We start from the raw sequence: 288,358 nt of genomic DNA, 5'->3' as shown, positions 1-288,358 counted from the left end.
GATTGGTTTCTATGGGATTGGAGCACAGTGGTCCACACATGATGAATCCTGATGCACATGCTGGGCACCACAGACCTATCCTATATTTGCCATAGAGTCAGGGGCGGACTGACCATTTGGAAACTTGGGCACTGCCCGTGGGCCCGGGGTCAGTAGTGGGCCCCATGAGATGCCCCTGGTACCTTTTTCATAGGCTTTTTTTTTAGTTTGGGCAAGGAAACAGGGGCCCCATGATCCCCTATTGCCCGGGGGGCCCCATGAGTTGTCAGTCTGCCCCTGCATAGAGCATCAACTTTTGTAGTTCAAAGTGCCCTTTGTATACAGCATTCCACAGGATGACAACTGATCATAAGAAAATCATAAGAATCACATTTATATCCACCAACCTCAGAGGCCTTTTAAATAATGAACCCACTGATTTCTTCATGCCCTATGCAGATGCCCACCACCCCTTCTCCTGCAGGCTACTTACAAATAGGAAATGGAAGTTCCATCCACTATTCTGTATGACCATAGCGGTCATTGGTGATTTGCTTCTATAGTATTTAGAGCACAGCACAGGATTCCCCCCATACCAGGGGTGGGCAACTGTGGCCCTCCAACTGTTGTAGAACTAGAAGCCCCATGAGGCATTGCAAAATTGACATTTACAAACATGACTCCCAAAGGCAGAGGCATGATGGGACTTGTAGTTCACCAACAGCTGGAGGGCCACAGTTGCCCACCCCTGCCGCATACAATGAGCCTAAATATACTTTGGATGCAAGTGGGTGAATTTCATTATGTTGAATACAGTCCAATGGTGAGATTTCCCCCCACTAGTTTGTGCCCTCCCACATTGATGAGATTTCCTCACAATAGGTCACATCTCTGCCCCTTCAGCAATAGTAAGCTTTCCCTGCAGTAGATTGTGTCTCTGCCCCTCTCACATTGGTGAAATTCCCCTTCCAGTAGTTTGTGTCTCTGCCCCTCCCACAATGGTGACATTTCCTGCAGTAGTTTGTGTCTCTGCCCCTCCCAAAATGGTGACATTTCCTGCAGTAGTTTGTGTCTCTGCCCCTCCCACAATGGGGAGATTTCCCTGCAGTAGTTTGTGTCTCTGCCTCTCCCACAATGGGGAGATTTCCTGCAGTAGTTTGTGTCTCTGCCCCTCCCACAATGGTGAGATTTCCTGCAGTAGTTTGTGTCTCTGCCCCTCCCACAGTGGGGAGATTTCCCTGCAGTAGTTTGTGTCTCTTCCCCTCCCACAATGGGGAGATTTCCTGCAGTAGTTTGTGTCTCTGCCTCTCCCACAATGGGGAGATTTCCTGCAGTAGTTTGTGTCTCTGCCCCTCCCACAATGGTGAGATTTCCTGCAGTAGTTTGTGTCTCTGCCCCTCCCACAGTGGGGAGATTTCCCTGCAGTAGTTTGTGTCTCTTCCCCTCCCACAATGGGGAGATTTCCCTGCAGTAGTTTGTGTCTCTGCCCCTCCCACAGTGGGGAGATTTCCCTGCAGTAGTTTGTGTCTCTGCCCCTCCCACAATGGGGAGATTTCCTGCAGTAGTTTGTGTCTCTGCCCCTCCTACAATGGGGAGATTTCTCTGCAATAGTTTGTCTCTGCCCCTCCCACAATGGTGAGATTTCCTGCAGTAGTTTGTGTCTCTGCCCCTCCCACAATGGTGGGATTTCCTGCAGTAGTTTGTGTCTCTGCCCCTCCCACAATGGTGGGATTTCCTGCAGTAGTTTGTGTCTCTGCCCCTCCCACAATGGGGAGATTTCCTGCAGTAGTTTGTGTCTCTGCTCCTCCCACAATGGTGATATTTCCTGCAGTAGTTTGTTTCTCTGCTCCTCCCTCAGTTTTAGGATCTCCCTGCACATATTTGGGGTTTGTTTCAGTAGGATACCACACTGCATGTCCTGCGGTTTCCTCCGCTCAACCATGCTAGTTCCACACAACAACCAAATTCCTGCTTCTGTTTCCAGAGTGAAGTTTCTAATCTAATAAAACAGCTAATTGGCTGATACATGTATTATAAATCAACCACTTCCCTGTTTAAAGGGGACCTCTACCTCTGCATAGAACACCCATCCCACCACCAATAGTCTCATCATCAAACCTGCCAGTGGTAGACATCCTCCGTGTTCAGGCCACGGCTTGCTCATGGCTGGGCCATATTTACAATGTGTGGAGGACCTCTGATCATGTGACATATGCACTGAGGCCGACCAGAGAGGAGGACGCCAATGTTCTCTACAGCTGAGCCTGGTGCAGGAGTGACATGTTAGAGGACCGCTGGAAGGTGAACAAGCTGCCGGGCCCTGAGCAGGCCATGGCTGACAATGGGGGACGTCTGTGATACTTTTCAGAGGGTTTTAATATCACTGCTAAAAGTAGCGTTACCGTTTAATTGATTTATACCCTTAACTGATACCGACTAAAAGTGTAATATTGTTCCCATCCACCTGAAATCCCCTTTTAGTGGATTTTATTGATAACTCTTTTGAGTTGAAGATGTATTGTCGATGATAAATTTTGACATAGTTATTGCAATGATGGGCTGTGATCGGTGATGAGCGAATTGAAATAATCTGAAATCCCAATCTTGATCCTCCTTACTCCTTGCAAGTAAATCTGTTTGAAATGCCAGGAATCACACAATTTACTGATAATAAACGTTATTTCACAGACTTCGCTCAACACATTTGTTGGTTTTACCTGAGGAAATTATTTTCATATTCGATAGACCTGCAGAAATAAAACCTTGACACTACTTCCTCAGGACAGAAGCCAGTGTCCTTGTTGCAGCAAGGCCCCCGATGGGTAAAGTGGGATCCCTGCAAGCAAGGAATCGGCTTTGACTTTGCATGGACAGAATTTGCTGGCTTCTCCACCCAGAATGAGGAGGCCAGACTTGTGTGTAGCCTGAATTAAAGGATTGGAAGTCATCATAACTCAAAAGATGCATTTCTAATTTAATTGCAAACAAATTCAGGGGGGGGGGGGGTAACAAAGGCTCCAGCTCATGGAAAAGTGTTTAAGCTTTTTTTATTATTATTATTATTATTATTATACAGTATTTATAAAGCGCCAATAGTTCGCTCAGCGCTGTACATTACAAAGGGGGACAGAACATGTGACAGAACAATACCAATACAATGCAAAACATGAGGGGATTGAGGGCCCTGCTCTTTCAAGTTTACAATCTAGGAATAGATAATTTAAAATGATCTATTCCTATGCAAAAGGCACCAAATAAATAATCCTAGTGCAGGCAGATTTGTTAATTTGGTGCATAAGGAAATATAAACATAGAATATGTAGAACATATTAAACAAAATGCAGAAACTGCCTGCACATTTTTTCTGTGTGAATGCTGGCAAACTTGAATGTTACTAACCTACTTTCTCTCCAGGGTGGATGTTATTCATTCATAAGAATAGAGTGAATCAGCATTATGGCCACTAGAAGAAGATGACGCTTATGTTCAAATAAATATTTATTTCCTGTGTTCTTCAGCTACATCTAGTGGCCATAATGCAGTATTTTCCTGATTCACACCATTTTTATGAGCAAAAAAATGGCTTGTAACTTTTGATTTTGCTACCGTTCGCACAGTGAATGCACATGCAGTGTTGCAGGACAAATAACTCTACATTTTTTTTTTATAAATACCCCCCTATATTGTATTTGTTGAAAAAAATGTATAGTTGGTACTAAATATTGTGCATATTTGCCATAAGTGTCACAAATTTGCAATATTGATCACATGTAGGTTAGAGATATAAATGCACCAAAAATAGGGGAAAACCATGAATGGTTACTTCACAACTCAAATTGCCAGATGTCTTTTAAAAATGTTTTATATATTAATGTTATAAAGTGCTGAGCAATCCTGTATATTATTATTATTATACAGTATTTATAAAGCGCCAATAGTTCGCTCAGCGCTGTACATTACAGAGGGGGACAGAACATGTGACAGAACAATACCAATACAATGCAAAACATGAGGGGATTGAGGGCCCTGCTCTTTCGAGCTTTTAATTATTATTATTATTATTATTATTATTATTAATAATAATAATATATTAATTGACATATATATATTTTATATATCAAAATTTTTATATATATTTATATAAACTTACCTTAAATATAAAACTCTATTTTGATTTACATTTGACTTTGCATTCTTGTAATCTTGAATATTTAGATTGAGCTTGTTAAGACGTCTTGCACATGGCCAAACATTAGACGTACAGCAGTATAGAGTCGAATACACTTGTTATGGCACCCGGGATCTATAGCTGCAGCATTTCTTTGCCCATTGAGATGCAAAAAAGGCTGCACGTGGCTATATGCACATAACCGCTGGCACTCACATTGACGCATGCACATGTACAGAGTATTTTTCAAATTGTAAGAGTTTATATTTTCTGTAGTGCATCCCATTGGGTAAAAAATACACTGTAGCTGTGGCAACACTACATGTATTTTACTTTTTACTGCCGGATGCCTAATGCATTGGTTGTGTGAAAGAGCCCTCTGTCAACATTTATTTTGTTTTTTCAAAATATAAATGAAAAACAATTCAACAATATAAAACTTAGACAAAACCTTTACAATCGTTGCACGCTCATTATCAGATGAAACTGCCAACTCCTCATTTTTATATAAAAATGACACGTGGCTTTTGTTATTTTGGAACGTTTAGAAATTGGTAATTAGTCAAATGACCTTATTTGGCCTATTTTCTCAAACAGGATTATCGGTTTATTAATTTGGTGCACAGCTCCATCCTAGCTTCTGCCCATAAATTCTGGTCCATAAATATTAATTCTCTCCCCATAATTTCACATAAGACAACATGCCAATGCTTGCCTTGAAACACTGGCAGATTGACCTAACGTATGTGACATTGTGTGCTTAGAATAAATTTTGGAAAGGCAACTTTGGAGTGCTGGTGACTTTCTATCCTTTAGTTCTGGTTTTGTACGGCGTCATCCGTTGCAGTCACTACAAAAACCCTCGGAGTTATACTGGTCCAGCACTATCAGGACTGTGTGGCTCTACACAAGATTTGCTGTGTGTAGCCTTTCACCCTGCCCCAAGGGCCCGGCAGACACCCTCCCTGGGCTGTGCGCTAATACAGCTCCTATTAGATAATTAGCAACTCCCGGGCCATTCTTCTCCCTCACATTCCTCATAAAGCCATGAATGAGCAGGTCTGCGAGGAGGGGCCTTTCGCAAGGTGACAAGGACTCTGTGCACGGGGGCAGTGGTTTGAAATGAGGCATTGTGGCCTAATCAATGGTTTTATTGGATTAGAGCGCGTTCTGTGTGAGGTGCTCTGGTGGGATAATAGGCAACTTTCTGCTCCATGCTGGAGGGGTGTGAATGGGGCAGGCTCACTTCCCCCGGCACCTTGGAGCCCAGCTGGATGGGTGAGGACCCTCCGCAGCCCCAGAAAGAGTTTTCCCCCCAGTCCAGGAGGGCCGGGGATGGGAACTGGAGGACACAAGAGCTGATTTTGCTCTCTCTGAAGAAAATTGCTCAGCAGCAGCAGAGGAGGAGGAGGAGGATGATTGGGGAGTCCTGAAGGGCAGCGCGGGTGATTATACCCAGGGGCTGACAATCTACGGGGAATCTTCTCACACAAAAGGAAAGTTGTTGTTTGTTTGTGTCATTCCTGGAGATGGTGATTGACTCCAGCAGACCAATCACTTGTGTGTGCGCCTCTGGATAAGCTGGACTTGATTGGGGACAAGCTCAGGAACCGTCCATTTGTGATCTAATATATTAGCCAAACAATTTAGTGTATTCATGAGGTAACCTCAAAGTGGAGGCTTGAAAATTACCCGTAATCAGTGGCAGCATCTAGTCAGCGACCCCTTGTATGATGAGTGTGTCTAATAAGGAGGCATGAGAGCTTTTTACTGCTTTTCCTCAATCACTGGACACGAGCAGCACCAGATACAAGAGCCTGCGTGCACCTCAGGAGCCTGATCATCCTTCAGACCCCAGACCAGCACACGGAGACCCCCTGCCTGGGGTAATACCTGGTGACCCTGTGCCCAAACTGACAGCAGTGTACCTAAGTGCCCTGGGTACCAACTAGGGACCCATTGCCCAATTCAACACCAGGATACCTCAGTACTAGTTGGGGACCCATTGCCCAAATCAACACAAGAATACCCCAATACCAGCTGGGGACCCTATTTATTACCAGGTTACCCCAGTGCCTAAAGTACCAGCCTTGGACCCTTTTCCTGGCAGCACAGAGCATTCTTCTCTATATATGTTTGAGAAAACGCGCAGTATGGACATTAGGTGCAACCCTGGCACAGAGGAGCCCCGAAACACCAAACCTGGACACAAGGAAGGCAAAGACTCCAGGGACAGCCAAAGCAGCCTTGGGGACTCTTACCTCAAGGAGCAGCAAGCCACATACCCATCTCCTGGAGTCTCCGACACCTGTGTAAAGTCCAAGAACAGTGGAGCAACTGACCCAGACTACTGCAGGAGGATTCTGGTCCGAGGTAACGTGCCAACTTCTGTCTCCATAAATCAGTCACTCAATACCAGCTTGTATGTCCCAGTGCCAGACTGCCTCCATCTTCTCTCTAACCTCTGTTATACATGCCATGATATCATATACCAGATCGTATGCTTCCATACACATCGTTTGTCATATGCCAGCCTCTGTACCTTCACACCAACCAGTATGTCCCGTACCAGCCATCATAAATTGAATACTATACCTGTACTGGAGGAATATTAACCTACATGTCAAATTCTGCCAACTAGTGAGACTGCCTATCTAAAAGGCAAACTTCCCTTATCTGCAATACCAATATAATACTTATGCTGGTGTCCATTCTTCTCATCTACCTTCTGCACCAACAAGTTTCAGACTTCTGGATTCCAACTCAACAACACCAGCCTCTGTTTCTCCATAGCACCCTTCTCCCCACCATACCAACCCCTGCCCTCCATAAAAACCTCCTAATCCCCATACCAGCTCCTGTTCCTCCACACCAACTTCCTAAAAATTATACTAGCCTATTGCCTCTATAGAAACCTTCTACCCACCATGCCAACCTCTGTCTCTCCATAGTAGCCTCCTAAAACCCTTACCAACCTTTGATCCCCCATACCAGCCTCCTACACCTTTCACTAGACTATTTTCCTCTACAGCAGCCTTCTACCCACCATACCAACTTCTGTCCCTCTATATTAGCCTCTTAACCACCATACTAGCCTCCATCCCACAATATTAGCTCCTAACCACCATACCAGACTCTGTCCCTCCATAGCAGCCTCCTAACCCCCATGTCAGGCTCTCTCCTTTCACACCAACCTCTTCCTCTCCATATTAGCTCTATCTCTTCACAGCAGCCTCCTACTCACCATACCAGCCTCTTGTTCTAACCACCAGCCTCCAATCCACCATACCAGTCTCTAGTCCTGTCTAGAAGCCTCCTACCCACCATACCAGCCTCTGTGTCCTCTCTAGGAGACAGGGTAGGGAGAAGTTAATGTTTTGTCCCTATACTGATCTGTGTAAAGCAGTGGTAATGTCCTCGCACACTTGCCTTCCTCCGAGCCTCCCCCAGGGACAGAATTCTTACATTGTCTCCTAGCACTCTTCTCAGTAACGCTTTTGGAGGCTTCCTGTATATCTCCTAATAATAGACAATAATCACATCTTTATTTCATTAGCTTAATTAGTGCCATAATGAGAAATTTTCCCACAGTGAACCTGAATTCTGGAGACAAAATCTCCAATAAATTGAATAAAATCTACCTCAAGCTCCCAGAGAGCACTCCTACTTCAATCCCCTGGGGTCCGCTTGGAGTTCCTGAGAGGGACAAATGTTCTTCCCGAAGGGAAAATACAGAGAGAAAATACTACAGAGCGCCACTATTATTATTATTAGCAGTAGTAGTAGTAGTAGTAGCATTATTATTAGTAGTAGTGGTAGTAATTTGTTTTAATATGATTATTATTATTGTTCTTGTTATTATTTTTATTGTTATTATTAAAATAATATTAGTTATTAGTAGTAGTACTACTAGTAATTGTATTATTATGATTATTATTGTTGTTATTACTGTTTTTATTATTATTAGTAGTAGTAGTCGTAGTAGTAGAAGTAGTAAATAATACTAGTAGTATTTGTATTATTATTATTACTATTATTGTTGTTATTACTATTATTATTATTATTACTATTTTGCTATAATTTATAATTTTTTTAGAATATTATGATGGTGTAATAACAATAATAATACTACCACAAATATATATTTTATTACATTTTTTTAAATATATAGTCATAGAAATTGCAATAATAATAATATTAATAATAACAATAATAATACTAATTGTCCCTCCACAACACCTGATAAATAATATAAATAAATATTATTTATTATAATTTGCTTATTCTTTCTGTGATTTTTCTGATTTAAGTGTTTATGGGGATGATAAAAATCAGTCGCAAATTGCGGGAAACAGGGAAATAATCGGTACGGTTCCAGAAACATTGCGGGAAGATCAGTGTGCGATGTCCGTTTATATTGTAAAATGATTTCTTCATACAGAATATCGGAGAGGAAATTCTTCGATTTATTTTTGCACCTAAACATAGGGAACTGTCCAGTCTTCTTCTGGTTTATTTATTCTAATAATTAGATTTCAGAAGTAAAAGAGACAATGATCCGATTCCAGCGTTGCTGGGCTGTTGGGGGCTCACAGAAGGAGTTGGTTTGGGAGCCCCAACAGAACGAGGGAGCCCTCCAGGGGTCCCTGTGATGGACGGTTTGGAGAATTTGGGTTTCGGTGAAGGGACCCCGGAGTCCCTCCTGTTAGAGATGTCAGTTGTTGGGATTAGGGGTGGAGTAAGGGAACTTTTTGGAATCAATTGATATTCTTTTCTGCCCCATCAGATGCCAAGGGCTCCATCCGGGAGATCATCCTTCCGAAGGGGCTGGACCTGGACCGGCCCAAGCGGACCCGAACCTCCTTCACCGCGGAGCAGCTGTACCGGCTGGAGATGGAGTTCCAGAGGTGCCAGTATGTGGTGGGACGAGAGAGAACAGAACTGGCCCGGCAACTCAACCTCTCCGAGACCCAGGTATGGGGCCTCACTGGAGGCTCAGCATCCTCAAAGTGCCTCCAATGAACCTTACAATGCAGAGCCTTCACTGTACAGAGCCTTCATCATACCATACAGAGCCCCCATCACACTGTACAGAGCCTCCATCATACCATACAGAGCCTCCACTGTACAGAGCCTCCATCATACCATACAGAGCCTCCACTGTACAGAGCCTTCATCATACCATACAGAGCCTCCATCACACTGTACAGAGCCTTCATCATACCATACAGAGCCCCCATCATACCATACAGAGCCTCCATCACACTGTACAGAGCCTCCATCATACCATACAGAGCCTCCATCTAACCGTACAAAGCCTCCACTGTGCAGAACATTTATCATACTACCCAGAACCTTCACCTTATTATACAGAACCTCCACCACACAGAGCCTTTACCTTATTATACAGAACCTCCACCACACCACACAGAGCCTTCACCTTATTATACAGAACCTCCACCACACCTCACAGAGCCTTCACCTTATTATACAGAACCTCCACCACACCTCACAGAGCCTTCACCTTATTATACAGAACCTCCACCACACAGAGCCTTCACCTTATTATACAGAACCTCCACCACACCACACAGAGCCTTCACCTTATTATACAGAACCTCCACCACACCACACAGATCCTTCACCTTATTATACAGAACCTCCACCACACCACACAGATCCTTCACCTTATTATACAGAACCTCCACCACACCACACAGATCCTTCACCTTACTATTCAGAACCTTTAGACAGCTCCTCTGTCATACCAAACAGAGCCTCTCATTTATACAGAACATCCAGTACACAATACAGAGCCTCCACCTTATTATACAAAGACTTCACCTTACTAGTCAACCTTCATACAGAGCCTCTAATTTATTATGCAGAACGTCCACTACACAGTACAGAGCTTCAAACTGACTATATAGAGCCTCCACTTTATTACAGAGCCTCAGCCTTATTATACAGAGTCTCCACTATTAGCCTTTGCAAAACAGAACCTCCACCTTGGGGAGTCTACGGGAGCCTCTTAGTACTTTAGTATGGCTTCACCATAAACTGCCTCCTCCAAGAAATGATCCACAATGTATTCTCCATCCAGAACTAACGGGACTATCACTGTACAAATCTGCGCAAATTTACTGAGACTAGCAGCCGATCAAATTGTCCCGATCCATTGCTGAGGGTGACAGAATGAAGGACATAGTTTACAGTGATGTAAGCATTATGTCATTTATATATCGTATTTTTGTAATAATCTCATTATAAACCCCATTATATATTATTTCTATCGGTACACTTTAGTCTCATCGTACTATAGGATTATATTTCATTCATTTCTGGAGGGTCCTATATATCGGCTGCCAGATTTCATTCTCCCTCTCCGACCTTCAGACACCGATGTGAGAATATTCTGAGATCCCGAGTGAGTCCAGTTCTGGGGGGATTCTGTGTTCTGTGGGGGGACACCAGCAAGGGGATTTTGTGGAGTATGTTACTCTGCATCTCTCTGACATTAATAGATTATAGATGACATCCCATTCGTCTTCTGTGTATCATTATATTATTTTATATCATATTGTATTGTATTACATAACGTTGTATTCTATTCTATTCTATTCTATTATCCGGCTGGGACTTTTGGGCTCTTCTTGTCTGTTAACTATTGTACACAATTATTTCCCAATAGGTAGTTTTCTCTTCTACATTCTACATCCTTTAAATCATTTATTTCCTATTGGTCATTTACCCCAAAATTCTCCTATATGTGAATCATGTATTTCCCGATCTGTACTGTCCTCCCATTACACCGCCGAATGTTTGTATACTAGGATATTTACTAGAACTAGAACATAGAACACAGATAGAAAAGGAGGGAAGTACACGCTGCGATCCATAGTCCGACCCGAGGTACCCAAATCGTCCTGTATACCCTGAACATCATAATAATAATAATAACAACAATAACAGTGATATTATTATTATTGTTATCATCGTTATCTATGACGAAAAAAAAAAGAAAACAAATATATAATAATATTAATATTCTGATGGTCATCATGATCATTATTATTGTTGTTGTTATTATTATTATTATTATTACTGTTAGCAGCAGTAAAAAAAAAAGTGAGAATACATAAATATTATTTTTTATCATTAATATTATGAATATTATTATACAGATCTCACTTTAACTTTTTATTTATTTCTATAAATACCAACAACAACAAAACAACAATAATAATAATAATAATAATTGTATTATTATTATTATAATACATTATTAACAATCATCTCTATAATTACTATCTTTATTAGATTGTCATATTTTAACATTTTTCATTTTATTACAATTATTCTTCGTATCCTTATGCGATTCAATTATTATGTAATCCTCCGGTGTCGGCGATGGTCGGCTGTGTGTGGGGTGTCGGAGAGACCCGGTTTGACTCCAGATACATATTTTTATATGGCCACTTTTTTTTTATACGGTCCGACACCCCCGAACATGAGAAGATGATTATCGGGCGATGAATGCTCCGATGTATAGGAATATATTGAGTGTGTATAGAGGACATCGGCCCATATATGTCCAGTATATTCTGTGTACAGAGGAGATGTGTTCCCGGTCGGAGGGTCGGACCCGGCTGTAGATTGTGCAAAGTAGGGTGCCTATCGGGACGATTTGCTGTCTGTAGGGATATCATTGGGACTTTTCTTCTGACTGGATTGAGGGGATGTGGGATCGGGAAATAACAATCATCTCTGGGGAGGCGGATAGGAGATGGGATCTCCGGGACAATCCCCGATTTGGGCACATGGCAGATTCTACTGCCGGGACAATCTGTCCTACGATTCAGATCGATCAATGACACCACTGACAGTATGAATATTCTATCCGAACGCACCTTGTGACATTGTTCTAAAATATACCTCTGTCTGCCTCATTCATGTCGGTCTGATTTCATTTTATCTGTATATTATCATCTAATTCATGTATTTCCTCAACACCCTGTCTTCTCTCACTGCCCAATGGTACTCCATACCCCTTCCCCTCCATATCCCACTATACCCCTCTCTATATCCCTTACCCCCATATCCCACTATACCCCTCTCTAGATCTCTCCCCCCCATACCCCTCTCTATATCCCCCCTCCATACCCCTCTCTAAATCCCTCTCTATATCCCCCCCAAACCCCACTATACCCCTCTCTATATCCCTTTCCATACTCCTCCACACACCACTATACCCCTCTCTATATCCCCCTCCCCCCCATACCCCACTATACCCCTCTCTATATCCCCCTCCCCCCCATACCCTACTATACCCCTCTCTATATCCCCCCCTCAAACCCCATATACTGTTCTCTATATCCCTTCCTATACTCCTCCACACCCCACTATACCCCTCTTTATATCCCCCCCATACCCCTCTATCCCCCTCCCCCCATACCCCATTATACCGCTCTCTATATCTCTCCTCACTCTACCCCTCTCTATATCCCTTCCCATACTCCTCCACACCCCACTATACCTCTTTCTATATCCCCTCCCGCATACCCCAATATACCCCTCTCTATATCTCTCTCCCCCATACCCCACTATACTCCTTTCTATATCCCTTTCCATACTCCTCCACACCCCACTATACTCCTCTCTATATTCCTCCACCCCATACCCCACTATACCCCTCTCTATACCTCTCCATATCCCACTATACTCCTCTCTATATCCCTCCTCCCATACCCTACTATACCCCTCTCTATATCCCTTCCCCCCATGCTCCTCTCTATATCCCTTCCCCCCATACCCCACTATACCCCTCTCTATACCTCTCCATATCCCACTATACTCCTCTCTATATCCCTCCTCCCATACCCTACTATACCCCTCTCTATATCCCTTCCCCCCATGCTCCTCTCTATATCCCTTCCCCCCATACCCCACTATACCCCTCTCTATATCTCCCCTCCCTCCCTACCCCACTATGCCCTTCTCTATATCCCTCCCCCCATACCCCTCTCTATATCTCTCCCTCCCATACCCCTCGCTATATCCCTTCCCATACTCCTCCACACCCCACTATACCCCTTTCTATACCCCTTCCCCCCATACCCCACTATACTCCTCTCTATATACCTTCCCATACTCCTCCACACCCCTCTATATCCCTTTCCCCCATACCCCACTATACTCCTCTCTATATCCCTCCACCCCATACCCCACTATACCCCTCTCTATATCCCTTCCCATACTCCTCCACACCCCACTATACACCTCTCCATATCCCTTCGCCCCATACCCCACTATACTCCTCTCTATATCCCTCCCTCCATAACCCATTATACCCTCTCTATATCCCTTCCCTTACTCCACCACACGCCACTATACCCCTCTCTATATCCCATCACCCCAATCCCCCACTATACTCCTCTCTAAATCACTCCCCCCTCCCATTCCCCACTATACCCCTCTCTATATCCCTTCCCATACTCCTCCACACCCCACTATACCCCTTTCTATACCCCTTCCCCCCATACCCCACTATACTCCTCTCTATATACCTTCCCATATGCCTCCACACCCCTCTATATCCCTTTCTATATCCCTTCCCCCCATACCCCACTATACTCCTCTCTATATCCCCCACCCCATTCCCCACTATACCCCTCTCTATATCCCTTCCCATACTCCTCCACACCCCACTATACCCCTTTCTATACCCCTTCCCCCCATACCCCACTATACTCCTCTCTATATACCTTCCCATACACCTCCACACCCCTCTATATCCCTTTCTATATCCCTTCCCCCCATACCCCACTATACTCCTCTCTATATCCCTCCACCCCATACCCCACTATACCCCTCTCTATATCCCTTCCCATACTCCTCCACACCCCACTATACACCTCTCTATATCCCTTCCCCCCATACCCCACTATACTCCTCTCTATATCCCTCCCTCCATAACCCATTATACCCTCTCTATATCCCTTCCCATACTCCACCACACCCCACTATACCCCTCTCTATATCCCATCCCCCCATCCCCCACTATACTCCTCTCTATATCCCTCCCCCCTCCCATTCCCCACTATACCCCTCTCTATATCCCTTCCCATACTCCTCCACACCCCACTATACCCCTCCCCAGTACCTCCATACCCCTCCTCTCTCTATACCCTTCTCCATACCCATCTTATTTCTATACCCTTCTCCTTACCCTTCTCCATACCCCTTCTCTCTTCATACCCTTCTCCATACCCCTTCTCTCTATATACTTTTTTCCATACCCTCCTCTCTCTATACCCTTCTCCATACCCATTCTCACTCTATACCAGGGTTTTTCAACCAGGGTTCCATGGAACTCTAGGGTTCCTCCAGAGGTTATCTGAGGTTCCTTGAGCAATTAGCAATTTCTGCCTCTCAGATAAGTTCCCACTCACACCACTGATCTTTTTATGTAGCTATCTGTAAGGAGGTAATTCTTCCCAATGACGACAAGTGTAAGGAGCATTTTTCTCACTGACCATCACACTAATGTATCGTGAGTTGAAGATGTAGCAATTTTCAGCAGGGGTTCCCTTAGACTGTAAAGTTATTTCAAGGGCTCCCCTTTGTCGAAAAGTTGAGAAAGGCTACACTATACCCTTCTCCATACCCCACCCCTCTCTTTACCATATCCATACCCCTCCTCTCTATATACACTTCTCCATACCCTTCCCCATATTCCTCCATACCCCTCTATATCCCTCTCTATACCCCTCCCTATACTCCTCTATATCCTCTTATATCCAACTTCAGTACCTCCATATTCCTCTCAATTACCTCCATACCCCTCTCTAAACCCTACCCCATACCACTCCTCTCTCTGTACTCTTTTCAATGCCCTTCTCTATACCCCTCTCTCTACTCCACTCCATACCAATCCTCTCTCTGTACCCTTCTCAATACCTTCCTCCATACCTCTTCTTTCCACACCATTTTCCATTCCCCTCTTCTCTGTACCCCTTTCCTCTCTACCCCTCCTTCCTGTACCCTTCTTCATACTCCTCCTCTTCATACCCCTCTCCATAGCCCTCCTTGTACCTCTTCATACCCCTCTATTCCCTTAAAAATATTCTCTATTCCCTTCTCTATCTCTCTAATCTCCATCATCCTCTCCATACACCTTCTTTCCATACACTGTATCACTCCACACCCCTCTTCCCTTCCCCTGTCCCTCTCTTCCCCTTCAGTCTTCCTCTTCTCTGTCTATTCCTTTCTTTCTCTCTCCCTCCCTATCTTGCCCTTCCTCTATATTCTCTCTCTCTGTCTCCCCTTATGGCCATACTACTTTCCTCTTCCTTCTATCTCCTTCTTTCCCCCTCTCCCCTTCAACTCTCTCTGCCTCTTTTTCTCCTCCATCTCTCTCTTTTTTCTCCACCACACTTTATTCATTCCCTCTCCTTCATTACTCTTTTACTCTATTGTGTTTTCTCTTTTTCTCCTCTCTCCTACCTCTAACTTCTCTCTTTTCCTCCCCCCTCCCTTCTCTCCTCCTTGCCTTATCTCTCTGTCCTCCCTCTTTTCTCTTTCTCTCTCTGTCTCCCCTCCACACACTTTCTTTCTCTCTCCTCCTATCTAGCTCATATGGTTCTCTGTTTGCTGTCTTGACAGGTGAAAGTGTGGTTCCAGAATCGCAGGACAAAGCAAAAAAAGGACCAGGGTAAGGACTCTGAGCTGCGGTCAGTTGTCTCAGAAACTGCAGCCACCTGCAGCGTTCTCCGGCTTTTGGAACAGGGCCGTCTTTTGTCCCCTCCTGGTCTGCCCGGACTATTGCCAGCCTGTGCTGCAGGAGCACTGCGGGCCACCAACAGTTCTGGACCTGGGGCTCCATCCATCCCCGAAGTCACCAGTGCCCCTCCTCACCAACCTGGACTGCACACTTCAGGGCACAGCATCTTCAGCATGCCTGTGCCATCTTTACTGGGCACTGTGGCCAACCGGCTATCCGCTAACCCACTGACAATGGCAGGGAACCTCCAAGAACTCTCCGCCAGGTACCTCAGCTCCTCAGCCTTTGAACCCTACTCTAGAAATTCTTCTAAAGAAGTTCTAGAGAAGAAATCCCTGGACTGACTAATCCTAATGTGGGGTGACACTCTTTGACTAAATGTATCAGGCACGTGACACCACTAACCCTGAAATATTCCGATTTTTTTACCCCTAATGTCACCAATCCCCAACCTCAGAATGCTCAACCGTTTTATGCCATTGAATGCCAAACTTCTGTGTACTTTACTCCTTAATGCCATAAACCTAAACCTCAGAATATTTAAATTTACTACCACCAATCTCCAAACCTCAGAATATTAGAACTTAATGACAGTGATCCCCAAACTTCAGAACTCTGTAACCTACTGCCACTGACCCTTTCCTTCATAATGCCATCTACCTAAACCTCTGTATATTATACATTTACCGGCCACTTTTTTAGGTACACCTTGCTAGTGCCAAGAAAATATCCCCCACACCATTACACCACCCCCAGCCTGAACCATTGATACAAGGCAGGATGGATTCATGCATTCATGTTGTTTATGCCAAATTCTGACCCTACCATCCGAATGTTGCAGCTGAATCAGTCTGCCCATTCCCCTCTGATCTCTGACATCATCAAGGCATTTTCGTTCACACAACTGCCGCTCACTGGATATTTGCTCTTTTCTCTGATCATTCTCTGTAAACCCTAGACATGAAAATCCCAGTAGATCAGCAGTTTTAAAAATACTCAGACCAGCTTGTCTGGCGCCAACAACCATGTCAAATTCAAAGTCACTTAAATCCCCTTTCTTCTCTATTCTGATGCTCGATTTGAACTTCAGCAAGTCATCTTCAACACGTTTACATGCCTAACTTCATTGACTTGCCATGTGATTGGCTGATTAGAAATTTTTGTTACCAAGCAATTGAACAGGTGTACCTAATAAAATGGCCGGTGAGTGTAACTTACTACCATCAATCCCCATAGCTCAGAATATTAACATTTAAAGCCAGTCATCTCCGATCTTCAGAATACTGTAACCTAATGTCACCAATCCGCAAACTTCAGAATACTATAACTTAGTGCCAGTGACCCCCCAAATCTCAGAATATTATATCTTAATGACAGTGATCCCCAAACTACAATACTAACTCCTAATGCCATTGACCATCCAATCTCTGAGTACTTTCCTTCTCAATGCCATCAACCTAAACCTCGGAATATTATAATTTACTACCATCAATCCCCAAACTTCAGAATACTGTACCCTAATACCACCAATCCCCAAACGTCAGAATACTATACATTAAAATATTATATCTTAATGGCAGTGATCCGCAAACTTCTGAATACTGTAACCTAATGCCATTGACCCTCAACCTCTGAGTACTTTCCTTCTTAATGCCATAAACCTAAACCTCAGAATATTATGATTTATTACCATCAATCCCCCAAACTCAGAATATAAAAATTTAAAGCCAGTGATCTCTAATCTTCAGAATACTGTAACCTAATGCCACCAAACCTCAGAATACTATATCTTAGTGCCAGCGACCCCCAAATTTTAGACTACTCTACTTTTGATACAACTGATGCCCAAACCTCAGAATATTGTAATTTAAGAACACTGACCCCCAAAAGTGAAGGCCTACAGCTCACTAATCCTTTTCACAAACACAGACTTCCAATCATTTCATCCCCCAATCTTCTCCATCCACTGAACACAAAACTTTAGGGTGCCCTACTCCAAAAACCAACCCTCCTTCTTAAAAGCAAACTTCCCCAACACTCCAGAACACCAGAAGCAGGAGTTTTAAGCCCCTTGCCAACTCCCAATTACAAACTTTGGGAATTGTACCACCCATAAACACCCTAATGTCAGACCTCCTAGGAGTATAGACCTTCATTTTTCCTGTCTCCCTGTTTCAAAGGGAGGGACTCTGCCACTGTTTCCTGTCTCCAAGCACTGTACCCCTGACCCCCACCAGCCACCAAATATTGACCAGAAACCCAGAGCTCAGCTCGGCTGGAAGGACCCACTGAATGCACAAGGAGTAATATGCTAGCAAAATAGAGTTTTTAAAGCAGCTAAAGAGTTTTCTGCATCAGTCACCCCTGTCAATGACATGAATTGGAATGTTTGGAAAGTGAAAATGAAAATTGTGTAACAATCGGTTGTTCTAGGATGTTCAATTTCCATCTGTCATCCCTGAATGAAATGTTTGTGCTTCTTATTCCAGTCGTGTGTTACGGATAATAACGCAGCAACGTGCCAGAGAGATGAGTCCTGAATTATCTCAATATATGAAGTCCCCCTTGGTCCACCCTCTTCCCTTTCCCAGTATTGGCAGCGCACTTTGACCCCTGCGATCTTCCCGTTACTGTCCTTTAACCCTTTGTCTGGCCAAATTTTTTTTCAGAAAATGTTTTGTAGAATATGCTGCGTTAGGAATAAAAGGTTGACTCAATGGACATAGACATTTTTTTTTAATAAGTGACTGAATACAAAATTGTCATTACAACTTTTTAGCTCCGCCCAGTACCACCAAAGAACCAATCACACACAAGCAAACGTCGAGGGAGAGTCTTAAGGAACCTTGCGCTGTGCCCACCTTCATGTACTCTCCGTGTCCAAGGACGGAGATGTCAGTTTACTGACGTTACACCAGCAATTGTCACTTAGTACTTGAAATGTGTTCTGGGGCGCCTTACACAATGACATACTCTGATCAGCTGACCTGGTGCTCGCCCCCGCGGACCTGCGTCACCTGCTCCTGAGCCAGAGAAACCGTGCACCTCCATGCAGCTGAAGGACAGCCTTGTACGGCGCCATAATCTTATTCTAATATTTTTATTGTAAACTATTTAAGTGAAGGGAATGTAGCTGGATTATGGAAAATTTCAACACCTGAAATTTACCGCCAAATTTTTTTTTTGTTTTTGTTCTGGATGTCCAAGGTTTGTTTTGTGTTAATGTTGTGCGAGTGACTTGACATCTCTATATATGAAAGAAAAAACTATATATAAAAAAATTTAATGTATTTTCACATTCTATTTAAACACCAAATTATTATTATTTGATATGTGGGAAGATTTCATGTGTTTCTGGCTGTCTGGATCCGCAATTAAATGGAAATGAGGCGATGTGCGTGGATCGGTGACTTGTGTCTGTTCTTTTCTCTGTTTGCTGATGACCCATGGCTCCTCGGATGGGCCTCGGTGCGTCTGTATAACAAAAGAAACAAGCACTTTGAGTAACGTTTCTTTCTGTATTGTGGGAGGGTTGCGCTGGGTAACTTTTTATCGCCGCTAAAGAAAAAAACAGATGTCTTAAAAAAAAAAATGATAGCAGTCTAAGGAATAGCTAGACTTGCAGCTAAAATTTTCTCTCCTGCTCTCTTTTTTTGCACATTGTCATTTTAATGTGGATGTAAACCCAATCCCTCAAATCTCTTATAACCTTTAACATATTAAAGCTGTAATCTATAAACAAAAATGTAATATATTGCAGCTTACCAATCACTAGATATGGTGGCTGCATTAGTTTTCTTTTTTACGCTTTTTCCCTTTGTTTTTACCTGGTGATCTGGCCAGTAACATACCTTCTGTATTAGAGCTCCCCCACTCTGAATGAAGGAGCACAGGGGGCACAGCAGACAGCAACATTGTCAGTCTGGAGGGAGAGGAGTGTTAGATGTACTAGCAGATTTAGCTACACTAATAAATTGAAGCCAAACTCCAGCTTTATAATCAGTTACAGCAAACTGTTTTTTTTTCCTATTAGGATAAAGGTTTTACATGAATAAAAGCTGATCATTGTAAGCACTCCTGTGAGTGGCAAATGGTTTGTCTCATCCCTGCAACTGCTACATTTGCAGCACAGCTTGTTCTTTTGAAAAACAACAGACTTACTGGCAGTGTCACAAGGTGAAAATAAAGGAAAGAAATCCTAAAAAAGAAAACTACAGCCATCACATCAAATATTGGTAAGCCGCAATATAATAAATGTTTGTTTTTGGGTTTAATACTGGTTTAATATCAATCTCAGGTCATTTTTAATCTTTTAAAATCAATATAATCCCTATTGATCCTGCCATGAAGGTCCTTGCTTCAGTACTTCTTGTTTTAGGGTGACATTAGTGATGAGTAAGCAGAGCAAAGCTTGGTTTGCTGGGAATTTGCCGAACTAAAAAAATAAATGGAGAATCATGAACAATGAGCCAGACCTCATTGAAGTCTATGGGAGCCAAGTCTTAGATTGTTGTTCTGAATTCTTTTTCAAGATGAACTCGCAAGCTCTGGGAAAAAAAGGGCATGGGTAGCTGGGCACCGCCATAAGGGGCATGTACCAATGCAGAAATGTAAAAAATTTAATTAAAAAAATAAAAATTAAATATAATACGCAAGCCCTTTAAATGACATATTTGGAGTATGCCTTGCATATGAAGTGGCATGCCCATATGATGCACTAATGCAAAACACTTTCTTATACAAAGGAAAAAAATATATAATTTGCTGCTAGATGACAATGGATTATAAGGGCACCCCACAAAAAAAAACCTGTGGTTCACTTTATAAATTCATAATGCACCTTATCCTTGATGTTGATCTGGTATGGATTTTAAGGGGTTTCGCATGCAAAAAGACAAAAAAGGTATGGAGTACCCCCAAAGTACATACCAGACCCTTTACCTGGGAATGCAGCCTGGCTGGCCCAAAAAAGGAGATGGCTGCGATCGTGATACCACCATTAAATAAATGAGTGGTGCCACCACTAAGTAAATGAGAGAGGCCACCACTAAGTAAATGGGTAATGCCATCACTAAGTAAATGAGAGAGGACACCATTAAATAAATGAGTGATGACACCACTAAGTAAATGAGAGAGGCCACCACTAAGTAAATGGGTAATACCAACACTAAGTAAATAAGTGAGGCCACCAGTAAAAAAATGAGTGATGCCACCACTAAATAAATGAGTAATACCAACACTAAGTAAATGAGTGATGCCACCAATAAGTAAATGAGTGAGCAAATCACTAAGTAAATGAGTAATGCCACCACTAAATAAATGAGTGATATCACCACTAAATAAATGAGTGATATCACCACTAAATAAATGAGTGATGCCACCACTAAGTAAATGAGTAATGCCATCACTAAGTAAATGAGTGATATCACCACTAAATAAATGAGTGATATCACCACTAAATAAATGAGTGATATCACCACTAAATAAATGAGTAAGCAAATCACAAAGTAAATGAGTGATATCACCACTAAGTAAATGAGTGATATCACCACTAAGTAAATGAGTGATATCACCACTAAGTAAATGAGTGATATCACCACTAAGTAAATGATGATACCACCAATATATGAATTACTTCTGGCTGCAGCAGCCAGAGGTTGAGCGGACAGGTGAACTGGCCAATTAGTAATGCCACCACTAAGTAAATGAGTGATATCACCACTAAATAAATGATGATACCACCAATATATGAATTACTTCTGGCTGCAGCAGCCAGAGGTTCAGTGGACAGGTGAACTGGCTAATGAGTAATGCCACCAATAAGTAAATGAGAGAGGCCACCACTAAATAAATGAGTGATTCCACCACTAAATAAATGAGTGATGCCACCACTAAATAAACGAGTGATTCCACCACTAAATAAATGAGTGATTCCACCACTAAATAAACGAGTGATTCCACCACTAAATAAATGAGTGATGCCACCACTAAGTAAATGATGATACCACCACTAAGTAAATGAGTGATGCCACCACTAAGTAAATGATGATACCACCAATATATGAATTACTTCTGGCTGCAGCAGCCAGAGGTTCAGTGGACAGGTGAACTGACCATTTAATTTGCCTTTTCAGTGAACTGCAAACATGTAAATTTTGTGTCAGACTCTACATGGCCGAAAACTTGTATATCATCCCTGTGTAACAATGCTCTGTCCCTGTCTCTCAATTGTTCTCATGCATTGTCACTGTGTCACACAGGCTTCCGATGAAGACTATAGGTGGTCAATTAAACGCACATTATGCAGACATGGTCCACTGTTATCACTATTAGGAAACCTACCCTGAGAAATGCCAGACAGCCATCCTTGGGGTGCATACAGAAATTATGTGGCTGCAAAGAGGCTGCAATAGATCAGCCACACTGAGATGTAACAAAGTAACCAGTATTTTATTAAAAGCAATAAACAGTTGTTTATGATACACAAAGAAAAGGAAATGTTAATCATTTGAGGTTTTCATCTACTTTAAGATAATCAACTAATCTCACACCATCGATTGTTCTTGCAATGCTCTGTAGGGATAAGAGATTAATTGTCAGCAGATCTGCTGAATGCTATCTTATATCTGTTGGGGGATTGAAGTTTGTCAAGTTGAAGATGTGAATGGGGAAATGGTTTATTTTTGATTTGGCATTCTCACCTTTCCGTTGGTTTTGTCGCATTGTGTATTTCTGTGGTAAATTAAATTCCTGTTTAAAAATAAAGATAAATCAGGTTGGATTGGTTCACTAACTCAGAAGGATCACATGATATAAAAGGGGCAGAGAAATCTGGAATTTGATAAACCCCTCCAGAGGTATACACATCACTATTCAGCAACTACAACTCTTCGCACTCTTAGTGAAAATCCAACAAGTCTGGGTTCTGATGACTGCAATAGAATCTGCAGGTTGTTCATACAAATTGTAGAATGTCCGTCACACAAAATAATAATTACTTGCTCCTGAATTCACTTCCAGGTGGAAAACACCCTTTTTACAGCGCCATGTATTGGTGCAAATGTGAGCCTCCATTGCATTTACAGCCCTAATGTTCTGAAGCTGCAACATGAGCACCACCTAGCTGGTGCAATCTATGTGAAATCTCCAAATGGGAATAATGAGGAGCACAGCCTGTAGCTGGAAATCTGGAAAACATGCTGCGTCTGGGCTCAGATATTTGCTACAGGAATGTAGATTATGGGAGCCTTAGCAATGGAATCAATGCAAGGAATAGTCTTTAACCCATCCAGCAGGTCCTGGATGAAGTCCTGAAGGGTTAGACCCTCTGTAAAGCTTTATTGCTCTCTGAGCCCCTGCTAGGGAGATTTACTTGCTCTATTTGTCCTTGAAGACTAAAGCTGGCCATACATTATACAATTTTCTTTTTCAATTTTCTTTAGATTTACCTTCAATTATGTAGTGCAACGGCCTACCTGATTGCATACAAATTGAAAGTGTTTAGGTTTGACCTCATACCATATGGTTCTGGCAAATCTAAAGAAAAATTGTACAAGAAAATTGTAAAATGCATGGCCAGCCTTAAAGTGATGGAAATCCAAAACTTTATGTTTGCCAACAGAACAGGAATAAAGGGAATACTTCTAGTGGGTGAGGAGATTTCCTGTCATTTCCTATTGTTCCTCTGAGAACAGAAGCAAAGGAAAATTTCCACAATGAGACACAAACAACATTCTACACACCATCCAATGCTAAAGCTGGGTAAACACTAGTAGATTTTCTAACAAACTTTTGTACAAAAATTTCAGTACATTTGACAACTTTGTGAATGTTGGTCAAAAGTAGTTCACAATGTCATCTGCTTTTAACATTTGATTGTGGTGTGAATGGACTTTCAGAATGAAAACCACATACAAACAAAAGTGAACATCGATTTGACCCCACTAACAATTGCAAAATCGAACAAACATTCTTAAAACATAGAATTTCAAACAGAAATCTAGTAGTGTATACCCAGCATAAGAAAATGTTCTGGCAGACATACTTTAAAGGGAAAGTACATTGACCAGTTTTATTTTATTGTTAAATTTATACATTTTTGGATACTGCATGTCCTGGCATACAACACAAGGTGAAGCCTTTAGGGCTTCTCACAGGAGAGTACGCAGCATGAGCGTTTGCTTCCAGACTCTCTCTATAATTGAAAACTTGTCATTCATTCAAGTTTGTGTAACTTTCAGCTTCAGCAATTTCAGGCTTTCACCTAAGTGAGAATGTTGTGAAGCGTCCTCCAGCAGCCTCTTGAGATACTGGCATCACATATTGCAGGGGGCACCATGTCATCAGGGGGCTGGCTGAAAGATCCTAGAAGAGACAGCCGGCTCCTGATGACAAAGTTAACAAAGATTGCAGCACAGGACAGGATATGAAGTGGAAGAATGTTGGGAAACAAAAGGAAAATGCAGGATTTGCTGGTATGTTTTTCCTGCATAAAAGACTATCAAAGGTAAGTGGGGTATTGTGTATGAATTTACTTGGAATGGGTGAAGTTCCTCTACGGGTAGAAAAATAAGTTGTAGAACTTACCTTATTCCTTGCTCCCCTTCTATCCAATGCTCCGGGCTGAGGGTAGACCCTTGCTGTCCTGACATACAATACGGAACTATTGGTTCTACAGCGTATGTGATGACTTCAGTGTGTGACCACCGGCTGCAGTGCCTTATAGAAGAGGCTTCAATGGGGTGGATGCACAGCGTGGAGGAAGCATGCCAGAGAGAGGAATAAGGTAATTATTACATCTTATTCCGCTTTGTCTAGACTTAAGTTCACCTTTTCACGAAAAATGAGGTGAACTAACTTCAAATATCCTGGCCACCCTTCACATGGTGGCTGTGATGCTATGTGCTGCTAATGTAGAGGTCTGTACGCCACAATACATTGTCCTTGGGTGAGTATCCATAATGCTCTCAATGGCAAGCACTCATTGGACAGCATGACCATGTGACTGCACTGACAAATGAGAAGCATGTCTTTCTTCAAGGACACCTTACCAGAAGAAGCCTCAGATGCACCTCTTGTTGGTCTGTGTGGTCTTGCTGACCAATGAGGGCTTGCCATTGTGAGCATTATGGTGGACACTCACTCCGGGGCTGTGTATTGAGATGTACAATGTAAGTACCGCCACATCAGCAGTACAGAGCATCCCAGCCACTATGTGCAGAAGGGTCCGGAAGAATGGCCAGGATGATTAGGATTGTTTCACCTTTTCAACTTTTGTGAAAAGGTGAACGTAGCCTTTAACACGTATTCAACTTTAGCAGTGTGTGTGTGGAGGTGGGGGGGATTAAATCCAATTCATTTTGCAAAATGAAGAAACTTTGCTGAAATTTCCCACTTTTCAAAAAAGTAGTGAAGCAATGAAAATTCTGAGGTTTGTCCATCACTAAGTCTGAAGTTACACGGTGTGGTGTTTTGTGTTTGTTTTGTGTTTTTCTTTAAAGGTCCTTTTTGTAGCCAGACAACATAACTGTGAAGTTCCATTGAGAATAGTTACATTTTTCAAAACCAAATTACTAAATACATGTGCTGTTCTCTCAGTGACTGTGGATCTGCTACCTCTTCCTGTGTTTTTTTAATTTGTGAAATAACAAAAATGATTAACATCAGATCTGAATGCAGATTACAAATATTTATTCTTGAGGTCATTGCAGGGCTGTCATGGAGTTAAAGAAGACCTTCCCCTCCCCCAACAAAGCAGACAACAGCAACACAATCTTAATCTGAAACTGAATTTATTAATATCTTAATATTTGTGACTTGCCTTGCTCTTTTAGGTCCTTCCCTGTGGATGGGAAAACTGCAGCGACAATTGAAAAAAAAAAACGTTATTGGCAGCCGCCTTCTTCTTTATTCTGTGCTGGTCCGCTGATGACATCATCTTGCACATGTGCTGTCAGAGATCTGGCGTGGTGTGTTATTAAACAAAACTTCTGCAGGGCCTTAAAGCTCCCCTCTAGGAAGGCTACGTCAATAGTGCCTTCCAGGGAGAGCTTGCCTGATTTCATACATGCACCCTAAGGGTTCTTGCCTGGTTTATTATTGACCAATAACAAGCAGTGCTAGATCTCCTACGGTGCATGCGTGCATCTTGCGTATGTGCTGTATGAGACCTGGCCATGTCTCATACTGCGCATGTGCAAGATTGGCTCATGCACCATTATAGAATGATGACAAACCATGCCAGATTCAAAAGGGCGAATGTGCAAGATCTCCCTGGAAGGCACTGGTGACATAGCCAGGGCCTCACAGCTGCTCCCTGGGAAGGTTACATCATTAGTGCCTTCCAGGGAGATGCATTCTATTGGATCTGACATGGTTTACAGTGCCTGATGTATACCTGGAAGTGCAAGAAAAAATGTATGTTTACAAAAAACCCTTTCATTGTACAAACAAATTAAGGATGTTTTGGGATTAGCATGCCACATGGAATTTTGTGTTGGGGAAGGGTCAGTTTTAAGGTTCAGATTGTTCTGTTTGATATGCACGTAGCGTACAGTCATTTCCAGGGGTGGACTGACAACTCATGGGGCCCCCGGGCAATAGGGGATCATGGGGTCCCTGTGTCCTTGCCCAAACCCAAAAAAGCCTATGAAAAAGGTACATGGGGCATCTTATGGGGCCCCCTACTGACCCCGGGCCGTCGGGCAGTACCCGAGTTTCCAAATGGTCAGTCTGCCCCTGGTCATTTCTTTCTCAGCTAACCTCAGTTTTATTGAAAGATTTACCAGCAGAGTGTCAGCAAATGTGCTTAATGATTGGAGATTTCTACTGCAGGCTTGGGGTAGTGGTTCCTGTCTATAAACACCAGCAAAGTACACAATAGTTTGTTGGGTTTTTGTTCAATCTAAGTCGAAATAAAATGAAAAGACAACCTGAAATCAGATTTCTAATTAGAAGAACAACCCAATTCCATACATTTAAAGAGAAACATTGATTTTTATTGCGATTCATAAGTTCCACTTGTATTAAATTATTTACATTGAATGACATAATAAGGAATGCAGAGCGGGTACATTATGAGGGATTCCCACCATCCCTGCACTGAGCTCCTGAGTCTACACATCTGCTGTGCTCATTATTGGAAGTTCCCACCATCCCTGCATTGACCTTGTAAGGTTGGGCACCTGCTGTGCCTATTATGAGGGGTTCCCACCATCCATGTGGTAAGTTCCCAGCTCTGCGCACCTGCTGTGTCCATTATGAGACGTTCCCACCATCCCTGCACTGAGCTCCTGAGTCTACACATCTGCTGTGCCCATTATTAGAAGTTCCCACAATCCCTATACTGGCTTTCCAGGTCTATACACCTGCTATGCCCATTATCATGGATTCCCACCATCCCTGCACTGAGCTCCTGAGTCTGCACATCTGCTGTGCCCATTATTAGAAGTTCTCACAATCCCTGTACTGGCTTTCCAGGTCTATACACCTGCTGTGCCCATTATGAGGGGTTCCCACATTCTCTGCACTGATTTCCCAAGGGTGAGTACATCTACTGTGCTTATTGTGAAGGTTTGCACCATCCCTGTGCTGAGTTCCCACATTATCACACCTGCTGTGCCCATTATGAGGGGTTTCCACCATCTTTGCATTGAGCTCCTGGACATCACCAGAGCACCTTGTCCTGGCTAGTGCGGAGTCCTACCTAAACATTGCATTCAGTTCCTGTCAGGCAGCCCTCGCAGTAGAGAGTCGATTAATTTTGCTGATTGCACAGATCTGATATCAGGACAATCTCTCTGCTGTAGGTATCACAAGGGATTTGGCCATCAGGAGTATTTTGGGGCCTCTCCTACTTCTAGAGTGCTGCTTCCCGGCTCTGATTGGCAGGCCTCTCCCTGGCTCTCATTGTACACGTTGGGGTCTTTGTTGGCTGTGAATGCAGAATGGGGTAACCCCCCCCCCCCAGTGCTTCACTTTGCTCATTCCTGAACTGAAAAGTGTTGGAATGGTCAGGGCGGCTTTTCAGGGGCCGATGAATGGGCCACCTCCTCCAGTGAAGGCTCCTATAGGGTGCCGGGTCAGGGTAGCAGAACACATCTCAGGAGGGGATTAGGACCAATTAACAGCAGCGGACACAAAAGCCACTGGCAGATGAACAGGCGGTCTCCTGACCTGCACGGGGGCCGCATCCTAAATGAGAGCCTTGTGTGCGGCGGCTGAAGTGTCTGAGGAGGAGAGAGCTCTGTATAGGTGGCTGATTAACCGCTGAGTGCCTGCCATGCTGTACGGGGCCGCTTAGGGAGTACCTGGGCCACTACAGTACAGGGAGGGATGCTTTAAGATGCGAGTCACCACAGATATTTCAAGCGACGCAAAAGTAAAAAAGAGAAGGCAGGATCATTTTAGAACAAGTCACACTGCAACAATCAAGGAGGGAAACATCTATGTGACTCAGATATACACGGAGTGTTGTTGTATGTGAGGTTTTTTTCTTCTCTTTGTAGTTTAATGGTTTTCATAGGTTGAAGTTTGTTTTGTGAATTTTTGATGTTTTTTCGATTTCTATTGTTCTTTGATGATCCTACTTTTTCCTTTGACTTCTGCATCTAAAAGCGGTATTAATCACCATAACCAAAAATGTAATGTACTGCAGCTTACCAATCATTAGATGTGGTGGCTGCATTAGTTTTCTTTTTTGGGCTCCCCCCCCTCTGCTTTTACTTGGTGATCTGTCCAGTAACACACCTCCTGTATTAGAGTGCCCCCACTCTGGATGAAGGAGCACAGGAAACATAGCAGACAGCTGCATTGAAAATCTGGGGGGGAGGAGAGTGTTAGATGGACTAGCAAATTTAGATACACTAACAAATTAAAGCCAAACTCCAGCTAATACTATAATCAGCATTTCTAAAATTGGTGCATGCACTACTTTGCAGACTGATAGCTAATACCAGCCCTTTACCCCAAGCATCATACACAGACGTTGAAGATGTTGAGGTAAAACCAAATGAATATTTGTTTATTAATACTCAGAAACATACTTTATACCCCTATATTTTTAGGACAATCAAGACTTTCTTTTGGTGATATTGTCTTGCAAGAACAATTTTTTGATGACATCCATATACAAAAAGTATAATAAAACTATAGTTTAAAAAAATATTGTTACTATGACGAAAAAGTATAATTTTATTTTCTATACTATTACTTTAAAAAAGCCAGGTATACAGTAGTAGAGTTTGGAACGAACGTCTGTACAAATATTCATACAAACATTAGTCTGAAAATTTTCAGTACCTTCGACAGCTTGACAAATATAATTTGAAAGTTCAAATTTTCGTTTGCTTTTAACTTTTGATTTTTGAGTTAAAGGACTTTCCCGAATGAAATTAGTTAGAAATTTGTTCGAGAAAAAAATTCTGTCCTGCTTGTCACAGTCAAAAATTAATATAGAATTGACCCCACTAAAGATTAGAAAATCGAATGAACGTTCTTAAAACAAAAGATTTCTAACAAAAATCTTTAAGTGGATATCCAGCTTAAAAAATATGATTCCAGCCATGTGTTGTAATAATGAAAACTTCTAATAAAGAATTAAAAAAAGATATATATATATATATATATATATATATATATATATATATATAATTTCATTATAAAGCATTGCAAGGTTATTTTAAAAATAAATAAAGGCTTTCTTTTTAAAAAAATGTCAAAGGTTTTCTGAACACTTTTCAGTTTCTGACCAATAGAATATTTGGATGAGCGTAATTAAATTTTTCCTTAAAATTTTGGTGAAAATTGGGAGATTTCATTGTTAGGAGTTAATGCGGATGTAATGGCGTGCTATGGGGTTGTAAATAACTCTTGAGGTTTTTTTTTGGGGGGGGCGGGGTTATGTTTATATATATATATATATATATATATATTTTTTTTTTTATTTTAATTTTATCATAGACAGAATGAAAATCACAAATTAAAAGTAAAATAAAACATTCATGATGACAGTATATGTAATAAATATAAGTAGATTGTTATTTATGCGTACTCTTACTTAAAATGTTTAATTTTTTATTTTTCGGCAGTAAATGGAAAAAAAAAGGAAAATAAGAACACTTTGAACTATAACACAGGTATGTTTTTCTCAAAATTCGTCTTCAATCAGGTTTCACCTAATTGGTAGTGGCCCAGAAATGACTGTACAGTGAGTGAATCCATGTCTGCAGGGAGTCAGTCTGTTTGCACCCGGAGCAAATTACCTCTATAATAAAACCCCAGGGGTAATTATCATCTTCATCCTGCAGAAACGTGCCTGATCTTCCACAGCTCTGCATCCTCAATTCTATATGTAAAGGGGGGCTCTAAGCAACAGGAAGAAGTTGTGTGATGCTGAACGTAATGCTCCCCCTATGGGGCAAATTCTTTACTGCAGGAGGCACTCCGACTAACCCCTTCACTGCCAGAGACCTTCATCATACATAAAGATCTGCTCCTCTCTCAGTTCCAGGAATTATTTAGACACTGTGGGCAGCACAGCAGCGTAGTGGTTAGTATTTCTGTCTTGCAGCACTGGGAGTCCTAGTTCAAATCCTGGGCAGGACACTGTAGGAATGAGATTTGCATGTTCTTCTTGCGCTAGCATGGTGGTGTGTTCCAGTTTCCTCTGACACCCCAAAGATATGCTCGTAGGTAAATTGGCCCTAGTATACTGTATATGCCTGTGAGATAGGGACCTTAGACTGTAAGATCCCTGATCTCAGGGACTCATGTGGATGAATGTCATGTGAAAGCATTGCATAAAGTGTCAGCGCTGTATAAATGTCTGTAGTAATAATAATAATAATGAATAATTCTTTCCATGGTGACAGTCTGACTATTGTGTATTTTTTTTACATACTGTATCTGTGTTTATTTAAAGATTAATGAGGTTTTTTGGTCTGTGAAAAAAAAAATACAAAAATAACAACAGCTACAAATACTGTAGCAATGACATTTACTATAAAGACACTTACATGTCCAGGGATCCAGCGCCTTCCTCACTCGAACCAGTTCTTCACTGGTCTTCAGGTCCCCAGCACTGGCATGTCTAGTGTGGGAATCCGGCCGTGGCTCCTTGTGGCTTCTCACTATGTACGCGCTTTGTGAATGTCCCGCAGTCTCTTGGGACCTGTGACTTGTCCCAGGAAGATGCAGACAGGGAGTCGAGGGGAGACAATTTCATGCGGAATTGCCTAGGAGATTCCAGCACAAGTGGGAGTGAGTACCTTGCAAAACTAGGTAACCCCCCCCCCTCTAAAAAAAAATAAATAAATAACCTCCAATATTGTAAGAAGCGGGGGAAGGATTTTTTAAAGCGGAACTTCCCGTTTAGGGTGAAGTTCTGCTTTAAGTTTATCCATTTCTTTTTAATCAGCACAAGGGACAGTGCATACATTAAGTGAGGAGTGACTGCTTACATTAAATGAGAAGTGACTGGTGACTGCTCTCTTTATTTAACACAGAAATTCACCTAAAAAGAGAAGTGCTGCTTTTCCCTCTCCTCCCCTCTCCTCTAATACTTTTGGAGTTTTTTTTTCAGTTTCTGACAGATACTTGCTCCACTCCATCCAAGTGGAAGTTCATTTCTAGCCACCAGGGGGCTCTTGGATCCATACTGCTATATCGCATCTTGTTTGCAGAGCTCAGTAGCTCAAGATAAAATCTACAGACAATGGTCAGAGCAGTGACTCCTCCTAACCCAAAGTGACTCCCCCCCTTGGAGTAATCACTCTCCCCCTTCAGAGAAGTGACTCCTCCTATCCCAAAGTGACTCCCCCCCCCCCGGAGTAATCACTCTCCCCCTTCAGAGCAGCGACTCCTCCTCCGCCTTCCAGAGCAGTTTATTCCCCCCCCAAGTAATCACTCTCCTTCTAGAGAGCAGCGACTCCTCCTCCGCCTTCCACAGCAGTTTATCCGCCCCCCCCCCCCAAGTAATCATTCTCCTCCTACAGAGCAGTGACTCGCCCTCCGGAGCAGTGACTCCTCTTACAGAGCCGTGCCTCCTCCCACTGTATGGCTCTAACTGAGGTTTTCAATCAGAGACAGCCTTCCTGAAAGGAAACAAATAAGACAGTTATCTCACCACTGACCTAGCGTAACTTCCAGGGTGATCTGACAGCTTTTACAAAGCAGAGAGGGTGGCTACATTACCAGTAATTACCAGGGATGAGCATTAAAAAGATTTTATTATTTTCACAGGGTGCCAGATCCCAGAATAGAAGACCGGATCTGGCTGTGAGAGGCTGCCTAGCAGTCCACACTGTTAATTATTTCTACCGGGTGGTAATCCAAGATTTGTCCAATAAATGGAGGCTGTACGCCTAAAAACGTTTCATAATGGGGAGTGCAGCCAATAAACTGATAGAATCAGCCAATCAGATGCTGTTGTGTCCAGCAGGTGGCGCAAATGAATAATAGGTTGGCATATAGACTGTAAATCAGACCAATGATGCTTGCAATATGAATAGCAGGCTGTCCAATCAGGAAGCAGACTCCACAATCGAAGAATGGTTTTTAACTCCTTTTCTGATTAAAAATAGGTGACCATGAATGTCAGACACCCACTAACTGATAAAAAGTGGGCAGAGAACTAACATGAAACCAGTTGTGACCAGGGTCTACGAGGGTTAGTAGCAGTACTTGTCACAGTGACTTTATTTGAAAACAGTCCATTATAAGCCATATTATTTCTGGATACTGGCAATGTCATTGTATGGGCTAGCTTGGCCCAAAAATGATAATAAAGCTGGAACTCTCCTTTAAGAATCTGCAAAAGCAACACACCAAGAGACATTCATTTCTGTTTTTATGAAACACCTTATCAGCTTGATAACGAATGACCCAGACTCTGCCTTACCGAATAATGTCATTTATTTATCAGTAAAGCATATAATATATCTTTCTTTTTTATCAATATAGAGCTGTGTGGGTGTTCTCTCCTTTTCTTCAGCATGTCATGGCTAAGCCGCCCTGAACCAGGATGGAAAGCTCAACCAGCAAGATGCAGTGAAAGGGATGGACACAGACACATAGTTTATGAAGGCGCCAAAGTTTAGAGTAATAACTAAAAACAAAGCTTTTTTAAAGATTTAGATTGGTGAGGGGTTAGGGCCCCTGCCAGATTTTTATTGCTATCTGTGTCACTGTTAGGGAAATTCACTCTCTCTAAGGCCCTATTCACATCTGTGTGTAAAAAAACACATTATTATTATTATACAGTATTTATAAAGCGCCAATAGTTCGCTCAGCGCTGTACATTACAAAGGGGGACAGAACATGTGACAGAACAATACCAATACAATGCAAAACATGAGGGGATCGAGGGCCCTGCTCTTTCGAGCTTACAATCTAGGAAAGAAGCTCTATGCTGGAAAAGGCCCTGGAGTTTCTTTTGCCACATCTGTCGTAAAAAGGGCCGCTCAGTCAAATGGATGGGTTTCTCTATGCAGTTGCACAAAGACGCAACAAACGAATGTGCAAAAAACGCAGAGCCTGATCACGAATGTCTTTGGAGATGAATGTGAGGATAAATCCAAAAGTCTGAGTTGTCACCAGAACAGAATAAGAGGGGAAATCTTCCAATGGGGATACTTGTTCCAGTGACAACTGTCTAAGAGGGGATATCCAGCTCACTTCTTGTTGATTCTGCAAGATGGGAGGTTAAGGGAAATCTCTCCAATGGGACACAGAAAGCAACCCCCCCCCAAAAAAAAAGAAAAAAGCTGTTTATACCTTACCCAACTTTATCCAAAATGAAAAAAAAGTTTTATCAGGTAATTTTTATTAGGAACAAGAAAGCATAATTATAGTAACTCACCCAGTGGGTGAAAAAAAAGGTATACAAACAAAGCTTCTTGGTTCCAATCATAGTTGACATTGTGCTTTCCATGTTGTTACCCTGAACAAAACAGTTCTCCAGATACATTAAAGAGCATGAACACTCCACCTGCCACGGGCTATCGGGAACATACTCTGGAGAAAAAAGAGGTATTACAACATAAAATGAATTACCATTAAACATAAACCCAGCAGAGAAACACCACCGCCCTAATCTAACGAGTCATGAAACAAACAAGGATTCCGAGGATGATAACCACGGTTCCCAGGTTTTTAAAACATTTTTAGGGCATCCCCTGTGCTTATACCTTTTCAATTCTATGCTCTTTATATTAAAAATTAACAGAATCCCTCTAGTGTGATAATGCGGGGAGGGGGGATGAAAGCCATTTCTGTAAATTTAGCTTTCTAGCAAGATTAAAGACCCTAGGTAATACAGGCGTACCACGGTTTATGAATTTAATGCGTTCTGCGGGACTTTTCGTATTGCGAAAAATTCCTTAACCCAAAACGCGGTTTCCTATAGGAATGCATTGAAAACCAATTAATCCGTTCCGGAGGTCACAAAAAGTAAAAAAAAAGTCTTTTATCTGTTCAACGCTCTTTATATACTGCACTATAAAGGCATAAATACTGTACAGGGACATGATTAAAAATGAATTTGTAAATGCACTGAAAACCACTGAATCCGTTCATATTGCGAAAAAAATTGTAAATGCATTGAAAACCAATTAATCCGTTCCGGAGGTCAGAAAGAAGTCAAAAAAAGTATTTTATCTGTTCAAAACTCTTTATAAATTGTACTTTAAAAGGCATAGTACTATACAAGGACATGATTAAAAAAAAAATTCATAAATGCATTGAAAACCAATTATTCCGTTCGTATTGCGAAAAACATTTATAAACCGAGGCATTATTTTCAATGGATTTTCATTTGTAAACCGAAAATTACACTAACCGAGGTGTTCGTAAACCGAGGTACGCCTGTAATAGGTTAAACTCTACAGGTAGTAGATCTTCCAGGAGAATGCCCAAAAGAGCCAGTTTGGGATCAGTAGAAGTATAAGTAGAGCAAATACTGTTAAGTGTCTGAAAATTGGCAGACCAATAACGATGGAGTTTGGGGGATCGCCATAACATGTGGATAAGGGTACCCGTGTTTGTAACACAGCGTGGGAAGTTAGGATCTACCCCAAGCGTATAAGCATGTAATGAGATCTATGAACTATAAACAACTGAGTTAGGTGTTGTGATGGAGATAAAGAAACTAAGGGTAAGAGTTCCAAGGACTGAAGCCATTGGTCATCGTCCAGTGAGCCCAAATCTTCTCCCCATCGGTGACTGCAACTCAGCTTTATCTTGGCACTAGCTGTAATATGCAGGGCATATTACAGGGCATATTACTGCCCTACTGCCCACTGCTCTACTGATACTGTCCACTCACCATCCACTGCTCTACTGACACTGTCCACTCACCATCCACTGCTCTACTGACACTGTCCACTCACCATCCACTGCTCTACTGACACTGTCCACTCACCATCCACTGCTCTATTGACACTGTCCACGCACCATCCACTGCTCTACTGACACTGTCCACGCACCATCCACTTCTCTACTGACACTGTCCACGCACCATCCACTTCTCTACCGACACTATCCACGCACCATCCACTTCTCTACTGACACTGTCCACGCACCATCCACTCCTCTACTGACACTGTCCACGCACCATCCACTGCTCTACTGACACTGTCCACACACCATCCACTGCTCTACTGACACTGTCCACGCACCATCCACTGCTCTAATGACACTGTCCACCCACCATCCACTGCTCTACTGACACTGTCCACGCACCATCCACTGCTCTACTGACACTGTCCACGCACCATCCACTTCTCTACTGACACTGTCCACGCACCATCCACTCCTCTACTGACACTGTCCACGCACCATCCACTGCTCTACTGACACTGTCCACACACCATCCACTGCTCTACTGACACTGTCCACGCACCATCCACTGCTCTAATGACACTGTCCACCCACCATCCACTGCTCTACCGACACTGTCCACGCACCATCCACTTCTCTACCGACACTGTCCACGCACCATCCACTTCTCTACCGACACTGTCCACGCACCATCCACTGCTCTACCGACACTGTGCACGCACCATCCACTTCTCTAATGACACTGTCCACGCACCATCCACTGCTCTACCGACACTGTCCACGCACCATCCACTGCTCTACTGATACTGTCCACTCACCATCCACTGCTCTACTGACACTGTCCACTCACCATCCACTGCTCTACTGACACTGTCCACGCACCATATACTTCTCTACTGACACTGTCCACGCACCATCCACTTCTCTACTGACACTGTCCACGCACCATCCACTCCTCTACTGACACTGTCCACGCACCATCCACTCCTCTACTGACACTGTCCACGCACCATCCACTGCTCTACTGACACTGTCCACACACCATCCACTGCTCTACTGACACTGTCCACGCACCATCCACTGCTCTAATGACACTGTCCACCCACCATCCACTGCTCTACCGACACTGTCCACGCACCATCCACTTCTCTACCGACACTGTCCACGCACCATCCACTGCTCTACCGACACTGTCCACGCACCATCCACTTCTCTAATGACACTGTCCACGCACCATCCACTGCTCTACTGACACTGTCCACGCACCATCCACTGCTCTACTGATACTGTCCACTCACCATCCACTGCTCTACTGACACTGTCCACTCACCATCCACTGCTCTACTGACACTATCCACGCACCATCCACTGCTCTACTGACACTGTCCACGCACCATCCACTGCTCTACTGACACTGTCCACGCACCATATACTTCTCTACTGACACTGTCCACGCACCATCCACTTCTCTACCGACACTGTCCACGCACCATCCACTTCTCTACTGACACTGTCCACACCCCATCCACTCCTCTACCGACACTGTCCACGCACCATCCACTGCTCTACTGACACTGTCCACACACCATCCACTGCTCTACTGACACTGTCCACGCACCATCCACTGCTCTAATGACACTGTCCACCCACCATCCACTGCTCTACTGACACTGTCCACGCACCATCCACTTCTCTACCGACACTGTCCACGCACCATCCACTGCTCTACCGACACTGTCCACGCACCATCCACTTCTCTAATGACACTGTCCACGCACCATCCACTGCTCTACCGACACTGTTCACGCACCATCCACTTCTCTACCGACACTGTCCACGCACCATCCACTTCTCTACTGACACTGTCCACGCACCATCCACTTCTCTACCGACACTGTCCACGCACCATCCACTTCTTTACCGACACTGTCCACGCACCATCCACTCCTCTACTGACACTGTCCACGCACCATCCACTGCTCTACTGACACTGTCCACACACCATCCACTGCTCTAATGACACTGTCCACCCACCATCCACTGCTCTACTGACACTGTCCATGCACCATCCACTTCTCTACCAACACTGTCCACGCACCATCCACTTCTCTACTGACACTGTCCACGCACCATCCACTCCTCTACTGACACTGTCCACGCACCATCCACTGCTCTACTGACACTGTCCACACACCATCCACTGCTCTACTGACACTGTCCACGCACCATCCACTGCTCTAATGACACTGTCCACCCACCATCCACTGCTCTACTGACACTGTCCACGCACCATCCACTTCTCTACCGACACTGTCCACGCACCATCCACTGCTCTACCGACACTGTCCACGCACCATCCACTTCTCTAATGACACTGTCCACGCACTATCCACTGCTCTACCGACACTGTCCACACACCATCCACTTCTCTACCGACACTGTCCACGCACCATCCACTTCTCTACCGACACTGTCCACGCACCATCCACTTCTCTACTGACACTGTCCACGCACCATCCACTTCTTTACCGACACTGTCCACGCACCATCCACTCCTCTACTGACACTGTCCACGCACCATCCACTGCTCTACTGACACTGTCCACACACCATCCACTGCTCTAATGACACTGTCCACCCACCATCCACTGCTCTACTGACACTGTCCATGCACCATCCACTTCTCTACCGACACTGTCCACACACCATCCACTGCTCTACTGACACTGTCCACACACCATCCACTGCTCTACTGACACTGTCCACGCACCATTCACCGCTCTACTGACACGGTCCACACACCATCCACTGCTCTACTGACTGCTCTACTATGACCAATTACAGCAGATCACATGTCAATTGTATACAATGGATGGCTTCCTGTCGTGCCATCAGTTGTATACAATTATGTTGTTAGCTGTGAATGGTCAAGGCAGTCACATGATACAGACAGTGCCAATCACAGCCCATCTGTATCATGTGATTAGCTTTGCCCAATCACAGCTAATCGCAACAAAAGACTGAATGAATCAGTTTGGCAGTGTGCAGAAAAATAAAATAGTAAAAAAAAGAAAACATTTCATAAAAAAAAAAAAAAAAAATAGAAACATTCGAAAAAAAAATACAAATTCAATTATTATTATTATTTTCACCAAAGAAATGTAGCAGAATACATTTAGACCTAAATTCATGAAGAAATGTTATTTATTTGCAAAATTTTATAACAGAAACGAAGAAAAGTGCGTTTTTTTTCAAAAGTTTCAGGTGTTTTTTGTTTTATTTAGCAAAAAAATAAAAAACTCAGTGGTGATTAAATACCACCAAAAGAAAGCTGTATTTGTGTGAAAAAAATTATAACAATTTGATATGGGTACAGTGTTGCATGACCACGCAACTGTCATTCAAAGTGCGAAAACACTGAAAGCTGAAAATTGGCCTGGGCAGGAAGGGGGTAAAAGTGCCCGGTATTGAAGTGGTTAAGGTAAGCTAAGTTTATATATTTACAGTGACATTGTTTTTATTGTATTTTTCTCAGTTTTCCTTACTATTTAGTTAGGCCTTGCTAGTTAATTTACTAAATAAAAGGCCATAGAACCCCGTTGATCTTTGATCTCTTTCATTTTGTTCAGGTAGACCTCCACCTCCAAAGGTTGCCTACCCCTGCTGTAGCCTCCCTGGCGGTATTCCCGAGTGTAGCTCGGGGTAAAGTTTCATCACCAAAAGCGGTAACCCCGAGCTACACACGGGCTTACCATGCGGCGCTGCTCAGGGATCTGTTCTTCTCTTACCTTGTCCTTCGCTCCCGCGGTGTCCCTCCTGCAGTGTCCCCGGCAATGTCCTCCAGTGGATTCCGGCATCTGTCATCTGGGTTCCATCCCCTGCGAGCGTCGGGACGTACGGGGACAAAGCTGGCGGGAAATTTGAAAATAACAGAAAGTGCTATTCACTAAATTCACTAAAATCACATAGTATAACATTCCTGTATCAAACCATTTCACATACATTTTGTCTCGAGTGCTTTGTCCTGTGCGCTGCCTACATTTTTACTGTTCTTTCTGCCTGGAAACTGAGAAACGTCCATGGCGTCCAAAAAGCGCCCCTTTAGGTCAAAAGCGGGTTTAGACCAGCTAGAGAACAGCGATAGTAAATTAGAACCACTTGCAGAATTGAGTGATAATGATTCGTGGGGGAAATTCATCATCAGACACTGAAAACGATTTTGCGACTTTGCTCAGTGATGTGCAAACTTGGCGCTATATTTCACATTTCAGTGTTTTTGGTTTGATTATATTATTGAATTAAATGTATTATTATTATATTATTATTTTTTATGATTATTTATTCAATTATAATTTATGATTTCCTGTTTCAAATTTTATCATACCCGGGATGTTTACTAGACTCTTGTTCGGACAGATTTCAGTGAGTTATTCCTACAAATTACAGCCTACAATAAAAAACTACATATTTCCATGCAAAAAAATGTACCGCTTTGAGCACAGAAATATGGACATAATCAGACCGCTAGGGAGGTTAAAGGGTAAGTTCAGTGGGAGTGTAGCGGGGTAACAGAGGCATGGCCAGGATATTTGGTGTTCGGTGAACCTACCCTTTAAGGTTGGCAATGTTTGCTGTCCTAAGGTGAGGAAGTGATACAGAGGAATTATTTAGTTATAATTAGAGCATTTTGTTGGTGTGGAGTTCTTCTCTGACTATTCCCCCAAAATCCATCTGTAGATGGAGCAGTGTGTGCGGAAGTCTAGATAATTGAACTGATTGCCACATGCAGCTCCATCCACATTAATATTAGACCATTAGCAGGAAGAGGTGACGGTACGCTGCGCCTCCCCCTCCCGATCCCGACACACTTCTCGCCTTCATCCTCACTCCAAGATCCTCATTAATGATTTTAAAAGCATTTGTCCGTCTGCGTGGCGGATACTTTAACACGTCTCAGGGTGCGCAACGCATCTGACGGGCCGGCTAATGGACTGTGAATCTCTATGCTCATTATTCCTCCTCTGTCCGATTGCTATATTTTCTTCATTAACCTCCCCTCACCCGACATGTCTCCCTGAGAGCTCTCCAAGAACTCCCGAACTTTTCCTGCCGACTGCGAGCGTCTATCAACGCAGAGTGACCCGTGGACGTTCCAATTCTCTCTCTTGTCTTTCCTTCACACGGTGTAAAACAAATTAGTGAATTGGTGCAGTCTAATGTAAACTTTACAACTACAGCTGTATTAAACCCAAAAATTAAATATATTGCAGCTTACCAGTCATTAGATGTGGTGGCTGCATTCGTTTTCTTTGGCTTTTTCTACTCTGTTTTCACCTGCTGATCTGGCCAATAACACACCTCCTGTATTAGTGAGACATAACTCTGGATGAATGAGAACAGGAGGCACAGCAGACAGAAGCATTGTCAGTGTGGGGGCAGGGGAGCGTTAGGTGTACTAGAAGATTTAAATACACTAACAAATTGAAGCCAAACTTCAGCTCACACTTTATAATTGGTTGCAGCAGTTTTTTTTTTCATTTGGGATAAAGGTTTATTATGAATAAATAAAAGCTGATCAGTGTAAGAGCCCCTGTCAGTGGTAAATGGTTTATCCCTTCCATGTAAACTGATACATTCTGCTGGAGAGCTTTTGCTTCTGGAAAACAACAGACTTACTGGCTGGATCGCCAGATGAAAATAGAAGAAAGAAACCGTAAAAAAGGAAACTAATGCAGCCATCATATCTAAGAATTGGTAAGCTGCAATAAAAGAAATGTTTGCTTTTGGGTGTAACACTGCATTAAACTTTTGTGCCATAACTGGGCAGCAAAACAAACTCAATGGCTGACCCTGTGCACCTGACTCTGTCCCTACTCTATCCAACTTCTGAATCCAAATGAATCAGACCCAGAAAATGTAGCCAGTGTGTTCCCTGTTTCCAGCAGTTCCCCCTCCGGGAGCCCACTGCAGCTCCACCCACACACAGGAGAAACATGCGTGGGACAGGATAACATGAAAAAAAAGACACTGTGAAAAGCCTGCTGAACATGGCTTTAATTAAATATATATACCAGGTTAAAATGATATTAAACCCCAAACCATACATGTAATATAATGCAGCGTAACAGTCCTTAGATGTGGTGGCTGCATTAGTTTTCTTTTTTTCTCCCTCTGTTTTTACCTGATGATCTGTGCAGTGACACACCTCCTGTATTAGAGTCTCCCCACTCTGAATGAAGGAGCACAGAAGATGGCAGCATTATCAGTCTGGGGGGAGGGAAATGTTAGATGTACTAGCAGAGTTAGATACACTAGCAAAATGAAGGCAAACTCCAGCTCACACTGCAGTTGCACAAGCAGTTACAGCAAACAATTTTTTTTTCTCTTTTGGGATAAAGGTTTTACATAAATAAAAGCTGATCATTTTAAAAGCACCCCCATCAGTGGTAAATGGTTTGTCTCGACCCTCTAACTGATACATCTGCAGGAGAGCTTGTTCTTATGAAAAACAACAGACCTACTGGCAGGATCACCAGGTGAAAATAAAGCCTAAAAAAAAGAAAACTAAAGGTGAGAATACACGATTAGAAAATCAACCAACCGGTCATCTGACGACCGACAGCCATCTGTTCGTTGGTCGAAATCATGGTCCACATTAACCAATCTAAAAAAATAGTTAGACGGTCAATATGTAGTGTTGATGTCTTCCGTACAAGTGGAAGTGATGCGGTGTGCGTGTGACCTTGTAGCCACGCCCTTCCGGCCAGAACGAGCGATATATACAATTAACAGCAATGAGTATAAGATCGTTTATTACATTATCTATATACATAAAAATATAATCTGCACAATTCTGGTTTCATTATCTCATTAGGACAATCTACTTTTAACATTTGGATTTTTGGTTTGTGTTTACGAAGATTCCTTGGATATAAACATCCCAGTCATCTTCTGTTTCCGCTCATGCGTGATAGCGCTTGATAGATTTTATTTGTTCGACTGTCATAGCAATGCATAGAAAATCGGTCGTTCATATGCAAAACGACAACATTTTTCACTGTTGTTCAACCGGATTTTTTCGTTCACAATATTGTTATCTGTTAAAACATCCTGCTCATCGACAAAGAGAAAATCGTCTGATCAGTGGTTCCGCAAAATTTTTCATACGATTTTCTTATTGTGTGTACAGGGCATAAGATGCCCTTTTTATACCCAATCATGTTACTGACCTGTTGCCAGTTAACCTAATTAAAATTAGCAACTTTTTGTTGCCCTGTCCCAACTTTTTTGAGACATGTTGCTGCCATCAATTTCAAAATGACCTTTTTTTTTCTTAAAATGGTACATTTTTCTCAGTTTAAACATTTGCTATGTTTTCTATTTTTTATTGTAAATAAGACCTCATGCACACTGCTGCTCCTAAACGTGGTTTTAGGAGCTTTGGGCATTTTTTTTTTCCAAAGCCCCTGAACTCAACTCAGTAAAAGCCTATGTGTTCATGTACACCAAGGCTTATCAGAGTTTAGCAGCAGAATTTAGGAGCTGCAGAGTTTAGGGGCAGTCTAATGTACCTCTCCTGAAGGCAGAAGAAATGCGTTTAGGAAAGGAATGTTTTGGCCAAAAAAGCCACATGTGGCAAAAACACACGGAAACGTGCCTAAGCGCAAACTGCTTATAGCGCTTTGGTGTTTATTCATTTCAATGGCAAGTACTCTGGCCAATGAAACAAATAAAGGTCCAAGTGCTAAACATGGTACTGTTTGTTCCGTGTTTAGCATTTCCCTGCTGCCAGTAAAATAAACGCCCTACGGTACATGTGGCCTAAAATATGGGCTTCTGTTTTTATGTGGATTTTACACATCATTCCAGATTTTTTGTAATTGGTGTTGTAGGAAGAAATTCTTCCAGCAGCTTATCACCAAATTTCCAAAATGTACCAACCTTGTGGGTTGCCAGGACATGCTGGGATGAGTAGTTCCTTGGTGAATGAAGGAGACACATTGCTGCACTCATTTGAATCCGCCATTTCTGTATAAAGTAATAAACTATAACAATATAAAATCAGACTTTCTTTTCCCTTGGTGAGGCAGCCCTGCCCCCTGCACCCAGTCCCACTTCATCCTTTCTCTTCTGTCATCTCAATTTGGGCTGTTTTCATGGTGACTAATTTTCCCTTTCTGATGGTATTATTGAGATGAGAGTGAAATGAGGCTCTGATAATCATCATAATGTAGATAATGCCTCCACTCAGAAAAGGGACCATCAGACTTCCTGATAATGACTTTAATTTGCCACCAGGAATAATAATAATGTGCTTGTCACTTTAAACTTTATTTGGGCTGAAATCTTTAGAAGATGATCCGAAGAAAAGAATACAAACTAAACTTTTCCTAAAGTATCGGGAAATGAGTCCCATTCACAGCCAACCGGTCCAGAGGAAACCAGGATGAGGGGACAGGAGCTCCATCATATTCCAAAATCATCATATCTCTCAATGCTTGTCTATGATGATATAGCACTGACATATTCTGCAGTGGTGTACAGAAAACCCTGAGCCAGTCACAGCAATCTCTGAACCAGAGGCGCATACACTCCAATGTCTCCACCACAGTCACACACTGTTAATGTTATTATTATACATTTGTATAGCTCTGACATTCTGTAGCGTTGTACAAAGAACAATTAGCCAGTCACATCAGTCTTAGAACCAAAGGATCTTACACTCTAATGTCTCCATCAGGGGCGGACTGACCATTTGGAAACTCGGGCACTGCCCGAGGGCCCGGGGTCAGTAGGGGGCCCCATGAGATGCCCCTGGTACCTTTTTCATAGGCTTTTGTGAGTTTGGGCAAGGACACAGGGGCCCCATGATCCCCTATTGCCCGGGGGGTCATTAGGGGGCCCCATGAGATGCCCCGGTACCTTTTTCATAGGCTTTTTTGAGTTTGGGCAAGGACACAGGGGCCCCATGATCCCCTATTGTCCAGGGGCCCCATGAGTTGTCAGTCCGCCCCTGGTTCGCTGATGTCCTTTAAAATAAGAACTTACATTTTAATTCAGTCGGAGTGCTCTCTAAGGACCCCCGAATAAAGAGAAATGTCACTCTCCCATGTCCTTTGTTACATGGTGGCTGTCAGCACTTACATAGGAGCAGCGCATAGCAGAGCACCATAAAACGGGGACATCGTAAATCTGTAATCTTGTGTCACCGCATCCTTGGACAAAGCGTGACAGACAATTCACTGTGAACAGAGAATGCGGGATATACATTTATATGACAGCAATGTAAACATATAAAACGTACGTGATCTGCGTGTCACAGCTGCAATTTTCAGCACATGGATTTCAGCTCAGCACCAATTCTCTGAAAACCAAAGAAATCAATGAAAATCCCTGACATGTCACAATATACAGCAACAGCGTCATTGTTCAGAAAAGCTCCATCTTTTATTATAAAAAAGCCATCCTTAACCTCCAGGCATTGACTTTTCCTAGGCTGAGATGATGTCATCAGTCTCCTGCAGGCAGAAGGAAGCATTTCCTCAGTTGCCCCCCCCCCCCTTGATGCGTGGATAAATGTCCATGCAAAAAAAGCATGGGACTTTACAAGAGTATGGCTGCGTACAAACTTTTCCTTCATATGGCAGGGTATACCAGCACGTGGCTCCCTGGGATGCAGAAAATGTACGCTAGACATATGGAGCGCCTACAAATATCTGTGCATGAACCCTAAACATGGAGCAGCAGCTCTAGATGAATACTGGATTGGGATTACCGAGGGATCCTTCTGACATGGGTGCAGCTGCAGTGTTCCCTAGTAATGATATCAGTTCACTGCAGGGGCGGACTGACCATTTGGAAACTCGGGCACTGCCCGAGGGCCCGGGGTCAGTAGGGGGCCCCATGAGATGCCCCTGGTACCTTTTTCATAGGCTTTTGTGAGTTTGGGCAAGGACACAGGGGCCCCATGATCCCCTATTGCCTGGGGGCTCCATGAGTTGTCAGTCCGCCCCTGGTCTCCACCACAGTCACACAATGTTATTGTTATACATTTATATGGCTCTGACATATTCTGTAGCGTTGTACAGAGAACATTAGGCCAGTCACACCAGTCTCTGCACCATAGGAGCTTACACTCTAATGTCTTTCCACTGTCACACACTATTATTATATATTTTTATAGCTCTAACATACAGTATTTCGCAGTGCTGAACAAAGGATTTAAATGAATATAATGTCACTTGTCAGTCATTAAGTTCCAAGTTTTGTCCAGATGTTCCTGACCTGCATCAGGATGCCTACTATCAGACCCTCCCAGGTGTCCTTATTACCTGGGAACAGAGGCGGACTGACCATTTGGAAACTCGGGCGCTGCCCGAGGGCCCGGGGTCAGTAGGGGGCCCCATGAGATGCCCCTGGTATCTTTTTCATATGCTTTTTTGAGTTTGGGCAAAGACACAGGGGCCCCATGATCCCCTATTGCCTGGGGGCCCCATGAGTTGTCAGTCCGCCCCTGCCTGGGAACACCATCCTAAGCTCCTATAGTAAAGCGCAGTTTAGATATTCATGTTCCTGCATTCTGACCTTCTCTGCATTGCAGGTGGAGGGATCACTGCATCACCGTCTGCCACCCGCCACCTGACTCACATGTGTTTGTCGTAAGTTCCTGGCCATGACCACTGCCCACCGCACTACTGCTTGTCACATACCCACTCTGCACCCCATCCTTGTTTCCAGCCCCTTCCACTATTTGTCAGCAGTTGCTGCCAACTCATCCTGAAGCCTTAAGGCCCTGTTCACATCATCGCATAGTGGGAATGAGCATTCCCGCTACAGGATTTTAACATTGCGAGTTTCATGCAATTCTGCGTTTTGCAAAAGACAGCCCATTCACTTGAATTGACTTAATTGCAGCGATTCTGCCTGCAATCACAAATCACGAGATGTGAGCGAGGCCTTAAGCCTCATGCACACTGGACATTTTTGATGTTGCTCTTTGGGGTGTTCGGTGTTTTTATTTCTGCCTCTAAATGCCCCTGCATGTTAGTCAATGTGTCCATGTACACACGCGTTTAGAGGAGTTTACAGGCAGAAAAAAACGCTGAAAATAAAAAGCCTGAGCTTTAATTTATTTTAACGGCCAGAAAAAATTATTAGTTTGGCCAATTAAATGAACTAACACCCAAGTGCCTGACGTGCCTAAACGCATTACACACCTTTACAAGCGTCAATTGTTTTTCTGCCAAAATACCACTGCCAGGAGGAAAGGTGTCTAGGAGAGATAGCAAAAACATCCAGTGTGAATGAGGCCTAAAGAAAATCTCCAGATAAAATAATAGACCATTGAACTACTTGCTGACTGCCCCATGTATATATACTGTGGGGCGGCTCTTCTGCGCAGGATCACATACATGTGTATGATCCGGCATTTTCAGGTAGGGCGCGCACATGCCCACTGCCCCAGATGTACTATTATTCGTTATCAGTCGATCAGCAGGTTCCAGCCAATGATTTATGGCCGAGACCCGCTGATTGACCAAGCAAACGACAAAAGAGAGCTCTGTTATTAAACAACACAGGGCTCTATGAATGTAGCAACGTGTCTGTTTTTTTCCTCCCTGCAAAGTATGGAGTAAAAACAGTCACATTGCCTAGTAAAAGCATATGTTTCCTGTGTCCCAGGGAGCCAAATGCTTGTATACCCTTCCATATTTTTTTATCCCGCCTTGATTACTGTAACTCCCTCCTCACTGGCCTTCCATTACACAGGCTATCCCCCCTTCAGTCTATTATGAATGCTGCTGCTAGACTCATACACCTTACCAACCGATCAGCGACTGCTGCCCCTCTCTGCCAATCCCTTCACTGGCTTCCACTAACCCAACATATAAAATTCAAAATACTAACCACAGCTTACAAAGCCATCCACAACACGGCCCCTAGCTACATCACCAACCTCATCCACAGATATCACCCAAATCGCCAATTCTGCTCCTCCCAAGACATCTTCCTCTCTAGCTCCCTCATCACCTCCTCCCATGCTCACCTCCAGGACTTCTTCAGAGCCTCTCCCATCATCTGGAACTCCCTACCACAGTATGTCTGGTCAGCCACCACCCTGTCTGCCTTTAGACGATCTTTGAAAAATCACTTATTCAGGGAATCCTACTCCACCTCCACCTAAGAACTGTACTTGAATCACCTCCACCAGATCATCCCCCACAGCTATCACCTTTTGTATCACCTCCCCCTTCCTTTAGATTGTAAGCTCCACGAGCCGGGCCCTCCTATTCCTTCTGTACTGAAATGTATTGTAATTGTACTGTCTCTGTTATATTGTAAAGCGCTAAGCAAACTGTTGGCGCTATATAAATCCTGTATAATAATAATATAAATATGAAGGGAAAGTCTGTACGCAGCCATACTCTTGTAAATTCAATACTTTTTTTCCAGACGGTTACACTTATGTGCCACGTACAGCTTGCCATAAAATGACTGAATGCAGCAATACACCATAAATGTTTTTTGTGTCTTTGCATCAGCACTTACCCACAAATGTGTGTCTAACAGAAGTTTCATGATCGGAAAATACATCAGACATGCATGCGTGGATAAATGTCAATGCAAAAAAGCATGGGACTTTACAAGAGTATGGCTGCGTACAAACTGTTCCTTCATATGGCAGGGTATACCAGCACGTGACTCCCTGGGATGCAGAAAATGTACGCTAGACATATGGAGCGCCTACAAATATCTGCGCATGAACCCTAAACATGGAGCAGCAGCTCTAGATGAATACTGGATTGGGATTACCGAGGGATCCTTCTGACATGGGTGCAGCTGCAGTGTTCCCTAGTAATGATATCAGTTCACTGCAGGGGCGGACTGACCATTTGGAAACTCGGCCACTGTCCGAGGGCCCGGGGTCAGTAGGGGGCCCCATGAGATGCCCCTGGTACCTTTTTCATAGGCTTTTTTGAGTTTGGGCAAGGACACGGGCCCCATGATCCCCTATTGCCCGGGGGGTCATTAGGGGGCCCCATGAGATGCCCCGGTACCTTTTTCATAGGCTTTTTTGAGTTTGGGCAAGGACACAGGGGCCCCATGATCCCCTATTGTCCGGGGGCCCCATGAGTTGTCAGTCCGCCCCTGGTTCACTGATGTCCTTTAAAATAAGAACTTACATTTTAATTCAGTCGGAGTGCTCTCTAAGGACCCCCAAATAAAGAGAAATGTCACTCTCCCATGTCCTTTGTTACATGGTGGCTGTCAGCATTTACATAGGAGCAGCGCATAGCAGAGCACCATAAAACGGGGACATCGTAAATCTGTAATCTTGTGTCACCGCATCCTTGGACAAAGCGTTACAGACAATTCACTGCGAACAGAGAATGCGGGATATACATTTATATGACAGCAATGTAAACATATAAAACGTACGTGATCTGCGTGTCACAGCTGCAATTTTCAGCACATGGATATCAGCTCAGCACCAATTCTCTGAAAACCAAAGAAATCAATGAAAATCCTGACATGTCACAATATACAGCAACAGCGTCATTGTTCAGAAAAGCTCCATCTTTTATTATAAAAAAGCCATCCTTAACCTCCAGGCATTGACTTTTCCTAGGCTGAGATGATGTCATCAGTCTGCTGCACGCAGAAGGAAGCATTTCCTCAGTCGCCCCCCCGATCAAACTGCAACATTGTAATTTTGCAGCAAGTCACAGAGGCTACAGCAAGGGCTAATCTGTGTCAGACATTTGTAAACACAGCCCATAACTGCACAGGCACCAGGCTTTACACGATTGTGTCATCTCTGAGCCAACATCTCAGACCAATAAGTAGATAGTGACTTTGGATGATGCCTGAACAAAGACATTGCCATTGTTCTGAAGAGAAAAGCAGATGAAAGCATTGTTAGGGGAACAAAAAGTTAAAGGGAATTTAAAATCTGACATTTGTCACAAGAACAGGAGGTAAAAAAAAAAAAATCGATGGATGGAGACACTTCTTCCTGTGATAGTGCTAAAAACATCCACCCCACGGTGGGGAGATATCCTCTGTCCTTCTATAGAGCCTTCCTTACCACCCATTTACAACCTTAGGGCTCCATTCACACTGCACAATTTGGAATTGCTGCGATTCTGCTTGTGATGCCAAACTGAGTGGCAATCGAAACACAACATGCATGGCGCACATGTAGGTGCCATTATCATTCAATGGCACACCAAACGCGAGGCGATTCTGCCGCGAGTTCGCACAACAGGATCACGTGGCAATTGCAGCAAACTGCTTCTTTAAAAATCGCATCAAGCTTGTCACCCGAAAAAGAGAAGGAGCTTTATTTCAGGCAACAAACGCGCATAGAGCAGCCTATTTAAGTGAGCTAGCCCTATGTAACACAGAATTGTGTGAAAATCATACTATAAAATCACGTAGTGGGAATGCTTGTTCCCTCTATGTGATAATGTGAACAGAGCCTAAAAAATATTTTTGTTTTAAATACACATTAAAATTTGTAGGAAAAAAGTTTCAAAAATACCATTGCAGGCCTGTTCACACCCTTGATGTGTGTCACCATGTGTGTTTTTCACATGCTACTGTGCATTGTGTTAAGGTAGCCTATTCAAATGAATGATCTGGTAATTCACCGCAACGTTCCAAAAAATGGACATGCACTATTGTATTATTATGTATTGGGGTGCACTGCAAGACGTGCTTTGGAGCTGTGCTGTCTAAGTGCATTGGGGTGCCATTCAAAATGGTGGCTATTGGTGGTATTTAAGGGTACATTGGGCTTTACATGGCTGCTAAGGGTTACAGAAAATACATGAGGGGCCATTCACACCTGTGTGATCCATTACAGGTAACCTAAAATTGATGAGCTGAAATGACTTTTAAAGCGTCACCTATTGACAGCTTCAGGTATTGCAGTTTTGTTGTCCTTTCGCTGGCACATTCAGTTATAAGGCTTTACATGTTTGCTATCAATTTACTCAATGCAACCCCATCTTTTATATTCTACCAAAAAGTAGGGATTATATTGTGTTTGTGTGCACCACAATAAATTTAAATGCATTATTTTTAATAAACAGTAGTGCAATTATCATGTGACATAAAATATTGCACCTGTCAGCATTTTATTTTACAGGGTCTATACTTTCAGAATATATATAAGAATATATACTATATATAATGTTCTATGAGTTTTTAAGTAATCTTCAAGCCTAAAATGTGTATTTTAACATATATATATAAAGTGAAAAACAAAGAGGCTCCGGCATAAGGTTGCCACCTCATCCCTTTAAAACTGATCACATATTGATTACACAAGTTCTGTGGCTGATCATGGTGGTAATTAAACTCACTTAGTGCCCTATGTGCATTAAATTAGCCTAAGAACTTGTGGAATTAATATGTGGTTTTAAAGGGATGAGCTGGCAACCCTACTCCGGCACTGAAAGGTTGCAGAGCTCTAGGTGTGACTCAGCAGTGAGCATATCAGACCTCTGCAGAGAGACTACTGCTTCTACATAGGGAGAACCCCTATTTTTTACATATATGGGGTGTATAGGAGGGGGGGTGGGACCACTGTGGTGTATGTCTGCCATATCAATCTATAGGGCTGTATAGGAGGGGGATAGAACCCCTACACTATATTTTGTGATTTAGATATATAGGGCTGTAAAGGAGGGGGATGGGACTCCAATGGTATGTGGTTGTCATATACTGTATATTTCTATGGGGTGTATAGGAGAGGAGTGAGAGTCAGGAGATGAGACCACCGTGGTATGTGTCTGATATATAGATCTAATGATTTATGGGGATTTGTTGGGATTCTTATAGCATGTAACTGTCATATACAGTGAAGGAAATAAGTATTTGATCCCCTATTGATTTTGAATATTTGCCCACTCACAAAGAAATGATCAGTCTAAAAATCAAATGGTAGGTGTATTGTAACACTGAGAGACAGAATAGCAACAAAAAATTCAAAAGAAATGCATGTCTAACAAATTATGCATGGATCTGCACATGTTCATTGGGAAAAAAATATTTGATCCCCTATCATTCAGCAGGATTTCTGGCTACCAGGTGTCTTTCATACAGGTAACAAGCTGAGATTAGAAGCAGTCTCTTAAAGGGAGTGCTGCTAATCTTATTTTGTTACTTGTAAAAAAGACACCTGTCCACAGGAGCAATCAAACAATCAGATTCCAAACTCTGTACCATGGAAAAGACCAAAGAGCTGTCCAAGGATGTCATGGACAAGATTATAGACCTACACAAGGCTGGACTGGGCTACCAAACTATCCCCAAGCAGCTTGGTGAGAAGGTGTCACGTACCTGATAGAAGTCTGAATTGACAAGGTCAGCCTCTCTTGTATCTCCAACCCAGGCCTCACTGAAGGTGAAACAGATGGTGCCGAGGGACAAGAAGAACACGAGTGCCTGTGGATATTGATTGTAGAACTTGCCGCTGGCAATGTACCCTCAGTAAATCAGACAGGGCATCTGGTCTGGAACAGAGGAGATGCCGGAACAGCTAGCTGAGGTTAAAGACGCACTCCACTGGAACTGCAAGATCTGTGTATGTGGCTTGCCGGAACTTCTGATATGCGTGAGACCGGAACACACCGTGACAACCGGAGCAGATGTAATGACAGACAGGACAGGATCAGAAACCGATGAGCAGAAGCATAAACAGGATCCAGGAGCATGTCAATGGCAAGCTGGGTCAGTAACGTGTACACTCAGGATACAGCAGGAAACAGGAAGTTAGCTGAAGACCAGTCAGCACTGACTGAGAGTAAGAGCCTCCTTTAAATAGTCTGTCTGGCGCCAGAAACAGTGGGCACACTCCCGAGTGTGTGCACCTGTGTGCACGCATTTTTGCGTGCATGCGCGAGCCTATGCTCATTTCTATTAGCCAGTTGCCGTACAGGAATTCCCTTACAGAAGGTGGCAACAGTTGGTGCAATCATTCACAAATGGAAGAAACACAAAACAGCTGCCATTCTCCCTAGGTCTGGTGCACCATGCAAGATCTCACCTCGTAGAGTGTCAATGATCATGAGAACAAGAACAGTGAGGAATCATCCCAGAACTAAACGTGAGGATCTTGGCAATGATCAAACATGGTGGTGGAAACATTCTGCTTTGGGGGTGTTTTTCTGCTAAGGGGACAGGACAACCTGCACTGCATCAAAGGGATGATGGATGGGGCAATGTACTGTCAAATCTTGGGTGAGAACCTTCTTCCCTCAGCCAGGGCATTGAAAATGGGTCGTGGATGGATGTTCCAGCATGACAATGACCCAAAACCTATGCCCAAGGCAACAAAGGCGTGGCTCAAGAAGAAGCACATTAAGGTCCTGGAGTGGCCTAGCCAGTCTCCAGACCTTAATCCGATTGAAAATCTGTGGGAGCTGAAAGTTCGAGTTGCCAAACATCAGCCACCAAACCTTAATGACATGGAGAGGATCTGTCAAGAGGAGTGGGCCAAAATCCCTCCTGAGATGTGTGCAAACCTGGTGGCAAACTAAAGGAAACATCTGACCTCTGTGACTGCCAACAAGGGATTTGCCACCAAGTATTAAGTCTTGTTTTGTGAAGAGGATCAAATACTTATTTCCCTCATGAACATGCAAATCAGTGCATAATTTGTTAGACATGCATTTCTTTAGAATTTTTTGTTGCTATTCTGTCTCTCAGTGTTACAATACACCTACCGTTCAATTTGTAGACTGATCATTTCTTTGTGAGTGGGCAAACATCAGTAGGGGATCAAATACTTATTTCCTTCACTGTACATACACAGACACATGTACACACACACACATGTACGTACATACACACACACATGTACACACACACACAGACACATACAAATACACACACACACATGTACACACACATACAAATACACACACACAGCCCTATAAAAAGTTGCAGTACTTCATTGTTCACTCAAAGAGCCAGTTACTGCACTCTAGGGGGAGGCAGAGAGCACAGCACACACTCCTTCCTTTGCTTTCACTGTGCTCAGCTATTGAGCAGTCTGACGGCTCCCAGTGCGAGTGACAGATCCAGCCCTGAGTTCCGAGCCTGCTCAGCAAGACGGCCCTGGGGGACACACTCGCCCCCACCATAATTTCCACTCGCCATTGGCGAGCAGGCGAGTGGAAATTTCAAGGCCTGGTCTAAATGATCCTTAGAATGTGAATTAGAATGAGGCCTTGTCTGTTCAAACACCTTCAAAGCTGCACCTTATTTGAATGTCAAATGATGGGATGAGATAAGGGCCTGGACCAATGATTGATTTGATAATGCTGGTTTGCACTCCGCCCCCTTTTGGGAAGGGTTTGTCAAGCCAAGAGCTGAGAGAGAGAAGAGCGAGCGAGAGAGAGAGAAAAAAGGATTTGGAGGGGAATCTCCACGCCAAAATTTTACAAAATAATGGTGTGAAGTCCCCCCAAATCCATAACAGACCCTTATCTGAGCATGCAGATACCACATGCCTTCAAAGATTTTTTTCCTTTGTTGAATTGCCTGCTTGGTTCACACTAGATGGAATTGAAAATTGAGCTTTTGGTTGGCAATTTCACCGTGTTTTCTGTAGATTTCCCGAGTTATTGCGTTTTCAATTGTGTTTTGCATTGCGATTTCTATTGTAGTCTATGTGAAATCGCTACAAAATGCAGAACAAGTTAGAAAAAGAACTACTTTTGAAATAGTAGCGAAACCAAAATGATGCAGCGCTACCCTAATATTAAAATAATACAATATGGCAAAAACAAAGTGACATAAATATATGTGATAAAAAAAATCAGTGGATTGATCCTCTCTGGGGATCTCAATATAAAGTAACATAAAATATATATACAGTTGTGACCAAAATTATTCAACCCCCACTGAAATTGAGTGTTTTGGCCAGTTTGACATTGCTTTTGATCATTCAGTCATCTTGCTTACATTTACATTAAAGAGGCACTTGTAGGTCAGACAAATATAACATAACAGTTATAATGAAATAACCACAAATGTCTTTTCTGTGCTCACAGCATTATCAGTTTTATTCAACCCCCAAGTGACATTCAATCTTAGTACTTAGTACAGCATCCTTTTACAGTTATAACAGCTTTTAAACGTGAAGCATAGCTTGACACAAGTGTCTTGCAGCGATCTACGGGTATCTTCGCCCATTCTTCATGGGCAAAGGCCTCCAGTTCAGTCACATTCTTAGGCTTGCGCACTGCAACTGCTTTCTTTAAGTCCCACCAGAGGTTCTCAATCGGATTTAAGTCTGGTGACTGCGATGGCCACTCCAAAATGTTCCAGCCTTTCCTCTGCAACCATGCTCTAGTGGACTTGGAGGTATGCTTGGGATCATTGTCCTGTTGAAAGGTCCAACGTCTCCCAAGCCTCAGGTGTGTGACGGACTGCATCACGTTTCCATCCAATATCTCCTGGTACTGAAGAGAATTCATGGTACCTTGCACACGCTGAAGCTTCCCTGTACCTGCAGAAGCAAAACAGCCCCAAAGCATGATTGACCCTCCACCATGCTTCACAGTAGGCAAGGTGTTCTTTTCATCATAGGCCTTGTTCTTCCTCCTCCAAACATAGCGTTGATCCATGGGCCCAAACAGTTCTAATTTTGTTTCATCAGTCCACAGAACACTATCCCACAACTTTTGTGGTTTGTCCACATGGCTTTTGGCATACTGCAGTCGACTCTTCTTATTCTTTGGAGACAGCAAGGGGGTACGCCTGGGAGTTCTGGCACGGAGGCCTTCATTACGCAGTGTGCGTCTTATTGTCTGGGCTGAAACTTCTGTACCCACATCTGACAAATCTTTTCTCAGTTCCTCAGCAGTCACACGGGGACTTCTCTCCACTCTACGCTTCAGGTAGCGCACAGCAGTCGAAGTCAGCATCTTCTTTCTGCCACGACCAGGTAGCGTTTCAACAGTGCCCTTTGCCTTGAATTTGCGAATGATGCTTCCTAAGGTGTCTCTTGGTATGTTTAACATCTTTGCAATCTTCTTATAGCCATTGCCCTTCCTGTGAAGAGAAATCACCTCTTCTCTTGTCTTCCTGGACCATTCTCTTGCCTTCACCATGTTTGTAACCACACCAGTAAATGTCTAGAAGGAGCTGAGTATCACAGTCATTTTAAAGCTGCCTAATTGGTGCTTATTATGCTTGATTGCTGCTCGGTGACATCCACAGGTGTTTTCAATACCTGATGGAAAGCACCTGTATGAACCTCTGTTCTTCAGAGTGGTAGTCTTTAAGGGGTTGAATAATTGTGGCAATGAAGAAACCACATAAGAACCATTTACTACTGTATTACATAAACAATTGATGTCATTTTAGTTGCATTTGGGTAGTTACAACGTCCTTGTAGGATTTGATTCTGAATACAATTCCAAATGTACACTATAGTCCCTAAACCCCTTTACAGCATTGGGGGTTGAATAATTTTGGTCACAACTGTACGTGCCAATAAATCAGTGGATTGATCCTCTCTGGGATCTCAAGTGAAAAAGTGATCACACCTGGTATAAAAAAACAGGAACCAATACACCCACTATCCAAAATCGGGTCATACATAAAACACAAATAAGCGTGAATCCCTAAATAGGGATCAATAAATTAATGCAAATGATGGTGAAAATGAGAACGTAAACCCCTAACAGGGATCAACAATATCATGCAGATCGTGATAAATAATGGCTAAATTAAGCCAGAAAGTAAATAGTGACATAAAATGGATCCCTAAATGTGGGATCAATTAAATACAATAGTGCCAAAAAACACACATATAAAAAGTATATTTATGAGCAAACATAAAAAAAAAAATATAAGTGAACATGTAATAGTCCGTAAACATAAAAAAACAAACAAAAAAAAATAAAAAAACTTAAAACAATCAAGTCCAAATAGGTGCATATACACCAAAAACTTTCCAATTACTCCTAAGTGCGGGTGATATTGTGGATGTGCATCACCACCGATGGAAATAATCCGTATGTGGCTAAATTGCCCCCTCACCTCCTTGATGCGACCCTCAAAAGGCCAAAACGCTTTTGTTATTTTAGCAACTTCAATCCTGCTTTTCTTTTTTTTTCCCACCAAGAAGTTGACTGTACCTACTTGTTGCTGCTGTCCAAATAAATGTGGAATATATATTTGATGAATAAATGTTTGAACTATGTATTTTTTGGGGGGGTTATTTCATATTCAAGTTCAATATACTAGCACCCCTAACACTTATATTCTGCAAGCTATAAATTTATGCCCAAATCTAGCTTGTTAGAGTGCAGATATGCAAGTATGTCTAAACTAGCAAACCAAAAGCCCCCTATTGCACCACAAGACTGTGTTATGTACCAATGAATAGGTTGTGTTCAATGTGGAGCTAGCTATTCTTTTTGTACAATCCTCTTAACAGTAATAAATTAGACCCCCAATTTATGTTGACTTTGGGCCTTTACCGGCAAACATATATTCACCAATGCCAAATACACAATAGAACTGCAAAACATATATTCGTGAATGTCTTATACACAATGGAGCCATGTGGAAAATTGCTATTGTGCACAAATAAATGCCAAGACGGCTGTTGGAGGAGGCGCTAGAGCAGCTGTCATACCGGAAATACGTCATCACGTTTGCGGGAGGACGTTTGCGCGCACCCGGAAGTGGTAGTGGGGAGTGTTAGTGGATGGGAGTGTAGTTAGGAGAGTTTAGTGGTAATTTGCAAATCTATTTTTTGGCTTTGTGATTCGTTCTTTTGTGGAATTCCAGACCACATCTGGACATGGCGAGATCGCTGTTCTCGACCGAGGAGCTGATCCTCATTTGCAGGGGACACATTACTAATAATTGTTGCATTTTCATTTGAAAACATGTCCGATTCCTAGATACATTGAGGTACATAGCAGAGGTTCAAGGTATTCCATAGAAGAAGTTATCATTCTTCCTAACTATACAGGTGGTACAGACACAAGCATACACCCAGGGCCACTGTTAGATATCACGGGGCACTGTACAGACTACCTGACAGCTTCCCACCGCCAGAGAAAATATCCAAATTATATTTATGGTAAAAATACACTAAAAACATTATTAATCTCATGGTGCCGGCCGCACGCAAATGTGCAGCCTCCCGGCGTCTGGGCCTTGACGCCGAGCGGCCGCACATTTGCGTGCAATTAAGATAAACATATGTGCTGAGAACGTGTGCCCTGCGCGCTCCCAGCACACATGTCCGGTACTCACGGAAAGGTCCTGATCTCCTCTTGCGATCGGGACCTTTCCTAATCATGTGACCGCCGTGACAGCGAATCACAGTGGTCACATGACCCTAAAGCCCCACCTCCCGGCTTCTGAAACCCTTAAAGGGCTGGGAGGCACCAGCGCCAAGGGGTTAATGGACACAATACCAACCAAATTCCTGTTAAATCTAAATGATAAAACTGTACTGAGTTAATAAATAAAGCTGTGTGTGTAATTGAGGTCTTGGGGCTCATTCACATGGGTGCTGTGGCCTGTAGAGTGTGAATCAGTGGTTTGTTTTTGTGGCTGTCCCCGTTTGCAGGCAACCTATGTTACACAATGGAAATGCTGCAGGTCCTAATTTGACAAGCATATGGGTGCAGGTGTACAGCCCTGAACACAGACAGTGAGCATTCAGGGCCACTTCCCCACGCCTGCACACCTGTCAGATTAAAACCTGTGTTCATACAGCTCCAGCCACATGAACAACCCCCACATTCATGCTGTACAGGACAGAGGACCTGTGTGAATGGGGCATTTTTGACCTTTTTTTTCCTCAGCTCATTAATTTCAATGGGCTGCCGAACGTGTGGGAACATGCAAAAATATTGCAGGCATATTATTTTAAAAGTGTGTTGCACCTAACTGCACAGTAGTGTGGTGCCATGTGTTTTGGTGGCTGTGAATGCATCTGTGTTTACTAGACGTGTGAAGGTGCAATTAAGTTTTCATCATGGTACCTGCACACATCTGCAAAGGGCATTGCATTTCTTTGCTGTGCAGGAAAATACGTGCTCCTGCATGCATTTCTGCACCACAAATGGTGTGAACAAGTCCTAAGGGCCAGTTCACACTATAGAAACACAGTCTAAATGTGTTCCAGATGTGTTTTTGCATGCACTTTTTTGATGCATGTTTAGCGTGTTCCAGTGCTTTTTGGATGTGTTTTTGATATGTTCCAGTGCATTTTTTTATGCATTCCAGTTAATTTTTTCCCCTCTCTTTTTCTTCAACTTAATTAGGGACATATGCGTTTTAGTGCATTCCAGGGCGTTTTACCGCGTTTCAGTACAGTTCTATGCATAAACAATGCAGCCTGTTCGACTTTTTTGGCAGCACCTGCAATGCACTGGAACTGCAAGCGCTGATGGGAACTATGACATTGACAACCATATAACCTTCTTTCTGTGCATTTTGGATGCAGAAAAAACAACTGAAACACATATAGTGTGAACTGGCCCTAAAAGTTATTATAGGTAAGGGAATGGGACTGACCAGGAATTGTGAATTCAGACTAGTGGTGAGATACAATCAGGAATCTTATAATAATGCTAGATCTGAGCTGTAGGTGATAGGAAATGAGACACAATAACTTGATCAGTAAACAAATAGTTAAATAAAAAGAGTGTGGCATTGATACATAGATTTGCAGATGGAACAGGTGATGACAGGGGGGTGGGGAAGGGGGTCAAGTTGTATAAGGAGAGAGGTTTAAGAGCTCGTCCACACTTGACTTTATTTCTAACTCTTGCCAAACGCCCCTAAAGCATTTGACAGGGGTTTGGGAAGCGTTTTTAATGCTCCTCAAATGCTCCCCAAACGCCCTATGCGCGGTTTTAAGGCATGCGTTTGCCAAGCGTTAAAACTGCACCACAAACGCCTATAATTAAGTTAAATGGTATTAACGCTACGCAACTGCGTCCCAACCGCACCGTAAGCGCCTGCCAGGCGTTTGAAGAGTGGCACCATAGACTTGAATGGGAGGCTTCAACTCCTCCTGACTCGACATGAGGCGCCAGTTTGCCACGACACAACGCTTCAGTGTGAACAGCACTGTGTGCTGCCATGTGCAGAATTTTCATAGGCATTTGAGAAGCGTTAAAAACTCTTCCCAAATGCCTGTCTGACGCCTGCTGACAAAGCTAGCGTGAACGTAGCCTTAGAGAAGAGAAACAAAGTTGCAATTAAATATAAACAGAAGGAAAATTGAAAGTTTCAAACTTGTCAGAAGAACAGGACGCAGGTAAGATTCACTCCCTTTCCACTTTCTAGTCAGTAGCCAAAATCTTGATTGATCAATATCCCTGGCACAGACAGAACCCTGGAAATTGATCTCCATATTTTGGGCATTCACAAATGTCAAGGAGCTTACAATCTAAGGCCAGAACTCAGATATATACTAAGCCCAGTTAACCTAACAGCATGTCTTTGGAGTGTTGGCAGAAACACAATTGTTCAGAGAAAGCATGCAAACTCCAGACAGGTGCAGCCATGACTGGGATTAGAACCCATGACCCAAGTGCTGTAAATTCTGAGTACAAACCACTAAGCCACTTTACGAGACAGAGTTTGAGCTGGAATGTAGAATAGTTACATGATTAAAGAGAATGAAGATATATCATTATATTGGGAAATTAGAACTAGACATTCAAATTATTAGAGATGTAAGTGTGAAAATGTTTGACATTTGAAAATAGAATGTATGACATTCATTAGGAAATGCATTAGTTGGCCGATCATTTTTGGAGAAACAGCAACAAAAAAAATAAAATAGGTGTGCTTTTTATTTTAAATTATAAGTATTCTCATAGCAAACAGATAAACGCCAATGGGACAAAGCCCGCGGTTGTGCGCCACCTAGCAAACATATCCGGCATTGAATCTAAAAACGCGCTCAACATCATTTCGTATTTACAAACAGGAAACAGTCTAGAAAGTAGACTCTTTCTAATCAGCTTGCTGGGCGCCTTTCTGAAGGCTGACAGGTCTTGATTGATTGAATTGAGTCTGCCTGAATATTCAGTGTCTGCTAATAGATCAATTCTTAGTAAATCAGGGCCACTATCTCTAACACTGCAGAATTCATCCGGTTGCTTTGGTCACATCATCAATAAACACCAATGACCGAGTGCCACTGAAAGCCATGCATGCCCATGCTATCACACTGCCTCCACCATGTTTTACAGATGATGTTGTGTGCTTTGGATCATGAGCTGTTCCAAGCCTTCTCCACACTTTTTTCTTCGCATCATTCTGGTACATATTAATCTCAGTTTTATCTGTCCAAAGAATGCTTTTCCAGAACTGGTCTGGCTTTTTTAGATGTTTTTTGGCAAAGTCTAATCTGGCTTTTCTATTCTTCAGCCTTATGAATGGTTTGCACCTTGTGGTGAACCCTCTGTATTTGCTCTCGTGAAGTCTTCTGATTGTAGACTTTGACAATGATACACCCACCTCCTAGAGAGTGTCCTTCACTTGTCTGGATGTTGTGAATGGGTTTTTCTTTACCACAGAAAGGATCCTGTGATCATCCACCACTGTTGTTTTCCATGGACGTCCATGCCTTTTTATGTTGCTGAGCTCACCAGTGCATTTTTCTTTTCTCAGGATGTACCAAACTGTTGATTTTGCCACTGCTAATGTTGCTGCTATCTCTCTGATGGATTTGTTTTTGAAGGCTTACAATGGCCTGTTTCAATTGCATGGACAGCTCCTTTGAACGCATGATGTATGTTTACAGCAATAGATTCCAAATGCAAATACCACACCTAGAATCAACTCCAGACCTTTTACCTGCTAAATTGATGAAAAAACGAAGGAGTAGCCCACACCTGGCCATGAAACACCTTTTGATTCAACTGACCAAATACTTTTGGTACCTTGAAAAGGGGATGATGGCTAGCCTTAAGAGATGTGATTCCTAAACCCTTCCTCCAATTTGAATGTACATACCCTCAAATTAAACCCGAGAGTGTGCACTTTCAGCCCATATCCATTATATAACTATAGCTTGAATATGTTTTGGTAAATATCCGAAAAAAACTAAAATTGTGCCTGTGTCCAAATATATATGGACCCAACTGTAGGTCTGGTGTATAGAGGAGTATATAGGTCCGGTGTATAGAGCAGTATATAGGTCCGGTGTATAGAGCAGTATATAGGTCCGGTGTATAGAGGAGTATATAGGTCTGGATCTGGTGTATTGAGGAGTATATACAGTGAGGAACAGAAGTATTTGAACACCCTGCAATTTTGCACGTTCTCCCACTTAGAAATCATGGAGGAATCTGAAATTCATATTTTAGGTGCATTCCCACTCTGAGAGACAGAATTTAAAAAATAATTCAGGAAATTACATTGTATGATTTTTAAAGAATTTATTTGTCTTGCACTGCTGAACATAAGTATTTGAACACCTAAGAAACAGCAAGAATTCTGGCTCTCAAAGACCTGTTACTGTGCCTTTAAAAAGTCCACCTCTACTCCACTCATTAATCTAACTTAGTAGCACCTGTCTGAGCTCTTTAAAGACACCTGTCCACCCCACAGTCAGTCAGACGCCAACTACTACCATGGGCAAGATCAAAGAGCTGCCAAAAGACACCAGAGACAACATTGTGGACCTCCACAAGGCTGGAAAGGGCTACGGGGCAATTGCCAAGCAGCTTGGTGAAAACAGATCAACTGTTGGAGCAATTGTTAGAAAATGGAAGAGGCTAAAGACGACTGTCAGTCTCCCTCGGACTGGGGCTCCATGCAAGATCTCACCTCGTGGGGTATCACTGATGATAAGAAAGGTGAGGAATCAGCCCAGAACTACAAGGGAGGAGCTGGTCAATGACAGAAAGAGAGCTGGGACCACAGTTTTAAAGGTCACTGTCGGTAGAACACTACGCCGTCATGGTTTCAAATCATGCATTGCACGGAAGGTTCCCCTGCTCAAGTCATCACATGTCCAGTCCTGTCTGAAGTTTGCCAATGACCATCTGGATGATCCAAAGGAGGCATGGGAGAAAGTCATGTGGTCAGATGAGACCAAAGTAGAACTTTTTGGTCTAAACTTCACTTGTCGTGTTTGGAGGAAAAAGGATGAGTTTCATCCCAAGAATACCATTCCTACTGTGAAGCATGGGGGTGGTAACATCATGCTTTGGGGGTGCTTTTCTGCAAAGGGGACAGGACAAAGCACTGTATTGAGGAGTCTCCAGTCTCCAGACCTAAATCCAATAGAACATCTTTGGAGGGAGCTGAAACTCCGTGTTGCTCAGCGACAGCCCCGAAACCTGACAGATCTAGAGGAGATCTGTGTGGAGGAGTGGGCCACAATCCCTGTTGCAGTGCAAACCTGGACAAGAACTACAAGAAACGTTTGACCTCTGTAATTGCAAACAAAGGCTTCTGTACCAAATATTAACACTGATTTTCTCAGGTGTTCAAATACTTATGTTCAGCAGTGCAAGACAAATAAATTCTTTACAAATCATACAATGTGATTTCCTGAATTTATTTTTTAATTCTGTCTCTCAGAGTGGGAATGCACCTACAATGTGAATTTCAGACCCCTCCATTTCTAAGTGGGAGAACTTGCAAAATTGCAGGGTGTTCAAATACTTCTGTTCCTCACTGTAAGTGCAGTGTACAAAGCAGTATATAGGTCCGGTGTATAGAGGAGTACTGTATATAGGTCGGTGTATAGAGTACAGTGTATAAGTCCGGTGTATAGAGGAGTACTGTGTATAGGTCCGGTGTATAGAGGAGTACTGTGTATAGGTCTGGTGTATAGAGGAGAAAATAGGTCAGGTGTATAGAGGAGTCCGGTGTATAGAGGAGTATATAGGTCAGGTGTATAGAGGAGTACTGTGTATAGGTCCGGTGTATAGAGGAGTACTGTGTATAGGTCCGGTGTATAGAAGAGTATATAGGTCGGTGTATAGAGTACAGTGTATAAGTCCGGTGTATAGAGGAGTACTGTGTATAGGTCCGGTGTATAGAGGAGAAAATAGGTCAGGTGTATAGAGGAGTCCGGTGTATAGAGGAGTATATAGGTCCGGTGTATAGAGGAGTACTGTGTATAGGTCCGGTGTATAGAGGAGTATATAGGTCCGGTGTATAGAGGAGTATATAGGTCAGGTGTATAGAGGAGTACAGTGTATAGGTCCGGTGTATAGAGGAATACTGTGTATAGGTCCAGTGTATAGAGAAGTATATAGGTCCGGTGTATAGAGGAGTATATAGGTCCGGTGTATAGAGAAGTATATAGGTCCGGTGTATAGAGGAGTATATAGGTCAGGTGTATAGAGGAGTATATAGGTCCGGTGTATAGAGGAGTATATAGGTCCGGTGTATAGAGGAGTATATAGGGCGGTGTATAGAGGAGTATATAGGTCCGGTGTATAGAGGAGTATATAGGTCCGGTCTATAGAGGAGTATATAGGTCCGGTGTATAGAGGAGTATATAGGTCAGGTGTATAGAGGAGTATATAGGTCAGGTGTATAGAGGAGTATATAGGTCCGGTGTATAGAGGAGTATATAGGTCTGGTGTATAGAGGAGTACTGTGTATAGGTCCGGTGTATAGAGGAGTATATAGGTCCGGTGTATAGAGGAGTATATAGGTCCGGTGTATAGAGGAGTACAGTGTATAGGTCCGGTGTATAGAGGAGTATATAGGTCCGGTGTATAGAGGAGTACAGTGTATAGGTCCGGTGTATAGAGGAGTATATAGGGCGGTGTATAGAGGAGTATATAGGTCCGGTGTATAGAGGAGTATATAGGTCCGGTATATAGAGTATATAGGTCTGGTGTATAGAGGAGTACAGTGTATAGGTCCGGTGTATAGAGGAGTATATATGTCCGGTGTATAGAGGAGTATATAGGTCCTGTGTATAGAGGAGTATATAGGTCCGGTGTATAGAGGAGTATATAGGTCCGGTGTATAGAGGAGTACTGTGTATAGGTCCGGTGTATAGAGGAGTATATATGTCCGGTGTATAGAGGAGTATATAGGTCCTGTGTATAGAGGAGTATATAGGTCCGGTGTATAGAGGAGTATATAGGTCCGGTGTATAGAGGAGTATATAGGTCCGATGTATAGGTCCGGTGTATAGAGGAGTATATAGGTCCGGTGTATAGAGGAGTATATAGGTCCAGTGTATAGAGGAGTATATAGGTCCGGTGTATAGAGGAGTATATAGGTCCGGTGTATAGAGGAGTACAGTGTATAGGTCCGGTGTATAGAGGAATATATAGGTCCGGTGTATAGAGGAGTATATAGGTCCAGTGTATAGAGGAGTACTGTGTATAGGTCCGGTGTATAGAGGAGTACTGTGTATAGGTCCGGTGTATAGAGGAGTATATAGGTCCGGTGTATAGAGGAGTATATAGGTCCGGTGTATATAGGAGTACAGTGTATAGGTCCAGTGTATAGAGGAGTATATAGGTCCGGTGTATAGAGGAGTATATAGGTCCAGTGTATAGAGGAGTACTGTGTATAGGTCCGGTGTATAGAGGAGTACTGTGTATAGGTCCGGTGTATAGAGGAGTATATAGGTCCGGTGTATAGAGGAGTATATAGGTCCGGTGTATAGAGGAGTATATAGGTCCGGTGTATAGAGGAGTACAGTATATAGGTCCGGTGTATAGAGGAGTATATAGGTTCGGTGTATAGAGGAGTATATAGGTCCGGTGTATAGAGGAGTATATAGGTCCGGTGTACAGAGGAGTATATGGGTCCGGTGTATAGAGGAGTATATAGGTCCGGTGTATAGAGGAGTATATAGGTCTGGTGTATAGAGGAGTATATAGGTCCGGTGTATAGAGGAGTACTGTGTAAAGGTCCGGTGTATAGAGGAGTATATAGGTCCGGTGTATAGAGTAGTATATAGGTCCGGTGAATAGAGGAGTATATAGGTCCGGTGTATAGAGAAGTATATAGGTCCGGTGTATAGAGGAGTATATAGGTCCGGTGTATAGAGGAGTATATAGGTCCGGTGTATAGAGGAGTATATAGGTCCGGTGTATAGAGGAGTACAGTATATAGGTCCGGTGTATAGAGGAGTACAGTATATAGGTTCGGTGTATAGAGGAGTATATAGGTCCGGTGTATAGAGGAGTATATAGGTCCGGTGTATAGAGGAGTATATAGGTCCGGTGTATAGAGGAGTATATAGGTCTGGTGTATAGAGGAGTATATAGGTCCGGTGTATAGAGGAGTACTGTGTAAAGGTCCGGTGTATAGAGGAGTATATAGGTCCGGTGTATAGAGGAGTATATAGGTCAGGTGTATAGAGGAGTATATAGGTCCGGTGTATAGAGCAGTATATAGGTCCGGTGTATAGAGGAGTATATAGGTCCGGTGTATAGAGGAGTATATAGGTCCGGTGTATAGAGGAGTATATAGGTCCGGTGTATAGAGGAGTATATAGGTCCGGTGTATAGAGGAGTATATAGGTCCGGTGTATAGAGGAGTATATAGGTCAGGTGTATAGAGTAGTATATAGGTCCGGTGTATAGAGGAGTATATAGGTCCGGTGTATAGAGGAGTATATAGGTCTGGTGTATAGAGGAGTATATAGGTCCGGTGAATAGAGGCGTACAGTGTATAGGTCCGGTGTATAGAGGAGTACAGTGTATAGAGTATATAGGTCCGGTGTATAGAGGAGTATATAGGTCTGGTATATAGAGGAGTATATAGGTCCGGTGTATAGAGGAGTATATAGGTCCGGTGTATAGAGGAGTACTGTGTATAGGTCCAGTGTATAGAGGAGTACAGTGTAAAGGTCCGGTGTATAGAGGAGTATATAGGTCCGGTGTATAGAGGAGTATATAGGGCCGGTATACAGAGGAGTACTATGTATAGGTCCGGACGGTGTATAGAGGAGTATATAGGTCCGGTGTATAGAGGAGTATATAGGTCCGGTGTACAGAGGAGTATATAGGTCCGGTGTATAGAGGAGTATATAGGTCCGGTGTATAGAGGAGTATATAGGTCCGGTGTATAGAGGAGTATATAGGTCCGGTATACAGAGGAGTATATAGGTCCGGTGTACAGAGGAGTATATAGGTCCGGTGTACAGAGGAGTATATAGGTCTGGTGTATAGAGGAGTATATAGGTCCGGTGTACAGAGGAGTATATAGGTCCGGTGTACAGAGGAGTATATAGGTCCGGTGTATAGAGGAGTATATAGGTCCGGTGTATAGAGGAGTATATAGGTCCGGTGTATAGAGGAGTACAGTGTATAGGTCCGGTGTATAGAGGAGTATATAGGTCCGGTGTATAGAGGAGTATATAGGTCCGGTGTATAGAGGAGTATATAGGTCCGGTGTATAGAGGAGTATATAGGTCCGGTGTATAGAGGAGTATATAGGGCCGGTGTATAGAGGAGTATATAGGGCCGGTATACAGAGGAGTACTATGTATAGGTCCGGACGGTGTATAGAGGAGTATATAGGTCCAGTGTATAGAGGAGTATATAGGTCCGGTGTATAGAGGAGTACAGTATATAGGTCCGGTGTATAGAGTATATAGGTCCGGTGTATAGAGGAGTATATAGGTCCGGTATATAGAGGAGTATATAGGTCCGGTGTATAGAGGAGTATATAGGTCCAGTGTATAGAGGAGTACAGTGTATAGGTCCGGTGTATAGAGGAGTATATAGGTCCGGTGTATAGAGGAGTATATAGGTCCGGTGTATAGAGGAGTATATAGGTCAGGTGTATAGAGGAGTATATAGGTCCGGTGTATAGAGGAGTATATAGGTCCGGTGTATAGAGGAGTATATAGGTCCGGTGTATAGAGGAGTATATAGGTCCGGTGTATAGAGGAGTATATAGGTCCGGTGTATAGAGGAGTATATAGGTCCGGTATATAGAGGAGTACAGTGTATAGGTCCGGACGGTGTATAGAGGAGTATATAGGTCCGGTATATAGAGGAGTATATAGGTCCGGTGTATAGAGGAGTATATAGGTCCGGTATATAGAGGAGTATACAGGTCCGGTATATAGAGGAGTATATAGGTCCGGTGTATAGAGGAGTATACAGGTCCGGTATATAGAGGAGTATATAGGTCCGGTGTATAGAGGAGTATATAGGTCCGGTATATAGAGGAGTATATAGGTCCGGTATATAGAGGAGTATATAGGTCCGGTATATAGAGGAGTACAGTGTATAGGTCCGGACGGTGTATAGAGGAGTATATAGGTCCGGACGGTGTATAGAGGAGTATATAGGTTCGGTATATAGAGGAGTACAGTGTATAGGTCCGGACGGTGTATAGAGCTCTATGACACACACTCTCCTCCGCTGTCCCGGTTGGATCGCCGGCTCATCTCACAGGCTCCGCCCCCTCCGACACTTCCGGATCTCGCACACCGATCTCCGCACGAATCCACAATGGAGGAGGAGGAGGAGATGCGGGTTATCAGCGGGCTGAAGGAAAGAGGTGAGACACCTGGAACCGGGTCACCCGCATCCCCCGGAATACAATGCACATGGGGTGGGGGAGGGGTACGGAGGGCGGACCCCAGGTACAGGGCTCGGTGTAGTGTATGATGTCATGGGGCCCCCTTCCCCCCACACCGTGTCAGTACAATTGTCAGTCACTATGGTCAGTGTGGTAACTTGTAGCAGACAGCAGCCCCACCCAGCTGTGCTCAGCTAACAATGGATTGTATGGGTTGCTATGGGTTACCTCTGTCTGCAATGGGCTCTGACTCTGGGAATGGGGCCATGGCGTGTGTGAGATATGTCACATGACAGGTGCTAAATTTGGGGTCCCCCAGACATATGTGACATGAAAGGCGCCAGATCCAGGGTCCCTCCAAAGACATATGTCACATGACAGGGGCCAGATCCAGGGTCCCTCTGCAGACAAATGTCATGTGACAGGCGCCAGATCCAGGGTCCCTCTCCAGACAAATGTCATGTGACAGGCTCAGGACCTGGGTCCCCCCAGATGTATGTCACATGACAGGAGCCAGACCCAGGGTTCCCCCAGACATATATTACATGACAGGAGCCAGACCCAGGGTCCTCTCAGACATATGTTATGCAACCGGCTCAGGACCCGGGGTCCCCCCAGACATGTGTTACATGACAGGTGCTGGATCCGTGGTCCCCCAAGACGTATGTCACATGATAGGCGCCAGATCTGGCATCCCTCCAAAGACATGTCACATGACAGGCACCATATCCAGGGTCCCTGCCCAGACAAATGTCACATGACAGGCACCATATCCAGGGTCCCTGCCCAGACAAATGTCACATGACAGGCGCTATATCCAAGGTCCCTTCCCAGACAAATGTCACATGACAGGCGCTATATCTAAGGTCCCTTCCCAGACAAATGTCACATGACAGGCGCTATATCCAGCGTCCCTCCCCAGAGAAATGACAGGTGCCAGATCCGGGGTCCCTTCAGACATGTCACATGATAGGCATCAGATCCATGGTCCCCCCAGACATATGTCATATGACAGGAGCCAGATCTGGGGTTCCCCCGACATATGTCATGTGACAGGCTCAGGACCTGGGGTCCCCCCAGACATATGTCACACGACAGGAGCCAGACCCAGGGTTCCGCCAGGCACATATTACATGGCAGGCACTGTATCCGGGGTCCCCAAGACGTATGTCACATGACAGGAGCCAAACCCAGGGTTCTCTTAGACACATATTACATGACAGGCGCTGTATCCGCCCAAGATGTATGTCACATGACAGGAGCCAGACCCAGGGTACTGTCAGACATATGTCATGCCACAGGCGGGGACCTGGGGTCCCCCCAGACATGTGTTACCTGACGGGCTGGATCCGTGGTCCCCCAAGACGTATGTCACATGACAAGCTCAGTACCTGGGGTCACCCCAGATGTATGTCGCATGACAGGAGCCAGACCAAGGGTCCTCTCAGACATATGTCATGCGACAGGCTCAGGACTTGGGTTCCCCCCAGACATGCGTTACATGACAGGTGCTTGATCTGTGATCCCCCAAGACGTATATCACATGACAGACTCAGGCCCCAGGGTCACATGGCAAACAACCAGCCCTCTGACGTGGGATTCCCCCAAACATGTCACATGACAGATGGGCAGACCTCCCCAGACATATATCACATGATAGACAGCCCAGGGTCCTGCCAGAGATGTGTCACATGACACACATCCACCCCCCAGACCCCCCTTCCTTCAGTCACATGTCACCTGACAGGCAGCCAGGTGTACAAACACAATGATCATTATGGTAACATACAGTACCCACCAGGGGCTGACTGACCATTTGTAAACTCGGGCACTGCCCGAGTGCCTGATGTCAGTAGGGGGCCCCATGAGATGCCCCTGGTACCTTTTTCATAGGCTTTTTTGAGTTTGGGCAAGGACACAGGGGCTCCATGATCCCCTATTGCCCGGGGGCCCCATGAGTTGTCAGTCCGCCCCTGGTACCCACTGTATGTTGGGTACAACCAGGCCCATAGATGGATTGGATTTTGGCCGGCCCCTGCTGAACCAGATGAAATTTGATCCATCTATGGCCGGCTTTACACTCCAACAGCAGCTGCCGCCCCACCGTCCTAGTCAGTGTATACGGCCCTCATCATATGAATGTCCCTGGCACCTGAGATGATTCCTTGCCATCAGTTACCTTTTGTTTGTGACTTTTTCCAGGGAAGGTTAACATGGTGCAGTGAGTGGTGGTTCATCTTCGGAGGTCACAGATGATGGTTGGAGGTGATGGCACAATCTTTCTGGCAGACCTCATACAGTAACATGTCAGCTCACCCAAGCTCTACATGTGTATTCTGTGTACGTGGAGCAGGGTGGAGGTCTCACCTTATCTCTGGGGTTCCATCAGTCTTTCAGCCCCCAGAGCCATGTGCTGGGGAATCTTCTGCTGCTGTAGACATGAGATCTTCATGTGGTACAGGAGCAGTAAGCATCTCGGGTCTGTGAGCAGTGTTGTGACTGATAACATGAAAACCTGAACCCTGCAGGAGCAGGCACCTTCTCTGGACGGTGGGTTGGTAGAACATACAGGGAGAGTAGAGTTCCTCTTTAGTCAGGGCTCTGCAGTTAGTTGGGTGACAAGGGTCACCGAAGGCCCTTTAAAAACCTCTGCCGGAGAACACGCTAAGGCCTCTTGCACACGGGGGTTCCGTATGGCCGTTTTTCATCTGTCTGTTTATGGATGAAAAATCCATGCAACCAATTTATTTGTCCTGGGACTTTGAATGAGACACAACACACACGACCAACAAATGACTAGTTTCCAACATAAATTTTTAATAAATGAATAAACTTCTCATTGCTTACAAAAAAAAGGATACAATGGTAACAAGGTGATTTGTAATGAATCCATATTAATGCATTTCATACATAATTGGATATACAATTGACCGTATACAATCCAGAGGTCAATATGTAATTACAGTAAAATTGCATCCATAAACTCGAGGCGTTTCGTGATTTTAAGTTCACTTCCTCAGGAGTAGATGCATGTATAATATCTGCAAGGCACGGGAAGTGCTCGGATATCAGGCGCGCCTGGGAGCGGGAAGTGCTCGGATATCAGGTGCTCCTGGGCATGGGAAGTGCTCGGATATCAGGTGCTCCTGGGCACGGCAACAGCACGGATATCAGGCGCGCCTGGGCACGGGAAGTGCTCGGATATCAGGCGCGCCTGGGCACGGGAAGTGCTCGGATATCAGGCGCGCCTGGGCACGGGAAGTGCTCGGATATCAGGCGCGCCTGGGCACGGGAAGTGCTCGGATATCAGGCGCGCCTGGGCACGGGAAGTGCACGGATATCAGACGCGCCTGGGCGCGGGAAGTGCACGGATATCAGGCGCGCCTGGGCGCGGGAAGTGCACGGATATCAGGCGCTCCTGGGCGCGGGAAGTGCACGGATATCAGGCGCTCCTGGGCGCGGGAAGTGCACGGATATCAGGCGCTCCTGGGCGCGGGAAGTGCACGGATATCAGGCGCTCCTGGGCGCGGGAAGTGCCCGGATATCAGGCGCTCCTGGGCGCGGGAAGTGCCCGGATATCAGGCGCTCCTGGGCGCGGGAAGTGCCCGGATATCAGGCGCGCCTGGGCGCGGGAAGTGCACGGACATCAGGCGCGCCTGGGCGCGGGAAGTGCACGGACATCAGGCGCGCCTGGGCGCGGGAAGTGCACGGACATCAGGCGTGCCTGGGCGCGGGAAGTGCACGGACATCAGGCGCGCCTGGGCACGGGAAGTGCACGGACATCAGGCGCGCCTGGGCACGGGAAGTGCACGGACATCAGGCGCTCCTGGGCACGGGAAGTGCACGGACATCAGGTGCGCCTGGGCACGGGAAGTGCACGGACATCAGGTGCGCCTGGGCACGGGAAGTGCACGGACATCAGGCGCTCCTGGGCACGGGAAGTGCACGGACATCAGGCGCTCCTGGGCACGGGAAGTGCACGGCTGTTTTTCATGAGGAATTCAAGCCAAAAGTTAGGTAACAAAAGAAATGTTCAGGTTGTGAGATCACAAAATCCCAAGTTCATTTTCCACATAGTACAGCCATTGGTTCTTACTAGTTCTCATATGAAAGGTTGAGTCACCCACCATGAGTTGGCTGTCTCGGGTGGGGGAGGTCATGTTTCTGAAGTATGCATTTGCACCTTTAGCAATTACAAGGAAGACTTGTGGTGGAATTTTGCGTTGTTCAGAATATAAAGAGGACCTGTCACATAGAAATAATGTTACATTAAGGCTGTAAAGTGTGTAGCAACATTGACTTGAATGGCCATATGGCTTCTTTTTTGTATTCAGATCTGTGTGAAGGTCTCCATTTTCAGGCAGATATATTGTGTTGGATAGTTTGTGTGTGTGTGTGTTTGTGTAACCGAACACTGCAGGTCGCCCTTCACTCGGCCTGCAGCATTAATGTTTGATGACAGGTCTTCTTAAACACTTATTCATATAAACAGCCTAAGACACATGATGCCTTTTTAAAGGGGCTCCCCACTTACAAATGGTTTTATCTCTTCCTAGTACAGGTTTTATTTCCTGCTTTTACTAAATTCAAAAAGTTTTGAAGCTCAAACAATGGAAATAATTGATTCTCTCATTACAGAGCGAAATATAGAGGAATCCAGGATCTTAGACCTCTGGCTGATCTTAAGTCCTAAGTCATGAATTGTACCGGTCTCTAGTGAATGGATGGGGGGCATTTCCAGGGATGTCATCGCTCTCTAGTGAATGGATTGGCTGATGTCTTGATTATGTCACTGGTCTCTTGTGTATGGATAGGCTGCATTCTTGATGATGTCTTTGGCCTGTAATGAATGAATAGGCTACATTTTCAGGGATGTCACCGGTCTCTAGTGAATGGATAGGCTGCTTTCTTGTTGATGTCATCAGTCTCTAGTGAATGGATAGGCTGCATTATCATGATGTTACTGGCTCTAGTGAATGGATAGGCTGAATTCTCAGAGATGTCGTTGGTCTCTAGTGAATGGGTAGGCTGCATTCTTGATGATGTCACCTCTCCCTAGTGAATGGATAGGCTGCAGTTTTGATGTCACTGGTCTCTAGTGAATGGATAGACTGCATTCCCAGTGATGTCACTGGTCTCTAGTGAATGGATAGGCTGCATTCTTGATGATGTCGCTGGTCTCTAGTGAATGGATAGGCTGCATTCTAGAAGATGTCGCTGCTCTCTAGTGAATGGATGGGCTGCATTCTAGATGATGTCGCTGCTCTCTACTGAATGGATAGGCTGCATTCTAGATGATGTCGCTGGCCTCTAGTGAATGGATAGGCTACATTCTAGAAGATGTCGCTGCTCTCTAGTGAATGGATGGGCTGCATTCTTGATGATGTCGCTGGTCTCTAGTGAATGGATAGGCTGCATTCTAGATGATGTCGCTGGCCTCTAGTGAATGGATAGGCTGCATTCTAGATGATATCGCTGGTCTCTAGTGAATGGATAGGCTGCATTCTAGATGATGTCGCTGCTCTCTACTGAATGGATAGGCTGCATTCTAGATGATGTCGCTGGCCTCTAGTGAATGGATAGGCTACATTCTAGAAGATGTCGCTGCTCTCTAGTGAATGGATGGGCTGCATTCTTGATGATGTCGCTGGTCTCTAGTGAATGGATAGGCTGCATTCTAGATGATGTCGCTGGCCTCTAGTGAATGGATAGGCTGCATTCTAGATGATATCGCTGGTCTCTAGTGAATGGATAGGCTGCATTCTAGAAGATGTCGCTGCTCTCTAGTGAATGGATGGGCTGCATTCTAGATGATGTCGCTGCTCTCTACTGAATGGATAGGCTGCATTCTAGATGATGTCGCTGCTCTCTACTGAATGGATAGGCTGCATTCTTGATGATGTCGCTGGTCTCTAGTGAATGGATAGGCTGCATTCTTGATGATGTCGCTGGTCTCTAGTGAATGGATAGGCTGCATTCTAGATGATGTCGCTGGCCTCTAGTGAATGGATAGGCTGCATTCTAGATGATGTCGCTGGTCTCAAGTGAATGGATAGGCTGCATTCTAGATGATGTCGCTGGTCTCTAGTGAATGGATAAACTACATTCCCAGGGATGTCACCACTCTCTAGTGAATGGATAGGCTACATTCTTGATGTCACTGGTCTCTAGTGAATAGATAGGCTACATTCTAGAAGATGTCGCTGCTCTCTAGTGAATGGATAGGCTGCATTCTAGATGATATCGCTGGTCTCTAGTGAATGGATAGGCTGCATTCTAGAAGATGTCGCTGCTCTCTAGTGAATGGATGGGCTGCATTCTAGATGATGTCGCTGCTCTCTACTGAATGGATAGGCTGCATTCTAGATGATGTCGCTGCTCTCTACTGAATGGATAGGCTGCATTCTAGATGATGTCGCTGGTCTCTAGTGAATGGATAGGCTGCATTCCCAGCGATGTCGCTGGTCTCTAGTGAATGGATAGGCTGCATTCCCAGCGATGTCGCTGGTCTCTAGTGAATGGATAGGCTGCATTCCCAGTGATGTCGCTGGTCTCTAGTGAATGGATAGGCTGCATTCCCAGCGATGTCGCTGGTCTCTAGTGAATGGATAGGCTGCATTCCCAGTGATGTCGCTGGTCTCTAATGGTGGGCAGTTATCACAGCTACAGAAAACCTCAACCCATGTCAGGGTCCCGGCCTTTGGGGATGGAGTTGGACATGCCTGTACTTCGTCTTTGGGTGGAGTGTCTATATGGTCTGTCTAGATCAGATAAATAGATACATTTTCCACATCATCCTTTATAAACTGGAGAAATGGAAGAAACTTAACTGCAAAGCAGGCACACGTGCTACTTTGAGAATTTGGGTTGTATTTATTTTTCATGTATATTTCAGTTATGGGTGGATGCTGACCAAAGGATCAACCCAATGGTTTTTCCAGCTCCATCCATTTTCTGTCGCTGTTATGCGGTTTTTAAACTCTCAGCGTCAGCTCTCATCATTGGTGGCTGATGGGATGGAGCTGGATGTGTGAAGACTTTTTCATGGAATTCCCAGTAAATAGAAGTGGTCACGGAGTAACTTTAGTGCACTGGTATCCACCCATAACTGAAAGATATGTCCTGTGATGAACATAGTACTGCAAAATATTTCCCCAGTTGTGTCCAGCTCTGTATATACTCTAATTATGTGAACTAGGCCACCAATAGAATTGCTGTGGTCAGTTTATTGATTGATTGATCGATCTGTTTAGCGAGCTTATCGTGACGACTCCGCCGGTGTGATGGGATTGTGGTCACAAGATAACAATAGTCGTCATCATCAGACTCTTTTTTTTTTTTTTTTTTTTTTAGCTCCCTTTACAGTCTTAATGTGCAAACTGACTTCTGTTTTCAGGAGTCTTCAAATCCCCTCTTGTATATATTCATTATCAGACAAGTCTAGTATAGGGAGGACCGTATAGACTATTCTTCCAATAATGATATAGCTGCAGGTTCATGGATGCATCATGGCAGATTTCCCTGGGGAGGGGAGCTGGGAATTCTAATACCTTTCCCACCCTCCCAGGCGATCTGAGTTTGGCTTGGTTAGAACGTATGCCTTGTGGCACTGGAGTCGTAGGTTCAAATCCTGGCAGGTGTGAAAGAATTCTGTAAATTAAGACTGCTGTCAGATATAGTAGTATTAATAATTTTATTTTGTAGCAATCAACAAAATGGAAAGTAAACGAATAGAAGAGAAATCAATGTTTGGTGTGACCATCCTTTTGCCTTGTACAGAAGATGAGAATATCGGACGAATGATCGTCCTTTTTTTCTTTTTTTTGCTAGTCTCATATCAAAACCGAATAGGTTACTAAAGTTACAAAAATTCTCATAAGACAGAATACAACTCCTGCAATGATGTAATGCATTGTATTCTTTTGTTTCCAAGCATGCGCGGTCTTGGTCACTCAAATTTTGCCGAGGAATACTGTGCCGATTACATGAAAACCGTTCGTTCTGTTATCTTACAAGAAAAATTTTCGTTCTTGTCCCTTTAAATAATTTTGCACGCACTGTCATGATTGGAACTCGAAAGCCATGTACTAATGATCTGATTTATTATATAATCGCTGCAAAAACAGTATTTTTCGGCATTTGCCTTCAAAACGGCATCAATTGTTCAATTCTTCTAGGTACACTTGCACACAGTTTTTGAAGGAACTCGGCAGGTAGGTTGTTCTAAACATCTTGGGGAACTAACCGCAGATCTCCTGTGGATGTAGTCTGCCTCAAATCATTCTGTCTCTTCATGTGATCACAGACAGACTCCGTGATCCTAAGATCAGGGCTCTGTGGGGGCCAAACCATGACTTCCAGGATTCCTTGTTATTCTTTACACTTAAGATAGTTCTTAATTACATTGGCTGTATGTTTGGAGTTTTCCTGATGCAGAATAAATTTGTGGCCAATCACACGTCTCCCTGGTATTGAATGATTGATAAATATCTGCCTGTATCTCTCAGCATTGAGGACACCATTGATCCTGACCAGATCTCCAACTTCATCTGCAAAAATGCAGCCCCAAACTTGTAAGGAACCTCCACCATGCTTCACTGTTGCCTGCAGACCCTCATTATTGTTCCGCTCTCCAGCCCTTCACCAACAAATTGCCTCCTGCTACAGCCAAATATTTCAGATCCAGAGCATCTGCTGCCATTTTTCTGCACCCCAGTTCCTATGTTTTCATGCATAGTTGAGTTGGCTTTCTGGTTCCAATTCTTCCATAAAAAACACTTCTGGCCAGACTTCTTCAGACAGTAGATGGGTTCCACTGATTTCTACCAGTTCTGCTGGAAATCTGACGTTGAAGGGAAGTAAGTAAGTATGATGTCTTTCTTCTGCTGCATTAAAGGAGAACTACAGACAAAGTTTTTTTGCCTGTACTTCTGTGGACCTGTTTTCAGCTGACAGGGGGCTGAAACCCGCTGTTGGCTGATGTCACTCAGTCAGTCCAGGCTGGGGAAAGATCCCGACTTCAAAGTTGGGATCCACCCCAGAGTCTTGAGTGGCATCTGGCTCAGCCTCTCAGCAAGCCCAGTGCTCCAGTGAGCGCTGGGAGGGGGCAGAGTAGACAACGGTGACTGACAGTCACCACTCTCTGCTCAGAGCGGCTGTGAGAACGCGGGGATCCGTGGTCATGTGATCGCCGAGTTCTCAGAACTGGCGGGGACAGATGCAGCATCGGATCGATGCTGCATCCACCTAGGTAAGTATAAATGGGTAAAAACAAAAGTCAACACTTCTGTTTTACGTTTCCTTGGCCGGCCACTGCATCTACTGTCCTCAGCATTTGCTTCTTCAAAAGAACTTGAACAGCATGTCTTGAAACCACAGTCTGCTTCAAAATCTTTGCAGAGGAGAGTGCTTGCTGATGGAGTATAACTACCTTGTGTCTTGTTGCTGTGCTCACTCTTGCCATGGTGTGTGACCTGTGACATGCAACTGTCTTCCACAACCTCACCTTAGTAGCAGAGTTTGGCTGTTCCTCACCCAGTTGTAAGCCTCCTACACAGCTGTATTTGTTTCAGTTAATTACTGTTTCAAGCCACACATGTATTGATGATCATTAGCACCTGCTTGGTGTAAATGGTTAATCATACACCTGACTCTGTTACAAGATCCTTGACTTTGTGCAAGTATAAGAATTGATGCTGGCTTGAGGACAAAGGGTAGCCCCAAATATTGATATGACTTTGATGTTTCTTCCATTCGCTCACTTTGCATTTTGTAAATTGATAAAATCAATTATAATATATATTTTTAAAAGCATTTTTACTTTACTGCGTTTCTTCACACCTGCACAGCGCTGTATATAAATGTAGTATAGATGAATGTGGTTGCTCCTGGGTCAGCTGGCTTTAAAGGGATTAAGCAGGAGCCTTGTCTGTATTATCTGTGCAGCACTACAGAATATGTCTGAGCTCTGTAAATACAGGAAATAATGAAAATAAATCATAGAAACCGGATGCGGAGATGGTTTAAATCCTCTTGGCATTTTCTGCAGTCTTCTGAGACTTGTATTTGCTGCGTTAGGAAGGAAATCTGGTCCCTGGAGAGCCTTGTTGTAGATAAGTGCTCTCTCTGGGTTTAGTGTGTTAATGACATCCGGTCGGCGGGATGATAGGCGGCTGTTTCAGGACTTTACTCCCTGATCCTGCGCTTCCTGAATGCGGTACGATGTAATGAGGGGAAATGGTGGGCCGCTAGGTGTATTGTGGAGGATTCAATCACATGCTTTCTATGCAATTTGCGCTCTCCTGGTAAAGAGGATTTGTGCCGCATAATGTAATGAAGCGTTTACTGTCCACCGCTCGATACCTGATCATAAACAAGTGATTTCCAATCCGCCTCCACGCTGAATGTGTCCTATTACCAGAGCCCTGTTAATGGAACACTTATTTCCAGACGCACTTTGTGACGCCTGCCGCCGTTTACCCTCTTGGTAATATGCGGTGTTATTACAGGCGGCTGTGTGCTTGCGTTGCGCTGTATGCGCTATTCCAACTTTTATTTGTGGACAAAAATGCGGTGAATTGTTATGACTGATTTTCCAAGGTAACATTTCATTACAATAGAAGTGTAATATCTGAAGCTTAAAGCAGTATTGGACCCAAAAGCAAACATTTTATATATTGTGGCTTAGTGATCCAGAAATGTAGGCCTGCATTAGCCTTTTCTTTTTTTTTTTTTTCCTTGATTTTCAATTTCTGGGGAGAGGATAGTGTTAGATGGACTAGCAGATTAAAATTTAAATGGACTTGACTAAAAAATTAAAGCGAAGCTCTAGCTAAGGCCCCATGTACACGGGATCACTTCTGAACGATGGAAACTGACTGCTGGAAAACATAGGTTAAAAAACGTCTGTTTAGCTGCGTTTGCATAACGCGTTTGCGTTTAGAAACATTTTTTAAAGATAAGCACAGGAGAACCTCCCGAGTTTTCAGAATGCACTGAAAAGTGGTAAACTATTAACTATTTCAGACTGTTTCAGAGACATACAGAGAGTAGAAGCAGAGACAGCAGTATGTGTTGAGATTAGTTTAGGTGTGAGTTGCTCATTAACATTTCTTTTGTTTCCAAGGGTGGGAAAGGTGTCCAGTGGAGGGAGTCATTAAGGTCACCTGGCAAGGGGTCTTCATGAGAAATTTGAGGTGTGAATGGTCATTAACATATCTTTTGTTTCCAAGGGTGGGAGAGGACTGAGGTGTGAATTGGTCATTACAATGTGTGACAAGCTTGGTAGGAACATCCTGTGTTCAGTGTTTTGTCCATTTGAGTACCTTGAAAACGCTTTGCATGCAAGGCTCTGGACAGCATCAGGAACTGGAAGAGTTAAAAAAAATTTCAAACGCTTATAAACGTGATTTGACGCGTTTACAAGCGTTTTGTGTTTGAAACGCTGATAGAATCGACAGCTGAACTCAAGTTTTCTGCGTTCAAAAAAAACGACTGTGAACTCAAATGCCTGTAAATGACTGTAAACGAAGATGTGTACATGGACACATAGGAAAACATTAGGGTGAGTTCAGGGGCTGAACAGCTCCTGAACGTCCATTTATCAGCTGCAGTGTACATGAGCCCTAACACTTTTTAAGCAGTTATAATAGCAGTTCTTTCTTTTTGGATAAAGGTTTTACATACTATAAATAAAAGCTGGCCGTTTGTATGCAACGTGGTCTGTGTTAAATGGTTTGGCTCATTCCTCTAACTGCAACTTTTGCTTGGCATTGTGGCTCGCTAGGCCTCATTCACATGCATGTACTTACCCATATACCCATGCAAGGCCATGTTTTGCCTGCATGGGATGCACAAGTGTTCTATCATGTCCGTTAGAACACAGTGGTTGCGCAGACACAACTGGTGCTCCTAGTTTGACAGCTGTGTGGGCGCAGGTCCCCGAATGCAGACCGTGTGTGTCCAAGGATCCACACCCGCATAGGCCTTAAAGCAAAACTGAAAAAAAAAAAAAAAAATTGACAGGTTCTTTATTGCAGAAGACACATGCAGTAATATAAACTCACCTGTCTGCTGCCCTCCCTGGATGTGCGGCTCACATTTCTGATAGTGCCAGTGTTCTGTGAGGAATGAGTGCTCGGGAATGACGTCACCACGTTCAGCAGGACTGCTGAAGATCTGCACTCAGAAAAAGCTGGAGAGAAGATGCTGACCGTTGGAGCACAGGTGAGAATTTCAGCTCTTAGTTCAACTTTAAAGGAAGTTAAAATATGACACATTTACTGACAGGATCACCAGATAGAAATAAAGGGAAGAAAGCCTCAACAAGAAAACTAATGCAGCCATCATATCTAAGAATTGGTAAACTGCAATATGATTTATTTTGTTGTTGGGCTTAATAATGCTTTAAAGCCTCGTGATGATTTTCATGTTCCCTGTAGCTGGTACCAATGGCGGCAAGGAACCTGGAGGGGAGAACTTAGCTGAGTATGGCTGGCCATACATTATACAATTTTCTTGAGATTTTTGCTTTAGATTTACCAAAAACCATATAATATGAGGACAAACCCAAACAACACTTTCACTTGTATCCAATTAGGCAGGCTCTTGCACTACGCAGCTGAAGGTAAATCTAAAGGAAATTGGACAGAAAAATGTAAGAAAATTGTATAGTGTATGGCCAGCCTAAGTCTGGCTTCAGATGGTAGGGGTAAAATGCCTAGTAGGATCAGTTACAGGAGGGTGGAAGAGAGGGGTGGTAAAAAAAGAAATGGTTTTAGCCCAGAATGGGGATTTAAAGGGACCCAGTCAGTGATGAATAAATACTAATGTTAAAGAAAAAAAATAGGTTTATACTTGCCTGCTCTGTGCAATGGAATTGGAGAGATGCCCTGAACCTCCTTTTCTCAGATCTCCCGCTGGCACTCCTCGCCTCTGGTGAGTGCACTCATATAGGCTCGCTTCCAAGTTCCACTGTCTGCGTCTGTAGACACAGACAGCAGGACTTGGACCCTCGGCTTTGATTGACAGAAGTGGGAGCCAATGGCTCAGCAAAGCCAATGAGACCTGGAACTGAAACTGAGGGGAGAGAGGAGCTGCAGACAGGCACAGCGCTTGATCGAATGAGGGCTCAGGTAAGTAAAAAGGGGGGGGGGGGGGTGAGGAGGTGATACTGATGCCTAAACATTTTTTACATTAATGCATCTTTTTATAACCACTTTAAATACTTCCTTCTCCTGGCATGTAGAAAAACTGACTCTATTCAAGACTGCCGGACTTCACCAAGTGTAGCCTACAAATACAACCTAACATGCTGCAAATTAATCCTGAACAATCTGAATTTGGAGTAAGGGATCTGCTTCCAGGGATCAACTTTCCGTTGAACTAGAATACTGTTCTGTGTATAACATTGCAAAAATTCAAAAGATAATTGTGAGTTATTGGCGGTTCTTGACTAAGTAACTTGAGGCTATGGAAGGAGTGGAGTCAGAACAGGTTGGCTGCTCCACCCTCTTAATAATTGCTTGGCTGGAGGGGCTGAACTTCTCCTTTGTGCTTCCAGGATTTCTGTTCCTGGTTTGTATTGGTGTGTTTTGTGGATTAGTCTACTTAAATAAAAAAAAAAAAAAAGCGTGGTTTTATACGCACACCTTCAGATCCCTAACCAAGGCTACTGGACAATGCCAGATTAGGCCAGACTAGTGCATAGTACGCCTTAAATAATGTTCTTAATTATTGTTCTTTTTCTTATTATTGTAGTTTGTATCTTTGTTTCTTCCTATACGGTAAGATTTCCCCACAGTCGTGTTAATCGTGTCCCAGCAGGAATATGTGCGGTCGGGTATGAGGTGAAGAGCCGGCAACTCGTTCTTTCTTCTCATAAAGGGTACAGTGTGCAAATTACAGCAGCTTACACGTTTTGGTAAAAACCTTATGCATAGGTTGTTGTTTTTTTTTTTTTTTTTTTCTGAAACGCGTAAGCTGCTTTAACTTGCACATTGTACCATTTATGAATAGAGTACTTTTATTGGGAGAACGAGTTGCTGGCTCTTCACCTTATACTCCTATGCTGTTTAAAGAGCCAGGAAGACACTGCGAGCTTTGGCGCATCATTGGTCTATCTCCAGGGGAAATCAACGTAGGTGTACATATGTGCGTTGGGGCGAAGATATACAGCCTGATGAAGTCAGGTGACAGATCGCAATCATAGCACTTTTATAAATGCAAACAAAGTAAAACCTTTCTGCTGTGTATGCCGTCATTTGGCTTGATGCGCCCCTGAGCCCTCTTTTGTCACCCAGGTGTACTAACCACGCTACAGACACTTCTTAATTCTGATCTCTGGTCTGTACTAACTAGTGTACATGTTACTTTTGTTTCTGTAAGTTGCGTAACAAATACCTGGTGATCCTGCCAGTTCTCTTCCCTTCTTGAGGTTTACAGCACTTCAAGCATGGAAGATTGCAGGCCTGGTACGTTTGCGTCATGCAGCCCCTAACTGGAGTTTCAGGATGCCATGCAGACATAGTGGGGGAGATTTACTAAAACTGGAGAGCGCAAAATCTGGTGCAGCCCTGCATAGAAACCAGTCAGCTTCCAGGTTTTATTGTCAAAGCTTAACTGAACAAGCTGAAGTTAGAAGCTGATTGGCTCCCATACACAGCTGCACCAGAGTCTCCCCTAGTCTGTCATGCAGCAGTCTTTGGTTGTAATCTTGAAGTGTTATTAAACCCACATCATAAAAAAGTTATCAATATATGTATTGATTATTACTGTACTACATGCTGTTCATACTCGGTCACTATGAGAATAATTTTCTGTATTCTGCAAAATAACTGGTTGATCCTGCTGCTCTCTAGTTCCCTCTTCTGTTCATGTCCCCAATTCAGCTGTAGAGACAACTCTACACATGCTCAGTTTTCAGTGAGTTTCTATGCTGAGCATTTCCCTCCTATCACATCCCAGCATCCCGTGTGACTATAGAGTCACACGGGGGCATATACCCAATGGTAAATGACAGCCCACTCCCTTTCTCCTCCTCCATGCCCACTAACCAGCTAAACACAATGGAGGCAGGATATTACATGTAGATTGACGGAGGCTTCACCTACCTCTTATTCTAAGACACAGGCTTGAGGGGTGTCACAAAGCCTGTAGCTGTCTGGAATCTTCCCACGCCATGTTATTGCCAGAAAAGATTTTATTGCAAATATATAATTGTATGACAATTGAAAACTGTTTATAGATATTTATGTATTTATTTATACTTGTATTCCAAAGGCTTTTTTTTTTCCTTTTGAACATGTGACCAGCAGCAGAGGACTAGAAGCTCCTTCTGCTTTTGTTTTCCTGCAGACAGGCCAGGAAGGAGCTGGGTCATGTGACAGCTGAATGTCGTTTAGGAAAAAGGTAGTGGTGCACTGAAATGAAAATTCTGTTGCAGAAACTGAAAATTCAGGATGCATTTGTCAAAAGCTGAAATGGAAAGTTTTTAAAAATCGATATAATTTTTCAAACTGAATTTGCTTAGGAAAAAATACACTTTAATGATTAAACACCCCCCCCCCACAATATATACCCCAATTTTTTCGTAAAATATGAAAGATGCTGTTACAACGAGTAAATAGATATCCAACATGTCATGCTTTAAAATTGCGCTAGTGGTAGAATTATTGCTCTTGCTCTGACGTTCGTGGCGATACCTCACGTGTGGTTTGAACACTGTTTTACTTATGTGGGCGTGGCCTACGTATGCGTTCACCACTATGCGCGAGCACGGGAGGGGGGCACATTAAACTTTTTTTTAAGTATTTAATTACTTTTTTTTTTCTTCTTACACTGTCCCTTTTTATAAAAAAATGTAATCACTTTTATTCCTATCACAAGGAATGTATGCATCCCTTGTGATCAGGGTGGATTTGATTTAAATCAAACTGATTTAAATCACGATTTAAATCACTAGTCAGTAAGGCTTGATTTAAATCCTAGTTTTCTACATAAAGACTAATTCTTGCTGGTATAACTTTAATATGCAAGTAGATGAAGATTTTTAGAATAACAACTTTTATATTAGTTTTTTTATCCCCAGTTTAATAGGTTAATCATTCATATTTGGACAACTTTTCTGTTGTACTTAGGAAGGAGAAAAATAATCATTACCTTAATAATAACAATTTAAATAGATTTATTCAACTGAAACAATAACATTCCAGCATATGGTATTTGCTTAAACATCCATGTTTGTTAACTAATTTGGCTAAACAAAATATATATATTTTAGGAAACTTAGACTGTCAGCCCCTTCCTCCTCACACTTAGTTTCACTTTCTTCTTGTACAGATCTATTCCACTCCAAACAATCAGAAAAATATTGTTTCTATTCTATTCACTGAACTTCTTGAAACTTAGCACTGAAGGGGTTGATTCTGTTTTCATAGGTTTGTAGAAGTTAGGATGAAGGTCTTTTTCTTAACTCTGTTCATGTTATAACATTTTTGCTGTGAAGAAGAGGCATGTGATCTCCGCTGAGTCAAATTCAGTTTTGAGAACTGCAAAAGTAAACCGAGCATCTGTGATAATATCTTGTAGGCAGAGAAACTGCCCAATAATCTTACAAAAACCTCTGGAAGAGCATGACATTGTGAATGGATGAATGGAATTTATTTACCAAAAAAATTAAACATATACAGCTTTATTCTACATAATTAAAAAACTAATCTTTATTTCATGATGGAATAACCTTTGGATGGTAATATATTTTCCTCAAAAAGCATTTTATTTAAAAAAAATCGATTTAAATAAAAAAAATCCGATTTTTTTTTTTTTTTTTTTTTAAATCATTGATTTTTATCCACCCTGCTTGTGATAGAATTAAATAGTGACAGGTCCTCTTTATGGATAAGTAGATCAATAATTCCCCACATCTCTCCTCTACATTTAAAGCATTAGATCAAAAAAAGCATTGATCTAGTGCTTTAAAAAAAAAAATGGCCTTGTTTACAAGGCGCCGGAACCAGAAGTGACGTCGTTCCAGTCCTTCAAGGGCATAGAGATGAGTGGAGGCCATCTTTCCTTCACTTATCCCTATGCCCAGCACCGGAATCGTTCGGTGGTTTCTCAGGTAAGGCTGAGAACCCCTGAGCGGCAGCGGTGGGCGGCTAGGGGCGGAGTTATTTTCGTCACCTGTATCGGTGCTTATTTTCATATCGGTCAAAGGCAGATAGGGGTGTTTTTGGCAGAAATGTTCCGGCCATCGAAATTTTGGTGCATCCCTAGAAAAAGGTACTTTAGATGTTTTTTTTTTTATTACAATAATTGCGTAATCATCCACATACAGAAATAAAAGGGATAATGATAATTCAACAGTGTGTGTCTAGAATCACTTTAACAGCAAAACATTTTTTGATATACACAGCACCACCTGCCTGAAGTTTGCATGTTCTCCTTGTGCCTGCGTGGGTTTCCTCCGGGTACTCTGGTTTCCTCCCACACTCCAAAGACATGCTGGTAGGTGAATTGGCTCCTGTCTAAATTGGCCCTAGTATGTATATGTATAAATATGAGTTAGGGACCTTAGATTGTACGCCCCTTGAGGGTTAGGGACTGATGTGAATGTACAATATATATATATGTAAAGCGCTGTGTAAATTGATGACACTATATAAGTACCTGTAATAAATAAATATAAATAAAACTTTGCATCTCTGGCTCTCCTCTTCAGAAATACTGTGCTCAGCTGGAGGACTCTGCTCTTTCCCCTATAACTCTCCTCTCCTGAAATACTCTGTACTGCTGGAGGACCTAGCTGGCCATAGACTTTTCAGTCGTGTTTATCCATCCCAGCTCAAAAGACATAAATTGTTTGATAAACTTCTGTCGAAGGGACACGCTGGAAAACATTTGTCGATCTGCAGCCGCAGATCAGTGAAGTTTAATAATGGTTGGTTTTGCTGTCACAATACAATATCCTCGTCAGATTCCTCCATCCATCTAGTTGTAGTTTTCTTTTTTTTTTGTTCAGCGAGTGGTTTATAGATGGATCAAATCTCGGCCAGTTTAGCAGGGAACAGCTGAGATTTGATCCATCTATGAGCAGGCTGGTTGTACTGAAGTTGGACTGAATAGATTAATCTCAGTATAACCAGCCTGTTGGATTTTTTTGCATGCCATTACTGCTGGCAACCCATGGTTGCCAGAAAGACAATTTCACCCTCTATTGCCTGCCTTACTCTCCTCTCTGGAATTATGCAGCTCTTCTAGGGGAATTTTCTTCCTCTATCTGGTGCTCCTCTGTATTGTAGGAGACCTTTCTGCCAGCATACTCAGTATATCCTGGGGCATATTAGGGGGTCACCTGGAGGTAAAAGTTCTCTCTAAACTTTTTGTATTTACTTTTCAGCCATCGAGCAGTATGAAGAGCTCCGGACAGAAAATGAGAGAAACAAAGATGAGGTGAGTGTGATTGCTTTACTCTTACAATACAGGTTTTCTAAGGTAAGGAACAATAATTATTATTATTATACAGTATTTATAAAGCGCCAATAGTTCACTCAGCGCTGTACATTACAAAGGGGACAGAACATGTGACAGAACAATAACAATACAATGCAAAACATGAGGGGATTGAGGGCTCTGCTCTTTGGAGCTTACAATCTAGGAGGGAGGGGATAGTGGTACAGGAGGAGATAGCTGTGAGGGATGGAGTGGTAGGAAGAGTGGAGGAGGTTGGCAAGTCAGCAGGGGGTGGGGTAGGCTTCCCTGAAGAGATGGGTTTTCAGGGTGCACCTAAAGGAGAGAAGAGTAGGTGATCTGATGGGTTGGGGCAGGGAGTTCCAGAGGATGGGTGACACCCTGGAGAAGTCCTGGAGGTGGGCATGGGAGGAGGAGACCAGGGAACTAGAGAGAAGGAGGTCTTGTGAGGAGCGGAGTGTGCGTGCTGGGTGGTACTTGGATAATGACCAATGGTATAATGGAATAATGATCAATAATGACCAAGATAGTGATATTTCAGTTATGTATGCACTCTCCTTTGCTGCAGTATCCATTGACTTCTTTTCTGCCTCCAGTGGTGAAATTTCCCTGCAGTAGTTTGTGTCTGTGCCCCTCCCACAATGGCGATGTGCCCCTCCCACAATGGCGATGTGCCCCTCCCACAATGGCGATGTGCCCCTCCCACAATGGCGATGTGCCCCTCCCACAATGGTGACATTTCCCCACAGTCTTTTGAATCATGTCTCAGCTGGCATATGTGCATTAGGGTGGCCATATACAGCCTGATGAAGTCATATGACAGATTGCAACGAAACCAAGTGCCTGCTTGTATGACATCATTTGACACGATGCACTCCTGAGGTTGCAGCGTCTGGGAAGCACCAAACAAACATGGCAGGCATGTCAGGAGCCCTGTTTTGCCACCTGGGTGTATGGAGCTCAGTACAGATGCTTATTTTGTTCAGCCTTGTTGGATGATCAACAGAACGCAGGAGAGCTTTTTATGTTTTGTGTGTGTCTTATCTGCAGAGATTGTCTTATCGCACCATGCACACTGACACACCCTGCACCTCGCTCTGTCACGGCAGTTGCACGTACACACTTCTCAGTCTGTCCTCCTTCCCACAATTCACCTGAATGGAAGTCATTCATGTTAAATATTTATGAAACCTTTTTTTTTCTGCCCAGTTTATAGAGAATGGGGGAGGGGAAGATTAAATAAATCTTGCACAGAAGTAATTTGGCGCTGTTATTGCTGGCTTCCTTTTGAAAATGCTAGTTACCTGGCTGTGTCTGGTTTCAGTACTTTAAGTCATTTACCTGGAACAAGCATGCATGTTCTTGATCTGTAGCTCAAATGCAGAGCTTGAAAGCCATGAGCATGAAAATTCTTCTATTCCTATTTTGTTTGTTGCTATGAGGGGCAGCCTAGGAGACAAGTATTGCTGGTTGAAATGCACTCTTTCTTTAGCTGGCTGTGGATGGATCAAAATTCAGCCTGTTGAGCAAGGACCAGTCAAATTTCAATCCATCTATAGCTCCCAGATACCTTTTATCGGGGGCACAATTCGGCCCACAATGGCTCCCCTAAGGGTCAGATTAGCTCTGAATCCCTGCCCTTATCTGGTATTTCCACAGTTTTAGGAGCACAATCCTACAATTCCTTTGTATCAAGGAAGGAATTTTCTGCAGCTATTTCTGGTTTTTAGGATCAGCTTTCAGAGATTCTTTCCTGGTTTTTAGGATCAGCTTTCAAAGGATCCTCAATAAATGGAAGAGGAGGAAGGTGTGTAGGATCTTGGAGTCTGGGGTTGTCAAAGACACAGGAGACCACAGTGGGTTTCCTGGCAGATGTGGTACGCACTAATTTGGAAGTTACCGCTTCCGGAGTTCTCTTCTCTAAAAAACACTGGGTTTGAGGTCTGGTAACTGCCAAATCTTCCCAAACCGTTTATAGACACCACAGATAAGAGGTTAGAGGTGTTCTCTCTGCTAGGAGCAACTCTGCAGCTTGCGGTGGGAGTTTGCCAAGACCTCAGAATTTTTTGGCAATGCATGTGATTTGTTCTGAAAATTGGACCCAGAGGATCTGGCCATCTGTCAGTTCATGGAAGATTTCCCAAAACATTGAGTGTCTTGAAGGATGCCTTGGAAGACTCAGGCAGCTTTCCTAGGTGGGCACCATGTCTGTCCGCATGAGAAGGATCCTATAGCTTAAGTGTCAGTCAACGGAAATGTCAGAAAGTCAAACGTTTGTTTGGACCATCTTTGGAAGTTTTCCTCCAGAAGGCAACTGTAGGGAAATTAATGCTTTTGCTCCTAAAGAAGAAGACAACGGTGACAGGTCAGAAACTGTTGACGCCTTTTGGAATCCAAGAAAAGTTTTTTTTGTAGGCAACAAGCTGTGGGCTCTAAGCAAAAGCTTACATCCTAAGTCCTCTTCATGGTTAAGAGGTGCCCCCACTCTTGCAGGTGGGTACATCTATTCGCCTTTACAGGGAACTTGGGAAGTCACAGGCAATTGGTTCTGCAGAGTTTTGCTCAGAGGCTACAAGATGGAGTTTGTCTGTTTCCCCCTCCACTCGTTAGGGCTCAAGGGTATCTTTGCAGCCACAAAAAGGAGCAGTTTTCTTTGAAACCATGAAAGGACTGCTGTCCCAGGGGGTCATCATACCCCAAACCTCTCTGCTTCTCTCACAACTTATTTATGCTTCCCAATCCAAACGAAGACATCCAGCCTATTCTGGAGCTTAAAGGAGAAGTACAGCCAAAGCTTGCTTTGCTCCTCCTGTGGATCACGGGAGTGCAGTTTGTTCTGCACTCCTGTGACCTGTTTTCAGCCAACAGCGGGCTAAAGTCTGCTGTCAGATGTTGTCACCCAGCTGGTCCATGCTGGGGAAAGGTCGCGACTATATGGTCGGGACTCACCCAGGAGCCTGGACCAACACCTGGCTCAGGCTCTCAGCAAGCCGCTGAGAATCTGCCCCCTCCACAGCCCATTTCTCCAGTGAGCTTTGGGGGGGCAGAGCAGAGAGCGGTGACTGACAGTCACCACTCACTGCTCAGGGCAACTGGTAAAAAATGAGCGATCACCAGTGCCTGATCACTCAGTTCTCACCTTTTTAGAGCTGGTGGGGGACAGATGCAGCATTGGATCAATTCCGCTCAGATTGTTTTTACAAGATTCAGAATCGCTGGCACTAAAGAATTATATCTGGACCGAGATACCACCCTTCCCATCCATGGAGGTTCAAGTACGTCCTATGGACGGGAAGTGGTTAAGGACAAGTTTGCCTATAAGAAGCCCACTGCTCCTTAAAGGCACAGGGATACATTGAATGCTCAGGGTACAATGACAGCTAAAGGCATCCAATATATCCCCTCACCAAATCCAGTGAATAAGCTATACAAAAACCCCAAATCATACCTACCTTTTACTGTAAGGTGCACATAGACAGGCAATGAACGTCACAAACCGACAAAAAATTTGCACTTACCAGCTAGCCTGAAAACAAAAACAAATTGACCCTGTCTAACAATTCACTTTAAAAACAGAGGGTTTGGTTGCACACATTTGCAAATTTATGTGGAAGCTGCAGTGCCTACATCAAGGCTCCTCTGTATATTGTGGTCCTAACTCTGTATTTTTGAAAATGTAAAGTTAGGACCGCAGTATGGGGTTAAGGTCGGGGCTCTTACTGGGCCACTCCAAAAGGTGCATTTTCTTTTTCTGAAACCAGTCTGTAGTGGTCAATTTATTTCAGGTATTGATGTCAATATCCTGCTGCATTGCCCAACTTCTACTAAGCTTCAGCTGGTGGACAGTCACTCTGACATTTTTATGTTCAGTTTCACTTTGTGCCCAAAATCTACTTTGATCGACTGCTCTTATTATGGGGGTGGATTGACTGGACCGTTTTGACCATCTGGCAAATATTTGTCACTGGAATGCCTCCATACACACAGCCTAGCCTGTGCGTACATAGAGCCCAGCAACATTTCACCTCTTCCCGTTTGACAGGAAGGGTGGTTTATAGTACAACAAACGGCAAAACCTTTTTTTTTTTCTTAGTTTTGGATAGAGGGAAGATAGTTCTTCTAATCCGTCAGTTTTTATTGCTGTCTGTGCCCCATTAGGGAGATTTACCCTCTCTATTTATCTTGTTTACCATTATCATTGAAGGTGACAGTAAAAAAAATAAAAAATTTTGGGTTGTTACGACAAGGATGAAATGCAATATTGAATACTCATGATCATTGGGCCCTCAGACAACACTGTGTTAAAAGCAGGTATGATTCTGTGATGGACAGATGGATCAGTGCATGGAATCACAATACTATCAAAAATCACTGTCTATGAACACAGTTCTCTGTTCCATCCAAAAATGCAAGGTAAAGCTCTGTCATGCAAAGAAGTAGCCATGTGTGTACATGATCCTGAAATGTTGGGCCAAATCTCAGTTAAAATGGTCTGTTGCAAAGTGAAAAACTGTTCTGTGGTCAGACAAATCGAAATTTGACATTCTTTTTGGTAACCATGGGTACCGCATTCCTTCAGACTATAGAGGAGGGGGACTTTCCAGCTTATCAGCTCTCAGTTCAAAAGCCAGCATCCCTGATGGTGTGGGGGTGCATTAGTGAGTATAGAATGGACAGCTTGCACATCTAGAAAAGGCACAATCAATGCTGAAAGAGATATTCATGTTTTAGAGCAGCATATGCTCCCATCCAGACGACATCTTTTTCAGGGAAGGCCTTGCATATTTCAGCAGGACAATTCTAAACCACATACTGCATCTATGACAACAGTATGGCTTCATAGCAAAAAGAGTCCGGGTGCTTAAATGTCAGGCAAGAATGGGACAACATTCCTCTCTCAATACTCCAGCAACAGGTCTCCTCTGTTCCCAGATGTTTACAGAGTGTTGTTAAAAGAAGAGGGGATGTTACACAGTAGTAAACATGGTCCTGTCCAACGTTTTTGAGACATGTTGCTACCATCAATTTTGAAATTGGCTTATTTTTTTCTTTAGAATGGTTTATTTTCTCAGTTTAAACATTTGATACGTTTTCTATTGTGAATAAAAGATGGGTTTATGGGTTGCAAACCATTGCATTCTGTTTTTATGTAGATTTTACACAGTGTCCCAACTTTTTTGGATTTGGGGTTGTAGAATGTATATTCCGTTCGCACAGCCAACCCCCAGGAAAGAACACTTGGACCTGCAGCAATTTTCTAATGAGATCCTGTCCTTTAATATGGGGCATTCATTGAGAATTTTGTGTTATTTTTTAATATTATTGAGTTAGTCTATTGCCCAGATCTCTAGACTTTCTGTCATAAGATTCTATGGATATTCAACTGCCAATTGCTCTTTAGTGCCAGTATGCAATTTTATGCAAGATATACCGCAGTGAGTATTGTCCTTTTCTGACAGTTGAAACTTTCTCCAATGTATCTGCAGTGACAAATGTGGGAATAATAGAGTTGTGCCTGTAGAGTGGTGTGATGCTGTGTCTGTCTTGTCATTGTACTAAGTGTGTCATCACCATAGATATATCTGCGCTCCTATGCAATGGACAGTATTTTTCCATGACCTTGGCTGCCCGCCATGCACTCTATTCTGCACCGAATATTCTGTCCTTTTTTCATATTGTGTTGTGGAATTCTGTACATAGCACCGCAATCGCCCATTAAGTTTGTCCTTTTTTGTCTCTTGCAGTTTGACAAGGTTAAGCAGGAGCGCGATGAGGCCGTCAGAAAGCTGGAGGAATTCAGCAAAAGTGAGTGACAGTTCTTAAAGAGACCCCCGCCCCATGGTTTGTGTTGTTATTATTGAAGATTTATATAGCACCGTTGTGTCCCATGGTGCTGTACAAAGTGCTGCGAATAAAGCTGACGCGTAGAAAGCCTTTGAATTGCGGAGCAGATTGTTTGCAGCAGAGGCAGCTGGAGCCGGTATGTCAGACCCAGACGGAGCGTGAATTCAGCAGGGGCTGTGTTACATGACCGCATGTGACTGACTGGAACAAATAATGCGCTGCAATAGGGAGGAACGCTAATTAGAAGATTTGGGATTTTGGTGTTAGTATGTAGCAGCTGTGTTGCTGAATATTTCAGCGGTTTAACAAGAACCCGTCACAGCTCGGGAAATATAGAAATCCTGATCGCTTTCTAAATTATTACAATTGTATCCGCTTACTTATAAAATGTTTGGATTTGACCCATATTCTGATTCTCTAGCTATTTTAATGGGAATCTGTGGTTGCTGCCCTATCAACCAGCTGAGCAGGTTCAGCTCACAGCAGGATCCATTGTCTGTTCTAACAAGGAGATGCTGTGGCATTCTGGGTCATGTGATTTAAAACACACGTTTATTCTGCTTCCCTGGTCCCTCCTTTCCCCACTCGTCAACATGCTGATGACATTTTTAAAGTCCAACTCCAGAGAATTTGAAAATGATTCCTTGCAGTGGGGCTGTGCCTGCACTGCAAAGGTTGAATGCTTGTTTTTTTCTAGAGCAGTAGTCTCTAAACTGCAGCCTGGGGGACAGATGCGGCCCTTTGCTTTCTTTTTCCCAGCCCTTGAGGCACTATTTCATCCACTGATATCAACAGTGGGGCAGAATTCCCCCAGTGACACAGTGGGGCACAATTTCTCCCAATGACACCAAAAATGGAGCCTAATGACACCAATGATGGGACACAATTCCTCCCCTGACACCAACGATGGGACGTTGTTTTTTTCCCACTGACGTCTGGATCTTTTCTACTCCCAGTGGCCTCAATCTGGCCCCCCTTAAGGTCTGAAGGACAGTAAACTGGCCCTTCATTTAGAAAGTTTGGAGAACCCCTTTTCTAGAAAAGAAATTAGTAGTATTTTAACTTGCCTGATCCTCCCCAACGTTGCTGCCCCATACTCCAACAGTGGGCTGTCCCTCAGTGTCGTCATGTACAATGCAGGGCTGTGGACCCTGCATTGTTCTTGGTGATGCCAGGACTTTAGACTGCTGGTGTGTAGGGGAGAAGACACTGTGGCAACTGGTCTAGCAGCATGGAAGTTTAGGTAAGTAAATCTGTGAACAAGTTCCCTAGACCTTAGGTGTTGTTAACATATTGCGTAGTGAGAACAAGCGTTCCTGTTCGGGATTTAGTGTGTTTGATTCTCACACCATTCGTGGTATCACGCATTGTATAGCCCATTCACCTGCATGGGCTGCCCTATGTGCGTTTGTCGTGCAAAAGAAGCTCAAGCACCCTTTGGGCGATGAGATTTGCGTGATTCTTAAATATGTGTTTTGCAGTACGATTCTGTTGTCTGACAATCACGGCATAATTGCACAGTGGTTGGGGTGCCATCATTCTTAAATGCACACTATGTATTTTGCCACAATTTGAACTTGCGGGCAGAAACGCAACGGGATTCCAAATTGCCTAATGTGAACAGGGTCTAAATGAGCAATTAACCCTTGCAGTGCAGGTGCAGCCCCACTGCAAGGAATATTTTTTTAAAAGTTTCCTTGAGTTGGGCTTTAACCCCTTGACGCCGACTGCGCGCAAATTAGCAGCCTCACAGAACTGGGCTTTTTTCCGTGGGGCTGCTAATTTGCGTACCTGTCTTTCTGCTACCCGGCACAAAGACCGGGGTGTCACTGAGAGCCCCTTGTTCCATTCTAACGATCAGGGTACGGAACTCCCAATTCCAGGTCATCTGATCGCTGTGATAGCCTCTGATTGGCTGTGACAGTGATCAGTCACTGTGAAGCCTGTCCCCCTTGTTTTCTCTCTCCTGAGTGGAGGAGAGAGATGCATTGTATCTCTCTCTGTCCTTTCAGAGAGAAAAAAAAAAACCCAAAGCAAACAAAAACTAAATAATAAAAAAATAAACAGAAATGCCTAGATCAAGGTTTGATCTAGGTCTGTGCCAGGGTTAGTGTTTGGGTCAGTGTTTTGTTGTTTTTGGTCAAGATTTTTTTTTTTTTTTACCTTTTAAATTCGGATCAGTGTCAGTTAGTGGCAGAAAAAAAAAAAAAAAAAAAAAAGCAAATTGTGCACTATTGTTTCTAGGCTGTACTACAGGTACAAGCAACAACTGACATAATTGGTGCAATCGTCAGGAGCAGGAGAAATTATTTTGGGTTGTTCTTTGATGGTAGGACATGGTAGTAGCAAGAAATATACAGCTACATTTAAAAAAATTATTTTTTTAAAATTATTTTTACTATTGTGGGCCAGTTTTCCTTTGGTAACAAAAAAAAAAACAGGAGATATCCATTACCATTTGCCACCAAATGAAAGCCCAGTTTGTCCTGAATAAAACAAGGAATAATCCACCTGAATGCACAAAGTAGTTATGATATGTACGGTTTTGCTAACACATGTCAAAGTTGCACATTGTGCTTAGGCGTTAAGGTTTGTTTTCCCTTTTAGGCACAAAGGGGTTAATTAAAACCTTTCCTTTTTCATTAGTTACCCTTTTTAGATCAAGTGATGTCATCACCGGGTCTGTGTGCTTCTCTATGCAGTGCTGGTGGAAAGGGACTGCACAAAGCTTCCTGAAAACAACAGTTTGCATTAGGTAAACTTAGGTTTCAGTTCTTTCAGCCATGGAGGTGCAGCATCATACAGTATATGGGACACGTGATGCTGCACCTCCATGATTGAAAGAACTGAAATCAAATGAATGAAAGGGGTGGCTCGGGGACAAATGAAGTTGGAAATCGTCCTTTCAGGAAATGAGTTGCTACAACTTCTAAAGCTAGCCATAGATGGGTAGAATTTTTAACGAAAATCATTAGGTTCTAAGAAAGGTCATTCCTTTTTCTAATCATTAGTGGGTCAATTGATGTTTGTTTTCACCTGCAGTGATAAGATAATTGGAAGGAGCGGGATGGAAAGATTGTCTCGAATGAATGAATTTGTAACAGTGTATGTGGTCGTTATTCAGTCCATTCATTCCAAAATCAACTGTTAAAAGCAAATGAAATCTTTTCTGCGATGTTTGAATGATTGGAGGGAAGGGAACCCCCCTCACACACACACACACACAGCTCACAGGTACAGAGCTGAGGCTGTCAATCACAGGCTGTGTGCTGGAGGTCCCTCTCCTGTCACCATGTTTCTCTTGGTGTCAGGAGAGCTTGTCAGAAATGATTGATGCTGATAGCAGAGAAATGAGGCAGCGGACTGAATTGACAGTTGGTGCTTTTAATTGAGACAAGTACACACTATAGAGGGAGATGGTTTGTACATATTTCATGTCTGAGGTTTACAACCACTTTAATAGAGGAGGGAGCTGAACTGGACACCAAATAAAATCATATAGTAAGTCCGGTGTTTATAAACCATAAAACAGTTGAACCACATTCAATTAAAATTCCTAAACTGACTATGAGCAGCAAGTCTGTGTGCAACTAAAAACTAACCCCTCACTTCGGTTTGATGTAGGGTAAAAAGAAGCAGACACCAGATGATGGATGATTTTCTGTCTTTGACGATATTCCTCTCCATTGATCTCTCTTTTTCACTTTAACCTCCCTGGCGGTATTCCCGAGTGTAGCTCGGTGTAAAGTTTCAGCACCAAAAGCGGTAACCCTGAGCTACACTCGGGCTTACCATGTGGCGTTGCTCCGGGAGCTCTTCTCCACTTACCTTGTCCTGCACTCCCGAGATGTCCCTCCTGCAGTGTCCCCTGTAATGTCCTCCAGCCGATGCCGGCATCTGTCTTCTGGGTTTCGTTCCCTGCGATGTCGGGACGTACGGGGGACGGAATGGCGGGAAATACAAAAATGTGAAAAAGTGACATTCACTAAATACACTAAAATCACATAGTATAACATTCCTGTATCAAACCATTTCACATACATTTTGTCCCGAGTGCTTTGTCCTGTGCGCTGCCTGCATTTTTACTGTTCTTTCTGCCTGGAAACTGAGAAACGTCCATGGCGTCCAAAAAGCGTCCCTTTAGGTCAAAATCGGTTTTAGACCAGCTAGAGAACAGCGATAGTAAATCAGAACCACTTGCAGAATTGAGTGATAATGATTTGTGGGGAAAATTCGTCATCAGACACTGAAAACGATTTTGTGACTTTGCTCAGCGATGTGCGAACTTGGCGCTATATTGCAAATTTCAGTGTTTTTTGGTTTGATTATATTATTGAAGTAGATTTATTATTATATTATTTTATTATTATTTATTAAATTATAATTTATAATTTCGTGTTTCAAATTTTAACATACCCAGGATGTTTACTAGACTCTTGTTCGGACAGATTTCTGTGAGTTATTCCTAAAAATTACAGGCCTACAATAAAAAAAATACATATTTCCATGCAAAAAAATGTACCTCTTTAAGCACAGAAATACTGACATAATCAGACCGCTAGGGAGGTTAAAGAAATATCCTGAAAATCATCCACAAAACACATCACATTACAGACAAAACATTGTGTAGTCAGAGCCTGCCATTCTCTGCCCATCCACCAGGAGGGCGACAACAGCAATGCCAGCTCTGTGCTAGGGATTGGGTTGTCATTGTTGTCCTGGGTTTGCCAAGAGCAAACATGCAAATTTAAAAACACAGACAGTATCGTCTAAGTGTTGCCTTTTAGTGCCTAACCAAAAACTGTTAATATGGCGAGTTTTGGGCGACTCTGGATGAGATGGGAAATGGCCTTTTAGTATAAAGGTTCTGACTTTCTGATTTATTCAGACTAGCACAGTAAAAAGCAAACACTCCCATACTGCTCCTCCATCCTCGCCGTACTCTGACTTTCTACTTGCATCTATTTTTGTTGCTTTTAACCTTTCATTTTAGACTTTGGAATGTTTTATAATGTTTCCTTCTGAATTGTGGTGCCGCAAATGATAAAGTACCATTATTAGGTTTCTATGCTGACCGTCTCAGGAGATCTTTTTGTATCCTGTTGAAATCTGCTAAATACATTCCAGGTGCCTCAAAACAAAAAGTGTTTATTGCTTTACAGCGTGTTGTCTTTAGAAAGCAACCACAAAAATAAAAATGAGTGCGCTGTACACTAATTATATCCTAACACAATAAATGAACCATAAATACAAATTCACATGTGTTCATATATGGACAGCTGCGGGCTCACCCAGATGGATTCCTCACACCAAAACACTCTTCATACAATGTAGAGAAGGGACAGAAGAGACTTCATAGTGCGACCAGATAAACGTAAAGGTTTATTAAATAAAGTATTGCACTTACATAGATAAGGTGGTTAAAGGCAGTATACAAATTCAAATCAGACGCGGCGTCATTCCGCCGGCCAAAACGTGGTGACGTCACAGAAGACTCCGCCTAAGGCGTTTCTCCACAACTGGCGTCCTCTGGGATTAATCCCAGAGGATGCCAGTTGTGGAGAAACGCGTCAGACGGAGTCTTCTGTGACGTCACCACGTTCTGGCTGGGGGAATGACACCACGGCTGATTTGAATTTGCCTTTGAATACTGCCTTTATGCACCTTACCTATGTAAGTGCAATATTTTGTATGGAGCGTGATTTGGTATGAGGAATCCGTCTGGGGGAGCCTGCAGCTGTCCATCCATCTCCTTTGAAATTGATAGTACAGGTGTCAGTGTGGAATCGGGACACCATCTGCTTTTTTTATTTCTCGATTTGAGATCAATTTGATGGAACTTGATGGAAATTATATTCAGTACGCAGCACTTTTCCTTCCTTCACATTGAATTTGGGACTTGTGTATTTTTGTGCCATGGACATTGATTTATAGCACTTTGTATGCTGATTTTTGCATATATGTACACATGTGAATTTGTATTTATGGTTCATTTTTTTTTTATTGTGTTAGGATATAATTAGTGTACAGCGCACTCGCTGTATTTTTATTTTTGTTGATTATTTTCTGGTATTCAGGAAGAGAGTAGCAGCAGTTCACTTTATTTATTTTTTCATTCATTTCACTTATACATACAGTCACGTCCATAAATATTGGGACATCGACACAATTCTAACATTTTTGGCTCTATACACCACCACATTGGAATTGAAATGAAACAAACAAGATGTGCTTTAACTGCAGACTGTCAGCTTTAATTTGAGGGTATTTACATCCAAATCAGGTGAACGGTGTAGGAATTACAACAGTTTGCATATGTGCCTCCCACTTGTTAAGGGACCAAAAGTAATGGGACAGAATAATAATCATAAATCAAACTTTCACTTTTTAATACTTGGTTGCAAATCCTTTGCAGTCAATTACAGCCTGAAGTCTGGAACGCATAGACATCACCAGACGCTGGGTTTCATCCCTGGTGATGCTCTGCCAGGCCTCTACTGCAACTGTCTTCAGTTCCTGCTTGTTCTTGGGACATTTTCCCTTCAGTTGTGTCTTCAGCAAGTGAAATGCATGCTCAATCGGATTCAGGTCAGGTGATTGACTTGGCCATTGCATAACATTCCACTTCTTTCCCTTAGACTCTTTGGTTGCTTTTGCAGTATGCTTTTGGTCATTGTCCATCTGCACTGTGAAGTGGCGTCCAATGAGTTGTGAAGCATTTGGCTGAATATGAGCAGATAATATTGCCCGAAACACTTCAGAATTCATCCTGCTGCTTTTGTCAGCAGTCACATCATCAATAAATACAAGAGAACCAGTTCCATTGGCAGCCATACATGCCCACGCCATGACACTACCACCACCATGCTTCACTGATGAGGTGGTATGCTTAGGATCATGAGCAGTTCCTTTCCTTCTCCATACTCTTCTCTTCCCATCACTCTGATACAAGTTGATCTTGGTCTCATCTGTCCATAGGATGTTGTTCCAGAACTGTGAAGGCTTTTTTAGATGTCGTTTGGCAAACTCTAATCTGGCCTTCCTGTTTTTGAGGCTCACCAATGGTTTCCATCTTGTGGTAAACCCTCTGTATTCACTCCGGTGAAGTCTTCTCTTGATTGTTGACTTTGACACACATACACCTACCTCCTGGAGAGTGTTCTTGATCTGGCCAACTGCTGTGAAGGGTGTTTTCTTCACCAGGGAAAGAATTCTTCGGTCATCCACCACAGTTGTTTTCCGTGGTCTTCGGGGTCTTTTGGTGTTGCTGAGCTCAATGCACGTTCCTTCTTTTTAAGAATGTTCCATACAGTTGTTTTGGCCACGCCTAATGTTTTTGCTATCTCTCTGATGGGTTTGTTTTGTTTTTTCAGCCTAATGATGGCTTGCTTCACTGATGGTGACAGCTCTTTGGATCTCATCTTGAGAGATGACAGCAACAGATTCCAAATGCAAATAGCACACTTGAAATTAACTCTGGACCTTTTATCTGCTCATTGTAATTGGGATAATGAGGGAATAACACACACCTGGCCATGGAACAGCTGAGAAGCCAATTGTCCCATTACTTTTGGTCCCTTAGCAAGTGGGAGGCACATATGCAAACTGTTGTAATTCCTACACCGTTCACCTGATTTGGATGTAAATACCCTCAAATTAAAGCTGACAGTGTGCAGTTAAAGCACATCTTGTTTGTTTCATTTCAAATTCATTCTGGTGGTGTATAGAGCCAAAAATGTTAGAATTGTGTCGATGTCCCAATATTTATGGACCTGACTGTATATATTTATACACTGATTCACATTGTACGTTGGGCGTAGCACAGGTTTTTATCTTTATACACAGAATGCAACCACAGCCTGAGTAGAAAAGCCCGTCTCCTGCAAGCTTGCTGCAAACAAGGACCCTTGCTCTCTGTCTCTCCGAAACCCCTGCTGGATAGAGATCACAACTCTGACTCAGCCAGGGACAAGTTGGACCTCTGCAGAGAGACCACTGCTTCCACACACAGGGCAAGGGTCCTTCTCTGCAGCATGCCAGCAAGAGACCAGCTTTTCTAGTCAGGTTGTGTCTGCTTTCTAAAGCAATCACATGTAAGGCTTTACACACCTTTTTGGTTTTGATGCTCCTGGATGTATTTAGCTTGGTTTCAGTTGAGATTAAAAGCTAAACTAAAGGCACAATAACTTTCATTGAAATATATTCCTTAATAGATACGATACAAATTCACTTTGCGACCATCAAATGCCTTTGCAAACCCAGATATTACCTAGTAAGATCTCGATCACAGGGAGTGTACATAACTGTCCAGGATGCGTTTTGGGGTCAAGCACCCTCCCAGATGTCACATTGAGAGCAGAGTCCGTGCAGTTGCTGCATCCCAATTGACAGCGATGAGACTGCCTGCACAGGATACACCTTTGCATCCCCATGTGGGTAAATACGATCCTCACATGGGGCATATAAAGGCGTGTCCCGTATGAAGGAGGCCTAAAGCAGTGACATCACCACTGTGCTGCAGATAGCAGAGCTGAGGGAGGGACACCACAAGCCCCACCCACTGTAGGCTGTCTGCAGAAAACTTCAGGAGAGGGCGGAGGCAAGACCAGTCACCCTGCACAAGCAGATTGATCAGCACAAAGCGGACTTTATTATAGGAAGCTCCTGCATTACTGCACAGATCGAAAATAAATACATTAGCACATCAAAATTCAAGTGTAGACACACAGGACTCCTGTATGTTTGCTGCTGATCAGAGAAGTCAACTTTACAGGTTACACATGTTAGTGGATCTCTGGTCAATGCACAGGCTCCTGCTGACTATTCCACTAGCTGCGGAACATACGGGGGACGAAACCGGTGAGAAATTTAAAAATGTGCCATTCACTAAATCCACTAAAATCACATAGTAAAACATTCCTGTATCTAACCATTTCACATACATTTTGTCCCGAGTGCTTTGTCCGGCGCCCTGCCTGCATTGTTACTGTTCTTTCTGCCTTGAAACTGAGAAACGTCCATGGTGTCCAAAAAGCGTCCATTTAGGTCAAAATCGGTTTTAGACCAGCTAGAGAACAGCGATAATCAGAACCACTTGCAGAATTGAGTGATAATGATTTGTGGGGTAAATTCTTCATCAGACACTGAAAACAATTTTGCGACTTTGCTCAGTGATGTGCGAACTTGGCGCTATATTTCAAATTTCAGTGTTTTTGGTTTGATTATATTATTGAATTACATTTGTTATTATTATATTATTTTTTTATGATTATTTATTATAATTTATGATTTCGAGTTTCAAATTTTATCCTACCCGGGATGTTTACTAGACTCTTGTTCGGACAGATTTCAGTGAGTTATTCCTAAAAATTACAGGCCTACAATACAAAAATGACATATTTCAATGCAAAAAAATGTACCGCTTTGAGCACAGAAATACTGACATAATCAGACCGCTAGGGAGGTTAAAAGCACCAGAATTCAAACTGTCATTTTTTTTAAAGACTAAAGTCTCTATTTGATTATTAAAGACTAAAGCAACCCGCAGATTACTTGATTTTTTTTCCTTCTTCCATGAGGGGGGAAGGAAAGAAAATTGCTTGATTCCCCCATTAGTACAGTCAGTGTTGATGGGGGAATGCCTCCCGCAGCCCTATTGCATTCTGTAACCAAATCTGACAGACTGGTTGTACCTAAGTCAATTGCTGGATCAACTTGGGTACAATCAGCCTGCCCATACATGGATTGAATCTCGGCCGGTCCCTGCTGATCCAACAGAATTTCAGTCCATGTATGGCTTAAAGTGGTAGTAAACTAGTTTTTTTTTTTTTTTTTTTTTTAATTTTACCTACAGGTAAGCTTATAATAAAGATTGCCTGTAGGTAAAATGAATATATCCTAAACATGCACTGTTTGGGGGATATGCTCTCTTTTCTAAAGCTGGTGCATGCGCTCTGAAGCGCATACCCGTGCCGTTCCTTCAGAGTTGTGTGCAGTGGCCTGGGACTCCCGCAGGAGTGACGTCACCGCGGCCCCGCCTGTCAGACTGCTGGAGATTGCAAACCCGGAAGAAAGACCGGGTGAAGATGGAAGCCTCTGAAGTGGTGACAGCACGCTGCGGGAGGGCTTCATTTTGAGGTACGTTTTACATGATGTGTTAGTATGCGCAAGAGTGACGTCTCCGCGGCCCGCCTGTCAGATGGCTGGAGATTGTGAACCCGGAAAAAGGACTGGGTGAAGATGGAGGCCTCTGCAGTGGTGACAGCACGCTTCTGGAGGGCTTAATTTTGAGGTACGTTTTACATGATGTGTTAGTATGCGCGAGAGTGACGTCACCGCAGCCCCGCCTGTCAGACTGCTGGAGATTGCAAACCTGGAAAAAGGACTGGGTGAAGATGGAAGTCTCTGCAGTGGTGACAGCATGCTGCTGGAGGGCTTCATTTTAAGGTACGTTTTACATGATGTGTTAGTATGCGCAAGAGTGACGTCACCGCGGCCCCGCCTGTCAGATGGCCGGAGATTGTGAACCCAGAAGAAGGACCGGGTGAAGATGGAAGCCACAGCAGCGGTGACAGCACGTTGCAGAGGGCTTTGCTTTAAGGTACGTTTTCCATGATGTGTTAGTATGCGATGCACAATAATAGCACATTATGACACTACCTTGCAGGGAACTTTTTTTATTTCTTTCAGTTTACTATTGCTTTAAGTCACAATTTAGTCTCATTAGGGTCTAATCCATTTCCTCAAACCAAGTAATCGTTTATTAGCTCAACGAGTTCTGGCCCTACCTGATGTTGTTTAAGAGCTGCTGGGTAAGGACCTGGTGTGGTCCCACTGTGCTTTGGGCAAAGTGCAGCTAACCCATGGGTGTCATGTGAGTCATCTGCTTTTTCCTATAGACATCTATGAGGTCCTGCAGTTTCAATGCGGTTTCAGAAAGCGCACCAAAGATGCAGCATGCAGGCAATTTGGTGCGTTTTCTGAAACTGCACCAAACCTGCAGGACCTTATAGAAGTCTATGGGAAAGCGAAGTTACGCCGCTCAAAAACTGTTCATTATCTGCGCTTTAGCAAAAGCACAGTGGGCGGTGTGAAGACGCCCTAAAGTGTTTATTTAGTGATATTGTTGGGCTGTTTAAATTCCAGCCAGTAAATTCTTGTGTGATTGTAGTATGGAATGTCTAGAAGTGGATTCATAAGCTCTTATATATGGTGACTAGTTTGACCACTTTTTCCACTCTACACAGGCAAACACTAGATCTTCCTTCAAACAGTGCCTATAGATAAAGGCAATATACTTGAAGAAATGACACGGTGTACAGTTGTGCTCAAAAGTTTGCACACCCTTGCAGAAATTTGTAAGTTTTGGCATTGATATTAAAAATATGGCTGATGATGCCAAAAACGGTTTTTATTTAACCGCTTCAATACCAGGCACTTTAACCCCTTTGCTGCCCAGGTCAATTTTCAGCTTTCAGCGCTGTAACATTTTAAATGACTATTGCGCAGTCATACAACACTGTACCCATATGAAATTTTTATTTTTTTTTTCTAAATAAACAAAGACTGAAAATTTTGAAAAAGAAAATCATGTGCCTGCCTGCGCAGGATGCACCTTTGCATCCCCATGTGGGTAAACACGACCCTCACATGGGGCATATAAAGGCGTGTCCTGTATGAAGGAAGCATAAAAGCAGCAGTGACATCACCGCTGTGCTGCAGAGAGCAGAACTGTGGGAGGGACACCACAAGCCCCACCCACTGTAGGCTGTCTGCAGAAAACTACAGGAGAGGGCGGAGGCAAGACCAGTCACCCTGCACAAGCAGAGAGATCAGCACAAAGCGGACTTTATTATAGGAAGCTCCTGCATTACTGCACAGATCGAAAATAAATGCATTAGCACATCAAAATTCAAGTGTAGACAGACAGGACTCCTGTATGTTTGCTGCTGATCAGAAAAATCAACTTTACAGGTTACACATGTTAGTGGATCTCTGGTCAATGCACAGGCTCCTGCTGTCTATTCCAATTACTGCAGGTCAGTACTGAGCTATAGACCTTCGGTTAAGAGGTTGGAGGAAGATGACCACAAGTGTGATAATGTAGCCCCACTTGTGCTTCATTGATATCCAAGTGTCCTTCTGCTGATGTGACAGAAGGGATTTGTAGTCCCTCTATTCATAGATGTCTGTGCTGCAGGGAGGGGTACCTCTTGATTCAGTAAGGGGGGATTCAGACTGTGACTGTTTCATGGTACACCCTAAATATAAGTGTACCAAGAAACCTGATTAGAAAGGTGGACTTGGCTTTTAACCCCCCTGGAGGTATTCCTGAGTGTAGCTCGGGATTAACTTTCAGTACCATAAGCGGTAACCCCGAGCTACACTCGGGAATACTCTGCAGCGTTGCGCCGGGATCCCTCGATCACTTACCTTATCCTGCGCTCCCGCAATGTCCCCCCTGCAGCATCCCCGGCCATCTCCTCTGGCCAATGCTGGCATCCGTCTTCCATGTTCTGTTCCCTGTGAGCGTCGGGACGTACGGGGGACGAAACTGGCGAGAAATTTAAAATTGTTAAAAGGTGACATTCACTAAATACACTAAAATCACATAGTAAAACATTCCTGTATCAAACCATTTCACATACATTTTGTCCCGAGTGCTTTGTCCGGCGCCCTGCCTGCATTGTTACTGTTATTGCCTGGAAACTGAGAAACGTCCATGGCGTCCAAAAAGCGCCCCTTTAGGTCAAAAGCGGGTTTAGACCGGCTAGAGAACAGCGATAGTAAATCAGAACCACTTGCAGAATTGAGGGATAATGATTCGTGGGGAAATTCGTCATCAGACACTGAAAACGATTTTGCGACTTTGCTCAGTGATGTGCGAACTTGGCGCTCTATTTCAAATTTCAGTGTTTTTGGTTTGATTATATTATTGAATTACATACTAAATAAACAAAGACTGAAAATTTGGAAAGAAAATAATTTGTCTTCATTATTATTTAGTTCGTAGGAAAGTTTATAGAGTCCACAACCTATGGTATATATCTGACAATTGATCAATCCTGATGTATTGACATCTCATTTCTTGAGGCCCAAAAATGCCAGGACAGTACAAATATCCCCCAAATTGTAATTTTTTTTTGGAAAATGAAGGAATTAAAACTTTATCTATATAAAAGTATATATATATTTTTTTTTCATACTGTCACCAATGCAGCATCATCATATAACTAGTCTGGAGGTGATCAGGGACACTGACTGGTTGACCATATGTGGTGTTGGAAAAAAAAAAAAAATTCAGTTGTTTTTTTTTTTTTTAACCACTTGCCTACCAGGCACTTATTCCCCCTTCCTGCCCAGGCCAACTTTCAGTGCTCTCACACTTTGAATGACAATTGTGCAGTCATGCAGCACTGTACGCATATGAAATTTTTATAATTTTTTTCACACAAATAGAGCTTTCTTTTGGTGGTATTTAATCGCCACTGGGTGTTATATTTTTTGTGCTATAAACAAAAAAAAAATGCAAAAAATTTGAAAAAAAAAAAGTGTCTGTTTCTATTATAAAATTTTGCAAACAGGTAATTTTTCTCCTTCACTGATGTGCGTGGATGAAGCTGCACTGACTGGAGGCACTGCTGGGCAGCACTGATGGGAGGCACTGCTGGGCATAGGTGGGTGGCACTGATCATCAGTGCCCTGATGATTGGTGCCGGTCCATCGTCTGTCAATTGCCAATTATCGGCAGTACTTTCCTCTCACTGTGACAGCATGAGGAAAGTGCAGCCGTTAACCAGAAATTGCATTTACCGGTGATCTGCTTTGTCATTGGACACCGCTGATCATGTGGTAAAAGGCCGCTGTGGTTGGCCTTTTACTACATCATGTGATCAGCTGTGTCCGTAGGACGCGGCAATTACGGAGATCGCCGAGGGCGTGCGTTGTGAGGACGTCATATGATGCCCTCCCAGGACTGGACAACCGCACTGTAGCCTTCATTTGGCTATAATGCTGTTGGCAAGCGGTTAAATATTTTTTATTGTTTTTTTTTTTTTTTATGATTTTTCTTTTCTTTTTTTTTTTTACACCTGTGACCAGAGCAATACAGTGTTACCATAGTATTGCTGTTCTACCCTGGGCAAGTGTTTTTTTTTTTTTTTTCTTTATACATTATGATTGCATATACTAGTAAATTTCACTGGTATAAGCAACCATTTTTATTGAATGAAACGGATTAATTCAGTATGTATTGTGATTAGCTGTGATTGACCCTCTCTGTACCATGTGATCACTGTGACCAATCACAGCTAGCAACACAATTGTAAGCAATAAATGGCATGAAAGGAAGCCATTCATTGCTTACAATTGTCATGTGATCTGTTGTGATTGGCCACAGCAGGCTGGTACAATGATCAATCATTGGCTGTGTTTGGTGGACACAGCCGGTGACAGTCCATGCCACAGCATGGCCCCACGGCCATGTGCAAGGCGCATTCCGGGAGGACGTCATATGTCGTCCACCTGGAACAGTGAAAGTCCCATCTGGCTGTTACAATAGGCCGGGTAGGAACTGGTTAAGGAGAGTGATCATATGAAGCCCTTTTTTTTTTTTTTTTTTTAATCACAGAGTTGTTTGGCACTTTTTTAATGATTACAGAAATTGCCCAAATGGCTCCGATCAAATATTTACCTATGCTGGAATGTTTGGCCTTGGAACAGACACACAAGGTGACACGCCGGTTAAAATATCAATTAAAGGATAATTTCTCACATCTGTGTTTTTTTAAATTGCAATTAGTATTTTTGTCTAAATAGTCAATGAGTTTGTTAGCTCTTGTGTGGATACACTGAGCAGGCTAGATATTGACCCATGGGGAGCAGAAAAGAACTGTCAAAAGACCTGCATAACAAAGTAATGGAACATTCTAAAGATGGAAAAGGATTTGAAAAGTTATCCAAAGCCGTGAATATGACATTCAGTACTGTCCAATCACTTATTAAGAAGTGGAAAATTCGGGGATCTATTAATACTAAGCCAATGTCAGGTAGACCAAAAAAGATTACAGTCACAGCTGCCAGAAGAATTTTTTGGGATACAAACAAAAACCCACAGGTAACTACAGGAGAAATACCAGCTGCTCTGGAAAAAGACGGTCTGGTTGTTTCAAGGAGCACAATACGACAATACTTTTTTAAAAATTATTTTGTAAAATTATTTTTATTAACAATTTTGCATATCACATACAAAATAACAATATCAACCTGTGACTACGGCACACAACAAGCCAGGTAGTCATTCAAAATACAACTAAGTGGAAACCATGCCCGTGTTTTACAGTGAGCGTCAGTATACATATACAGTGCCTCGAAAAAGTATTCATACCCCTTGAAATTTTCCACATTTTTGTCTTGTTACAACTGAAAACATAAATGTATTTTATTGGGATTTTATGTGATAGACCAACACAAAATGGCACATAATTGTGAAGTGGAAGGAAAATGATAAATGGCTTTCCAATTTTTTGCAAATATATGAAAAGTGTGGTATGCATTTATAATCAGCCCCCTTTATTCTGATACCCCTAACTAAAATCTAGTGGAACCAATTGCCTTTAGAAGTTACCTAATTAGGAAATAGAGTCCACCTGTGTGTAATTTAATCTCAGTATAAATACAGCTGTTCTGTGAAGCCCTCAGAGGTTTGTTACAGAACATTAGTAAGCAAACAGCATCGGGAAGGCCAAGGAACACAACAGACAGATCAGGGATAAAGTTGTGGAGAAGTTTAAAGCATGATTAGGTTATTAAAAAATTATCCTAAGCTTTGAACATCTCATGGAGCACTGTTCAATCCATCATGTGAAAATGGAAAGATTATGGCACAACTGCAAACCTACCAAGACATGGCCGACACTGTGAAGCATAGTGGTGGCTCACTGATATTTTGGGGGTGTGTGAGCTGTAACGGCACAGGGAATCTTGTGGAAATTGATGGCAAGATGAATCAGGAAATACTGGCAGGCAATTTGCATTCTTCTGCACAAAAGCTGCACATGGGACGCTGTTGGACTTTCCAGCATGACAGTGACCCTAAGCATAAGTCCAAGGTGACCTTCCAGTGTTTACAACAGAAAAAGGTGAAAGTTCTGGAGTGGCCATCACAGTCTCCTGACCTTAATATCATTGAGCCACACTGGGGAGATCTCAAACGTGCAGTTCATGCAAGATGACCTGGAGGCATTTTGCCAATACCAATTGCACATGGTTGCGGTACAGATGCTGCACGTCCCCATTTGGTTCTGTGGTGGTACTGCCTGCAAAGCGCAGTGGGGAGGAGATAAATTTTGGTGCAGGCAATATGCAAAAGTATCGCAACCATGACATGTGAACACCCGTGTCCAATGCCTTTGAAGCTTAATGGGGGAGAGGCAGTGGGGGGGATGGTAAGATTGTGGCTCAACTGTGTGATTGTATTGTTTTCCAAGCTCAAATCGAAAAAAGCCCTTAACTTTCGACTTCTAGGATCTGGTGTTCTCTTTGCTATTGATATTTTTGGTTTCATCATGTCAAAATTAAAGGACTTCAGAAAATAGGTAGTGGATTCCTACAAGTCTGTCGAGGTATAAAATGATCACCAAATTATTTGAAATTGAGCATTTCACTTTTAGAAAAAACATCTATAAATGTGGTTTTCAAATGAATGCAAATGTGTCCATAACTGGCTTGTCAGACCCTCTCTTTTTGGATTCCTCCTTTGTTCACCCATCTCCTGGCACTACTTCTTAAATTCCATGTGGAGGGGTACACGGCCTTTAATTCTCATCACGCTTTTATAGCTTCCTAAATTTAAAAGAGGTTTAGGCTTACCTGAAACCCTGTCATACTTGAAGGCACGTTGCTTGCATGGTGATCTGGTGAACATGAAAAGACTAAACCATGGGCAATAGATTGAACAGGAGCACTCCCCGGTTCCTTTGTCCTGTGTTCCCTGGCTTTCATCATTGCGTTTACTGTCTCTCCGTGCACATCCCACCATTGTAGCCATGCTTACGGTGATTTTTTCCACGTTTCAGCTTCCAGATATCTCACCACACCCATCTCCCCTGATCCCTATACTGAGGGATCTAGATTTCACATCTAGTATTTCCAATAAACCATTCGACCATCTTCTGGAAGTGGACAAATTCTGTTTCCTACATTTTGTCTCATCTTCTAGTTGTCCTCCTCTGACAGACATCCAACACCCATTGGACCCACCCATTGACAATTGGTTGGCCTACCAGATGCACTACTTTTTGAAATCGATCATTACCAAATATTGTAACTTGCACAATCCTACTGTATTTGAAAACTTGTGCTTGGATTTGTCTTATGCACCCCATTTGTTATCTCAGTTGTATAAATTACTATATAGTCCCACCAGCGGGTTTTGTCCCACCATACATATGCAAGTGGGAAGAGGACTTGCAGTTGACTTTCCTACCAGCTTAAGTGGAATGGGCTATATTGTTTGATCACAAGTCTTCTATTGGTAACACATTTCAGAAGCAAGGGTACAAGATTCTATGTCATTGGTACTGGGTCCAACTATGCACAAAGTCTTTCCACACACACACACCTAGTCCCTGTTGGTGATGTGGCCAGGAAGAGGGCTCTTACCTGCACATCTTTTGGAATTGCAAAATAATTTGCCCATTCTGGGAACAAGTATGCCAATTGGTATTTAAGCTTACGCTGGTGGAGCTGGGCAGTCACCCTATGGACTATTTGCTCCATCTCAATAATGTCCCACCTTCGCAGTACAAATCTTCACTTATGGTACATCTTTTAACCACTTCAAGTCTGGACACTTTTACCCCCTTCCTGTCCAGGCCGATTTTCAGCTTTCAGCACTATCACACTTTGAATGACAATTGCGCAGACATGCAACACTGTACCCATATGAATTTTTTAGCATTTTTTGAGACCGATAAAGCTTTATTTTGGTGGTATTTATTCACCACTGGGATTTTTATTTTTTTTTTTTTTGCTATATAAAAAGTCCAAAAAATTTTGAAAAAAAAGTGTTTTTTCTTCTAAAAATTTTGCAACTAAATAATATTTCATCATAAATCTTGGCTGAAATTTATTCAGTTATATTTTTAGTAAAAAAAAATTTTTTTTTACATTTTTTTTTATTTTTTTAATATTATTATTATTATACATACTGTCACTCAAGCAGTACAGTGTCACCATGGTGACACTGTACTAGTTTTGGGGGGCGATGAAGATTTTTTTTTTTTTTACACTGATTGTTTTTACACCCATAAAGGCTGTATAAGCGATCATTTCTCCTTCTCTCTGGCTGCATTCTTGCAGCCATTGAGAACTATTGTGTGAGCTGTGATTGGTCACAGCTTGTCACATGGTACAAGGCTGTTGTGAATAGCCTTGTATCATGTGACCTCTGTGATCATTCACAGATTTCACACGTAGTAAGCAATGATGTCAGAAGTGACATCTTGCTTACTACTCTGCATGTGATCACTGATTAGCCAATCAGTGATCACATGATCGGGACCTCGCACAGAGGTCCCGTACGACGAGCCGGAGGACACAGCTGGCACCGGATCGCGGTGCTGCACACTCCCAGGGAGCGCGCACAGTCCCAGAATGGCGGGCGCCGTTTATGAACAGCAACCCGCCCCTGGACTGCCACCGTCCAGCCATTTTTATATACAGCGGCCAGATGGCAAGTGGCTAAACACAGCCCAGGCCTGTATCCTGGGTCTTTGGAAACAACCCATTACTCCTCCAATCTCTTTGTAGCTGTCTATAATAAATGATGTTAAACTCATGGAATGCCTTACAGCCTACTTCTACAGTAGGTTAGAGAAGTTTTTTGACACATGGTACTCATGGTCATTCTTTTCCTGTTCTACCGCTTACCAGCAATTGCTGTGTGCCTAAGATGGCAGATGCTCTCTGGACAGCCTTGACGTATCACCTGATGCTGACCAACAGGTTTCAACCTGAAACATTAAGGTTACCCTCTAACCCAGTGGTTCTCAACCTTCCTAATGCCGCGACCCTTTAATACAGTTCCTCATGTTGTGGTGACCCCCAACCATAAAATTATTTATCCAGTAATTATAATTCATGAGTGTCGTTTTACCTCCAATACTGCTGCTTTCAACACAGTAGCTGCTTTTAACAGAGTAGCTGCTTTCTACACAGCAGCTGCTTTCTACACAGTAGTTGCTCTTTACACATCGGAATTATGTGTTTTCTGATGGTCTTAGGGGACCCCTGTGAAAGGGTCATTTGACCCCCAAAGGGGTTGCTACCCACAGGTTGAGAACCACTGTTCTAACCATTAATCTGATGGGTTTCAGCGTGCAACCCCACCCACCCTATTTCTGTTCTTACCCTGCCCCCAACACACACTTTTTTTTTTTTTTCCTTCTCTCTTTTCCTCCCTCCTTTTTTCCTGTCTCTATTTGTACTCCTTTTTAAATACATAGAAATCAGTTTTCTGGGAAAGCATTGGATTCAGAAATCTGGATATCGGCTAATTAGGGAGTCGTTTTATGTTTACATTTTACCGTGTTAACTATTTTTGTCTTGTGTGTGGCATCTGATAGCGGTGGCCTTGGACCTCTAGACCTTTCTTTATCTGATGTATGAACTGACTCCACTTTGATTCCTCAGCTGTGTCTGTGCTGCCTTGTAATTGTTAATGTTACTGATACATGTGCTTGTTAACCTATATCTTTCACTAAATAAAGAGTTAAAAAAAAACAAAAACGAAAACTGTCCGGTCCAGAAAATTCAGACCAAGAACTAATGGTTTGATGCCAAAAGAAGTCTCCAGGAACCCCAAAATGTCATCATATCTGCAGGTGTTTCTTGAAACAGTTGGTGTCCAAGTATATGCATCTTCATTCAAACATGGATTGCATCACCTACATTTACCCTACATTCAACCTTTGCTTTCCAAAAACAACATTAGAGCAAGACTCCAGTTTGCCATTGAACATATAGGCAATATCCAGGCCTTCTGAAACAATGTGCTGCGAGCTGAGCAATCAAAAATACAGTTGTTTGGCTATAGGAACATTAGAAAGGTTTGGCACATGTTGAGGGAAGTATTTTAGGAGAAGAGGCTTATACCAGTTGTGAAGCATGGTGGTGGAAATGTTATGGTTTGGGTTTTCTTTTCTGCTTCAGGGCTTGGGTAGCTTGCAGTCATTTTTGTTTGTCAAAGCTTAAAGAATAGGTTCACCTTTGGGAACATGTTACATGTTCCTCCCGTTTTTATGGTGGAACATGTAACATGTTCCCATAGCCACAGCCGATAGGACGGGGACACTTCTCCCGTATTATCTATCTGTCAAGTTTGAAAACCGCGCAGCCATGCGGGGCTCTGCCCACATGGCCTCATCATTCGTTCATGGACTTCAGTGAATGAATGAACTACAAGTCCCGACAGCCTTAGTGTCTGTGGAGCACTGTGGTAGTTCATTGACGTTTCCTGTCAGAATATCTTCTTGCTCGTACAACCCATATGGCAAGCAGATATTGTGACAGGTCTGCAGGAGACCTGCATGGCAGTGCTGGTGCAATACTTTCCAGGCTCCTTTGGACAAAAATAATAAATGCATATTGTGTTACCTGCAAAAAAAGTGCATTTATTATTTTTTTTCTAAAAGGTGAACTTACCCTTTAATTGAACAAGTTGAGGTTAGAAGCTCATTGGCTACCATGCACAGCTGAACCAGATTTAGCACTCTCTAGTTGTAGTAATTCAGGCCATAGACGGGTCAAACATCGGCCGATTTTTCGAAAAAAAAAATGAAAAATCGGTCGTTCGTTCGGCCGACATTACCACCAACGCTAAAAAAATTGGCCAGCTAAATCATAAAGTTCACCCCATAACTTCTGTCCCTTGCAGGTCACAGCTCATGCGCAGATTTTTTATCGGTAAATGGTTTTGCCCATCATTGCCGGGAAAATCAGCTGATCATCAAAATCGGCTGAGAATTTTCCAACATGACATGACATAAAAAAGCTTGCAAAAAACCCGAAAAACGGCCGACCAATCAACCCACTAACAGTGTGAAAATCGGCCGTTTTTTTTTTCGGCCGAAAAATCGGCTGATTTTCGAACCGTCCATGGCCGGCATAAATCTATGTCACATTTCGAAGGTATGGTCTGTTGTTGCTATCAGCTGAATGATGTGCAGCTGTCACTGGAGAGAGTGACCGTGGAAGTGGCTGAAGGAGGCTGTAGGAGATCGGCAAAGCCGAGATAAGAAAAAAAAAAAGGTAGAAAACAATGTTTTGAGAAAGAAAAGCTGAGCGTTGACTATGATACACATTGCACAAGGCAAACTTAATGTTGTCTAGTTAGGGTTTCCATCTAATGTAATGTACACACTTATAAATAGTGCCCAGTTAATACATTCTGCTCCTTCAAAAAATAAACTGTAAATTTAGACGCTGAATGTGATTGCTATGTTTTTGCTATTACGCTTTTTTATTTTGTAAAGTTTCTTCATTTCATTTGCTGCTTTCTGTAACTTGAGACTCCATGGGATGATATGGGACTCCCCCCTGAGCTCCATCTCTCTATATTACTGCACGCTCGCCATTCTAAGCGATGCGCCATGTACGCCATTTTCATTTGTTTCATTCAGAAGTCCTTTCTGTGTTTGGAAAATGGATATTTATTTACTTTGCTAATGTTTATTCCTCTTATTATATTAGTAAATGAATCGCTGGCAGGTTATTGTTAAATTGCCTAACGAGATAATGGCGATCATTGGTGAAAGTTGCGAGAGCATTACAAAGGCGCGGTGCAAGACATCCTCCAGAGCTATGGGAATCATGTTTTCTTTTCCACCTGGCGCTTTGTGTCACTCAATAAATCTGTTTTTTTTTTTTTTCTTTTACACGCTAGAAAACTCATTGTGGATATCATCAGCAACTACCTGAATCGTGGCAGATCCTCTTCATCCTTTGTCATAACGGCGCTTTATTTTCCAGGCACGGAGAAGCTATCTTGTGGCAGCTCTGATAGAATGCCTTGAATACGTCAGGATTTTAAGAAAATATTAGGCACAATTATGGAGGCGACAATGTAAAAAAGGCAATTATAGTGATAAAGAGCGGCAGACGCCTTTGTCGAGGCCGGGTCTCAGCTTCTATTTGTCTCCGACTACATGAGCGCATTGTGCGTGATTCTCGCTTAATGGGGCCCCGTCTGTATGCCAAGCAGCTGCATTTTTTAGGGCCTATTGGATGATTTTGTGGCTTTTGGAAAATTGTTTCTTTTCAGGAGATATAACAGGAAGGGGGGGATACCTAGAGGGAGGGGGGGGGCTCCTTTCAACAATAATTTCTTTTCAATTCGAGCCAGCAAGGTTGACAACAACATGACCATTTTGTTCTAATGATAAGACCACTAAGGCATCTGCACTCCTCATCAAGCCTTCACACAACAGAAGATACAATTTAATTCGTCGCTCTGTCAGCCGCGCTTATACCATTATGCCGCTGTCCCCACGGTCGTAATAACTCCTTTTCAGACGTGCACTTGAAATGATCTCGGCTGGTGAATAGAACTCTCAATTAAGTCTGCCACTTTCGCTGTGTCGTATGCACTTGGTGCGACTGTCACCTCCAGCGCTGTTTATTTACAATGTCTACCCGTAATTACGCTTAACGTGTCATTTGCCGAGGAAGGGGGCCGGCAAGGAGATTGTCGGGTGCAGCCGAGCCATTGGGGAGGAGTTTCCGCACAGCGGGCACTAGTAGACCGTCCAGAGCCGCTGTCAGGACGCGGCGATAATGTTGATAATGCGAGTGCTGCTCTCATCAAGCCGTAATTAGGTGGCCCTTCCAATGTGACACTTCGGCTAATAACAGCTTTGATTTGTGTTTTTTTTTTTTTTTCCTTTTGGCGCGCAACTGCTAATTAGTTAAGTGGTTTTCGCTTGGCCTACGTTTGCTGTAGATTAGTATTTGCCTAGAGAGAGGGAAAAAAATGTCAAGGTTATTACCATTTGTGTCATTTTACAGCTGCGATATGCATTTCAATGGAGAAGTGGAGGAAAGTTTGAGGGATGGAGCGGAAGTGACTGGCGCTCTTTTGTGTCCAGAGGTCTAATTTAGCCTAAATGGATTGCGGTTGGGGGTTGTGCAGGTCATTAGAGGTTGCTTGGTGCCTCATGATTTGCGTTTTCTCTTCTGCTTTCTTTGGGGACTGAGCCAGACCTCTGTGACTGGTTCTTGCATACACCAGTCCGAATGGGAGGCCAAGGTGCCTCTCAGAATTGGTGTTCTGGGAAATTTGGACCGTCATATAGTGAAATGGATGCAGTATTGGGTATGATTTGCGGTGCTATCTGTTGCCTAAACAATAAAGCCAGACGTAGACTGATCGGAATTCAGCAGGTGCTGGCCAAATTTCAATCTGTCTATAGACAGGCTGGTTTTACTGAAGTCGATCCATCGATCAACTTCATAACAATCAGCCTGTTGGGTTTTTTCACCTCATCACTTCGGATAGCTAAAGCAATAATCATTTTAACTGCTATGCTATTCGCTGAATAAAATACTACACCATATTAGCCCTTTTGTTTGGTGGATTATTCCTGGAGCTGCTTGAAGGTGGATATCCAGTGTTGCTGATTTGCTGTGAATTCGGGTGTAGCTAATACCAAGGAGCTGTCCTAGTTTACGGAGAGGGTCCTTACGGAGAGGTCTGGAGTCCGTATCCAGGGCGTAATGAGGACCTGAGAAGTGCTTTATCCCCGTCGGTTCCTAGATGACCACCAGTACCTTTCTGAATATCATTCATATGCACAATTGGGTTGTGTGTCCGGTCAGTGCAAGCACACCTCTTTTACCATATCCACAAGAAGAGCGCCATTTATATGCAATTCCAGTGAGAAGCGACCATTGTTTCCTCACACAGGATGATATAAGCACTTTTAAGGAAAAATATATTTATGGACTGTCATGCGTTTATGATGTGCATTTATGTCACTTATATTCGTCCAACGTAGGACGACGCACTACTGTCACTTTGTTGCGCTATATATTAGCACCTCATGTATCACTTGTCACTTTATATTGCTACTTGTCAATCACATTGCTTTATTTGTGTTTTCAGCTCTGCAATTTTGATATAGTTGATAGCTAAAGCCACTTGCAGTGATCATTGTATTCTGCTGGTGGGGAAGGCTTCCCACCAGTAGAATGCAATAGTGACTGTGTTGATAGGGGAATCGAGAAATTTTTTCAAAGAAAATTGCATAATGTATGGCCTGCCTAGGAAACCACCTGTAAGATTTAGGGTCCATTTGCACTCAGTGCTTAGCTGCATGTATTATCCAGTGCCATCTTTTACCGGCACAGCAATCCACAGCTCTTGTCTTCATCCCCGTGCCAGAAGTCCCATAGATGTGTATTGGGAGACCCACCACACCTGCACAGATGTGAGTGCTTTCTGCATAATGGCAACAGTGGGGCATTGGTCATATATTTCCAATCAGGCATATCAGTCCTTTTTCTGGTGGACTGTTCTCAGATTGTTTGTGCCTGGCATTGGGGGTTGTGTGATAGTCGCTAGTTGGCTACACAAGGGTAATATGTGATTGTTTCTGAGCAATCTGCCACCATAACAATTGTTGCCTCAGGACCCCAGCTCTCATTCATTTTATTTCCATGGCTGGGCTTTGTCTTTTTTTTTTTTTTTCACCATTTATCACTATGGACAGACGGATGTAAATGGACTTGAGTCCTGCCTACCTCCATGTCCGATCAGCCCGGCTGAAAAAAAAACCAGAGAGGACTCCATCCTTTTCCGTTTAGGTGGAGCGGATTGGAGGTAGCTAAGTGTAAATGGACAGTGGAGTCTATTTACTCCCAGCCACCCGTAAAGCAGAGTGAACTCTGCAGATACTGAGCGTACATGGATGTGTCAACTACCCGCTTTGCTCTGATCATCAGGGGATCAGCTCACAGAGCCTTGCTTCTAAAGCAGTGGTTCTCAACCTTTCTAGCGCCGCGACCCCTTAATACAGTTCCTCATGTTGTGGTGACCCCCAACCATAAAATTATTTTCGTTGCTACTTCATAACTGTAATTTTGCAGTAGGAGGAATAGTGCCACGTCATTGGGAGGAATAGTGCCCCATCATTGGTATCAGTGGGAGGAATAGTGCCCCGTCATTGGTATCAGTGGGAGGAATAGTGCCCCCTTCATTGGTGTCAGTGGGAGGAATAGTGCCCCCTTCATTGGTGTCAGTGGGAGGAATAGTGCCCCCTTCATTGGTGTCAGTGGGAGGAATAGTGCCCCGTCATTGGTGTCAGTGGGAGGAATAGTGCCCCGTCATTGGTGTCAGTGGGAGGAATAGTGTCCCATCATTGGTGTCAGTGGGAGGAATAGTGCCCCATCATTGGTGTCAGTGGGAGGAATAGTGCCCCATCATTGGTATCAGTGGGAGGAATAGTGCCCCATCATTGCTGTCAGTGGGAGGAGGAATAGTGCCCCATCATTGGTGTCAGTGGGAGGAGGAATAGTGCCCCATCATTGGTGTCAGTGGGGGGAGGAATAGTGCCCCATCATAGGTGTCAGTGGGGGGAATAGTGCCCCATCATAGGTGTCAGTGGGGGGAATAGTGCCCCATCATAGGTGTCAGTGGGGGGAGGAATAGTGCCCCATCATAGGTGTCAGTGGGGGGAGGAATAGTGCCCCATCATAGGTGTCAGTGGGGGGAGGAATAGTGCCCCATCATAGGTGTCAGTGGGGGGAGGAATAGTGCCCCATCATAGGTGTCAGTGGGGGGAGGAATAGTGCCCCATCATAGGTGTCAGTGGGGGGAGGAATAGTGCCCCATCCTTGGTGTCAGTGGGGGGAGGAATAGTGCCCCATCCTTGGTGTCAGTGGGGGGAGGAATAGTGCCCCATCCTTGGTGTCAGTGGGGGGAGGAATAGTGCCCCATCCTTGGTGTCAGTGGGGGGAGGAATAGTGCCCCATCCTTGGTGTCAGTGGGGGGAGGAATAGTGCCCCATCCTTGGTGTCAGTGGGGGAGGAATAGTGCCCCATCATTGGTGTCAGTGGGAGGAATAGTGTCCCATCGTTGGTGTCAGTGGGAGGAATAGTGCCTCATCATTGGTATTAGTGACACCAATGATGGGGCACTATTCCCACTGACACCAATGATTCTTACCTTGCAGACCCCTGCTCCAGCCTGGGCTCGCTCGCTCCCTCCCTCTCCCATGGTACCGACACTTACCTGTCAGATGTCTTCCTTCTCCGGCCGCTCTACTCCTCTTCACTCGCTCGATCTTCGCGGTGCCGCTCGGCTCCTCCTCTCCAAGCTCCACCTCCTTGCCGGTGATTGGCCGCCTGTGTGCCTCTCCTGAGCTACAGTGCCGGCGGCCAATCACAGGCGAGGATTGATCTCGAGGTGTGTCCAGATGACAGGGGCGGCATGTCATCCCGCCCACACCTGGAGACGGCGGTGGCGGCGGCGGAGGCGGCGAGGAGCGGTGTCTCGGTTCCTAAGACCATCGGAAATATGTGTTTTCCGATGGTCTTAGGCGACCCCTGTGGAAGCGTCGTTCGACCCCCAAAGGGGTCGCGACCCCCAGGTTGAGAACCGCTGTTTTAAAGGGATGCAGGCACTGCAACCTTCCTCATTAGAACAGGTACATAATCTGATTAGAATGAACATAGACACTCCCATTCAGGAATTGGAAAATGCCAGACAGGATTTTTGATGCAGAAGAAGCAAACTGTCCCTTCTGCATTAACGTTCCTTACCTGCCTGTATGCATGGGCAGCTCAGTGTAAAGTTTTGGCAATGCCGAGATGATTGAACTACTGTGCATGCATAGGAATGACATTGGCTTGGCCCAGCCAATGAAAATGACCAAAGATTCCAAAGATCTGGTACTGACTGTCAGGGAGCTCCAGGACATTGCAATGCTGGAGAGAAAGTGGGTATAGTTCTGTTTTACCCTAGGTTCACACCTAAGCGTTTCCCAGAAGCACCGTACAGTCTATTTAACATGATTTCCTATGGGACACGTTCACTTCTCAGCGTTTTCACCCGGTGCGTTTTTTGGAGAGTCAGGGACTTTTTTGAACGCAAAACGTTGTGTTTTTGGTTCTATAGACTGCAATGGAAACGCTGCAGAAAAGCATGTAGTGCGTTTTTGCCACGTTTTTGATGCGTTTTGCATTTTAAATCTGCCTAGCAACATCAAAGAGAAAAAAACACATCAAAAACACGTAAAAACCGAATGTGCAAAAACACAAAATGCAGTACAGAAACATCTCAAACGCAAAATGCATAGCCTTAAGAACAGAAACAGGACTGCTACAAAGTATGTCAAAAATCCTTGACATGTACATTGATCACCTAGATGGGGTTTTTTCTCAACAAAAGTGGAGTTATTCTAATGTCGTATTGTTCATTTGCTTTCTGATGCAATTACAGACTGAGCAGCCTTCCCTTTGTCAACAGCTGCATAGAGGGATCCTTGCTCTGACAAACCCTCTACTGAAACAGATCTATGGATCCTGTAGCCAGCAAGCCTCACGCTCTCAACTGATTGAGGAGCTCAGTCTGTGGCTCAGTAGGATGTGTCAGACTCTTGCAGAGGGTCCTTCTTTGCAGCATGCTGGCAGGCGGTTTTTTTCTGTTCAGGCTGTGACTGCTTTTTAACCACTTGCCACCCAGGCCAATTCTGACATTTCTGTCCTATATGTAAAAATCTGCAATTTTTTTTTTTGCTGGGCAATTACTTAGAACCCCTAAACACTGTACATCTATATATATATTTTTTTTCTAAATCTCTTTACTGATATTTTTCCAAAAAGTAACAATACAAAACAGATCCTCTGGGCATTCCCCGGCTTGGGTATAAAACAATAATACAACATAAAAAAAACCATAACACACATAACAGCTCACTCTCACCAGCTACTTAATAATTTAAGATCGGCACAATTTACAAGGAATTATGGGTCTCGGCGTACATAGGATAGGAAAAGGGAAATAGGGGGAACCCTGAAAGTCCCACTGCATGTTCCAAAGAGTAGGTCAAAGGCACAATGATTACACTAAGGGTCGTAGGGAAAAGAGGGCAATGGGAAGCAGCTTGACCACAATTTGCTTAGTTACCCAAAAGTAGTTGTCACCGTTGAGTATTCTAACCAAACGTCTCAAATTTTATTCAACTTCCTCGGACGTCTCCTGGAGATATATGTCAACTTGTAGTAGGGCACCACAGAATTCACCAGTGTCTTCCAAAAGTCTAATGAGGGAGCCTAGACCCCCTTCCATTTTATCACAATAGCTTTTCTGGCAAAGAAGAGTAATAGACCAAGAAGTGTCCTAACTGCTCTAGTAATTGTTAAAGGATTGACCAGGCCCAGGAGACACACATCCACTGTCTAGGGAATAGAGATGGTAGTCAGAGAGCGAATGAACTCCGTGACGTTCCTCTAGAAGGCAGAGATCTAGGAACAGTACCAAAAAATGTGGCAGAAATCTGCTGTGGCTGTACCAAAACACCAGCAGTCAGATGTCACCCCAGGAAAAATTCTATGAAGCCTAGCTGGTGTTAAATATGACATATGTAAGATCTTAAACTGTAACAATTTGTCTCTGGTAGCCACCAATTGTGTGAAAGGGTAATTCCAGGTATCCTTCCAATCCTCACTTAAACTCTCCAATCTTCATCCGCCACTTCATCTGCAGGGATTGTAGACCCACATGAATCGTAGGTAGCTTTGCCTTGTAGATAGATGACAATGGCTTCTTAAGGGATGGATACTTAAGGAGGGACTCCAGATCATCCGTCAACAGATGAGTTCGTTCCTCTCCAAATTGTGAGCGAAAGGCATGGCGGAGTTGGAGAAACTGGAAGAAATGAGAACTGGGAAGATCATATGTGAGTTTCAGGTTATTTAAAAAGTGATCAGCGAGCCTCTGTCACATATATGTTCTTTAAATATTTAATATCTTTTGAGGCCCACACCTTAGGATCCTTGTAGGTCTCAAATTCAGGTAGGTTGGTGTTATACTACAAGGACATATGAAGAGACCAGAAGGCAGAGGCCGATGCGGCCCGGCGCATAACCGCAACCCAGGCCCTGACAATTGTACGCATTGACGGGATAAGAGGTGGAAATACAGCCTGCACCCCCCGATATAGTAAATTCGTAAGTGCCTCGTAAGAGCCAGCATAGGCCGCCTCAAGAACAACAAAGGAGTTGGTGTCATCAGAAATTAGCCAATTATGGGTATGAGTAAGTAGAGCTGCTAAAAAGTACATATAAAAATCTGGACATGCCAAGCCACCTTCAGTCCATGGCCTACGAAGAATTTGTTTGCTAAATTTAGGTGGATGGGACTGCCAAAGAAAGGAACCAATAAGGGAGTGCAATTGATTAAAAAATGTTTTGGTTATCCATACCGGGGAGTGTCTGAGCACATATAAGAGCACGGGAAGCACTTGCATTTTGATGAAGTTGATCCTGCCAATAACATTTAGTGGAAGATTAGTCCATACCTTCAGCCTAATGGTCTGAAACAACGGGTGCAAATTACGTAGGCAATAGTCACATACCCCAGTAGAAATAATGATGCCTAAATATCGCATTGTTGATACCCATTTTAATGGATAAGCTTGATATATGGAGGGTGGTAAAGTGCCCTGCTCCAAGCATTCAGTAAATAAGTCTCGAAGTTTAGTAGCCAATTCAGGGCCATGATTTTTATACCATTGCTCCAGAAGACCATCCGGGCCTGGAGTCTTGTTACTTGGGAAGGAATGGATAACAGCCTCAATTTCTAATAGCGATATCGGGGCCTCTAAACTCTCCCTATTCTCAGGGTAAAGGGTGGTCAACGAAACCCAGGCTAACACCCCGGAAGTCACAGCATCAGGAACTGACTCTAAGCACACAAATAGAGAAGTATAATACGTATTAAATTCCCTCAAAATATCTGAAGGAGAGGTAAGTAACTTTCCTGTAGAGGAATAGATCTCAGGGATAACTGTTTGATAACAAGATTCTGCAACCAAGTTAGCAAGGAGCTTCCCGTTTTTATCCCTGGATTCCAAATGTTTACCTGCCAAGGCTTTGGCGTCAGAATGGACAATATCAGTAAGATGCACCTTAAGATCACGCTTGGCTTGTTCCAGGGAGGAGAATTTGTCCGTGATGGCTGAGTTGGCAAAAGCAACCGCAGCTGCAGCCTCCTTGTCCTCAAGCTGGGTAGTGTGGAAGACGCCCTCCGAAGGCACCGCTTTAATTGCAGATATATTCTCCTCTAGCAGTGGTCTTGTACGCCTCCGAAAGTGAGGATATGGAGCCTTCATTAACTGACCAATAATCAGGTTTTTATCAATTAGTTCCTTGACCTTAGAGTTTTGAATCCAGCCAGGAGCCAATCTCCAGCAACCCGGGTTCCACCGACCACCCACCCCCAGAACCAGTTCAAGAGGGGAATGAGCAGACAGGCCAGCCGGTAAGTAGCACACAAAGTCCACAAAGAGCAACACAGAGGATGATCCGAAAATCAGATCTTCATGTGAACCAGATCTGTGTGGGGTGGACAGATGTGAATATTTCGCCTCCGGATGTTTCCAGCACCAGACTTCAATGAGGCCAAATGTATCTGCCCAGCCCATCAGATCCTGAGAGGTCTTCCTATAAGGATTAGAGGTGTCTAGAGCCTCGTCCAAGATAGCATTAAAATCCCCTCCCATGATCCCCCTAGCAGGTAGGAAGGGGGCTAACCATTCCTAGATATAGTACAGAATATTTGAGTCAAAAGGAGGTGGGAGGTATACATTCACAAATGCCCATATAACAGCATAGAGTTCCACCAGCAAAATAGCATATCTACCCCCAGCATCAGCCATTACTTTTATATCCAGGTATGGCAGGGATTTATGTAAAAGAATGGCAACTCCCCTAGCATAAACAAGAGTAAGTAGCATGAAACCCTTGCTTGACCCAGGCCCTGCGGAGGGCTAGTATTTTTGAACCAGTGAGATAGGTCTCCTGTAGGAATAGGATATGTGGTTTTTGGGTCTGTAAATATTTAAACATTAAAGAACGCTTAATTTTGTCATTGAGACCCCTTATATTCCATTATATCAATTTAAGAGCCATATTGAAAATCATAAAGATTAATATAAGGAGAAAGAAAAATCGTCCCAGAAGGACTAGCACTCATCAGGTAGTGCGGAGAGTTATTGTGCCCTTGGATAAGCATATAGGGAATCCCCCCAGAAGTGTGTATTACCTGACCAACAACCAGGAGAGTGAGCAAAAAAAATACCATCAACTAGCTATCACAGTTTTATACCCAAACGTATTACAATCCGTGTCCACTTGGTGGACACTTCCACAGTGTGGATAATCTTCTTTGTAGTGGAGAAACAGGGGAAAATAACAGCATCACATCCACCTGGAGATGAAGCTCCCTCAAAGAGATAAACTTTGGGCCTATGTGCATGAATAATCCCAATATAAGGATGAAAACTTTAGCAGGCTGTTAGTCTCTAGTAACGTGTAGGATGCACAACCCCGCAGTTAGGCTACGTTCACACTAGCTTTGTCAGCAGGCGTCAGACAGGCGTTTGGGAAGCGTTTTTAACGCCTCTCAAATGCCTATGAAAATTCTGCACATGGCAGCACACAGTGCTGTTCACACTGAAACATTAGCTTCACGTCGTGGCAAAACTAACACCTCATGTGGAGTTAGGAGGAGTTGAAGCCTCCCATTGAAGTCTATGGTGCCGCTCCTCAAACTCCTGGTAGGTGTTTGTGGGGCGGTTGCGAGGCGTTTGCGGAGCGTTAATACCATTTAACTTCATTATAGGCATTTGTGTTGCGGTTTTAACGCTTGGCAAATGCCTATCAAACGCCTGGTTTATCAAACTTCCCAAACACCTGTCTAACGCCTGTCAAACGCTATAGGGGCGTTTGGCAAGAGTTCCAAATAAAGTCAAGTGTGAATGAGCCCTTAGGGAGCCGCTGGAACCCAAGATCCCACCCCGGGAAACCCATGATCAGCAGCCACTTGAGGTATGACGATGACAGGGAAAAAATACGATATGGGTCCACTGAGAGGAGAGGGATGGGATGGAGGAGGAGAGGGACATCAGAGCGTATCAGTCCACTTTCTAGTCCAGGAGAGGAATGAAGAAGAACTCAGGTAAAAGCAAAGATGATACATTGCAAATAATGATCATTCAACGTAGTTTGACCAACCAGTTGTCCGCAACTTCAGGGATGTCAAAGAATCGAACCGTACCCTCATGAGGGAACTGCAGTCGGCTGGGGTACATCATACTATAAGGGATGATCTTGTCGCTGAGTCTCTTCTGGATATCCGTGAAGGATTTTCGTTTCTTCTGCACTTCAGCTGAAAAGTCAGGGTAAAGGTGAACCATGGTATTATCATACGGTAAAGAAGGGTGTTTCCGGGCCTCACCAGGAACACGGTACCGCTCCCTGTAGTTCAGGAAGCGAAGCAGAAAGGGACGTGGGGGTGCACAGGGGTTCTCTTACCTGTAGGGACCCTGTGAGCCTGTTCAATCACATACATGGGCGATACTTCTTTCAATTGTAGGAGATCGTTAAAAAAGGTCTCCGCAAATTCAGCAGGTTGCACACCCTCCGCTCCCTTTGCAGGCCCAGTACTCAGACATTGTTGCTGCGGAGCCTATTCTCTGCATCATCCGCCTTGGCAAGCAGGTGCTCTGCCGTAGTTTGAAGGGTTTGCAGAAAATCAGTGTGCTACGTTATGATATCTTCCGTGGCAGAGATCCGATCCTCTGTGTCAGAGAGGCAGCCTCTAATCTTGTCGAAGTCGTTTTGGATGAGGCTACACTCTTCAGCCACTCAATCAATTCTGACCAGGAGGGAGGTTTTGGATTTCTCTATAGCCCCAAGTATGAGGCTAGTGTTGTCAGTATCTCCCTGTGGGAACCCTCCTGATCTGCCAACTCAGCGAGGAGCCAAGATGGCGTCCGCTTCGGTGACCTGAGGAGGCGGCTTGTTCTTCCCGGCTGGAGTACCGGATGCTTTCTGACGAGATGGCATCACGGATGAGCCCGATGGCTATGCTGAGTGTTTAGCGGCGTTCTTGTGGCAAACAGCCGCTACACAGCCCCACACAGGTATTCAGAATAGGTCAGGATGGCGGGAGCTTCTCAGGTTAGCTTCCGCTCAGCTCTACATCCGGTCATGCCCCCTCCCACTATATATGTTTTTAAGTAGAGGCCCAATAGAATAAAATGGGTGTTGTAATTTTTTTATGTTACATGATATTTGCACAGCAGTCTTTCAAATGCAGATATTTGGAGGAAAAAAAACACTTTAATGAATTTTAGTGAACACAAACACAATATAATACCCTTTTTTAGTAAAATAATATCTTAAACTGAGTAAATAGATACCAAATATGTCTCCCTTTTAAAATAGGCGACACTTTAAAAGCCTTTACGGGTTAGCAGATTAGAGTTATACAGGAGGTCTGGTACTAGAATGTTTGCTCTCACTCTGATGCTCATGGTATGGTGCGATTACCATTTACATATGCGTGCAAGATCAACGTGTGCATTTTGCCTTTGTGCACAAGCATGGGGGGGTGGGGGGAATCGCGTTAACACTTTTTATTTTCATAATTTTTTTTTTCATCCCTTATGATAGCATGGGCCATGACAGGTCCTCTTTATGGAGAGATCTGGGGTCTAAGAGACCCCAGATCTCTCCTCTGGCCTCCACAGCATCTCAACGAACCAAAATTGGTTTGATCAGATGCTTTAATAAGCCATTACAATTTGTTTACTTCAGACCGAAATTTGAAGTGATGAAATATTTGTTGCGTCTGGTTTTTGATGTCACACAGTGGGAGGAACAACATCCATTCCACTCACTGTGTTCCCAGAGGACAATTTTTCCGATCGCATCTTGACTGGGCTCCGCAGGTAAACATGGCAGCAGGAGGGGGACCCCCTTCCACCACCTGTAGAAGTGATCGAGAGGCTCTATAGCCACTTGAATTACTTCTACATAAAAGCCCATCGCCAGCTGAAAATTTTAATACCAGGATGATGGCTGTAGCTGCACATAGGCACTTAAACCTAAAGACATCATATGACATCCTATGGCCATAAAGTGGTTAAAGAAAACAAACTGTAACACATTGCACACCTTTGTGTTTTTTACATCTGGAATTTATTTGGATAATTTAAACTGAAACTGGCTTTAGTAGAATAGAAACATTATATTCAGATTCTCCATTTAAGTGTGGCAGCTTACTCTTTGTCCCTATGGTTCTTGTCTGAAGTGTTGCAGAACCTTCAGTGCATGCAAGCTGCTGACCCAGTGCTCATCACACTCTAAAACGGGTCTAAACAACGGGCCAGTTTGCTGTCCTTCAGATTTTAGGGGGGCGGACTGTGGCCATTGGGAGTAGAAAAGGTCCTGATGTCTGCGGGACTAAACCATGCCCCTTCTTTGGTGGCATTAGGAACAATGTCACCCCATTGTTGGTGCCATTGGGAGGAATCGTGCTCCATTATTGGTGTCATTGGGCCTGATTGTTGTGCCATTGTGAGGAATTGTGCCCCATAATTGATGTCATTGGGAGGATTTGTGCTCCCTCATTGGTGTCAGTGGAGGGAATTATGCCCCATTGGTGGTATCAGTGGCTAAAACAGTGCCCCAAGGGCCAGATAAAAGCAAGCATCCCGCTCCCAGGCCACAGTTTGGAGACCACTGCTCTAAAACATAACTGGCATAACCACTTAAAGTGTTACTAAACCCACAACAGTACAATCTGTCTGTATATGCAGTAAAGCATGCTTGTTATACTCAGTGTGGAACCTAAGGGGTTAATCCTCTGTATTGTGTAAAAAGGATGCTTGATCCTGGCTTATTTAATCCTCCCCTTCTACTGTCCCCAATCTATCTCCTGATGGAACAGAACCTTGGGGGCAATCTGCACATGCTCATTTTGGTGTGTATTGCTTAAGAGTTTTTTTTCTTGGGAGGGTGCATGTGATCAGCACAGGCCAATCAGCGCTGTCCAGATAGAGGGTCATGGGTCCTGCAGCCTCATAGGACAATCAGCGGAGAATGAAAACTCCTCCATTTGAGTTTTAACCAGTGCTCTGCTGGACACTGATAGAAGTCACAAGACTACTTTAACTGCTGATGAGAAAAGGTATTTAGCAGTTTATATTTACTAAAATAATTGCATTTTCATGTTGTGTGTACTGTGGGGGATCAGATATAGGAAATGCAGGGTCCTGGGTTTAGCAATACTTTAATCCTAATGATGTCCTATGGCTGTAAATTGATTAAAGAAAACATACTGTAAGACTTTGCACACCTTTATGTTTTGTTACATCTAGAATTTATTTGGATTTTTTAAACTGGAAGTTCAAGCTGGCTTTAATAAAACCTTATACAGTTGTGTTCAAAATAATAGCAGTGTGTTGAAAAAAGTGAATAAAGCTCAAAATCCTTCTAATAGCTTTTATTTCCATACAAATGCATTGTGAACACTACACATTCTATTCCAAATCAGAACATGAAGAAAAATATATCAAATTTGTGTTGTTCCTCTAAAAAAATGGAAGAAAAGTGAATATTAGACTGTTCAAAAAAATAACAGTGTTTGTATTCTTCTTTACAAACTCAAACATTCACTATATAAACTGAAAAATGTTTGAAGATTTTGCTTTCCTTTGAATCACTTAATGAATATTTGGTTGTAGTCGCACTGTTTCTGAGAACTGCTGTACATCTGTGTTGCATGGAGTCACCCAACTTCTGGCCCCTGTGATCAGGTATTCCAGCCCAGGATGATTGGACGACATTCCACAGTTCATCTCTATTTCTTGGTTTTGCCTCAGAAACTGCATTTTTGATGTCACCCCACAAGTTTTCTATTGGATTAAGATCCGGGGATTGGGCTGGTCACTCCATAACGTCAATCTTGTTGGTCTGGAACCAAGATGTTGCACGTTTACTGGTGTGTTTGGGATCGTTGTCTTGTGGGAACAGCCATTTCAAGGGCATTTCCTCTTCAGCATAAGGCAGCATGACCTCTTCAAGTATTCTGATGTATTCAAACTGATCCATGATCCCTGGTATGCGATAAATAGGCCCAACACCGTAGTATGACATAGGAGTCTTCTAATTGTAACAGTACTCACAGGGAACTGTACACCTTCTTTGATCTTCCTTGAGCTGATTGTTGGCTGAGTCCTTGCCATTTTGGCTATTCTTCTATCCATTCGAATGGTAGTTTTTTGCTTTCTTCCACGACTTTCAGGTTTTGGTTGCCATTTTAAAGCATTTGCAATCATTTTAGCTGAGCAGCCTATCATTTTCTGCACTTCTTTGTTTTCCCCTCTCTAATCAACTTTTTAATCAAGGTACGCTGTTCTTCTGAACAATGTCTGGAACGACCCATTTTCCTCAGAATTTCAGAGAGATGCACTGTAACCAGCATGTCCAACATTTGCTGCCTTCCTTCCTTAAATAAGGGCAATAATTGCCACCTGTTTTTCAAAGAATGAATGACCTCACTAATAGAACTCCACACTGCTATTATTTTGAACACGCCCCTTTCAATTAGTGATTCAATTACACAGAATCAGCAGCATGCATGTCATGACTGTTGGGTCTGTTGGATTTCTATTACTCTACTACACCTGCTAGTAAATTATTTGCCATGTAGAAATATCATTTCTACCAAAAACAGTGATTGATCCGGTTAGTGATGTCTGACTGCTATTATTTTGAACACAACTGTATATAGACTCTCCATTTGAGAGTGGCAACTTATTCTTTGTCCCTGTGGTTCTTATTTGAAGTGTTGTTGCAGAACCTTCAGTGCATGGAAGCTGCTTACCCAGTGCTCTTCACACCCTTAAATATTTAATTCCACACAAATTTCTGAACAATTTCTAATTGGGATCCAGGACCTTCACCTCTCCTTCTCTTTTACAACCTTCAGTGTGCTGCTCCCCCCCCCCTTTTTACTTACTTGAGCCCGATCTCAATCCAGTGATTTGCACAAGATCAGCTGCTCTCGTTGGCAGCGACAGCAGAGGTAGCCACTAGCTCCTGCTGCTGTCAGTCACAACCAGTGAGGAGGGAGCGGGGGGGGGGGGGGGGGGGGAGCCTTGCACTGTATGTCATTCACACAAAGAAGGTGGATCCGGAAACTGCCACATCTGTCAGAATACACTGATCAGCAGCTGTGGCCAGTTGGATTATTTTTGTTGATCAGGAACTGTAGCCAACGTGTCCCTTTTGACAGAAGTCAAATTAAAGCAGGAACAGCCACACACTAATCAAAACTCAGCTGTTCCCTGCTGAACTGGCCACATACATTTTTCCAAAGACTCCAGCCATCCGAGGTTTTCATGTTTGATAGTTTTTCTGGACATCACATGTTCCAGCTATAAATCTTTAATTCACCTGTAGATACACAAATGGTCCATATTAAAAGAGAAGAATGGGTTTTTATTTAAAAAAAAAAAACTAACCTAGGTTGGATGCAGCATCAATCCAATACTTCATCTGCCCCCATCGGTATCAGTTTCAGTTATTGGGAGCATTTTCATGAGTACTCTTAAAAATACTTGGTAATGGTGCATCTCCAGTACTTGGTTCACTTGTCCACTGTCGGTTCCTCTTCTGGATGATGTCACAACTGGTACTCTGTTCCTTGGCTGCTGTTGATTCCTGTCCCACAAAACATCGCATCTGGTACTCTGTTCCTTGGCTGCTGTTGATTCCTGTCCTACAAAACATCACATCTGGTACTCTGTTCCTTGGCTGCTGTTGGTTCCTGTCCCACAAAACATCACATCTAGTACTCTGTTCCCTGGTCACCGTTGGTTCCTCTTCTGGAAAACATCACATCCAACATTTCAATTTTTTGGCCGCTGTTGGTTCCTCTTCCGAAGAACACATCTATGTTCCTTGGTCACTGTCTCTTCTTCTCAGAGAAAATTTTACACCCAGTACATGGTTCCTTCTTCTGTGTACACTGGAAATGCAGATGTGTGGATGAGCAGATGTACACATTGAGTGCTGATTGTGATATTTCAAGGGAACAATTGTGTGTGTCTATCCTCCTCTGTACACAATACATTCCTTTTCTCAAGCCTCTCAGATGAAACGAAGTGCACAAATAAAGGAGACAACTGACAAACTATGTAATTATCACCAAGTATTCCAAGGTGTTGAAAAGCTACCGTGGCAGCCATGTCAAGAGGCTGTGAGCGGCCTATAACAGCACTTTTATTGTTGCTGAAGATAAAAGACACTTGTCATATGATGCCCTGGGCTCTGAGCCTGTCTTCATCACGTGTTACTGATTGCGTAGGGAAATTGCCTGTAATGCTTGATGTTGCCATGTCAAAAGCTGAAGCAAAAGATCAAGCGTCAGATGAGCGCCACGTGATATAAAATGTGTCCGTCAAAGTCATGAGCAAAGTGTTAATAGCATACAAACATTTCCAGAATGTAAAAAGTTGTGACCCCCCCCCCCCCCCCTTTAGGTTGACCTCAGAAACTTGGCATTGGGCAATATTTTTTCTCCCAGTTCTAAAAATGTGTGTCTCCGGTGGCAGAAAAGTGACAACCGTACCTCGAGACTTTTGTCAGCGAAGTACGTTTTTCAGCATTCCCCATTGTGCATTGTCTTATGTGGTATTGTTTCATGGCTTAGCCCAATAGTAATTCTGTTCTTGCTGCTCACGGTTCTTTGAAATTCCACAAAACAGCAGCCATGTTCTTTTAGCAGTCCCGACCTTGACATGCATTTTCAGGAGGGAAAAGGATGTAGGACTTATTGTGTGAACTCAATGTGATGTTTTTCTTCTTGGAACTAATTCAGCAAGCCGCTCCTTTTATCTGCAAAAGATCTTTGTTTAAATAAAGAAGCTAAAATGGATTGAATGAATGAAGATAAGATGCACATAAAGATTGTATGAAATAAAAATATTGTTAGGCACTGGACGGCAGAGCTGTGGATGGAGTGTATGTGTCAAATGTATTTGCCAAAATTTTGAGTTCTCAGATCTTAACCTCTTGCTGTTCACGTAACACATATGTGTGGTGGCTCACGCCCTGCACACATATACATGTTGGCCGAGGTGTCTGTGCTGGGAATGGGTGGCCAGGGGAAAGCGGAAAGGGTTACCTTTTTGTTATGTGTCCCAAAGCTCGGAGGCTTTGCAGAGCTTTGGGTGGGATAAAGCCTCCATTCCTAGCTCCACATCCTACCTGGTAGCCAGACGTTATTATTAGTCCTAGCTGTGCATAGACCTTAAGTCTACACACCCCTGTAAAAATTCCAGGTTTTTGTGATGTGAAAAAAAATAGATCAAGATACCGTATATACTCGAGTATAAGCCGACCCGAATATAAGCCGAGGTACCTAATTTTACCACAAGAAACTGGGAAAAACTATTGACTCGAGTATAAGCCGAGGGTGGGAAATGAGGCACCCCATTATTGGTGTCAGTGGAATAATGCCCCATCTTTGGTGTCAGTGGGAGGAATAGTGCCCCATCATTGGTATCAGTGGGAGGAATAGTGCCCCATCATTGGTATCAGTGGGAGGAATAGTGCCCCATCATTGGTGTCAGTGGGAGGAATAGTGTCCCATCATTGGTGTCAGTGGGAGGAATAGTGTCCCAACATTGGTGTCAGTGGGAGGAAGAGTATCCCATCATTGGTGTCAGTGGGGGGGTGGAGGAATAGTGCCCCATCGTTGGTGTCAGTGGGGGGGAGGAAAAGTGCCCCATCGTTGGTGTCGGGGGGGGGGGGGAATAGTGCTCCATGATTGGTGTCAGTGGGGGGTGGAATAGTGCCCCATCATTGGTGTCAGTGGGGGGGGGGGGAATAGTGCCCAATCGTTGGTGGCAGTGGGGGGGAGGAAAAGTGTCCCATCGTTGGTGTCAGTGGGAGGAATAATGCCCCATCATTGGTATCAGTGACACCAATGATGGGGCACTGTTCCTCCCACTGACACTTGCTGACCCCTGTTCCAGTATGGTGCTGCTGCAGCCAGCATATGTGGTTGCAGCAGCACCTAAGCACGGCACACTTACCTGCATCTCCTTCACTCGATTTTCGCGGGGCCGCTCAGCTCCGCCTCCTCGCCGGTGATTGGCTGCCTGTGTGCCTTTCCTGAGCTACAGTTCTGGCAGCCAATCACCGGTGAGAAGGCGGAGCCGAGCAGCCGCGCGAATATCCAGTGGACGAACCGAATGAAGGAGCAGCCGCGCTTCCTGGACCGGATCAACGTGGGACCGGAGCCAGGTAAGAGACAGCAGCCCCCTGCCCACCCCTGTACTTAGTTTCCCTTCTGTTCTGTCCCCCTGCTAGACATCTGCAGACGTTGACTCGAGTATAAGCCGAGGGGGCCGTTTTTCAGCACAAAAAATGTGCTGAAAAACTCGGCTTATACTCGAGTATATACGGTAAATCACTTTTGACTTTTTTCCACCTTTTAGAAAAAATACAAATAAACCTTTTTATTTTTTGACAGCTTTCAGTCCTTTTGGGTATGAGTCTATCAGCATGGCACATCTTGCCTTGGGAATGTTTGCCCACTCTTCCTTGCAAAAGCGTTCCAAATCTGTCAGTGAGGACATCTCCTGTGCACATCTCTCTCCAGGTCACCCCACAGATTTTCAATTGGATTCAGGTTCAGGCTCTGGTTGGGCCATTCCAGACCTTTCATCTTCTTCTGGTGAAGCCATTCTTTTGTTGAATTTGGAGGTATGCTTTGGGTCGATTTCATACCGCAGGCAAATCCTATTACCCAACGTGTGGAACATGCAGTTCCGTGAACAGGCAGGTTTTTTTTTCAAGCAAGCAGCTAGGTTTACTTTTATATGGTGCGATCTTTCATGTAAGTTTGCAGTGCAATTATCAGAGGTAGTTGTCCAGCGGTTTAAATGCAATTCAGATCTGTCTTTTAGCCACTTCTATGCATATCTGTCTTCTAGCCACTTCTGTGCAAAACCAGCTATGAATGGTATCCTGTGTGAACAGGTGTCTCAGAAATGCCACTACACTCTATGCTGTGCAAGTTTGGAACACATCGCTCCAAACTCGCACAAGACCTTTTTTTAAACGGATCAAAATCGCTCGTCATAGATGTGAATATTATTCATAGTAAATAATGTGTTTTCAGATCCCATGCGAATGTATGTCTTTGGAACCGCATCTGATCTGCATCAGTTTGAGCCGGGACTAAGGCTCCATTCACACCGGGGTGCTTTAGAATTGTGGCAGAATCGCTGCGACTCTGTCTGCTTTACTCAAAATGCACTACAATCGCAAAACTCGGGTTCAAGTGCCATTATTTTCAGTGGCACCTAAAACGCAGTGCTGTTTTGCTGCAATATGTTGTGTGGCATATCGCATCGCATGACGTTTTTGCCCAAAAAAGTAGTAGGAGCTTCTTCTGGGTGACAAGCTTCATGCGATGTGATTTGCCACAACTGCTATGCGGCAATCGTGGCAAAATTGCACCATGTTTTAGGTGGCATTACAAATAGCACCTGATCCTACGTTTTGTGATTGTAGTGAGTTTTCAGATCACGGGCAGAAATGGATCGGACACTGGAGCTTGATTTGGCTGCTCAGCATACGCTTGTACTGAGCACCCAAGTGCTTCCCTGTGCCTGGGGAACCTGAAGTAAAAAGGTTTTTTTGTTTTCTTTTTTTTTCCCCCCTCAATGGGGTCGGCGCCTCATTTACTCGCTCAGCAGCCGCACTTCTGCTCGGCATTAGGAGAGCTCGACACTCCCCTTTCCTGATGAGCACCCAATCGGTGCTCATCACACTGCAAGGTCTCTCCCCTCCCTCCTGGTCCCCGGGTGCGGTGCTGGAGACAGGCTAGGAGGTGAGTAGGAGAAAAACAGCGAAATATTAAAACCTTATTTCAATACGGTTTAGTTAAAAAAAATATATATATTTTTATCAGGAAAAATAGACTGGGACCCTGATTTAGTCCCCGGTACATTTTCCAGCCCTCTGGATGATATCTGGACCAGTTGCTGCATGATGTGTTGTACTTGTAGTGTTCACATTCCATACTTACTGGGGGTTTATGGGAATGCAGCACTGGAATCCTATGTCTGATTCCCAGTGAGGCTGTCAGGGCTCACTCACACATGAGGTTTGGCTTTTATCGACCCCCCCCCACCTCTACTATCTGCAGAGGTAGCATCTGAGGTGTACACATGCTGCGGCCGCAATGCTTTGCTTCAGGGAAGGAATTCTACTCCCTCTCGTTTTCCACGAATGTAATGCTTGTCAACTGCGACCCTTTCAAGTTACACAATGCATGTGGTTGTGGTGTGCTAGTGCGCCTCCTTACCCCGTCAGACTGTCAGATGCTCTCTGAAGAGCGATCAGCGCTAGTGTGAATGACTACTTAAAGTCTGTGTTCTACGTTGTTGCTTTCCTCCAGGTGCTCCCGTTTTTTACCCTCAAACCAAAAGCGTGCTGTGAAATTCATAAAGTGTGTCCTGAATATTCATTAGATATCAGTTTCCCAGTAGTCTGATAAATGGTGCTACTCAGGGCTCTTTTTCTCAGAGAATAGGTGCAAGTACTCCCCCTCCTAAGTCACCCCTTGTCTCTGCCCACTACCCACCTCATTGCCCCTTTTAGGGAATACAGAACCATTCATTATGTGGTGCTAAGTAGTTTGTAAGGATTATTGTTAATAATAACAAGAAAAGCAGTAAAATAGATCCCCTGCAGCCAGCAACAATAGACCCTTCCAAGCAACAATAGATCCCCCAGCAACAATAGATTCACCCCAACAACAATATACCCCTGCCAGCAACAATAGATCCCTCAGCAGCCAGCATCAATAGACCCTCCAACACACCCCACCACCCCTTGTCATTACATATACTGTATTCAGTGCTGGAGGTGCCAGGACTGCGTTCCTGCTGAAAAAACCCTGGTGCTACTTGAGTCAGATTCATTTACAGATTTGGCTTTTTGTTTCTGCACTTTTTTGTGTCATACCAATAAAAAATAAAAGAAATAAACATGAGAATGCCTAAACATTTGTAATTGCAACTATTTTCTGGGTGAAGTGGTGCATTATCTGACAGAAATGCAGGGGTGCCAATATTTTTGGCCATGACTGTATGTTAGTAAGATAGATAGATAGATATAAATATATTGCAGAATCGTCTGTCAGAATGTTGTCTTGCATACAGTACTTACACACGTGGCACAATTTACTCCAATGTGGAAGATGTCTTATTTACCTCCACTTTTCCTATCACTGACATGGCTGTATTTCCTTATAATTTTGTTGCAGCAATAGGGACAGACTGCCAAAGTGTCCTAAATAAGAACTACATAAATTTTTCGCACATGGCGGTCCTAACAATGAAAATGTCACCCAAGTTTCTTAAATTCGGCACAAGGCTTCGGACTACTTCCACACCGCCAGAAATGTTTCTCACATGCCTTATTGTATTGCCTCCATTCAGGTTAAGTTCACACTCCTGCAGTTCACTATGCAGCTTCATTGCTTGTGCAGCTTATTCATTTGAATGGGCTATTGTATCCAGTGAAACACAGCAAAAAGGTCCCTGCACCTTTTCAGAACATGCAGCTGCAGGGAAATTGCACAGTGCGGTTTCCAGTGTGTGGGGAAGCCACTATGATTAACGGCACCCTCATGCTTTTCCTGAACTGCAGTGCGTTTTTTCTGTGTGGGTGGTTGCTGCTGCGGGAACAGGTGTGGTCCCGCAGCAGCAACCACCCGCACAAGTGTGAACCGAGCCTAACCTACATCAGACTTTTGAGTAAATCCGCTCTAGTGTGCATGCATATGTGTTTGTGTGACTGTGGTGAGTGCATTAGAGTGTAAGCTCTTTTGGTGCTAAAGCTGATGATTTCCACAGGAAAGACAAAAAGCCAGCATATGGTTCAGTTCACATGTTTTGAGTGGGGAGGCACTTTTTATTACAAAACAGCTGATGTAAAATGAGAGTTTGGTCACAATCACAAATCAACTAGTAAAAGATGTTGAGCATTGAGCACATTAGGAGGTTTGAGATAAAGATGAGTTTGAGGGGAGATTTTTTTTTTCCCCTGACACACACCTGACGTGCTGTCCAGGAATCGCGTTGATAAATACTGCCAATGGTCTGACACACTGGTGGCTAGATATGGCTTCTGGTAGTGGACAACACAGTGAACTCAAATGCATTTTCAATAGGTTCAAAAGGAAATACTGTGTCTGAAGAGGAGTACTCTTAGCTGAGGTCTCTTATTGTAGAGATACATGGCGGACACTGCTGAGTGACTTTGGTCATATGTCATCACAAATCAAGATCGGGAAACCACCGCTGCTCTTTGCACCATTCTGGCCAACCGTGCATATAAGACCATCTGATAACCGCACTCCGCTGTGAATGTTCACTGTATTGTGGTGGAATCCATACTTTTCACTGGAGTCCATAGATCTGTATGATCAGACTGTTGGCTCTACAGCCTCAATAATATTTAAAACAATTATGTTTTGTATAGATGTGGGAACCATGACATACATACCTGTGACCCTTCTTAGACACTATCATAACTGGTATTGTAAAGCTGAAATGTCAATATTTCCAGAATATTGGGGGATGGTGGGGTCTCCTAAAAAGTAACTGGAAGATGTTTCCTGAGATCTCACAGTGTTTTCTTTCCCTGCAGTCTCTCATATGGTTATTGAGGAGGTCGGCTTCATGCAGAACAATCTGGAGATCGAGAAGTCATGTCGGGAGAGTGCCGAGGCCCTGGCCTCAAAGGTAAGTGATCAGATATGCTAGGGAATAGAGAAGAGGGTGGGGCATCTTGGAGGCACTTTGAGGTTTGTGGTGGAACAATGTGTGTCCATCTGTCCATGTATATACAGTGGACTCCAATCAAGGTGTAGAAGCATTTCAGCAATAATCAAGAGAAATAGGAGGCACCTGAGTTAAATTTTAAGTGTTGTTGCCACTGTGATATTTCAGTTTTTCCTTTTTCATAAATTTGCAAACATTTCTAAAATTCTGTCTTCACTTTGTCATTATGGGGTACTGCCTTTAGGCAAATGGAAAAAAAAGAAATTTTAAACAACTGTAGTATCAGGCTGTAATATAACAAAATTGAAAAATGTGAAGGGGGTCTAAATACTTCATGAATGCACTGTATACTGTACGTGTATCATATACAGTATCTGTGTGTAGGTGTCATCCTATGTCTAGAGTTAGCCTGTGTGAGTTACAAGCCTTGTTTAGAGCACACATAGGTCTATGGTGTTATTTACAGTATATTATATATAATATAAATATCTATACTACATAATATGGAATCTGACTAAAGCATCCATACATCAACCATTTTTTATACTAGTGGTAATAATAAAATATAGAAGTGTGGACTAATAAAGCGGAACTTACTATGCTGAGTAACATCAGGTTTGAGTATTGATGGGGATGTTCATAATAAATAAGGTTTCCCCTTGGTCCCTATCAGCCCTCTTGTCAGACTCAGAGAAAGGTGTAATGGTTTTATTATAGAGGTATGTTGAGACCAATGTACAGTTAGGTCCATATATATTTGGACACAGGCACAATTTTAGATTTCAGGTATTTTCCAAAACATATTCAAGCTATAGTTATATAATGGATATAGGCTGAAATTGCACACTCTCAGGTTTAATTTGAGGGTATGTACATCCAAATTGGAGGAAGGGTTTAGGAATTACAGCTCTTAAGAGTAGCCATCCCTCCTTTTTTAAGGGACCAAAAGTAATTGGTTAATTGAACCAAAAGCTGTTTCATGGCCAGGTGTGGGCTACTCCTTTATTTCTTCATCAATTAAGCAGGTAAAAGGTCTGGAGTTGATTTTAAGTGTGGCATTTGCATTTGGAATCTTATGCTGTGAACCTACAGTGGATATAAAAAGTCTATACACCCCTGTTAAAATATCATGTTTTTGTGATGTAAAAAAATGAGACAAAGATAAATACATTCAGAACTTTTTCCACCTTTTTAATGTGACCTATAAACTGTACAACCCAATTGAAAAACAAACTGAAATCTTTTAGGAGGGGGAAGTAAACATAAAAAACTAAAATAATGTGGTTGCATAAGTGTGCACACCCTCTTATAACTGTACCTGTGTTCAGAATTAAGCAATCACATTCAAAATCATGTTACATAGGAGTCAGTACACGCCTGCCATCATTTAAAGTGCCTCTGATTAACCCCAAAGAAAGTTCAGCTGTTCCAGTAGGTCTTTCCTGACATTTTCTTAGTTGCATCCTACAGCAAAAGCCATGGTCCTCAGAGAGCTTCCAAAGCATCAGAGGGATCTCATTGTTAAAAGGTATCAGTCAGGAGAAGGGTACAAAAGAATTTCCAAGGCATTAGATATACCATGGAACACAGTGAAGACAGTCATCATCAAGTGGAGAAAATATGGCACAACAGTGACATTACCAAGAACTGGACCTCTCTCCAAAATGGATGAAAAGACGAGAAGAAAACTGGTCTGGGAGGCTGCCAAGAGGCCTACAGCAACATTAAAGGAGCTGCAGGAATATCTGGCAAGTACTAGCTGTGTGGTACATGTAACACCAATCTCCCATATTCTTCTTATGCCTGGGCTATGGGGTAGAGTGGAAAGCCGGGAGCCTTTTCTTACAAAGAAAAACACCCAAGCCCGGCTAAATTTTGCAAAAACCCATCTGAAGTCTCCCAAAAGCATGTAGGAAAATGTGTTATGGTCTGATGAAACCAAGGTTGAACTTTTTGGACATAATTGCAAAAGATATGTTTGGCGCAAAAACAACACTGTACATCACCAAAAGAGCACCATACCCACAGTGAAGCATGGTGGTGGCAGCATCATGCTTTGGGGCTATTTTTCTTCAGCTGGAACTGGGGCCTTAGTCAAGGTAGAGGGAATTATGAACAGTTCCAAATACCAGTCAATATTGGCACAAAACCTTCAGGCTTCTGCTAGAAAGCTGAACATGAAGAGGAACTTAATTTTTCAGCATGACAGTGACCCAAAGCATACATCCAAATCAACAAAGGAATGCCTTCATTAGAAGCAGATTAAAGTTTTGGAATGGCCCAGCCAGAGCCCAGACCTTAATCCGATCGAAAATCTGTGGGGTGATCTGAAGAGGACTGTGCACAGGAGATGCTCTCGTAATCTGACAGATTTGGAGTGTTTTTGCAAGGAAGAGTGGATAATATTGCCATTTCAAGATGTGCCATGCTGATAGACTCATACCAAAAAAGACTGAGTAATACAATCAAAAGGTGCTCCCACAAAGTATTAGTTTAAGGGTGTGCACACTTATGCAACCATATTATTTTAGTTTTTTATTTTTACTTCCCTCCACCTAAAAGATTTCAATTTGTTGTTCAATTGAGCTGTACAGTTTATAGGTCAAATTAAAGGTGGAAAAAGTTCTGAAATTATTTATCTTTGTCTCAATTTTTTACATCACAGAAGCCTGACATTTTAACAGGGGTGTGTAGACTTTTATTATCCACTGTACATCATGCGTTCAAAGGAACTGTCCATGCAAGTGAAACAGGCCATTGTAAGGCTTCAAAAACAAAACAAATCTATCACAGAGATAGCAGCAACATTAGGATTGGCCAAATCAAAAGTTTGGTACATTCTGAGGAAAGAAGAACGCACTGGTGAGCTCAGGAACATAAAAAGGCAACAACGTCCACGGGAGACAACAGTGGTGGATGATCGCACGATCCTCTCTTTGGTAAAGAAAAACCCATTCAGAACATCCAGACAAGTGAAGGACACTCTCCAGGAGGTGGGAGTATCATTGTCAAAGTCTACAATCAAGAGAAGATTTCATGAGCGTAAATACAGAAAGTTCACCACAAGGTGCAAACCATTCATAAGCCTGAAGAATAGAAAAGCCAGATTAGCCTTTGCCAGAAACATCTAAAAAAGCCAGACCAGTTCTGGAAAAGCATTCTTTGGACGGATGAAACTAAGATTAATCTGTACCAGAATGACGGGGAAAAAAAAGTGTGGAGAAGGCTTGGAAGAGCTCATGATCCAAAGCACACAACGTCATCTGTAAAACATGGTGGAGGCAGTATGATGGCATGGGCATGCATGGCTTCCAGTGGCACTGGGTCATTGGTTTTTATTGATGATGTGACAGAAGACAGAAGCAGCCAAATTAATTCTGTAGTGTTTAGCAATATACTGTCAGCCCAGATTCAGCCAAATGCAACAAAGTTGATTGGATGGCGCTTCACAGTACAGATGGACAATGATCCAAAACACACAGCAAAAGCAACCCAGGAGCTTTTGAAGGAAAAGAAGTGGAATATTATTTCTTCTCTTGCTGAAGGTAAAACTAAAGACAGAAAGACCTAAAAGCAAAGAACTGAAGACAGCTGCAATTAGAGCCTAGCAAAACATCGGAAAGGAGGAAACCCAGTCCTTGGCAATGTCCATGGGTTCCAGACTTCAGGCATTCATTGCCAGTAAAGGATTATCAACAAAATATTAAAAATGAACATTTTATTTATGATTATATTCATTTGTCCAATTACTTTTGGTCCCTTAAAAAAGGGAGGATGGCTACTCTTAAGAGCTGTAATTCCTAAACCCTTCCTCCAATTTGGATGTACATACCCTCAAATTAAACTCGAGAGTGTGCACTTTCAGCTCATATCCATTATATAACTATAGCTTGAATATGTTTTGGTAAATACCTGATAAAACCAAAAATTGTACCTGTGTCCAAATACATATGGACCTAACTGTATAATGAAGACCTTTGGTGTAGAGTAATTAAAGTATATGTTGAACCCTCACCTTGTAAGGCAACCAATTCAGTTTAAAATATAAATGCAAATAAAATGTTTGCGTGTTACAATATAAATACCTTTTTGACATTATAACTTCTTTTTTAACTCTAATCTCTGTTCTCAGCTGCACAAGGGGCATGGAGAGGTGGGGAGTGCAAAAACAGCAGGACACTGATCTTCCCAGTGAATGGCTGTGCAGGGGGTGTGTGTGTGTGTGTGGGGGGGGGGGTGTCAGCACAAGTCTTATAGGAGGACAGGCAAGGCTGTTCTGGGAACAGAACAGCTAAAAAACTGATGTCATGTGTTGTCATCCCTAGTGTTGTCAATTTGAAATAGGAAAGCAGGGAGACTGGCAGGATCATTTTAGATATTTAACTCAAAGGAAGCAATACAAAGAGAACTTCTTAACAAATGTGCATGGTACAACAGACACATATCATGAATATGAAATATTGGCTTAACATATTTAATACAGCCTTTTCCAGTCTTCTTTCTTTAATTTGGGCATATAATTTAGATGGAAATCGTTCAGATACAGCATTGCCTTCTTATAACAGGAGGTATTACATGTCCTTACTTCCAGTTCACATTACATTCGTTTGTGTGGTTTTTTTCTGCGTCATAGTTCACATCAATGCTTGCAGTTCCAGTGTGTTTCTGTTGCAGAAAAAAAGTAGAACAGGCTGCATTTTTCCTGCACAGAACTGTACTGGAACTTGGTAAAATGCACAAAAATGCACTGAAATGCACATGTCCCTATTTCAGTTGAACAAAAAGAGAGGGAAAAAATGAAGCGGAAAGCATAAATAAATGCCAAAAACGCTTAAAAAATGCGCATGCAGAAACGCAGTTGGGTTTCTGTAGTGTGAACCGACCCTAAAAGACGGGGCCAGTCTCTTTTTATGGGTAAGTGGACATGCAAATCATTACCTTTTGGCACATTTTAGCCAGACCTGTTGGTGTATAGCACTTACATAACCATCACTTTACAAAACCAGTATTGCCAACTTGCATACAGCTGTTTTAAATCTTCTCAGCCCTTTACTGGCTCTATGGCTTTGCTGGCTTGGGCTTGTGAGTCCAGGGAAAAAATATAGGCTAAGAAGCCTGAATCAGCTGTATACAAGTTAATACTGAACAAAGTAAACTCACAGCACTCAATCCAGCTGATACATAGAGACTGTGAGAAAGATTTAAGCTGCATCTAAAGCTTCTGTAAGGCGTTACAGTATATTGACAACTATACGATGGAAGCTGGGACTCAGCTGCAGGACTGTATAAATCACTTTATTGAAGACAAGGTGATAAATCCAAGTACTGCAACTCAAATCTTTCAGCTGAAAGAGGCCTTAAGTCCGGGCTAATACTATCTCACCCCCCCCCCCCTTTTAAGCCTCATACCAAATATCCTGCAAAGGAAAGATGTGTATACTTACCTAATCTAAGACAGGCCATAGACAATGCGATTTTCTTTCCTGCAGCCCATGGTTGCAGGAAAGAAAATCGCTCGATTCCCCCATCAACACAGTCAGTGTTGAGGGGGGGAATCCCTTCAGCTTAGCTATTGTGTTCTCCCAAAGGTGGGGGGGGGGGGGAAATGTGCCTACTGGGAGAATACCATGATTATTGCTAGTGGCTATAGCCACCGGCAGTAATCACATGTAAGAATTTGACATGCTTGTTGTGCCCAAGTCATTCAACAATGGAATTGGGTACAATCAGCCTGCCCATAGATGGTTGAAATCTGTGCCAGTTCTTGCTGAACCAGCCAAGATTCGAACCATCTATGACTGCCTTAAGGATGTTTCGGAGAGACTAGTGACAGCGGCTGCAGTGCTGCTTTGTCACCCATACACTTACAATGGGGCATACGTTGTCTGCTGTCCCTCCTCTCCCCAGAAGCTGCCATTGGGATCCAGTCACTTGACCAGACTGGAGTGCCTTTAGATTAGGTAAGTATAAACATCTTTCCTTTACAGCAGCCTTTTTCAACGTTTTCAACACAGAGGAACCTTTGAAATAACGTTCCAGTCTCAGGGAACCCCTACCAAAAATGACTATCTCTGCATCTCATGATACATTAGTGTGATGGTCAGTGGGAAGAATGCTCCTTACCCTTGTGGTCATTGGGAAGAATTACCACCTTACAGATAACTAGAAAGATCAATGGTGTCAGTGGGAACTTAAATGAGCGGTAGAAATTGCTCATTGCTCAAGGACCCCTAGGGTTCCATGGAATCCTGGTTGAGAAACCCTGCTTTACAGGATAGTTAGTATAATAGGGGTGGGAACAGGTTTAAGATGGTATTAGCCCGGACTCCTACTTTAATCATGAATACGATGAATGCCTGTTTTGGCTGAAACGCGTTAGTGGCGTTGCACTACATGGATTTAGTACCTTGTCTACAATAAAGTGATATATACAGTCCCGTGGTTGAGTGCATTTCATCATATAGTATACAAGTCAGACTTTGTAAGATACAGTTGCAAGAAAAAGTATGTGAACCTCTTGGGATACGTGGAGTTTTGCATGAATTGGGCATAAAATTTGCTCTGAACTTCATCTAAGTCACAACAATAGAAGAACACAGTATGCTGAACATAATACTACACAAACATTAGATGTTGCCATGGTTTAATTGCACGTAACATGTAAACATTCACAGTGCAGGGAGGAAAAGGTATGTGAGGCCCTAGCTTAATGACTTCTCCCAGAGCTAATTGGAGCCAGGAGTGAGCCAACCTTGACTCCAATCAGTGTGATGATATTGGATGTGTTGCTGACAGCTGTCCTGCCCTTAAAAAACACACACCTGTTTTGGGTTTACTGGTTTCAAGAATCACTGTCTGATGTGAACCATGCCTCGCAGAAAAGAGCTCTCAGAAGACCTACGATCAAGAATTGTTGACTTGCATGAAGCTGAAAAGGGTTACAAAAGTATCTCCAAAAGCCTTGATGTTCATGTGTCCACGGTAAGACAGACTGTCTACAAATGGAGAAAGTTTAGCACTGTTGCTACTCTCCCTAGGCGTGGTCGTCCTGTAAAAATGACTGCAAGAGCACAGCGCAGAATGCTGCATGAGGTAAAGAAGAATCCCAGAGTGTCAGCTAAAGACCTACAGAAATCTCTGGCACATGCTAACATTTTTGTTGTTGACACATCTACAATAAGGAAAACATTAAATAAGAATGGAGTACATGGGAGGACACCACGGAGGAAGCCATTGCTGTCCAAAAAGAATATTGCAGCACATTTGAAGTTTGCAAAAGAGCACCTGGATGTTCCACAGCACTACTGGCAAAATATACTGTGGACAGATGAAACCAAGATTGAGTTGTTTGGCTACAATCACCTCAAGTTGTTTGGGAAGAACACACAACACTACGTGTGGAGAAAAAAAGGCACAGCACACCAACATCAAAACCTCATCCCTACTGTAAAACATGGCGGAGGGAGCATCATGGTTTGGGGCTGCTTTGCTGCCTCAGGGCCTGGACGGATTGTTGTCATTGATGGGAAAATGAATTCCAGAGTTTATCAAGACATTTTGCAGGAAAACGTACGACCATCTGTCCGCCAACTGAAGCTCCGCAGAGGATGGGTGATGCAACAGGACAATGACCCAAAGCATACAAGTAATTCAACAAAACAATGGCTGCAACAACACAGAATACGCCTTCTGGAGTGGCCCAGTCAGAGTCCTGACCTCAACCCGATTGAAATGCTGTGGCATGACCTTAAGAGAGCGATTCACACCAGACATCCCAAGAATATTGCTACACTGAAACAGTTTTGTGAAGAGGAGTGGTCCAAAATGACTCCAGATCGTTGTGCAGGTCTGATCTGCAACTACAGGAAATGTTTGGTTGAGGTTATTGCTGCCAAAGGAGGGTCAACCAGTTATTAAGTCCAAAGGTTCACATACTTTTTCCTCCCTGCACTGTGCATGTTTACATGTTATGTGCAAATAAACCATGGCAACATCTAATGTTTGTGTAGTATTATGTTCAGCAGACTGTGTTCTTCTATTGTTGTGACTTAGATGACGTTCAGAGCACATTTTATGCCCAATTCATGCAAAACTCCACATAATCCCAAGGGGTTCACATACTTTTTCTTGCAACTGTAATGGCTAAATCTGTGCTATGCACCAGCGGCTCTGGATACACAGATGGCTAAAAGGGGCAAAAGAATGATTTGCATGACTCCACCCACTTACCCATAAGCAGAGACTGAGTGCCTTGTTTTTGGGTTTTGCTCTGGGAGTGAGGACATTTAAATACCTTCTGTTGTAAGGCAGTGCTGTATCTCTCAGTACTTTAGAGTTGTGCCTTTTTGGTCCCCTATTCCTATTCTGCCACCAAACCATTACCTTGAGGGTGCTTGAGCTACTGCTCCTGTTACAAATCTGTAATACCATGTAAATGTGTCATCTGACCTAGAGTCATTTTGTTTTAGAAAGCCCTAATCGGTAGGAATGTGTGTCAAGGCTAGTAGGTTTATGTTGTGTTTTAGTACTTTTGTACTATTGTGCAGTTTGACTTTGCCTCTCTATGTATTGTCATGTGTCTTTTATCCTTGTCATAAACAATATAAAAATGTTTGATATTTGTTGTAATGTTGGAATTTTTATGGCATCTTTAACCGCATGCCGCCCAGCCACTGTACATATAGGGCGGCACTCACAGGCAAAACCACGTTTTGTAAACAAATAGGGGGCCCGCGCCCGCCCGCCCTATTTGTCCTGTGGATCACCGCAGCAGATGTCAGTTGCCGGGTCACAGCCGCTCATTAGCGGCTATGTCCCGGCGATCGGCGGTAAACGGTGACAGAGAGCACAGCTGCAGTAGCTGTGCTGTCTGTCACCTCTCTGTCAGCTCGAGGATGAGCTGATCGAGAAAGAATAGTTTCACTTTCTCGATCAGCCTTGTCCCGCCCAGCACACACCCCCGCCCCCTAGTAAAACACTCCCCCCTTACTCCTATAACCCTTCCCTGCTAAATAAAGTTAACCCCTTCCTCCCCATTGCAATTAGTACAGTGTCAGTTTTTTTTTTTTTTGCACTGATCACTGTATTAGTGTTTTTGGGGATGTCAGTGACCCCAAGTCAGTACCCCCCAATGTCAGAATGTCCGCCGCAGTCCCGCCATAAGTCGCTGGTCGCTGCCATAAGTCCCTGATCGCCGCCATAATTCGCTGATCGCCGCCATTATTAGTATAAAAAAAACCCTAAAAATCCCAGTATCTTTCCCGCCATTTGTAAATGCTATAACTTTCACGTAAACCAATTAATTTACACGTATTGGGTTTTTTTTTTTAGCAAAGACGTGTCGCAGAATGCATTTTGGCAGAAATTTATGACTAAATTTGATTTTTGCTTTTTTTTTTACTGGACATGTTTTATAGCAAAAAGTCCAAAATATTGTTTTTTTTCCCTCAAAATTGTCAGACTTTTTTTTTATAGCGCAAAAAATAAAAACCGCACAGGCAATCAAATACCACCAATTTGTGGGGGGAAAAAGGATGTAAATTTCATTTATGTACCGTATTGCATGACCGCGCAATTGTCCGTTAAACTAGCGCAGCGCTGTATAGCAGAAAAATGGCGTAAATTGCAGTATTTATACCATAGATTGTAGACGCTATAACTTCCACACAAAGCAATCAATATACACTCATTATGATTTTTTTTACCAAAAACATGTAGCAGAATACATTTTGGCCTAAATTTATAACCAACTTTGAGTTTACTATATATTTTTTATAGCTGAAAATAAAAAATATTGTTTTTCTTCAAAATTTTTGGCGTTTTTTTGTTTATAGCGTTAAAAATAAAAAACGCACAGGTGATCAAATTACACCGAAAGAAAGCTCTATTTGTGTGAAAAAAAGGACGTAAATTTCGTTTGGGTGCAGCGTTGCATGACCGCACAATTATCAGTTGAATTAGTGCAGCGCCAAGTAGCAAAAAGAGGCCTGGTCATTAAGGGGGGTAAATCCTCTGGAGGGCAAGTGGTTAAAGTCCCATTTTTATCCAATTTTATTCATTCTTCACATTTGATTTGCAGTTGCCTTTTTCTACTCTTTCCTTGACGTATTGTTGCCATACAATGTACAGGCGACCTGGGTGTTTTTTTTGCATAGGTCAAAGACAGGTCCATTTTTTTCCAGGGCCTTACATTTCAATCTACTTTTTGGGAGATAGTATGGTGAATTTCTATTTTTTTCTGTTAGTTATGTTAGTATTATAATTTGATTTATTTTTCACTAAATATTTAGATACAGGCAAACCAGACTTTGTTAATGCCGATACACTGAGGCATGTGCTATGAATGGTAAATAGACTTTCCTTTTAGCACTGGGGTTCTGGGTTTTATTCCTCCAGTGAGGGATTTGCATGAAGGCTGATCAGATTAAAGAAGAGTTCTGGTCTAATTAAAGCAGACCTTTACTCCTAAAACAAACCTTTCCCTACTGCAGCCCTTCTCCCACTGACATTTATTTTATTTATTTTGCGATTTTTTTTTTTTTTTTTTTTTTTTTTTTTTTTTTTACAATCTTTCAAAAATGTCCCAACACATATCCCAGGGGGACGCAGGAGCAGGGACATACAGGGGGGGTTTACTAAATCTGGTACAGCTCTGCATTGTAACCAATCCTCTTCCAGGTTTTATTGCCAAAGCTTAATTAAGCTGAAGTAAGAAGCTGATTGGTTACCATGCACTTCAGAACCAGATTCTGTGTGCAGCAGTTTTAGTAAATCTCCCCCATAGAGTGTCCTCAGGGCCCACCTGCAACAACATGGAAATGACAGCCGGCGCCTGCTAACACAGGAAGGGAAGATGGCAGCGCAGGACCCAGCATGTGACAGTGGAATGGCAGTTCAGCAGGACAACGCTGGATTTGCGGGGTGTGTGGGTCTGTTCTTTTTTTAAGGTACCCAAGCATATAGATAGGAGGGGATGAAAAAAAAAAGGATAGGGGGTGAAGTTCTTGTTTTACATTGAGGAGCTGCTGAAATCTCTATGCAATGGTTTTGGAATGCAATTGCTATAAAAGTTTCAGACACCCTCATAAACCAGGTCTGTGCCTGCCTCTTTCTGTACTTCTTACTGATTTGGTGTAGACTTCAGTGATGAGAAGGAGGGCCACACACAGGAATAAACTTCTCATACATGTGGTAGGCAGTTGGCACGACAAGGAGATTAGAAGCGTTGATTTAGTTGTGTTCAGACAGTGGAGAAGATTCTGTAAAGTGACAACAGAGATATTCGCTAAAAGGAAGACTGCACCGCTCCAAGCTCCTAAAACAGTATAGCAAAATCGAAAAAAGAGGCCACGCTCCATGGAAATGCCATTGGTAAGTTTATTTTGTATAGCTAGCTATTGACCCAGCCCCCGGCCTTAGGCTACACCCCTCTGGTATGGTTTGCCCCTGTTGGGGCTTAAGCCGGCCATAGATGGATACATCTCTTCCGGTTTAGCAGGGACCGGCCGAGATTCTCTCCCTCTATGAGCAAGCTGGTTGTACTGATGGTGATCAATTAATCGACTTCAGTACAACTAACCATTTGGATGTTTTGCATATGATTGCTGCTGGGAAGGCTCCCTGCCGGCAGAACACAGTAGTGCTGTGGGAGGGACAGTCAGTGTTGATGGGAGAATCAAGTGATTTTCCATAGGTTGCAGGAAAGAAAATTGCATCATCTATGGCTTGCCTAAAGCTAACCATAGATGAATCGAATCTTGGTTGGTTCAGCAGGAACCAGACAAGATTTGATCTATCTATGGGCAGGCTGATTGTACCCAGGTCGTTCCATCAGTTGACTTGGGTACATCCAGCCTGTCAGATTATTAGCATGCATTTACTTCCTGCAACTATAGCTGCTAGCAGTAATCGTGTTCTGCCAGCCGGGAAGGCTCACTGCCCCCTCCCCCTCCTCTCTGGTAGAACACCATAGTGCTGCGGGAGGCATTCCCTATTCAACACTGACTGGAGAATTGAGTGATTCTCTTTCATTCCACCCCTGGTGGAAGATTAGAAGATCAATTCATCTATTGCTTACCTTAATCATAGAGGTTCTCTTTGATTAAGCCCAAGAAGGGGGTGAAATATGTCGGGGGGGGTGGCAGTGTTCCTAGGGCAAGGGAATGTGTCAACAATCATTTTTACCAATGGGATCTCTGTGGAGTGTGGCCTCGTTTTTGATTTTGCAATAGAGGTATTAGCTGGTGATAGGTTTGCATGGTGATAGGCTGGGGATGCAGATGGTAGATGTCAATGTTGGTCATTCTCTGATGGTCTTATGCCTTCAAGCCTTTGTCTGGTTCCTGAATGGCTGTGCTCAGTTTACAGGGAGAAACCTGGGTCTGCAGGCCAAGAATATAAACTCTGTGCTGGTATCATCCCTAATGGGGCTGAATGTTGGATTCCAGTGCGGCATTATTAGTGCACTAACTGAATTCCAGCCCTCGGTCACTCTCTGAACGCTCTCCTACAGATGTGTTGGTCATTCTATTTCCTCAATTTTCATTTTCAGTGTAGCTGGCCTGAAATGTCTCTTCACATCAACTGATGAAGTGATCAGTAGAGTTTCTGTCTGTTGAATGTCCGCTTTAGTCAATCTGAACGATTTGGCTGTATGAACGCATCATCTGCTGATTGGATAAGTGGATCAGAGCTCTGATTGTGTGTTCAAAGAGAAACTATTGCAGCTCACCAATCAGTGTGCAGTGACGGACAATAATTGGGTTTGTTGGACTGTCATTAGACCCCTGTTATCTTGGTCAGGTGTCAATATCTTCATATGTGCTGCTGTATACAGAATTATAATTTAGACAGGGCATTATGCTTGACCTACTGGCCAGATAAACAATCCTCAAGTATTGTCCCAGCATTTCTCTTCCCCCTGGGCAGATAAGGCCCCCATGTATTGTCCTGTCATCTCTCTGCCCCCCCAGCTCTCCTGTAGTTGTTCTGTCATCCCTATTTATCCCAGCCAGATAAACTCTGTGAGTGTCATCCTGTTGTCTCTCTGTCCTTGGGCCACATAGGCCCTCATGCACACAGGGCATTTGCCTTGCTCCTCTGAATGCCAGATATCCTGGTAGGAGAAAAGCTGCTTGCACACTCATTTAGGCACATCAGGCATTTGAGTGTTAATGGATTCCATTGGCCAAAATATTCATCTTATTCTGGCCACTGTAATGCATTAACGCTCACATGCCTAAGCACGTCCTAGATGCGTTTACATGCATTTAGGTGCATTCTGCATTTTTTCTGACCTTCAGCCCTTCTGAATGCTTTTAATATCGTTTGTGGGGGGGGTTTTTTTTCGATTTTTTTTTCCAGCCTATAAATGCTTTTCTTCTAATACGCCTCTAAATGCCTAAGTGTACATGGACACATAGGCTGACATGGAGGTACTTTTACAGCCTGAAAAAAATGCCTAATGCCTGTAAAAGAAACCGTTTTGTAAGCCCAGTGTGCTTGAGGCCTCTCTCAGTATCGTCCTGTCATCTGTCTCTGCTTGCTGACCAACTAAACCCTTCCTGGGTATTGTGCTATCATCTCTCCAGCCCCATACCCTGCCTAAGTATTGTCCTCTATCAATAAATGAATCCTTAAATTTCCCCAGTAAGCAATTTTTAATTTTCTCTGTAACTCTAAACAAGGTGTTCTAAACCTTTTAAAACGCATTTTGTCTTTCTTCACTAAGTAAAAGATTGGATTTTAATGTTCAAGTTATATGACTCCTTTATGGTGTTCCCCACCAACCACACCTCAACCACCACACACGATAACTTCTGTATTGGTTCTTCCATGAGCCAAGAGACTGAGGACTGGAAACAGGTCCCACACACTCACAACCATTTTACCCCTAACTTTGGATTTGGACCTTAGGTATCCTCATAATGTCGTATAGCAGCACCCCACACAAGGGGCCCTGAGAAACCCTTGAAATAACTTGCAGGTCTCAGGGAGCCTCAATCAAAAATGATATGTAAAATGTAGAGTTCAACTGTAAGATCAAGAATTTATAATAAGAAAAAGAATTAAAAAAAATGTGGCATACCCAGAGTATTTGGAAAATATTTTTTAACCGCACCTGCTCTAAATAATTTTCAGTACCAATCAAAAAATTCAAATAGAAAAATGTTATGAAGTCTTAAAAAGCAACAGACTCTCTTACATTGATGGTCAATGTGAAAAAAGGCACCCTTACCTTATGCTCAGTGAGAGAGGTGCCTTCTCAAATCAGTGCTCCGCGAGAGAATACCGATTATATTGGTAGACCGTGAAAAGGATGCACCATTTCATTAGGGTCGAGCAGAAGAAGGGCATCCTTACATTGTGGTCATAAGAGGAAGAATGCCCCATATGCATTCACTGGCCACTTTATTAGGTACTCCTTGCTAGTGCCAAGAAAATATCCCCCACACCATTACACCACCACCACCACCACCGGCTTGAACCGTTGATACAAGGCAGGATGGATCCATGCTTTCATGTTGTTTATGCCACATTCTGACCCTACCATCTGAATGTCGGAGCATCCAGTCTGCCCATTCCCCTCTGACATCAGCAAGGCATTTTTGTCCACACAACTGCCGCTCACTGGATATTTTCTCTTTTTTCGGACCATTCTCTGTAAACCCTAGAGATGGTTGTGCCTGAAAATTCCAGTTGATCAGCAGTTTTTTAAATACTCAGACTAGCCCGTCTGCCACCAACAACCATGCCATGTTCAAAGTCACTTAAATCTCCTTTCTTCCCCATTCTGATGCTTGGTTTGAACTTCAGCAAGTAGTCTTCACTGCATCTTCATGCCTAAATGCATTGAGTTGCTACTTAGTGGTTGGCTGATTAGCAGTTTGTGTTACCAAGCAATTAAACAGGTGTGCCTAATAAAGTGGCCGGTGAGTGTATTTGTGCTCAGTGGGAAGAATGCTAAAGAGATCGTTGATGTCGTACCATTGATTTTGCCAAGTGACTTTGGCCCCACAACTATGCAGGCACCATTGGGCTACATTCACACTGGCGATTTAGGCCGGTGCAAAATGTAGTGGCAGGAATCTTCTGACTCCTAATGCGACTGAATGGCTTGGTGTAGCTGTACTCTCCAGAGGTTGTTAGCGGTTCTATTTGAGCGGTTGTATATTGACTTTCCATCTAAGGCTAAATTCACAGCGGTGCAAATTGTGTGTATCCAGCAGCGATAATCGCTGGCTGTGCGGATAGCTGTGAATACTTGCGGCCGCTGGTGACCTGTCATCATAGTAAATGGGCTGGTGGCCCACCTAGCCACTTAGGCTGCACCAGGAATCATGAAGATTCCTTCCACTACAATTCATACCAGTGTGACTGTAGCCTTGGATGGAACGTCAATCTGCTACCGCTCAAAGAAACCCCCCAGCAACCTCTGGAGAAGCCTTAGGGTTTCATGGAACCCTACCTGAGACGGGCTGCTATAGAAGAACAAGGTGATTATAGAAGTTCCTAAATCAACTGAAAAAAAGAAAAAATATTGGGATGTTTGTTTGAGACTGGCAGCTTAAAATCCAATATGGCCTATACCCGAGTGGTAAATTGGGCCCCTTGTTTCTGAAAAATGGCCCCCAGTAATTCTATCTTTGCCCAGGGCTGCATTTTGTCTCCACAGAATGATTGTCGCCATAACGAGCGTCTCTACAGAAACTGTGTCATCTTGCGAGATTACTTCCATTGTTCTGCCCTACTTAATACCTCCTGAGCATCTGGATTAAATAGCTGGCAATCTACACAGAGTGAAGAAGACAAAAAAAATAAAATATAGTCTTGGCTGAATGGGAAGCATCATTTCAGTGTTTTCAATCGAGCGAGAGGAGCCGGAGATTCGCCGCTGATTGTTTATGAAAACAAACAGGAGGCGGAGGGAGGCGCTGACCTCCCTGTGTACTGCTGATTACCGCAGGGCTGATGAATTTACCAAGTGTGTCATTTTCTCGCCTCCATCTCATCAGACTTGTATTATTATTAAAGAATGTTTTTATCGCTCTTTTTATGTTGTTTTGCTGGTGTAAAATGCATTGCGGCCACTTCATCTGGGAAGAGATTACAGCAATTTTCAGCCAAATTTCATTAGCGATTCTGGACATGGCATAGCGAGCAAGGAAATCGCAGCTCTGCCTTCCCCATACGTTAGAAATTTCTGTGCTCATTGCCGCTTGTTTTTTTAGAATTCCTATAGAGAAAGCTGATTGCTTACGGTGGGATAACGAGAGGGCACACAACTAGGGATATTAACTCCGGAAGTAGAGGATCTGCACATTTTAGGTCAATGATTCTGAAAGCATTGACGCCGGAGGATTATCTTGACCACCAGGCAGCTATCACTTTCAGGAGGTGATCATTGGGAGCTTTAGTTTTTTAACATTTTAGATATTCTTTAGTACTGCTGTAGGAGGTCTACAGAGAGTCCGACCACTGCGAGATGTCCTCAGCCAGCACAGAGACTTTTGTGGTCATATTCTGGGAACAGTAGACTATTGGCTGCTAAATTCCAACAAGCAGATATAGAATTTAACTGGTTGCCCTCCATACCTCCCGTTCCCCTCCAGTTGATTGGTTAGGGTGTCTACCTCAGAACCCCTGCTGATTGGCTGAACGTTTAATACCCAACTGCTTCTACAGATTCAGTAGGGAAAAAAATACTGCTCCATGTGGTCTTCTGGCTCACCTGCACCAACTTTGGGTGCTAACTATATATAGGGTCTGTCCTTCTCCAATAAATTTAAATAGGAAAAGCTGCATATCGTCTTTCCTTTTTCTCAACAAACTTTATTGTAACATGGACAAGGTCCCAATATCAAGTCAAAGCACATTGCCCTCTACCAGACCCTGCTGCTGCTTCTCCTTTGACACATTTCACCTCAGTAGGAGAAAAGTCCTGGCTGGAGAGAAAAACGTCAGTGAAGGAGCATGGTATTGCTGAAGGCAATGTGCTTGGATCTGATGTTGAAAACTCATTATGTTACAATAAGGTTTTTTTGCTTGTTGGATGCCCTGCTTTTTCTTTTTGAATGAGCCCACACACCAAGCTATTTAAAGCCCATTTCCAGGGGCACTTCAACGCTTGACACTTGGATATCCATATTTTTGTGTTGTGCCCATACTCATCTGAGTGATGTGCTATCGCTCAACACTTGGAAAAAGTACAGGGCTCTTGTTGGCATGATTGCATGTTTTGGGTCCCAGCAGACTTCCGTGGTAGTAATTTAGTGCCGAACAACCTTCTCCTCCTCCTCCTAGTAACTAGTTTTCCAGTTGCTAAAACAAAATGCACAAGTCTAAAAAAACACAAACAATGCATGCACAAACCTACAAAAAAGTGTAAAAAAAAAAAAGGTTGGAGGTTGGAGGTGCTGACTCCAGTATGAATGTAGACCAGGCTGTCCAACCTTTTGCCTTTCCTGGGCCACATTGGAAGAAAAGGAATTGTCTTGGGCCACACATAAAATACACTAACAATAAGGATAGCTGATGAGCATAAAAAGTCGGGCAGATCTCAAGTTAACGATCACTGATGTAGATAATGTACCTATCTGAGTAATAAAACTTAATTTTTTTTAGTATTTTTTATTATAAGAGTAAAAGAGGGATACATAAAACTAGTCCGATATTTGACACTGTTTTTGATAAGCAGTTGGATGGATGGAGTAGCAATTCTCAACGGATTCTCAAGGTGCTTATCAGATATTTTGGATCTAATTTTGTCCTTCGTGTGCGTTATCCTTGAAAATAGTTGCTCACATATATAGATGCTACTTAAAATTGATGACATGATTAAGGCGTGATTGTGAAGAGTGGGAGATTTTTCTTTGAGAAAATAAAACTTATAGTAAAGGTCCAGTAAAAAGAATCTGTCAAATTGTTCTTCAGCTGTATGTGTTTGCTAACTGTAAACACTTTTTTACAAGAAGTTCCCCCCAAAAATCAACATTTCTAAGTAAATTTCTGATTTTGTGTTGGGCCGCATTCATAGCCATCTTGGACCGCAGGTTAGACACAATAGTGTAGACTTGGACCTTTTCAGAATTGTTAGGTGTAGAGCAGGGAGAGTCAGTGCAACATGAAGCCAAGGAAAGGTAAAGGTACAGGTAGGAATGGTAATACATTTTGCTCTTGTGTTGTGCTTGAGTGCCTCACCTTTGCCATAGCAGTGCCTGAACTACAGATATGTGACTACCAACTTTATCTTGTCACTCTTTCCTTTCTTTCCTCATTCCACACTCCCTTCCTAAAAGTCAAAACCTAAAATAAGCCACCGAATAATCAGAGGTCATCGACAGAATATATGGTTCAGCCACAAATTCATTTGACACATCAGCAGCTAGTCATGCTGGCTTTCATTAATAAATCATCACCCAATAAGAATAATTCCCCAACATATTTTTAGTATTTCCCATCTTAAGCTGAAGTTAGAAACTGAGTGGCTACCATGCACAGCTTCACTAGATTTTGCCCTCTTCGGTTTTAGTAAAACAACCCCATGGAGTGGCAGTGTATTTGTAAGCAGAATAGATTGATTTCTTCTGTGGTACGGCTGGTCAGGATGGCAGGCTGGTCACAATATTTCTGTGTGTGGGCAGCAGGATCGAGAGCTTAATAACTGCCATTGTTGTGTGGAGGACAGCTAGCTTGGAGAATGTTATGTCTCCCACTCATTGCATCGTCATCCGTGATTCCTCCCCGGGGGGTGATGGCGGTCCTGGGAGTTAATCTATAGGAGGACCGTGGTGTCCCATCTCCATTCTTGGGGGTATGTATTTCATTATGATGAAATCCTTCTTCCGCGGTGTTACAGCTTCAGATGAGGTCTTCATTTCCACATATGGAACAAAAACATTTTTCAGAAAATGTTCTTTGTTGAAGGTGACCTCTGGAGCCCTTTGTGTGGAGGACCGGGTGCCATGAACAGAGCTTTGTTGATAAATCTCATTTTGTGTTTATTCCCCTCCAGCTGAACAAGCAAAACAAGAATCTGAAACGGATTAGCATGTTGTACATGGCCAAACTAGGTCCAGATCTCATTACTGAAGAGATCAACCTGGATGACGAAGACACCTCTTCCGAAAGCGACAGTGGGGGAGTATGCCCGTCACTTAACTGTCAACAGAAAATAAAAGGTGAGGGAGTAATTGTCAGTATGTCATTTTTTTCAGGCCCTCCAAGTGTTAGTGTGTCATTGTTCTGGACCTCCCAAATGCTTCTCAATTTTTTTGGGGGACCCCCAAGTGTCAGTCTGTTATTGTTCTGGGACTCCAAGTATCAATTTTGCATTGTTATGAGACCCCAAGTGCTAGTATGCCATTGTTCTGGGACCCCCAAGTCTCAAGGTGACATTGTTCTGAACCCCCAAATGTCTATATGTCCATGAGTCAGTGTCTCATTTTTCTGGGACCTCAATTATTAGCGTCTCATTGTTTTTGGAACTGTCAAGTATCAGTGTGTCATTGTTTTGGGATTCCAAATGTCAGCATGTCATTGCACTTGGACCACCAAGTCTCAGTGTGATACTGTTCTGTCTGTCTGTCGAAACAGACAGACAGAACATTAGCACACGGAGACTGTTCTGCTGCACACAGGGCTGATCAGGAGGGTCTAATCATTATGTATATAGCATTACTCCAACATTCCATACATGCCCTTTCTCCTTTTGCCCAGAGTAGAGGATGGCATTGACAAGGAGTGTGTTTAGTCCAATATTGGGGCCTGAACTTGGTTATTAATTCGGGGTTCCCAAGGTTATTTGTAAGATCAACCAACATGCTAGTTATTCTGGGTTCCGTCTATTAAATCCTTGTGCCAGGTACATCATCAAGAAGGGAAGCCATTTTCCTGAAGGTGGGTGATGGGCAAGAGAGCTGGCGACATCAGAGTGGCGAAACTTCACCCAAATTTTACATTCCAGATTTTTTTTTAGATTTAGATCAGTTTAGGTCCTGATGTAATTCCACTCTAAGCTCCTGGCAGCTCTGTAATAATATTTTTATCTTGCAGATCTCCAGAAACAGGTCTTGTCGGCCCAGGAGGAAAAGTCGTCTGTCTCTCTAGAGCTGGAGGAGCTTCGATCCCGACTTGTTGACCTCATAGAAGAGGTGCTGTATATGAGGATCATATGATAATTATACACTGTACTGGGTTCTTCCGTTCACATTAATTCATATGTGTATATTGGGTCATTCTCAAGTTTCTGCAATCATAAATAATATTCTGAGTCCTTTAATTGTTTTATATGGTAATTTACAACAGTGCTTTTCTTATAACAAGCAGATGAGGTCTCTGAAAGAAAACAATATGAATCCCCCTCTCACCCCAGGTATACAGTCTGGAATTTCTGTGGTTAATTAGTACTGCACCTCTTCCAACAGCCCATATAATCTTCTAGAAGGGCCCTCAAGAAAGAAAAGGCTAACTGGGAGAGGCTGCACCCAGATCTATTTAGGGCTTTTTTTTCTTTACTTGCATGAGGATCATTTAGATTGGATCTGTGTGATCACATGAGTGAGTGCATCCTCCCCAAAAAGATAAGTGAGACCCGGTGCAGAGTGGGCTGGTTGTAACTTACAACGTTTTTGCACATAATTTCTTAGCACATGAATGGTGGCACAGTTCACAGCATGGTACTCCTGCCTTCCAGACTCTGATTGGGGTCGGGGTATACCCCTTCTTCATAGCATGGTGCTTGTACTCTTTTTCCATTCTCTATGAATGGATTGATGTGTGTCATTTTTGGGGGGAAATTGTGGGAAAAAAATAAAACCAAAAATCAAGCTCTTATAAAAAGCTATGTTCCTGTAACATTAGTGGAGCCGATAAATGACCAGACTTATAGCGAATATCACAGGTTTCAGATTGAAGTTAAAATGAAAAAAGTTACGTTTAAGAGTTTATAAATTGGTTAAAATCTGTAAAATGAATTGTATGTGATAATAATCAGACAAAGGAATGGCAAAACCAAAGCTTTGAATAGCTAGAACAAAAATGAGAGAAAAGATAAAAATTATATTAAAATGTCAATATTTTATTTAATTAAGAGGCATCCTCCCCTACATAGTGACTCCTGCACTCCATAATATCATTCTGAGGAATAGACTCCACACCAATACTATGAATCCTTCAGTGTACACTGTGTTCCATAGAGATCCATGATGCAGTGCCTCATAAGGAGAAAAAGACCCCAAACCACCGTACAGTGCCTCATATCAAAGAAACGAGCCCCACATGACCTCGCAGTGTCTCATACCAAGGGATGGGATCCACTACAACACAGTGCCTTATAGCAAGCGTAGGTTCTCACATATTTTATGGTTTTTTGTTTTTGTTTTTTTTTTAGGTGAATGCTACCAAAAAAGAAAATGTCATGCTGACCAAAGAAGTTTTTGACCAGCGTAAACTTTTAGAAAAGTACAACAGAGGTAAGATGACATGATATTTTTATTTTACAGTGTTGGCGTCAGTTGCCTACTGACATCTTTCACAGGCTTTAATTGTGACATTTTCGGCAGTAGTTTGTATCTCCATCACTCCCACAGTAGGGAGATTTCCCTTCAATAGTCTGCCTCTGTCCCTCCCACGATGGCAAGCTTTCCTGCAGTAGTATGTGGCTCTGCCCCTCCCACAATGGGGAGCCTTCCTGCAGTAGTTTGTGTCTCTGCCCCTCCCAAAATGGTGACATTTCCTGCAGTAGTTTGTGTCTCTGCCCCTCCCACAATGGGGTGATTTCCTGCAGTAGTTTGTGTCTCTGGCCCTCCCCAATGGGATTTCCTGCAGTAGTTTGTGTCTCTGCCCCTCCCACAATGGTGAGATTTCCTGCAGTAGTTTTTGTCTCTGCCCCTCCCAAAATGGTGACATTTCCTGCAGTAGTTTGTGTCTCTGCCCCTCCCACAATGGGGTGATTTCCTGCAGTAGTTTGTGTCTCTGGCCCTCCCCAATGGGATTTCCTGCAGTAGTTTGTGTCTCTGCCCCTCCCACAATGGTGAGATTTCCTGCAGTAGTCTGTGTCTCTGCCCCTCCCACAATGGTGAGAGTTCCCTGCAGTAGTTCCTGTTTCTGCCCCTCCCAGAATAGGGAGATTTCCTGCAGTAATGTGTCTCTGCCCCTCCCACAATGGTGATATTTCCTGCAGTAGTTTGTGTCTCTGCCCCTCCCACAATGGTGATATTTCCTGCAATAGTTTGTGTCTCTGCCCCTCCCACAATGGGGAGATTTCCTGCAGTTGTTTGTATCTCTGTCCCTCCCACAATGGGGAGATTTCCTCCAGTAGTTTGTGTCTCTGCCCCTCCCACAATGGTGATATTTCCTGCAGTAGTTTGTGTCTCTGCCCCTCCCACAATGGGGAGATTTCCTGCAGTTGTTTGTATCTCTGCCCCTCCCACAATGGTGAGATTTCCTGCAGTTGTTTGTATCTCTGCCCCTCCCACAATGGTGAGATTTCCTGCAGTAGTTTGTGTCTCTGCCCCTCCCACAATGGGGAGATTTCCCTGCAGTAGTTTGTGTCTCTGCCCCTCCCACAATGGGGAGATTTCCTGCAGTTTGTGTCTCTGCCCCTCCCACAATGGGGAGATTTCCATGCTTTTAGTATATACCTCTTCTTATCCCCATCCTTTCCCTGTATATTTGTGTTTTTCATCTTCCAGCCCTGACTTTGTAGTCATCTCGTGGTATAAAGGGACACGTCCACCTGTTGGCATGTTCCTGCACCAGTTAAACACTTGGCACTGCATGGATGACACTTTTGACTTGTTTGCTAACACGTCTCTTCTGCTTTGCTGAATTTCTGCCTCAATAATTGCCGGCTTTTGATTAGCAATTAAAGTCCTTTGAAGAAAAAGCGGCATGAATATTAATGCTCCGCGTTGGGGAAGGAGAGGCGCTGGCAGCTCGCAATGGCCTCTGATTATAATGACTGTGTTTTCGCTGCGTTGGCCGGGGGAGGTGGGGGGGCTGTTTGTGGTTGGACTCTGGAGCAGCTCATTGGTTAATAGGATTAGAAACTTAGGCTAATTGCTGCACATTTCAGCCAGCAAGCCCCGAAATTTTCAGAAGTGATAGAAGCTCCTTTCACAGTGCACTCCCTGGCCTGGAAGCCATCAGAGGGAGGGGGGTGTTATTTGTTTTGTTTCTGGAGATTGGCCACTTCCTGCCCACTTCTCATGTTTGGCTTTTCAGAGTTGATTGCAGGCATGATGAGGAGTTATAAGGACCCTCCTAATTTCCCTGTTCATTATCCTCCTGGCCTGCATTGTTGAAGGTAGACCTTGCACCCTCAGCCTTCCCCTCTCTATCCATCTTGTGGCGCTGCAATTCCCACAACCTCTATACAAGTGTTGTGAATGCACGGCAGTGATAACAATGTTTATCACAATGGGGAAAGCAAATGGAATTTTAGGGTGCATCACTAGGGGAATGACCAGAAGGATGAAGGAGGTACAAGTTCCACTATACTGATCATTTGTATAGAGTGATCACCAACAGGAGAAAGGATGTCCTGATTCCCCGATTATAGATCTTTATGAAGGGGCATCATCAGCAGGAGGAAGAAGGTTCTGATTCCCCCATATATATCTTTAGTTATCACTAGAAAGATCACCCATAGGAGGATGGAGGTTCTGAATCCTCTATATAGATCTTCGTTATAACTAGAGGGATCATCAGCAGGAGGAAGAAGGTTCTGATTCCCTCATATATATCTTTAGTTATCACTAGAAAGATCACCAATAGGAGGATGGAGGTTCTGAATCCTCTATATAGATCTTCGTTATAACTAGAGGGATCTCCAGCAGGAGGAAGGAGGTGCTGTATCCCCTATATAGATCTTTATGTAGGGGCATCATCAGCAGAAGGAAGGAGGTCCTGATTCCCCCATATATATCTTTAGTTATCACTAGAAAGATCACCAATAGGAGGATGGAGGTGCTGAATCCTCTATGTAGATCTTCGTTGTGAATCCTCTGTATAGATCTTCATTATAACTAGAGGGATCTCCAGCAGGAGGAAGGAGGTCCTGATTCCCCTATATAGATCTTTATGTAGTGGCATCATCAGCAGGAGGAAGAAGGTTCTGATTCCCCCATATATATCTTTAGTTATCACTAGAAAGATCACCAATAGGAGGATGGAGGTTCTGAATCCTCTATATAGATCTTCGTTCTGTCTGGAGGGATCTCCAGCAGGAGGAAGGAGGTGCTGTATCCCCTATATAGATCTATAGTTGTCATTAGAGGGATCATCAGTAGGAGGACGGTGTCCAGTTCTGGAGACATCACTTGGATATTAATAAGACAGAACAAGTTGAGAGATCAGTATCAAAATGTTAAAAGGCCCAGGAATAAAAGCTATCAGGAAATATAGCAGGAATTTAATATGTAAGAATGAAGGGTAATAGGGGACATGATTGAAACCTTTAAAAACATTAAGAGGGTGTATAAGCTTCAGGAGACCAGTAGTTTCTGTTACAATAACTTTTATTCGTCATTAGAGGGGAATAATAGGCACACCCATACAAGTGCTAAAACATCTGATAGAAATAACAATCAGAGTAGGGTGAACAAATGTTTGCAGCGGTAAATATTCAGGGCCTATGAGGTGCTAGAGGGCCCTTCCTAGGCCCCATAGTCGCACATAGGTGGTCTAAACGACTGATTGAAAAAGCAGGTTTGTGAAAGGATGGCATTATTTTCAACATAATACAAAAACGCTGGCACATGATCTCAAACTTGCAGAAGAAAAATTCAAAACTAACCCTAGAAAGTATCTTTTTACTGAAAGAGTAGTTGATGTTTGGAGCAGACGTCCAGGAAAGGTAGTCAGCAGCAAGTGAATTTAAACATACTTAAGGCAAACATAGATTTATACTCCGAGAAAAAGGTTAAAAAAGAAAAAATAGAAAAGCAAAAAAATAGAAAAAAAAAATTAAAAAAGAGGCAGACTTGATGGACCACTTGGTCTTTTTCTGCCATCATATTTTCTATTTTTTTTCTCTAAATAACTTTTTAATAAAGGTTTTATCAGTTTACATATAACAAAAACAAACAAAAAAGAAAAAAAAAAAACAAAGACTCATATGAGTACAAAATACGACATTAAAGTCAAGTACTTGATTCTTCTCATAATACTTGGTAATCACACTTACACTGTATTGTTCTAAAATCAAAGCAAGAAACTGACATCGGTATAGCATATCCTACCAGCAAGGTTGTCATATATCAGATAGGCTAATTATGGATGAGAACCATTTCTACCATGAATAGCCAATAGATCAGTGAGGCATGACATGTAAGTAACAAACAGTTAACCCTATAGAATAGAGAATGGAAGCTAGCTCATCTCTGAGCCTACAGTTAAGAGCTGATGTGCCGTACAAGGAGCATCTCTTTACTTCCTACATCAATCAAGTAGTCTGAGACCACCCTGGTACAGTCCTCATTTAAGGGGAGAGTAGGATCATAGTATTGCTAAAGTTGCAGTAGCTGCAGGGATACAAGGACTAGGGGGGTAGACCCGGAGTCTGCAGCCACGGATCGCACAGTTTATTAAAGTTAAGGGGAGTACCCCATTTCTGTTTTTCCTTCAATAATGTTGTATTAACTTGCGTGCGCCAGTCCTCAAATGTGGGGGGTGACTGTGCAAGCCATTTCAACAAGATACATTTGCGTACCAAAAATAAAAGGCGGTGATCACAGTCCTGACTTGGGGAGTATAAAGTTCTTCATCTAGATACCCTACAATATACATGTCAAAGGATCATGATGTAAAGTCACCTGAAATACTTAATTTATAGTAGTAATTATAGTACTCTAGTACCGCACTAGTTTGGGGCACTTCCAAAAGACATGCATATGGTCTGCTTGGGAACCCCTAAAATGAGGGCAGTCTGGTATGTCTCTATAGCTCCTTCTGTGTAGAGTATGTGGTGTTCTATGGCAGCGTTTTTCAACCACTGTGCCGCGGCACACTAGTGTGCCGTGAGATATTGTCTGGTGTGCCGTGGGAAAAATTGCAATTTCATCCGTAACATGTGGCCTCGGCTCACAAATAGACCAATCATTAGAACAGCAATGGGCAAACTACGGCCCGCGGGCTGTATACGGCCCGGCGGACCTTTTAATCCGGCCCGCAGAGCGTGATACTGTCAGGATGATCTGTCCCCCTCGATGTATCTGCGCATGTGCCGGAGATCGCCGATCGGCTGCTAATGCCTGAAACTGGCACATGCGCAGATACGTCGAGGGGGACAGATCCTCATAGGAGACAGATTTTCATGCTACACCGGAACGGCGAGAGGAACGCGCGGAGCAAAGGTAAGTGAATTGACACAGGGGGGGCTTGGGGACTTAATATGGGGGATGAATTAATATGGGGGATGAATTACTATGGGGGATGAATTACTATGGGGGATGAATTACTATATGGGGGATGAATTACTATGGGGGATGAATTACTATGGGGGATGAATTACTATAGGGGGGATTAATTACTATAGGGGGGATGAATTACTATATGGGGGGTGAATTACTATAGGGGGGATGAATTACTATATGGGGGGTGAATTACTATGGGGGATGAATTACTATGGGGGATGAATTACTATATGGGGGATGAATTACTATGGGGGATTAATTACTATATGGGGGATGAATTACTATGGGGGATGAATTACTATGGGGGATGAATTACTATATGGGGGATGAATTACTATGGGGGATGAATTACTATATGGGGGATTAATTACTATGGGGGATGAATTACTATATGGGGGATGAATTACTATGGGGGATGAATTACTATGGGGGATGAATTACTATATGGGGGATGAATTACTATGGGGGATGAATTACTATATGGGGGATGAATTACTATGGGGGATGAATTACTATATGGGGGATTAATTACTATGGGGGATGAATTACTTTTTGGGGGATTAATTACTATGGGGGATGAATTACTATATGGGGGATTAATTACTATGCTTACTATGGGGGAATATTACTATACTTACTATGGATGACACATACACATCATTCATCTACTCTTGGTCCGGCCCCCGGGTCCAATTATAAAATACTTTATTATTTCATAATAAAGTAATTATAAAATAATTTCTTTGTGTTTGATTCCTATTCAAGAGAATTACTTTATATATAGTCAATATAGGCACAGAGGTAAATTTTTTTTAACATTTTCTAATGGTGGTGTGCCTCGTGATTTTTTTCATGAAAAAAGTGTGCCTTTGCACAAAAAAGGTTGAAAAACACTGTTCTATGGATCCAGTGTATGACAAATAGTTGTAACAATCTCTGGGTTGGAGACATGGACACCAAGGGAACTTGCCCTAGAATAGATTGCCAGATTTTCCCATCAATGGTAGGGACATCCGTAGACCATCCTCTCCTGCCAGACTTTTCTATTTTTGTTCCAAAAATTCCCATCTAAACATTGTGTAGGAAAAACACCAGAATGTTTTCAGGTGAGACATGGCACTTAGAGCTGGTTCAGCCAACAATCGTTGGATTGAAAATTCATGGGGTCAAGGCTGATTATAGTTTATAGATAACATTTTAAAGCTTCAAATTATAGATTTGTACAGTTTGTGTTTTTTTTTCCATTTTTTTAGTCCTATAGTCAGAGTTGTGCATTTATTATGCTGGAAAATATTCTGTAGCGGAGATCAATGCTCAGGCTTGAGAAAAGGTCAGACACTTCAACATTGCATTTAATCTTGAATGATTTCTAATGGTGGAGGTAACTTCTAAGAAAATGGATGCGTATCTCCAAAGCCCATCAGTCAGGTCACCCTCTGAAGGCACTGAGTGCCAAATGCTAGGCCGGGGCTTGTCATATGCTCTGTTTGCTAACCATATGCAGAAAAAAGAGCCAGGCTGCACTGCATGGGATTCAAAAGTAGACCTCTACAATTAAGTCCAGTTTTGTGGGTGAAATGCGTAAGTGTAGGAGGTCACAGGCGGAGATTCTTTGTCCGTTTGTCAGAAGCAATAAACTTGCCAGCTTTTAAATTTCACAAAGTGTCACTGGCTTTCTTTTTTGGTTTGAATAAGATCTTTAGAAAATCAATACAGAGTTACTGTGTTTTTTTTCTACAATGGTTCTCTGTAGGACTGCAGCCTCTTGTTATAAAATACCAGCAACCATAGGGACATAGGTCCAGTACAGCCATGTGCAGAAGCTTAATGCCATGCTCAAAAGTGCAGTGTTCATGATTCTGTGACAGTTGCCTGTTTTTGTGACAGTTGGCTGTTTTTTCTGCAGTGTCTGTCCTGGCGGTGGAGGAATATGAAGATCTACAGAACAGCCTAGAAATGGAGAAGGACCTGCGTGAGAGAGCAGAGAAACTGGCCCAGGAGGTAGGATACGAGACGAGGGTCCCTGCTGCACCTTTTGAGAGCCACCATTGTCATTTGCAGTCTACTGTGTCCTAGAACTGGAAGAATGTCTGTCTGTAATCAAATCCAATTCCTGGAGCGCTACATATACATTGACCAACTGGGCTTCATTGGATATCGCCAGACAGTAAATCAAATATGTAGATCCTTCACTTTAATTTGGGCTGTCGGATCTCAGTGGGGACTACCTGCTACATAGAGAAGTTATGCTTTCGTTGCTAGATCTCCCTAAAGAATTTGATAGTTTGTCATGGGAATATTTTTTCACTGTCCTAGAGACTGTAAGTTTTGGAGCACCTTTTCTCCATATGCTTCATTCTTTATACCAGTGGTCTCCAAACTATGGCCCAGGGGCAGATGCAGCCCCTTGCTTGCTTTTATCTGTCCCTTGGGGAATTATTTCATTCACTGACACAAACAGTGGGGCATAATTCCCACCCACCGACACCAATGAAGTTCCTCCCAATGACACCAACGATAGGGCACAATTCCTGACTCAAACATGGGGCACTATTCCTCCCACTGACACAAAAAATGGGGCATTGTCTATTCCCACTGATATTTGGATCTTTGCTACTCCCAATGGCCACAGGCCGACCCCCCTAAAGTCTGAAGGACCGTAAACTGACCCTTTGTTTTGAAAGTCTGGAGACCCCTGCTTTATACCATACCCCCACAGTACAATTATTTGTGAAAGGATATAACTCTTGTTTGTTTACCATTCTTAAAGCACTCGACAGGACTGCCCGTTATTCCCTTTACTCTTTCTATTAAGCCACAAAGTCCCTCACCATCATGATACGCTCTAATACAAACATACAGGGGATTGCCTGTGTCAAACAAAAGCATAAATGTGCCTTATTTGTGGACAGTGTCCTTATGTACATTTCATCTCCACATACAACAATACCCAACTTGCTACAATTTCTACATAAGTTCTTAAAATTTTTGGACTTATCACTGAACCAAAATAAAACCATAGCCTTGAATGTTAGCTTACCAAAAGCAATGGTCAATCTGTTGCATAGCAATTTTAAATTTCAGTAGCTTACAAAGTCTATTGTTCCTCCTTCTTTTTTTTTTTTTTTTTTAATTTTTTATTCAACAAGTTACTGCAGTACAGAAGTCACAATCCATAACAACAACCTAGAATAGGCAGTATACAGCACAATGAGCATAGTTCTGGCCTCTGATAAGGCCAATGAGAGATATTGAGGCTGGGTCAGCAGTTTAGGTGTGCCAGGTCGATCCACTTAACAATTACAAGGAGATCTGATGCCCCTAACACCATGGCGCCTGGTACCCTTTGCACATTTTAGGTTATAAAACAGAGGGCCAAGGGGTAAATAGGAAAAAAATAGAGAAGAGAAAAAAAAAGGGGGGGGTGGGGGATTCCATCTCTCCAGACCTCCGAACTGTCTGCATCCAAAAGCCTTAGCCTGCAGAACCAGAATTGAACAGGGCTGTGTAAGCTGAAGAGTACACAAAGTCGTACCAGTAGAACCTTTTTTTCTCCAAAATTTCTCTTATGCCGCTCTTTGTTGCAATAAGTCCTCCATCTCATTGATCTCTTGTACTTTCGCCAACCATACGGTGATTGGAGGTGCCTGTTGTTGTTTCCAGAAAGTAGGGATGCAGCTCTTTGCCACACTCACAAGTGGTGGGACAATTGAGCAGGAATATTGTATCTTCCCAGGAATATCGTGGTGATGAAGTAAGAAAAAGATCCCAGGGGATCATTACCAACGTGTCAGAAGCTTAAAGCCTGATTCTTGATATCTAGCACTTCTAGATGACTTGTATGTAAATAGCAGAATCCCTCGGTCTGTTTATCGGAGTAAGTAGTCCTTAGCTCATTCTCCTATTACTAAGTCTATTCTTATCTGGGTGACCCAACCATACAAACCTTATACGCCAAAAATTATCCATTATCAATTTAAATATGAATTCCAGGTATTGATATTTTTCTATAGTTACATTGGTCCAGCTTGGACCAGTGTAGCATATGCCATACCTGACCAATCCATCTAGAAGCTGGAAATGATTATAGTGTGCACCACCACTACAGTGATCTCCACTAGCTTCTGAGTCCTGTGCCGAGCGGATGCCCTTCTCTTTGTGAACACAGGAGGTCGGTTGCTCAGCACGGGCACTATTCAGAAAACACTTTGCATGTTCTCCATGAATGCAAAGTGTTCTCTGATTGGATAATGTGGAGAGGCAGGGAAGTGACATCACAGAAATGGTGGTTCAGTATGGTCTTCAATGAAGATCCCAATAACTTGTTTTCATTTTCCAGATGATCATCGAACAGAATAAACTGAAGCGACAGAGCTGTCTGCTGCTGCAGGAGTGTGCCCCCAGTGAGCAGCTACTGAAAGCGTTCGAGGAGAACGCCAGATTGACCCAACTGCTGGAGGAAAACCGCATCCAACATCAGCAAAAGGTGACCCAACCATTCAGAGACTATTCACTTTTTTCACTTCTACAGAGACCCTACCCAACTTCTCCTGACCTGCGACACCTCTGAGCCTCACCAGAAGGAGTACTCCCACATCTCAGAATATTTCATGAGAGGAGAGGAAGGTGCAGTGTCCTCCAGCAGTGCAGTGTATTTTGGGAGAGAAAAGGAGTACAGACCTTTAAAAACACAGAGTACTTCAGGAGAGTAGAAATATATAGAGCAGCCTTTTTCTAGCTTTTCAACACACAGGAACCCTTACAATAACTTTTCAGTTTCAGGGAACACCTGCTAAAAAGTACTATAGCTACAACTCCTCATACATTAATGTGATGGTCAGTAGGGAGAATGCTCCTTACTCTTGTGGTCATTGGGAAGAATTACCACCTTGCAGATGGCTAAAAAGATCAATGGTGTCAGTGGGAACATATCTGAGAGGCAGGAATTGCTCATTGCTCAAGGAACACCTAGCAACCTCTGGTGGAACCCTAGGGTTCCATAGAACCCTGGTTGAGAAACCCTGATACAGAGGAAAGGAGCAGAGTCCTCCAGTAGCACAAATAGTTTCAGGAGAGGAGCGTTAGACAAAGGAGCAGAATCATCCAGTAGTGCAAAATATTTCAAAACAGGAGAGTTAGAGGAAGTAGCAGAATCCTCTTACAGTGGAGAGTGTTTCAGGAGAGGAGAGTTAGAGATAGGAACAATGACCTCCAGCAGTTCGTGTTTCAGGAGATTGAATTTCATTATGTGTAATCTCGTACATTTCATATAATAAGGTGAAGGAGTTGGAGGATCAGTTGGCGGAGGACCGGCTTAGGAAGGAGATTCAGAGTCTGAAGAAGCAGTTGGAGATAATGGAGGAGGAAAAGAAGGATCTGGAGGTGAAGCTGCAGAGTTCGGAGTCATCAGTAAAAGACCTGAAACATGCTGGTATGGAAATTTCTTACGAATGATAGGAGGGGTGATTTTAGGAACTAGAATGCTTCCCAATGTTACTTTACACAACTCTTTCCTTGTCATAAATGTCTCTGTATGGATTTCTTTAAGCTCCAGGTTTGGGTGTATATCTTGTCCAGTGTCTGTGGCAATTGCTGTTCTCTTGGTAGCAGTGCTATTTTCTGGGCAGAGCAAAGCTTGTACAGTGACCTCTAAAGCTGATAAAAAAAAAATTTAACTGATTTCCACAAGGTGGATGAAGGAATCCTTCCTACTGTGCTATTGTATTCTGACAGCAGGCCTCCTCCTCTGTTAGAAATCAATGATCAGCACTGAAGCTGGTTGGCTGCAAGTGCTGATCGAATGAAAATATATCAACAGTCCCAATTGAAAAGAGTTGAATCCTTTTGAATGGGAATCGCCATAGATGGATTGAAATTTGTCTGGTCCCTGCTGAACTGGATAAATCTTAAGTGGTAGTAAACCGCAAAAAATACATCTAAAAAAATCTTCTCCTTGCACGTTAAGAGCATAATGTGATTGTATGCATCGCATACTAGCACATTATGAAAGACTTACCTGAACACTAAGCTCTGCAGTGGTGTGCTGTCACATTTCCCCGGGGCTTCCATCTTCACCCAGTCTTCATTCCGTGTTCCTTGGTTGTTTGACTGGCCAAGCTGCGATGACGTCACTCTTGGCTGTGGCATTGCTCTTTCAATGGATGGCCATCCATTGAGAGTGCAGTGCGCATGTCTCAGTGACGTCACCAGCACTGACAAAGTAAATATCTCCTAAATGGTGCATGTTTAGGAGATATTTACAGTATCTACAGGTAATTCGTATTAAAGGCATACCTTTAGATAAAACATAAAAAAAAGGCTTTTATTACCACTTTAATTCATCTATGGCCAGCTCAAGAGCCATCCTGACGGTTTCTGACTAAAGGAAGCCTGTAGTGAAAGAATCATGTGGGTTTCAGTTGCTGACCTTTTCCTGAAAACCCTAGATGCCTGGCTGCTAATTTTTCCATACTCTTGAGTCACCAACATAGAGCAATTGTGCAGCAAAAGAGTTCTGAATACAATATGTACATTCTGTGTCAGTGACTCAAAGTATTGAAGCCGTTGGATTAACCTGGGAATGAGGCAGGCTAATCCAACAAGACTAATTAATGAGTTATAATTAATCACATTACTATCATCATTATCTTTAGGAGATTTTATTCATTATTAATCATCCTATAATTATTATATAATAAAGCCAATACATTCATTATAGAAATAATTGATGATTATTGTTACAATTGGAAAATTTGTAATAAAAATAATTCCTATATTATTAATAGTTAGTAATTAATATTAATAGGTAATATTATATATTTTTAATTATAGTAGTTAAAGTTAACATATAATAATTATAGTTGGATAATAAATACTCATTATAACAAAATTATTATAGAAAAATAATGTATATCTAGTAATTATTTAGAATATTTATTAATTATAACATAAATCTTGTATAATAATAATCATCTAATAATATTAATAAAGTAATTATCTCATTAATGATTTTAAACATCTTAGCCAAGCAGTGAGGTAGGGAATAGAATGATAGCTGAGCAGTGTCTCCTCCATGTTTTGTTCAGATATCCTGACTAATTACAGATAACTTTGCTGGGTCAGTGGGCAATTGTCTCTTGCCCTTGCTGCGATCTCACTACCTTGTTACTCTGGGGATTAGTAGGACGGTGGAGGTTTTGGGGATATTTGTGTGTGATGAGAACTGGACATTAACCTGCTAACTCTGTACCTTGTCTTCTCTTTATATTGGCTCTCTGTTTTTCCTGGCAATCAATATCTCCTCCATTAAAGGGAAAAATGCTGTCTCATTAGCAGGCAACAATATTGCAGTAGACGAGTAATTAGTGCTGTATCTTTTGTTGTATTGCAACTTTCTAAAATGAAAAGTCTTCTCTTAATGCTCTCTCTCACCTGGCAATGAGAGGATGAGCTTGTCAAAAGACAGAAACAGGAACTTTTCATGTTATTTAGGTCAGCAGATTAGTGTTCATTAAATCTGTGCATCTGATTCAGTGTCTATCCTACAAAGGACGGAGTTCACTTGTGGTTGGTGAGAAGTGGTTAGTGGACAGTCGTTCTGTAGGATGATCGGGCACAAAGATGTCCAGGCACATTGGCTGAACCTCCTTGTTTTCGCCACATCACAGGCCTCATCCATTTTTCTGGGGAAAGTAAAGGAGATCCTTACCCCAAGGTCAGCTACTAAGAGGATATCAGTTTGGAGTTAGGCTTTGTAATATTGTTCTCTGACCCGACTATTTATAAAGATGAGTGACGTTCATTTTATGTCAGTGGATGTGTATCTGCTTCATCTTCTTCCCTGAGAGATATCATCTCTGCAATTCTCACATCTTCTGCCTTGAGAGATTTCATGCCACACGGTTTCATGTCTTCTTTTTCCCAAGAGATCGCATCCCTGACAGTCCCACCTCTTCTTCCTGGGAGATATCATCCCCAACAGACTCGCCTCTTCTTCCCAAGACATCTAATCCCTAACAGTCTTTCCTCTTCTTCCCTGAAAGATGTAATTCCTGACAGTCCCTCCTCTTCTTCTCTTAAAGAGATCTCATCCCCAACAGACTTACCTCTTCTTCCCTTAGAGATCTTATCCCTAACAGACTCTCCTCTTCTTCCCTGAGACATCTCATCCCTAACAGACTCTTATCCCTGACATTATCACCTCTTATTCCTTGAGAGAATTAATCCCTGCTGACAGTCCCACCTCTTCTTCCTGGGAGATATCCCTCATCCCGAACAGTCTCTCCTCCTCTTCCCAGAAAGATGTCATTCCTGACTGTCCCACCTCTTCTTTCCTGAGAGATCTCATCCCTGACATTATCACCCCTTATTACTTAGGAGATCTCATCCCTGACAGTCCCTCCTCTTCTTCTTTGAGAGATCTCATCCCCAACAGACTTACCTCTTCTTCCCTTAGAGATCTTATCCCTAACAGTCCTTCCTCTTCTTCCCTGAGACATCTCATCCCTAACAGACTCTCCTCTTCTTCCCTGAGAGATATTATCCCTGACATCACCTCTTATTCCTTGAGAGATCTAATCCCTGCTGACAGTCTCACCTTTTTTTCCTTGAGAGATCTCATCCCTGACATTCTCACTTCTTTCCTGAGGGATGTCATCCAAAACAGACTCACCTCTTCTTCCCTGAAGTATCTCATCCCTGACATTCTCACCTCTTCTTTCCTGAGAGTATCATCCCTGAAAGTCTCACCTCTTCTTTCCTGAGAGTATCATCCCTGACAGTCTCACCTTTTTCCCTGAGGGATCTCATTCCTGACAGTCTCAGCTCTTCTTCCCTGAAAGATCTCATTCCTGACAGTCCCACCTTTTCTTTCCTTACATGATAGTCTCACCTCTTCTTTTCTGAGAGTATCATCCCCAACAGACTTGCCTCTTCTTCCCTTAGAGATCTTATCCCTAACTGACTCTTTTCTTCTTCCCTGAGACATCTCGTCCCTAACAGACTCTCCTCTTTTCTTCCCTGAGAGATCTTATCCCTGACATTATCACTTCTTATTCTATGAGAGATCTAATCCCTGCTGATTGTCTCACCTATTCTTCCCTGAGAGATCTCATCCCTGACCGTCTTACCTCTACTTCCCTGAGGGATGTCATCCCCAACAGACTCACCTCTTCTTCCCTGAAGGATCTCATCCCTGACATTCTCACCTCTTCTTCCCTGAGAGTATTATCCCTGACAGTCCCACCTCTTCTTTCCTGAGGGATCTCATCCGTGATATTCTCACCTCTTCTTCCCTGAGAGTATTATCCCTGAGAGTCCCACCTCTTCTTTCCTGAGGGATCTCATCCCTGATATTCTCACCTCTTCTTCCCTGAGAGTATTATCCCTGACAGTCCCACCTCTTCTTTCCTGAGGGATCTCATCCCTGATATTCTCACCTCTTCTTCCCTGAGAGTATTATCTCTGACAGTCTCAACTCTTCTTCCCTGATGGTGTTATCCCTGACAGTCCCACCTCTTCTTTCCTGAGGGAACTCATCCCTGGCAGTTTCACCTCTTCTTCCCTGAGAGTATTATCTCTGACAGTCTCAACTCTTCTTCCCTGATGGTGTTATCCCTGACAGTCCCACCTCTTCTTTCCTGAGGGAACTCATCCCTGGCAGTCTCACCTCTTCTTCCCTGAGAGTATCATCCCTGACAGTCTCACCTCTTCTTTCTTGAGAGCATCATCCCTGACAGTCTCACCTCTTCTTGATTGAGAGTATCATCCCTGACAGTCTCACCTCTTTTTCAAGAGATCTCATTCCTGACAGTCTCACCTCTTCTTTCCTGAGGGATCTCACCCCTAGTGGTCTCGCCTCTTTATAGAGCGCTCCATGTACTTTGTCAGCTCAGATTTCAGTAACCCTGACTATGTTTTTGTTTGTTTTTGTAAACTTTACCCCATTATTTTCACCACAAGATCAAAACTGCCATCCCTTGAATCTGGCCTAATATGTCATTACTAAGAAGTGACACAAGTCTTTCAGTATTCTTCTATTTAGTGCCTTTCTTCATCTGTGCGCCTAATATTTTTTTACTAGTTTTATTATTACATTTTAGCAGGCAAAACAAACTGATAAATGTAAAATAGCCTAAGGGTGGGTGGGTGGTGTAGGGAACAGGTACTAAGTATGTAGTGTTTATGTATTTAAGAATCGTTGGACATAATATGGATTTTTGTAACAAAAAAAAAATGAACTAAAGATAAAATAAAAAAAAATGTAAAATAGCCATTATTTCAGCAATCCTCCTGATAAAGAGGCCTGGTACCTGTGATTGTTGGTAACATTCCAATCAACGTCATGTAGCGGCTGACTGCGGGTTCACACCGTTTTAGTATCTGCTTTATCCTCTGCAGACCTGCAATCGTGTAAGCTCCACTATGCTTTTTGCTTAACCACAACAAGCTTTATTGACACCAGATTAGGTCAGCTTGTGTCAGAGTTAGTAGACTTTGAATGCAGGCTGCAATGCGTCAGGATGTATTCAAAGTGTACTGGAACATTTCATCCAGAACATGGGCTTATTAGGAGTCCTTGCGTGTCATGGTGTGAGAGGACAGCAATAGAACCGTGACGGAAGAACAAAATGATGATTGTCTTTGGTTGGCGAGATCACATCAGCGTTGTACTGAAGTTGCTGTATTCAAAGTCTCCAGTGTATTTTTTACCTCCCCTGGTCTGTGATGGAAGTTTTTGTTATAAAGTAAGTGATGTCATAATCCAGCAACATCTCGCTGTGAATGAATGCAGTAAAATACTGATAAAAACGAGTGCATGAAATTTAGATGCTGTTAAAGGGGACCTGCCTTGAGAAAATACTGCTTATCACTGCTTCAGAAATTACGACTAGAATGCCTGTCATGCTGAACATTTGGTTTCAGTATTTTCATTCACTAATTCAAAAGAATAATGCAATGGTGGAAGTCAGAGGACTGGCATGACGGCCAGGCAGACAGTATTTTCAGGAGCAGTGCTTAGTGCAGCAGCCTGCTTCCATAGGACCGGCTGGCATTCTTTGTCAGTAGACTTGACTAGAACCTGTTGGGGGTAGTGGGATCCGCAAACTGAATACAGCACAGAAGAGATCTGCAGGTTGGTTGCCATAAATGTTATTGGTCGTAACACATTGTCTTTTGTGAGCAGTGGAAGAGCTTCAGAAACGAGTACATCAGGCTGAGAATCCGCCACCCCCTCCTCCGCCACCGCCGCCACCTCTCCCGCCTCCTCCGCCGCCCAACCCCATCCGGTAAGACTGTTGGTTTCATGTACAGAAATAATCCGTCACCACAGACATGACTTCATTGTGATGGTGCCTGTATGGTGAGCGAGATGGTGCTCCAGAATAGCAGTCTATCTTATTTAGGCTGAACTCCAGGCAGATAGCTGGAATACACATGAGCAGGATTACCTTGTTTGTACTTCTGCCTGGCCACTTCTGTGGTTTACCATGGACAGTAATGTCACTTTTCTCTGCTAAAATTAGAGGTATTAAGCCCAGAGACAAAAAATATTTTGCAGCTCTTGTTGGTCTTTTAAAGGAAGTTAAAAAAAAATAACAGACTTACTGGCTGGATCACCAGTAGAAAAAAAAGGAAAAAGCTTAACAAAAGCTTAAAAAATTAAAGCACTGCAATCACCACATCTGAAAACTGGAACAGCAATATAATATGTTTTTTGTTTTTTAGTTGAATGCCACTTTACATTAAAGAATATATGTCAGGTCCCTGCTCTCCTCCCTTTGATTGGACAATGAGGGAACAGCAGTAACATAAGTCATTGCTCTCCTCACTCTGCTGTCTCCTACTGTCAGCACATGTGCATGCCATATAGTGTGATTTGCCTTTAGTGCTGCTATACAGGGGATAACAGAGAATAATGCAAGACAGATTCCTGTGGTTTTTACTAGCGTTATGTAAAAATACATGTCATTTTTTTAAAGTAATACACAGTTGTGTTAAATGGTATTTTAGGATCTTCCCGGAGCTCAGCTTCAAATGATGAAACACACCTCCCCCAGTTTGTTTGTGTTTGTTATGTGTTAAATGCTTTAAGCCACTTTCACACGGGGCAGATTCCCTTCCAATCGATATCCACTCAGATCCCCTGGTGATCAGAGCAGAGCGGGTGGATGACAGATCTGTGTGTGTCCGTTTATGCAGAGCGGACACAGAGCCCACTCTGCTCTATATGTGGCCGGGAGTAAACGGACTCCGCTGTCTTTTTACACCTGACGACCCTCTGATCTGATCTGCCTAACCAGAAGAAAACTGATCATGTTCATTTTTTTTTATTGCCGACCAAGTTGGATCCGGCGGTGTAAATGGACACAAGTTAGTTTACACCCACCTGTTCATAGGAGTGCATGGACCTTCTGATCAGGTACACCTAAAAAATTGACAGGTGACCTGATTGGATAGCTCGTGTGAAAGAGGCCTTATACTGGCCATACACAGTTAGAAAATCATTAAAAAAGCGCTTGATATGCTCCATCATACAACTTTCAGAACTGTAGGGGGATCATTTTGATTATCGAAATGCAAAGTTTTATGGCAAAGTAATGAACTGTCCTGTCGGATTTTCCAAACCTATTTGATCGATTTTCTAAATAGTAGTAGAATCGATTGAAAACAGAAAAAAATCTTCAGTGCATATGCCTAAATGTAACCTCAGAAGTACAAACAACGAAAAGAAAAATATTTTTTTTAAATACAGCTGGAGAGTGGGAGGGTTCACCAAGGTCAAAAAATCTTTACATCATTTCCACCGATTGATGAAAAATGTTCCATTTATGTTGTTAACAGGGGCGGACTGACAACTCATGGGGCCCCCGGGCAATAGGGGATCATGGGGCCCCTGTGTCCTTGCCTAAACTCAAAAAAGCCTATGAAAAAGGTACCAGGGGCATCTCATGGGGCCCCCTACTGACCCCGGGCCCTCGGGCAGTGCCCGAGTTTCCAAATGGTCAGTCCGACCCTGGTTGTTAATGATCAATAATGTCAACAATTGGGGGAAATATTTTGATACAATGAAAGCGTCCTCACATGCACATTTGACAGATCTTTAGAAATCCTACCCTTTGTTTAAAATACAATTTTCTAACCGTGTATGGCCAGCATTAGAGTGCCAATCCACTGCTCATGTGATGTTTCAGTAATAGGTGGAATCTGGTGGATTGAATCGCTTGCTAGCTTTTCAGATTTGTTAAAGAGAATCTCTTGTTTCATGCGATCTTCCTTTTTTTTTTTTTGCTGCAATCCGTGTTGGTGGTATTGTTATGTTGATAATTATACACCTGAAATACTGCCGCTAGTTTCTTCACCCTGAAGTGTATGTGGGGGGGTGCCACCTATGTCGGGGGGTGCTGTCTATTGAGGGGTACTGTCTGTGTAGTTGCCCAGCCATGTATTATAGACTGTGTATCGTATGCAGGGAGGATGGTAGTGAACAGATGATTGGTTGTATGTGATAATACATTGGTGTGTGTGTGTTTGGCCTCACGTAGAGCAAACAAACAGAAATATGTGACGGAACTGTAATCGTAAAACGGGAAGGACAGGCGAAAACGTTGTTGGTGGTGAACACACACAGGCACACAGGGTAAAGCTGTGCACATAGAATTAATGGCGTTCTGCACACCATGCCATGACCATGTCTGGTGATTGATGGGGCTATATGTGCTGTGTTAGGAATTATGAAGGATTTTGTGACACTGACCCACCCTCTCTTCCCCCACCCCTCAGGTCCCTGATGTCCATTATTCGGAAGAAGCCCTCGCAGGCAAGCAGCTCTGTGAAGAAGGAAATTGCCTCCCAGCCAGAGTCCGGTAAGAAAAGAATTGCACCTGTAAATGCGGAAAACAGAAATTGTCAGGGAAATGACTTATTCCGCCAAATCCAGAGCGATAATCCTTCTGGAAGGAGATAATGATTCCGCCATAGGCCGTCATGTAGGCCCAAGCTGTGATAGGAATCGTGTGCAAGTACTTAAAGCTGAACTCCGGTCACAAAAACTTTCATTCAAATATATTTCTCAATAGATACAAAGGATATAAATTTGCTTTGTGTGCGCCAAATGCCTTGACAAACTCAGATGTTACCTTGTAAAAATAGCATTATCACTGTGCTGTGGTATAGTCAGTTCAGAGAGCAGATCTGTTTGAGGCTCCACCCACTACAGGCTGCCTGCTGAAAACTACAGGAGGGGGCGGAGACAAGACCAGTCACTCTGCACAAGGAGAGCGAGCAGCAGTGAGCGGTCTTTATTACAGAAAAAGTCTCACACTAGATTACTGCACAGATCTGGAAGAAATACACAAAGCACACCGAGATTCAAGGAAGAACACACATGATGAATGGATTTAGACAATACTTGCTTATCCCAGAGATCAGCTTTAAAGCTGAATGTCTGTTTTCCCACTGCAAACTGTGAGCTTCTCTGTCTGGAGGGACATCCAGCATCATCTAGCCACTTTCCTCCACAGCAAGACTCTCTCTGGCCCACACCCTTCAGCCATCTCATTTTTTTTTCAATCTTGGATGCTCAGCATCACGTATGGGCATTCCCACTAATTGCATCAGGGCTCTTGAGAGGAGTCCTCAGGTAGGGTGCTGTAAGACCCCATTCACATCTCACTATTTGTGATCGCTGGAAGAATGGCTGCAATTCTGCCCACGTCGATGCCAATGTGCGTTGCAATCACAGCATAACGCGCTGCTCTTGTTTGGGTGCCATTATCCTTCAATGGCACCCCACACATGGTACAATTCTGCCACGATTCATCACATGGTTGATGAAGGGGTGCTGCGCGGATCCGAAACGTTGCAAAATGTTTTCTGTGATGTGATCATTCTTCAATAAAGATTTGGCCGTTATTAGACGATCCACGGTGTGCTGGCAAATATGTGCATTTGATCTGCCGCGATTGTCACACGACAGGATAGTGCAGCAAACCACGCCTTCACAAACTGCGCGAAGCTTGTCGCTCGAAAGGGAGCAGGAACTTCTCTTCAGGTGACAAACTTACATAGGGCAGCTTATTCAAATGAGTGGGCTGCCCTATGCCACATGCAGAATCGCATGAAAATTGCGTGTCAAAACCGTGTAGTCAGAATGCTGGTTTCTGCTAAGCTATAACCTGAATGTGGCTTAATGTTTTCAGGGAGTTATGTACAGCACCCCGCCAGCCCCTCCCACTAGCCATTAGATGCCTACATTGCATAGAGAAGCACAATGACGTCATTTAAATTAAGGTATGTAATGAAACAGGTGTTTTATTTGTTTGGTTTTTTTTTTGCTTTTAGGGCATGTTGATGAGGTGGGAAAGGAGGAACCATGGAAAGCAACAATTAAACTTCTGCTTTAAATGTGAAATGTTTGTCTGAATGGACTTCTTGGTCTGTGATGTTCATTTAACCACTTCCCGACCGGCTGTTGCATATAAACGGCCGGACGGTGGCACTGCAGGGTCGGGTGGCCGTTTACAAACGGCCTCCTCGCACCCTGCTTGTGCGCGCTCCCTGGGGGCGCACAGCACCGCGATCCGGTGCCCGCTGTGTCCTCCGGACACAGTGAAACACCGATCGTCGGATGGGACCTCTGTACGAGGTCCCGATCATGTGATCACTGATTGGCCAATCGGTGATCACATGCAAAGTAGTAAGCAAGATGTCACTTGTGACATCATTGCTTACTACGTGTGAAATCTGTGAATGATCACAGAGGTCACATGGTACAAGGCCATTCACAACAGCCTTGTACCATGTGACAAGCTGTGACCAGTCACAGCTTACTCAGTACTTCTCAATGAGTGCAAGAATGCAGACAGAGAGAAAGAGAAATGATTGCTTTTACATCCTATATGGGTGTAAAAGCAATCAGTGTTAAAAAAAAAAAAATCATCACCCCCCCACAAGTAGTACAGTGTCACCATGGTGACACTGTACTGCTAGGGTAACAGTATGTAAAAAAAAAAAAATAATAATAATATAAAAAAGTAAAAAAAAAAATGTTTAAAAATTATAATTTTTGGTTATAAACTAATTTGGATTTTTTTTTTACTAAAAAGATAACGGAATAAATTTTGGCAAAGATTTATGATGAAATATTATTTATTTACAAAATTTTATAAAAAAAACACTTTTTTTCAAAATTTTTAGACTTTTTCATTTACATAGCAAAAAAAATAAAAATCCCAGCGGTGAATAAATACCACCAAAATAAAGCTTTATCTGTGTCAAAAAAAAGGATAAAAAATTCATTTGGGTACAGTGTTGCATGACCGCGCAATTGTCATTCAAAGTGTGATAGCGCTGAAAATTGCCCTGGTCAGGAAGGGGGTAAAAGTATCCGGTCTGGAAGTGGTTAAGTGTGGCCCCTACACCACTTCGTATTGATCAGGGGAGGAGTGCTGTGTCCACTCTCCCCCTTTCTGTGTTCCAGAATCTCTTGTCTTTTGGCAATGAAAGGGTGTTCGCCGCTCCGTTAACACAACATCTAAAATGTGTTTTTAAATCCTCGTTGAAAATCACTTTTCTAAGTTTTTTTTTTTTTCTTTTTTCTTTTCTTAAACAATGACTCCGGTTATACCACAGGCGTTCCGTGTAAATGTAAGCGTTTCAAATTGCACGTTTTTATTTTTTTATTTTTTATTGAAGGAATTAAGGAGCCCCCCGCAGGTCGAGCTCACCGTTATCTGACAGGTTGCGCTGGCTTTTAAGTCATTCACTGGTGACAATGGAAAAGCATTGAATGTGGAACTGAATTCCTCATTGTATTAATAAGATAATGGGGGCCATTAAATTCTGCAGCGCCAGCTTTTATTTCCCAGAACAGCTTTGTGTGATGTTTACGTGTATACAGCCAGCGGTTGGTGTCCTGCGGAGCCCAGCTCTGCTCCATGGAACTTGCGCTGTGGTGCTGTTCTGTGTTTGGGAGAAGCCTGATTTTCAGGTCATCTCTGACATAACATATCCCCCTTCGTGACTGTAACTGACCCTACAGCTAAAAGTTCTGCTTTTGTCTTGCCTTTTCTGGTTCTTCCTTTCTCCCTCATAAACATACTAATGACCTGTTTAACTTAAACCTTATTTTAGTTCCATTGATATAATCACTGGACCTCTGTGCTTCTCTATGCAGTGCACTCAGATCAGGGCAGGTGAGAGGGGACAGCAGGGTGCTATACATAGCTTTCTGAAAACATCACAGCACTCTGCCTCAGTATTCCTATCAAGAACCCTCAGCCCTGATCCAAGCATTGGGCTAGCTCCTGGGAAGAGTTGTGCAAATATGCATTATTATGCCTTGATGTGCAGCTGTCAGTCTGGAGGAATAGGCCTTCCTAGGGAGGCTGTATATGCATACAAAGAACCCTAGATAATGCTTAGCCTGCATGACTGAAAGAACTGAAAATCCAAGAAATGAAAGGGGGTCAGGGACAGTGAGGTGCTAGATGATGTTGGATGTCCTCCATCCAGGAAATGTAGTATCAACCAGGATAGAGTATCGGGCAGGGAAATCTCCCCATTGTGGGAGGGGCAGAGACAAAAACTACTGCAGGAAATGTCACCATTGTGGGAGGGGCAGAGACACAAACTACTGCAGGAAATGTCACCATTGTGGGAGGGGCAGAGACACAAACTACTGCAGGAAATGTCACCATTGTGGGAGGGGCATAGACACAAACTACTGCAGGAAATGTCACCATTGTGGGAGGGGCATAGACACAAACTACTGCAGGAAATGTCACCATTGTGGGAGGGGCAGAGACACAAACTACTGCAGGAAATCTCCCCATTGTGGGAGGGGCAGAGACACAAACTACTGCAGGAAATGTCACCATTGTGGGAGGGGCAGAGACACAAACTACTGCAGGAAATGTCACCATTGTGGGAGGGGCAGAGACACAAACTACTACAGAAGAACAGGTCATTTCAGTATTTTATTGAGCCATATTTTTGCTTTATTTCCAGCCTTTAGTCTGTTGGGATGTCTCTACTAACTTTGCACATCTGGACTTTGCAATATTTGCCTGCTCTTCTGTGCAGAACTGCTCAAGTTCAGTTGAATTTGATAGTGGCAGTTTGTGGACTTAATTCTTTCCACAGTCTTAATTCTTTCCACAGATTTTCAATGGGATTTAAGTATGGGCTCTGACTAGGTGGGGGGTGGGCAACCTGCAGCTCTCCAGCTGTTGCAGGACTACAAGTTCCATTATGCCTCTGCAAGTCATAGCTGTAACTGTCAATTTTGCAATGTCTCATGGGAAATGTAGTTCCACAACAGCTAGAGAGCCGCAGGTTGCCCACCCCTGGACTAGGCCATGCAAGGACATTCACCTTTTTCCCCTCCAACCACTGTGGGGTCATTGTTGCTGTGTGCTTTGGGTCATTGTCATGTTGGAAGGTAAACCTTCTTCCTATTGGCAACTTTCTGGCAGAGGACAGCAGATTTTCCTCAGGAATTTGACGGTATTTTGCCCCATCCATTTCTCCTCCTAACCTGACAAGTGCTCCAGGTCCTTGCTGCAGAGACCCCCCCCCTCCATAACAGGATATCCCCCCCTCCATAATATAATACACCCCCCCTCTATGCTTCGCTGACATACCGTTTAGTGATGAGGAAAGATAATTCAATTTTAGTCTCAACTAACCAGAACTCCTTTTTCCATGTTTCCTCTGAATCTTCAAGGTACGTTTTGGCAAAGCTCAGTGGTGTCAACGTTTAGCCTTTCTTGAGGAGCCGCTCTTTTCTTGCACCCCTCCCATACACGCCACATTTGTGGAGGATTTGTGATATTGTTGTCACATGCACACAATGACCCCTCTCTGTTATCAATTCCTGACACTGCTTCAGAGTTGCTGTAGGCCTCTTGGTAGCCTCTCTGACCAGTTTCCTCCTGGCTCTTTCATCCAGTCTGGAGGGACCTCCTGATCCAGGGAGGGTCTGTGTTGTACCAAATACCTTCCAGTTCTTAGTAAAAGACTTCACTCTGCTTCTAGGCATTGATAAAGCCTTTGACATTTTTTTTGTATCCATCTCCTGACTTTATCCTGGAGGTCTTTTGACCGTGCCTTGCCACCCATAGTTGATAGTTTGCTTCAGTTGCACTACCAGGGACTGAAATGCTCCAGGAAAGTTCTTTGCATGCTGAGCTAATTAAAATTACCACAGCTGATCACAGTTGAAAGTCAAATGGCTTTGTGTGCCATTGAGAAGGTGATTAGATACACCTGAATGAGTTTACAAGTCATTTTTAGGGGGGGGGGGGGGTAGGGGGCGGGTGTGTGATCCTATTTCCAACTCCATGATTCTGTTTGTGATTTTTTTTTTTTTTTCTGACATGTTGGTGTTATATCTTCAATTTGGATGTTATAATTTGCAGTGAGTACATACAGCTAGATAAAACAATAACTGTGTCTGTCCTCATTTCAGGCTGCAAAGCATCAAAATGGGATTATTTTTTTTAAGGCGGTCTCTTTTCTATACTCACTGTACTAATAATATATCAAAACAACTTTTTCTCGGAGACCTAAATGAATAAAGTATAAAACCAACATATCAAAACCAGATAAACATGTCAAGAAGGAATCGCAGATGATTCCATTTTGTTATGTGCATTGCAGATTTATCACTCCTGGGTTGCCCCGTCATGTACCCACCTCTCCAGCATTCCCCTAATTGCTCTCTCCCACCGCAGAATCCACATATCCATGTATATTCCACCCCTCCAGCCAGATATCCTGTGAGGCGGAACGTCTGGTTAAGGACATAGGCTGGTGGATCAGTGCCCTACACATGTAATGTATCTAAGTAGTGTGGAGAAGGCGACTCTGTCTTCAGCAGGAGCAGGGCATTGTGGGAGGCAGCGGTGCCATGGCACACGTAGAGGTCAGTCACTAAGCTTGCAGTGCCCCCTGGGGTCAGGGAAGAAAATATATGTCACTAGTACACCATGGATCCGAATGGTTATTCGCGTGATCACAGGCAGTGTCAGTGCAAGGTTTGGAGGCCATGCAGGAGCCCTTCATCAGGGGTGTCAGTGCAAGGTTTGGAGGCCATGCAGGAGCCCTTCATCAGGGGTGTCAGTGCAAGGTTTGGAGGCCATGCAGGAGCCCTTCATCAGGAGTGTCAGTGTAAGGTTTGGAGGTCATGCAGGAGCCCTTCATCAAGAGTGTCAGTGCAAGGCTTAGAGGCCATGCAGGAGCCCTTCATCAGGAGTGTCAGTGCAAGGTTTAGAGGCCATGCAGGAGCCCTTCATCAGGAATGTCAGTGCAAGGTTTGGAGGCCATGCAGGAGCCCTTCATGAGGAGTGTCAGTGCAAGGTTTGGAGGCCATGCAGGAGCCCTTCATCAGGAGTGTCAGTGCAAGGTTTAGAGGCCATGCAGGTGCCCTTTGTCAGGAGTGTCAGTGCAAGGTTTAGAGGCCATGCAGGAGCCCTTTGTCAGGAGTGTCAGTGCCCCCTGTGAATCAGGGAGACCCCTGGATGTGTGCAGACGGTTACATTAATCAGTTGCTGCTGACATGCTTTTTCCACATCATAGGTCATTTTGTTTTTTATTTTGTGGACACAGAAGATATATAAAAAAAACTCCTAGATGCTTCTTCCTCACTCTTTTTTTTTGGATAGCAATTTCATCAGCATTCCCGCGGTCTCCTGTCTATCCTGCTGCTAATGCCACCATTCACCTTCTCTTCTGCAGAGGCTGTCGATGATCTGAAGCGGCAGGCAGTGGAGGAGATGATGAGTCGAATTAAGAAGGGGGTTCACCTGCGTCCTGTCCAGCAGACAGTGCGGATAAAGAGCCAGGTGAGTAATGTCATGATAATGGTATAGAGGTGACAGGGAGACGCAGGAGATAGCCCCAGTACAGCATCAGAGCTCACTCTTTGTCCTTGGCAGAGCATAACCCCTCCTCCCTTTCAGAAAACCACATGTGATGGCACCTTTGTTGTACCTATAGAATTCTTTTTACTTTTCTGAGTTCCTTTTCAGCTCTGATCTCAGATAAAAATGTAAGTTTCATGCAGCCCTTCACTCTGGTCTCAGATACAGGCTCAGGTTTCAAGCAGCCCTTCACTCTGGTCTCAGATACAGGCTCAGGTTTCATGCAGCCCTTCACTCTGGTCTCAGATACAGGCTCAGGTTTCATGTAACCCCCACTCTCTGGTCTCAGATAAAGGCTCAGGTTTCATGTAACCCCCACTCTCTGGTCTCAGATACAGGCTCAGGTTTCATGTAACCCCCACTCTCTGGTCTCAGATACAGGCTCAGGTTTCATGTAACCCCCACTCTCTGGTCTCAGATACAGGCTCAGGTTTCATGCAGCCCTTCACTCTGGTCTCAGATACAGGCTCAGGTTTCATGTAACCCCCACATTCTGGTCTCAGATACAGGCTCAGGTTTCATGTAACCCCCACTCTCTGGTCTCAGATACAGGCTCAGGTTTCATGTAACCCCCACTCTCTGGTCTCAGATACAGGCTCAGGTTTCATGCAGCCCTTCACTCTGGTCTCAGATACAGGCTCAGGTTTCATGTAACCCCCACTCTCTGGTCTCAGATACAGGCTCAGGTTTCATGTAACCCCCACTCTCTGGTCTCAGATACAGGCTCAGGTTTCATGCAGCCCTTCACTCTGGTCTCAGATACAGGCTCAGGTTTCATGTAACCCCCACTCTCTGGTCTCAGATACAGGCTCAGATTTCATGTAACCCCCACTCTCTGGTGTCAGATACAGGCTCAGGTTTCATGTAACCCTACTCTCTGGTCTCAGATACAGGCAACCCTACTCTCTGGTCTCAGATACAGGCTCAGGTTTCATGTAACCCCCACTCTCTGGTCTCAGATACAGGCTCAGGTTTCATGCAGCCCTTCACTCTGGTCTCAGATACAGGCTCAGGTTTCATGCAGCCCTCCTCTGTGGTTATATTTCATGCAGCCCCTGTCTTGTCAGGGGGATCTAAATAGTAAACTTTTTCTATGTTTCTGTTCAAACCAGTATAAGGATATAAAAGTGGCCACCTAACAGAGCATGCAGGAACCTTTCCACATTTGACCACCCAGGACCAAATGTAATGCAATGCCTAGCAGAAGGGTCAACACCTCTATAAGGTCTTCATTGGAGGTTCTTCACTGAATTCCTTTTGAGGGATTCCTCACACTTTCTGTGTGGTCACCAGGACAGGATGTAAGGTAAATGTTCACCTAGTGGGACACAGCAATACAAACCAGGTGGAACTTCCTAATAGACATCGCTCAAGATCCACCTTGATGTACAGTCAGGTCCATAAATATTGGGACATTGACACAATTCTAACATTTTTGGCTCTATACACCACCACAATGGATTTGAAATGAAACGAACAAGATGTGCTTTAACTGCAGACTGTCAACTTTAATTTGAGGGTATTTACATCCAAATCAGGTGAATGGTGTAGGAATTACAACAGTTTGCATATGTGCCTCCCACTTGTTAAGGGACCAAAAGTAATGGGACAGAATAATAATCATAAATCAAACTTTCACTTTTTAATACTTGGTTGCAAATCCTTTGCAGTCAATTACAGCCTGAAGTGTGGAACGCATAGACACCACCAGACGCTGGGTTTCATCTTTGGTGATGCTCTGCCAGGCCTCTACTGCAACTGTCTTCAGTTCCTGCTTGTTCTTGGGGCATTTTCCCTTCAGTTTTGTCTTCAGCAAGTGAAATGCATGCTCAATCGGATTCAGGTCAGGTGATTGACTTGGCCATTGCATAACATTCCACTTCTTTCCCTTAAAAAACTCTTTGGTTGCTTTTGCAGTATGCTTTGGTCATTGTCCATCTGCACTGTGAAGCGGCGTCCAATGAGTTGTGAAGCATTTGGCTGAATATGAGCAGATAATATTGCCCGAAACACTTCAGAATTCATCCGGCTGCTTTTGTCAGCAGTCACATTATCAATAAATACAAGAGAACCAGTTCCATTGGCAGCCAAACATGCCCACGCCATGACACTATTACCACCATGCTTCACTGATGAGGTGGTATGCTTAGGATCATGAGCAGTTCCTTTCCTTCTCCATACTCTTCTCTTCCCATCACTCTGGTACAAGTTGATCTCGGTCTCATCTGTCCATAGGATGTTGTTCCAGAACTGTGAAGGATTTTTTAGATGTCGTTTGGCAAACTCTAATCTGGCCTTCCTGTTTTTGAGGCTCACCAATGGTTTCCATCTTGTGGTGAACCCTCTGTATGCACTCTGGTGAAGTCTTCTCTTGGTTGTTGACTTTGACACACATACACCTACCTCCTGGAGAGTGTTCTTGATCTGGTCAACTGTTGTGAAGGGTGTTTTCTTCACCAGGGAAAGAATTCTTCGGTCATCCACCACAATTGTTTTCGTGGTCTTCCGGGTCTTTTGGTGTTGCTGAGCTCACCGGTGCGTTCCTTCTTTTTAAGAATGTTCCAAACAGTTGTTTTGGCCACGCCTAATGTTTTTGCTATCTCTCTGATGGGTTTGTTTTGTTTTTTCAGCCTAATGATGGCTTGCTTCACTGATAGTGACAGCTCTTTGGATCTCATTTTGAGAGCTGACAGCAACAGATTCCAAATGCAAATAGCACACTTGAAATGAACTCTGGACCTTTTATCTGTTCATTGTAATTGGGATAATGAGGGAATAACACACACCTGGCCATGGAACAGCTGAGAAGCCAACTGTCCCATTACTTTTGGTCCCTTAACAAGTGGGAGGCACATATGTAAACTGTTGTAATTCCTACACCGTTCACCTGATGTCGATGTAAATACCCTCAAATTAAAGCTGACAGTCTGCAGTTAAAGCACATCTTGTTTGTTTAATTTAAAATCCATTGTGGTGGTGTATAGAGCCAAAAATGTTAGAATTGTATCGATGTCCCAATATTTATGGACCTGACTGTATATTTAATGCCTAAGAACAGAAATGCCATTTATTCCTGTCCTAGGGTGACAATGCTCACACTGTACTGTATCTATGCAGGTACAGTATTGTCACCCTAGGACAGGCCTATGGAACACATTCCCTTTGCCTCATCTCTTCAATGTGGGGGGGGGGGGTTGTCTGTGGTCCTTGGTCCCAGAGATAACTGGGTACAATGTAACTCTTAGGAATGCAGCACAGGCAGGGAGCACAGGAATGTATTGGCTCACAAGACTTCTGGTAGGATCAACAGGTATTTTTTTTCTTTCCAGTTGTATTTTTAACAGACCAAAAGGGAGCAAATAAGGGAGGATCATTATTTTTACGTACACCTTTTCTTTTTCCTGAAGACGCTCAGCGATAATGGTTTGCCACTCCCTCCACAGTAGCCATTAGACACTGGTGCTGTATAGTGTGTCGGTGACCATGTGTCCTTATACTGTTCTCAGCAGGAGCCTCCAGAGGCAGCAGCGCCACCCGCAGGATGTGATGAGGAAGCAATGACCGTAAGCTTTTTGCATGGCATGCGATGTGTGCTGTTTGTGTCTAACTTGTCACCTGACATTTCACTTTCACCGTAGAAATAAAAGGAGTTTTTGTTTATCCCATTATTTTTACAAGGAGGGATAAATTATTAACGGTGAAGACACAATGGGAGTGCTTACAATGAGCTGAGGCTTGCATGCATCATCCTGAATCCCCACAATTCACCTATTTATTATTGGTTTAGTATTTCATTTGTTCAGTTACTTGCTGTGATTCATCTTTCTGTTTAAAGAGTCATTCCCATGTTACTGTGTACATCTTTTATTGACCAGATTGCGCTTTTAGTGCCCCATCTTTCTGCTTTGCCGCAGAGGCACTTTTATCTTTATTGTCCATTGAGGGACACAGGAATTCTAATACAGCCAGGTTATACTGCTGCCTACAGGCGGTTAGGATACCGGCAAGCAGCAAAGATGTAAGCTAGTGCCTGAATAACCCTTCCTCTACACAGAATACCTTATTTTTCACTAGTGTCTAAAGAGGTTTTCTTTGGTGGTCTGTCCAGCTCTGGGACACGGGGTTAATCCTCTGTCCTCCCTTTGGTTGTGGTAGTTCCTTTGTCTTACAGAGGACTTGTCTTCATCGTTGGATCCTCCTATATCTCTGACATGCAGGTAGTTCTCTAATGTTTTATTGGTTTTCTTTTGAACATACAAACTGCTGTTGAATTCCTGACATTTTTGTTCTCACCGTACAATCTTTTTCTTGAAGTCTATTGAGGAACACGGGCCCTGTGTATTACATTGATCCAAATAAAACGTGCAGTGCTGCTCTACGCTAAGAGAGAGATCTCCCCGCCGATTGCAGGGCAGGGAGCTGGTGTCAGCACATCATTCAGAGGTGTATGAGCATTCTAAAAGGGGAGAAAAGGCTCCGCTCACCAACCCAGGGCATTATTATGTAGATGAATATGGCCTCAGCCAGCCACACCCCTTATATGCTTTGCCCCACCCACTGGGAGGGCTTGGTCCCAGAGGTCCTCTGTCACCAAGCCCTGGTAGGTGGGGTGAACCATGTAAGGCAGTGGTTCTCAACCTGTGGGTTGCGACCCCTTTGGGGGTCGAACGACCCTTTCACAGGGGTCCCCTAAGACCATCAGAAAACACATATTTCCGATGTATAAAGAGCAGCTACTGTGTAGAAAGCAGCTGCTGTGTTGAAAGCAGCTACTCTGTTAAAAGCAGCTACTGTGTTGAAAGCAGCAGTATTGGAGGTAAAACGACACTCATGAATTATAATTACTGAGTAAATAATTTTATGGTTGGGGGTCACCACAACATGAGGAACTGTATTAAAGCGTCACGGCATTAGGAAGGTTGAGAACCACTGATGTAAGGGGTTGTGGCTGAAGCACTGGCTGAGGCCTCATTCGTCCATCCCAACCTCCTGTAGGCGGCAGTATTAGAATTCCTTTGTCCCTCAATGAACTTCAAGAAGATTTTATGGTAAGTGCAAGAATCTTTTATTCCCGCCAAGTTTGGTGCAGAGGTGAGTAATTGGAAGGTTGGGATCATCAGCAGTTTGAGCATCAACAGTGGGAAACGTTGGGCCTTTGTGGAGGACTCCTTTATAGATGACCACCTCCCAAAGTGTTGGCGCATTCTGAAAATCACGTCCTTGAGACGTTAACAAAGATGTGATTTGCTATAAACGGCTTCAAGTGGGTAAGGTGAAGGCGCGTATTGCAATGGCGCTCAGGGAGGTACAGAGAGAACGGCTCTCAGTGCTGGAGAGTGGCCTTTGTATGGCACACAATGGAGCCTGGCAGCAAAACAGCCCGAGGTGTGAAGTGTTTTATCCCTGAAAGCCACCTCCTTGTCTTCAGGCCTGAAAAGCACTTTAGTACACACAGGAACCTCTATAGATGTTATTACATTAGTAGGGGGAATATTTCACATAGAAAGGCGTGCTTAATGTACATTTTATTACATCTGTATAGATTATTATGTACATACTGAAGTGTGAGCGCCCATTATACACACCATAAAAGAGACACTTATCTCCCATCTGACATGACACCTTTCTACAGGCTTTCATTCATTATATACAATCTCTTTTTATAACCTGATCTGAATAACCTCACAAGGTGATCGCCTGACCCACCATCTGGGGGGAATGCAGGTGCTGCCAGGCCTCACTCACAATTATACCAATGTTTTCAGAGATTCTTTGTCCTTCTGTTTTAAGTTGATGTAAACCCCAGGAGTCCATTTACACTTTTGCATGCGTTGTGCTATTCATTTTGAATGGCACTCCAACACACTAAGGCAGCTCTCCTGCATTGCAGTTGTGCTGCAGTACATTAGAAGATAAGGCTCATGTCTTTTTAAACCCATTGGGGTGTATTGGCACCACGTTTACTTTGAAAGGGCTGCCTTAACGCAAAGAAGTGGGCCCTAAAGCCAATCATAGATGTTCAAATCTCGGCCGGTTCAGCAGGGAGCAGTCAAAATTCAAACCATCTATGGGCAGGCTGATTGTATCCAAGTCCATTCTTGTATGACTTGGTACAACCAGCATGTTGGATTTTCCATGTGATTATTGCTAGTGGCTAGTATAGGCGTTAGCAGTGATCGCTGAGTTCTCCTGGCAGGGACGGCTCCCCCTAATAGTTTGACTCTTACTCGGTTGATGGGGGAGTCCAGTGATTTTCTTTCCTGTAATTGTAATCCAGTAAGACATACATACAGGGGCGGACTGACCATTTGGAAACTCGGGCACTGCCCGAGGGCTGGGGGTCAGTAGGGGGCCCCATGAGATGCCCCTGGTACCTTTTTCATAGGCTTTTTTGAGTTTGGGCAAGGACACAGGGGCCCCATGATCCCCTATTGCCCGGGGGCCCCATGAGTTGTCAGTCCGCCCCTGCATACATAATGCAATTTTTTTTTTCTTCTTTTCTGCAACTTGTAGCTGCAGGAAAGAAAATTGTATCATCTATGGCCTGCCTTACTGGATGACATTTAGTTTACTCCGTGCACTGTGATCATAAATGTCATTTTTATTTTAATCCTTGTTTTCATTCTTTTCATCATTTGTTACATCTAAGTGGTGCTAATTCTCCTGGAGACCTTTTGCAGACACTTCAGAGTTTATTTACTAAAACTGGAGAGTGCAAAATCAGGTTCACTTCTGCATAGAAACCAATCAGCTTCCAGGTTTTATTGCCAAAGCTTCATTAAACAAGCTGAGGTTAGAAGCTGATTGCAAAATTAGGCTCACTTCTACATAGAAACCACTCTCCAGCTTAACCTCTTGCCGTCCGCCTGGTGTTGATAAACGGCAGGACGGTGGCACTCCAGGGGCGGGTTGCCGTTCATAAACGGCACCCGCCTTTTCTAGCTGTGCGCGCTCCCTGGGAGCGCGCAGCACCGCGATCTGGTGCCCGCTGTGTCCTCCGGACACAGTGAAACACCGATCGTTGGACGGGACCTCTGTACGAGGTCCCGATCATGTGATCACTGATTGGCGAATCAGTGATCACATGCAAAGTAGTAAGCAAGATGACACTTGTGACATCATTGCTTACTACGTGTGAAATCTGTGAATGATCACAGAGGTCACATGGTACAAGGCCATTCACAACAGCCTTGTACCATGTGACAAGCTGTGACCAATCACAGCTCACTCAGTACTTCTCAATGACTGCAAGAATGCAGACAGAGAGAAAGAGAAATGATTGCTTTTGCATCCTATATGAGTGTAAAAGCAATCAGTGTAAAAAAAAAAAAAAAAGTCTTCATCACCCCCCACAAGTAGTAGTGTCACCATGGTGACACAGTACTGCTAGGGTGACAGTATGTAAAAAAAATAATAATAATATAAAAAAAATAAAATAAAAATGTAAAAAAAAAATGTTTAAAAATTATAATTTTTGGTTATAAACTAATTTAGATTTTTTTTTTTTTACTAAAAAAATAACGGAATAAATTTTGGCCAAGATTTATGATGGAATATTATTTATTTGCAAAATTTTTGGACTTTTTCATTTACATAGTAAAAAAAATAAAAATCCCAGCGGTGAATAAATACCACCAAAATAAAGCTTTATCCGTCTCAAAAAAATGGTAAAAAATTCATATGGGTACAGTGTTGCATGACCGTGCAATTGTCATTCAAAGTGTGATAGCGCTGAAAGCTGAAAATTGCCCTGGACTGGAAGGGGGTGAAAGTGTCCGGACAGGAAGTGGTTAAGTAAATGTCTACTACCTGCCTGGAGTTTGCATGTTCTCCCTGTGCCTGCATGGGTTTCCTTCAGGTACTCCGGTTTCCTCCCACACTCCAAAGACATGTTGGTAGGTTAATTGGCTCCTGTCTAAATTGACCCTAGTATGTGTATGTATGTGAGTGAGGGATTGTAGATTGTAAGTGAGGGATTGAGTGTAAGTGAGGGATTGTAGATTGTAAGTTCCTTGAGGGTAGGGACTGATGTGAATGTATAATATACTGTATATGTAAAGTGCTGTGTAAATTGTCGGCGCTATAGGAGTACTGTACTGTAATACATAATAATAATTACATGTACTCTCTTGGTTGCATGGCATTTCTCAGGTGAGTTTCCCGATGGCTACAATAGTGGACCATACCCGTGTAATGTGTGCTGAAACAGTCACTTTTAGTCTCCGTTAGAAGACAACGCAGGAGCACAATTAGGAGGCAGGAACAAAGCGTTGTCACTCTTTAACAGGAAGTGCCTGAACAAGGATCTCCATGGCAGGATCACCAGGCATTACATTACTGAAAGCTGCAAATTGAATAATTATTGAAAACGACTTGAGCAGTCTCTTGTAGGGAGTCATGCTTAGTCAGGTTCTTGTCTTCCAGAAGTGGATGTAGATCTGCCCACATCATGAAATGACAACACTCACCTTTTCGAGGTGCAGAGGGAAGACCCCGGAAATGGAGGAAGATGGATAATGGATGGAACAAATGGCTCCTTGTGATATGGAGTAGACTGAACAATTGCGGCATATTGCACTCAGGCCCAGTGAATTGATACTACAGTACTTACTCCTGCATAGCTTACACCATAGAAATCCTTGTGTTCCATTAGATCATTAGTCTCAGGATTGGGCTGACATTAGTGGCTGGTGGAACCTGCATACCAGAATTTATAACATGTGAATTATTGGTTTGTTTGTTTTTTTGGAAAGTTCCATCTCCATTTTCCCTCCATTGAAGTAAAAAGATTATACCTGGAGACTTTTTTCATGAATTATGCTTGAAACTTTGGCCAAAATCTGTGTGAGTATAAACAAGTCTAGAGGAAATTGCGTAGAGTAGTGTTGTGAGGATCCACTGTTTTTATTGAGAGTGGTGAAAAGCTTTCTGGGTAATCAGTGCAGGGATGGTGGGAACCCCTCATAGCCAGCACAGCAGGTGTACAGACCCAGGAACTTAATGCAGAGATGGTGGGAACCCCTCATAATGCGAACAGTAGGTGTGAAGACCTGTGAACTCAGCACAGGGATGGTGGGAACCCCTCATAATAGGCACAGCAGGTGTGAAGACCTGGGAACTCAGCACAGGGATGGTGGGAACCCCTCATAATGGGCACAGCAGGTGTGAAGACCTGGGAACTCAGCACAGGGATGGTGGGAACCCCTCATAACGGGCACAGAAGGTGTGAAGACCTGGGAACTCAGCACAGGGATCGTGGGAACCCATCACAATGGGTACAGAGCAGGAGTGTAGGCCCAGGAACACAGTGTAGGGATGGTGGGAACCACTCATAATAGGCACAGCAGGTATGCAAAGCCATTAACTCAGCACAGGGATGGTGGGAACACCTCATGATAGGCTCAGGTGGTGTACAGACCCAGGAACTCGGTGAAGGGATGGTGGGAACACCTCATAATGTGGAGACCTGGGAACTCCTTGTAGAAATTGTGGGGCAGATGTGCAGAGATGGAAACTGAGCGAACGGATGGTGGGAACCCCTCATAATGGGCACAGCCAGTGTGCAGACCTGAAAACTCAGCACAGGGATGATGGGAACCCCTCATGGTGAGCACAGAATGTGCGCAGACCCAAGAACTCAATGCAGGGATGGTGGGCACCCTTCATAATGGGCACAGCAGGTGTACAGACCCTGGGACTCGGCACAAGGATGGTGGAAACCTCTCGTAGCGAGCACAGTAGGTGTGCTGACCCAGGAACTCAATGCAGGGATGATGGGGACACCTCACAATGGGCACAACAGGTGTGAAGACCTGGGAACTCAGCACAAGGATGATATGAACCCCACATAGTGAGCAGGTGTGCAGGCCTAGGAATGCAGTGTAGGGATGGTGGGAACCCCTTATAATTGGCACATCAGGTGTGCAGAGCCATTAACTAAGTGCAGGGATGGTGGGAACACCTCATAATGGGCCCAGCTGGTGTACAGACCCAGGAATTCGTTGAAAGGATGGGGGGAACCGCTCATAATGTGGAGACCTGGGAGCTTCTCATAGGGATTGTGAGGCAGATGTGCAGAGATGGAAACTGAGCAAAGGGATGGTGGAATCCCCTCATAATGGGCACAGCTGGAGTGCAGATCTCAGAACTTGCTAAAAGAGACCCGAGAGATAGAAGAGACTGTCAGATGACCGAATTCTCCAGTGAAATATCAATTCTGGGTGGAGTGATCCTTAAGTATTAGTTTTCAATCTTTCTTGACTTCCTCCATGCAGTGTTTTGTTTTGGTGGAGCTTTGTTAGAATCATGTTTCCTTTTTCCCCCCGGTAGTGTATGTTTGTACGATGTATGAGGGCGTAGTAATTGTTGTACTGTTGCAGTAACCGGCAATATTTCTTTCTTCTAGCAGCCAGATGAGGTGAAATCTCAGAGCAGTGCTGTCCAGGAGCTCCGGAGTATGTTGGTGAGTGTCGGAGATTATCCGTCTGATATTTCCTCTATGGGTGGAGTATGGAGGTAATAGATCAGAGACCCCAACTAGGAATGATGCTCTGCTGGACCTGGTAATCTCAAACCATGCAGAGCTTGTTATGAATGTCCATATAAAAGAACATCTGGGTAGCAGTGACCATAACATCATTTCATTTATTGTTAGCTGTAAACAGCGAGCACATACGGGAAAAATAAAAACGCTCATCTTTAAGAGAGCTTTTTCGTTCTTTCTCGTTGCAGAATACCCTGGGCTCTTCAACCAGTCAGAAGAGACATGGCACCATCAGCACAGCCTCCACCGAAACAGAACTTCAGAGGATTCTGCGGCGCCGCAAAGTGACAACAGATCAAGACGCATCCGGTAAGTGGGCGGCCGTATTTTCCTGCACCCATCTGAGGAGAATGTTCATTGTCTGGCAGTGTGATGGATGTCTGGGAATTTCACAACTGCACCTATCCAGTTCCACCTAAACCTCCCTAGATGCAGAAAGAACTTCTGGGGTAAATGCCATTATGTCATAGCAGCCTATCAGAGTGCCCCATATGCTGAATATGTACAACAGCCCATACACTTTGCTGGACCAGAACCTTGAGCAGTGCACAGATCTGTTTCCTCCCGTGTAGTCTCATTAGTGTGGATTTGCTGGTTCAGAAATTACTTCTCCCACCTGCATCTCCTTCCCAGACAGCATTACCTGAAGTCTGCCTTACCACCCCTTGTATGCCAGAGAAGTCACTCATGTATTGCTGACCTGAGCCACCTCTCCTGCACTGATGAGGGTCATAGGGGGGAAACAATACTGTGTGGGTCAGGATCCACTGGGGCCATGCTGTAAACCAGTATCCAGACTACTGGAAGTTGGCTTGGTGCATTGCTTCAGGGTCAGTGACTGAAATGACTGAAACCGTATATGCGCCATTTCCAAAGTGCAGAACTGCCAGTTTTTTTGTTTTTGCACTTTTGGTGGAGAGTTCATATAAAGGCATAATTACAAAAAACCTCCTGCGCTCACAAGGACTCCTACCCTATAACCATAAGCTGCTGACACTAAGCTTATACCCAAAATAAGTGAATAAACAGTGCAAAAATTATGAGTGCAGCGCTAATTAGTATCTAATAGAACCGTAATACAATATATACTCAATCCCCAAAATAAATCCAAGATACTCAATACATATACAGTGTCATGCATGTATTCCCTCATGGGGAATATCTCGTGCAAAAATGTGAAAATAAAGTAATATATACTATAATAACATATATACTAATAATAAACAGTGCCACTCAAAAAGTGCACAAAGGAATAAACGATAGTTCAAATACGAGAAAAGTCCAAAGTTAATAATAATAATACTGATGATGCTGTGCTTAATGATGAACTTCACACTCCACTCTTCATGCAAAATTATGTGCAGTGTACGTGATGCACACGTGACAATCCTTAACAGCCAAAATGCCCCCTCACCTCCTTCCTTAGACCCCAAGGGGCCAGCACGCTTTCAGGATCACACGATCCTATCAGTATGGATCACTCTCTAGAAAATATCTTCCTCCTCCAGCGTCCACCAGTTTAGCAGCCAGCTCCTCCCAGGGTCATAGTAAGACACAAGCAGAGACCCTCCACAGTGCAACCAGTAATTTTATTGGTAATAGGTATAAAAAGTAGATTTCCACTCACAAAACGATGAATCTTCCAGCCTCCTACCACATGCTATGGGTGTACTGCATGGGTAATACACAGGGTGTTCCAATATGGCCCCCACGCCGGAAATGACGTCACCGCGATTACCGGAAGCTCCTCCCCACGTACCGACTAGTTGCGTCACGCCCACTTCGTGACTTCATCAGGGTCCCTGGAGGCTGGAAGATTCATCGTTTTGTGAGTGGAAATCTACTTTTTATACCTATTACCAATAAAATTACTGGTTGCACTGTGGAGGGTCTCTGCTTGTGTCTTACTATGACCCTGGGAGGAGCTGGCTGCTAAACTGGTGGACGCTGGAGGAGGAAGATATTTTCTAGAGAGTGATCCATACTGATAGGATCGTGTGATCCTGAAAGCGTGCTGGCCCCTTGGGGTCTAAGGAAGGAGGTGAGGGGGCATTTTGGCTGTTAAGGATTGTCACGTGTGCATCACGTACACTGCACATAATTTTGCATGAAGAGTGGAGTGTGAAGTTCATCATTAAGCACAGCATCATCAGTATTATTATTATTAACTTTGGACTTTTCTCGTATTTGAATTATCGTTTATTCCTTTGTGCACTTTTTGAGTGGCACTGTTTATTATTAGTATATATGTTATTATAGTATATATTACTTTATTTTCACATTTTTGCACGAGATATTCCCCATGAGGGAATACATGCATGACACTGTATATGTATTGAGTATCTTGGATTTATTTTGGGGATTGAGTATATATTGTATTACGGTTCTATTAGATACTAATTAGCGCTGCACACATCATATAAAGGCATGCCGTGTAAAAATGGCATTTACCAAGGAGAGATGGCAGCCATCTTTTATATGTATATTGTACGCCGCTGAAGATGCTGAATTTATACCTGTTTGGTTGAATGAAACTGGTAAGGGTTTGTTTTTTGTTTTTTTGTTCCTCTGTCAGCAGGAACCCTGACGTCCACAGAATCAAAGTCAATGCCAGTCCTGGGCTCTGGGACCAGCTTGCCCCTACGCCAGAAGGGCAGAAATGCTGAATCCGAGACGCGGTGTGGACACCCGAGATCACAGATGGAGGGTGCCGACAAACCTATCCACATAAAGCAGACATCGCAGTAAGTGACTCCAGCACATGTCACCTTTGTGAATCCCAGCCTTGACCTCCAACCAGAATAGAAGATGCTGAGAGAACAACTGAAATCTTAGATGTATTGAATGTCAGGCTGTGCCAAATTATATAGTGGATGATCCCCATGTGTACAGACAGGGCAGACATATTATTACTTCAGGCCCCCCCAGTGTGCATTTCAGGAAAGGAGCACCTCAAACAATGTTACAATCATGCTTCATTAAATCTAATTTCCTGTTTTCCTGGCTGGAGTCAAAACAAGAGAGTTTTTTTTGTGCTGCCTCCTGTGCAGGGGTCCTCCACCTCCTCCTGTAAAGCAGGCCTCCTATATGAGACACCACTGCTGCCTCAGGTATGGCGGCCTCCACCTCCTGTATAGGAGTCCTCCTATATGAGACACCTCTGCTGCCTATGTATGGGGAGCCTCCACCTCCTGTATAGGAGTCCTCCTATATGAGACACCACTGTTGCCTCATGTATGGGGGGGCTCCCCTTCCTGTGTAGGAGTCCTCCTATATGAGACACCTCTGCTGCCTATGTATGGGGGGTCCACTTCCTCCTATAATCTTCTCCTTTTTGGGTGTCCTATGCCCCATTTCCTTCACAGGGATCCTCTGACACCCCCTCATATAAGCCTTTCGTATGGGGGCCCTTTACCTATTCCTTTATGGGGGTCCTCTGCCTCTTCCCAATGAGGGTTGAAAGATAAAAAAGAAAAGAAAAAGACTGACCCTTTGTGGAGAATTCCCTCTCCAGTTGCCCTCCTATAAAAAGGATTTATGATCCTGCCATCCTGCTGTGGCCTCTCTTTGGATAGTATCTTCTGTTGTCCCTGTAGGGAAGGAAGATGCTAAAATTCTGTCTGTTTTGGAAGAAATATTACATGAAGAGCAAAGCGCACGGCCATTTTCAAAACCCAGATCTTTCCTAGCCCTATACAAAATCTCCAAAAATCAATATTCTAGACCTTCTTAAAAGTGTGATGGCCCTATGGTCTCTAGCATTACACAGCAATACGTGATAGGACGGTACCAACAGAAGGTAGAAAGCGGAAACCACCAATGAGCTGCTGTGGATCCATCTCTGACTGAGATCCTTAAGAATGGGGACTGCTGTTAGTCCATCTGTCATAGAGCTCTCTGATAATGAGGAATGCTGTGGGCCTGTCTGTAGTGGAGCTTCTGGAAAATGGGGAGAGCTGTGGTCGATCTGTTATAGAGCTCCCCAATTATTGGCGGTCTGTCTGCAATGGAGCTCCCTGATAATGGAGACTGCTGTGCGTCCACCTGTCATAGATTTTCCTAATAATGGGGACTGCTGTAGGTCAATGTCCCATAGAGCTCCCTAATAATGGGGACTGCTGTAGGTCAATGTCCCATAGAGCTCCCTAATAATGGGGACTGCTGTAGGTCAGTCTGTCATATTGCTTCCTAATAATAGAGACTGCTGTAGGTCAATCTGTAATTTAGCTCCCTAATAATGGGGACTGCTGTAGGTCAATCTCCCATAGAGCTCCCTAATAATGGGGACTGCTGTAGGTCAATCTCCCATAGAGCTCCCTAATAATGGGGACTGCTGTAGGTCAATCTCCCATAGAGCTCCCTGATAATGGGGACTTCTGTTAGTCCGTCCATCCTAGAACTCCCTGATAATAGGGACTGCTGTGGGTCTGTCTGTCATAGAGTTCCCTGATAATGGGGACTGCTGTGAATGTCAGAATTGGTCTTCAGAAATAGAGCGTTTGGATGTGTAGTTGTACAGGACTATAAGGGGAATAAAGGTGTAGGACTTCCATTAGGACTGACATAGAAGGTGGCAGGACTGCCAGTTCCCACCACCGATTACTCAGCAATGGAAGCAGCATAAACCTATAACTCCTGGCTTGTCCCCATCTGCTCCACAACACTGTGACCTTGCTTTCACATTCAGGTCTATCTATATACTTCAGGCAGTTCTCCCTGGGCACCCCCTTACCCCCACAGTCTGCCTTTGGCTTTGTTGATGGATTCTGGAGAGAGGGGGGGGGGATCCTTGTTACCTTCCAGAACTCTCTGGGTTTTGTGTCTGTGAAAAGCGATAACCTTCACACAGCAATGCCGCACCTCCGATCACCTTTTGTGGGTTTTTTTTTTGTTCTGCTTAATAATGCGAACAAGGCAGAGAAAAGGAAAACGCAGAAAGTTGAATCGTGCTGCGGAAGAAAAGGATCGGGAAAGAGCTGTCAAACCAAGGTCTGCCGGATCCGTACTGAATTGGCGTGAAAAGCATCGTTCTGCTGACTGTCACGGTTGTTAGGACGATGAAAGGCGGCGCCGCGCTCAATCTGTCTGCACTGCACAAACTCAATAAGTGGCTTGTAAAGGGAGCTGTTTGGGGGGAGAAGGGATATCCTTTAAAGAGAGCTGTTTGGGGGCTGGTGGTGTAGGTTATCACATGAAGCTAAGATGACAAAATGTAAATAAAAGGAAAATCCTTCCTCTGCAACAAAGAGATGTTGGAAAAGTCACTGGAAGGTGTTAGAAGGCCACAGCCAGCTGAGATTCGTAGTTCCATAGACTTGGCAGAGCAGCCTGGGACTTCATATCTATCAGAGCTAGCTAGGACTTTTCCTTAGATCTATCAGAGCTAGCTAGGACTCGTCCCTCAGATCTATCAGAGCTAGCTAGGACTCGTCCCTCAGATCTATCAGAGCTAGCTAGGACTCGTCCCTCAGATCTATCAGAGCTAGCTAGGACTCGTCCCTCAGATCTATCAGAGCTAGCTAGGACTCGTCCCTCAGATCTATCAGAGCTAGCTAGGACTCGTCCCTCAGATCTATCAGAGCTAGCTAGGACTCGTCCCTCAGATCTATCAGAGCTAGCTAGGACTCGTCCCTCAGATCTATCAGAGCTAGCTAGGACTCGTCCCTCAGATCTATCAGAGCTAGCTTGGACTGGCTGGAACTTGTAGTTCTACCAACCTGCAGATAGCTAGAACTTGTAGCTGCTCAGACCTGCTTACATACAGTCATGGCCGAAATTGTTGGCACCCTTGATATTTTTCCTGAAAATCAAGTATTTCACACAAAAAAGGTATTGCATTAACACATGTTTTGCTATACACATGTTTATTCCCTTTGTATGTATTGGAACAAATATAAAACAGAGGCAGAAAAGCAAATATGACATAATGTCACACAAAACCCCAAAAATGGGCTGGACAAAAGTATTGGCACCCTTAACTTAATATTTGGTTGCACACCCTTTGGAAAACATAACTGAAATCAGTCGCTTCCTATAACCATCAATAAGCTTCTGACACCTCTCACCCGGAATTTTGGACCACTCTTCCTTTGCAAACAGCTCCAGGTCTCTCTTATTGGAAGGACACCTTTTCCCAACAGCAATTTTAAGATCTCTCCACAGGTGTTCAATGGGATTTAGATCTGGGCTCATTGCTGGCCACTTCAGAACTCTCCAGCGCTTCTTTGCCATCCATTTCTGAGTGCTTTTTGACGTATGTTTGGGGTCATTGTCCTGCTGGAAGACCCAGGATCTTGGACGCAAACCCAGCTTTCTGACACTGGGCCCTACAGTGCGACCCAAAATCCTTTGGTAATCCTCAGATTTCATGATGCCTTGCACACAGTCAAGGCACCCAGTGCCAGAGGCAGCAAAACAACCCCAAAACATCATTGAACCTCCACCATATTTTACCGTAGGTACTGTGTTTTGTTCTTTGTAGGCCTCATTCCGTTTTCGGTAAACAGTAGAATGATGTGCTTTACCGAAAAGCTCTATCTTGGTCTCATCTGTCCACAAGACGTTTTCCCAGAAGGCTTTTGGCTTACTCAAGTACATTTTGGCAAACTGTAGTCTTGCTTTTTTATGTCTCTGTGTCAGCAGTGGGGTCCTCCTGGGTCTCCTGCCATAGCGTTTCATTTCATTTAAATGTCGACGGATAGTTCGCGCTGACACTGATGCTCCCTGAGCCTGCAGGACAGCTTGAATGTCTTTGGAACATGTTTGGGGCTGCTTATCCACCATCCGGACTATTCTGCGTTGCAATCTTTCATCAATTTTCCTCATCCGTCCACGACCAGGGAGATTAGCTACAGTGCCATGGGTTGCAAACTTCTTGATAATGTTGCGCACTGTGGACAAAGGCAAATCTAGTTCTCTGGAGATGGACTTGTAACCTTGAGATTGTTGATATTTTGCCACAATTTTGGTTCTCAGGTCCTCAGACAGTTCTCGTCTCCTCTTTCTGTTGTCCATGCTTAGTGTGGCACAGACAGACACACAATGCAAAGGTTAAGTGAACGTCTCTCCTTTTTATCTGCTTTCAGGTGTGATTTCTATATTGCCCACACCTGTTACTTGCCCCAGGTGAGTTTACAGGAGCATCACATGCTTGTAACATTCTTATTTATCCGCAGTTGTGAAAGGGTGCCAATACTTTTGTCCAGCCCATTTTTGGAGGTTTGTGTGACATTATGTCGAATTTGCTTTCTTTCCTCCCTTTTTTTGTTTTGTCCCAATACACACAAAGGGAATAAACATGTGTATAGCAAAACATGTGTTAATGCAATACGTTTCGTGAGAAATACATGATTTCCTGGAGAAATATCAAGGGTGCCAACAATTTCGGCCATGACTGTAAGGTGACGACTGTGACAGTGCTGTGACTGGTAATGGGGAGTAAATGAACCCCCCCCCCCCCATCCCCGAACCTGGAAAGTTTACTGTTATTGGATGGTATGCATTACTGCACTGTAGCCTATTGCTCAGTCATATATAAGGCAGAGTTTTTTATGGTATTTAATCAACCCTTCTTTTTATAGGAAAAAAGTGGAAAAAGTCCAAAAATTAAAAAAAAAAACCAAAACGGTTCCCTTTTCACACGGATCTGTAGCAAAAATGCAGCAAAAACACATGTGTTCTTGCCACGTTTTTTACTGCATTTAAGTGTGTTTTTTACAGGACATGTGATTCAAAAACCTCATCAAACCCGCAACACGGGTGCATTTGTTATGAGTTTTTGCCTTGTTTTCCATTGATTTCAATAGGAAGGTACATTTTTGGTGCAGTTCTTTTATCGCACCAAACCTGCACCAGAAATGCAGCAAGTAGGATTTTTAAAAAAAACACACGGACCTGAAAAGGATCAGTGTAAAGCTTCCATAGGAATACGTGGTCACTCGTTAAGCTTGGCCATTCATGGATCAAAATTCAACCAGTCCAGCAGGAACAGGACATATTTCAATCCATGTATGGCCATTCCTGTTCATGAGAAGTCGATTTATCAATCGACTCTTCATGAACAGGCTTGTTGGTATATTTTTGCTTGATCAGCACATGCAGCCAATCAGCTGCATCGCTGATCTGTGTATTCTGAAGGTGAGTGAGCCTCCTTGCTGTAAGAATGTAATGATACAGCAGAAAGGATTTCCCCATCCACATCGATCGTTTGTTTTTCTTCATTCAGCCAGCCGTGTGAACAAAACAAACTGAGCCATGTATGGCAAGATGTAATGTACAAATCATACCCAGAGGGAGCAAGAGGGTTAATGTTGAAATGTGCAGGATAAGGGAGGTGAGGGTTTAATAAGACAGGTCACTAGACACACAATGCAGCTGAGATGAGGAGGGGGGGGGAAAGATTAAAGAAAATCCACAATCAATTTACCCCCCCCTCAATTGAATGCTTTTTTTGCTCTGGTACTAATGAATGATTCTTTATTAATATGTTCCTCCTTCCTCTTCCTCCTTCCTCTTCCTCCATCATCAAAGGAAGGGGTGGGCTCTTAAATGTAAACAGTAGTACTGTTTACATATTTTGGTCGCTGTGATTGGTCATCACAGCAAAACGGTGCATAGCTCCACAGACCAAGGAGTCCGACGACAGCTCAGTACACAGCTATTTGGGTGAGCACTGGCCTGCACCAGGTTATTTCTGAAGTGTTTATAAACTGCACTCCAAAAATAGACATCCACCTCCCCACTGGGGTTTTTTTGTTAACAGTCCGGTGGTAGGGAGGTATCTGTGATGGCTGATGTGTCAGAACTTTGACTGTAACAATGTATAGATGATACAGTGACACTATAACACCTTGTATCTATACAATGTGTCTGGTAAAGGTCCTGTCAAGCGGTTGCTCATCACCTTGCCATTTAGCGAGTCGGTTTACGAACCCGAAGCATCACATTTTCACTAAAACGAAGCGTCTCCGGTGTTAGCAAATTTCTTGCCTCGTTTTCGTAACGAGTTACTTAGAAGTGAAATTCATTTGTTTGTCTCAGTTAACTAAGAGGGGAAAATGCTCCATTTTGAGGGAATTGTGTAAAATCCTCCTCCGGGCCACTGACAAAAGGCACCGCGGAATGAATTGCATTTTCTCAGATGTCCTCGGGGTTGAACACAAAGACTCCAGAGGATTTGGCCGCGTTCCCTCCATTGAAAGGCGCTGACGTCTCTGCTGCGTTCCTCCTTTCTGCCTCCTCAGCACGCCGCTTTCCTCTGACAGATGTAAATTTTTTTCATTTTTCTCTCCTTGAAGGTGGTGAATATGATTTGCAGTTTTTGTCCATTTTTATTGCAAATGAAACAGAGTTCAGATTGTTTAGGCCGGGCATCCGTTTTTGGATCGTTGCCACGTGCTAATGCAAGCCCCCGACCGCGCGCCCGTCATACAATTGCACGCCGATTCAGGAGACTTGTTAAATAGTCTGGCTGGGGAGGCTTCAAAGATCATCAACCTCCCAAAGTACCAGGAAAAGCGGCTTTTGTTGTTTTCTTCTACCACCATTTTGTTCTGGAAATACAACACTAAAAAGACTTTTTTTCTGTGCAGCACAGAATTTATTTCATCTGAGAAGATTGCACAGAATACACTCAGGAGAAATTGCAGGAAGAAAAAAAAAATGTAAACTTTGTGCAGATGTAAAGTGCCAATATTGTAAGTGGAAGGCCTGGCATTATATAAGAGAGATATAACTTCATACATAATGTATACAATGTGCAGATATCATCCGAGAGCTCCTCTGTGTGCATACAATCCAAACCCACAGACATTAGAGTGTAAGCTCCTCTGGTGCACAGACTGATCTACAGTTAATGTTTCAGTGTTCTCTGTACAGCACCACGGAATATGTCAGAGCTATATAAATCTATAATAATATTGTGTGACTGCGGGGGGGACATTAGAGTGTAAGCTCCTCTGGTGCAGAGACTGATGTTACTGGTTCAGTGTTCTCTGTACAACACTGCAGTATATGTCAGAGCTATAAATATGTATAACAGTACAAATGTATGAATCTTTATAACTGAAATGGAAATAGTAGCACATAGGTTTCCATTATGGTGTGTTGTGGTGATATAAAGAAGGAATGTGCATCTGCCTTTTGCCTCTTGTGCAGGGATGTAATCTTGTTGCAGATTTTAGATCTGTTGATAGTGCAGATAGGTATATAAGTTGGTTAAAGTGGTTGGAAACCTCAGGCATGAAATATGAACAAAGCATATCCCGTTATAATGTGTACTTGTCTCAGTTAAGAGCACTAAGTGTCCTTTCTGTCTCCTGCTTCCTTCCTCTGCTGTCAGCATGAGTCACTTCTGACAACTTTTCCTGACGCCAAGAGCAAAATGGTGACAGGGGAGGGAGCTCCAGCAGATTGACAGCCTTAGCTCTGTTCCTGTGTGCTGGGGGGGGGTCTCTTCCCTCCAATCAGCTTTCAGAGCTCCTCTTACTACAGTGCCTAATTTCAGCTCTCCGCCCCCTTTTTCTGAACTCGCAGACAAGCTTTACAAATTCAGCACTTTGAAAGGATGTAGAGAAGAGAAGACTGCAGATAGACAGGTACAACTTATGTAGGGGGATTTGTTTCATCTCTGCGTATCACCTGAGGCCAGTCACCTCGCTGGGTTTACAATCACTTTAATAAATGTGATGAATTTACCGTACAGTGGTCTTGTGTTTTCTGCCTCATTCACATTACAGAAAATAGCACAGAACTGCTGAATTGGACTTACTATGATTTATCTCTGTTTTCAGGTCTGCGGAAGCCCTGCGTAGCTCTATAGAAAAGGCCGACACTACAGGAAATGCATTGGGTATTGCACTGAGGGCTGCAGAAGACGGTGTCACCAGCCATGTTAATGGTGAACAACTGGCCAACCCACGGGGGAAGGATGAGGACAGTTCTAATTGCTAGTAAGGACAATAAACGTCGGAAATTCTGTCTACTTCCTCCTTGTCCACCTCAGGAAGGTGACATCACCCCTTTCACCTGGTGCCTGAACCGTGCGACGCCTGGGGCCTGTCACCGCACATGCACAATGTACAGCACACCTACCTGCACTGCACCTTTTGACACCCGGCACCGACTTTTCTCTGGTATCGGCTGTGTGTCTGGAAGCACCAAGTGTGGTGATTTGATTTGTTGTGACGACTTGTCGCCATCACATTGGCCTCATCTCAGTTTCTGGGTCTGTGTTCATTATACCCATGGGCAGATTCACAAATACTCTGCTAGATCTGACGTAATATTAATGGAGGCTCAATATTGTCCGGCTGAACAGGTTAGTCCAATCTGCCACCAATCCTGAGTGATGTGAGGGAATTTTCCATTGGGCCCCAGAGAAGTTACTAAAGCGGTAGACATATTATCAGGTGGGGAGGAGTGAATGGATGGCATGCAGAATTTCCCAGAATGCAATGCACAATAGCCAATAAGATCCTTCTGTCACCTGGCTGGGTCAGTCTTCTATATCTGGATTGCTGATGGTCACTATTAGTATTTCTGTCCGATCTGACATTTGTGAATTTGGCTCATTAGTCGCTCTCTGAATCTTTATTGATGAAAGTAAAGGGCTGAAATGTCATTTTACACGGGAGACCCTTTTTTCTGGTGAATGGCGTCTCTCATCATGTGTCATGGGGTTGAGGGGTCAGTTACCCTAATCACATCATGTCATTCTGCTGAGTGAGTGGCACCGGAGGGTTCCATAGATGGGACAGATATTCAGGATTTTTCTGTGTGTCATTTACTGCATTCTCTACATGAAAATGTTAATGTTCCTTTCTATTTATGTGATGAAATATGGAGACAGCCTGCAACACACTGCTGTGAGATCTGAAAAATTGGACGATCCCCTGCAATGGCAGCCAAATATGGCATTTACCCAGAAACCTCTTCTGCTCCCAGAGAGGGATTTTTGCATATAAGGATATATTTACTTTCCACTATACATTGTGCTGCATTATTCTGCTGTATATTGCACTGCATGGATCTCATATAATGTACACTACATGATTGTGCTGTGCAGCAACGGACCACTTAGCCCCATGCTGCATAACTGCACTACATAGGTCCGTAATGCCCCTCACTATATCATCCCCTATAGTCCTGTATTTAGTTGCATTGCATGGTTAGTTAGTATACACTGTGATGGATAAAACATAAGACTGCAGAGCTGCATTGGGAAATGCTGAACACATCTCTATCATTCACACTACATGAGTCCAACATACAGGTAACCCAATTACACATCTCCACACTACATGAGTCCAACATACAGGTAACCCAATTACACATCTCCACACTACATGAGTCCAACATACAGGTAACCCAATTCCACATCTCCACACTACATGAGTCCAACATACAGGTAACCCAATTACACATCTCCACACTACATGAGTCCAACATACAGGTAACCCAATTACACATCTCCACACTACATGAGTCCAACATACAGGTAACCCAATTACACATCTCCACACTAAATGAGTCCAACATACAGGTAACCCAATTACACATCTCCACACTAAATGAGTCCAACATACAGGTAACCCAATTCCACATCTCCACACTACATGAGTCCAACATACAGGTAACCCAATTACACATCTCCACACTACATGAGTCCAACATACAGGTAACCCAATTACACATCTCCACACTAAATGAGTCCAACATACAGGTAACCCAATTACACATCTCCACACTAAATGAGTCCAACATACAGGTAACCCAATTACACATCTCCACACTAAATGAGTCCAACATACAGGTAACCCAATTACACATCTCCACACTAAATGAGTCCAACATACAGGTAACCCAATTACACATCTCCACACTAAATGAGTCCAACATACAGGTAACCCAATTCCACATCTCCACACTACATGAGTCCAACATACAGGTAACCCAATTACACATCTCCACACTACATGAGTCCAACATACAGGTAACCCAATTACACATCTCCACACTACATGAGTCCAACATACAGGTAACCCAATTCCACATCTCCACACTACATGAGTCCAACATACAGGTAACCCAATTCCACATCTCCACACTACATGAGTCCAACATACAGGTAACCCAATTACACATCTCCACGTTACATGAGTCCAACATACAGGTAACCCAATTACACATCTCCACGTTGCATGAGTCCAACATACAGGTAACCCAATTACACATCTCCAGACTACATGAGTCCAACATACAGGTAACCCAATTACACATCTCCACACTACATGAGTCCAACATACAGGTAACCCAATTACACATCTCCACGTTACATGAGTCCAACATACAGGTAACCCAATTACACATCTCCACGTTACATGAGTCCAACATACAGGTAACCCAATTACACATCTCCACGTTACATGAGTCCAACATACAGGTAACCCAATTACACATCTCCATACTACATGAGTCCAACATACAGGTAACCCAATTACACATCTCCACACTACATGAGTCCAACATACAGGTAACCCAATTACACATCTCCACACTACATGAGTCCAACATACAGGTAACCCAATTACACATCTCCACACTACATGAGTCCAACATACAGGTAACCCAATTACACATCTCCACACTACATGAGTCCAACATACAGGTAACCCAATTACACATCTCCACACTACATGAGTCCAACATAGAGGGAATCCGATACTTCATCTTCCACACTACTTAATTCTGACATACAGGGAATCCGATATTTTAGCAGTTTCAGATCTTTTCTCCATCATCCATTGAGGGACACAGGTATTTAGAAACAGTTGGGTTATACTGTGACCACAGGAGGTTGGGACACCTGCAAACAGAAAAGCTATAAACCAGCCCCTGTATAACTTGTCCTCTACTGAGTATGCCTTAGTTTTTTGCTAGTGTCCTATAGGATTTGGACATCATTTCTCCAGCTCTGCTGAAACAAAATTCTAACTATTTTTTGCCAGCCTCAACCTGAACATTTTTATTCTGTGACTGTAGGTAAGATCTGTACATTGCTGCTTGAGGTGGTCTCTTTGTAGCTTTGGACATTTGGGGCTAGCCTGGAACGTGCGCGTCGGGCATTGGACTCCTGCATTGTGACATTTCCAGGAGCTAGGTGTAGTTAATAAATTACATAGCGCTTTGCAGGCCTAGAGCTGACACTGTCTCTGAAAACTCACTTAGGGCTTGTTGAGATGTGCGGCAGCATTCTTGTCGCTCTATGACCACCCATCTAAACAAGAACATACAGCCCCTTGTTGCTATTAGCTGCCAAATCCAACCTATTTAAATAAATGGAGTTGCACTGCAAAGGAGTGCAATACATGTTGTTGAGACAAGGTCGCATTTTAAGGGTTAAAAGAGGCGGTGAGGAGGTGTGCTCACTGCCTATCAAACACCCTCTGAAAAGCAATTCACCTCAGATGGAGAGGTGATGCATGCAAGAACAAGCCCTAAATCAGTAAGACCAGTTAGTCTGAACCACCAGGAACATTTGCATTGTTAGCCAACTTTTGTTAATGTTCAATCCCTCAGGTTAAATCTTTTCATGGTAAAACCCGGCAGTGGCAGGCACTGACGTAATCAACCAGATGAAGTATTACGTGTGCACTCCCTTTTCTGCTATTTAACCTAGAGGAAACACTTTCCCACTGCTGCTCCTGCAGTTGATGCACCAAATTGGGTCTCCAGTTTCCAGTCCTGTTCCACTACCCGTCTATAGTGATTTGGTCCTCTCTGGCCGCCTGAAACCCTCAGCCAGCTACCAGAGTTTGTGATTACTTGTGGCTGTACATCACATTGTGCCTTGTTGCTTAGCTCTACGCATTGCAAACTGTCTTCCTAAAGACATACAGAGGGCATTTCTATTGCCATGGATGACCCCAGGTTTACCCGGTAATTATGGTATTCCTCTATGCGGAATGGAAATGGCCTAAAGGGTCCTGGGCCCCACCTAAAAGTGTGGTGGAGCATTTCCCCTTTAGGAATTTGTAAACAGGTGATCTGTGGCCAGTGATCCACATTAACAGTAAAACCACCAGAAGGGTTCATGGTTTGCTCACCTTTCGGAACTTCACCGACAGACAATTGAGCTTGCTCCTTAGATCCTAGTTTGAATTAACTGATTTGGCCCTCCATGTGTTTGTGGGGACTTTGATCTATCTGGATAGAACAAATGTCTGGAGCCCTGTGCTTTAGTTGTGACAGCATGTAACGAGTCTCAAAACTTGTGTTTCGCATTGGACTGATGTCTGTCTTCCTGCATGCATGGGATGTTGATGAACCATCCACGGAACATCTGCTTTTACCTACCCTTTGAGGTAGTCCTCTTTATCAGACCTGCCCTTGACACTATCATTATCAATGTCAAGGGTGGCCAGACTATACTCCTGCATCAACACAGGATATCTGTGGAAGGGTCTGAGGAATCTCATCCTTTTCCTTTTGTAGGGCTGAAAGCCAGAGTTGTCTGCTCACCCCTCTGACCAGTCTTCTGCTTGAAGATGCACCACCAACTTCTACAAGTGGGTGGGCTGTGTGTACATCTGGACTTACCTACAGGTAGTTTACGTCCGTTGCATTTTGGTGTTCATGACACCCCTTTTAGCCTTTTAAGTAACTTTTTGTGTGTGGCATCCTTTTTTTCAGCTGCCTGTTATTATCCCCTTGTGCTATTGCAGTTGGCATTGTGTCTTCCCAGGTCACCTCAGGTTTCCCAGTTCCTGGGACTCACGATGCCTGTTCAGGAGGGAACTTGGCTTTTGGGGTTGCATCTCATCTTGAATTTCTCTCCCCACTTCAGGAGAATTTTGAAACCTTGGATGCTTTTGTGCTTACCACAACTGTTGGTACCTCCTTACTTTTTAAGTTAGCTACTGCTCCATTTCCTAACAAGATCTGAGCCCTGAGTGTCCTTTGGAGGCACCTGCTATTTTGCATTACATTGATCTTTTCTTCCATCTTAGTTATTTTTCTTGGCATCTTCATTGTGGATTGCTTAGATGATCCCTTTGGAAAGGGTTAGTTTGCTTGACCCTTTGCCTTCAAAATTCTTCGGAAGGGCCCAACACTCGTAGGCCTCCACCAGATGTGGCCTAATATGTATCTAGTGCTGTTTTTGTAGCTGTTTCTCGCCAACAGGTGAAGTTGTTCAGCTTAAATCCTCATTATGAAAACCTGTGGATCTGTGCACCTTATCTCCTCTTGTCAGGGGTTGGTAGGGTACTGAGGAAACATCCTCTTGTCGTGATATCTACTTTCCTTGTTGACTTCTGGACCATGGAGAGACTCTGTTTATAGGGATGCCCCTTTCCCCAGGGCCTCAGTCTGGTTTCCTGACCCATTTGGTTCCTGTTTCTTTGAGGGATCCCATTGCAAGTCAGTCACTTGGCCTAGACATTTTGGACATCACTTGGGTGTTGTAAGACCATTATCCCTAGGAAGGTGTCAGAGTCCTCCCTGTGTATTGACATGAAACCTGCTCTCTATGTGAGAAGACGTGTACTGCACTCAACCGCATGGTCCACCCTAGAGATGCATTGCTATTTGCTTGTCATCAACGGGTAGCCCCTTCTGCATGATAGGAAGTTACTATTGTTTGAGGGCCCTGTGATCCTATGAATTGGCAGCTGACCACACACACACTGAAAATCCTGCTGCAGGTACTCCCTATTGGGATAGAGTGCCTCCTGTGCCTTCATGGGACCTGATCTTTGAGGGCTGGGTTTTTCCATTGTTTGAGCTGCAGCCTCCTGTGAAGGTTTCTCCTGATCCCTTCCTTGGTTCTGACCCTTCTCAGGCAAACATTTTTTAGCTTTTTGGATAAGGTTCCTGCCTCTTGTTCCATGCCTATGGATGCTTCATTGGACCTGGGCAGGTCAAAGGTCTCTTAGAACCATGATCTTTTTGAGCTAGACATGTCTTGCACGTTTTCTCTGTCAGGTCCCAGATATACTTCAATGGTTTTTATTGGACAGGTGTTCATCCTCCTACTCTTCTGAAGAATAGGTTCTCCAGTATGGGGTCACAGTATGCTTTTATACCTGCCTATCTTTGTAAGGGTGCCTCCTCAGAACCTCCTTCTCTGGCTGGGTTGATGTCCCTGGGTTATTTCCCTCCTCCTAGTATTTTCCTTCCGTTTTCTAGAATTGGGAGTGTAAGGTTTTGTCCTTTTGTTGGTTATCGGCTAGTCTCTTTTTGGAGACCTGTTTTGTCCACAGCTCCCTCAGGGGGCCTATACTGCAGGGGCTGGCGCAGTGCTCTTTTTGCTGAACGTATTATGTAATTGGTCTGTTCATCTTTGTCAGGCAGTTGCCTTATTCCACGTGTTTTTGTTAGCATATCCTGGTTATATGGGCTCAGTGTCCCTTAAAGTGGATATTTTCTCCTGGTTGGGGACATCTTCTGGTCTGAGCACCATGGTAATTCCCTGTAGCCATCTGTAATCAATGGCATACACCCTTGCTTGGCAGGGGACTATATCTTCATCTGTGCCTCTCAATGACAATGGAAAAGGGAAGATTTTGTTGAGGTACACAGGGCTCTGCCTCTCTGTAGTTTTTATTGGCCCTGTGTACTGCTTGCTCATGAAACTGAAGCATGAAGAGGAGGGGTTATATGGGGGCTGGCTTACAACATCAGCATTATAACCCTGACAGTTTCTGATTTCCTGTGAGACTCGGTGGACTCGATAAAGTAGATTTTACTTTAAATACAAAAATAGTATTTAATATCAGCAGCTGATCAGTTTTTGTTGCTGATGTAAAAACAAAACTTTGGTTATAGGTTGTAATGATATATGTACACAGAGCAACCATGTCACGTAATATTGTGTCAGTTGGGATTGCACTTTACTGTTCCCCTTCTGGTGGCTCAGATATACAATGATTCATACAAACTCTGGCTTATTTTGTGATGAATCAGTCTTGATGCTGATTGCATTGTCTGATATATGCAAAGAGCCCATAATGATCTCTATGTAGAACATAGAAAATAAGGGAAAACATTAACATTGAATCAAAACTTTCCTTTATACAATTTCAGAGAAACATTCTCACCGTTCAGTGTGAAAATCCCCTGTATGGCCTTGATCTGCTTCAGTCATGCAGTCCGCCGAACCCTTTGACGTTACATAGCAGTGTCGGCTGGTTGTATTGTTTGTGGTCGGGGATGGCGCTGCAGTGTACAGGGATCGGATTATATAGGTCAGGAAACTATTCTTTCCCTTTACTAATCTTCACCATTCTACAGAAGTCCAAACACAAACCTCTCCATGGCTGCATTGTACTCCGTAGCAGATCTGCCCGGGCCAAGTGCTGGATCTGTGTCACAAACTGGCAATTCTTCATAAAATTGTGGAATTTTGAGAATTTAGTTACAAATCAGTAACCTGTTGGATTAAATTTTTTCCCCGTCACATCGCAATAGCAGTACTGGCCTTTATAAACATCTGGCTCGGTCTAGTTTATAGTCATTTCCTGCAGGGAGCTCAGCCCGTCCTACATCCCTGTAAATAACGGATGCGCTGTGAATCCACTGGTCTGATGCAGTACGCCACATCCTGCGCCGCGTGCGCCATCCCAGCAGGGTGATTGCAGGCCACATGTTTCACTCTATACACTGGATTATTGTGTGTTTGTATCATTACCGATGTGTGACCAATAACTGCGCTGTCCCATGACAAGTGCGCTCCCAGCATTCCTCTTTCCACAGCATTCAGTGGGTGTGAAATTGTTGATTGTATAGCGATGATGATTTTGTGGATGATGCTACATCAGTTCCATTCACACAGATTGGTGCTTGTGATTTGATGATTAAAGTCAGAATGACCAATCTGCTTTGGCTCTCATTCTTTGCAGTCTGAGTTGTATGTATCATTAAAGAGCTGTGCAAAATGCAGTCTACAGGCTTGGAGTGCAGATGGATTCTGCAGAGGGGCCCGCTGTGAACCTGACTGTGTCTGATTTGGGCGGGTGGGGAATCTGATGCCAGCCAATGATGTCATTTCCTTTGTGTGGAAGTTTAATATGTTCCCACACTGTTCTACCAGCAGTGGGACTGTCAGTGCCATGTCTGTGTGCTGGTGTGTCGTCATTGGTCTGTGTGCTGGTGTGTTGTCATGTGTCTGTGGGCTGGTGTGTTGTCATGTGTCTGTGTGTTGTCATGTGTCTGTGGGCTGGTGTGTTGTCATGTGTCTGTGTGCTGGTGTGTTGTCATGTGTCTGTGTGCTGGTGTGTCGTCATTGGTCTGTGTGCTGGTGTGTTGTCATGTGTCTGTGGGCTGGTGTGTTGTCATGTGTCTGTGTGCTGGTGTGTTGTCATGTGTCTGTGTGCTGGTGTGTCGTCATTGGTCTGTGTGCTGGTGTGTTGTCATGTGTCTGTGTGTTGTAATGTGTCTGTGGGCTGGTGTGTTGTCATGTGTCTGTGTGTTGTAATGTGTCTGTGGGCTGGTGTGTTGTCATGTGTCTGTGTGTTGTCATGTGTCTGTGGGCTGGTGTGTTGTCATGTGTCTGTGTGGCAGTATGTTGCGTCCCTTGGGTGTGCCGCTGTATTGTGCTTCATGTGTTCCCTGTGTAGTTCTGTGTTGCAGTGTTTCATGTCATGATGTAAATGTTTGAGGTTTGTATTTGGTACACTGGAAGAGGAGATCCACCCATTTCTGTTACATAAAACCTTGAAGTTCCCGGAGTTTTGTGTCATCCCCATCCTACAGCTCCCATCTCCATCCTCCCAGATAGCATGTTTCTATGCAGAGGAAGCAATCGTCTCTGTGCGAGGAAAGTCACGGCTGAAAGAACAAGGGCTCCATTTAATGCAAATTTTGAAGAGGCAGAAACAAGCCCAGGCAATCCTACGAGTGGGGGACCCCTTTAATGGCAAGTATTTCTAGTGAAGTGGTGGTTTGTTGCACACAGGTAGGTGACTGTGGTAAGTACTCATTTGTATTTATATCAACCAATGGATTGTGAATTATATATTGTATGCTGCAGAGCACAGGCTGTCCACGGGGAACTGGGGGAAGATGTGCTCAGGGGGGCCCTCACACACTGAGGAGACCAATATATTCACGGAGTAGAATATGTAAGTCAGTTACTGAGGGGACATTTACTACAGGGAGATAAATATTTATTTCAGGGGGAAATATATGCAAGGGTTTCAAAATCCCGATTCGGGGGGGGGGGGGGGGGTTGGGGTGATACTCAGGCACAAAGACACCAGTGAAGAAAAGATATACCAGTGCAGGGATGCACACAATTGTCCAGTATTTGCTATCTATCATAAGTTGTATAAATCTTACAGAAATGGTAGTTGAGGAGTGGAGCTGGAAATAGAGGTATGGGGCCCACCAGCAGGGTCTGTATGAGAGGGGCATGCTGTAAAAACAAACCTTTAATATATTGCAGCTTACTATTCCTTAGATATGATGGTTGCATTCAGGTTTGTTTTTTAGGCTTTTATGTCCTTTATTTTTACCTTGAGTCTTATTTTCCAGCTTCCTTTAACAGACCAAGCTGTCCAGCAAAGAAGGCAATTAGAGGATTGAGCCAAGCCATCTACCACTGACAGGGGTTCTTACAATGGTCAGCTTTTATTCATTTATTTAAAACTTTTATCCCAAAAAGCTGCTTAAGAAGTGTTACCTGGAGTTGATCTTTAATTTGTTAGGTCAAGCTAAATCTGCCTGTGCATCCAACACCACCACCCTCTCTACAGACTGACAATGCTGCTGCCCAAAGGAGTGGAACTACCCTAAGAGGGGAAGTGTGTTACTGGCCAGATCAAAAATAAAGGGAAAAAAGCCTGCAAAAGAACACAAATGCAGACACAATTAAGGATTGGTAAACTGTAATATATTACAAATGGGTTTAGATAAAGTTTTAGGAAACCCCACTGTGTATATTAGGGATGTTATTAATCATTTGCAGTTAAAAAAAAAAATCTGGCCACTGATATATTATCACTGCTCTGGAGGTACAGACCCCTGGAGGCCCGCTATCCAATCAGATTGTTTCCTTTCACATTTTAGTAGCGTTTATTGATGCAGTGAGGCCAGGATGTTTTGTGCTGCATCTTCCTGTGTGGTTGGCATTGAGACAGAATTCATTTTTCATTTTCATTGTTTATACTGTATGATCCTGGCATGGGCCCTAGCGCTGTATGGCACAGACAGTGATACTCTGGGGGTGGTGGGTAGATACTGGAGGTCAGGGTGTCATGTTGATGGCCTGGTATCCTCTGAGGTCTGAGATTCACTCCAGATGATGGGGAAGTCAAATGCAGAGCATGAGTCTGGAAAGGGAGAAAGAAATACCAACAATATATAACCAGAAAATAATTCCTCTTCAATTATTACCAATACAATTAATGTGCATCCTCCTCCAGATTCTCTCTGGTGGAAATGATGGATTGTGCCATCTTTTAGGGTGGAGTTTAGCCTGGTTTCACAGGCTTGAAAAGAGTCTGGGGCGATTTTGTTTAGTGATTCAGGTGCGATTCCAATGCGAATTGTGAACTGTATGGCATTGGAAATCGCACCTGAACTGGGCTGAAAATGGCACAGGACTCTTTTACAAATCGCACTACAGCCGGCACGCACATATATAACTGGCTCCATAGAAAAGGCTTTTGGTTTACTTGTCATGAGAATCAGATGCGTTTCAAAAACGCATCCAATTCGCAAATACGGTTCTGTTCAAAATAATAGCAGTGTGTTTAAAAAAGCGAGTAAAGCTCCAAATCCTTATAATAGCTTTTATTTCTATACACACAAATGCATTGGGAACACTACAAGATTTATTCCAAATCAAAACATGAAGAAAAATGTTTCAAATTTGTTATTACTTTACAGAAAGTGAAGAAAAAGGAATATTAGGCTGTTCAAAAAATAGCAGTGTCTGCATTATTCTTTACAAACTCAAACCCTAACTGTATAAACTGAAAATGTAGCTTTTCTGTGAATCACTGAACTAATATTTGGTTGTAGTCGCACTGTTTCTGAGAACTGCTTCACATCTGTGTTGCATGGAGTCAACCAACTTCTGGCCCCTGTGAACAGGTATTCCAGCCCAGGATGATTGGACTACATTCCACAATTCCTCTGCATTTCTTGGTTTTACCTCAGAAACTGCACCCCACAAGTTTTCTATTGGATTAGGGTCCGGGGATTGGGCTGGCCACTCCATAACTTTAATCTTGTTGGTCTGGAAACAAGATGCTGTTCCCTTACTGGTGTGTTTGGGGTCGTTGTCTTGTTGAAACACCCAATTAAAGGGTATTTCCTCTTTGGTATAAGGCAACATAACCTCTTCAAGTATTCTGATGTATTCAAACTGATCCATGATCCCTGGTATGCGATAAATAGGTCCAACACCGTAGTATGAGAAACATCCCCATATCATGATGCTTGCACCACCATGCTTCACTGTCTTCAGTGTACTGTGGCTTGAATTCAGTTTTTGGGGCCGTCTGACAAGCTGTCTCCGGCCACTAGACCCAAAAAGAACAATCTTGCTTTCATCAGTCCACAAAATGTTGCGCCATTTCTCTTTAGGCCAGTCAGTGTGCTCTTTGGCAAATTGTAACCTCTTCAGCACGTCATTTATTTCAACAATACTGTGAGGGCTTTGTGCCGATAGCTTGGCTGCACATAGGCGTCTTCTAATTGTTCCAGTACTCACAGGGAACTTTACACCTTCATTGATCACGCTGGAGCTGATCATTTGCCATTTTGCCTATTCTTCGATCCAATTGACCATTTTTCTTCCACGTCTTTCTAGTTTTGGTTGCCGTTTTAAGCATTTGCGATCATTTTAGCTGAGCAGCCTATCATTTTCTGTACTTCTTTCTATGTTTTCCCCTCTCCAATCAACTTTTTAATCAAAGTACGCTGTTCTTCTGAACAATGTCTGGAACAACCCATTTTACCCAGATTTTCAGATGTACATGCTGGTCACCGTGCATTTCTAACATTTGCTGATTGCCACCTGTTTTTTCACAGAATGAATGACCTCACTAATTGAACTCCACACTGCTATTATTTTGAACATGTCCATTTCAATTAATGATTCAATTACACAGAATCAGCAGCATACATGTCATGTCTTTTGGTTTTCTATTACACCTACTAGTAAATTAGTTTCCATGTAGAAATATAATTTATATCAAACAGTGATTGATCAGGTTACTGATGTTGGACTGCTATTATTTTGAACACATCTGTATGCCAACTGGGTCTTAGTAGAATTTTTGTTGGGAAAAAAACACAGCAACACACAGAAGGATGTAAACAAACCTGACAGTGGAAGTATTTAGTCCCATGTATGTCATAAAATATGAGGACTGAAGCGGGGGAGGACAGCTGTAGGCCCTGGGTGACGTGCTACAAGGCAAGCTGTGACATTCAGGTAGTGGCTGTTGTGTAGACACAATCAGACTCTATTTGCTGACCGTCTCCCGCTGATTGTACTGTGTGCAGAGGGCATGGAGAATGGGGCTCATTATTACCCAGCATCCCGCTCTGCGCCAGCTCCTCCTCTATGGCCAGTAGACGGTTATACTTGGCTGTCCTCTCTCCTCGGAGCAGACCTCCCAACTTGATGAACTGTGCACCGATCGCCACGGCCTGCAGAGAAGAGAATGACATTAGAAGGGACCATGTACACTTCTATACATCTCTACAGCCTATGTCTACCACACAATCAGAACAGAGAGCAGTGTTCACCTGTGTACATCTCTGCAGCCTGTGTCTACCACACAACCAGAACAGAGAGCAGTGTTCACCTCTGTACATCTCTGCAGCCTGTGTCTACCACACAACCCGAACAGAGAGCAGTGTACACCTCTGCAGCCTGTGTCTACCACACAACCCGAACAGAGATCAGTGTTCACCTGTGTACACCTCTGCAGCCTGTGTCTACCACACAACCCGAACAGAGAGCAGTGTACACCTCTGCAGCCTGTGTCTACCACACAACCCGAACAGAGAGCAGTGTTCACCTGTGTACACCTCTGCAGCCTGTGTCTACCACACAACCCGAACAGAGAGCAGTGTACACCTCTGCAGCCTGTGTCTACCACACAACCCGAACAGAGAGCAGTGTTCACCTGTGTACACCTCTGCAGCCTGTGTCTACCACACAACCCGAACAGAGAGCAGTGTTCACCTCTGTACATCTCTACAGCCTGTGTCTACCACACAACCAGAACAAAGAGCAGTGTTCACCTGTGTACATCTTTACAGCCTATGCATGAAACACAACCCATCACAAGAAAGACGTGTACTCTATGCAGCCTGTGTGTAGCACACAGAGATGAAAGCGCTGCGCACACCTCTATTGTATACAGCTTGTGTATTACACGCAGACACATGTACAAGTACATACTCTCACCAGGGCCAAATCTGGTAGAGATGGGATGAGACAGATAGATGGAACTCGGGCCACAGCAGACTGGAGACCCAGGGCAGGGAACTCGTATTTTAATTGTTGAGGGCGGTGAGGGAAGTGACTGGCTTATGAAATGTTCTCCTGTCTGCCTGGAGAGCAGAATTGTGCAGAGATCAGGCCCAGCCACATTCCATAACATTCTAGGGCCCTTCTGATGCGGAATAATGTTCTCACTGTTCAGACATCCCCCGAAACAGTGAGCACCCCCTACAGGTACTCTGTATAGAACCATACCAGATCCACCACGCTGCTCCCTGAACACTCTTCATGTGGACATCCTAGAACAGTCACTCGTTTCTCTCCTGCAAAAACAGAAAGGTACCATTGAAAATTGGACACAGTTTATGGTCAGATACAAAAATAATGGGGTGCTCCTTGTGAGGTTTAGTAGACAGAGATGGGGACATTAGGGGCTACATGTATGAGAGGGAGCCATGGGGGGACCTTGTGTATGAGGTGGGGACACGGGGGGGGGGGGGTTAAAGTAGCTTGGGCTATGAGATGGGGACACCTGAGGCCCTGTATATGAGATAGGGACACAGGGAGGGCTTGACTATGAGATGGCCTTGGGTATGAGATAGAATCACCAAGGACCTCATGTATGAGTTTGGGACAGCAAAGTCTACTTGTATGAGATGTGGACACTGGAGGGGTGAGTGGGGGGGTAGGCAGCTTCAAGTATGAGGCCGGGACACCGGCGGGGGTTCTTGTGTATGAGGTACTATTTTCCCAGTGTCAGATTGTACTTCACATATATGTAATGTATCCCTTTTATGTAAATATAAAGTTATGACATGTTTAAAGCACAACTCCAGGAAAACAGAAATTTCCACTCTAGCTCAACTTTCATTTAAACTATAACTAAAGGCACAAGTTTTTTAATTTTGGACAAAGTGGAGATGGATTTGAATGCTTGTCTGTGCCCCCCTTAGATAGATTCTGTCCTATTTACCATTATCATTGAGCCCGGGTTCACACCAATGTAGTGCGAGAAACACTGCGAATCCTGTGCATTTCCCGCACCGCATTGCAATCGCATCACGTTCATGCGATCTGGTGGGGGTATCAATGTTAAATTAATGACACCCCGAAACAGATCGTAAAACACCCATACAATGCCATTCAGGTGCGGATTTAAAAAAGGGTCCTGCACATTTTTGATGCAATGTGATTTGAGCCATCCAAAATGTATGGCTCAAATTGCACCGCACATACATTTCCATATAATTCGCACAGGAATGCGGTGCAATTCCTGTGCGAATTACATGCGGTGTCCCGCACTGCATAATGTGAACTTGGGCTGACTGTGAAAGCAAAAGAAAATCCAAAATTTTGGGTTGTCCCCGGAAGAGTAATAGTGGAGAAATCTTCCAATGGGGACACTAGTTCTGGTGCCCTGGGTCCCCAAGGAATTCCATTAATTTCCTCTCACTTCCTGTTTGGCTATGGGACAGGAAGTGAAGGGAAATCTCTGCACTGGGACACAGATAGCAAAAAATAAATCTGAGAGGGGTTATAACCCTCTGTTGCTCTATCTAAAATGGAAAAAAAAAAACAGTTTTGCCTGTAGTTCTACTTTAAAACTTTATTTCACAATCTGCCAGCATGAGTGTGTGGTGTCTTCTTGTAAAAAGGCACAAGTCATCCACCCAGAGATTAGGAGTGCCCCAAATAACCATTCTAATGCCCAAGGCTCTGGTGCCTGGACTGTACACGGATTATATCTGTGAGTGCCTGTGCTCCGACTGTGGGTGATGTAGTTTCCCAATCAGAGAAGGAATACAGAAAATCCCTTTTCTTTCTTTTTACTGCATGGTTGGCGGACAAAGCGATTACACAGCTTATATTAAGGAAACAGCACAAATGGCCATCAGTGTGGCAATGATCAATAGTAGTCCACAGCGCAAAAGGATAGAGAAGATGCAAAAACTGCGGACTCTGCACAGCCCCCCCCAAACCTGGGTAATATGGTCCAACTTGGGTATATAATAAGGCAGGGGTATGTATTGCTGAACAGAAATATGGAACTATACACTTATGACAAAGTGAATGGAGCAAAAAAAGCAGCTACAGAATGACAACTATCCATGCTTTATCATTCACCACTGAATGCCTTGCACTGTCTGAAGGATCAGTCAGGGGGTCCACCTAATTTATTCCAGGCAAAAGCCTCAATTTACTAATCCATAATAATTTCTTTCTTGTCCTTTGAGGGACATGGCAAGTCTGTAATGTTCAGGTTATACTGCCACCTACAGGAGGATTGGACAATGGCAAACAAAAAAAAACAAACTAGGCCATCCTGAACCTTTGCCTCCTAATCTCACCATTGTGCTGGTGCCATGTACATTCCAAGCAGGTGTAGACAATTGGCAAGCAGATTTCCTAAGCTGGCAGTACTTGGAATCAGGGTAGTGGGCCCTTCAGGTGTTCCAGAACCTATGCTGCAGGTGGGGTTTCTTCAGGTATAGGGATCCTCTAGTGCAGTGTTTCTCAATTCCAGTCCTCATGGACCCCCAACAGGTCATGTTTTCAGGATTTCCATTATTTTGCACAGGTGATTTGATCAGTTTCACTGCCTTAGTAATTACCACAGCTGTTTCATCTGAGGGAAATCCTGAAAACATGACCTGTTGGGGGTCCATGAGGACTGGAGTTGAGAAACACTGCTCTAGTGGAAACCATGAATGCTCTGTGAGATCAGCGTACACAGTTTATGCATTACCTCCCCTAAAACGTCTTCCTTATCTGTTTCACATGCTCAAAATGGAGGGCATTCCTGTGATTCTTTTTGCTCTGTACTGGCCCAGGCTGATGTATTATTCTCACCTAGTAAGACTCCTGGTAGATGCTCTGTGGGCACTGCCAGATTGTATGGATATTCTATTTCTAGGGCTGATTTGCCATCTTGCTTTAGCCTGCGATACCTACAGCGCTCAAAGCTAGAATGTCTACTTCCTGTAAGGTCTATCAAAGGACATGGAAGAAATCCTTCACTTGATGTGAGTCCTGGGTCTTCCACCCTAAGAGATTCTAAATATCACAAAGCATCTCCTTCCAGAAGCAGGGAATGAACCAGCATTTAGTCTAACATCTTGGGTAAGATCTATCCTGTCTCAGGGACCATTGACCTGTCACTCCCCTGTTGTACAGGAGGTCTCCCATGTAGCTGTTCCTGACTTCATAAGACCTGAATCTGCTTCTCTCTGCACTTCAGAAACCATGTTTGAACCTGTTCCTTCCTCTTTTTACTCTCACCCACCAGATGATATTTCTTGTAGCCATCACTTCTGTGATGTGTCTGAATTGGCATTCTTATCCTGCAAAAAACCCTTTATCATTTTGCATAGGAAGGTGATGTTGAAGCCCAGGACTTCCAACGGTAAGACTGCCATCTGGTCTTCTGGTTACATGTTCTCTAAGTGCCACCAGGTGCATGTGTCGGCCTCCTCTGATGCTGACTTTGGGCATAAACTGCTGATGGCTCTAGACCTGCAGGCACTCCAGTTTTCTGTTTTCATGGACCTTTTAGTAATTGTTTGCTGTGTTGCCCACCCCTCAGTTGGACTGCTTTTGGATGTCCCAAAGATAAGACTCCTTGTATACCTCAACAGCTGAGAAAGAAAACAGGACTTTTGTACTGACCATAAAATCTTTTTCTTGGAGTTCATTGAAGTCCTACTCCTCTTTGGTTATGATCATGTTCTCGGTACAGCTTTGTAAAAAAAACTGAGGCATGCTGGTAGTGGGAGGGGTTATCCGAGGCTGGACACTATTTCTGCCAGTGGCTGTATAACCTGAAATGTAAAAACTTTGGGGGAAGATTTACTAAAACTGGAGCACTCAGACACTGGCTACCATGCACAGCTGCACCAGTTTCTAACTTCAGCTTATTCATTTAAGCTTTAACAAAACCTGGAAGCTGATTGGTGGATTTACTGAGACTAGAGAGTGCAAAATCTGATGCAACTCTGCACAGAAACCAATGTGTGCCCCAAGAAAAGTATATTTTGGTCAGTACAAAAATCCTATTTTCAGGGCTGGGAGCAAGTCCCATGACTGATACAAATAGAACATGTGTTGTAGCTTTGTGAATTCAATAATGTGCATGCAATTATCTCTGTGGATTGCAGATTCTTCCAGTTATCCCTCACCTTACTGGATTTGCCACATATATAACATGTCCTGACTGCACTTGTCACTGCATTCAGAAAAATGTTACCAAATTGGTGAGTGATCCTTCTTTGTTCTAACTGACCTGTTGCCTAAATCTCTTCTGAAGGACCCTGAGAAAGTGCAGCTAGTGTGTTCCTTGGTTCCAGCCCCACCCTTCCTCTCGCACTACTGCAGCCTTTTCCACCTATATTGTAGCACAAGGGGAAGGCTGCATCACACAGGGTGATGCGATAAAAGCTACACCACTGTTAAAAGGAATGCAGCTGGCATGAAGTATATGAAAGTGGTCTTAGGGTTAAATTTGGCATTTTCTTTTTTTGGGGCAGTTGAGATGTCTCCAGGATAAAATTGGTAGGTCAGTGATTTTCCTATTCCCGATATTATCTGTCTGAGCATTTCCTCACACCTGTCTTTGAAACAGCCCCTTCCCAGTGTGAGGTCACTGTCAGTATTGATTTTGTCTGCTGGAAATGATCCCGAGGATTATGTGACCCCCATCCTAAGACTGTACACAGGTGCTTACCAGGGAGATTGCTGATTCATATTTGAGGAGGAAAAACAATTCACCTCTTAGTTGGGACTCTCTACGATGCTGAAGTGGACCTTATGCACCAAACCAGGCAGACGTGCTCTCTCTCATCTTCTGTCAGTGCTGCAATCCCATCAAAAAGGTCATTTGCTGCTTTGTGGAGATTCCAACATGGTTCTAAACCCAATGTTAGACAAATCTCCCGCACTGCCTCTTCCTCTTCGCAAATATACACAAAACCCATAACCTTGTGGATGTGTGGTGGGAATTTCATCCCTCCTCCAAAGATTTCACCCATGCCTCTCATCATAATAGTAATTCAAGAATAGACCGTATTTTTGTGACTCTAACCTTTCTAGCTGCAACTTGCTCCAACTCAGATCCACACACTATCTTGGTCGGACCATGACCCTGTTTTGGCATGTTGTAAAGTATCTTTACAATGTCCTCGTGCTCCAGCGTGGTTTCTCAATGACTCCCTGTTATCTTTCTCTCATATAGTGGAGGACATCAAAAGCCATTCTCTAGACTACTTTCAAAACAATAGGCATTCAGGTGCTTCCCTTATGACATTATGGGAGGCTTATAAAGCGGTGATTCGGGGCCATATTCAATTATCCTCCCTACATTGAAGGGAACGCTTGCAGCATAAAGCCACTCTAGAGTGGGACCTGGAGAGAGTGACACTACTTTTCAAACAATCTCCTTCCGTGTGTAAAGTGCAACGTGTCGAACAAGCTGCGCACAGACCTTAATCTTTGCCTGACAGATGAGGCAGAACCCCAAGTTCGTTGGCCACATCAAAAGTTTAATGCAAACGGTAATAACATAGGTACCATGTTAGCCAGTCGACTCCAGTCGTTTGTTCCTAAGCTACATTTTTATACCTTAAAGACAATGACACACTTACGTACATTCAATCCTTCTCATATAGTGGATGAATTTCAATTTCATCTAGCTAAACTACATGCAGGTATGTGAGAGACTCCCACAGAGGTTATCTCTGATTTTTATTTTTTTTTCTTTTACATAAGACGCCTCTTCCAGAAATAACCACTGATCAACGATCCATTTTGCACGCAGATCTCACTGAGAATGAGATTTGACACCCTATTATGGAACTGAAGCCCCATAAGCGAGCGGGACCAGATGGCTTTACAGCCCTTTTTATAAGAAGTTTATTGATATAATGGCCCCTATCCTAACTCAGACTTTTTACCAACTTAAACATGACGGCCAACTGTCTGAAAGGTTCAAAGCACATATAGTAATGATCCCTAAGCCTGGCAAATTATCACCCCATCTCACTACTCAACATAGATATTAAAATCCTAACAAAGACCCTGGCTACTAGGTTGAATTGTATAATATCCATGGTAATCCATAAAGACCAAGTGGGCTTTATGCCCCAATGCCAGGCTTCCAACAATATAAGTCAAACAATTTTGCTTAGTCATTTTGCCCACCGACGCTCCCAGGAACTGATGCTTCATGAACAAAGCATTTGACACACTATCTTGGGTATACTTACGCATGGCCCTACAGCGTTGGGTTCTAGCAGAAGGCTTCCTGAAGTGGATTTCCACTTTATATAGTACTCCATCAGTGATAGTTCAGTATCATGGAATACAATCTACTCAGTTCCCCATACAAGGAGGAACCTGCCATGGGTTCCCCCCCCTCTTTTTTTTTTTATTTTGGCGCTCGAGTCCCTGGCCATTTGTATCCGGCTGCACCAAGATATCAAAGGCCTGGAATTGACTGGAATCCAATATAAAACCACTCTTTTTGTGGATAACATCTTGCTATATTAACGTCACCACTTATATCCCTCCCGAACTCACAAGTGCTCCTTAAACACGTTGCAGAACTCTCTGGCTTATGTGTGAATCATGTGCAATCTATGGCGATTAATGTTTCCTTGCCCCCAGCAGCCCAGGCTCATTTCCCTTTTCAGTGGTTCCGCACACTGCCGTACTTGGGGATCTTCCCAACTCCTACATATGATTCCCTTTACCAAGCTAATATCCTACCATGACTCCACCAACTGCAAGCAATACTTTGCTCCTGGAACACCACGTGTCTTTCCTGGTTCATTCGGGTCCATGCCATTAAAATATCCTATTCGCCAAAACTGCTTTATCCCTTCCATGTCCTTGCAATTTGCATACCTTCCCATATTTTATGCATATCGCAAAGACAACTCTTAAATTTTAGTTGGGCATCGGGACGCCCCAGCCTATCTAGACATTTACTCTTCTGTCCTAGAATTCGAGGTGTTAAACTAAGCCCTAACTGTAAATCATCATCTTTGGCAAATAACAAATATATGCAGGACGAGGATGTGTATCCCTACGCACCATCTAGTCAATTAATGAATCTAAAATATAACCTTTATTCAGATATATATAAAATGTATGCTCAGCTGTAATTAATGCCTATTGGAGTGGAATGTACTGCACACAACAATATGACTGGATACCATTGCAATTATTACATCCAAATGGTTAATAACACCAGACCAAATCAAATACCATACCGTTTTTAGAAGTGACGGCATAAAAAGAAACACTGTAGTTTGATCATCAGCTTGAATATATAATCTCGATTAATGAAATGGAGTTACCCCATGGATAAAACTAATTAGCTAGTATAATCTGTCTTGCTACAGATATGTAATACGGGTACACTCATCCACAGGCCTAAATGTCAGCCTCTCATGGACAAGCCCCATACATCACCATAGCCAGTCAAAAATACCTCACTCTCTTGAGGAATGCAAATGATGCACTTTAAAATGCAGTACAAACCTCTCCAAAAAAGGGGGGGGGATGAGGAGTAAATACCATGTGCATTCAAAAAGTGCTCCCAAAGAAAAAAGAAAAACTCTACAGGTTTCACTCCAAAAAACAGAGCTCCGTTTCTTGGAGCGAAACATATACAGTTTTTCTTTTTTTTTTCCTTTGGGAACACTTTTTGAATGCACATGGTATTTACTCCCCCCCCCCCCCCCCCCTTTCCTTTTTTGCATTAATTACAGCTGAGCATACATTTTATATATATCTGAATAAAGGTTATATTTTAGATTCATCAATTGGCCAGTTAGTGCGTAGGGATATGCACCCTCGTCCACCATAGATCTCTAGAATTCGAGGTGACCTGGGAATCCCACATATTCAATACTACCATGTGGTTGCCCAAATTACAACTCTGATACAATATTTCTCGGGATGCAACCTCCCATTGTGGGCTATGCTGGACGTTTTAGATGTACATCCCATACTGTTGTCCTTAATCATTTGGCTTCCTCCATCTATACGGCCTAAATCTCTCAATCCTATCCCATACACTACAGATTTGGGACTCTTGTAAGTTCTCAGCCGGCCTAATGTCCCCCCACCTACCCTTGTTAAAAGAAATTTGACTGCCTTCTATTTCCTCCGGGGTCAATGGATAGAGCCGCCTTTAGATGGAGGATTACCCATGGTTTTACCACCATATATTCAATGCTGGTGGCAAAAGGCTTGCATACGTTTGCACAATTTCAGGTACCCAACCGTATTCCCTCAAACGAGCTGTTTCGCTATCCCACTTTATCAGACCTCTAATACGCAACGCCACCTCTCCAAGAACTTTGACCAGTTTTGAATTCCTCTATAAATCATCTGCTACTACAAAGGGAACCTTGTTCTCCATTTATAAAGCCCTCCGAAACCACATTTCTGAATCTCTACACACCTATTGGGCTCAATGGGAAAAGGACTTGTAGGCACCCAGTCCTCAAGAACTAAGGTTTCCTGTATGGAAAACAGTTTCAAAATGCTACTGCAATATACAGGCCCTTGAAAAGTCTTACAAGGTCCTCACCCGGAGAGGCCCTCCTACATAAAGACAGCTGAAGCTCCCCGGCAATCTCATGCTCTGATTGCGTTTATCTTTATGGCTACAAAAGAGACCATAGCCTGTGCGTGGAGGACGCCGGGTCTCCACTTCGAGGAGATTAAATCCAGACTCCCAAGAATTCCTTGTTAACAAAAAATTGACAGCAATATTGGAAGACAAGCATGACAAATTTCTTACCATCCTGGTCTCTTGCTTCACAGCACGATTGCTTCATCTTTGACTCTTGCACACCAGACTTCCTTCTACTTGTTTCCCCTGCTGCTACCCCATGGTGAAATCACCCCCCCCCCCCCCCCCACACACTTTTTATTTTCCTTTCTTGCTCTTCCAGTGTCTTTATTTGGTGTGACTCACCAGAGGGTCATTTTTACCTGTGACCTAAGGGCCTTTCTTTCCTCTTAAGTAACTTCTCCTTTACATTACTGGGTCAAAATATCCCCTTACAACACCCAGACACCCCCTTTTCTTTTTTCTACATAATTCTAATTTTATTCTCATTCTTCCTGACCAGTGTTTTCAAGTCCCACTCTCTCTTTTATTAACTATTTGATATCTACCTCCGAGACCAGGTTCCATGATCTTTTCCCAGTGATGTATCCCTGTAACCTTTGGTTGCTGCTATATTGTTATCATATAGAGTATAACCTTTCTTATGTTTTTCTTACAGTTACTGTTTTCTGACTAGCCGCTGTGTGGGCTCATACCTTTTATATATGCTTTATGTTCTTACTTTGTAAGAATACTCTTTCAATAAAGCTCTTTGGTACCAGAAAAACAATCCTCCATCTCCTATTGGGAGTTACCTGACATTAAACACATTTCCACATATCACTTTCAGTGGGTGGTCTTTTCTCACCTTCCATTAGCTGGATCCCTGTCAGCAGGTCAGTAATTGTTGTCTGGTTGGTGTATTTGAGGATGGCTCCAGAACATTGGATAGGGTCACCACATGGCAGGCTGGACTTGGTTCTTGCTGCAACATCTGCGATTAGATAACATCTGGAGCCCACAGTTTTCCCCAGAGTCTCCCACTGTGCAATATCCTGGGCAAACACAAACAAGTCTGAATATTCTGCACCTTCATCAGCCAACTTCACCCATATCTGATATTTTCCAGATGAGTGGAGGCTGTTATAGTCGCAAAGAGAGGAAACTCTAGATTAAGGAAAGAGGTTGGATAATGTTTGTCACATTAAAGACAGTCATGTCATCTCCAGCAAACATTCTATAAATGTCTGAAAGAAGTCTTCAGGCTAAAAACGTAGGGCAGAGCTTTTGGGTACTGATCTCACACCCTGTTGGCTCACATTGGGCGCTAATGTTTTATGCATAGTTGGCTGGCAATTTTACTTTACTTTTTAAATAAAAGTGTATGCTAATCTTTGTACTGCTGGAGTTTCTCGTTCATTTTTGGGATACTCATGTGACGGCAAACTCTATGGTATATGTTAAACTGAGTTTTACCTCTGCATCTTCCCAGCGGCATCTAATAAGAGGATCTAGAGGACATCTGCCAGGCATGACCTAGGTGTCTTTTATATATCAGGCATTTAATTACCTCATTTCCTTTGAGGTCAACTGGCCATAGATGGATCAAATCTCGGCCCATTCAGCAGGGACCAGCTGAGATTAAATCCAGCTATGGCCATACTGAAGTCGATCCATCAATTGACTTCAGTACAACCAGCCTGTTGGATTTTTGACATGCACATACTGTCGTCAGAACATAATAGCGCTGCGGGAGGGATTCCCCCCATCAACACAATAGCGCTGCGGGAGGGATTCCCCCCATCAACACAATCAGTCAATTTTCTTTCCACCAACCAGAAAAATGCATCATCTAAGGCTTGTCTTATTGCCTGCACTTCAGGGGGGCGGTCACCATATATCTTAAATCTCGAGACAGTAAAGATTTAGTTCTCTCACTTCAAGAACTGCATCTTTTTGAAGATTTTAATGATGGTATATTAAAAGAGAAGTATGGTCTTTTTTTTTTTTCCCCTCAAATTATACTTACCTAGGTGGATGCAGCATTGGTCCCCCGCCAGCTCTAAGTGTGCGGCCACTGTGAGCAGAGAGCAGTGACTGTCAATCACTGCTGTCTGCTCTGTCCCATCAGCGCTTACTGGAGCGCTGGGCTGTGGAGGGGGAGGGAGCGGCTGGCTCAGGCTCTCAGTAGATCGCTGAGAAGCTGAGCCAGGTGCCGCTCCAGACTATGGGGTGGATCTCAACTTTGAAGTCCGTATCTTTCCCCAGCCTGGACAGGCTGAGTGACGTCAGCCAACAGCTTTCAGCTTGCTGTCGGCTGCAAACAAGTCACCGGAGTGCAGAATGAACTGCACTCCTATGATCCACAGGAGAAGTACAGCCCAAAGAGCTTTGCCTCTACTTCTCTTTTAATGTGTCTTCTGGATGCTGTATATTTAGACTTTACTAACATGGACTCAAACTCCATATTGATGGCCATAGTTTTGGAAAGGGATGTGTGACAAGCTCCTATAGGTGTGATGGCCGGGGGTTCACAGACTTTTGCCTATATATAGTGTTTGTTACATTGGGAAGGTTATCTTATAGGTTGATGTACCTACAAATAAAATTAAGGATTCTCTATAGAAATACTGTACGAGGAGCATTCAAGTCAAACTGGGATTTCTAATTTTACAGGTATAAAAAGGGATGGTAGCGCGCTGGTACTATGTGCAGTAATAAGGGGCAAGTGTGTCCTATTACTGATAAGCGGCGTAGTCGCGGGCCAGTCCAGAGATCATTAATCAAGATGGCAGACAACAATGTTACTGCATGCATGGGACAGTGTGTGGTGATGAGGTTTCTTGTGAATGAAGGCGTAAAACCCACGGATATCTACAGAACACTTCTAGCACAGCACAGTGATGAGACGCTCAGCCGCAGTAAGACATCTGAATGGTGTAAAAGTTTCAAACATGGCCAAACATCCATCAGTGATGATCCTGGCCATGGTAGTTCCCAGCCCACAGCAGTCATTCCTGTGAACATTCAGCGTGTGGAAAGCCTGATCCTGGAAAATCGATGCATAACCTGTTGTTAAATTGCACAAGAGACGAATCTTTCTGTGGAACACAATGATGACAAAGTGAAGCAGGCTGTCCTAGGATGGTTCAGGCATACTGACAAATCTTTCTATGCTGAACCTTTCCAGGCATTAGTTAAATGCTGGGATAAGTGTATAAATGTAGCAGGGGAGTATGTAAAACAAATAAATGCAGTTTACACTCCTTAAAATTTGTTCTTTAAAAAAAAAAACAAAAAAAACCTCAAATCTCCCAGTTTGACTTGAACGACCCCCGTATGTTCACATGGGACATTGGCCAGTATTTAGAAGGGATGTTACAGTCGGTCAGCACTAGTAATCTTACGGATTATAATTTGTGGCTGAAGGAAATGAGTGTAGAGCCTTTAAGGAGAGGCTTACCTCCTTCCTCAGAGGGTCCACTAACGCTATGACAGCGGGATGCCGGCTAATGATATCCACGTATACATCCACCATCTCCTCGGGACTCTTCCATGCGCCACTTATGATTTCATATTTGCCTTTGTTCTAAGACGAGATGGAAATGAGGAAAATGTGTTTTGCAGAGAATGTGTGTAATAAGGACAGAGGTCAACGATGCTAAAGGGAAGCCAAATTTAACAAAAATAAAATCTGCAAACACTTTCAATTAGGCAAAGCGATCGGCTACTTACGTAGTCCATTAGTTCGTGGGCTGCGCAATTTATGGCTAAGTAGACGTCTGTTCCCAGTTCTAGGCCAAGCTGTTCACAGGCTTCCTGCATTAAATCCAGAGGTTGATCTATGCGGTCACCTGCTAATACCAGACAGCCCAGTGCAGACACGCTCTTAATACCCGACTGCTGGAATTAAGCAGAGAAAAAAAAAAAAAAAGCTGTTAAAACACAAAAGCGCATCACCTCTTCCTCCCCCCACTAAGGGCCTAACAGGATCTTGACATTTCACAAATGATGTGTTTACTTCTACGAGGTGATGGAACACTGCTACAATGGATTCACTTATGTGGAATTGCAGCCAAGAATAAGAGAAAATATTTGATTGTTTGGGAAGATTCATCAGAATGTTTTATCAGTGTGCATCATTCCAGGTTCAAGAGAAGCATCTGCACCGTCAGACATAAAACACGCTAAGGGCAACATTGTATAGGTGGGGGCAAAGAAACACACGAGTGACAGCAGAAAACTTTTTTTTTTTTCTAATATCTCTCCGTTTGTCCTAAGCATGTTTAAATCTTACAGTTGCAGACTCATCACCTTTCCTGGACGTCTATTCCAAGCATCAACTACTCTTTTGGTAAAATACTTCCAAAGGTTAGTTTTGAACTTTTTTTCCTGCTAGTTTGAGGTTCCCATGTTTTTGAGCTTAGCGTCATAGTTAACCACTTGTCTACCAGGCACTTTCATCCCCTACCTGCCAGGCTAATTTTCAGCTTTCAGCGCTGTCGCACTTTGTTGCATGACTGTGTAACTGTCATTCACCCATATGACATTTTTATATTTTTTTGAGACACATGCAGGTTTCTTTTGGTGGCATTTAATCACTGCTGGGTTTTTAAAGGTTTTCTTAGTTTTGGTTATAACATTTTTTTAAATAAGTAATTTTTCTCCTTCACGGATGTGCGTTGATGAGGAGGCACTGAAAGACAGCACTGATAATCAGGGGACTAGATGTCTACTCTGAAGATTGCAGTTTGTCAGCTCTGCTCATGCACTGTCAGTGAAGGAGAAAAATTACTTATTTAAAAAAATGTTATAACCAAAACTAAGAAAATCTTTTTTTGTATATCAGAAAATTAGAATATTGTGAAAAGGTTCAGTATTGTAGACTGTCACACTCTACATGTGTTTTGAGGTAATTAGCTGAGTAAAGGTTTCCTGAGCCTTTAAATGGTCTCTCAGTCTGGTTCGGTAGTTTACACAATCATGGGGAAGACTGCTGTCTTGACAGTTGCCCAGAAGACAGTCATTGACACTCCACAAGGAGGGTAAGTCACAAAAGGTCATTGCTAAAGAAGCTGGCTGTTCACAGAGTGCTGTATCCAAGCATAAAAATGGAAGGTTGAGTGGAAGGAAAGTGTGGTAGAAAAAGTTGCACAAGCAACAGGGATAACCGCAGCCTTGAGAGGGTTGTGAACCAAAGGCCATTCAAGAATTTGGGGGAGATTCACAAGGAGTGGAGAACAGCTGTGTAAGTGCTTCAAGAGCCAACACACACAGACGCATTCCTTGTGTCAAGCCACTCCTGAACCAAAGACAACAACATAAGCATCTTACCTGGGCTAAGGAGAAAAAGGACTGGACTGTTGCTCAGTGGTCAAAAGTCCTCTTTTTGGATGAAAGTAATTTTTGTATTTATTTGGAAATCAAGGTCCCAGAGTCTGCAGGAAGAGTGTAGAGGCACAGAATCCAAGTTGCATGAGGTCCAGTGTGAGGTTTCCACAGCCAGTGATGATTTGGGGAGCCATGTCATCTGCTGGTGTTGGTCCACTGTGTTTTATCAAGTCCAAAGTCAGCGCAGCCCTCTAGCAGGATATTCTAGAGCACTTCATGCTTCCCTCTGCTGACCAGCTTTATGGAAATGCCGGTTTCATTTTCCAGCAGGACTTGGCACCTGCCCACACTGCCAAAAGTACCAATACCTGTTTTAATGGTCATGGTATCACTGTGCTTGATTGGCCAGCAAACTCACCTGACCTAAACCCCATCCAGAATCTGTGGGGTATTGTTAGGAGGAAGATGAGACACCAGACCTAACAATGCAGATGAGCTGAAGGCCGCTATCAAAGCAACCTGGACTTCCATAACACCTCAGCAGTGCCACAGGCTGATCGCCTCCATGCCACTCCGCATTGATGCAGTAATTCATGCAAAACAAACTCTGACCAAGTATTGAGTGCATTCTGTACTGCATGTGGACACACTTTTCAGTAAACCAACATCTCTATATTAAAAATATTTTTTTTTGGTTTGCTTTATGTAATATTCTAATTTTCTGAGATACTGAATTTTGGGTTTTCACTAGCTGTAAGTCATAATCATCAAAATTAAAAGAAAGAAATGCTTCAAGTATATCACTTTGTGTGTAATGAATCTATATAATATATGAGTTTCACTTTCTCAATTGAATTACTGAGGTAAATGAACTTTTTGGTGATATTCTAACTTACTGAGATGCACCTGTACATACACTAGGGCCAATTTAGACAGGAGCCAACTAATCTATGAACACGTCTTTTGGAGTGTGGGAGGAAACAGAGTACCTGGAGGAAACCCTAGTGCTGCCAAGCAGAAGTGCTAACCACTAAGCTACTGTGCTGCCCACTAATGTCCGTTCTTTTTTCCAGGAACTCTCTTGTCAGTCTTTCTAAGGTAAAATAAATGTTTCGCAATATGGAGATCCAAAGTGTGCAGAATGACATCACTATGAGGGCTATGACATCATTCTTTTGGAAAGGTCAGACAGTGGCACACCTCATCAGCTGGTGTTATCTCGTACAATTATTGGGAATGGAAATAAGAAGAGCTGAACCCCAGGAGCAATTGAGGGGCTGGGCCCATAGGAGGAGAGTTCTATGTACTCACCACATTCTTACTTATAGCGTCCGTCTGCTTTATTATCTGTGCCTGAAGGGACAAGGCCAAGTCCACGGCCTGCAGAGAAAGACCACAGTGTGTCAGAAACACATTATTCAAGACAACAGACTTGCTGCACTCAACAGCCCTGGAGGAACTACAAGTGCCAGATACATAGAAGCAGAATAAAGATTTCCTCAGGTCATCCTGGAACTGGAAGTCCACCCAAACATCTAATAGTGACGGTATGTCATAAAAGGTGTACTCCACAGATGTAGCCGAACCCCAAAGCCCCCTCTTCCTGGCTTAGAAATACAGAAATGTTCTATAAAAACAGATGCAGTCATGGTGCCCCTCCTAGCATAGCGAAGGGTTTTGTTTTTTTTTTATATTAGTATATGTAACTCATTTTAAATCTGAACTCTAACCTTCTCTTCCATCTTGCACAGTTGTACTGGCTCCTGTCATGGACTGAAATTACTTACTGATTTCACTGCACACTGTGAGCTTCTCATAATGTGCATTAGAAGCTGCAGCAAGTTCAGTAGAGCTCTTCTTATTTCCTAGCTGCAGGATGTCCTATATCATCTAGCTCCATCATCTTCCTCCCCAGTCAGACACTCCCTTTCATTCATTGGATTTAAAAGTGAGTCTAAAGGTTTATTTTTTATTTAAGAAAAAATAAACTTGTCTAAACTTACCTGATGTGTGCAGTGGTTTTGCACTGAGCAGCCTGGATCTTCCTCTTCTCGTGTCCCCCGCAGGCTGTCCCTGCCACTCCCTCCTGTTGGGTGCCCCCACAGCAAGCATTGCTATGGGGGCACCCACTGCTTCATGTGTTCATTCACACGAAGCTGCATTTGGGCCCTGCCTCCTCTCCCTTCTCATTGGCTCCCTGGCTCCAGCTTCTGTCTCCGCCAATGAGAAAAGTGAGTACTGGGATAGCCAGGGGTGATGCTGCATACAGAAGGTTTTTTACCTTCATGCATAGAATGCATGAAGGTAAAAAACCTTGAGCCTTTAGAACCAATTTAATTTCTGTAAATCAGAGTCTTAGCATCACATTTAGGTGATACCTAGGCCAGTCTGAATGCAAATGCAGCCTTTTTGGAAACGACCACTCTTTAAAATGCATTGATGGGTGGATGTCAGTCTAATCACAAGAAGAGCAAGCCTTTGTTCACACTCTCTGTTTACATGTAAAATCAGTATTCTGTGCTACAAAAAATTGCTTAGACCCCCCAAACATATATTTTATTTTAAAGCAGAGGCCCTAGTGAATAAAATGTTGGGTGTTGCAATTTTTTATGTCCAACGGTATTTGCGCAACAGTTTTTCAAGCAAAATTTTTTGGTGGAAAAATGCACTTTAATTTCAGTGCACAAAAACACAATTTACTACTCAGTTACGCCGAGTAAATAGATACCAAACATGTCAAGTTTTAAAATTATGTATGCCTGTGCAACAGCTACAAACTACATGCATTCTGTTATCCATAGGCTATGCTTTAAAAGCCTTTACAGGTTATGACTTAAGATGTACACAGGAGGTCTGGTGCTTAAATTACTGCCCTCGATCTGACGTTCGCAGTGATACCTCACACGTATGGTGGGATCTCCGTTTACATATGTGTGCGGGATTCTTTGTGTGTGAGCACGGAGGGGCACTTTAAAATAAAGGTTTTTCAAAATTTTTACACTGTCCCTTAAATTTTTTTGGATCACTGTTATTGTTATCACAAGGAATGCAGTAAATATCCAGTGTGATAGCAATAGGCAATGACATTTCCATTAGACCCCAGATCTCTCCTCTGTTCCTAAAAGCTTCAGGATCGTACGCAGATCAGGATCGTACGCAGATCAGGATCGTACACAGATCAGGATCGTACACAGATCAGCATAATCTGATGCTTTTTTCAAACCACTAATGGTTAGTTTACAACTGGTGATACTAGAGGTGACAAAATGCTCATTGCTTCCGGTTTCTTAGACCATAGAGATGACCGGGGCTGTGCCGGTTCCCCAATTAGCTTGTAAATGAAATCCAGTGGCTAATTAGGATTGCTTTTAGAAGAAAGCAGACCACCGACTGAAAAAACAATACGGGGAGGGTGATGGCAGCCGCAGCCATCAACCCAGTATAACATCTCAATACATACTGGTATGTCACTGAGCTGCAAGTGGTTAATATTTGCATAATCCCAGGAGCCAGTCCACTGCTTGCATCAGTGCAGAGTGCTCTTGAGTGAAAGAAGGCAGGATGCTGTGATGTTTTGAGGAAGCTATGTACATAGCTCCCCCAGCCCCTCCCTCCAGTCATGATCTGCCTGCATTGCCTAGAGAACAGAGACCCAGTAATGACATCATGGGATCCAAAATAAGGTATGAAATTAAAAAATGGAAAGGTTTTATTGAAAAACTTCATTTGCATATTGAAAAGGAGGAACCAGGTAGGGAAAAATATAAGTGGATTAAACTTCATGTTTAAAGAATAAGTTAACCTTTGGAACACATTACATATTCTGCTCATTTTTAGGAAGGAACATGTAACATGTTTTTATAGCCGCAACCGCCCCCCCTCCCCCTGACAGATAGATAATACGGGGAGAGGTCTCCCTGTACTGTCAGATTTGAAAACATCGTGGCTGCGTCATTCATTCATGGACTTCTGTGAAATAATGAACTGCAAGTCCCGGCAGCTTTAGCGGCTGTCAGCTTGTAGTTTTCAATGAACTACCACGGTGCTGTGGGATGCTGTGGTAGTTCATTGAAGCTTCCCATCAGAATATCTGCTTGACAGTACATCCCGTACAGCAAGCAGATATTCTGACAGGTCTGCAGGAGACCTGCATGGCATCATTGATCTACTGATCGCTGGTGCAATGCTTTCCAGGCTCCTTTGGACAAACATTATAAATGCACATTTTTTTACCTGCATGAATGAATGAATGATGCAGCCATGTGGGCGGAGCCCAACACGGCCGCGCTGTTTTCAAATCTGACAGATACGGGGAGAAGTTTCCTCGTATTATCTGTCAGAGGGAGGAGGGAATGGCAGGTGCGGCTGTGGTTATGGGTACATATTACATGTTCCACCCTAAAAAACAGGGGGAACATGTTCCAAAGATGAACGTATCCTTTAAAAATAAGGATATTTGTGCTCTCTTTTCAGCTCACAGGAAGCAACAAGGCCACAGCATTTCTAGCAGGATCAACAGGTATTTTCTGAACTTCCTGAAAATGCTTAGCCTGAAAAAGAAAAACTATTTTCAACCACCACACCTAAGAACTGGTGTCTTCACTTTTTGGGTTCAGAGCCACATCAATCGCTCTTATTGTAAAGATCCCCTTCATATACTGTTGTTATACTTGTCACTTTATTAGCACACCCTTTTTAATATATAATAGAAAGAAGGTAAATAAAAAGGATATTTTGAATATCAAGACAGCCCCCAGACGTACGCCGTCCTCCCTCTCTCTCCACCAATAAGCCTCTCTGTAAAGGTCAGTACATGCAAATGTGCCATACAAGGAGCAGACTTTCATCTTCATATAAACAAAGTGAATATTTCTCACACATCACACTTTAACTCTTCATTACCCTGAAAAGATTCATCATTTTACGTGGCACTGCTGACAAAATACATCATTTTGGTGTAAGATAATATATAATAAGGGTTGCTGTAAACTCCTTGATGCAATTGTCCTATGGAGGAGGGTTGGGCCATTTTAACCACTTGCCCTTCAGAGGATTTTCCCCCCTTCCTGACCAGGCCATTTTTTGCGATACGGCGCTGCATTACTTTAACTGACGATTGCGCGGTCATGCAAAGTTGCACCCAAATGAAATGTATGCAAATGGAGAAATAGAAAAAGGGCGCACCGACTGTTTCTCCATTTGCATCCAGTGTATTTGGACCAGCAAGCAGTGCATATTCCAGAAAATTCCAGAACACTCCTATTGGGTCTACTGAGCCTTTTCCTAGCGCAGGAGAAAAGTGTTTGTTGTGTTGCAAATGAAATGTATATCCTTTTTTTCCCCACAAATGGAGCTTTCTTTCGGTGGTATTTGATTGCCTCTGCGGTTTTTATTTTTTGCACTACAACATCCATCCAGAGCAGTGTGCCCGAGCCGACAGGCAGGAGGACTGTTAGTAAACAAAGCAGTCCTCCCCCTCGGAGATGCTTGGTAACCACCGGGCGACGGGGGGGGGGGGGGTATTCACCGGCTGGGACCTGGTGATTGACAGCTGCAGCCATGAATGGTGGTGCGGGTAGGGCACACACCCCCTACCCGGAAATACAAAATCATGTATATATACGTGATTTTGCACACCCCTGCCACCCTGTAGCAGGGTTCAAGTTTAGAAGAGCGCAATTGTCTAAAATGTCTTTATATGCTGTAGTATTAACAGTACCCTTCACTGTAAACATCTGAACTCAGATACTTTGGAGGGTGGTTTACGTAATTTGGGACATACAGTGTATCTATACATAATATCTGGATCACCTCTTGGGTGTCTGTTTTCCAATCTAATCAAGTCCCTTTTCCCCTACCCTTACTGTGAGAGATTTTCCTCCCCTTTTATTATTCAGGTCTCTCCATATGTCCGCTGCAACTGATAAATATGTAAATATAGGCTAGGACTGTACCTGCATGTCCCCGCACAGTGACATATGTAAATATAAATGAGGTGGTGTCTAACCTGCTGAGCAGTTAGGCCCGGTCGAGGGACCATCATGATTTCCTTCATAAGGTTCAGCTTTCCTGGAGAACACTTGCCGTAGCTCAGCAATGTAATCAGAGGGGTTGGTATCGCCATCTTGCTGGGCGGCTGTGTGAGGAAGACCACAGATAACAGAAATGTCATTTCCACAATTTAACACTAAGTTCCTAGCTCTGGATCTGTTGCTGCTTGACTGTAGGAAATAAATAGCTGCTGAGGAGGACAAAGGGTTATTAACAGTTACACAGTTGCCTATCAAGTTTAATCTTTTCTTTTGGCAAAGAAGGAAATAAAAAATTTAAAATTCCTCCCTTTCCACCCTCAAAGACCAAACCAGACACCTTTGGGAATTAGTCCTGAGCTCAATGCAGCTTGTTCACTAGTGTAGGACAATTATGTGAAATGGACTAAAAGAGCTGCACCATTTTTTCATTCAGTGACAGTGCCCATAAAGAACTGTCTGCAAAGGAAAGTCTATGGACCAGTTTAAAGTTCAAATTGAACATCCACTTTATTGACAGATAAGGCCAAAAAATAGTTATAGCCAAAAGTAAAAAAAAAAAATATCAATGTGCTCACATGCAATCCTGGGGTTCCTGCAGTGTAGAACGGCAGATAGGTGGTACTAGAAGGGGCTGTAGGCCATAATGGTGGCCAGACCATAAAGGCAAAGAGGTGGCATCACATTTTGCTAGGTGGCTACTACTCCAGTGAAACAATTTAGAGGAAAACTTCACTTTTAGCAAAGTTATCCTGTAAGTGATTTTTACTGAATTTACTATAAAATTCCTGTATTCACTGTGACCAAGTTTCTTTATAGCAGAGTTCCTCTGTGTCACTTAGACTGGGTTCACACTGATACCGTGCGGGAAACGCTGTGAATCCTGTGCGTTTCCCACATTACATTGCAATTGCATGGCGCTCATGCGATCTGATGCAGGTGTCAATGTTAAATTAATGACACTGGAAACAAAACAAATTGCAAAACGCAATGCGATTACCAGAAATCGCATTACATGAGTGAGAATACCCATGCGATACGATTCAGGTAAAAAAAAACAAATTGCGATTCAGGTGCGAATTTAAAGAAGGGTGCTCATGCGATTCGATTTGAGCCATACAAAATGTATGCCTCACATTGCACTGCACAGACATGCATTGTAATTTGCACAGGAATGCGGTGCAATTCCTGTGCAAATAACATGCGGTGTCCTGCACCGCATTAGTGTGAACCCAGTCTTACTAATGTGAAATTCCAGGTAAACAGCCTAATACACAGCCCAAAAAATAAAACCGTTTTACCTTACAAAGGATGTGCAGAGAGTCTTGTGATTTACAGTTGGGCAAACTTACAAAATCTTCAGGGGATCAAGTAATTATTTTCCCAATTTCACCACCATAGGCAAGACCAAAGAGCTGTCAAAGGACATCAGGGACAAGATTGTAGACCTACACAAGGCTGGAATGGGCTACAAGACCATCAGTAAGAAGCTTGGGGAGAAGGAGACAACTATTGGAGCAATTATTCGCAAATGGAAGAAATACAAAATAACCATCAATCGCCCTCAGTCTGCAGCTCCATGCAAGATTTTGCCTCATGGGGTAAGGATGATCATGAGAAAAGTGAGGGATCAGCCCAGAACTATGCGAATGATCTCAAGGCAGTTGGGACCATAGTCACCAAACAAACCATTGGTAAAACAATACATCTCCATCGAATGAAATCCTGCAGCGCCCACAAGGTCCCCCTCCTCAAGATGGCACATGTACAGGCCCCTCTGAAGTTTGCCAGTGAACATCTAAATGATTCAGAGAAGGATTGGGAGAGGGTGTTGTGGTCAGAAGAGACCAAAATTGAGATCTTTGGCATTAACTTGACTCGCTGTGTTTGGACCAAGAAAAATGCTAACTATGACCCAAGAACACCATCCCTACAGTCAAGCATGGAGGTGGAAAAATTATGCTTTGAGGCAGTTCCTCTGCTAAAGGTACAGGCCGACTTTGCCGCATATAGGGGCCAATGGATGGGGGCCATGTATTGTAAAATCTTGGATGAGAACCTTCTTCCCTCAGTCAGAATACTGAAGATGGGGTGTGGATGAGTCTTCCAGCATGACAATGACCCAAAACATATCGCCAAGGCAACAAAGGAGGGGCTCATTAAGTCCATGGAGTGGCCTAGCCAGTCTCCAGCCCTAAATCCTATAGACAATTTATGGAGGGAGCTGAAACTTCAAGTTGACAAGCAGTAGCCAAGAAACCTTAAAGCGGAACTCCACCTAAAAGGGAAAGTTCTGCTTTAATGCTGTGTTCCCCGCTCCCCATTAAGGATTGGCACCTTTGGGGAGCGGGTATCCGATTATGACAGGTACCCGCTTCTACTTCTGCTGCGATCAGAAGCGGAAGTTGTTCTCCCTCCCCGTAGTCTTCTTGGACACGTGACAGGCCCAGAAAACTACGGGGCCATCCACAAAGCAAAGCGCTTCTCGCACATGTGCAATGGGCACCGGCTGTAAAACCGCAAGCTGTCACAGCCGGGTGCCCATACTAAAAATGCCGGCACTGGGGAGAGAAGACGGTTGGTGAAACCAGCAGTGGTGAGGATATCACTGAACTGAGGGACAGGTACAGTGAAGGAAATAAGTATTTGATCCTCTGCTGATTTTGAATGTTTGCCCACTCACAAAGAAATGATCAGTCTAAAAATTGAACGGTGGATGTATTGTAACACTGAGAGACAGAATAGCAACAAAAAATTCTAAAGAAATGCATGTCTAACAAATGATGCACTGATTTGCATGTTCATGAGGGAAATAAGTATTTGATCCCCTATCATTCAGCAGGATTTCTGGCTACCAGGTGTCTTTCATACAGGTACAAGCTGAGATTAGAAGCAGTCTCTTAAAATGAGTGCTGCTAATCTCATTTTGTTACCTATATAAAAGACACCAGTCCAGAGGAGCAATCAAACAGATTCCAAACTCTCCAACATGGCAAAGACCAAAGTGCTATCCAAGGATGTCAGGGACAAGATTGTAGACCTACACAAGGCTGGACTGGGCTACCAAACTATCGCCAAGCAGCTTGGTGAGAAGGTGGCAACAGTTGGTGCAATCATTCGCAAATGGAAGAAACACAAAACAACGGTCAGTCTCCCTAGGTCTGGTGCACCATGCAAGATCTCACCTCGTGGCGTGTCAATGATCATGAGAACAGTGAGGAATCATCCCAGAACTACATGTGAGGATCTTGTCAATGATCTCCAGGCAGCTGCGACCACAGTCACCAAGAAAACAATTGGTGTAACACTACACAGACAAGGATTGAAATCCTGCAGTGCCCGCAAGGTCCCTCTGCTCAAGATAGCACATGTCCAGGCCCGTCTGAAGTTTTCCACTAAACATCTGAATGATGCAGAGGAGGAAAGTGTTGTGGTCAGATGAAACCAAAATCGAGCTCTTTGGCATCAACTCAACTCGCCATGTTTGGAGGAGGAGGAATGCTGCCTAAGACTCCAAGAAAACCATCCCAACTGTCAAACATGGTGGTGGAAACATTCTGCTTTGGGGGTGTTTTTCTGCTAAGGGGACAGGACAACTGCACCGCATCAAAGGGACGATGGATGGGGCAATGTACCGTCAAATCTTGGGCGAGAACCTTCTTCCCTCAGCCAGGGCATTGAAAATGGGTCGTGGATGGGTGTTCCAGCATGACAATGATCCAAAACACACGGCCAAGGCAACAAAGGAGTGGCTCAAGAAGAAGCACATTAAGGTCCGGGAGTGGCCTAGCCAGTCTCCAGACCTTAATCCGATTGAAAATCTGTGGAGGGAGCTGAAAGTTCGAGTTGCCAAATGTCAGCCACCAAACCTTAATGACTTGGAGAGGATCTGCCAAGAGGAGTGGGCCAAAATCCCTCCTGAGATGTACGCAAACCTGGTGGCCAACTACAGGAAACGTCTGACTTCTGTGATTGCCAACAAGGGATTTGCCACCAAGTACTAAGTCATGTTTTGTGAGAGGGATCAAATACTTATTTCCCTCATGAACATGCAAATCAGTGCATAATTTGTTAGACATGCATTTCTGCTGAATTCTTTGTTGCTATTCTGTCTCTCAGTGTCATAATACACCTACCATTTGATGTTTAGACTGATCATTTCTTTCTGAGTGGGCAAACATTCAAAATCAGCAGGGGATCAAATACTTATTTCCTTCACTGTAAGTACCGTATCTGTATTTTAAAAGTCAGCAGCTACAGTTTTGTAGCTGCTGACTTTTTTTTCAGCTGGAACTCCGCTTTAAAGATTTAGTTAAGATCTGTAAAGAAGAGTGGACCAAAAACCCTCCTGAGTTGTGTTCAAACCCGGTAACTACAAGAAATGTCTTACTGCTGTACTTGCCAGCAAGGGTTTCGCCACCAAGTACTAAGTCACGTTTTGCTTGAGGATCAAATATTTATTTTACTCGCTGAACTGCAACTCAATTTATAACATTTGTATCATGTGTTTTTCCTGGATTTTTGGTTGATATTCTGTCTCTATCATTTAAAATACACCTATGATAAAGATTATGGACCCTTCATTTCTTTGTAAGTGGGCAAACTTACAAAATTTGCAGGGGATCAAATAATTATTTTCCCCACTATACATCCATCTTCCACACTGTACAGCCAGAGAGGTGACACACAATTTCCGATTAAGCAATTCAGCTTCGGGTGTCACATCTGCACTTCCAGCTTCCTCAATAGGCAGAAAATCACCAGCATCGCCTCTGTCTGGCTAGGAGGAGGCATGAATACTTAGACAAGAAGAGCTCAGAACGGAACTGCACATTCTAGATGAGGGGGTACTGATGCTCTTTAGAAGGGAAGAGGTCTCCCTCCCTGAAGTCTATACTCCTTTTAGGGCTTGTTCATACTTGTGCCGAGAACTGCATTTTTCTGCACTAGAACAACACAGGTCTCTTCAAGGTACATACAAAACAGCTGCATGCATTTTTCCGCAACGGATCGGAGCTCACCTGAAGGCTCTGTGTAATGTCCATTACTAACCAGAAATGATCGAAATTCTGAAATTTCACCAAAGTTAGACAAAAAAAAGAATACACAGTGTGATACGCTTAAACATGCATCACACCACCCTATCCTGACCCTCACATTGAGAGCTGCCCCCACAGTACAACTGTGCGTTTTACCATGTGAATGGGCCATTATTCTACCAAGCATCTTACTTTCTGTAGAAGCAGATTATTACTGGGTACTTTTGTTGAGTCTAGCAGAACACATACGTGATTGATGTCCATACTTTGGACACCCGTGTGCAGAAGAGGGCTATAAGAAATGATAACCAATTAGAGTACAACTGCACACAGTGCACAGACCTTTTCATGTTTTAATATAGATATATAGGTGTAGAGCGGGACTTCCCTGAGGATCGCACTGCATGTTGCCACCGCCAAAGACACAGCGCTGACTGCCAGGCTGCCCCTGACGATCGGCTCAGGAGGGTCAGCAGGAGGAATGGGCTTCTCTGCTGCAGCCACCTTTTTACCTGCAGAGACAAAATATTGCATTATTGTAACCATCATATCAGCATTACTCTCTATGGGGAGGTATTATAGTACCCTATCCATCATGCCAGCATTCTACTCAGAAGTGATCAGTGCTGGGAAAAGATCCTTTAGCCCCGAGGCACAAAGGCCATAGCATCTCCCCTCCACATTAGCTGTGAATCACGCCAACAGCATAGGTTGCAGGTCATGCCCCTTGTTTGCCTCGACCCAGCTTCCAGTTGAAGTGTCCAAGGCAGTCGCTTTTCAACCTACCCCTTGGTCCAGTCCTGTTGTGAGGCTTTGTTCACAATAGATCTAAAGCACATTGCTGCACTTTCAGTTCTTCTCCCATGAAATCACAGTGTGCTGTGCATACTACTTCCAGGATATGTCCGGCAAGCCTCAGCTGTTATCCACTGACTATCACTGTCACCAGTGCAGCATCTTACTTTTTTTTGTATTTTTTTTCTTTTTGTGCTTGACAGTTAAGGCAGTGCTAGATACTGAAAGCAGTGGGGCTCAAAGTGTTACTAAACCCACAACAGTAAAATCAGTCTGTATATGCAGTAAAAAATACTTGTTATACTCACTGTGTAATCTAAGGGGTTAATCCTCTGCATTGTATAAAAATGCTGTTTGATTGTGACTTCTCTGATCCTCCCCTTCTTCCAGTGTCCCCCTTTTATCTCCTGATAAGACGTGTGGAGACACTCAGTTTGGTGTGTATTGCTAGGGAGGTTTTTTTTTCCTTGGGATTGTGCATGTGATCAGCACAGGGCCAATCAGCACTGTCCAGACAGAGGTCAGGGGTTCTGCATCCTCCTAGATCAGAAAGAAAAACTCCTCCTACAAGCTTTAACATGTGCTCTGCTGGACACTCAGTCACAAGACTGCTCTAACTGCTGATGAGAAAAGGTATTTAGCAGTTTATATTTACTAAAATAATTGCATTTTCATGTTCTGTGTACTGTGGGAGACCAGATATAGTGAATGCGGGGTTCGGAGAGACCAGATATAGTGAATGCGGGGTTCGGAGAGACCAGATATAGTGAATGCGGGGTTCGGAGAGACCAGATATAGTGAATGCGGGGTCCTGGGGAGACCGGATATAGTGAATGCAGGGTCCGGGGAGACCAGATATAGTGAATGCAGGGTTCGGAGAGACCAGATATAGTGAATGCAGGGTCCGGGGAGACCAGATATAGTGAATGCAGGGGCCTGGGAGACCAGATATATGTATGCAGGGTCCGGGGAGACCAGATATAGTGAATGCAGGGTTCGGAGAGACCAGATATAGTGAATGCAGGGTCCGGGGAGACCAGATATAGTGAATGCAGGGTCCTGGGAGACCAGATATAGTGAATGCAGGGGCCTGGGAGACCAGATATATGTATGCAGGGTCCGGGGAGACCAGATATAGTGAATGCAGGGTCTGGGGAGACCAGATATAGTGATGCAGGATCCGGGGAGACCGGATATAGTGAATGCAGGGTCCGGGGAGACCAGATATAGTGAATGCAGGGTCCTGGGAAACCAGATATAGTGAATACAGGGTCTGGGGAGACCAGATATAGTGATGCAGGGTCTGGGGAGACCAGATATAGTGATGCAGGGTCTGGGGAGACCAGATATAGTGAATGCAGGGTCCGAGGTTTAGTAACACTTTAATTTCAACCCGGAAAAAAGTGGAAGCCTACAGTGTCACTATTCTAATCCAGTATTTGACAGCATGTCACCCAATTACAGTTGTTAAACGGTGAAGATAAAATGAATACCTGTTATGGTTGAATGCACCAGATGTGTGACTTTTTTAAAACTCGAACTAAGGTCAAAATGTCAGATGCAATATGCAGTACAGCTCTGTCATTAGCTAAACATAGCAGGATTGCTTTTTCTAAATCACGCAAGTAATACTTTGTACTGACCTACATCCTGGCAGTTAGGTGAAAATATTGCTTCCTTTTAGAGGATGAGGATGCCGCTACCTCTCTATACAAATGCTTGTGTTGTTGTCATTTGAGCTCATAAACATGCTCATTGAGTGGCTGATGAAAAAGTATAGAAAACTTTCTCTTATATGTATATCCTTCAATATAGTCACCTTTTCCCTATACTCCCTCCATAATGTAACCTTTCCCCATACGTCCTTCCACATAGTCATCTTTCCTCTGTATGCCCCTCCCTAGAGTAACCTGTCCCCTACACACCCCTCTGTATAATCATACATATATGTAGTCTGCTCTCCCCTGTATGCTCTACACATCGCTCCTTATAGGGACTCTGTGGTGGGGGGGTGTTGGGGGGATTTGTGATGAGGGGTAATATCCTTGATCTCGTCTTCTCCCATCTCTGCGCTCCCCACAACCTCACTAACACCCCCTTCCCTCTCTCTGACCACAACCTGATTACCTTCTCTATCTCCTCGTCCTCCAACGCCTACCCCTCCAAATGTCACACTACTACCAGCCGTAACCTCCGCAACCTTAACCCTGCCCCCCTCCACTCTGCAGCTGATCAACTCCATGACCGCATCCTCCCCCTGTCCTGCCCCGACTTGGCCATGACTGCCTACAACAACGCGCTGTCAACAGCCCTTGACTCACTAGCGCCTTTAACCACACGCAACATCAGACCCCGACCGCTCCAGCCCTGGCAGACGGATCACACCAAAACCCTCAAACGACACAGTCGTGCCCTGGAGCGACTATGGCGCAAAACAAAATCCCAACAAGCCTTCACCCGCTACAAATCTGCCTTCCGCACCTACACCTCCTCCCTCCACACAGCCAAACAAGCCTACTTCCTGACCCTCATCAAGACCCTCTCCTCCAATCCTCGCCGACTCTTCTCCACCTTCAACTCTACTCTCTCCACCCCCACCTCCACCCAGCGCCTCACTCACCGCCCTTGAGATTGCCAATCACTTCAAAAACAAGATTGACACAATTCGCAAGGACATTGCTGCAACTCACACGCCCTCTCAACCCGTCCCCTCTCACACAGCTACCCCCTCATCCCTCCTCCCCCTCGACATAACCCGCAGGGACTTCGTCGCTGCTCAAACTCCCTCCAACCCCCTTCCCCCTCACTCAGCTACCCCCTCATCACCCCTCTCCCACGGCCCCACCACTGCTCTGACCTCCACTTCCACCCCACCCTACATTCCTCATACTGAAGCTCCCCCAACACTCCACACCTTTGACCTTACCACCATCAAGGAAGTCTCCAAGATCCTCTCTGATGCCCGCCTCACCACCTGCCCCCTCGACCCTATCCCCTCACAACTCCTACGACCTCCCTCCCCCTCCATCCTACGCTCCCTCACCCACATCTTCAATCTCTCCCTCTCCTCAGGCTTTTTCCCCTCCCCTCTGAAACATGCACACATCACCCCCATACTTAAAAAGCCCTCCCTGGACCCCAATGACCCGAACAACCTCAGACCCATCTCCCTGCTCACATTTACATCTAAACTTCTCAAGCGCCTCATCTACACCCGCCTATGCTCTCACCTCAACGACAACCACCTCCTCGATCCCCTACAGTCCGGCTTCCGTCCCCTACACTCCACCGAAACTGCCTTACTCAAACGCTCCAACGACCTTCTAACCGCCAAAGCTAATGGCCACTATTCAGTGCTCCTACTCCTTGACCTCTCTGCTGCCTTCGACACAGTCGACAACCCCCTCTTCCTCAAAATACTACACTCCCTCGGCCTCAGATTCTGCTCTCTCCTGGCTCTCATCCTACCTGTCACAACGGTCTTTCAGCGTTTCCTATAATGCTACCACCTCCCCCTCACTCCCCCTCTCTGTTGGGGTCCCTCAAGGCTCTGTCCTTGGGCCCCTTCTCTTCTCCATCTACACCTCCTCCCTTGGCCAACTCATACACTTCAACGGCTTCAACTACCACCTCTATGCCGACGACACACAAATCTATCTCTCAACCCCCCACCTCACCCCCTCGGTCTCTGCCCGAATCACACACCTACTGAGCGACATATCAGACTGGATGTCGCTCCACTTCCTTAAACTGAACCTCTCCAAAACCGAGTTTCTTGTCTTCCCCCCAGCCCGGACCCCACCCCCCATTGACCTCTCCATCACATCCAACAACGCCAATATCAAACCCGCCCTGCAGGCCAGAGTACTTGGTGTCATTCTGGACTCCAACCTATCCTTCCAGCCCCAAGTCCAATCTTTAACAAACTCATGCAGACTCCACCTCCGCAACATTGCCAAAATACGCACGTTCCTAACCCCAGAAACCACTAAACAACTGATCCACTCCCTCATCATATCACGACTCGACTACTGCAACTCCCTCCTCACTGGCCTGCCTCGCCGCTGGCTATCCCCGCTTCAGTCTATCCTGAATACGGATGCCAGACTCATTCACCTTTCCAACCGCTCCGTTTCCGCCACCCCCCTCTGCCAATCCCTCCTCTGGCTTCCGATTGCGCAACGGATCAAATTCAAAATCCTAACATTGACGTACAAAGCCGTCCACCATACTGCCCCAAACTACATCACTGACCTAATATCCAAGTACCGCCCAGCACGCACACTCCGCTCTTCACAAGACCTCCTTCTCTCTAGTTCCCTGGTCTCCTCCTCCCATGCCCGCCTCCAGGACTTCTCCAGGGTGTCACCCATCCTCTGGAACTCCCTGCCCCAACCCATCAGATTATCACCTACTCTCCTCTACTTTAGGCGCACCCTGAAAACCCATCTCTTCAGGGAAGCCTACCCTACCCCCTGGTAACTTGACCGACCTCCTCCACTCTTCCTACCACTCCATCCCCCATAGCTATCTCCTCCTGTACCAGTATCCCCTCCCTCCTAGATTGTAAGCTCGAAAGAGCAGGGCCCTCGATCCCCTCATGTTTTGCATTGTATTGGTATTGTTCTGTCACATGTTCTGTCCCCCTTTGTAATGTACAGTGCTGAGCGAACTATTGGCGCTTTATAAATACTGTATAATAATAATAATAATAGTCGCCTTTCCCCTGTATGCCCCTTCCTAGAATTAACTTTCCCATACATGTCCCTCTGTATAGTCGTCTTTCCCCCTATATGTCTATATATAGTTACCTTTCCCCTCTATGTCCCTTTTCCACTGTATGTCCCTCCATAAAGTCACCTCTCCCCTGAATGCCCCTCCATATAGTCACCTCTCCCCTGAATGTCTCTCCATATAGCCACCTCACCCCTGTATATCCCTCCTTATAGTCACCTCTCCCCTGTATGTCCCTCCATATAGTCACCTCACCCCTGAATGTCCCTCCATATAGTCTGCTCTCCTCTGTATGTTCCTCCATATAGTCACCTCACCCCTGAATGTCCCTCCATATAGTCACCTCACCCCTGAATGTCCCTCCATATAGTCACCTCTCCCCTGTATGTCCCTCCATATAGTCTGCTCTCCTCTGTATGTCCCTCCATATAGTCACCTCACCCCTGAATGTCCCTCCATATAGTCACCTCACCCCTGAATGTCCCTCCATATAGTCTGCTCTCCCCTGTATGTCCCTCCATATAGTCTGCTCTCCCCTGTATGTCCCTCCATATAGTCTGCTCTCCCCTGTATGTCCCTCCATATAGTCTGCTCTCCCCTGTATGTCCCTCCATATAGTCTGCTCTCCCCTGTATGTCCCTCCATATAGTCTGCTCTCCCCTGTATGTCCCTCCATATAGTCACCTCCCCCCTGTATGTCCCTCCATATAGTCACCTCTCCCCTGAATGTCCCTCCATATAGTCTGCTCTCCCCTGTATGTCCCTCCATATAGTCTGCTCTCCCCTGTATGTCCCTCCATATAGTCTGCTCTCCCCTGTATGTCCCTCCATATAGTCTGCTCTCCTCTGTATGTTCCTCCATATAGTCACCTTTCCCACTGCCCTTCTTCTTGCTTGCTGCAGGTGAGGCCGGGGGGGTTGGGACAGATCTTGTGGAGGAGGTTGCCCCATCGAGCTCACTCTCCCTCTGCCGTCTCTCTTCCTCCATCTTTGGCTGGAAAAAGTCACTTTTAAAAAAAACAAAAACAAAACACAGCTGTGATTTCCCAGAATTCCCCTGACACCCATGTCATGTGATATTGGACACATGAAGATCTCTACTACAACCCACTGTGTCTATACAGTGTCTGGCACTTACTATTTGGGGCCGTTAATGGCAGAGCCACGTCATCCAATCAGACGTTTCTTTTAATTTCCCGACCTCCTTCACAATATTGGCATCTTGGATGTAACATGGCTGGTACTAGTATGTGTCTTTTCTCAGTGAGACGGGCATACATTAAAACAGAGCTCTGGTTCTGTTGAGGAAACCAATCTCTGAAAGGTCAACTATACAAACTGGGAGTTTTACCAAACTTTACTGCACTGGTACCTGCTTCTGTTCTGTAGATAGTAAGACAAACCGTTCCAGAGCACCTGCCAAAATCTTTCACTGCTCAGCTGGTGGGTCTGCGTACTCTAATCACATGATCAGTGCTGCAATAAAACAGCCCAATCCTACAGTGTCCCTCTAGATGTGGTAATTCACCTCACTGAAGAACAAACACCCATTGCAGTAAACCTAACAACACTGGCGGAGATGCCTACTAATACCAGCTCTCTACAGATTTCAGGAGAGGTTGGGAATCCTGAGAGATCCCATCTGTACAGATATCTGTGCTATATACACACACCTCAATAACTGGTCAACGTTACTCTGCTCGTTTGGCTGTATCCCCCCTAGCATGGGTCCTATAGACTCCCGAATCCATTCAACGGCTGTTTCCACCGACATCTTCCTTTCCTTCCCTTCGACTTCAGTTGTGTCGCAGGTCAGCGGCGCCGCGTCTGCGGAGATCACTGCTGAGCAAATTTTCTGTGTAGAAAAATAAGAACTGGATGACTCAATGCTGACTGTACAACCATTAAATTTCTGCAATGGAACAAAAGTTGAGCTGCTGCAACTGATGTGCTAATTTCTCAACTTGCTCTAAAATGTAATTAAGTGCTTATTGTGCAGTCCAACCAGCCACAAAGAGGACTGATCCCATTTCCACCCTTATCAATTATTATTGTGCAGGATTTATTTAGTGCCAACAATTTGTCTTGGAAAAGTGGAAACTTAACATCTTAGCATTAGAAACTCCTAAAGAAGCTAGATTTAAAATGTCATACTTTAAAATGTGAGGACTACTGGTGAGCACTGGATGGTTCTGGCATTGCAACTCTCTTAAAGTGTTACTAAACCCAGGACCCCGCATTCGCTATATCCGCTCTCCCCGGACCCCGCATTCGCTATATCCGCTCTCCCCGGACCCCGCATTCGCTATATCCGCTCTCCCCGGACCCCGCATTCGCTATATCCGCTCTCCCCGGACCCCGCATTCGCTATATCCGCTCTCCCCGGACCCCGCATTCGCTATATCCGCTCTCCCCGGACCCCGCATTCGCTATATCCGCTCTCCCCGGACCCCGCATTCGCTATATCCGCTCTCCCCGGACCCCGCATTCGCTATATCCGCTCTCCCCGGACCCCGCATTCGCTATATCCGCTCTCCCCGGACCCCGCATTCACTATATCCGGTCTCCCCGGACCCCGCATTCACTATATCCGGTCTCCCCGGACCCCGCATTCACTATATCCGGTCTCCCCGGACCCCGCATTCACTATATCCGGTCTCCCTGGACCCCGCATTCACTATATCCGGTCTCCCCGGACCCCGCATTCACTATATCCGGTCTCCCCGGACCCCGCATTCACTATATCTGCTCTCCCCGGACCCTGCATTCACTATATCTGCTCTCCCACAGTACACACAACATGGCAATTATTTCAGTAAATATAAACTGCTAAATACCTTTTCTCATCAGCAGTTGGAGCAGTCTTGTGACTTCTATCAGTGTTCAGCAGAGCACTGGTTAAAGCTTGTAGGAGGATTTTTCATTCTCCTCTCACTGTCCTATGGGGCTGCAAGACCCCTGACCCTCTGTCCGGAAAGTGCTGATTGGCCCTGCGCTGATCTCATGTACTGTCCCAAGAAAATAAAAACGCTCTAGCAATACACACCAAACTGAGCATGTGCCCCCAAGGCTCTGTTCTATCAGGAGATGGGTCGGGGACTGTGGAAGAAGGGGAGGTCAGAGAAGACAGGAATAAACATCTCCTTTACACAATGCAGAGGATTAACTCCTTAAGTTCCACAGTATGTATAACAAGCATGCCTTACTGCATATATACGCTGATTTTACTGTTGTGGGTTTAGTAACACATTAAGATCGGGGAATCATTATCTGTACAAATAAAAAAGAAAAAAAGGACGCAGACACCTAGTGCATTATCTAAAGCACTTTATTAAAAGGTAAAAGATGGGTTTCGGGGGGCAGACCCCCTTCCTCAGAGCACAGACTGGTTTGCTACCCTCCTTTATCAAGATGAATGAAAATGTATCCCACCGGCACCAAAGAGAACAGGGAAGTCGAAGTGGTCAAATAGAAGTACCACCTCTGGTGGTCCTTGATACCCATCAAAAAGTAGCAGTAGTACAAATCATTACAACCCAACAGCAAAAAAAAAACCACAAAATAATAATACAAAGAAACAAAAGTACATGTACAATACTCCCAATCTACTGTATATAAACAATGCAGCCACTTTTACCTGAATGCATTGTATATATTATTTTACAGGATTTATATAGCGCCAACAATTTGCGCAGCACTTTACAACATAAGGGCAGACAGTACAGTTAGGCTACGTTCACACTAGCGTTGTGTGCAGGCGGCAGAGAGGCGTTTGGGAAGCGTTTTTACCGCTTCCCAAACGCCTCTGCCAATTCTGCACATTACAGCACATGGTGCTGTTCTAACAGGAGCGTTTGCGTCGCGGCAAAACGGACGCCTCTGGGCGAGTCAGGAGGCGTTGAAGCCTCCTATTCTCGTCTATGGTGCCGCTCTGCAAATGCCCGGCCAGCGTTTGCGGTGCGGTTGCGGCGCGGTTGCGGAGCGGTAACACCACTCAAACTGCATTATAGGCATTTGTGGGGCGTTATTAACGCTCGGCAAACGCCTAGCAACCGCCGCTAAACCGCGCATGCGGCTTTTGCGGAGCCTTTGCCAGGCGTTAAAAAACACTCCGCAAACGCCGGACCAACGCTTGCCAAGCGCTATAGGGGCGTTTGGCAAGCGTTGGTAAAACATCCAAGTGTGAACGAGCCCTTACAATACAATTTTATACAGCAGGAATCCGAGGGCCCAGCTCAGAGCTTACAATCTAAAAGGCCAAATACACATCTCACTCCATGCACCTCCCCTTCCAACTACATCCTATAGGGGTTCTGTGTTACCTCCATAAACAACCATAAAAAGTTGTGTTTGCAAAAGTGATGCTCAGTACAGAGGAAATTGTAAAATTGTAGAGAACAAGCCATTTTTCTTCTTCATAAACTGCTCTCTGGATTTAATGTCTGGGCTCTTCCAGGTGCTTAACGCACTCAGACTGGTTGTTGGAATGCAACCACCGGTGTAGGAGGTTGGGAATTTGTGCAGCACCTTACAATATTTAATACATTCAAGACCAGAGGGTAAGGAGGGTCCGGCTTATAAGAGATTACAATCAAAAAAAGGAAGGGGCAAGTGATACAAAAGGTATTAGTTGTGGGGGGATGAGTTGGTAGAGAAAGTAAAAGTTCAGTTGTTAGGTGAAGGTGTGATAGGCTTCCCTGAGGGGATGAGGTGAAGGATTGCCCAAGGGCAGACAAAGTAGGAGATAGCAGCAAAGACTGGAGTTAGGAGTTCCAGAGGATGGAAGAAGCATTGGTGGCAAGCATGGGAGGAGCTGACAAAGGAGCAAGAGAGCAAGGGAGGAGTGGGGAGGATAGGGTGAACTAGGGATGCACCCATGTATCGGTGGCCGAAAATCGTGTTATCAGTATTTTGCCGACAGGAAAACGTCTCAGATTTTCATGCAAAAACGCCTCCTAGTGACTTCATTACAAAATCGCTTCTCATAGACTTTCATGCAGTTGCGTCCATATTGACTTCAATGCAAAAACGTCCCCTAGTTACGTAAATGCAAAATCACATCTCATAGACTAATGCAAAAATGCCCCCTACTGACTCCAATTCAAAATCGCCAGCACACATTATTAAGTGTTCTTGCATGGCAGACCACTTACTGTTATCTCACATATATATTCTTATTATTATAGCCAAATTTACCACCCTAACTCCTCCCACAGTTTTTTACACTACATAGACAGTAATATACCGATTGTTCCCGATTAGTGTGCTATTACTTTGTGGAACGTTTCGCCGAATGGTTCATGAAATATCGGCGTTTTTGTGGTGAAATTGGTCCCATAGGAATGAATGGCGGAATGTTCGAAACTAGAGTGGGAGCTGACAAAAGCTAGAGTGTGAGCTGAAAAATCAGGACATGATTTCTAAACTGCCATCACTCCCTCATTTTCAAGCCCACCTACACAAATCTTATATCAAAACGTTCAGCTATCCCTGCTGCCACTAAAAATGTTCACGGCTAAGCCATAGTCCTAATAGTTTTCACAATATGACCATTTGTTTGCAACTCACGCCGCCCATTGACATTCATTGAAACTCCACTCTATCCACCTCAGATTTGAAGGGCAATTTCTAAACTGCAACTGTGTCTTTATTTTAAATATTTCACAGACATACTATGCAACAAAATGTAGGTCTGGGTCTTGTGATTCTCACAATATAAAGCTCTTTGGTGTAGGATTTATAATTTTTAAACTACAACCGTTTGAAGATGGCAACCGCCAGTGAAGTGAGCAAGTTGGAGCAGTTTGTTTTTAACTGCTCTTCTCTGCCCTTGCTGTAGAGTGAGTTGCCATAGGAACCCAGATGTGTGAGGAGGCAGCAGAGTGACAAAAGCTAGAGTGTGAGCTGAAAAATAAAAGTTGAAATGCATTTCTCACTCTATCAAGCTTGCCATGTGCACTTTTTAAATTTGATCAATCAATTGGTTAGTGTAATGCTTACTATCTTTACTCACTCCAAACACTCCACACAGTTACTCTGCCCAGTCCACACAGTTACTCTGCCCAGTCCAACCTTTTCACAGTTACTCCAGATACTCCACCCAGTTACTCCGCCCACTCCAGCTGTAGACTACTGGTGGAGGCAAGAACACTTCACACAATTTCCCCAGAAATTGTAGCTTTTCTAGTTCATTATTATAATTATACAGGATTTATATGGCGCCAACAGTTTGCTCAGCTCTTTACAATATAAGGGAGACAATACAGCAACAATACAGTTCAATACAAGAGGGATTTGAGGGCCTGATCCTGGAGCTTACAATCTACCGTAAATTAAAAAAAAATCTAAAAAAACAGTCAGTTTCAGTTTTCGGCATGTTTTTTTTTCTGCACCGGAGCACACTGGAACTGACTGCACTGGTGTAAACTAGGGCTGTTGGAATACATGGAAAACACTGTGCATGCATTCTGATGCAGACAAAAAGCAGTAGACTGCATCTGGGGTGAACCAACCCATAATGTTTGATGTTTTAAGTAAGTTTTACAAATAAAGGTTCATTAGAAGACAAAAGAAACCTGTTGTAGTAACTGCCTAAAATAGCTGGAGAACAAACAGCAGGGTCACATTATTACAAGAAGTGGAAAAATAATGCGTCAATTTTGAGTTACACTCTAAGCCTGCCTTTCTTACTACAGGGAAACTCGTAAATACATTACAGGTCCCAGGGAACCCCTGTTATGGAAAATTATAATGTACAAAAGTATGCTAAGTAAACAATGTGGAGGCTTAGTAAATGTATCCACTGAGTGTTAAGTACACTAACATATCCGTATGAGAAAATTATATTCAGTAATAAACATTAATTGAAATGAATAATAATTACCAGAAAAGAAACGCAGACAGTGAAAATTGTAGTGCATGCCTTATATTTGATGGTCAGTGGGAGAGAAGCCCCCTTACATTTGTGGTCTCTGGCAAAAGAGCCTTCTTACTTTTGTGCTCAGTGGGAGAGAAGCCCCCGTACATTTGTGATCAGTGGGAGAGAAGCCCCCGTACATTTGTGATCAGTGGGAGAGAAGCCCCCGTACATTTGTGATCAGTGGGAGAGAAGCCCCCATACTTTTGTGCTCAGTGGGAGAGAAGCCCCCGTACTTTTGTGCTCAGTGGGAGAGAAGCCCCCGTACATTTGTACTCAGTGGGAGAGAAGCCCCCCTACATTTGTACTCAGTGGGAGAGAAGCCCCCCTACATTTGTGATCAGTGGGAGAGAAGCCCCCCTACATTTGTGATCAGTGGGAGAGAAACCCCCATACATTTGTGATCAGTGGGAGAGAAACCCCCGTACATTTGTGATCAGTGGGAGAGAAACCCCCGTACATTTGTGATCAGTGGGAGAGAAACCCCCGTACATTTGTGATCAGTGGGAGAGAAACCCCCGTACATTTGTGATCAGTGGGAGAGAAACCCCCGTACATTTGTGATCAGTGGGAGAGAAGCCCCCGTACATTTGTGCTCAGTGGGAGAGAAGCACCCTACATTTGTGCTCAGTGGGAGAGAAGCCCCCATACATTTGTGATCAGTGGGAGAGAAGCCCCCCATACATTTGTGATCAGTGGGAGAGAAGCCCCCCATACATTTGTGATCAGTGGGAGAGAAGCCCCCGTATATTTGTGATCAGTGAGAGAGAAGCCCCCTTACACTTATAGCCACTGGAAGAGGAGCCCCTTTACATGGGTGGTCAGTGGGAAAGAAGCCACCTTACATTTGTGGTCAGTGGGAGAAGGTATCCATTACATTAATGATCATCAGAAGAGGAGCCCTCCTACATCTGTAGTCACTGAAGAAGGGCCTCCTAAAATGATAATTAGTGGTCGAAGGGATCCTTACAAGCAGTTGGAAGTCCTCACTGGTATCAGTGGTCAGCGGTACTATCCTAGATAGGTTGGTTAGACAAATATAGTTCTTCTGGCTCCTTTGCAATGGAGCAGTCTGTGATTGCTCTGAGCTGTTCTGAACTTCACTGGCTGCAGGCTTGATTGTTTCCCCCTGCCTTCTGGAAGATTCTGGAGGCAATTCAGCAGAATGAATATTTATGTTGTCTCAGCCAATGCCTGGGGGAAGATGCCGAGGAGTACATAAATAGTCTGAGGTCTGACGTTGTCTAGTTCTTGTCCAGTTCAGGAAGTTCTCAGCCTGAAGGGCTGCTGCTCTTCTGGGCAGTTCAGCTGAAGTTCTCACAGGAGCTTATCGATGTCCCAGCTAAGTCATAGCTGGGTGGGGTCCAATGAAAAAAAGGGCATCCAAGAGGCGCTGGAACTGTGCTATGAGTTTAAACAAGGTAGTGAGAGGGCAAACAACATTGGAGGAGCCCACTGGGTCAGGTTAGGCTGCTCACAAAAGGCAAGGCCACCCTACCGTGGATACTGGATGGAAGCCTACTTTTTTTTTTCCAGAGCATCTGGAGCTAATCAAGGAGGTCTTACTGGGAGTTTGTTCTGAAGAACTCACAGGTGAATGGCTGATATTGGAAGGAGGCATCCAAGTATCCAGGGACATTGTGAGTACAGACCTGAGTCTAGGATCCCAGTGTCGGTTTGCTGTTACTATCCCTTGTGCACCAGTGCCTGCTTGGACTGGACAATCCTTATAGCATCCTGCTACGGTCAATTCCCTACCTAGAGGGACTGTGCTAAGAAGTAGTAACGAGTGAAGAGTATCCTCGTGTTACTGTACCATGTTACTGGAGTATCCCACAGCTCCCTGCAACCCAATCCAAGTTTATTCAGCAATAATTACCCCCTAGACTCATCTTCGAGCCAAAGTGAGTGGCTGTGCTGTATGCCTGTCTGCCCCTGCACTGATCTCGGAAAAGAACCCGTGGCACAACAGTGGGCCCTTTCAGGGGTGAGTTCTACATCTGCTTGAGGGATGAGAGGAAAGGCTATACTGGTCCTATGTCACCGACTCCTCCATGCAATGATGCTGGAGGTATGCAGGCACCATCAGTCCAACACTGCTCATTACTCACCCCCCACCCCCCAAAAAGGCTGCTCTAAGCTGTCACAGATTGAAGGTGAAAAAAATCAAGTCATTTCTTATCAAACAAGCCAAATAATCAATTCACATGACTGTTTATCATATTTTGTCATTGAAAGTGATTACATCAATGCAGGCAATCTACTATAACATATCAATTGGCTGTTTTGATCAACTAAAATGATCATATCCAATGCAGAATAGATTGTAAGGCCTTGAACGCGGGGCCAGAGTAATATTTTGTGCTTTCAAGGTGGCACACGCATCTCTCAAGGGAGTGGCTTTGTTGATTAGAATATAGAAGACATCTGGATATGACGGTGGAACCCTTTACTCAGATGGCCTTGTGCTTTCATCTCACTGTTTTTTGCTACTGACAGATAAAATGTCGTTTTGTGTCACTGTGTTCTGTGTATTAAAGGAAGAGAAGTCACAAAGGAAATTTGCTCATTGTTTCATCAGATCTGGAAACGTTAACAAAGGGAGAGTGCTAATAACTTCAATGTCACCCTATGCTGTTGTCACACTCTGAATCCAGGATGGAAACAAAGGTGTGATAATTTCTATAGAACAATGAACAGACAGATCAGAGGTTTCCACCCCAACCACTTCAGGCATTGTACAAAGAACAGAAAGAACAGCTGCTCATCTTAGGAAATAAAAATGAAATGATTTCCCACGTTTAATCCACCTATCTGTGGAGGATGGGGCCACCACAGCCTTCCATTCAGTATCTAGGAGCCCAAGTGGAAGCAGAGTTGCCACTGGCCAAACTGGGTGATCGGAAGTGCTATTTAGCCATGAGATGGAAGGACAATATAGAGCAAAAGTCATAGACACCTGACAATGGTGGCCCCAAAATATTCACATCTTCAGATGCCTCATGGCCACCACCATGTATGGTGTGTGTATTTGGTGGGTCCTTCTTTGTCTAAGGGGGACCTGTAAGGGAACAAACACTGGAGTTGTCACTGCTGAATATTTTGTAAAAGCCTATTGGGAGCAAAGTGATAGGTAATCTTGAAGACAAACCCCCATCTACTGATAATTACCTTCCCAGAGCCTAACCTTGTGTTGAATGGTGTTGAAGCTTACACAGGGATAATAATTATGGTCCCTTCTAACATCACAGTATTCAGGTCTAGCAATTAGCTGTCTATGCCCAAACGTTGCATCCCAAGTGGAGGTGACATGCTCCCTCATACCCAGAAGTACAAGGTAAGCACAAACAGCAGAGGAGTGTGGTCAGAGTATCAGCAGGTTACGGGGTTGTTCCCTTTCGAGAACCTCTTTGGCCTCTTTACTCATTCCGGTCTCCTTGTAGGTAATGGCTCAGGGGTCAACATGTTCATCCTATCTTCTCTGCCCACTGACCAGGAACAAAACATGTAGAACAGACTTTTTAGGCTTTCCTGTCTGCATGCTTGTTCCAGGTCAGCCAGGATGAAGTGACAGCCCCACAACACCCTCCAAAATGAGTCAGCAGTGATGTCCTCCATATTTCTAACCTCACAAGTGGTTCTACAATTAGGCTTTTTTTTTTTTTTTTTTAAACGGATCTAAAATGCAGCCCATGTGCCTGTACACACAGGTGTGTATACAAGCACTAGGCATTCTTGAGTAAAAAAAAACTGTAGAAAAATCTGTGTTCCTTGCTAGCATTTTGCTCCAGCACATGCATATGCACACAACTACGCACATAACTTCTAATGGATGTTGCATAGGGGTGTATTGTACGAGTAAACGTGCATATGAGCAAATACATGCAAAACAGATGCCTGAACTTACGTTCACAAATGCCGATGCTCAAATATCAGTACAGTGTGCAAGAGGCCTTAGATTGTATGGATCCTGAATAAAGGCATGCACTACTCCATCACCCCTCAGCCCAAAAAAGACTGAAGATATTTCAGCTCATTAATCTCAGATGCTCCATGCTTTTTGTCAAACCAGCAGCTGATCCACCATTGGCTGTGCTGATTTATGGATTAGGCAGAGTGCCAATGCACCGGGTCCTCTGTATTTATATTGTCTGTGTCCACATCCAACCACATAATCCCCCCTGAATATATCACCAAGGGAATTAAAGTAGAACAATAGGCATTTTTTCATGTTGGATAGAGCAAGGGAGGGTTATTATAAACAGTCAGATTTTTTTTTGCCATCTGTGTCCATTTCAAAGATTTCCCTTCTATTCCTGTCCCATAAACAGGAAGTGAAATGAAATCCCTGCAAATTATTGGGATCCCTTAGCCCCCCCCCTTCTTCCCGGTCACCACAACGAGTGTCCCAGTAGGAAGATTCCCCCTCCTGGGCAACCCAAGATGATTTTCTTTTACTTTCAATGATAATGGATAAGCAGTACAAATAGAGAGGGTGAATCTCCCTAAAAGGGGCGCAGACAGCATGATATTAGCAGAAGTTTATCAAATCTATAAGTTTAGCAAAATTTGCATTACATGAATTTTAGTGCACAGAAACGCAATACAATCCACCATTTTTTGATGAGTAAATAGATACAAATAAGTTGATCCTCAAAACTGAGTGTGCCAATAGAATGGCGAAAAATTACATTGCCCCAAATTATCAATAGGCAACACTTTAAATGCCTTTACGGCTCATCAGTTTACAGGTAAAGTATAACTAAAGGCAATTTTTTTTCATTTTGGAGAGAGTAAAGGGAGTGTTATAACCCCTGTCCGTTTTTTGCCATCTGTGTCCCATTGGGGAGATTTCCCTTCACTTCCTGTCCCATAGCCAAAATAGGAAGTGAGAGGAATTCCCTCCAAATTGAGGGAATCCTGGTGTGTCACCAGAACTAGTGTCCCCATAGGAAGATTTCCCCTCCTTTAGCGTTCCGATGAACCCAAAACTTGGGATTCTATTTTTCTTTCACATAATAATGGTATACAGGACACAGAGAGGATGAATCTCCCCAACAGGGGCACAGACAGCAATAAAAACTGATAGGTGTTCTAATCCCTCTCCACACTATCCAAAAAGTACAAAAAAAAAAATTTTGCCTTCAGTTATACTTTAACTCCACTTAAGCCCAGAAAACACTTTTCTCCAATGAAGGGAGGTGGGAAGTGTTTTATTCGCCATTTTTTTTCTGCAATTGCCAGTTTTACTAATATTTCCAAAATTGGTGTATATTTCTGCTTGTTAACTTGCAGTCTAAACAAAAATCAGCAAAAGGGAGATAAAAAAAAACAAAAAAACTTACAGTCAGTAATATTTATCCCTTGTGCTGATGTCCCTTCTTTTAGGTGAAATCTTCCTCTATCCATGCCCCTCCCATTCCTGCCGCCTACTGGTGTGGCAATGGAGAAGAGAACTAAGAGGCTGTCAGAGGCTCTCTGCAAGATCCCTTTCCACACAGCTCTGCCATTCATAAAATCCGTGCTACAGCCTCTAGGAATGGAAAGTGATTTATGAACGGAGAATAGGCGGATGATTGATAGGTCTACCCCCTCTATTCATAGACCATGTTTCATGAATTGATAACTTTGATGCCTGGAGTTCTCCTTTAACCCCTCGACTCTGAGGACACTCAAATATGCTGCCTCTCGACATCTGGGCCCCTGCCATATGTCCGTGACTCACGGAAAGGTCCCGATCTCTCCTTTCGATCGGGACCTTTTCCGAACATGTGACCACCGTGATGGCGAATCACGGCGGTCACGTGACCCTAAAACCCTGCCCGCCTCCCGGCTTCTGAAACTCTTAAAGGGCTGAGAGGCGCCTGCGCGAGGAGGTTAAAGTGATTCTAAATCCATATTTTAGAAACATGTCATATATTGCAGCTTTCCACTAGATGTGATGGCTGCATTTGTTTCCTTTTTTTTTACGCTTTTTCTTTTCTTTATGTGATGATCCTGCCAGTAACACACTTTCTGTCTTAGGGTGACAAGGCTCACTCTCTGTACTGTGTTTAAAGGGGAGTAGTGTTGTCACCCTAAGGGAAGACCACAGAACTCCTCCCCTCTCCTCTTCTCCATAAAACTGGGGAGGGAGCGGCGTGTAAAAATATCTGGGAACATTGTAACTGATAACAGTCCGAACAGGAAGCTAACAGCTCACTGGAGTTCTGGCAGGATCAACATGTGAACTTTGCGCTTATTTGACAGAACAAAACACTTATACACTATACAGGGTATGGGGTACCTTGTCATTGTTCCTCACTGTGCAGAACACTTCAACCTCTAGGGCCGCATTTCCTGCTCCACCCAGAATTTTCCTTCCACGGACATGGCTGATCACCGGAGGTTTCGACAGCTCGGCAAAGTAGTTAGACTGAAGAAGAGTGAGAAGAGGAATGAGAAGGAATACAGTACAATTATCTTTGCCCTAAAATAAATATCTCCAACTTCCTCTGATTAGCTCTACCCTCTACTGAATATCTGCATGTTCCGTTCATTAGGAGGAGGGGGTATAAAAAAGGGGTATATGGTGGAGGGGGGCAGTGCTGGGACAAGATCATCTAGCACCCAGGGTAAAGATGCCAAACAGCGCCTCCCCGCCCCCTCAAAAAAAAAAAAAAAAAAAACAATGTTGGGACATTATGTGTCAGCAAAAATCCCCCCACCCCCCTCAAAAAAATTTAGTGCACTAATCTGTACACTTACCCCCCAAGCATAAACTCCCTCTGCAAGACGTAAATTCCCCTCTCTTCCAGCAATCCTGACAGCTTGTAGGCAGACTCTCTCCACGCAGCGCCCTCCACAGCACCCAGGGCACCTGCCCCTCCTGCCCAACCCTTGTCCCAGCCCTGGAGGGGGATATATAGTGGGGTATATGGTGAAGGGGGGTATACAGTGGGTATAGAAAAGAATAACCACCCCTTAAAAATAATCACATTTTGTGCTTTGAACCCTGAAATGAAGACAGACACAGTTTTTGTTTTATTCAGCTGTATTTATGCAACTTATAACAAGTGAAAGATATAACACCAACATGTAAAAAAAAAAAAAAAAAAACTTTGGTCATTTTGATTGGTTCAGCATGAAAAGAGCTTTCCTGGAACATTTCAGTCCCTGGTAGTGCAACTAAAGCAAACAATCAACTATGGGTGGCAAGGCATTGTTAAAAGATCTCACGGATAATATTGTGGACAGGCACAAGTCAGGAGATGGATACAAAAATATTTCAAAAGCTTTATCAACACCTAGAAGAGTGAAGTCTACTAATATGAACTGGAAGGTATTTGGTACAACACAGACCCTCCCTGGATCAGGATGTCGCTCCAAACTGGATGAAAGAGCCAGGAGGAAACTGGTCAGAGAGGCTACCAAAAATCCTACAGCAACCCTGAAGCGGTGTCAGGAATTGATGACAGAGAGTGGTCATTGTGTGCGTGTGACAACAATATCACAAATCCTCCACAAATGTGGTGTGTCTGGGAGGGGTGCAAGAAAAGAGCGGCTCCTCAAGAAAAGCCACATGCAGACATGACTGAGCTTTGCCACAACGCACCTTGAAGATTGTGAGTCCGCATGGAGAAAGGTGTTCTGGTCAGATGAGAGTAAAATTGAATGATTTGTCCTCAACACTAAATGATATGTCTGGCAGATATCCAATCCAGGTCACCATCCAAATACCACCATTCTTACAATAAAGCATGGGGGGAGGAATATCCTGTTATGGGGGGGGGGGGGGGGGGGTCTCTGCAGCAAGGACTGGAGCACTTGCCAGGATAAAAGGAAAAATGGATGGGGCAAAATTCCTGAGCAAAATCTGCTGTCCTCTGCCAGAAAGTTGTCAATGGGAAGAAGTTTTACCTTCCAACATGACAATGAACCAAAGCACACAGCAACAATGACCCCACAGTGGTTGAAAGGCCTGGCCTAGTCAGAGCCCAGACTTAGGGCCAGTTCACACTACAAAAATGTACTCCGGATACGTTTGTGTTCACAGCTCACACCACACGCAGTTCCAGAGCAATTTTGATGCAGTTTGCCATGTTCCAGTATGGTTCTGTGCAGAAAAAATGCAGTATGTTCTACTTTTTTTTCTGCCCCAGAAACTGACTGGAGCTGACTGCACTGGTGTGAACTAGGGTCATTCGAATACATGGAAAACACTGTGCATGCATTTTTGATGCATAAAAAAAGCGCACTGAACTGCAGCTAATGTGAACTACCCCTTGGCGCCGGCGCCTCCCGACCCTTTAAGGGTTTCAGAAGCCAGGAGGTGAGGCAGGGTTTTAGGGTCATGTGACCGCAGTGATTCGCTATCACAGGTATGGAAAAGGTCTCGATCGCAAGAGATCGGGACCTTTCTGTGAGTCCCGGACATGTGTGCTGGGATTGAGCAGGGCGCGCGTTCTCAGCACATATGTTTTTCTTAATTGCATGCAAATGTGTGGGGACGCCGGGAGGCCGCACATTTGCGTGCGGCCGGTGCCAAGGAGGTTAAAGTGATATTAAAGGCTTAAATTTAAAAAAACAAAATATAACAAAAACACCGTACTTAATAAACATGATTGTTGTGAGCTACTATGGTGTATACTATAAGTAAAAAAGAAATAAAGTGGATATATAAAAAAACAATTGGTTAATGAAATTTCACCAAGTGTTTGATAGGAAATGGAAATAAAATTGAATAAAGATGGCTGAAATAAATGCTATAAATTAAATGAAATTCAAATAAGCTGGTGTGTGAAATATTAAATAAATGAGTGGGTCGTCTACACTATACACACTCAGACTAATGTGCCACTGTAAATACATCAAAAACCAAGGTGTTGCGCTTCACTACCAATAATCATATGAAATATATAAATATTCATAGATGAAAAAAAAAAAAAAAATATGAATTAAATTAAATAAATGAAAATTAAGTGAATAAATCCAACATTAATTCAGCAGTGTGATGTTACAATCATGCTGGTGCTGCATGCATGTCTTTGAATAATCCGTGATTGTGATGTGTCCTCTAGTGGTGTAATACAAGATAAAGAACGTATAGTCCACCAATCTTAGATAGTGTGCTCCTTCACCGGATGTGCTCTCACCTGACGTATATGACAAACCGTTAAGTGAGGTCATAAAAGCTTGTGTCCCTTTAATTGGACTCTGAACTTCTTCAGTGAAAAGGGTATGGAGGCACCACAATTTCTTTCACAAATTTTTCTGCTCCTTAACTTCAGAACAACAATATTTTTGTTTCACCACATCGGAGCTTTGGTTTAGAACAATGCCACTTCCATTTAAAAAGCAGCCACGCCCATTTAAAAATCAGCCACGCCCAATAGAGTTTTCTTTAGTGGCAGAAGTTAAGGAGCAGAAATATCTGTGAAGGAATTGTGGTGCCTCCATACCCTTTTCACTGAAGAAGTTCACAGAGTCCAATTAAAGGGAAACAAGCTTTTATGGCCTCACTTAACGGTTTGTCATATACGTAAGGTGAGAGCACATCCGGTGAAGGAGCACACTATTTAACCTCTTGGCGCCAGCGCCTCCTGGCCCTTTAAGAGTTTCAGAAGCCAAGAGGCGGGGCGAGGTTTTAAGGTCATGTGACCGCCATGATTCGCAGTCACGGCGGCCACATGATCGAAAAAGGTCCTGATCGAAAGGGGAGATCGTGACCATTCTGGGAGTAGTGGACATATGTGCTGGGAGCATGCAGGGTGCGCGCTCTCAGCACATATGTATTTTTATTATTGCACGCAAATATGCGGCCGCTCGGCATCAAGGCCCAGATGCCAAGAGGCTGCATATTTGTTGGCGATTGGCGTCAAGGGGTTAAGATTGGCGGACTATACGTTATTTATCTTGTATTACACCATTAGAAGATACATCAAAATCACAGATTATTCAAAGACATGCATGCAGCACCAGGATGATTGTAACATCACACTGCTGAATTAATGTTGGACTTATTCCCTTAATTTTAATTAATTTAATTCATATATTATATATAATTTTTTTTTTTTAATCTACAGTCAGGTCCATAAATATTGGGACATGGACACAATTCTAACATTTTTGGTTCTATACACCACCACAATGGATTTGAAATGAAACGAACAAGATGTGCTTTAACTGCAGACTGTCAGCTTTAATTTGAGGGTATTTACATCCAAATCAGGTGAACGGTGTAGGAATTACAACAGTTTGCATATGTACCTCCCACTTGTTAAGGGACCAAACGTAATGGGACAATTGGCTTCTCAGCTGTTCCATGGCCAGGTGTGTGTTATTCCCTCATTATCCCAATTACAATGAGCAGATAAAAGGTCCAGAGTTCATTTCAAGTGTGCTATTTGCATTTGGAATCTGTTGCTGTCAACTCTCAAGATGAGATCCAAAGAGCTGTCACTATCAGTGAAGCAAGCCATCATTAGGCTGAAAAAACAAAACAAACCCATCAGAGAGATAGCAAAAACATTAGGTGTGGCCAAAACAACGGTTTGGAACATTCTTAAAAAGAAGGAACGCACCGGTGAGCTCAGCAACACCAAAAGACCCGGAAGACCACGGAAAACAACTGTGGTGGATGACCGAAGAATTCTTTCCCTGGTGAAAAAAACACCCTCCACAACAGTTGGCCAGATCAAGAACACTCTCCAGGAGGTAGGTGTATGTGTGTCAAAGTCAACAATCAAGAGAAGACTTCACCAGAGTGAATACAGAGGGTTCACCACAAGATGTAAACCGTTGGTGAGCCTCAAAAACAGGAAGGCCAGATTAGAGTTTGCCAAACGACATGTAAAAAAGCCTTCACAGATCTGGAAAAACATCCTATGGACAGATGAGACCGAGATCAACTTGTACCAGAGTGATGGGAAGAGAAGAGTATGGAGAAGGAAAGGAACTGCTCATGATCCTAAGCATACCACCTCATCAGTGAAGCATGGTGGTGGTAGTGTCATGGCGTGGGCATGTATGGCTGCCAATGGAACTGGTTCTCTTGTATTTATTGATGATATGACTGCTGACAAAAGCAGCAGGATGAATTCTGAAGTGTTTCGGGCAATATTATCTGCTCATATTCAGCCAAATGCTTCAGAACTCATTGGACGCCACTTCACAGTGCAGATGGACAATGACCCAAAGCATACTGCAAAAGCAACCAAAGAGTTTTTTAAGGGAAAGAAGTGGAATGTTATGCAATGGCCAAGTCAATCACCTGACCTGAATCCGATTGAGCATGCATTTCACTTGCTGAAGACAAAATTGAAGGGAAAATGCCCCAAGAACAAGCAGGAACTGAAGACAGTTGCAGTAGAGGCCTGGCAGAGCATCACCAGGGATGAAACCCAGCGTCTGGTGATGTCTATGCGTTCCAGACTTCAGGCTGTAATTGACTGCAAAGGATTTGCAACCAAGTATTAAAAAGTGAAAGTTTGATTTATGATTATTATTCTGTCCCATTACTTTTGGTCCCTTAACAAGTGGGAAGCACATATGCAAACTGTTGTAATTCCTACACTGTTCACCTGATTTGGATGTAAATGTCCTCAAATTAAAGGTGACAGTCTGCAGTTAAAGCACATCTTGTTCGTTTCATTTCAAATCCATTGTGGTGGTGTATAGAGCCAAAAATGTTAGAATTGTGTCGATTTCCCAATATTTATGGACCTGACTGTATGCATTTTTATATATTTCATATCATCATTATTGGTAGTGAAGTGCAACACCTTGGATTTTAAACACACCGCACTTACCTGTTCTGTGCAGTGGTTTTGCACAGAGCAGTCCATATCCTCCTCTTCTTGGGTCCCCCACAGCCGCTCCTGGACCATCCCCTCCTGTTGGCTGCCCCCACAGCAAGCAGCTTGCTAGGGGGCAACTGCTGCTCCATGTGTCCATTCACACACGGAGCCCTGGCTTGGCCCTGCCCCCTCCCTCTTCTCATTGGCTCAATGGCTGTGATTGACAGCAGTGGGAGCCAATGGCTCCCGCTGCTGTCTCAGCCAATGAGGAGACGGAGTCCCAGGAAAGCTGAGACTCCAGTGCACATCGCTGAATCAAGGGGGGGCTTGGGCGAGTATTAGGTGGGCTGGGGGGGATGCTGCATGTGATAATTGTGCGCACAGATATGGACAATGACAACCATAATTTGGATCATACTCTGCAAATGTCATTCTCACTCCAAATCAGTCCCCCTACCTTTTTTATGAATGGCATGTGGTGTGTGTGTATGCTGGGGTCACAAGTGCATCAGGCACAGCTGGATACACTTCATGGTTGTAAACCCAATTAGCTGGTTCCATGATGTCTGTCAGACCCTTGCCTTGGCCTGGTCATAAAGCTATAAATCCGTCAGTCACTGGACATGGCAGTAAAACATACATCCCTCTTGAAACCACTTTTTCATACAATTTCATAAATCCCGGGCAGGGACAAGGTACAATAAAACAAAGCATATATTCATATAGTTCATTTTTAAACCGGTCACCTGATACCTTACAGCCCTGGGTGGCATCTACAAGAGAGTAGAAAGCCATATAAATTTTTTCTGGAACGGTAAGATATGTCATATTTGATGTCTGGACATTCAGGATATCATTCTGCATATTAATCTGCCAGTGACTAGGATGCTACATGCACCTATGGAAGGTTATTGACCTCTAACATCAATGATGGGGCATGATTCCACTTTCTACTGATCACAGGAGCTATGTAATTTTTTTTACTCCCACTGACACTGGAGCATTTTCTACTGCCAATGGTAACAATCCAGCCCTCTTAAAAGTCTGAAGGACAATAAACTGGCCCTTTGTTTAGAAAGTTTGTAGACCCCTGATCTAAACCATTCCATTGTAGCTCTGGCTGGATGTTTTGGGTTGTTGTCCTGCTGGAAGGTGAACCTCCGCCCCAGTCTCAAGTCTCTTGCAGACTCTAACAGGTTTTCTTCTAAGATTGCCCTGTATTTGGCTCCATCCATCTTCCCATCAACTCTGACCATCTTCCCTGTCCTTGCTAAAGAAAAACATCCCCACATCATGATGCTACCACCACGTTTCACAGTGGGGATGGTGTGTTCAGGGTGATGTGCAGTGTTCGTTTTCTGCCACACATAGCGTTTTGCTTTTAGGCCAAAAAGTACAATTTTGGTCTCATCTGACCAGAGCACCTTCTTCCACATGTTCGCTGTGTCCCCCACATGGCTTCTCGCAAACTGCAAACGGGACTTATGGCTTTCTTTCAACAATGGCTTTCTTCTTGTCACTCTTCCATAAAGGCCAGATCTGTGGAGTGCATGACTAATAGTTGTCCTGTGGACAGATTCTCCCACCTGAGCTGTGGATCTCTGCAACTCCTCCAGAGTTCCCATGGACCTCTTGGCTGCTTCTCTGATTAATGCTCTTCTTGCCCGGCCTGTCCGTTTAGGTGGACGGCCATGTCTTGGTAGGTTTGCAGTTGTGCCATACTCTTTCCATTTTCAGATGATGGATTGAACAGTGCTCTGTGAGATGTTCAAAGCTTGGGAGATTTTTTTTTTTTTTTATAACCTAATCGTGCTTTAAACTTCTCCACAACTTTATCCCTGACCTGTCTGATGTGTTCCTTGGCCTTCATGATGCTGTTTGTTCACTAATGTTCTCTAACAAACCTCTGAGGGCTTCACAGAACAGCTGTATTTATACTGAGATTAAATTACACACAGGTGGACGTATTTACTAATTAGGTGACTTCTGAAGGCAGTTGGTTCCACTAGATTTTAGTTAAGGGTATCAGAGTAAAGGGGGCTGAATGCAAATGCACAACAAACTTTCAGATACTTGTAAAATAAAATCTGAAAACCATTTATCATTTTTCTTCCACTTCACAATTATGTGCCACTTTGTGTTGGTCTATCACATAAAATCCCAATAAAATACATTTACAATTTTGGTTGTAACATGACAGAATGTGGAATATTTCAAGCGGTACGAATACTTTTTCAAGGCACTTATAGTGGTATATATAGGGGAAGGGGAGTATATAGTGGGGTATATGAGGGGAGAGTAGGCCCGGACCAGCCATAGGGCACACCGGGCCACTTGGATAGGAGGGGCGGCCCATAGAGGAACTGGACCGTGAATTTCTCGGTTCCTCTATGTGCCCAGCCGCCCCTCCTAACCATCTCCTGCTGCCCTGGACTCCTATATGCTCTCCCTGCGGCCAGCCCCCCTCATCTCCTGCGGTGCTGCTGTCAGGTCCCCCCCCCCCCCCCCCCGCCCTGTAGCTGCTGCGGGGGATCTGTCAGGATAGACTGTCCCCAGTGCTGACAGTTCCCCGCCCACCACAGATCAGAGAGGAGAGAGAAAGCTGGTTCTGCCCCACCTCCTCCCACCCTCTCCTCCTGTCTGCCCCGCTCACACTACCCGGCAGCCTTCAGCCTTCTTTCTTTCTATACTTCTCTTTCTTTGTCTCCTTCCTTCCTTCTTTCTATACCTCTCTCTCTCTTTCCCTCCTTTCTTTCCCCCATTCCTTATTTCTCTCCCCCCTTCCTTATTCTTTTCCCTCCTTCCTTCCTCTCACTCTTTCCTTCTTCCTTTCCCCCCTTTCTTCTCTCCCTCGTTCTTTCTCTCCCTCCTTCTTTCTTTCCCTCCAGCCTTCATTCGCTTTCCCCCATTCCTTCTCTTTAAATCCTACCTCTCTCTCTTTCCCTCCCTCCTTCCTTTTTTCCTTCTTTATATACCTCTCACATTCTCTTTCCCTCCTTTCTTTCCCCACTCTCTTTCTTTCCCCCCTTCCTTCTCTCCTTCTTTCTTTCCCTCCTTCCTTCCACTCTTTTTTTCCATCTTTCTTTTTCTCCTCCTTTCTTTCTCTTCCTGTTTCCCTCCTTTCTTTCTTACCCCCCTTCTTTCCCTTCTCTCTCTCTTCTTCTTAATTTCCCTTCCTTCTTTTTCCCCGCCTTTATTCCTCTCTATTTTTCGTTCTTCTTTTTCCCCCCTTCCATCCCTTTCCCCCATTCTCTCTCTCCCTCCTTAGTCTCTCTTTCCTTCCATCTCTCCCCCTTCCTTCTCTCCTTCCTCTCTTTATCTTTCTTTCCATCCCTCCTTCCTTTTTTCCTTCCTTCCCTCCTCTCTTTCCTTCCCTCCCCTCTCTCTCTCTTCCCATCTTGCTTTCTCTCCCTCCTTCCCCCCTTCTATTTCCTTTCCCCACCCCCTTCCTTCTCTTCCCCAACTTCCTTCTCTCCTTTCTTTCCCCCCTTTCTTCTTTCCTCCCTCTCTCTCTCCTTCCTTTCCCTCTCTCCTTTCTTTCCCTCATTCCTTCCTTTTTTCATGCCTCTCTCTGTCCTTCTCCCCCCCCCTTTCCTTCTCTCCTTCCTTCCTTCCTCTAGCTTTCTTTCCCTCCTTCCTTCCCCCCCCCCTTCCTTTCCCTCCCCCCTTCCTTCCTGTCTCTCTTGCTTTCCATCTTGCTTTCCCTCCTTTCTCCCTTTTCCTTCTCTCCTTCCTCTTCCTCGCCTACAAAAAAAAAATGTAAAAAAAAAAAAAAAATACAGAATATAAAATTGTAAAGAATTAAAAACCTACCACCACTAGTGGCGGAACTAGCAGGGTCACACACAAAGATCGCTCTTGTGACGGGCCCTGGCGTTCCACCACCGGACTCAGAGGAAAGAGACCCCAGGCTTGGGGCTGATCAGTCCAAAAAGCCCGGGGCTACTTTCTGTCCCAGTCCGGGCCTGAGGGAGAGGGCTATATAGTGGGGTGTACAGTATGTATAGAGGCGGGGTATGTATATAGCTGGGTACATACCAGGTACCCGGGCAGGTCGGGCGGATTGAGCCGGTACCCTATGTTCAGGGCCTCCTCCACCCTCTCCGGTATGTTCAGTCCCCGGTAGTATTGTGCGGCGCTCATGGCCTCTTCTCGGTGCTGGCTCCCCTCGGTTCGGCTCATGTCTCCTCAGGACGCTCCGTCCGTCACCATGGAAACCACCCCACTTACATCGGGACCTCTAGTGTCCGGGCTACAACAAGATGGCGAACCCACCCCGCCCACAGCGGACACCAAATACCTGGAAGAGCTGCTCTGTGCCCCGCCCCGGGCTCCTCCCATGTCACACCGAGTATAATATGGGATGAGGTCCGTGGAACTCTCCTCGGAGCTCAGTCACGGGCGGTGGAAGGGAGCTGTACAGGTCATTTCCTTGTCAGTAGAGGGTGAATGCCTCATATCTGCCCCCTTCTGGTTACATAGCCCATTACAAGTGTTTTGTCCAGGGGCGGACTGACAACTCATGGGGCCCCCGGGCAATAGGGGATCATGGGGCCCCTGTGTCCTCTCCCACACTCAAACCACACCCAAAAAAGTCTATGAAAGGTACCAGCAGGGGCGGACTGACAACTCATGGGGCCCCCGGGCAATAGGGGATCATGGAGCCCCTGTGTCCTTGCCCAAACTCAAAAAAGCCTATGAAAAAGGTACCAGGGGCATCTCATGGGGCCCCCTACTGACCCTGGGCCCTCGGGCAGTGCAGAGTTTCCAAATGGTCAGTCCGCCCCTGGGTACCAGGAACATCTCATGGGGCCCCCTACTGACCCCGGGCCCTCGGGCAGTGCCGGAGTTCCCCAATGGTGAGTCCGCCCCTGGTTTTGTCCCATCTGCTCCATAGGTGGCTATGATAATAATGGGAGCCGATTCCGGCAGACATTCAGGGCTGTCCTGTGCCCGCCCTCTGCGGAATCTACAAGACCCCATGGTATTGGTATGGGGGGAGGTTTTAAGTAGTTTAGCAAAAAATGTTGGGCAGGGCTGATACCACTGAGCCCAGAATGTGGTGTGCTGTCAGCTCCCTATAGGAGAGGAGGATTGGGGGGGCGGGGAGGGGGTGTCTAACTTTGCCCTGGATAGATCTGTAACCCCTCCAGTCCTGCCCCCAGTATGGGGCGGAGCCATTCTTACATTTCCTCAGTGGGCAGTTTATTCGGCAATAATGTCATGACAGTAAATTCTCCTTTATTTCATTCCCCAAAAATGTCCCCATGCACCAGCGTGCCCCGAATATAGTAAAATACTGAGCTCCGCCCCAAAAGAAATGCTCCTCCCCTTTCAGCTGCTGATACGGTCGTGTTCCCCAATTCATCCTGTAGATGGCAGTACACCTCCTGTGCCACAAGTGCAGCTTCAGAAGTGTATGAATGAGCACCCCCTACCCTTCTCCCCCCCCCCCCCCCGCACAATCTGCTCTTCTTGCAGGTCCAGCCCACATTTGAGCGCGCATTCCTGCACAGTCCATGCGTTCTAGTTCTGACAGACTACTCATTTGAATGCGCTGCCAAAGGCACAGGAACGCAGAAAAAGTAAGTGCTACATCTGCGAGGAGCCACAGCAAACTGGATGGTACGTGGCGCTATGGGGTGTGGTGACCACCAATGTGATGCTTTTATGAGATGGGTGATGGGTGGACATTAACAATGGTGACCACGCCCATCTAGCAAGGGCAGCGCATTCACATTCAATGTGGGGAACGTTCACAGAACGCATCTTTGCCGCACCACATTCCGGTGTCAACCAACCCTTAAGCGAGGTTCACACCTATGCAGTTTACATTTGACCCGTTTCTGCATTGCGTTTGAGTTTTTGCAGCGTTTTTTTCAATTTTTTTCTTGTTGCTAGGCAGATTTAAAACGCGTACCGCAGTAAAAATGCACTACATGCTTTCCTGCAGCGTTTCCATTGAAGTCTATAGAACCAAAAATGCTACTTTTTGCATTCAAAATAGTCCCCGACCCTTTCCAAAAACGCACCGGGTGAAAATATGGAAATGTGAATGTGTCCCATAGGAAATCATGTTAAATGGACTGCTGTGCGTTTCTGGAAACCGCCTAGGTGTGAACCTGGGGTTACCCTCACAAAAAACACTGAGCTGCAAGAGTGGGCAGACTGCCCATGCCCGGGGGGGGAAGGGGGCAGATTTGTGGATTTCTGGAGCTGTACATGGACCCCTGGGTGTGTACTGCCATCTGCAGGATTGATTGAGGACGACGAAGGTGTCAGCAGCTGATGTTTGTTTTGGGAAAGGAGCTCAGCCCTTTACTATAGTGGGGACACTGGTGCAGGGGAACGCCTTGTGTTGATCTGTACGCTGGGATGCACAGGTGCTCTGTGTAGGCAGCCTGTTGAAACCAATGACAAGCCAGCAACTGCATACTGCAGGCACAGTTACTGGCGGGTAATGGAAAGCTAGCGATCTCTACTTGTGATCTGCAGCTTTCCAATCATGTGACCACTGTGACAGCCAATCACTTATGTCACATGCCCGCCTTTGCCTCCTGGTGTCTGAAATCTCAAAGCGCAGGGTGGCATTGGCAGGCAGGGGTTAAGCAGTGGATATGTATAGATAAATATTCATTCTGTGCAAATGGTGGCAAAATCAAATGTTAGCTAGGCTAATTTCCTCTCGAGGTCGAATGTTATTTATTAATATAGAGTAGAGTGAATCAGGAATATACTGTATTATGGCCACTAGATGGAACTGATGAGAATAGCCCAACAAATGTATTTACTTTGTCAGCTCCATCTAGTGGCCATAATGTGGTATTTTCCCAAACCACTATTTAGAATGAATAATATTCAACTGGGAAAGAAAAGAGCCTAATCACATTCAATGTTGCCTCTATTTGAACAGATGCACAGGCAGTTTCACGGAGGAATAAATCTGCAAAAAAACAAAAAAAATTTAAAATTTACCCACTCGTGTGAATTAAAAGTCCAATAGAAGCCCAACTTTTTTTTTTTTTTTTTTTTTTTTTTTTTTACACATTATGCAGTCAAGCTGAATAACAGCTCTATAACAAAAATGTATAAATACATCAGTGGCTCATATAGTGAACTCGGTGTAGTTATTCACCCTGAGGTCATCACAGAGGACAAGGGGGCACTCTTTACATCTGGAGGAAAAGAAATGTAATCTCCAAATACGGAAAGGTTTCTTCACAGTAAGAGCTGTGAAAATGTGGAATAGACTCCCTCAAGAGTTGGTTCTGGCCATCTCAGTGGATTGCATTAAAAAAGTCCTGGATTCTTCGCTAGATACACAGAATATAACTGGATATAACATTTATAGGTAAAAGTTGATCCAGGGAATATCCAATTGCCTCTCGGGGGATCAGGAAGGAATTTTTTTCCCTGCAGGAGCAAACTGGGTCATGCTTTGCTGGATTTTTTTCCTTCCTCTGGATCAACTGTGGCTGTAGGATTATAACAGTTTTTTTGGTTGAACTGGATGGACATTTGTCTAGTATGACCGGTTCCTTTTTTTAAATTTTTTTGTTTTTTAACTACCCTGTGTGTTTATAACTGTACTGAGCTGCCCTATCCTAGTAATATGATGGAAAGCCAGGCTGTGGCACACTGCACTCTGATATGCACCCTGCACAGGGCTGCTCTCCACAATGCTCATGCTCCTGGCTTTCCATCATACTGCCAGCACAGCGCAGCTTACTACAAATAATCACGCACACAAAGCAGCAATAAAATGCAGCAGTCTCCACTTTTTATGCTCACTGACTGCACACCAGGCAAAAAACATCAGGCTTAATTGTGCTTTAACCCCTCAGTGACTGATCGGGACACTATTTGCATTAAAGCTGAATTCCATGTTTGGCAATTTTCCAACTTTCTGCCATTCAGAGAACGCTGTGCATTTTCTCATTGAATGCAAAGCATTCTCTGATTGGACAAGGTGTAGAGGCAGGGTGGTGATGTCACGATCTTCACCTCATCCAATCAGAGAAAGCTTTGTATTCAAAGTGTTCCCTGAATGGTGCCTGTTCCATGTGCGTGACATCCTGTGTTCACATTGCAGTAGGGCAGCCACTTGGCACAAGACCTGGACACTGGTGCCTATACAGTGATTTCCAGCTTCTAGAGGGACCCCACAGGTACGGCACTTGTATACTTACAGTGATCCAAGCTGGAACAATGTAACGATGTAAAAACTGCCATACCGGGAACGCAGCTTTAACCCTGGAGGGATCAGTTTCCTTTTTGTAGCATTCCCATACTGGTGACTGTCCCCTTCCTGTACAACTCCAACTTAAAGCAGTATTAAACCTAAAAGCAAACATTTATTACATTGCAGCTTACCAAGTCTTAGATGTGATGGCTGCATTTGTTTTTCTTTTTTAGGTTTTCTACTATTTTCACCTGGTGATCCAGCCAATAAGTCTGTTGTTTTTTAAAAAAAAACAAGATGTCATGCAAATGTATCAGTTATGTGGTTGCAACAAACCATTTAGCACTGACAGGGGTGCTTACGCTTATCAGCTTTTATTTATCCATGTAAAACCTTTATCCCAAAAGAAAAAAACAAAACAAAAAAAAACACCTGTTGCTGTAACTGTAGTGTGAGCTAGAGTTTGGCTTCAATTTTGTTAGTACATCTAAGACCCCCACCTTCCCCTCCACCCGACTGACAATGCTTTGCTGTGCCCCCCATGCTCCTTCATCCAGAGTGAAGGCACTCTAATAAAGAATACCAGGTGAAAACAGGGGGGAAAAAAGCCTAAGAATGAATACTAATGCAGTCACCACATTTAATTATTGGTAAGCTGCAATATATTACATTTTTGGGTTTAATACTGCTTTAATTTCTTATGTCCACCAGTCAGCACTGTGACTACATACACTCGTAATAAAATGCACGGTCACCCACCTTTCCTAAAGATAGATTTTACTTGCCTGCAGGACCAACTCTCTACCATGAAATACCCGCCTTACCACCGACATCTATATTTTCACATACAGCTCCCATAGACATCAATCTCTAACTCCCCCCCCCCCCCCCCCCATTCAGTATTGATCTCCCGTTCTCTGACTCTGCTCCAACTTAAACATAAATCCCTTCCCCATGTACCATGTCCTCTTCACCACCGACACCATTCCCAGACTCCATGGTACAGTCCTGGTAATCACTAATAGCATGCTTCACTGTCAGTGACTAAGCTCCCACCTCTGCTGTCCCCAGGGCTGCCAACACACCCGGCTCTCCACACCATCACACTAATATTATTATACATGTATATAGCTCTGACATATACCACAGTGCTGTACAGAGAACACTGAGCCAGACACATCGGTGTCTGCACCAGAGGAGCTTACACTCTAATGTACTCATTAAAGTCCCACATTAATATGATTATACAGGTATATAGCTCTGACCTATACCACAGTGCTGTACAGAGAACACTGAGCCAGTCACATCAGTCTCTGCACCAGAGGAGCTTACACTCTAATGTATCACCGCATTTATACACTATTATTATACATTTATATAGCTCTGACCTATACCACAGTGCTGTACAGAGAAAACTGAGCCAGTCACATCAGTCTCTATATCAGAGGAGCTTACGTTCTGTGGTGGGACATGAGTGTAAGCTCCTCTTATGCAGAGACTGATGTGGCTCAGTGCTCTCTGTGCAGCACTGTGGAATATGTCAGAGCTAAACAAAAAAGTATAATCATCATTTTAATAAAAAAATACATTTATATAGCTCTGACATATTCTGCAGTGCTGTACAGAGGCTCCTCCACCGGTCACATCAGCCTCTACTCTAGAGGAGATTACACGCTAATGTCTCATCACTGCCACACACGATTATTATTAACAATATTATTCAATTATATAGCTGACATATCTGCAGTGCTGTACAGAGAACACTGAGCTGGTTACATCAGTTCCCTACACCAGAGGAGCTTACACTCTAATGTCCCATAACAGCCACACACTATTATTATTATACATTTATATAACTGACATAGTCCATAGTGCTGTACAAAGAACACCAAGCCATTAACATCAGTCTAGGTCTCTGTACTGTTCTTTTGATGTTAATTGAGTGATTTATGTTATCTTTTTATATGTTAGTTTGCAGTAAATTTATCATAATATGGAAATACAACGAAAAAAATAAAGTAAAATATAAAGAAATACAGATGACCATTTCTGTAGTTGTTTTTGCTCACCTTTTAGTCTGGATTCTGATTGATTTATGCCCCATCCATTGTTTTATTGTTACATTGTCGAAGTTGTCTAATTTTATCAGATGGTAGCTGTATGTCTGAGATTATATTATATATATATATATACATACACATACATATACATATACATACATACACACACACACACACACACACACACACATATATATATACACACACACACACACACACATATATATATACACACACATACAAACACATTAAAAAAAAAAAATTATATGTATAGGGCTACACAGTGGCTAAATGCTTATCACTTCCACCTGGCAGTACTAGGGTTGTTGGTTTAAGTCCCAGCCATGGCACCACCTGCCTGGAGTTTGCATGTTCTCCCTGTGTGCGTGGGTTTCCTCCAGGTACTCCGGTTTTCTCCCACACTCCAAAGACATGCTGGTAGGCTCCTGTCTAAATTGGCCCTAGTATGTGTATGTATGAATGTTAGGGACCTTAGACTGTACGCCCCTTGAGGGTTAGGGACTGATGTGAATGTACAATATATATGTGTAAAGTGCTGCGTAACTTGACGGCGCTATATAAGTACCTGAAATAAATAAATGATATATCTATAATGTATATGTACTGTATATACTGTACATATATATACACATACTGAGCGTACAGTGTACATATGTATATATCTATATGTATAGATGTACAGTATAAATATATATAAATTATGTTCAGAACCACTAAACAGAAGTGCGACGTTCTCAGCATTGGAAAAGCTTTCGTTTATCTCCCCCGAGTAAAGTTTGCAACGAGAAACACTTTTAGCAATCTCTGCATTAAAATGTAATTATTCTGATGAGGATAATGATATGAAATTAGCAGATCCAGGCTGCACATACGGCTTTTCAGGCGCTTACCAAGTATTTGTTTGCAAACTGTTTTCTGGTTGGAAACGGCAAGCATGGCAGTGGCGGATGGGGGGGGGTCTGTTGTCAGTCGGGTCTCAGCGGGAGATTCGCACAGAATGCTGTGAAGATATTCACTTAAGAGTCTATGAATGGGGGGATTTTCTATTCTATCTATCGTTCTGCGCTCTGTCTGGCACCCCACTGTGCTGTGTGTTATTTTCCTCCGGCCACGGGAGGCGAGAAGCGAGCGTTTCTTTTCAGCGGGGCGGACAGAGGGGGTCATAAATAGCGTGTGTTAATTGTTAATAATAATCAGCAATATTGTCATAATTATCCTAAAGCACAATTAGCGACCTTAAAAGCATCGCCTCTATTCACGGCGGGATAAAACGCCGGCCGCCCCTATCTCGTCCTATTGAAAGAAGCGCCGCGGTGGAGAGACAAGCAAGCTGCCTTTCGACACAATCCGCCGCGACTAATTAATTTATCTGCCAATGGATGAAACATCTGGTATCTTGTTTGCGCGGAAACACATTATCCCTGAAATCAATAGGACGGTTAGCAGATTAAGACGGGATTAGGGAGTGAGATCGAGGAGGGGTCAGCAGGCCGTGGCCCTGCGGTTTTTTCTTTTTTTTGGGCGAATGACTCAAGGTGGCCGCCGGAGTTACTTCCGAACGCTGATAAAAATTCTCCTTGTCCAACAGATCTTATAACACCCAAACATCGTCCGGCCATTCGCAATGCTTCTATTCTTCAGGTTGATTGCTTCGCGGTGAGACCTTTAAATCGATTTTCTGTTAAATTGTTTGCCCTTTCCCTGCGATGACGCCACGCAACGTCCGCATCTCGTTTTCCAATATCACCGCCTCTGTAGAATGAAAATCGATCCATTATCTCACACCCCGCAGCAGAAAAATCTTTAGAAAATATGCTCGTATTATGATCGCAAATGAAAAGGATGGAACAGGCAAAACGTGTTACAAATTGTATGAACACAAGAACATGTTCCTTCAGTCTGATCAATATTACATTCTGATTGGAGGACGCATCACACACACACACACACACACACACACACACACACACACGTTATCGATCTTATATAAAATTGGAAATTAGGAAATCCAGTTGACTGCACTGTGTGTGGACCCCTTGCAATCTTCTATCCAATCAAATTGTAAGCCTTTTGCCGTGGCTGTTATACTGAAGTATCAAATCATTTTTCAGTAGAGTTTTACGCATCTATAAGGCCCTGTTCACATTTGGGCAAATTAAGAATTGCCTGCAGAATTGGCGTGATTTTGCTAGTGAATTCAGACAGCAGCAAAAAACTCATCCTGAATGGCACCCCAAATGTGAAGTTATTTTGCCATGATTGTCATGTGACAAAAAAATAATAATAAGCTTTGAAAATGCACATGTAAAAATCAAACCTGGCTCAGGGTCATAATTTGGTCCCTGAGCATCTTTGGAGTGACAAACACACCTGGGGTACCCCATTCAAGTGAATGGGCTTCCCTATGCATGACATGCCAAAACTCATGTGAATCACACTTTGAAAATCACGAGCGAGATCCCATGTTCCTGCTACATGATATAGAAATGGGGCCTATGGGTCATCACACACGTTACAAGCTGAAAACTTTCTTTGTACAATCAACTTCGAAATTATCGGCACATAGGGGTTGATTTACTAAAACTGGAGAGTGCAAAATCAGGTGCAGCTGTGCATGGGAGCCAATCAGCTTGTTCAGTTAAGCTTTGACAGTGAAACCTGGATGCTGATTGGTTTCTATGTAGGGCTGCACTGGATTTTGCATTCCAGTTTTAGTAAATCAACCTCATTTTAATACAGGCACCTACTTAATCTAACCAACGATTCTGTATCCAATCAGGCAGGCCCTTCTATTACATAGGTTTTGGCTCGATATAAATGAGATTGTACAATCAGATTGTAATGTGTGTGGTGAACTTATGAAAGCAAAGAGTTAAAAGGTGATGTACAGAGAAATCACATGTAATAATAGCATTGTATTGTATATGGCCAGCACTGGATATGAGGGCAATCTATGCCCAGCCTTGTTACACTGCATTGCAGGTTTTACTAATTGATTTGTAGATTGAACAGACGTTTTTTGTTCCTCTCGAATGCCCCTCCAGCCAATCAAACTCCTTTTAGATTGGCTCAACCTGGGCAGTAGCAGTTCATTTTTTGCGGTTTGCAACCTGTTCACATTTCCCTTCCTATCCTGGAGAAGCAACAAGAAGTAAGAGGTTGATCACTGGAATAAGCCCCCATTGGAGAATTTCTCCTCTCTTCTGGTTTTGGTGACAACTCAAAAATGTTGGATTTCTCATCACTTTCATTGCCGGTGACATTGATGACCAGGACTAATGGAGAGGGTGAATCCAAATGAGATTTTGGAACCTATAAGTGACCATATGCGTTTCAATAAATGAAAGCTTTATTTACTGATTGATGGCCTCAGGTGGTAATAACTGATCAATAGTCAGCAACCGATTCGATCAATATGTCACACACAGGAAAGTGGATTTTGATTGATCAAAAAAGACTCGGACAGCAAAAAAACTCAAACAAAGTCTAATGAGAGCACCACAGCAATGATCTAGTGGTGGCCATATGTGCTTCGGCTTTATTATCCGATTGATGTGCGATCTGATCAGAAGGATCGCCTCCACAAACATTTGAAGGGTCATAACTTTCCTTATGATCACCTTAGACTCCATTGCGATCAATTAGATCAGAGTCGATCGGCCAGGGTGGAAAATTATCAGTTGTTTTCCCATTGATTGTTGGCACAGAGATACTTTGTTCTTGAACATGACTGTATTTTGATCGATCAGATTATGAGTATACTTGTTGGAAACAGATGCGATCACTAACATTAGTAAGATAGCGGCAAATCTTATCCATCAATCAAAATCCACTTCCCTGTCCCCTTTCCTGGGGGAATCAATGGTGGAGAAGGATCTGGGGGTTCTGGTAGATCACAAGTTTAATAATGGCATGCAATGCCAAGCTGCGGTTTCTAAAGCGAGCAAAATCCTCTCTTGTATTAGGAGAGGTATAGACTCCAGAGAGAGAGATATCCTTTCCCCCGGTACAAATCATTAATAAGACCTCATCTGGAATATGCAGTTCAGTTTTGGGCACCAATTCACAAAAAGAACACTGGGGAAGTGGAGAAAGTACAGAGAAGGGCAACCAAACTGATAAGAGGCATGGAGGAGATCAGCTATGAGGAAAGATTAGAGGAACTGAATTTATTCTCTCTTGAGAAGAGGAGATTAAGGGGGGATATGATCTCCATGTATAATACATAAGGGGGGATATGATCTCCATTTATAATACATAAGGGGGGACATGATCTCCATGTATAATACATAAGGGGGGGGGGGATATGATCACCATGTATAATACATAAGGGGGGATATGATCTCCATGTATAATACATAAGGGGGGATATGATCTCCATGTATAATACATAAGGGGGGATATGATCTCCATGTATAATACATAAGGGGGGATATGATCACCATGTATAATACATAAGGGGGGATATGATCTCCATGTATAATACATAAGGGGGGATATGATCTCCATGTATAATACATAAGGGGGGATATGATCTCCATGTATAATACATAAGGGGGGGATATGATCACCATGTATAATACATAAGGGGGATATGATCTCCATGTATAATACATAAGGGGGATATGATCTCCATGTATAATACATAAGGGGGGGGATATGATCACCATGTATAATACATAAGGGGGATATGATCTCCATGTATAATACATAAGGGGGGGTATGATCTCCATGTATAATACATAAGGGGGGATATGATCTCCATGTATAATACATAAGGGGGGATATGATCTCCATGTATACTACATAAGGGGGGATATGATCACCATGTATAATACATAAGAAAGATATGATCTCTATGTATAACACATAAGGGGGGGGATATGATCTCCATGTATAATACATAAGGGGGGGGATATGATCTCCATGTATAACACATAAGGGGGGGGATATGATCTCCATGTATAAATACATCAGTGGTTCATATAGTGAACTCGGTGTAGAGTTATTCACCCTGAGGTCATCACAGAGGACAAGGGGGCACTCTTTACATCTGGAGGAAAAGAAATGTAATCTCCAGACACGGAAAGGTTTCTTCACAGTAAGAACTGTGAAAATGAGGAATAGACTCCCTCAAGAGTTGGTTCTGTCCAGCTCAGTGGATTGCTTTAAAAAAAGTCCTGGATTGTTTCTTGGATACACAGAATATAACTGGATATAACATTTATAGGTAAAGTTGATCCAGGAAATATCCGATTGCGTCTCGGGGGATCAGGAAGGAATTTTTTTCCCTGCAGGAACAAATTGGATCATGCTTTGCTGGGTTTCTTTTTGCCTTCCTCTGGATCAACTGTGAGTATAGGATTATAACTTTTTTCTATGGTTGAACTGGATGGACTTGTCTTTTTTCAGCCAGACTAATTATGACTGGGTGTCATATGATGTCCTGTCAAAACGAGCTGCTCACACGGCCACACAGCGGCGTGATCTGTCACCGCCTGTGTCCACAGGACACAGCCGATGACATATCACTACACCGGCCTATTGCCAGTGTCATGTGATCGCTGTGACCAATCACAGCAGATCATATGTCAATTGTATACAATGGATGGCTTCCTGTCATGCAATCCATTGTATACAATTATGTTGTTAGCTGTGACTGGCCAAGGCAGTCACATGATACAGACAGGGCCAATAGATACAGACAGGGCCAATCACAGCCCATCTGTATCATGTGATCTGCTTTGCCCAGTCACAGCTAATCACAACAAAAGACTGAGTAAATCAGTTTCATTCAGTAACAATGATTGCAAATATCAATGAAATACATTGGTATTAGCAAATCACAATGTGTTAAAAAAAAAAATCCTGATCACTTGCCCAGAGTAGTTCAATGTTACTATGGTAACATTGTATTGCTTTGGTCACAGTGTACTGAAAAATAAAATAGTAAAAAAAAGAAGAAAAATGTAATAAAAAATAAAAAAAATAAACATTTGAAAAAAAAAAAATAATACAAATTCAATTATTATTATTATTTTCACCAAGAAATGTAGCAGAATACATTTTGACCTAAATTTATGAAGAAATGTTATTAATTTGCAAAGTTTTATAACAGAAAGGAAGAAACGTACATTTTTTTCAAGTTTCAGGTGTTTTTTGTTTTATTTAGCAAAAAATAAAAAACTCAGTGGTGATTAAATACTACCGAACGAAAGCTCTATATGTGTGAAAAAAATTACAAAAAAATTCATATGGGTACAGTGTTGCATGACCGCGCAATTGTCATTCAAAGTGCGACAACACTGAAAGCTGAAAATTGGCCTGGGCAGGAAGGGGGTATAGGTGCCCGGTATTGAAGTGGTTAAAGTAAAAAATACAGGGGCATGTGCATGTTTTGCAGAGATGTACTGCATGTGTTTTTTCTTTTTATTTTAAATTAGGCACATTTTGACAAAAAAAATGTAAAGAGGTGTACCTGATCAGCCGTACCTGTTTGGAGAGGATTCAGGAAAAGGCAGGTCAGGAGCCTTGTGATGTCCAACCTTCAGTGTGATTCTGAACCTGAAAAATTGCATACAGACAACATATCTATCATACATCTATTTTTATCATCAAATACATAATAACAATAATAATAATGAACCCATAATATTTATTTTTAATGATTAAAAAAATATACAAATAATATTAATAAAATAATGATATAAATGTGTTTTATTACATAAGCACATTACATAACCTAAAAATACACTTCTGTGTTCTGCGTTATGCCACAGAGTCCCTTTTACATCTATATTTAATCACCATCATCAATATTTAATATTTTTTTATGATGAGGATTATGAACAATTCACAAATAACAACAACATACGTGCTTTATTGCATAAATACATGAATACACTATTTAACCTAAAAACACACTTCTGTGTTCTATATTATGCTGCAGAGTCCCTTTTATAATGATAAATCCATATTTATTTATTTTTTTTATTATTAACGATCTACAAATAATAATACATACTGTATAATAGTAATAATAATAATTAAAAAAAAATAATGTGCTTTATTGCATAAATACATTATTTAACCTAAAACACACTGCTGTGTTCCTTGTTATGATGCCCCTTTTACAGCTCTAATACATCTATTTGTATAATAATAAAAATAATAACCCATATTTATTTATGATGAGGATAATAGTTATTAACAATACACAAATAATACAATAAACAATAGTAATAACAACATATTAATAATATGCTTCATTGCATAAATATAACCTAAAAACACACTTCTGTATTCTGTTATGCTGCAGAGTCCCTTTTACATCTATTTTTTTCTTCATCATCAATAAATATTAATAAAGTCAGCACTGCAAAAATTATCCCCCACTGTCACGTACAGTAGGCAGTACTGCCCACAAAAGAAACGCCACGATTGCGTGCAATGCAATGTGATGGTGCAGGCTTTTAGGAGGTTAAAACTGCTGATGTCGAGACAACTTAACACAGTGGTTCTTAACCTGGGTTCGATCGAACCCCAGGGGTTCGGTGAGTCAGTCTCGCGGGTTCGGCGGAGGTGAAGACCCACACCCGACTCATATGATTCGTGATGACATGCCCCGCTTGTCCATCATTGGCTGCAGGTGGTCACGCAACATCGCTTAGCCCAGTGGTCGGCAAGCCGCGGCTCTTTACACGCTTTAATGCGGCTCTTGTGTGCCGGGCGCCCGCTCCCCTCCCTCCTCTCGGGCGGCAGGGACTCTGCAGCGTGATCCAAAAAAAAAAAAAAAAAAAAAAAAAAAAAACAGCCAGGGCAGCGCGCTCAAATGCAATGATTGGCCAGTCTCGCTGCCACTCACATCCTGATAACCAGTGATTGGCTGTCAGGATGTGTGTAGGCGGGGCAGCGTGACGAACGTGAGAGGAGCTAGGCTCCTCTCACAGTCCGCCCTGAAGACCGGAACGGCGCGGGTATACGGCGAGTGGAACGCGCGGAGCAAAGGTGAGTGAATTGACACAGGGGGGACTTGGCTTACTACTTGCTACTTACTTACTACTACTATATAAGGGATGAATTAATATGGGGGATTAATTACTATATGGGGGATGAATTACAATATGGGGGATGTATTACTATATGGGGGATGAATTACTATATGGGGGATGAATTACTATATGGGGGATGAATTACTATATGGGGGATGAATTACTATATGGGGGATGAATTACTATATGGGGGATGTATTACTATGGGGGATGTATTACTATGGGGGATGAATTACTATGGGGGATGAATTACTATGGGGGATGAATTACTATGGGGGATGTATTACTATATGGGGAATGAATTACTATATGGGGGATGAATTACTATATGGGGGATGAATTACTATGGGGGATGAATTACTATAGGGGGGATGAATTACTATAGGGGGGATGAATTATTATATGGGGGATGAATTACTATGGGGGATGAATTACTATGGGGGATGAATTACTATAAAACAGTGGTTCTTAACCTGGGTTCGATCGAACCCCAGGGGTTCAGTGAGTCAGTCTCGCGGGTTCGGCAGAGGTGAAGACCCACACCCGACTCATATGATTCGTGCAGTAAATATTCATTATTATGTTTTTGTGTGAAAATCATGTTTTAATGGTTTTGTTCTTTGTTCTTAACGGTTTTGTTCATTTTGTGCACCTATGTATAAATATATACCTAGGTTTTGAATTTTAAAAATCATATTTTATTTTTCCAATTAAGAAGGGTTCGGTGAATGCGCATATGAAACTGGTGGGGTTCAGTACCTCCAACAAGGTTAAGAACCACTGACTTAACACCTCCTCAACACCTGTCAAGTGTCCTCTGAAAAGCAATGCACTGTGGATCACTCTTCAAAGGGCAACACGTGTAAAAGGAGCCCTTAAAGTGTTACTAAACCCACAACAGTAAAACCAGTCTATATATGTAGTAAAGCATGCTTGTTATACTCACTGTGGAACACAAGGGGTTAATCCTCTGCACCGTGTAAAAACGCTGTTTGATCCTCCCCTTCTTCCAGTGCCCCCCTCTCATCTCCTGATAAGACATATCGTGTGGAGTCACTCTGCACATGCAGTTTGGTGTGTATTGCTAGAGAGGTTTTTTCTTGGGAGAGTGCATGTGATCAGCACAGGGCCAATCAACACTCTCCAGACAGAGGTCAGGGGTTCTGCATCCTCCTAGAGCAGAATGAAAAATCCTCCTACAGCAGAATGAAAAATCCTCCTACAAGCTTTAACCAGTGCTCGGCTGGACACTGATAGAAGTCACAAGACTGCTATATACTGCTGATGAGAAAAGATATTTAGCAGTTTATATTTACTTAAATAATTGCATTTCCATGTTGTGTGTACTGTGGGAGACCAAATATAGTAAATTCAGGGTCCTGGGAGACCAGATATAGCGAATGCGGGGTCCGGAGAGA

General features: G+C 43.6%; 3 protein-coding genes across 8 annotated transcripts; 2 read left to right on the top strand and 1 right to left on the bottom strand.

Moving 5' to 3' along the window:
- The first annotated feature begins 5,411 nt into the window (after positions 1 to 5,411).
- On the top strand, positions 5,412 to 19,332 carry VAX1 (ventral anterior homeobox 1). Its single transcript, XM_089658794.1, has 3 exons — positions 5,412 to 6,520; positions 8,934 to 9,121; positions 15,812 to 19,332. The coding sequence occupies exons 1-3, from the start codon at positions 6,280 to 6,282 to the stop codon at positions 16,271 to 16,273; spliced, it is 891 nt and encodes a 296-aa protein (XP_089514920.1). The 5' UTR covers positions 5,412 to 6,279; the 3' UTR covers positions 16,274 to 19,332.
- Positions 19,333 to 67,683: 48,351 nt separating this feature from the next.
- Positions 67,684 to 213,798, top strand: SHTN1 (shootin 1). 5 transcript variants are annotated; one of them, XR_016307678.1, is made up of 19 exons: positions 67,684 to 67,775; positions 86,194 to 86,246; positions 92,009 to 92,069; positions 136,911 to 137,005; positions 156,057 to 156,222; positions 157,097 to 157,194; positions 158,433 to 158,514; positions 165,365 to 165,459; positions 167,798 to 167,944; positions 168,736 to 168,889; positions 174,644 to 174,746; positions 177,241 to 177,323; positions 184,198 to 184,304; positions 187,889 to 187,945; positions 194,788 to 194,844; positions 195,114 to 195,234; positions 197,501 to 197,669; positions 205,716 to 208,074; positions 208,165 to 213,798. XR_016307678.1 is itself a non-coding variant. In XM_089658789.1 (18 exons), exons 1-18 carry the CDS (start codon positions 67,727 to 67,729, stop codon positions 205,873 to 205,875), a joined length of 1,854 nt encoding a protein of 617 aa, XP_089514915.1. In that variant the 5' UTR covers positions 67,684 to 67,726; the 3' UTR covers positions 205,876 to 213,798. The 5 variants fall into 5 exon arrangements, 4 of the variants coding, with proteins under 4 accessions (XP_089514915.1, XP_089514916.1, XP_089514914.1 ...); XM_089658789.1 differs by having other exon boundaries at positions 187,892 to 187,945; positions 205,716 to 213,798; XM_089658790.1 differs by having other exon boundaries at positions 197,504 to 197,669; positions 205,716 to 213,798.
- A 1,736-nt stretch (positions 213,799 to 215,534) lies between these two features.
- ENO4 (enolase 4) lies at positions 215,535 to 272,977 on the bottom strand. Of its 2 annotated transcripts, none has more exons than XM_089658793.1 (13): positions 272,665 to 272,977; positions 263,136 to 263,264; positions 251,607 to 251,788; positions 250,804 to 250,940; positions 244,747 to 244,916; positions 239,344 to 239,472; positions 234,648 to 234,716; positions 231,741 to 231,905; positions 231,469 to 231,594; positions 228,874 to 229,060; positions 219,644 to 219,711; positions 218,469 to 218,586; positions 215,535 to 216,254 (listed from the first exon to the last, which is right to left on the bottom strand). In XM_089658793.1, the coding sequence occupies exons 1-13, from the start codon at positions 272,806 to 272,808 to the stop codon at positions 216,178 to 216,180; spliced, it is 1,701 nt and encodes a 566-aa protein (XP_089514919.1). In that variant the 5' UTR covers positions 272,809 to 272,977; the 3' UTR covers positions 215,535 to 216,177. The 2 variants fall into 2 exon arrangements, with proteins under 2 accessions (XP_089514919.1, XP_089514918.1); XM_089658792.1 differs by having other exon boundaries at positions 231,741 to 231,908; positions 272,665 to 272,976.
- Positions 272,978 to 288,358: the final 15,381 nt, after the last annotated feature.

Source organism: Staurois parvus, unplaced genomic scaffold (genome assembly GCF_062004578.1).
Source record: "Staurois parvus isolate SC_StPar_1 unplaced genomic scaffold, SC_StPar_1.0 ptg001095l, whole genome shotgun sequence".
In the NCBI taxonomy this organism is placed as follows: Eukaryota; Metazoa; Chordata; class Amphibia; order Anura; family Ranidae; genus Staurois; species Staurois parvus.
The sequence above is the reverse complement of the archived record's forward strand: the minus strand, read 5'-3'. Positions and strand labels throughout refer to the sequence as shown.

Coding starts and splice junctions, on each gene's coding strand:
- ENO4 (XM_089658792.1), bottom strand. CDS start 272,808: ATGAGCCGAACCGAGGGGAGCCAGCACCGAGAAGAGGCCATGAGCGCC. Junction 263,265..272,664: donor CCGACCTGCCCGGGTACCTG/GTATGTACCCAG, acceptor ACTCTTCTTCAG/TCTAACTACTTTGCCGAGCT. Junction 251,789..263,135: donor CAGTGAGGAACAATGACAAG/GTACCCCATACC, acceptor TTTTCTACACAG/AAAATTTGCTCAGCAGTGAT.
- VAX1 (XM_089658794.1), top strand. CDS start 6,280: ATGTTTGAGAAAACGCGCAGTATGGACATTAGGTGCAACCCTGGCACA. Junction 6,521..8,933: donor CAGGAGGATTCTGGTCCGAG/GTAACGTGCCAA, acceptor CTGCCCCATCAG/ATGCCAAGGGCTCCATCCGG. Junction 9,122..15,811: donor TCAACCTCTCCGAGACCCAG/GTATGGGGCCTC, acceptor CTGTCTTGACAG/GTGAAAGTGTGGTTCCAGAA.
- SHTN1 (XM_089658788.1), top strand. CDS start 67,727: ATGGAGGAGGAGGAGGAGATGCGGGTTATCAGCGGGCTGAAGGAAAGA. Junction 92,070..136,910: donor GCTGGAGGAATTCAGCAAAA/GTGAGTGACAGT, acceptor CTTTCCCTGCAG/TCTCTCATATGGTTATTGAG. Junction 137,006..156,056: donor CCGAGGCCCTGGCCTCAAAG/GTAAGTGATCAG, acceptor ATTCCCCTCCAG/CTGAACAAGCAAAACAAGAA.